This window comes from Excalfactoria chinensis, chromosome 2 (genome assembly GCF_039878825.1).
Source record: "Excalfactoria chinensis isolate bCotChi1 chromosome 2, bCotChi1.hap2, whole genome shotgun sequence".
NCBI classification, from domain to species: Eukaryota; Metazoa; Chordata; class Aves; order Galliformes; family Phasianidae; genus Excalfactoria; species Excalfactoria chinensis.
In genome coordinates, this window is record NC_092826.1 from 62,292,289 (window position 1) to 62,576,938 (window position 284,650).

Below are 284,650 nucleotides of genomic sequence, written 5' to 3' on the forward strand. Positions count from 1 at the left end.
GCACCTAAAAGGATTGGAAGGGAAGAGAAAAAGCACTTGAACCTGCCAAAGGGAGAAGAAAGAGAAAAAGAATGGCAGCAGGGGAGTTGTTAGAGAAGTCAGCTCCAGGTCGAGGTGAGCAGTGCACCTGGATAGAGGCACAGCAAAGATGAGATGAGGGGATAGCATATTTGGCAACTGAAAAACTAGCATCGGGGTCTGCCAATAGTGTGCATGAGCAGTGACCCCAGCATAAAGGCCATCATATAACAGTTAGGGCATACTTTTAGAGTGAATGTTTAAGTGCTGGTAGATTTCAAAGCATGTGTGTCTGGAAATCTGATTCCTGTTCCCATTTCAAAAAAACAGCTAAGTAGAAAAGGGAGAAATGGCTAAAAGTTTAAAAATTTAAGATTATTTATCAACATTATTCTAAGCTACAGCTTCTGCAAAGGACCCTGAAGAACTTCTTTACAGAAAGGGTAGTTAGGTACTGGAATAGGCTCCCCAGGGAGGTGGTTGAATCGCCATCCCTGGATGTGTTTAAGAGCCGTTTGGATGTGGTACTCAGGGATACGATTTAGCAGGGGGTTTTAAGAGATAGGGTACTGGTTAGGCTGTGGTTGGACTTGATGATCTTCAAGGTCTTTTCCAACCTGGGTAATTCTATGATTCTATGAATGAGCTTTTGAATCCATTGTCTTTTTCTGTCGTTCTTTCTTTTTTCTTCTTCTTTTCTTAGGAAAAGAGAGCTGTACTGTTTTTGGATACTTACACCCACTTCCTTCAGAGTTTTAAGAATTGCAGTGTTTCCTGAGAGTTGGAAACCCATCTGGAAATACCTCTTCTACAGTAGATTTTACTGTCTTCTATACCTATAAAATCAGCTTAACATTTCCACAAAACATCATTGGCATCATCAGCCTTGGGTACTGGCTATGTGGAAGGTATCTGGGAAGGCAGAGCCCACCACTACCTTCAGATCTTGAGTCTGAGATGCATCTGTCAGCTTCTTAGTCCTCCTGCCTTATTCTTCTGAGTAGAAAGTCCATCTCTTAACATCTGTCATGTTCATTTAGCAAATCAGTTTTTCATCTACTTCCAACCTTTGAGCAAGTTTCTGCCCTATTCTGCTTCTCTCCTCCTTTTATTTTCTTTCTTTCTTAGATGCAAAATACTACTTTTGCCTTTTTGGTTTACTTCAATCTAACTGTCACATCCTTGTATACAGAATTATTACATTTTCCTAGAATATTCACATGTTTCTGGCACTTGTGTGCAGTCTCTGAAGGCTTTGATCAAATAATCCAGTTATTCAGCTGTGTATCTCCTTCACTCTATCATAATTTATCTTCCTCTTTCTCCTGATTTCAATATTTTATCAAGATTACTTTATACTTGTTCCTTCTCTGTAGGCTTTTGTTCCTGGCCTCCAACAGACATTCAAGTTAAATCTTTTCATAATGCAGCTAATCAAAAAGAAAGTTTCTGTAAGGGTTAACATTTTACTGGGAAAGGAATATGGTGAGAGTCAGAGTTATACAAATACATTTCTGACATAAATTTATTAAAACAGAGGGGAACTTGCCAGGGAAATATGTCTACATATTAATGTATAATCAACTAATGTATGTAACAACATTTTTGTGTGTGTGTTTCATTTTCTTGAAAAGTGACCAGCAGACTTCAGCTAGATATGAAAGATTACTTTGAGAAGACTTGGGGAATTGGGGTATTTTTCGTCTCAGTTGCATTCTCTGGCAGACACACAAAAGAAATGTCGTCTCTAGCACCCAGCAGCTCAGCTTGCCTTTTGTATGTGTGTATGATTCTCTTTTCTGAGACTGCAAAACCTCTAAAATCTCCATTAAAATGCACTGTAAACCTCCTCTCTTTGGGAGTACTATGAATCTATGAAAAGAAGACCATACAACCGAAGCCAGAATAAATAAACCTTATTCCAAATGAGTGTGGATTGGCAAGCTGAAGAATCATTAGTTTAGCCTTAGTGAAAAAGGAGGAAGATGGAAATCCACAAGAGAGAATTAAGTTGGTTCAAGCAATGCACCAGCACTGTAACCCTACTCTAGATCTGTGCATAGTACACTCGGAGGGAAATAAGGCTTGACAGCACAAAGATTTTATCAGCCTGTGTTGCTGTGGCAGTCAGAGCGCTTCTGAGTGCATGAAGCCAGCAGGAATTAATTGTGTTGTTCCAAACGAATGTTGTAAAGATCTTTATGAAATACTCATCCGTCCTCTACATCTCCGTTGTCTGTGCCAGATACAGCAAACATGCATCTTCTCCTAGAAAGGCCAGTCTGTGGAGCAGCGTAACTACTATCACAACCATTATGGGGAGGAAAAAAAAACAGAAAAATTAAAGGTTTGCCTCTTTTCACTCCACCCATACCAAGACAACCAAGGTCACATTGCTCCATGTCCCCGTCTTACAGACTGTGCTGAGATGGGAAGCAGGGGTGACAAGGAGGTGGCCTCATCAGAGCTCCATGAATCTATTTGTTTTATTTACTTAGCATTTAATTGAAAGAGCAGCTTGCTGGAGCAGTGCTGGGTAAGGCCATGAATTGTCTTGCTGAGTGATAACTGTGAGAGGCTGTGCTCCCACAAGGCAGTGACTCCAGCAGTAAAACCTCTCAGAGCATCCTGCTCTCCATGTGAACATTATCGTTTTGGCTTACATCAATCCAGTAACCAAACAAGTGTCTAAATTTCAAGCATCTTCTTTTTCCACAAAAATTATGCAACTTTGAATTAGAAAATCTCATGACTCCCCTTAACCAAAATTGCATTTTGCTTGTCTCAGGGTAAAGCTGGAAGCTTCTCTGTCCCCATTACTCAAAGCTTCCACTTTGAGCCTTGAACACTTCTGCAGTTTGGAACTGTTTCCAGATCCAGAATAAGCTGTTTCCTATTCTGGCTTCTGGCTAGAGAACTTCTGAAGCAGTTTGTTTGCTTGTTTGACCAAACTGGGCACAGATTTGTTGAGATTTGTATTTAGTGAAAGTTTTTGATAAATAGAACATCCAGCGTACTTCTCTAGGAGCATAGGTTGCATTCGTTCTCATAAGGGATCCAGATTTACTGCTCTGACCTTCTTTGTCTCAGGTTCGGTTTGCTGTAAGATGCGCGACACTTAGTCTTTCTCCTTCTTTCTGAGAATATTGAATAATCTTTATTTAACAGCCTCTAATGATAAATCCTGTCCCTGGAACCTAATCTTGCATGCAGCTCAACAGATGACCAGAAACAATCTTTGTGTGTGTGTGCAAAGAAGTGGTTAGAGGGAGAGCTAAATTATAAATGCATCTGGGCCTTTTGGGAAGCAGGAGAATCCCAGCACCGGTTTTCTAATGATGTTTCTTTGTTTGACCCTGACTGACTTTAGCAAAATTCTGCTTGTAGTATTTTACATTCTACAGCTTCTTACCTGTCTTAGAAATATTGATGGTGTAGTGTTTCTTTTCTCATAGAATTATAAATACTTTGTTTTTTTTAAATATATTTTTTTTCTTAACATAGTCCAGTTGAGGCTTCAAAATTCGCAAATGTTTCACATTCCATGTATTTCTCATCATGCTTTTTAAATATCAGCTGCAAGAAATGGAATGAAAGATAAGAGATATCCCTTCTTTGTCCGAGAACTCTTATTTCTGTTTGATTCCTTAACAGCTTTTTGTTCCTTAAAAAAATCCAGCCCTTTTCTTTCCTGTGTGATGCTCAGTGCTGCCAATCATAAAATTAATGAGACAGTAATAGTCTTCTTTCTTTTTTTTTCCTTTAGTGATGCTTAGCATATAGGACACTTTGTATGTTATTATTAATATTCAGTAGTTTGGGGTCCCTTCTACCAGAGTTGGTGAGAGACTTCTGCATCTGGAAAAGCGTTCGTAATGGGAGCACTCCTCATGCAAGGCCTGTAAGCTGCTATGTCAGCTCACACTGCCCTGGCCCGTTCTTTCTAGCAAAAAGGCTGACAGCAGTGGTGCCCAAACATGTTTGCAGGGGAAGCTGTGGAGCTGAGGCAGAGCTTGCAAACAGCACTGAACTCTTCCCTGCAGGCTTTTACCAGGTCAGCAATTTCTAGATGTGGATTTTGTTTGAGGCCTAGGCCATTTGGCATTCTTATTTCTGCTTAATTAGCTTCATGATTTAAAACTATTTGTGGCCTCCTAATGAACTGAGAAAACCTAGCAGTTGTTAGCAGCTGGCTGGGATTTAACAGCAGCCATGTGTGTTCAGCAGAACAGCAATAAAGCAGTTAGAAGAAAAGTCTGGCAGTACTGCCAGGGGTCACAGCAAACAAGAGCTATCCTCAGTCCTGTTAATGATCACCATTAGCGCAGTGCAGAATTTCAGCTGGACATAAACAGCCTTGTTAAGTGACAGTGATGGTGAAGACTTTGACAGAAGCCTGAGCTTGTGTAAAGCCCTGCGTCCTGCAAAGGAGGATTTGAACTGAGATGCAGGACTGCGAAGCAGAATAGCTGAATTGGCAGCACTGCTATGGGACGGAACTTCTTGCATCTTCCCAGCTCTGTCTCAATTTGCCAGTTTGTCTGTAAAACCATAGGCTCCAAGATGCCCAACTGTATTGCATGCTCCTGTGGGGCTGTGCTTGGAGATGCAGCCAGGTGGTAGCATATCTACTTGTGGCTGGCTGTATCTGACATCCCTGTGTTCTGGAGATGTCCCCCAGACTTTAACCATGTGTGAATCGCCCAGGTGATGACCTCCCATGTCCACAGTCTGTTTCCTCTGATATCCCTTTTCTCATATTGGCTCTCATTTATTTCCACAGTGTAGAATCACAGAATTATTTTGTCTGCCCAGGACAAACAGTCTCTAGTAAATCTTCTCAACTTCTTGCAAAGGTTTCAAGCAGAAGTTTGAACAAAAGATATAACATATCCTCATGTTTAAGACAGCTATATTGAGATGTAGCATATAACAATGAATGCTGTTCAGTCTGCTGTTGAACAAAACTATATACGAATCACAATCTCAGTGCACACACCTTTTTTATTTAGTAGCCTCTCTTATTTTAATAACATTTTCCAAAGTTTTGAGATAATGGAGACTAGTTACAGTATTGCTGAACCTGTACATCAGTGATAACTACTCCAGGAAAAGAATTAGTAGGTATGAAAGAAAACTCTTGTCCAGTGAAAAAGTTCTTCAGATGAATAAAATACAGTTAGCTGATATGCCTCCAGAAGGCTGGTGCTATTGGTTAATAATGTTCTCTCAGATCATTCCAGCTGTTAAAGAAGCCTACCCCATCCTTTCTTTGCAGAGAGATCTTTTCTCCTGCATCACTAACGTGAATTCTTTGGAGAGCTGGATTATGTTTTGGGTATGTGTGATAAAGCTTAGAGATTTTCCTTAATGTGCTCCTTGGAGAGCAGTGTGAAATGTGTCTGGGTTGGTTTTTTTTCATTCCATAAATGATCCTCACATGTTCCCTTAACCCATATTTGTGGAACGTTTTTATGTGCCTTCGAATAAAATTCTCTCTGGAGATGTGTATGCTCTTCTACTGTCTCAGGTGCTAATTATATTATGTGGAGCCTCTTCTCAGGATTCACTCCAATGGAGTCCAATGCATATCAGGTTGATATGCACATAATAGTGGCTTTTACCATGTTTTCAGTCAAGTCCTCTGCAGAATATATTTGCAATCACTAAATAATGCACTGGTGTGGTTTTGTTATGAAAACTGTACCTAACAGAAATACCAAAGAATAACTGCATCGCTGTGGGAGTTTTAGCAAATCTATCCTGTGTAGGGTTTCATGGTTCAGAATAGGATTTTATAGTTCTGTTTTCCCAAGTTATTTTCCAGAATTTAAGATAAGCAGAGCTGCTTACTAAAACAGGGAAAGTTTCTTAAACAAACACTGTACGTGGATTTTACCCTGTGAGCAACTTCAGGCAGAGACATGTGGAAGCTGAGGATTTTTGTAAGACCATTTGATTTCTTGAAAACACAACTGAGGATACCCTTCTTACTCACAGGAACTGAAGATGCCTCTGATTTTTCCCCGCATGATTTGCTGTTCCTGGAGGATGAAAACACTTGTAACCTCGTTCCATAAAATCACAGTATCACTATAACATCAAAGGTAAGTTAAAATCTGTTTTTTCCTCACTGCATACAGAAGAGCTCTTTGCTGAACTAGCTGCTTATCATTCGTCAAGGCTCTTTGTGTCTTGAAAAGAATTAAGGGAAAGCTGAATGTCCAAACCCCTTTTGGATGCCCATTTGGTATTGACTCTTCTTCAGTCATAGAGTCCTTAATCCTTTACTTTGGTAAAGTACACTTTGAAAGTAGACAGAACTTCAAGAGGTGTCTTTTGGCTTGCAGTGATGGTCATCTGATCATCTTTGCCTTCAGCTTTATCCACTGTCTCTCCAAGTTGCTTGTGGTGCTGTCTTTGTCTTTTTATCCATGGTGCGTAACTCCTGTTGTATCCATTGCATATTTCATCCTTTTCAAAATATTGGGAACTGACAACCAGTGTGGCAAAAACAGCAGCGATGGAGAGGATATCTTCTGAAAGTGGCTTTTCACAGCCAGTTCTGATGACCCACAATAAATCACCTACAGTAAAAGCCTTTCTATACTGTAGATTAAGAGTCTCCTTTATCACCTTATGGAAGCTTTCTGTTGCAAGGTAGTTCTTTGGCCCAACTGTGACCAAAAGTGTAGCCCTGTTTTTTTTTCCCCATTTCCTTTTCTGTTTTCCTTCTAGACAGATCTCTCACATACTCAGAGATTTCCTTTTTGAGTGCAAGGCTTCTCAGCTTTCTGTGATACAGCTTGTGATACGGCTGAGGAAGCTGAAAGCAGTTTTAAAGGTCCTCCTACAAGTACTGTTGTAAAAAACTAGCTCATCTTCAAACAGCTGTTTTGTGTTTTTATCATCTCTTACAAAGCCAGAGCATCTGTTTTTAAATCTGCCTTCCCCACTTTTACAGCATTTCATCTCTGCTGAGACTGAACCACTGTTTCTCTTAGAACATTTTATCCCAACTGTTTTGTGGCAGTTGATAATTTCTCAAAGTCCGGGAGAGGCCTGCTTCATCTCTGCCCAATACAGCAGCTAACTCCAACTGGCATTTATGTCAGCCTTCAGAAATACGGGTCCTCAGAAACGTTAACTTTTTGCTCTTTTATTTTCACTTGCCTGCCAGTTCATTCACCCTAACAAGTCGTCTTTCCTGAAAATCACAGATATAAATGGGATTTTAAAAGACAGTTAATATCTGTCCTGAGGGTGTCTTTCTTCTACTGCTGATAGACATTCATCGCTATTAAGGCTGGGGGACTATTATGGCTCTGGAATTTGACTTAATTGCTCTATCAATCTCAATAACTTATAGTGGGATGCAGATATATTATTGTGGGCTAGCTTAAATCTTTTTTTGAAAGCAGTAGGTGTGCTTCTGTCCTTTTTTTCTTACTCATGGGTATAATGAACAATGAATCTTCTTTATTGAGCAAAACTGTTGAAAATTTAACGGCTTCCAAACAAAACAAGCATGTGTCATTGCTTGCACAAATGCTTATGTGCTTATTTTTGTGTGTCTCCCCATGAAAAAGAAGCAATTATAACTCCAGAACACTGAACAGAAAAGAAACAAAAAGTCAAGCAAAGCAAACGTTACGTGAAAACCCTGAGGGATGGATGGGAACATACAAAGAGAGATTTTTGAGTTCATTGTTAACGAGATGGAAGTTGAGCACTGTGAGTGAATAAGCAATCTCCTACTGTGTTCAGGGAAATAGGTTTTTGTGCATGCTCGTTGTAAATAGAAAGATCATGTAAGAGATGTGCATCCTCTGCATCAACTTCTTTTTCAGAACAAAATGACATTTTGACCCTGAATTTTTGCTAACTTCTCGGGTCAAGAAGAGGTAGCAGTATTTCTACTTAAACAATCTGGTCATGATCTTAAACGCATTTAGTGCTGGAAAATCTGACGCCTTGTGATAAACTGTTCAAACCATTACATGTCCTCATTGTTTAAATATATGTACTGTAGTTTAACAGTTTAGGAGGAGGAGGAGTTGGGAATGACCTGAGGGAAAGAGCTGATGAGAAGTCTGTAGCTAGCTGCATTTTGAAACCAATGAAACTCTGGGAGGCTTTTCCCAGTACTGTTTGCTTCTTATGCATGTATTTCTTTTTTTTTTTTTTTTTTTTTTTTTTTTTTTTTTTCTGTAAACTGTATTTTCTTTTCCTCCTTAGAAAACCTCATGTTTTTATTTAACAGGCTGCCCCTCACTCAACTTCCCCAGAAGTTCAACCATTATCAGTTTCTCTTTCATCCTTGTTTGTAGCCAGGAATGTTTGGATTTAACTTTTGACAATAGTTCAAGAAGTTCTGAAGATGGTTGACATTTTCTGTAAAAACAGCTATTTCTGTGAGACTTGCTGAGTAATAGAATTCATTTTCCTCACCACCAAAATCTGAAGTTCTGAGGTGTCACTGAGCAGATCTCTTGTTGCAATTCTTTTTTTCCCATGCTATTTCCTGAGCATATTATCATGAGGAAAGAATGAGTTGGAAAGGTACAGAGCAAGGATAACAAAATCAAGAGAGAAACGAAAAAGAGAGAGAAAAATAGAAAATAGTAGAAATGTGTTAGATCTATTCATCTGCTGAAAGTTGATTAAATTTGGTTTGTGGTAAATTGAAATGCTATTTTTTTTCCCTTAGGTTGGGGCAATCTGTTTCTGTTTTGTATTTTTAAATTCTTCTCTCACCACACAACACACCTTCTGTGTCTCTTGCTTGCTTATTTTCATTCTCTCTCTGTCCTTCTTTCTTGGGAGATAATTTTGTATGCATTTCTTTCCCGCAGGCTCACCAAATTCTTATCCCATTGGAAAGTTCTTCAAAGTGAAGTACATGTTTACAGTGAGAAATACAGTGGTGGTGCAAGGTTGTTTTCTTTGTCTTTTCTTTTAGTTTCCAAGTCCCAGGTGCAGTCTGGGCTCATGCTTTCCAAACTGATAGTTCAGTTGTGGCTGCAGATCAGTGTGTGTTGATTGATTTGCACTTGTAATTGATCTATTCATTCTCCACAGATTTAAAATTGGAAGGAGTTGTCCCCCAGTTTGCGTCTTGGCTAAGGGAGTTTCTCATGGCCACCAAGTAGCTGAATAGCTGAAATGATCCATAAAAACTTTATTTTACATGTCTTTGTAACATGTCTTGTTTATAACAAAAGGATATGCTAATGACTTGGTGTACAGTGTCACGTTTTTTAGGCCATGCTCACTGTCATTATCAGCACTTTCTTCCATTTGTACTATTTCCCCCTCTCAGTTCCATGTGAGATTCTTGCTCATCTTTCTCTTTTCTTTGGACTTGCTGCCATCCCCCAGCCTGTACCAGAAGTTCTGTGCTATAGTGTTGGCACATTTGCTGATATTTTCTTCTCAGCTATGTGAAAGATAGGATTTTTGCTGAGCGTCTAAACAGGAAACTTACCTCTTTCTGCTGTCCCATTGCTGTCAGCCTGCCTTGGGCCTGATCCTCCAGAGTCCTTGCCAAGAGTCTCGATGGTAGATGACAAAATATACTGAAGATTTTGTGATGATTTACTTTAGTAAACGCAAGACAAAAGAAGGTGAAATAAACCTGATTCATGGATAGTAAGATAGGAAATTGTTTGTTCCTTGCTGTTGAGATCCCAGTGAAGTATCGTGCTCAGCTTTATCCTATAGTGACATAGTGACATAGAATAGTGACAAAGATGGAAATAAATCAGAGAAGACCCAGAGTGCAACAGTGAGAGTGACGGACGATTTAGAGGAAGTGAGCTATGAGGAAAATATGAGGTCATAGGGTTTTTTAATCTCCTTCTCTAAAATATGAAGAGATTATACTCAGTATACATACTAATGGTCCTCTAGTATAGAAAGGCCTGTTATAAACAGTGATTTTTTTTCCAGGCCTGCTGATTATTGTGAAAAAGTAAGCAGCAAGTATGTGGCAGAGAAGTATTAAATACTATAGTAGAAAAACTGCATGCATAAGGGTAGCAAAGCAGTGAAATAGATGGACTAAGAAGGATGGGTGTAACATATAGGAATTGTCCTGCCTGCTTTGTGTGAGGAGATGTCTTCCAGCTCTGCACATCTTTGGGAGGGGAGCATGGTTCTGTTGGAGGATGCTGGTGGATGCCATCAACTGGCTGTTCGATCTTCTTATAATTCCTGGCCCAACTGAAGCTAGTGATATTGCTGACAAGTTGCTGTGGGATTTTGGTGGCCTCACTTCCCACACTAATAGGTTACTCTGTTTGAAGCATGTCCTCAAATTCTGTGTTGTTCAGTTTTGGCTGTGTTACTGCTAAATGGGCAAAGAGGTGCTGTTAGGGTGAGGAGAAGACTTAGTTTTGTTTTCCTGTAGTAGAAGCAGTAGTCATCACCACAGACCTTGAGCTCAGCTGAGGAGGAGCACTGCAATGAATTCTGGCCCAGGTTCAAATGGGTGATATGCTACCTTGGTCCCAGAGCCCATCTGCGGACATTGGTGACGTTCAGGTTCTTTGACTCCTTGCTCCTGTGTCTGTGCCTAAGACATCCTGGTAGCTTAACTTTAGAAAGCCTTGTGAAGCCCTAGCATGGCTGATTCAGTAAGCTTACTCCATGAGTCAAATAGACTGTTTCTTCCCATGTTCATTTATTTCAATTACTTCTTTATTTTCCAGTCTCTGCTTGCAGGATACTCTTAAGAAAGATTTTCACTTGGAAAGGTGCTGAATCAAGCACTGCATTTCTAATGAGCAGTGAATGCTCAGGTTTTATATCTTATTGGAGTGATAAACACTTGCCCTCCGGTTATTGAACATTGGCCCTCTACTCTGTAATACTAATTTATTTATTTATTTATTTATTTATTTATTTATTTATTTATTAAGTACAGTGCTGTTTAGATCCCATTCTTCTTTGGTTTGCTACTATTTAAAACTGTGCTTCTAATGAGACAGTTTTTGTTGCCTGGAGGCCTGAGGTGCTAATGTTTTACCTCTCTGTTTTCCTCATGGAATGGATTAATGTGCTTAGTTCAGTCTGTGGCATTCATTACACAGCCTGTGGCTGTGCTTCTTCCAACCTCTGCTGCTGCACTCAATTGGGCAGGATTGCCTTATGGGTCCCTTCCCTCAGTGGGCCCTGCTAACCATCCTGGGAAAGTAGAGGAGGGGGCCAGGCACCTTGTCTCAGAACCCTTACGGATCAACAGCATGCCGCTTGGTGGCCTTCTTGTTATCCACAACTGTTCGTTGTCCTGTGATCCTGGCTGCTCTTACTGAACCTTATCTGCTGCCACTAGTGAGAGCTTCACGTGGAGGCTCACAGCCTTGCAGGAGGTGCTGGCATCAGCCCTCACAGAGTCCTACCTGTCATGCCCTAGTGTCAGGTATCTATCATAGGGAAAAACAGCAAGAAAGCAGCTGCTGCTTGTAGGGCATGCCTTCTGTGACTGATAGACATGGGAGGCAGTTCCAGGCTTGCATGTTGTGTCAGAAGTGCAGGCATTAGAGGGATCTAAAATCAGAGACTTAAGGTTGGTGGAGGGGAGCAGCAGAGATAAAAAGCAAATACCAGACAGAGAGGGAGCAATGGAAATGTCTGTGGGAAGGTGGCAGAGTTGCTTGTGAGAGGAAGAGAACTATGAGAAGAACAAGAGAAATTAGGAGAGAAGAAAGGTAGGGAATTGACTGTAGTTAGCAACTGTGTACAAAGCATACATCTAAATGAATGTAAGTATTTATATATTGTTTACATGCTGTGTTTCTGGTTTGCTTATCCTGATCACTTTAAAGAGTCTCCTTCTTCCAAAAAAAAAATAATAAAATAAAATAAAATTATGTGAATCACAGTTGAGTTATGCTTTTAGAAGGAAGCATTTGTAGCCTCCCTTAAAAGTGAAAGTATTCAGTTCATCCCCTCATTTGACTTCCTTGAAAGTGGACCTCCAGCCAAACTTTACCTGCTTTAGTTGCCGTCACCTTCTTCTCTGGGCTTCTGAGTACCTGGAACTTTTCCAGCTCAGTTCACCCATTCTTTTTGAGGTTCTCTCTATTGTTACGTAAGCAGAAAAGTCATTCTGTTGATATCAAGCAGCACTCTGTTTGGGATGGCTGTTCAGCTGCTTAAAAAGCAGCAGCTCAAGTTTTCACCATCATCTTGCTTTACTTTATTATTTTTTTTTCTTTGACTTAGAAGCAGCTCTTTTTGGTTATTATTTTTGGAACAATCTGAAACGTGATTTGGATGTTTGTCTTGCTGCTGATTCTTTGAGTAGTAACAAAGAATGTAAAACCCACATTAAAAGCTTGAGCTAAGGAAGTGTTGAAAAAGTAGACTACAAGGGTAAAAAGCTGAGCAGGTGAGCTGAGAGGCCAGGAAACTGACTGGTTTGGCAAAGCATCTCAGAGGCTGGAAACTTCAATACGTGTTAGGAAAATGTCTGGCATCTAGAAGTGCTGTCCATATGGAATATCTTTGTATCCTGTGCTCCCACCCTGTGGATGAGTAACCTCTGGTGATGTCAGTGGGTGTTATCCCCATGTCTGGAGGGTAATAGATTGGGTCTGCATAGAATAAGTCATGCCTCATTTTCTTCTGAGATGGAAAGTCATCTGAATTTCCCTTAAATATTTCACAAGGGAGCTGAGAGGGAGGAAGAGAGGCTTAATATTCCTTTTTGGTTGCATCACTTGCATGTTTCACAGTCGGACAGCGGAGTCCAAACACAGAGCATGGAATTGTTTAAATGACAACAGAGTTATTGCTTAGCTTCTCAAATATTTTGGCTGCTCACATAGACAGTCAAGCTGCTGTCCTTCCCACAACAAGTGTACTCATGGGAGAGCAAATGGCGAAGAACTTGACCATCCTGCTGTAGAGCGTCAGTGCTTTCGGCAGGGAGGTGCCAGCTGTCATTGGAAATGAGTTCTGAATTTGCTGTGAGGATTTTTTTATTATTATTATTTTTATTTTTAAGGAAAAGGGTTCTTCAGAATGGTTATGAAAGGAATGAAGCCCGGGACAGCAATTCAGCAGTGTTTACTAATGATGTTTATGTTTTCATATTATAAAAAGGCTAGTTTTTTTTTTTTTGTTTGTTTGTTTGGTTGGTTGGTTGGTTTTTTGTTCTTTTTTTTTTTTACAAAAAAAAAAAGTGCTTCTGACAAAATTCCTTATTCCATGTAAAACTAAATACAGTTTGGAAAAGGAAAAGTTGTCCCAATTCTTTATGTTCCCAAGCCTTGAGTGAATGTAATTAAAAAGAAGGGGAAAAAAACAAACAGCTTGTGCTCAGAGCACATGAAAGCCTAAACGTGAAACTTTTATGAGTTATGAACATGGGAGCTGCGCTGTAGGAAACTTCCAAGGAAGTTTTGCAGCTTTCTAGTCGGAATCTAGCATAGGGCTATTTCAGATGTTTTAAAAGGGCTGTTCTTTCTTCAAGTAAACGCTTACTTTGCCTTAAAAAGGAAGAAAGGGAGGGCTGGGTAAGACAGAGAGAAATAACTAGAGCAAATATAAACATTGCAGATCCCAGGGATCTGCAGAAGCTACACAGGCAGGGAATAAATTCAGATGTAGATCAGCCCCGTGCAGGCAGAGCTGGTGAGTGCCAGCCCTGGCACCAGTGGGCTGACAGGGCAAGGAGCAGTGAAATGAGGGAGGGCTCAGGGCTGCCCTTTGCTTTCCTTCTTGTGTTGAACAGCCTTCTTCCCCATGTTAGCCTTGACTTTGTCCTTCTTGTCCTACAGTTTTGGCTGTGCTTTACCAGACCTGGCTCTAGATAAGAGTATTTCTCTTTGATTGAATAAAGCAGCTCCACAGCCCATCCATACTGAAGCCTGATTCAATTCATCCTCTACTCGCAGCCGCTTTTCCAACATTGCTGCAGCAGTTCAGATTTGATTTTTGGGTAGGGGTGATTTGCATGCAAAGAAAAAGTACTTCAAAGTATGCGAAGATAAGGGGCTTACATAAAGCCCAAACAGCCCATGGTCTGCAGGATAACTGCAGTAGCTTTTTCATCCCAGTCAGAAACCTCAGAGAAGTACCGGAATGAGAGAGCTCTCCAACTGGAACCACACAAAACAAGCCTTTAATGAAAGCAATTGGAATAGCACTAAATAAAGTGTTTTAATGGAGCTCCAAAGAGATGTGTAAAAGCTGCTAGTAAAGTCAATTGAAGGCCTGTCACGGTGCCTCCGAATTCCCTTCACAGCCCTCCTGCTGGCAGCAGTTCAAGTCTCTTTACAGTACATTAGAGGTAAGCGTAGCAGTATTATACCAGGCCCTTTGAAAAACTAATAAAAATTTTCTTCCTGTGAGAGAAGCCCACTGCTGCTAGGAGAGGAACTGTGTGCCCTTCAGTTGAGGATCATTTGTTTCTGAAGCCTGGATGAAAGAGAGGTCTTTCAGCAATTCGCAAAGCCATTGTTCGTAATCCTGTTCCCTGTGCTGGTCTCCTAGTAGCAAGGGACATTCGTTAAAATCTGCACAAAATCAGGTCCAAACAATACAGTTCCATGCCCTTAAAGTCCTTTTTTCAATTGTCTGCACTGTGTAGGCTATGCTGTAGCTTATGCCCCATATCTCCACCTTGCTGGGAGACTGTGCTCTTTCACTTGGGCAATGGTCTGTAGCTCTGCAAGGACACAGAATCACAGAATCACCAAGGTTTGAAAAGGCCTCTAAGATCATCCAAGCCAACCATCTACCATTTTTTTTCCATTAAACCACGTCCCTCAGTAAAACATCTAAACGTTTCTTGAACACCTCCAGGGATGGTAAATCAACCACCTCCTCAGGCAGCCCATTCCCACACCCCACCACTCTCTCGGAGAAGAATTTCCTGTCATCCAACCTGAATCTCCCCTGGTACAACATGAGTCCGTTCCCTCTAGTCCTGTCGCTAGTTATATGGATGAAGAAGCCAGCTCCCACCTCACCACAACCTCCCTTCAGGTAGCTGTAGAGAGCAACATGCTCACACAAATAAGTGTATGAGGTGAAGCTCTGTTATTCCTTCAAGGCACCAAGCACATCTGAGGGGAACTCTGTAGAAATTCAGCACAGTGAAGCATGGGGAGTAGTGCCCTTGCCCTCTGGAAGTGGCTGCACTTCTGGAGCCCTGTGGCACCTACAGCACTACTGTACCAGGATTCCTCTTAGTGGATGAGCACCTTAAGAACGAGTCCCTGATTGCTTCTGCTGAGGGAACGATTGCTCTCCATGGCCACCTGCCATGGGTCTACACCCACGAGAGGCTTATCCAGTGGCAATTTTACCATGGCCTGTAAAATGACAGAGCAGCATTAAGCTCTCTTTCTCCCAGGCATCCCAGATCCATCTTCTGCAGCTGAAGAGGTTTTGGCCTCAGAACAAGCCTGAATGCAAAAGCTATTAACAGTGCAGCTCTGTGCTGAGACTGCGTATGTATGGCTACAGTGTATGTAGGGTATGAGAAGATTAGTGGTGTGATCAGAAGATTTGAACTGACAAAAAGAGTTGACGGAGAGGACAAACTCTCAGAATCCGTTAGGTAAAGTATTCTGAAAAAGGATTTTCATATTTCATTTCCACTGCCATTTTCATTTCATCTGTTCTTTGAATTTCAGTTTGGCTCTTACTATTTAACTCATACATTATATTGCAATCCATCCACATTTTTACCTGTCATAAGATTTTTATAATTAAAAAAAAAAACAAAACATAATGACTGCCTTCTGCAAAATGTGTTGGTTTTTGTTTGTTTGTTTGGTTGGTTGGTTTGTTTGTTTGTTTGTTTTTTCAGAGAAGTATATATTTTTTTTCATAGGCAGCCATTCAGATGGGAAGATTTTAGGTTACCCTCTTGACGGTCATTTGGAATAGATACTTCACCAAAAAGCAATACAGCCCCATATGCTGTCGTCATTGTATTTTGTATGTCTCGTGTATTTTAGAAAGAAGTTACTGAAAATATGTTTTGGAGGATTCTTAGAGTCATTTTTAAATCTTCCCTGTAAATCTGTGCTCTGCTTAAGACCGTAAGCATAGCTGCGTAGCCTCTAGAGGAAGGCTATTAAATAAGCTAACTTTAAGCTTCAACAGAAAAGAAATTTGAAGATGCTACTCATTAGGTCAAGGTAAAAGCAATGACACTTGGATGTGCTGTGAGATGTGGGACATGAGAAGTGGATGCTGGCCCATAATTATTCTGTCTAATGTCTGACCTGGGTCTGAAGAAAGGGGTTACTGTATGCAATTACAGCTAAAGGCATATCTTCTAATGGGGCAAAAGAGACAATGCAGTGGCCAAAACGGATAAATGTTAAATTGCCCAAGGCCCTACGTGAGTGTAAAACAACTTTCTCACAGGCACTGAATTAGCAAGATTGTGCTGAGAAGGATGAAGATGTACCTACAGCAAAAGTGTTCATCTCCTGTCTTGCCATTTTAGTCCCAAATTTGTATGCACATGTAATTCTGTTTAGATGCAGACAGATGGAGAAAACTTTTAGCTGTCATTTTTGTTACATTTTGGACAATCAAAGCATCTCCCCATTGCCTCTTCTGTTGCACCCAGGCTTGGATATGGATCACTAGTGACACATAAAGATATGCTGTGCAATTCTCTATCTTTGTTTTTACTATCTGCCGTAACAAGTAACAAAGATTTGTGCAGATGACTTATCAACAGTTGCTGGAAAGAGAAATAGGGAGAATGAGTAGCCCCAAAGTATTAATAAAAACAAGCATCTTCTCTGGCAGGCTGACTGAGTTGGAGCTGCGGATCTAATTTCCAGTTCTCTGGGCCTACTGCACATAAGCTGGTTAACGGAGCACACAGCATCACTATGGGCTCCAAAGGCATCTAAGCTCTGTGTCCATAGCAGCTCTTCTTGCTAGAAAAAGAGGGTAAGAAAGGTGAGCCGAAAATCTTTTGTTTGTCTTTGTCACGCCTTGGATGGGAAGGGCCCTGCCCATGATTTGCAGTGATGTATAGTCGTTCACTTGATCCAGCTGTGATGAACAGTGAGGGAGAAGAGAGGTGTGAGATCATCACACGTTTGGAGAATGGAAGAGTGAAGTGGGGAGGTAGTTTTAAGAAAGTATTAAATGTATGTACTGGCTGCTGCTGGCCACTGCGTATGCTGGCATATCTGGATATATATTTCATTATGATCTTAAATTTAGTGAGAGAACTTTAAAGCCTGTATGTTCTGAATAAACTGTCCCACAGCAGTGATGTGACAGTTCAGAAAATGCCCCAGACAACTTCTGTTTGTGTTTATCTCCCCATTCAAGGAGGCAGCAGGACAGTGCTGAGCTAAAAACTGACAAAGGTACTGCCAGAACAGATATGGGCTGGACTTTTGAGATTGCTCTTCACTTTTTCACAGCTCGGATGCAGAAGCCTGCTATTACAGTGCCTGGTATCTGGCAACAGCACAAATGCTGCAGGTGGATGTAAGTATTCCATTACCACTGTGGTCTGCTAGCATATGCAAGGTGCCTCTCTACTTTCCACTGAAAAATCCCTGTGTTTTGGCAACCATTATTGTGTGAGAAATGCTTTTGAGCTATCCAGAATAATTGGATGTGAGGATTACATGTTTCAGATGAAGTTGGGCATGTTCCATTTAAACTGTAAGTGCAGTGGCTATTCATTGCTCTTAAGAAATGAACTTACTACCTCGCAGCTATTGTACAAACAAGTCCCTACAGGATAAAATACAAGAGAAATGAGGGAAAGATTAAGTGATTCATAGGCTCAGGTGATTAATAGAGTGAATAGGTTTCTTTGTTGTTGTTAAAGAAATTCATATTATTTGGAGAACTCTTTCTCAAATGTACCCTTTGACTGTCTGATTCTGGTAGAGTATGTGTGAGTTATTTTTCCTACTATGGTTCCCTTTGGTTTTTCCCAGCTTCCCTTTCCTTTGTGAAGGCTTGACAGAATAAGAGCCTATGTCCTTCCTGCTTGGCTCTTTTAATGCTCATTTCCCTCATACTGTTACTTTGGTCTTTCCTAAGCAAGTGCCACATCTCATGGAAACAAACTCAACTGTTATGTAATGGGTTTGACCATTTGCCTCTTGTCTTCATGTCATCTCAGCAGAAGGAGTTGAGAACTTTGTCCTTCCTGAAGCATGGAAAAGAGAAAGGTACTTTTAAATGCTATTCTGCTGACAATAAAGGAGGAACGAAAATGGTCTTTTATTACCTCAACTGGGGCTAAAACAGAAATGCTAGATGAGCCCTTTTTGCTGCTTTAAGAAATATTTTCTTCCTAAGAAAAGATATTTTTCTACCTCCAGACATGCACTACACCTTTTTTGCCTTCCGTTCTCCCTTCCCATTTTCCTTCTTTTCTCTTTACCGTGGGCCATCAGATATGCATGAGCAGCCACATCAGTTCTCCTCGAATCTCACTGAGTTCCTGTTCATGACTGGATACAACTGCTCAATATGGCTCTGGAACAACAGTAAACACTTTAGAGTTTCAAAACTTAGTTACTAATGTGGTGTATGAACATAATCCATACATAGTAAGCATAGTTGAAGCTGTAACTGCCTGAAAGTTAATAACATAATCATTAATGATAAGTTTCATGGGGAATAATATTTGTGTGAACAAGTTAAGATTTGCAATCCACAGTAAAGTCTACAGATGGAGATTAGAAACTTGCACTGTGGTGTATATACATTTTCTTAGACTGTATTTTTTTGGTAAATTGGTGAAGCTGATGGTCAACAACTAGTGACTTTTTGGATTATGAGTTAAGTCATGAATCCATCTTTCTGAGATCAAGACTTTGTTCTCTTTTTTCCCACTGCATAGCTTCCTGCCCACTCTTTGGTCTTCACCTAACTTTCCTCCTTTTTATGTGTGTGTGCATTTTATCTGTGAGTGCATTGCAGGTGCTCTGTGCTTTAACCCCATCCTTGTTCTTTGTACAAGAACAGGAATTCAATCATTACCTTTCTCCAGGGAAACAATAAATTTGAGGTAACAATAAATTCGAGGTAGAAACATCTTCTGGTTCTCCAAGAGTCAACCAAATCTTGTAAAAGATAGGCTTTCTCCATCCACTTCTGAAGGGCTTTTCTATCTGTAAGCAGATTTAAAACAACAAATGACAGCAACAAGATATACAGAATTAGAGGAGAAAAAAAAAAGAAAAGTAAAACATACCTTTGTATATGTCAAATCAGTAGTGCAGTGGAGTAAGTTGTCCTCTAAATAAATGTCTTAAAGTCAAGTAAGGACAGAAGAGTCCAATACAGAGCTTGCTGTCACAAGTGACACAGATCTGTTTGTTGTCTACTGAGGTGACTGCTGTATGTGTTGACTGAGCTGCCATACTTGCATAATTCCACCACTAAGCCTTAGTGGTGTCACTGCAAGTGTAACCCTTGCTTTAAAAAAAGCAGAATCTAACTTTAAGAATCAGGTTATGTGATTTCAGCATCACCCAGACTCTTATTTCTTCCGTTAACGAGGCCACACTTCTGAATAGCTCTTCTACATCCTGAAGCACTGTCTGATCCAATCTACAATATATGACCCCTATAGCCATCCTGTGTCCCCATCACTGGTCCGTGAGTACTAAATATTAACTGCCATCTCAGCATAGTTTGTTTTTTCAGAAGGACCATCTCTTTTGGCTCTTGGCAGTAGTCCTTGATGCAAGTCAGACAAAAAAAGCTCCTGTCCTTTTTTGCCCAATGCAGATCATCTAGAAATATTTAGATTTCTAGAGAATTGCCTCTTGAGGGTAGAAATCAGATTTTGATAGTTCAGCGTTTTCCTCAGTCAGAAGTCATCTTTTGCCAGTGTGGCTATTGTTTCATATTATTGTAGCAGAAGCAGTTGATAAATTCTGCCCGGTAATATGCAATTAAAATCATTTGTCTGGCTTTTCATCAAGAAGTTAAAAAGAATAGGTGTAGGAAGTGACAAGTTTATATGCCTAAAAGTAAATTCAATATAAAGCACAGGGGCAATGTATCATGTAACGATCCTACTTTACTGAAATGTATGCTAGTTGAAAATTGTGTGTGACAGCAGTGAGCACATGAATGTTATGTGAGGAACTAATACTTAGAACCTGTATGTTATTTCATGCATTTCAACAGATACTACTTAAATATACAGACGGGAAACCGAGCAGTAGAGCTGAACATTATAGCACTTCATTTAAAGGAAATCCTGAAGTGAGAAACTTTTTAATAAATAGCCAGAGTACTTTCATCTTCTCCTATGCTTAAGAACACAGGCACTCTGCTGCTTTATTTGTCTGTTTTTAGATTATTTTGATGTGTACCTTAGCACTTACATAACTCACATTTTTAGAATCCCATCTTGTTGCTGTCTGCACTGAGAGGAACTCTTGGTTGTTTTTCTGTACTAAAACTACTCTGTTGGAAATAACGTGATGTGGAAAGATGAGAAGCGTAAGTGTCCTCTGGTCTCTGTGTAATGTTCTTGGAGAGGAGAGAGGAAAATACACGTCTGGGAAGGTATAGAATGAGGAACTGAGCAAGACTAGAAAGCTGGCTAACTGTAAAAAGATAGAAAATCACCTCACCAATTTCAAAATGCATTAAAAATAAATCCTCTTTAATGTAGCATATAATCAACTCTTGGGATTTTCTGTCACAGGATGTTACCAAGGCAAATAGTTAACAAGGTTCCAAAAGAAAGAAAGAAAAAAAAAAGATTTGTATAAATAGAAGCTTTATTAGTTAGAGCAAAGAATTATAAGGGTTGTGGCAAGTCTTTCTCTTCAGGGCATAAGAAGAGAAGAAAGGATTTTCTGCTTCATTTTCTAGCATATATTATAGAGTTAGCCAGAGGCACAGGAATTTGATGTAGACCAAAGACCCAGCCCTCTGAAGCACTAGCAGAGATCGATGTCATAAGCCAGACTTTGAATTGGTTGGGCTAATTGCTTTGCTGAAGTATGTAATTCCTTGTTTTCCTGTTATGAGTGGTTTTGTTATAGATGGTTATGGGGTGGATTGAAAGTGTATGGTCTAATAGTAGAACACTCAGAATTTCAGAGATTTTCTGTCATTCCATGTTCTTAAATAGATTGAGGTGTTTAGTGTGTATCTTTTGGTTGATTGTTAGTGACAATCTCTATCTAGCTTAGTATCTTATCTAGCTAGTAGGCAACAGCTACTAAGTGAGCTGGGTGAAAATGATCTGCTGTGAGCATGATGTGAGCATATATTCTCTAGGGTCCTGCTTTGGTGTCATTTCTGAGACTGCATAAACTTTCAAAGACCTGATCAGATTATAGTGGGAGTAAATTCATTCTTTTTCCCCTTAACTGCTTGAAAATGAATTAAATGACTTTCACAGACATGTAAAATATTCTGCATTTCTTGCCTGTCCTCCAAACCATGCTGAAGCATTAGTGATCTCTGAGGGCAATTGTCAGTTCTTAGCAGTGAAAGATGGAAAACTGATGCCTGACCTGCATGGGCTAGCCCTGATGCAGAAGCATAGGCAGAAGATCTGCATCAGATACTGCCATAAAGGCATGTGCATTGGTCTTGCTGAGAGGCCTAGCCTGAGTGCAGCCCTGTCCTTAAAAAGTATGGCAGGTAAGCCAGTATCTCCACATTGTATCTCCACTGTACAAACTGGTTCACAGCAGAAGGGTATCTCTGTATTTCTGTCTACTTTGGGGTAGATTGGAGGTAAGAGTAGCTGCATTTAAGTCCAGGTTCCACTTTCAGATGGGTGAAAATAGTGCTGTCCATAGCTCACATTTATAGCATTTAGGAGGAAAACTTATAAAATCTTTTTTGGGGGGTAGTAAACTGGACTAGAAATAAAAGCAGTGGCTGGCTGGATCATGAGCAGTCTGAATTTTCCAAGGTGTTTCCTAGATTAGCCAATTCTTTACAGCTAGAGACCTTGAATTGAGTGGGACCAATGTTCTTTTAGTATATTGCTGTAAGTATAGCTCATAGATTTATGGGGAGCTCAAAGTGGTTTCCAGAAAGAACCACACATTCACAACCTGATGATGAAATTTAACACTTTGTTAAGAGTGTTCAGAACAGTCCATCTCACTTCAAGTGCATTTGTATTGCATTCCTTCATCTGAGCCAAAGAAGAAGCACAAGACTGGCAAGTATGGAGATTAACTGTTTGGACAGTGTGTGTGATCTGGGATGCACGAGAGCAAGGATGGGCAGATGTTTACCTCAGTATAGTTCCATGCCTTCGTGGCCAAGTTTTATCTTAACATAATAGTCATAGAATCACAGAATCTTTAATGTTGGAAAAAAACACTAAGACCATCTAGTCTAACCACCATCCCATCCCCACCATGCCAACTAACCACGTCCCTCAGTGCTGCATCCACACAATTCTTGAACACCTCCAAGGACCTCTCTTGGCAGCCTGTGCCACTGCCTCACCGCTCTATTGGAGAATAATTTTTTTCTTATATCCAACCTGAACCTCCCCTGGTGCAACCTGAGGCCATTACCTCTCATCCTATCACTGTAGATAATTCTAGTTGTATACCTTGTCACATTTGGCAGTACTATGCCAAATAAATGCAAACTAAACTTAGGTTAGTTGTGAACAGGAGAAGTTTAGTGTTTGTCTGTAGGACAGAAACTCTACATTTCACTGCCTCACCATCTTGCCTCCATCAGTTCTTCAAAGCTAACTTGGAATGGTTGGGAAAGAGGGATGATCCATTCTCTGGTTACTTACTCAATTCACTATAAATTTAGACTTAGAAAGAATTGGAGGATTAAATCTAAATATAAGCCATATTTAAACTAGAGCACAGCATCCTTTAGTTTCTCTTTGTACTCAGAGATGAGCTTGTGGGTGCTTTGAGAAGTTCCGGGATAATGTGCTTGTCTCTTCCAGTGCTTGTCTCTTCCGATGCAGTTACCTTCTTCTAGGAGAAGAGTTAATTGAATATTTCAAGAACTGCTTAACTGAATATTTAAAGCTGCTTGTCAGGATCCTTAAGGAGAGAATTGTCAGCCATTCCTGATAACGGAGCCCCTCCACGGTGGACGGGGAAAGAGCTGTCGATGTGCGGTTAAAAGTCACCTCTTCAAACTGCAAGTATAATCTGCTGCAAAGGTGTGGAAATGAAGACATAAATCATTCCTGTTATTTCTTTCCACAGAGGTGCGTGAGTGCTGTGCAAAAAAACAATTAATGTACTTATAATTGATTTTTTAATGATGTGTTTTCTCATCTAATTTGCTCACACTACATACATTGTACATGTAATGCTACACAAACTTCATTATAATTATTTCTTAGAAACCTGCATCTTTAGAGAATTGTACTGCAGTACATTGCAGTACATTCAAAACTAAAGTATGATTTGTATCATGAAGATGTGAATTTTGTCACCATTTACTTATGGCAACTATTCGTCGAATAGCTAACTAATCCTCAGCAGGCACATACGAACTGAAATGAACCAATCTGAAAATACATAGCAAATTTGAAGCAAAATATACTAAGTGTTTATGTTACCTCAATGTTCAAAAATTAGCTCATTTTTTCAGAATTTCCCTAACCTTCCTTTTGGCTCATTATAACTGCAGAATTGCTTGTCCTAGAACTTGAAATTTATTTAATCCGTTGGTTTTGGCAAAGACTGATGTCTTGACTGGTTGCAGAGGCCTTGTTGGCAGAATTAATTAGCACTAATAGCATTAATAACATGGTTTCTGCATACCTCGAGGGCTTCACAGTGCTGATGAATTCCACATGGTCCTAGAAGGGGAATTAAGCATTAGAACAAACACAAAGGGGATATACAGTCTCATGCTTGCTTACCATTGACATTAAAAGCCAAAATTTTAAACATTTCTCTAGAGTATAGATCATTAGAAAATTTATGCATTCAAAATAGCTTCAGTACATTTACAGTGGCTATGGAGTGTGAGCTGGCTTTTTAACATCCTGGGCAAAATTGTTGCTGTTAGTGTTTCCAGGCTATACATTCCACATCTGAAATGTTTAACTGTGATGAACAGAAGAACTGAGCATTAGTAGGATGAGAGCAAAGGTGAGGATGCAGATACAGCCTTAATCATGTCTCTTCCTGGCTTGTAACATCTGACTTCATGAATAAGTGTACAGAGGAATATTTGATTTTGATTGCTATTTTTTCCCTTCAACAGTATTTCTATTTTCTGACATTTTTAGTAGCTTTTGTTTTTACATACAGGAGAAATAGAAAATGGACTTGCTTTTAGAAATATACTTAGTTTCCCTGTGCAACCCATGGCATGCCTGTTTGTTTTTCTGTGCATCCTTTTCCTTCTCTGTCTTACTTTGTGATTTGGTTTTGAGGATTTATTCACCTGCATTTAGATATTTCTTCAATATCCTTAACACCAGAGTGTACTGTAGGAGAGCAGCATAACACAGATTTTCAAACACACTTCCTTTAGTACTTATGTGACAGTGTTTTTAACTACTACAGTGCTATGAAGACCTTAAAAAAGAGAAGACTAATTAGAGGTGCTGTGCAGCTCTATATGTTTGAAGTGTGACACATGCAATTAGATGCTGTGCTAACAAGTCAGATGTCTCTCTCTGGTGAAGGATTGTTAAAGGTCTACCCAAGGCAGAATTGTGTAGATTGGGAATGCTGAAGAGCAGAGTCAAAAGGAAAAACTGAATCACTCTCATGATATTTCTGATGCCTGGCACCTGCGCTCAGCACACAGGAGAAGTAATCTCTCTGTTAGAAAGCTTAGAGGATAACCGCTGTACAATACATTGAGTAAGGAACTGGTGAATTATTTATAAGGGACAGTCAGAGTTGGAAATGTTTGAATTCTAGCTGCAGGGCTGTTGCTCTGCTATTTGCAGTTTGATTGCAGGCCTGCATGGCTCATGCAGTGCTGACTCTAGTGCTATGGCTGAGTGACCTGGCTGCTTGGTTTGTGAGGCAGGAGGACTGGAAATGGGCTTTGTAATAGCCAGTTCTGTTGTGTGGATCAGATGTACCCAGACACGCTTTTGTTGGTAAGGAGAAGAAAAAGGTCAGAGTGGAGAGGGAGACCCGGGAAGAAGTGCTAGAAGTTGGTAGAGTATACCTTACTGCTGCATTTTTTTGCTGCCATTTAGGTTTCGGTACAGGTGGGAAAGAGAGCGGTCTTCCAGTGTGCTTCAATGTGTATTTTTGAACCAAAGGAAGAAGCATTGCTGCCTTTCCTCCAAATGTATGGTCGGCATAATTGCAAAGTTCTCTGTGGGCTAGAAAGGCTAATATTTAAGTTTTAAAGAGGGTGTTCTGAAATCTAATGAGATACAGAGCTGCTCTTGTGCTGTTACTGAACTGCAGCTATGATCTGAAGTAGAAAATCTTTCATTTCACATTAAAAAGTATCTTGATGTTTCTGATTATAATTGAAGCGCATGTTCAGATAGGAACTTCTAAAGAACCACACACAAACTATAACTCAGTCCCTGCTCAAAAAAATTTTATAAGTGGAGGATGTATCTTGCTTTTAGCCTGATGCCAAATCGGAAACCCAAAATGCCAAGTGCCCAATAATTTGTCTTGACCATTAAACTCCTTTAATTCTGAGACAGGGTGCTGGCCTGATGAATTGTGGAAAAAAAAAAAAAGAAATCATGGAATATTTCCAGAAAATACCGTGATAGCCCATGGGTCAACAAGCACCAGCTATAAACAGTTGAAGGAAATTAATATTTGTCTTTACGGAAAGAACTCAGGCCTGTTTATTCTATTTATTGTGGCATTACAGGGATGCGTGTTTATTATCTGGCACTGATCCTAGCTCTTAGTCAACTCGATCTGCTAATGGTACTTTTCCTACCTGCCCGTGCAGTGAACTCATTGCTGGCATTGAACAGTAAAGCTGTTGTCTCTACCTCATGCATCATCCTTGGTAGTAAAGTTCTCTGAGGGTTTCTGGCAAAGTAACTTGGTCAGTCGTCCTCAGGTAGGAAGGTGGGATGCAAAATACAACCTCAGTACAAAGCCTGAAATTCTGCAACTATCTCTACATGCCCATAAGAGAAATAGTATTAGGTGAGTGACCTTCTCACTCTGGCTGAGAGCTGAGCCCTTGATCATTTTTTGTTGTAACGCTGTCAGCAGCACACTTCAGTGCCTTCCATCGTGATTGATTAATCAGGTTGTGTGAAAAAAATAAAATAAAATAAAATAAAATAAAATAAAATAAAATAAAATAAAATAAAATAAAATAAAATAAAATATATATATGTTAAGCCAGCAGGGTGTTTTCATTTTTATAATTCTAATCTACATTCTTTGTAGGTTTTCATTGATGAAAACAGCTTTCTTATAGTGATGAAAACATAGATGCATCATAAAGAGCATCTGTAGGTGTCAAACGAGCAGCACATTTCTCCTGGCAGCATCCTTAAAAGCCTCTAATCCATGCTGGCTGCTTTTCTGCATTCAGATGCTATGTGGCAGGGTGGCACCAGATTCTGTTCCAAGGCACCGCTGAGTGGTTCCTTCAGCTGTGCCCACTGCTCTGGGCAGACAGTGCCCTGGGCCAGTGGTAGCAAGGTAGGAACACACTCTTCCTCTCCAGAGACTCCCTGGAAGTAGTAGAGGCCCTTGGCAGTGCCTTTGGTCTGCCTTTCTTTGAGATCTTCCCCACTGTGTAGGAGCATATCTGAAAGGAGACAACTTTTTGGCACACTGAATGTGCTTACAACGCAGTGGTTTATACAACATACCAGGCCTGTGCTGGCCTTCCCAGTTCGAATCTGGGGGGTTTGTGAGGGAAGAATCAGCAGTGTTCTCTGCCATCTATGGAAGAGTCTCTCCCAGCTCTTCGGTGTTTTTATAAAGATGTGTTTCACAGAGATAATTACCTTCCCAGACCAGAGAGCTGTCAGTAAGACGGGATCTTCCACCAATAGTGGAGAGATAGGATGTGATTGCTGGGAATCGAACAAAATGAGGCAAAGCTCTGAATGCAGCCAGCCCGTGCCAGCAGGGAATGATCTTGCTGAAAAGCTTTTATTTCAACAGGTTGACAGATCCAGAGAAGACAAAAGAGTTGTTCCTTTTGTTTTAAGCAGTTATGGCTGTTTTCCTCTATTTTTTCCACAATTCCCCTTCTCGGCCCCCACCACTGGCTCATGCAGTTAACCAGGAAATCAGCAAGTCATGACATGGGAAATGATGTATTGTGGTCAGAGTTTCTGTGGAAACTACAGATTACAGGCTGAGGTTAAGGGTGCAGCATCAGCAAACTTTTGTGAAGAGTTAGAGCCTTAGTGACTGATTTGGGTGATTTTTTTTTCCATTTTCACTGTTGTAAGGATAAAAGGAACGTTTTATTTTGAGGGAAAGGGGGATGAACCTTTTGTTTTCCTTAAATTCTGCCCATCAGGCAACTAACAAGTCGGATGTCTCTCTCTGTGTCAGCACCTTGTGCTTACCAGGGTGCTTCTGAGTCCATCCCAGTCTGTTAGGAGGGAACTGCTGGTCCTGTGTAGGGAATCTCAAGACCTGCATGCTGTGCTTTGATGTTCAAACAAGACTCCCCTGACATTAAATGAAAAAAAACAACAAAACAAAACAAAAAAAAAAAACAACAAACTTTTAAAATGTAAGATTTTGGCATTTTTATGATGCCACTGATAAAGGTTTTGTTGGTGGTTTCCCCCCTCTTATCCTTCCCCTCATCAAAATCTATCAATAAAATGGCATTACAAAAGTAACTAAAAAACTTTTTTTTTCCCCCAAGGATTTTGCCCAGGAAATGTCTTTCTCCTGCCTGCCCCCCGCAAACAACTTCAGGAGTGTCACGGATATGCAGTCTCTGTGCACAAATCTTTGCCTGCATTTATATTTTTTTTTGCTTCTTTTTTTGGAGGACCACACAGCAGAGTGAAAACCTCTTAATTGCTTCCTGCCCACTTGCTCAGAGATATGATTTAGCAGAGGGTTGTTAGAATTAGGGTACTATGGTTAGGCTGTGGTTGGACTTGATGATCTTCGAGGTCTTTTCCAACCTGGGTAGTTCTATGATTCTATGACCAGTATTGTGAAGTGAAAAAAATCTTATCAATCATTACAAAATACATATTTCTTTCATAAGTTTCTTTTACCTTCAATGACATGCTGAATTGTTGTGAGATTAAAGTGGAATAAGAAGTTTTCTTGCTTAATGATTGCTAACCAGGCATCTGGAATTAATGTACATCTCTATTAGTCTACACTGTTGTATTAAGAAAAATAAAAGGGTATATTTGCACTGTTGAGCAGTCCTATCAGGGATTACTGTGGTATTACAGCAGACTAGTGGAATGCTTCTGGTTTTACTGTTTCCACCATTTTGCTACCAACTCTACTTGAATGTTTTATAAAATTGACAGTGGTAGAGCTGGCCTGTTAACAGCAGAGCTTACATTGCAGGTCAGATTTGAGAGCTCCTTAACTGAGTTTTAGGTCCAAAGTCTGGTCTCGACATCATACATATTCAAGTAACTTCAGCTCTAGTTTGAATAGTTGTATTTGTCGTTTTCAGAAAGCAGACACTGATGAGGTGCAGCAGATGAACAGGCGATGATAGTTGTATAAAATTGCACCTGATTATTTTTCAGTGATAGGTGAAATGTAGCTTTAGTTTTGGTTCTGCTCATGTCAAGCTGAGAGGAAATTTTGCCATTGATTTAAATTAGTAAAGTCAGGTCAGAAAAAGTAATTTTGTTGTAAGACCTGTAAAAGCACGGCATTAATTTTCCCATGTGGAATATGGTAAGTTTCAGTTATGGAAATGTGAAACAGAAAACATGCCAGTGTGACTAAAATACTGATACCCAAGTCCTTGCTGAATTAATTCAAATTGAGCTGAAGCCTGGTGCTTTCCTCTTACTTCAAATCCAAGTTTGTAAGAAGAAAATAAAAGAAATCTATCCAATTTCTGAATCTATTTGCTGCATTCCCAATCTAAGGGCAGTTCAGGTTTATATATTTCCATGCAGGGCTCCTGTGTCCATCTAGATATTGAGATGAGGATACAGGTGCTGGAATTCACATCATGGTGGCAGTGTTGAGAGATCTGGAGCACTGCCTTTCCTTCTCTTCCCAGACAGATCTTGTCCACTAGGTCTGGCACACAAATCACCACACTTGCAGCATGTTCTCTGTAGATCTTGAGGCAACACTTAAGCTTTGGATTATATTTAATACTAGATGTTTTTTACTGCGTGGAGCACTTCAGCAGCACTAATCTGTATGGATGGGACATCCAGAAGAAGGACGTGCTGTCAGAGGTGACGTTAATGACTGAGGCATTCATTTTTCATCAGACGCTTGATGAGGTTTGACAGTCTGCTCTTGTTTTAATGGTGACTCAGTGCTGTGCCGTTGTGTGGCTCCTTGTAGCAGTCGGTATACCGACTGACTACTGGTGTGCTTGAAGGCAGAGAGCAGGCAGAGTGCACATGAGTAACGTCACCTGGGGCCAGGTTTGTAAAGGCTTTCATTGATTTAAATAGGAATAAGGCACCTAAGGGCATAGAAAATAAAAATTAACAAAACCAACCAACCAACCAAACAAACAAACAAACAAAAAACACCACAAAACCTAGTCCTTGCTTCTTAGTGTACCAATCACACCCAGCAAACACTTGTTTTCCCTCAGTCCTGAAAGCACAGGACAAACTCTGTGAATAAAGTAATGCTAGGGATGCGTTTGGAACAAAATTTCATTTAAAACTGGCACTTGACCCACTGCTGGCAATAGCCGTCTGACTGAGGAGACCTCATTTTGTTACTCAAGCCACACAGGAGCTCATTGCGACAGACTGTAAACTAATTGCTACCCTCGTTTTAAAATTAGGAAAATAATTAGGGCTCTGTTTTGTTTTGGCTGCTTCTCTTTTTTGTGGATTCAGTTTGAGAGGGAATGCCATGAGAAGGACAGAAGACTGAGGGAGAAACAGGGGCTTGGACAGGGCAGTCTATCCTCTAAACTACAGACATGCTGATTTCTGGTGTGAGAAGGTCTTGCTGAATCCTTAGTGAGCAGGAGCAGGAATCCTCAGTGCTTGGCTTGAAAAATGTTGTGGTTTTATTTATTTATTTATTTTCCTATTTTGATAAGCGTTTTCTATTGCATTTAAAATACAGTAAGTTTTCAACAGGATGGGTTGGGATCTGTGCGTGGTTTTGCTCTTGGAATCAAGAAAGAAGGAAGCAGAGGGAGGTGAACCATGCCAGCTGCGTGTGTGGTTAATTTTAATCTTTTTTGTCCTGTAATTGAAATTCTGTCATTTAGAAGGGAACAGTCAGGACCTAAAGCCTAAGGGTTCGTGCATTCAAGCCATGCTAGAATTAGGGACAAGTGTTTGGATCCTTCTCTCTTGGGTTGCTTCATGCATAGATGCCCTGAGGAACACAGCAATTTGGAGATTTTTGTGTTTTCTGGGGAGGGAGATCTGTACTTCATAGCTGGATAAATCCTTGTAGCTCTTCCCCAGGTTTCCCTTTTATTGGATGGGTGACATATGCTGAAGGCCAGCTGGCAAGCCAGTTGTTTTGCTGAGAAGGAGGGAGGAACAAGACAAGAAGCAACTTGAGGTACCTGTTGTTCCTAGGTCGGAGGTGATGATGCTTCTGAATAACTTTTTCTTTCAGACTTGCTTCATTCCCCTCAGAGCTGGGACCAGTCCAACCCAGCAGTGCTGCCATCATTTTGTTTGCTGCGGCTTAGTGCTGGAATGCGCCTGGCAGCTTTTCATACTGGCCCCACAGAAAAAGCTCTGATAACATGCCCTAAGATGGTGGAGGTTGGTAATATACCTGAGACAGACCAATTAGAATGAGAAGCCTGTTTCAAATTTGTTTCCGTTTCATTTTCAGAGAAGATGTGGTACTGAGGAACTGAATTCCTTTTCTAATTACAATAAATAAATCTCCAAAGAGATTTTCATGGGTGCTGTAGTGATTGAATTATATAGCCATGTCCTTTGGTGTGGCAGTAGACATCTTCTTATCCCCTTAGCATTCCAGATTCAAAAACAGATCTCTGGTGCATTGCTTTGTGTCATAGCATAGGCACCCTTTTATTAATGTGTAATTACAGGACCAACACCTAGCAAAGGTCGCGAATTGCTGGTGATCACACAGTAATTACACTCAACTGATTCCAAATCAGTAATTGTTAATGATTCCTAGCATTGCTCTCTAAATAATAATATTCTGTAATTTCCAAGTGATTATTAAATCTTTACTCAGAGAGTGCCCAGAGAAGCTGTGGATGCCCATCCCTGGAGGTGTTCAAGGCCAGGTTGGAAGGGGCATTGGGCAGCTGAGCTGGTGCTGGGCAGCCCTGCCTGTATGAGGGGAATTGGAACTGAGGGGGCTTTAAGGTCTCTTTCAACCTCAGCCATTCTGTGATTCTGTAACTGTACTGAGTATCCTCTGGCTTTTAGGATTTGTTGTGCTGGAATTTGATTTTATTGTCCTTAAAATAATTACCAGGCAGTACATTGTGTTTGGTGGCATTAATCACGATTTATGCTGATGTAACTGAGACCAATTTCAGGCTCAAAGGTTTCAATTACAGATTTAAAGGACATAGAATTATTTGGGGGATTATTACTTACTACATGGTTTGTTGTCAGCCTGTCCTTGTAGGCTGGCAGTGACGGATTGCACTGTCAGACAGAAGCTCAAGACATGGCAAACCAAAGAGCTGAGGCTTGCAGTGCTGGATTACTTGAACAGAAGGCTTTGTAGTAGCAGAGTGGTTGCTGCTCACCAGTTCCAAACACATTCCTATTGGGCAGGAGCCATGAGCTGAAATACAAACCACATTAAATACATGAAGTTTCCTTGACTGTAGATCTGTCTAGTTTTGTGTATGATGGAAGATTTTGAGGACTCCTTCTGTTTACTTTACAACTGGTGAGAGGTTTGGCAGGGATTATATTCCCCTTGTGAATATTTCTAAGCAAAGATATGGCAGAATGTCAGCATCCCATTGGGATACAGTTTGAATACAACAAAAAAAGCAGTGTCTAGGAAGACTTGGGAGGATGAAAAAGAGGTTGAATGCAGTTAGATTATAATAGCATCATGATTAAAATACCCCTGGCTTCTAAGGTGAGTATATAACTTTGTTTTACTGAAGGTATTTCACCATTAGTTTCTTAAGACAGCTGAATGAAAATGGCCATTCATATCTCTGACTAGCCTTGCAGACATGCATACCTATGAGTGCCAATTAATCTTCTATTACTTCTATTACCATCCCATTTAAAAGAGAAAAAATAACAACAACAAAACAACAAAAAAATGAAACAAGAAGAAAAGCAAACAAGAAAAAGCCAACCCACCTGCTTTATCAGTCCAGAGGTTCATTGTTCTCTTTTTACTCTGGTATAAATCCTCAGAGTAGAAATAAATGTGGTTGTCAACATGAAAGAAAAAAAATACGCAAAGGAAAAAAGGAATCTGACTCTCTGCAGAAGGATTAAGCTGTAAGACAAAAAAGGTATTTGTACATTTCACAACACAGTAGACCTGCATTTCTTCTCCTTTTTTTTTTTTTTTTTTTTTAATGAGTTTTATCAGTAAAAATTGCTTTTTGTTAAAATTAAAGCATTCTATTTCTTTCAGTAAAGAGAGTGAAAAAATGTTTCACGATGTTGCAGCACTTTCTGATTTTGAGCCCATAATACTGTGAGACATCTGGATACTTTTTTCCTCTAAGTAGGTTGACCCTTCTGCAGTTCTCTTGAGTGAAATCCTGGCTTCATTAAATCTACAGCAAAATTCTTACTGACTTCTGTGGGCCAGGATTTCATCTTGGCATGCTTTTCGTAAGACTCTTTCCTCTTTCAGACCATGGCTCTGTGGAACACTTAAACATATGCTTACCTCTCAGAATGTCTATTTGTTAGTGGAAAAATGCTCTTTAAAATATGTTCATTGCCAAAATAGGTAATGCTAGTACCGCTTAGAGACATCAGTTGAGAGAAAATACTTTTTGAAAGAAATGTTCCAGTTGAATTCATTTTATCCTGTGAACCCTTAGCCTGCTTGTGAAAATCCAATGGGTGCACTTTTCCTTTGGATTTGCCTTGTAACGTTTCATCCCTGGCTTCCATAGAAGCTGGAGTGCATTGATGAATGCCACAGAGATAATGAATTCCAGCATTTCTTGAATTCGGTACTAGAAGTAGACGAAAGAAGAGGGAGAAAAGAATCAGAAAACAGAATAGCCAGTTTGAAAGCATGTGGCTCATAAAAAGGTTGTGCTTTTGCCGTTGTTTTTTCCGAGGAAGAATTTAATTGGTTGCCTGTTCACTACTTGGTTTTTATGCTGTTCAGATGTACAATATAAAAACAAAGAAAGGTGAAAATAATCAATTTGCTCATACCTTAAAAATTCTGACAAATAAAGGACCTCATATTGTTGTTCTGATGAAGGAAGTGGATTGCTGAGGGCATCTCGCTAGCATCACTGTTTGCTTTTCTCAATGTCTGGCAACACATTATGCACGGATGTCACAAATGCAGAGCAAATGAAAGCAAACTACATCTTGGGTGAATCCTCCTTAGTATTACCTGGTTGAACCTCTGTTGGAAGCCTGAAACTTTACTGCTGATTACTCATGGTCCATTCATTCCCTCACATTCCTTGCAAAGCAGAGCTCAATAGTATTTAATGTGGTGTGAAAACAAGGGCAGAATCAGGTCTTGCTTGTGGAAATGTAGAGAGTCATATGGTCCAGTGCATTGAGAATGCTGTGACGGAGTGAACAACTGCTATAATTTGCATTCATCTTGTTAGTTTGTACATAGAATGCCCTAAAGAGAGACTTTTGCTGTGAGTCAGTGTAAGCAGATGGAAATAGGAGACCTAGTAATAAAATGTGTGCTTAAAAAAAGATATAAAACTTTACTGGAACAAGCTGCTCAGAGAGGTTGTGAAGTTTCCTTCTCTGGAGACATTCAAAACCTGCCTGGATGCTTTCCTGTGAGACTTTCTGAAGGGAACTTGCTTTAGCAGTGAGGTTGGACTTGATGATCTCCAGAGGTCCCTTCCAACCCCTGTGATTCTGCAGTTCTGTGACATGAAGGCAGAGAAAATTGAACACGACTCCCAGTTACTGTTAAAATGGGAACAGTTGTACTAGTGAGAGTAAAGGAAGAATCTGACCCAGTGGATGTTACTACCTGGGTTTTATGTACTAATGTGGAACACCGGGAGCACAGTGCATTGGTAATTAGAACTTCGAGGTACTAGATTACCTGTCTACCTCCTCAGAGCTATGAAACGCATACATGTTGTATGCAAAAGCTAAAACAATACAGAGAGAGAAAATCTGTGATATCTTTTTTTCCTTTAGCTCGCTGTACTAGCTGTAAATGTTGTTTAAGTTCTAAGAAGACATTCCCCTGATATTTCCATTAACTGAACCCAGCATCCCAGGAGGAGGTGAAAGGGAGGAGAACGGGTGTTCACTTTTCCTGTCTGCAGAGAAGCATTTTCTCATACCTATGACTAAGAAAGGGAATTTTGCAACTAAGTCTGTTTTTCGTTTCTGTCTACTATGTTTCTTAGCACAGTGATAGTGGAAAACAGTATTTTGTTCACTTGACTGGGAGAGGAAAGGAGCAAAGAGGCATCTGTTGGCCTAGCATCTGAGGGAGGAGTGAGGGTCGGGCTTGTGACCCTGCAAAACACACCCTTTGAGATTCACCCTGATTTTGAGTCTTTCAGTCTTCATTGTGACTTTCTTTCATAGCAGACACTGCGTAAGAACTTGTATCTCTGTCTCCTGCTTATCCTTTCTCTGTGGTCCTGAGTTAGTGCAGTCTGTGCACTGCTGGTTATTTCCGTGACTTCTAGGCTGTGATCTGTGAGGCTACAGCACTTCTCCCACCCCTTTCTGGGATCTTTCTTACCTACTGCCTGTGCTCTCCACACCTGGATGAAGCCCTGGCAGGCTGGGTATAAGACTCTCAAACACTCATCTGCATTTGAGAGGCTCTTTGTGCTGACTGAAGGCACCCCTGGTCTTCCCTGATGCCAACACGTAGTACTTTCCCTCTAGCAAAGGACCCCACTGTCTCTCAGAAGTCAGAATAGTGCCCAGATTGTCATGTCTAATTCTAGTGGTGGCAAAGGAAAACCAGCAATATCTATGGCCTATACACACTGTCTGAAGACAAACAGAAGAAAGATGGTAAACAGTTTTCTTGAAATGTGGTAAACCTTACACATAGTCACTTACAGGCCTCAGACTGCATTTAAGTCATAAGCTTTTGACTCTGCACTGGGGCAGGTTGCCTAGCATGGTAAAGTGTCTGCCCTGTGATATCAACAGATTATTTATTTCACAGCCTGATACAAAAAGTAATAGCATGGTCTGTTCTTAGGAATGGTATTACTTTTAAGAGTGAGAAAATTCCTTAGCAATTCATGAGCAACTGAACAAGATTTATTTACGTGTGGATCACAGCATGGCTCGTGTTTTAATAGACAAATCATCTCCTGGATACTTCACAACCCATTTAAGTTTATTTATATCCTCTCCCACTTGAGATTACAACATTTCCCTGATGGCAATTACAGAATGGCCTACCTGAAATAGCAGTAAAAAGGAGTCTCTGATCTTTCACTTCACAGAGAGCATCCAGAGATGAAGGGCAGAGACAGCCAGTCAGCTCAGGAGATCCGTGTCTGCCTGGTCCATAGAGCTTCGGGAGTTTCTGCCTGGCACAGTGCTCTTCTAAACAGGGCATAAGAGTGAGGGAGGCAGACCTGTTTGCTGCCAGCCTTAAGCACAGCAAAATAGGCAGACTTGAGACAAATTGTACCTTCTGGTGAATTTAAATTAGATAAATATTGCATAAACCTACTGGCTGCTTTGGTTATTTATGAACTCATGTAATAATTTAATTCCTGAAGCAGGAAGCACTCAAACCTCAAAATGTTTTGCAACTGAGACCTGTGACTTGAGGTCATTGAATAACTGACCTATAGATATTTTCCTTTGACTGCAGAACGTACCTGCAAATTTCTGGAAGTCTAATCAGGGTGAATTTTAGATACAGTATGCGTGACTGCATATTAAGCACTCTTATAAACAGTGCTTCTATCAGAGGTGCTTATTTATATCAATCGAAGCTTAATGTCAGCTACAAATTTTGTCTGAATAAATTTGTATGATTGATGTTTAGTTTCTTACGGTACTTCATATAACAGCCAAACTATAAATGTACCAGGCTGGCCATTAAAACTTGGTTTGGAAGTTAACTCTCCTCTTCCTGAGACATTTCTGAATTGGGAATTTTACACTGTCTGCTCCAGCTGTGGTTAATCTTGAAGAAAAAGAGTGCTCAAAGCGTCTGTAACTCAGAGTAAAAGATGGTGAAGCAAACTCAAAATTGTTTGAAGATCTACTAAGAACCATTTCAGGTATAAAACGCAATCTCGGATTCAAGAATCTTGTTTAATCAAAAGACCAATTTTTCCATATGTTTTAAATAATTCTGAGAAGTTCCGTATAGAAACTGACTTCAGATATTCTGCTCACTCCCTGGAATTCTTCATGCACAAGTTATTTCAAAAATATTACTGTTTACAGAGAGAGCATATGGAAACAATTTTACGTATTTTTTTCTCTATATCATATCTGGGATTGATTTGTATCACTTGGGTTTTCAAAAATATAAAATAAACTCTTTTACAGTAGTAGTTGCTTCCAAATGAATGTATCTGATTTCCTTTAATACTAGCAGGACAAGAAGTGACTGTTTAGTTCCTTTTAAGAACCTTCCATCCTTCTGAAGCTTATTGGGTTTTGTCATTCCAAAAACAGTATTTCTGGTTCCATGTGTTACAACTCCTTACTGAACTTTTTAGTAGTGGTAATAGATTTTTATTCCGCTTTCCCCATTGTGCTTTTATCAGATCTTACTTTCTAGCTGTGATTTGTGTTCTGCCAGGTCTTGCCCTTTCTTTAGCCTTCAAGGTGGCAGAAAGGGAAGGAACATGACCGTCTAAGCCTTCAGCTTACATCTCACAACGTATTAACATGTGGCTTCATTATTCTTTCATAAAGTACATACTGCTGTCATCAGAGCTTGATCTCAGGTTGACTTTCAAGTCTACAGCGTTCATATCTAAAGAAAATTAAATCAAAGTAAGATGAAAACATGAAAGGAGACAAAATGCTGTAGCCTAGAAAGACTTCCAAATATGCTGACTCATCAGGCATCCTGTTAAGAAGAACCAAGTAGATTTTTCTTGCTCTTGATTCTGGCTTAGTAAGCCTCTTTATAGGCTGTGTGCTCTAATTTCATTCTTCATGGTCAAGTTTTGTACTATCTTAACGAAAGACCCAATATTCATACATGGTCAGAAGAAAGATAAAAGTTATTCCTTTATATCCTTAAAAGATATAGCTTTGGAATAGAAAGAACCAAATATTTAAGACAGCAAATAATACCACTTGTAAACAAGCTTGAATTTATACCTTGTAATAAAACTGTTCAGAAAAGAAAACATAAAAAGTTTATAAATAAACCAAACAAAAAAATATGCATGTCACTCCCCCACTGTGCCTATCAAGAGTTCCTAAACTGTCCTGTCCCCTGTCCTGTGCTGCTAGTCTGTTATGGCATGGTGTATGGGAAACTGTTGATCACAGCCTGAACCTCTGATTAACCGCCTGAGGCCTCAGCAGTGGGAGCACAGGTGAAGGTAATTCAGCTGTGCTACCAGAAGGGGTGGAGCTTGGTTCCACCTCTCCCAGATCCCATTTAAGGGTTGACCACCACCAGGATGGGATCTCATTTTCTGGAGATTGCTCCTTTGTGGAGTTTACTGTGAACCTTCAGCATTGGTGAGCATTTTCCATGTATTGTAGATTATTTTTCTATCATGATAGTCTTTCCTATGAAACATCTGTTTAACCTCTGTTTATCTATTGACTGTATAGTTGTATAACTGCACATATGGGGACTGCTGAGTTAGCCCCTGTGCAGGGCTGTGATTCTTTCCAGTGTCTGTCTTTTTCTCCCTGTTGTGATGTCTGTATGGGATCTGGTGCAGAAACATAATGGAGATGCCTAAGATTGATTAGGGCTTAACTGGCTTACTGTATTAGGTCACGTGTTTCCAGTACATTTCTTTTAGGAAACAAAGATGTAGGAGGTAAGGCTTAGTTGGCTGATGAAGGTGGAGACACTGATGCAACAACTTGGATACAGAAAAGGATATGGAACTAATGATTGACGTGCACCTGTGCTTTGTGCCCAGCAAGGCCATGTCCCTTGAGATTGCTTACTACGTGGGGGTCTTCATCCAAGGCTAAGCTTAGCTTAAGAGCTCTTTGCAGTATTGCACACCACCATAGCCAATAGATCTGCTGGAAGCTGTAGATAAGTTAGATAGTGCGTGTCTTATGAGGCCAATGCAGACTTGGAAACCAGGGAATAGCAGCCTTAGTTCAGAAAGTGTAGTTATTAATTCTTGCCACATTCCTGAGTTGTCCTTTAAGGAACATGTTGTGACAGCAGGTATCAGACCTTCCCTGCAGCAAGGGGTTCAATTAGAGATGGTGGAGTCTGAGCCTCATCTTACTCTCCACCCGTCTATTTCTATTAGCTGAACAGTTTTTAAGTCTCATTATTACTTTGTGCATCTCAGACAGATTTCCTGCATCTTGATGAGATTTCACACTTCAATTTTGGTGGAGATGCCTGAGCTGTAACTGTTGAACTCATAATTTTTTTAAAATTAAAAGCATTTAAGTCAAACGGGGTTAGCGATATGAAAAATGGAAGTCTGAGTGTTGCCAAAACCATATCAGTGACTGAAGATTTCAACCACAGTTTGAAAATTATAGTCTGGGTGCTTATACTGTAAGTGTTTATTATAGACATAGCTTGTGTGGAGTAATATATACTTAGAAGCAGGATGTAAGTACTTCAGTAATGTAGAATGAAAATGTGCCAGTTGAAACTGCTTCACTTGTCATCCCTGGGTTGATGTATGCTTCTGTAATAAAAAGTGCACACAAACAGGTTCAGTGTACAGCTTGTCTTTCAATCCAAGCCTGGCAGCTGACAACAGATAAGATTTTTTTTCAGAAGACTAGAGGGAAAGTTGGTTTTAGGTGCAGGAAATATCAAACGTGTGAGTTGGAAATCTTTTCTCAGCAGCAGAAGAGGAAAATGGTTCAGAAGGAAATTCAAAATGAATGGGCATCCGAAACAGGGAGAGAGCCTAAGGAGGGAAGCTATTTAAATAGATGTGAAAGATTATATCAGAACTAGGAAATAATCTTTTAGACAGCAAAACTTCTTTCCCCTCCATTATTCTTCTGCATTTCCAGTATCTCTTGTCAGCTGGTGAGATGAGGAGGAGGTGGTAATGAAAACAGCTATTTTAGATTTCTTTTTAAGTTTTCAGTTCCTGTTGTTTTTCCTGCCTTATGGAAATTGGTACCGAAAGTCTGAGCAGCAGTGAGGGAATGAGTTAATTTCTTGACCAACTTCAGAACTCAAGTACTGCCAATACAGAAGTTTGTTAGAGGTCTTTCAAGTAATCACAATCTGTTACTATTACTTAATATACCATAGTGCACAGCAATCCTTCAATCTTTCGCCAACCGAAAAGGAATGGGTCCCCTTCTTTCATGTATGTAGCACCATAAACATGGTCAAAAGAACACTCAGACACCTGAGGTGAGCCCCTGCATGGCTGGAGCCTGCAAGGACCCAGCAGAAGTGTCAGTCCTCTGGGGCTATGTGCAGCTCTTTTGGCAGCATGTCTTGCATTGAAATACTGCCTGCATTGCAGTTTTGGAGAAAAAAGTGGTAATTAGGGGATATAACTTGCCTTTGGCTGTGGTAACTATCTGCAGAGGCTGCACCTGTTGAGTCACCCCTCAGCCTGGCACAGTGGAAGGTGGCCATTCTGAGCTGCCTGCTGTGCACCTGAACCAGCTATGATGCCAGCTCAGGGACTGAGGGTCTATTTCTCGCCTTGCAGGTTTTAGGAACCAAGTAAATGACAGAACTTAGCAGTTAGAAGAGTGCTTCCTATCTGCTAAGCTTTATATGAACATTAAGTAGTAAACGTGTTTCTATAAACATGACAAATGGAGTCAGAAATGGCATGTTTGGGGCAAAATGGATAAATTACTCAGCTAGAAATTTCTGTGAGCAGGGAGATGGTCTGAACACAAGGCATACTTACTGAGAAAGGTGGGGCTAGCAGAACACCCTTGTTCCTTGTTACATCAGCACTGGACTCCCACTGCTGTTGAGTATGCCCCAGTAGGAAAACTATGATACTTTACCAATTTTAGGCAGGAGTAAGCAGTTGAGACGAGACCAGTGCTTGCTAGTGCACTGTCCCCAGAGCTGCTGGCTTCAGCTTAAGGTGTTTAAAAGGTCAGAATAAGGGGGGGAAAAAAGGCATCTTCCAGTTGTTTTCATTGCATTCCTGGAACTCTATAAAACAAAGTCAAATGGCACCACTGGGACTACGTAGCATGACTTATATTGCATATGTTTGTTGCTGTCATTCCTAGTAGTAAAAAACTGCCTGAACTTTTAGTAAGCATTTCAAGTGGTTCTTCTGCATGCAGTTTTACTCTCTTAAAAGCATGTGATATGCCTGCCTATTAGAAACTTTGAATATGTTTACAACACCATCCCAAGATTTTGGTTTTCCCCTAAATGAGCTTTGCTTAGGTCTCCATTTCACATTCTTTCGGGGTAGTTCATGCATTTGGGCTACCTTGCTTTCAGCTGTGCTTTCCAGTGCACTTACCATCTGTTGGCCTGCCTGTCTTTGAATACCCTCCAGTTTTTCAATAACCATTTTAAGTTGCTGAGGCCAGAACCAGGTGTGGTGTTTCAAAAGCTGTTAAAGCAGCACACAGTGTGACTTTTCAGCTGCTTTTCTGGAGTTCTTTTTGTATGTTGAAGGATACCTTAAGTTCTCGAGATCAGCAGCACCCTAAGAGCCCATATTAAGTCTGTTATCTACCATAACACTAGTTCCTTTCTGGATCCTTTTTCATACCCCTTAGGTATATTCTATATTCTCTGTTGCAAGGTATGACTTTCATGTGATATAATCTAATCATACCTGGGACCTCTGTGTTTCATCTCCTTTATTTGCCAATTCCCCCAATGTATATGTTCTCTAGCTTCTTAACTGGGAATTGTGAAAAGCTGTCCTGAGAACTTAGAATCACCGTGCCTGTCCTCCTATTTTGGATATACTGCTGCCTTTTTATCTTCATGTTGCTCTGCTTTTTTCCCCTGCCAGAGAAGGTTTGGATGTGGTTCTCTCTTCAAATTATCTTCTGTCTTACAGAGGTGATTTGCAGCAGACCCAGAGAACTTGGTGAATGTTGGTGTAAACAGATAGAGTTTCCATGGGTTTCAAGTTAACATGTTGAATACTTAGAGGAGTATTCCACTTTAAACATTTTTTGAGTTTAAAAAGTAAACAAACTACATTTGATTCAGGAAATCCTCTAACTATTAAAAGCTAAATGTTGACAAGGATGTTGGCTGCTTTTTTGCAATGTTGTCAAGAGTTCACTCTAGTAGTGAAATTATCTGTCAGAGGACCTGGCTAGTTATAATAAAGCAGAAACTGGGTGGTAGTTTGTTTTGTGTTTTCAGGGGGTTGTGGGAGGTTCAGCCATTTTCAGTTGCCAGAGGAATGAGAATATCCTATCTCCTCAAACTTGGCAGCCTTATTGACCTTCATTTTCCAAATACTCAGGACTTTTCCTTTCCGGAGGAAAGAGGAGCATCTATTAGAATCCTGGCAGAAGCTGCTTTCAAATGATTTGTACTGCCTTTATCTTTTACCTGTTTCAGTACATGTCTGGTACCGTTTTGTATGTCCCTCTCAAGAAATTGAATAGAAAGGCAGAAGGGAGCAATTCATAATGAGAGTATTTTATTCCGTGGGATCTAGAGGAGACACCAGTGCACCCAAGAGACCAGAACCAGGATGGTTCCAAGTTCAAGATTTTGTCTAAAACATGGATGGTCTCTCTGCAAATTTCAGAGGGATGAGAATCCGGTAGCTGGGTGTTCTGGCAATGGTTTGACGGCTGTTAACAAGTGTTGTACAGCCAGTTATATATTTCTTTTCCCACAGATAACGCTCAAGTATTTCTCCAGATCACTCATAAAACACATTTTAAAAACATATGTCCAAGAGTCAGTCTGTGTAAAATACTCTCTGACATGGCTCTGGCTTATGCTTCTGTTCCCAGTTGGCTCCTAAGAACTTTACTTAGCTAGGCTTTAATCAAAACAGTGTGTTAATTTTTCTGTTTTGTCATTCAGGTGCTTTAACTCAGCTAAGGATTTTGCTGACAGAAAGACCATTAAGTTTGGATTCATCGGAACTTAAGGTTTAGCACTGAAGCCTCGCAGAGGAAACTTGCCTTGCACAGGTGGAAATGTTTTGGTCACAGGCAAATTAAATGTAGATTTGTCTCCCATCTTGCAAGAGCAAATCCTTAATGAATAGGAAATATACGTACTTCAAGATTCCCTGCCTTTGATTTCTGTTGATGGAGCTGGTCTGCTGTATTTTATTTTGTATGAAATATATAAATGCTCATTGTGGAAAAAAAAGCAGCTGTGTAGGGAATACTCTATAGCCTGGAGCTGATTTGTTCTCTGTTGAAAGAAAGAATGTGTTGAAGCTCTCTGTAGCAGAGAGGTCATCTTCCCAAATTATTTGATGTGTTGGAAAAAAAAAAAAAATGGGGACAATTAATTTATTAATGTCACCTGAAAAATCTTTCTAAGGATTGAAATTGGCATAATCAACCCAAATAACCCAAATGCATAATTTTAAAGAGGCTTTTTAGTTGTTTGGTGGTTGTTCTGTTATCTTTTGTTGTTTGTTTTGGTTTGTGTTTTTTTACATTCTCCTAATGAGGAAATAGATATAAATGCTGAGTGAGTGGGAAGTTTATGTTACTAACCATTAGCATTTGATTTGTGCATTTCTAAATACATAGTATATGCTTACAAATGACTCCAACTAATTAGCAGACAGGGAGTTTGAAAAGCAGATGTTATTTACAAAAAGCGATAGACGGGAACTTATGGAGAATAGTTTGGAACAGAAGAATAGAAACAGAGAGACCAGTAAACAATCTGTTTTTTTTTTTCTTCCCTTCCTACTATATTTAGAAGGCAAAGCTACATTTTTGCCAGTGCTGTCAGAAGTGCCTTATAAAATGAAAGAGATTTAAAGTAACTCACAAATAAATAGCTGTTGTAGCTGAAGGGAAGGAATGGCTTAGAAAAGGAAGAAAAAGAAATCCTGTTGTCTGAAAAGAGACTTAGCTGAGTCTAAATATGAACTTTAATGACACTAGGGCATTTTTTTTCTCCTAAAAGCATATAGCTGACCCTGTGGGAGTGAGAAAAAGGAAATTTGCTCCAAATCAACAATGTAGGAGGATGTTCTGTTAGCATTTTATTTGAGTCTTGGTTGTAATCAGTAGTAAATTAAGTTCAGTGAATCAGATTTCTGCCATGAACAGAAGCGTTGAGTGGTATGCCTCAATCTTTCTGATTTAAAAACTGAAATGTCTTGGAAAGATCTGTGTGGAAAAAAAAATGTAGACTGGATTTTGGAGTTGCCGTTTCCCTATCTGCCACAAGCATTGAAACAATTATTCATTATTTGGGTATTTTTAATTATAGAGACTTAAACTGTGAATTTTATTCCCCAAATCTTTTCAAGGTCTCAGTGTAAGGGTAGTGCAAGAATAGCACTCAGGCATCATTTTGGATGCAGATACTGTGATGAAGCTGGGGACAGAATCAAGGAGTTGTGAGGTTTTCTGTCAGTCGGAGCAAGGAAGTGTGCAGATGCCTAATGAGAAAGGGCTTGACTAACTTAAATTTCACTTGGTGTAGGAAAAAGCATAGCTCTTGCAGTGGACCAAAACAGATTATATCTCCTGTTTTTCTTCATGCTATGAAAAAAAGCATTGATCAAGACTTCGAGATACATAAAAAAAATCCTTTCGTGCATTGAAATTGCATTTCTTTCTCTTTCTTTCTGCAAAATTTGGAGTTTATCTTAAAACAGTGGAAGCAAGGCTGTGTTTTCTCTCACTGGTTGAAATGAGAACAGAAGTGGAGCTTCACTTTGCATTTCAGACAGATCTGAACTAATCGAAACTACAGATGTGTATGTTTATAGCAGAGGTCAGAAGCACAGTTGTTAATGCTCACCCATAATCAAATATACCCAAAGTTATATTTGGTAGAGAAATCTCACCTCCTACCTTGCTTCAGAGACTAGTCTTTGTTGAAAAGTCTAAAGCATTTAATACCGTTATTGAAAATTGTGGCTTGAAGTTTTGATTCATGTCGCAAGGTCAGTTTGCAATTAGCAATCTTTAGATAATGTACTGTAAATCCCTCCAATAAACCCACAGAGCCTGTTTCTTTTCTTTTTTTTTTTTTCCTTTGTTGGAGGCATTTAGTTGATAGAATGCTGTTTCCCTCAACAGGAGAGCTTTTACAAGCTGCATATGCTATAAAAATGTTGTTAATGTGACAAAATTGTTTACTTGCTCATTAAAGAACCTCTCAGTAATGACTGGGAGAACCAGCAGTGTTGCAGTTGAGCTGATAACAGGGCCTAGAATATGAAAGTAGGGAGTTCACAGTACATTGGGTTAGAGAGACAGGCCACCATGCAAATAATCAAATGTGGCTGGCCCATGGAAAGTATACATTTCTGTACAGTGTATCACAGAATCACAGAATTGTAGGGGTTGGAAGGGACCTCTAGAGATCATCAAGTCCAACCCCCCTGCCAAAGCAGGCTCCCTATACCACATCACACAGGTAGGCGTCCAGGCGGGTCTTGAATATCTCCAGAGAAGGAGACTCCACCACAGAATCACAGAATGACCCGGGTTGGAAGGGACCTCAAGGATCATGTAGTTCCAACCCCCCTGCCTAGCAGGGCCACCAAACATACGCCTTTACTAGATCAGGTTGCCCAGAGCCCTGTCCAACCTGGTCTTGAACACCTCCAAGGATGGGGCATCCACAACCTCCCTGGGCAGCCTGTTCCAGGACCTAACCACTCTCCTAGTAAAGAACTTCCCCCTAACATCCAACCTAAATCTTCCCTCTTTTAACTTAAAACCATTTCCCCTAGTCCTGCTATTATCAGCCCTTTCGAAGAGTTTGCTCCCCTCCTGGGAGTAAGTTCCCTTCAGGTATTGAAAGGCTGCAATGAGGTCACCCCGCAACCTTCTCTTCTCCAGGCTGAACGAACCCAACTCCCTCAGCCTGTCCTCATAGGGGAGGTGCTCCAGCCCCCTGATCATCTTCGTGGCCCTCCTCTGGACCCTTTCCAAAATCTCCATATCTTTTTTGTACTGAGGGCTCCACACCTGGACACAGTACTCCAGATGGGGCCTCACAAGAGCAGAGTAGAGAGGGACAATCACCTCCCTATCCCTGCTGACCACCTCTCTCCTGATGGAGCCCAGGATCCCATTTGCCTTCCGGGCTGCCAGAGCGCACTGCTGGCTCATGTTAAGTTTCTCATCTATCAGGACCCCTAGGTCTTTCTCTGCCAAGCTGCTCTCAAGGACAACTCCTCCCAGCCTGTACAAGTGCCTGGGGTTCTTCCGGCCCAAGTGCAAAACCTTGCGCTTTGCCGTGTTGAACCTCCCTGGGCAGCCTGTTCCAGTGCTCCGTCACCCTCACTGTAAAGAAGTTCTTGCGCGCATTCGTGCTGAACTTCCTATGCTGAAGTTTCAGCCCATTTCCCCTAGTCCTGTCCCCATGAACTACTGAAAACAGACCAGCCTCGCCACTATGGCTCCCACACTTCAGGTATTTATAAACCTGGATCAAGTCCCCTCTCAGCCTTCTTTTCTCAAGGCTATGTTGGTAGGATATAAAAAGTTGAGTTTCATACAATCATAATGTGATTTGGGTTGGAAAGGACACTTAAACTGTCCAATTCCCTTGCCATAAGCAGAGACATCTTTCACTATGTCAGATCAAAGCTCCATCCAACCACCTCTGAGCATTGCCAGGGATGTGGCATCCTGTTCCAGTGCCTCACCACCTTCATACTGAAGAATTTCTTTTTTATTTCTAGTTTAAACCTACACACTTCCCATTTAAAACTGTTGCCCCTTCTCATGTCACTTCTGGCCCTGGTAAAGTCTGTCTGTTTTGTGCTGGTTTGTAGGTTTGTGCTGAGCTTTTCTTTTCTTTTCTTTTTTTTTGTAGACTCAAGACTTCTTGTAGCACACCAGCTCTTTTCCTCTATAAGAAGGAAAGTTTGTTCAGGCACTGGCGTACGCTATGGAGGAATTCAGCTCTCTCATTGCAACTTGTGCTGCCTGAAGTGAACCTTTGCATACATTCTGCATCTCTGCTTGTCTGTGGCAGGAGAGTTTGTCCCTCAGATTGCAGAAGCAGTGTTGTGAAATTCAGAATTTAGTAGGTATCAGGATTGTACTGCTGAAATCTCATCTCCTATTTTCAACTATATCACTGTCTAGTAAGATATTACCTGTCTTTGCAAACCTTGCTTCTCTGAAAACCAGATGATGTCAGCAATACTGAAGGGAGAGATGCTCCAGTGAGCAAATTATCAGAAAGATAAAATCTATGTTGGCAAATCTCCCTTTGAATTTTTTGATTCCTGGGACCTGGCAAGAGTATTTGAAGCAAATACTATCCAAGAAAGAAATCATTTTACATCTAATTTATCATTCTGTAATAATTCCAATTGACTTCAGTGTCAGTGTAATAATGAAAGTGATTTCAGCCTCTACCAAATAAAAACATAAATTCCTTCTCTGACTGTTAGGAAAAAATAATACTATCAGTAGGTGGGAAAACAGAACTGCTGCATTTCTCAAGTTTTATGTGGTCTGAAAAAATGAACAGTGTGTACAGGAAACTGCCCAGCTGCTTTTACTCCAAACACTAGTAGCCACTGGCACAGGCTGCCCAGAGAAGCTGTGGATGCCACATCCCTGGAAGTGTTTGAGGCTGGGTTGGATGGGGCCCTGGGCAGCCTGAGCTGGTGCTCGATTTAGTGGTTCACAACTCTGTCCACAGCAGGGGAGTTGGAGCTAGATAATCTTTGTGATCCATTTCCATATAAAGTAAATATGGAAAAATCATAGAATGCATCCTCATTTTCCTGGAGGTAGGTTGTCAGCTTTGTGTTGGTGTGGTCCTGAACCCCTAACTACATCAGTGGCATTCAAACAGGGGATGTGAGTGTGGATGTGGTATCTCAGCCCTGAATAGCACCTAAAAAGATGACAATATCTCTGCCATGAAGAACTCATCCACTGCGACCTGGAGCTTAAAAAGTGTGTTGTTGTGCGTAGCTGTAGACTGATGGACCTAAGATAAGGGGCTTGTGGTATATTGGGGCTGAGGTTCAGTTTTGGGATTCTGCTTGGCCCTATGAGTTTGTTTTAAGCTTAAACTTGGGAGTAAATTGGGAAGGAGAAAAAGCAAAGCCTTAGAAAGCAGCTAAGCATTAACTACACTGAAGGATGAATAAGAGTCCATTTGTGTCTGGGAGAACTTCAGAGTGAACCCCAAAAGCAAGGTGGAATTATGGGAGAGCTGATAGAAGTGCCATAAGGACTACAGAGATGATGAAATGTCTTGAATTAGGTGTTCATCGCAATGCAAAATGCTTCCTTCATCCAGTTTGGGGAAGTGATATTAAACTCACAGACAGAAAGAATGCAAGTAAGGCTGCATTATTCAGTGGTCATGAAAGTTTAGAATAGTGAGGAAGTAGTATGCATTAGATAAGGTGAAAAATGGAGTCAAACCTCCAAGAAATCCCAGGTTTATAAGTGGTCTTTAAGCATTTTTCTTGTCCAAGGAGGAACTTAATATTACCCAAGAATGTGACTAAATTGCTGCCTAATCTCGAATTTAGCTGCTAAAGCTTTTATAAATTATCCTTGCTCTGCAAGCCTCATTTTCCATGAAGCCAAGTTGAGATAAATCTGAAAATGTATATAACTTTAAAAGAACGCTTACTAAAATGCTGTTGTCATTCACAATTACATGAAGTGACTGAGCTTTTTGTATGCAGTGACCCTAACAGTGTCCAGCAAACTGTGTACAATCCCAGGAGTATAGGCACAGTCCCATGGAGCATTACCATTCTGCCCAACCACTCTGATTCCTAACAAAGTAATACTTTCTGAATGCTGTCTGCAAATTCCATCTCATCTCATGTAAGAGGCTGATGTATATTTTGTCCAGTTTGTCATGGAGAATCACTGATGTAAAGTTTTGTTTGTATTTGTGGAGACAACCAAATCACAGAAGAAAACAAGCTTGGTGACTCCAGCTAAGATAGTAATTAAGATAAAACAGTGAAGTTTCTAGCATGGAGGAATTAGCAGAGCTTGCATGAAATTTTGAGCTGGAAGGAGATATTCTTTGAGAGCAAATATAGAACTTTTTCCTCAAGAATGATGAAAACTGATATGTCTGCCCTGAGTTTGGGTAGGTAAGAGAGCTAAGAGAGGAGCTGAAGATTGAGTTTTCAAGGAAACTGAAATGAATGAGATAATTTAAACCCTTTCCCCCAAAAAAATATTTTGAGGAATCCCATATTTCTGTTATTATCCAAAAATTTTAATATCCTTCTATTTTTAACTCATTCAGTTTTATGATTAACAGCTGACTATACAAAGAAATAATAGCCTGACATGTCCTTGTAGCCACAAACTTGACCTGTCTGGCTGTTCCCTAAGAAGAAGCCCTGGATCAGCAGATCCAAATTAGGGACTAAGTTGTGCCTTCTTTATTACCTACATTTTTCTATCGATGCAACTAGTGTAACTTGTCCATTCGCTGATCTCTTACTTTGTGTCACCCCATTAATAATGTCTGGTCTGCGACCAGGAAAATGCAATCAGTGGATTGACTCCCTGCTGCCAGTCCTGTGAGATACGAGTTTGACCCACAGAAGTTTCTGTGAAAACAAGCATTAAAATCTGCCCAAAAATATTTTACAGTGCAAGATTAATATCTTGTACAATTGCAAAAGGAACACAGTACCTCATCAACGGTGCCTATGGGTACTGCATCCATTACTGTAGCAGCTGCAATTTTGACTCACAAGTCTCAATGAAGTGTTTGCTCAAAGGCTGAATCAGTTACTCTTACTGGAAGTCCCAGTTTCCAGTCTGAGTCAGAGTTCTGCACCTCTGAGGTCTCACTGGGTGGTCAGGTGACATCCTCTGATGCATGAGGAACAGAAGGAAATCATGGGACTGCAGAACTCTGACCCATTTAGAGAAAATACACTTCTGATAGCTGCAATAGGTTACTCTGGGGGAAAAAGGAACAAAGGGAAGGGAAAGAAAAAAGTGAGACTGAACTACTAGAGTTGATGGCATGCTTTAAATTAATTACTTATTCATTTCTGTTAAGTAGATACAGTTCATATTTGCTTGCCCCTCATATGTATCTTAGACTCCTTTGTCTGTTATCAGTAACACAATTTTATGTGGAAAATGACAAACAAGACTTGTAGATCTGAGTATTGCTGTGCTGTTAGATTACTCGAGATGTGGCATACAATTCCTTGCTCATGTTGCCCTCTCATCTATACACTAGTTGGAACCAATCCCCTTGGCTTTGAGCACTCTGATATAAGAGTTGGTGTAGGTGTGTGCTGTAGACTTTGTGACCTACTCTCAATACAAGATTAGTAAGAGATGTGAGAAACTACGTAAATCAGAGTAAAAGAGCATCCTTGTACATAAGCAGCAACTGAGCCAGTACCATTTGATCAGAAAGTAAAGGGTTTTCTGAAGGTCTTTGGCAGCCCAAGTTCCCAGCTGAAAGCACCCAGTTCTCAGGAAGCTTAGTGGGGTATTAAGATCAACTGAGTGGCTTGTTACCTGAAATGTGGTCTGCAACAACCCAGAGCCCCAGAACAGGACAGCAGCAATACTGAAGGAGTTGTGAAGTCCCAGAAATACCAGAGAGGCTATATGAGCCTGAGCAGCATACCTCTGGGGATTGGAGCGAAGAGGAGTGGCAGCAGTAAGTTCATGATGGCAGCCCCTGAAGCATGCTACAGCACGAAGGAGCTGTGTCAGAGAGGCTGTTGCCATGACATTTCTTTGGACAAACATCTGGAGTCCTTAGATTTACTGACATGGTGCTCCAAGAGCCAAAAATTGTCGCTACTTTAATTGAAACCTTACTGCGTAAAGAGCATCCAGCACCATCTCAGCTATGACTTGACAGCCTTGAATGAGAACATTGTCTCTGACAGAGAGAACCTTCGTATCAGATGCAGTTACATGCAGAAAAGAAAAGCAGTCCTGTGACTTCATCTGAAATGAGGATCCTTGTCCCTGGCGTCCAGAAGCTGTCACTTTGCCCCTTGGCAGGTCGCTCGGGAACAATCTGTTTTTAATGGCATATAACCAAAACCAAGGGCCCCAGACTGTGAGTGTAGGTAAGAAGCAAGCACACTATGCAGCAAAGAGGGAAGGGCTCGAGCTTATGTTTCTCAGCTGGGGATGCTAGGAACTGGCTTTTGATTTTGCTTTGCATTCTAGGTTTAATAAATAAATAAGAAATGCAGCTGCTATCACAGTGCTCCAAAAACCTTGGATTTGATTTTCTGGGTCATTTAGCTTTCTGGGCACCAACTTAAAAATGACCTGTCCCTACTTTGTAAATGGTTGATATCTGACAACTGTGTTCTGGGTGTCTGGAGTCAAACTGTGATGCAGTTCTTAATGGAGGCACCTAATTTTGGGCTTAAATGGTGTAATGAGGCTGAATGAAATGCTACTAGTTGAAGCCCCTTAATATCCTTAGTGCTGCATGCTTTATAAGTATTAACAGGGATTTCTGAGAAGGGCATACCTGTGCCGGGGCTGAATGTGAACTGCACTTCAGACCTGCCTGCAGCTTTGTCCCATTGGCGTTCAAAGCTTTGTATGTGTTCTAAATGGATTTAATTCAGGTGTATAGAAGAATAAGCTGAAGAGTAGAAAAGGCTATTAGCTATGAGGAGAGCAGTTCATCTTTCTTCTAGAATTCCATCTTTATTCAATAGTACTTTCAGACAGAGGCTTCTGTATTTCCCTTACATTTTTGCTATGCGTCTTTGATTATATCAGCTTGCCTCTAATTTCTCTGTCAGGCTTTTGTAAGGTGTGAACTGTTCATTTAACTCAGCTGCTTTGGAAATCATTTTGAGTATTGTGTGTGAGTCACTATACCAAAGGGAAAAGGATGAAGTGAGCGTGGAGGAAAATTGAATAATAAAATATGAAAGAGAAGGCAGATATCTCCATATATACAGTGATTCACAAGAACCAGAAACAGGAAACCAGTGCTCAGGGACCCTAGAAAGACAGAGGCCAGTCGGGATCAGTTTGTCCTGTCTTGAGTCCAACAGTGTCACTTAAGAGAAAGTTGATCAGATCTCTGACTTGACTTAGACAGGCTCAGTCACTGGGCCCAAGAGAATCCCATGAGGTTCAAGAAATGCAAGTGCAAGGTCTTGCATTTGGGTCACAGCAATCTCCACTATCAGTATGAGCTAGAGGATGAAAAGGTAGAGCACAGCCCTGCTGAAAAGAGCTTGGAAGTGCTGGTGGATGGCAATCTGGATGTAAGTCAGCAATGTGCCTTCACAGCCCAGAAAGCCAACTGTGTCCTGAGCTGCATCAGAAGAAGTATGACCAGCAGAGCAAGGGAGGACAGAAAGAAAAGTCTGTTGTGATGGGACAAGTGGAAATGGTTTCAAATTAGAAGAGGGGATATTTAGACTTCATATAAGGAAAAGGTTTTTTTTAACAATAAGATGGTGAGGTCCTGTAACAGGTGTTATCCAGACTGATGGTGGATGCCTTGTCCTAGGTTTGTATCAGAGATAGGGCAGCCAGCAGGAGATGATGGTCCCTCTGTACTCATACATGATGAGGCTGTATCTATAGTACTGTGTTCGCTTTTGGGCCCCTCACTACCAGAAAGACACTGAGGCCCTGGAACATGTCCAGAGAAGAGTAACAAAGCTGTGGAAGGTCTGGAGCACAAAGCTTATGGGGAGCTGCTGAGGGAAATGATTTTGTTTAATGTGGAGGAGACTCAGAGTCTTGCTGCTCTCTAGAACTACCTAAAAGAAGGTTGTGGTGAGGTGGGGGCTGGTTTCCTCTCCCAGATAACAGAGATAGGATGAGAGGTAATGATATTAAGTTGTGCCAGGGCAGGTTCAGATTGGGTATTAGGAGAAATTTCTTCTCTGAAGGAGTGGTGAGGCATTGGAACAGGCTGCCTGCATTGATGGTGGAATTGTCCTTGGAGGTATTCAAGAACCATGTGGATGTGGCACTGAGGGACATGGTTTAGTGGGTGTGGTGGGAATGGGTTGGTGGTTGGACTTTATAATCCTTGTGGTCTTCTCCAACCTTAATGATTCCGTGATTGTATACTTTGAATGCTCACTTCAGTTTCCTTCTTTCCATCCTTACCATCAACATTTTTCTTAGTTTTCTGTGTACCCAGTGGTCAGCCATGTTCTTCTCTTTGCATCACTAGATTTCTCCAATATCTGCCTATTTCTTTCCCACCTTTTCATTTTCGTTTTGCTGTGCTGCTGAATATACATAAAGTGTGTTTATCTTTTTAAATACCGATTCCTTTACTCAAGTGGGAAAGTACGTGAGCCAGAAGTGAGTGTCCTGTGGGGCTGTCTTTTGAACCTCTTTATTTGAACTTAAATATGGGTTTGGAAGGGAACTGAAGGAACAGACCTGGTACTTGGCTTTGTTGAACCACATGAGGTTCTCCTGGGCCCACTGCTTATGCTGGAAGAGAGTTAGATCAGCTTTATTGCAGTCACCCTTTTCGGTTATTTTGTATTTCAGGTATCTGTACAAGCTGTATCAGTGTATTTATCTAGATGCAAAGTGTCTCTTATCTCCAAGCCCAATGTAAAATTCCTCTCAGACTTACAAGCTTATACACAAAAAGTTTTTCTTAACTAAAAAAAATAAAGAAACTGTTAGCATACCAGAAGTATTAGCACGTTTAAGGCAGAAGGATTGCACTTATTTCCATGGGTTTCTAGGTATAGAGATCGATTGGAAAAGGAAGTTTAAAGACAAATGATATGACTAAAGAAAAGATAATGCATGAAACAGTTAAACTAGACTAATGATGTCCACTGTTGAAATTCTCATCCCAAGGAGATGTCACCCAAAGGAAACGTTAGTCCTTTGTACACTGTTAAGAAGGCGAGAAGTCTCAAGGAAGCAAATCACAGAACAGTGTGGGAATCTTAATTCTAGTGAACTGCCAGGACCAGATGGTGTTCATCACAAGCTGTGAAGGATCTTAGCTCCAAAACTGGAAAGCTCCTGACAAACACATCCAATATATCCCTTATAATAGGAGTTCTTCCTAGTTGCCATAAAACTGTCAGCGGGGAACCTCACATCCAAAATGGAACCAAGAGTAACCTTGGGAATTGCAGGTGAATGCTAAATATCCTACACAGAGGGCAACCATTTCAGAGTAATCAGAATGGAAACATGTACTTATAAAAACAAAATGACATCATCTGGTCAACAACACACTTTCTGCTTAAAGTCTTCAATTGGTCTTTGAAGTTATTTGAAAGAAAAGATCTGGCATGTATCATCCTAGTTGTTAAGAAGTTTGATGGCATCTGTAAGAAAAAGGGACTTTATGTTATTCTTGACAGGTAAAATTCTGTCCCTAATTAGACACTGGCTCAGCATCAAATGTTTTAAGTACTGGCTGGTTTTCAAGATGAGAATGTCCTAACAGTGACATGCTGAGATCTGTGCTGGGATTGCTCTTGTATAACCTTTGTTGCTGATGTGAAGACTGTGCTGAAGATGTGGCCATTACATATCACTGTCCACTTCAGGAACGGTTAGAAGAGAACACTAGAAAGACGTAGTTCAGTTGCAAGGGGAAGAAAACTCCAAGCTGTTTGCAGATGTTGATGCATCTAAACAAGAAAGTTCTCCTTCAGAAGCAAAGGTCTAGGAATAGTTGGAGTAGGAGTAGTTGGTCTGGGAGTGCTAATAGAATCAGAGAATCATCAAGGTTGAAAAATACCTTATATTGTCCAACCGTCCACCTACCACCAATATTTCCCTACTAAATCATGTCTTTCAGTGTGACATTTCTTGAATGCCCCCAGGGATGGTGACTCAACCACCTCCTTGGGCAGCTTGTTCTAGCACCTGACCACTTTTTCTGAGAAGATATTTTTCTTAATATTCAACCTGAGCCTCCCCTGGTGCTAATTGAAGCCATTCCCTCTAGTCCTATTGCTAGCTCCCAGTCTGCTTCACCTGGGCAAACAGAGGGATGATAAAGTCTTGCTTCAGGTTCCTAGAACATAAATACTACTGTCAAATTCACTGGAAATGTGAATACCCTTAAAACAAGTGAAAGGAAATAACTGCTGAATTCAGTGCTACAGCATGTCATAAAACTTACTGTTTGCGAGATCTAAAGGATTAGATCATTCTGCTACCATTAACAGCTTTACAGCAGACAAATTATATGGCCAATATCAAACATCAAGCTCAGGGTCATAAACTTCATTTCTGGGAAGCAGAATGAGGAAAAATATATTCTATCGCATATACAGCAGGAGAGGCATAATTTTAGTTGGATAGAGGTTACCTTCCTCTTACACAGAAGAGTGACCTGAACTAATGAGCTAATACGCAACTTTGCTGCAGCATTCAGATGACCATTAGTAGTTGAGAGAAAGTGCTTGTCTGAGGACCTGTGGGCCTGCATAAGTTTCCTCATGACTAAGACAGTTGAGGTATTAGTGTTTTATGGAAAATGGACATTGAAATAGAGTCAAATGTAATTGTTGGCAATTTAAAAGCACTGGCTGCCTCCTCCGCCCTTTTTCTGTTATGTGATGTGTTTTATAAAAATAATAATAATAATAATCTTATGTTATGATTTATTATAATGATTTCAAAAGTAAACTGCTAAATGTCTTCACTGATGCCCCAAAAGTCATGGGCAGTTATTTGAGAAATGATCTGAAGGTCAGCTTCAGGGTCACAGTCACAACATTTTGGAAGACACTGAACTATACATTAAGAAATAATAAAAAAGTAAAAATATTGGAATTGTTTTAAACATGAAACTATTAAAAAAAATATAAAAAATGATTCTTACTAGCGCAAAAGAAATAATTGATAAAATTGCTGTGTGCTATTGGGAATCTGGCTGTCTATTTATTCAGTGTATTCCCACTAGACTTGAAAAAATAAGTCTTTTCTCTCTGCTTGTTTTATTTATTTATTTTTTTTCTTTTATTCCTTGAGGGAGAATTCTAAGACATTTCACAGTAGAATAGACTACTTATGTAACAGCACATGTAGTGCTTATTTAACACAGGTTCATAGACGTGCAGCAATTACTAGCATTTTTCTGGTATTAACTTATAACAACAGAAATCTGATAAAGCCCTGCTGAAGCCAAATCTTTAGATACCATATAACTTTTCTGGAAGCATTTAAGGAGTTTATAAATATGTGACGTGCCATTCCTCAAACACTGGCATTTAGCCTTAGTTTGAAGTTATCTTTAAAGGCTAAGGCTTGTGCTAAAATTTTCGGATGCACTGACATCTGCGTATATATGTCAGTGTACATTGCAAATATACATTGTAAATACCATCATGCGGAGTCTGGTGGGGATATTACTTTAGGGATTTTAGGACAGAAGGAGTTACATTTTGGAGGAGGAATTTGTGGACAATACTCCATGCATCAGTGGCACATTTAGTCTGAATGTATATGTGCAGTCTCCCCTCTCTTTCAAAAGGTGCCATTTCTCTATGAAAACTGGAGGGGGAAATGTTCCTGGCAAACCTGCAAGCCATTAGTTGTAAATTAGGTGATTAAACATGAACGACTTAAATGTTTTGTCTGGATAGGTAGGGACATGGTGGTACTAGAAAATGAGTCTCTGATACGATCATACATTAGCACTGCTCTCTTGATGTCTAGGAAGAATAACAAAGCAGCGAGCAGAGACTTAATTGTCACTGTTGGGTTTTTTCCTCAAAAATCTTTACAATCTTGAAATTAAAATAGCTTTCTCTAGGCTGACCTAATCGCTATAAGATATCCTTGATATTCAGTCTCAGTAACAAACTTATCTCAGTGGCTAAATTAGAAAGCGGTGCAAATAAATCATGTACTGTGCTTAGAGAGCTTCTGTCTGTCAGGATCAAAAGTGTTGTGATAAGGGTAATGGATTACTCCTCTTCACTTGGTGTAATCACTGTGAGCATCAGCAGCCACAGCACCTGACGTGACCAGTGGCAATGCAAGCTGTAACTCTGCATGGCCGATGCTCAGCTTGGAAAGAGTAATCTATGCAGAGTGCACAGCCTGAGGTTTTTGGCTTTGTTATGAAATTTGCTCCAGAGCACTTGATATAGCTGACAGACTAGCTCATTTTCTGGGTGTGGTTCTCTAGAGCTTGGGAAGGACATCTGCAAAGCCCTCCAAGAAGACTTGTTTTAGAGTGCTAAATATTGATGAGAAGGTAAATCGTTTTTGATGAGTTTATTGCTGCTGAGGGTGCTTTTGAATGATGCACAGCCATAGTGAAGATGAACTCATCTGCCATTGGGAGAACGCCACGAGTACTTTTTTTTATTTTTCTCTGAGATTTTGACTGTCATCTGGGACTCAGTGGGACGTTCTCGTTCTGTTTCCTTCTGGATCTCAGTCAGTGGGGAGAGAAGAGGCAAGAAATGAGAAAGGACAAGCAGAAACTCAAGAAGTCAGTCAGATAGTTAAGACATACCCAGGTTTTTACTAAGAAAATGGAGAGAGCCAAGACAGAAAAATGCAGCTTTGGATTCCTTCCAGAGATCTCTGAAGATCAGGAATGCTTTTGCTGCTCACTTACACGGCTAACCTGGGCCTTTGCCAGGGAAGGGAGAAGGCAGAGGAGGGTGCGCGTGTGTTTGTCTTTCCCTCCTTGGTATGAAATATGTCTTCTTTGACATTGGCACTGTTTGTCACCACATCTGTTTGCAAAGTTACCATCTGTCCCGTGGAAGGAGCTTGTTCTAATCTCAAGTTTGGAGCGGTGGGCTGCTGCAAAACATTTTTCTTTATTTTATTTTATTTTATTTGGGGAGGGGGGTGGGGTTAGGTGTGTTTAATTTTTGCCTTTCAGTGCCTATGAGAAAATGTTCCAAATACATAGTTTCTGCCACGGCAGTGTCTGAAATCACCCCTTCTGATTCTCATTTGTGTAGTTTACTCTTTTTAGTAGCCTTCAGCAGAGTTGGATTGAACTTGAGAACCAAAACTCCTTTGAAACTGTTGTGTTATCATACACACAATCTCAATACCTCTAGAACCTCTTTAAAACAACGATTTACAGTACATTCAGAAGCTTATGAAAAGCAGCTGGTTTATTTTGAACTGAGGTACTGCTGTTGTGCTCACAGAAAAGATTTATAAGGACAGGCTAACAGGTAAATATTTGTATCTAATTGTCATTTATCACAGTATCACAGTATCGTGCGAGTTGAAAGGGACCTTAGAGATCATCAAGTCCAACTCCCGGGATTTGAGCCTTCTGTGTAGCAGAGCAGCACTTCTACCACTTGTGCCACAGGGAGGATTCGAACCCGGACCTCTGGTGTTGCAAGTGGCAATTCTACCACTGCGTCACCAGGGCACATTTATGTTTCTATATTAGTTTTGAAGCAGTTGATGCAGCTGGAAGATAGACAAAAAGGCTTTTGAATCTGCAAAACCTTCTTCAGACAATCTGTTGAAATCATCTTTTCTTTGCTCTCTGGTCATCTTTAAGTCCTCTCAGAGTTCATAGCTTGCAGACAGTGGCCCACAGTAGGAAGTAGGCAAGGAAGCCTTGCCTGTTCCACCATTTTGTGACTGTTCATATGGCACACCTTGAATAAGGGACAGTTTCACCTCAGTTTCACACCCTGTGTGTCATTCAACATCTTATGATGTGTGTTGCCATCTGAGCAAGACAAATGCAGACAGATTCCTTGCCACACTGTACCCCCAGGTCACAGACATGTTCTGAGCATCCATTGCCTCTACCCTAGACCCTCTGAGGTCAGGCATGGGAAGGCAGAGATGTGGTAGCTGGCTGGGTTCCAGGGGCAGATCCTTCATCAGGCTGCTCTGTGCATAATAGGAATGCAGGCGCTCCAACACATGTTGATTTTAGCCTGTTCTTTGCTCTCAATGGCTCCATGTGTGGCAAAAAAAACTTTACATTCTGCTTCTGCTTGTGGGTGTTGTTTATATGCTAACATTCATGAAAGAAAAGGGCTTCACCAAACCAAATGAGAGTACTGCATTCAGTCTGGGGCCACTTGCTATTAGAAAACCAGTTACAAGGAGTGGCTGAGGAAACTACTGTGACTCTTTAGTCTGGAGGAGGCTAAGGAGAGACCCCACCTCTCTCTATAACTACCTGAGATGAAAATTGCACTAGGGTGTGTGCTAGTATCTTTTCTCAAGTGATTCAGGATAGGATGCATGGAAACAGTCTGATGTTGCACAAGGGGAAGGTTTAGGTTAGACATCAGGGAGGACTTCCCCATGGAGAAGGTGGTCAGGCATTGGAAGGGGCTGTCCAAGGAGATGGTAGAGTCCCCCATCCCTGGAGATATTTAAGGGATGTGTGAAAGTGGCATTTAAACCCTTCTGTGATCTGCTGGTTTTTTTGCTGTTGTTGTTGTTGTTTTCTTTTCTGTTTAGCAAATGAGGGAGAGATGGCTTAGATAATCAGTGGTACTAGTGTCAGCAAAATTTCACCGGTCAGGCTGCAGTGCAGAAATTTGTTCCAGTTGTTGCTGCTCAAGTAGATAATTTGACGTTGAGCATCTCTTTGAAAGAAAGAACAGATATGTTCGTTGCTAACATGAAATCTAATGGGAATTACAAACACCAGATATGTGAAAATCCTGTGGAAGAATGTTGTCATGAATATTTAGACCTCTAAGAAGGAATCTCATAGACTCATGTTTTATACACTGACTTTGCTAGAAAGTCTTGGAAGTCTGTCTCAGCTTCATACCATTGGCCCAGCCCAGCTCCTGCCTTGAATCCATGAGCAAGGTCAGCTGCCTCTGCTACCAGCCACACCTGGTCATTAGTGTAGCTGTAAATGTAAGGTTGAGAGGTTTATTTAGTAAAGGCAATATTTAATTTTGTGTAGGATCACTTCTGTGTTGGAAGTTCAGCAGCCCTGGCTGGAACAGGCCAATACAAGTATTCTTATGTTTCCAGAGGGGAGCACCTACAGTGTCACCAGATTGGTAAAAGTCTAAAGGAAAGTAGAGTTAGAGGAGGAGAAAACTGTGAGGAAGAAGAGTGCTTTCAGTTTGTTCCCTGTGTTACAGACAACATTCATAAAATATCCAGCGCTTGAACCCTGAGTGTGGTCAGAATTTCCTCTCACTTCTGAATGACCTACTGAGCAAACATTGACTTGTTGACATATAATAGCTGCCTTCAAACAGGATATTATTCAGCACTCTAAAATAATCTAAAATCTATTTGAAATAGCCAGGTTAATCCCCATCACTTGTGAATGGGGAATAACAAATAAATTATTCACAACCCGTTCCTTCCCTGGTAAAGTCCTAAAGCATTTTGCAGCTGCTAATGTGCCTGGAGTCAATTAAACTGCTGCGCTGTTCTTTTAGAGTCTTAAGTATTTAACTTTTAAGACTGAACTTAAATATGGTCAGTGGCATGCTTTTCCCAGCATGAATTCACAGCACTGAGCAGGCCTTCTTTTTAAGGTTTTGGGTGCCAATAAAGTCATGCTTAGAAAATAAACCGGTTAAAGGCAGAAAGGAAAAACTATTTCCATTTTCTCCTAACACCAAAAGCACCTCAGTGCTTATGCTTGGTCTTGTGATGTCTGATTTTGGCTCTAATTGTACTAGGTGAGCTGATATGAATGATGAGATGTATGTGTGTGTATCATATATACAGAAAACTTACTGGAAAGAAACAACCACATCTAGTTAATTTATAAGACATAAAAACAACATAGGTCATACTTTTATAACACCAAAACCCTGCTGACATGACCCAATATTAATTGGACCTATTTCAGTTAAGACTATAATTCTCTACCTTTAAAGAAATGGCAAACATAAATGTGTTACTGAGGAAAAGGTTAACCTCCATATTCTCGCTACACTGCCACAGAGGCCAAGTCACCAACAACCATGTTTTCGACCTGCCAACAATTAAGTGCTTCTTCCTTTACTATTTAAGCCTCTTGGAAAGAGATGTCCTCATCACCTATTTTTCCACTTTTTGCTGTAAGGGTGAAAGGAGTGTGTGTGTGTGTGAGTAAACACGTTCCTGAATGGGGAGACTGAGGAGTCAATTGTTTTTCCAAAAGGGGATGAGGGAAAAACTGTTTGCTTTAAAACTGGAAGCAATAGGAATTCATGCCAATTTTACCTTTGAGATCCTTTTCTTTCTGGAGGTGATTGGTCAAGCAAATTGACCTTTCTGGCCGTACAAGCACTGAAAAATAGGCTTGCTGGGCAGTTTTAAGCCTCCCCTTGGCTCACAGAGCAAGGGCATGTTCACTAATAGGGCAGGCTTCACGTGTACTGAGAGGGTCTCTGCTTGCTGCTGTTTTGTTTTAAGAGTGAAATTCTTCACGGGCAGATCTCTCAGACCATTGTGCCTACTGCTGTCTTCTCTCCACCATTCCCAGCCTCCCTGCTTCCGTCTGTTCTCCAAAAAGTGCTTTAGAGAGGTGAAATGGGATACTTTGTGTATTTTGCTGTCAGAGATCATAGTAACAGCTAATCCCACAGCATTTAAAACACAGTGATGCCAGTTGTACATTTAACAGCCTTCAAAGCCACTATTAGAACATTTCTTTTGCCAACGAAAAGAATATAAATGCTCGTCAGACCTCTTCAGAGTCAGGTGCATAACGTGCTGGATCTGAAAAGAAAGCTTTTCATTTTCAGCCCTGTCAGCCAACAAAGCCATGCTGAGCTTTTGCAGTCACTCGTATCCCAGAAGGGTATTATGTTGAGCTCGCAAATGGCTTTGGAGAAGGAAGGGGTGAAACCCAAGAGCAGGAATTGACTCTGCATGACCCTGGCTCAGCAGAGCAGCTAACGTGCATCAGTTCCACCAGTAGGTGCAATTGGGCGTCTTTGGAGCCAGCTTCTTATTTCAAGTACCACATAACTTTATTACCCTACCTAAACCAAACTTCAACAAGTTAGGATTTTTGGACACATTTTTACTCACTCTTTTACCCTATTAAACCCTATTGCTATTGCTGCTGGACAGGATCCAGCGGTTGTCTGAGTGAGAATTCCTGCTTATTTTCTAATTTATTCCTAATCACCCTGGCTTCCTTTGGTTTGTTTTGAGAGAGGAGAGGAAGGTAACACTTATGGGTGCCAAAGCACCTCAAGATTCAGAGGGCCAAGCCATTTCCACAGCTCCATTACTGCTTTTGCCAGAGCATGGGGGAGGTGGTGTTCTGTGAGGCCGTGGCCTGGCAGCCCTTGTGCCACCTGCATGGGCAGCAGGCAGAGAACAGCATGGGCCTCAGTGAGAAAGGCTCGGCCCTTTTTGGTGTGTCAAGTAGATGCTTTTCTGTAGTGTGGTGTTGCCTGAAATATAATACTGGGGGTGAGGGGGAAGTGGGTGTTGATCTCTCAAGAGCTTGGTTCAGTTGCTTTGCTCCACATAATTTGTTTTGCATGAGTCTGTGCCAATGGCTTCCACACAGCAAAGTGTCTTCATCGGATAAACTGAGTGCAGAAGCTTGGCGTTAGCTGCTGTGCTTTGCTAACAGGAGAAGGGCATGGTGCTGGATCTGTGCACTGCTGGAATGACAAGAAACATCATAATGCAGAAGGAATAAAGTGATATTCGCCCACATCCTACATTGCAGTGTTCAAACACATCATGGTAGGTCGCAGTCTGCCTGCCTGGGCCTCACACATCCTGCTTCAGAGTCCTCCAGCACCTCAGTGCTGGGCTCCATAAACAAACCTCTTCTGCCACCTCTCCAGATTTGACACCTTGTTAAATTTCTTTCTTTCCCTTTCATATGCCTAACAGATTAGTGTGACCACTGTTTCTAGCCACACTTTTGGAAGGTAAAAACTCTGCTTTTGTTAAAGCAAATGCCAGGAGGACATCTAGACAGCTTGAAAGCCTGAGTGTTTGTGATGGGTTTTACCAGGATAAACTCATTTTGAAGAGTGCAGAGACTGGGAAGATTAACTGTGTCTTCAATTTTCTGTCAGATACAGAATCCCATTGTGAAGATGTGGTAAGAGAGAAGGGTAAAAAGAGAGGGAATCCCTGATATTTTTTTAACCATTTCCAAACATCTAATAAATGGCAATTTCAGATCTGTTTGCAAATATATCAATTTCGCGATTATTTTTTTACAAAAGATACCGCTTGCAATGACTGCTTAGAGTAACAGCAGTTATGACTCCACGGCAAATGAAAGTAGATGTATCCAATCATAAAGCCTCTGTGTCTGACCATAAATACTAGATTCCCTTTTAAGCATGGTATACAGTAACAGACATGTAATATTATTATTTTTCAGTTACTTTTGAGTGGGCTTTGCCTGTTAATAGCCACTTCATGACTTGTTTTAAGGGTTTTTCATTTATTTCCGTAAGTTTGTCCTTTGTAACTGAAGAGAAAAGGAGAATGTCATGGGGTTGACTTTCTAACATAAGCTGAGAACCACAGTGGGTAGGAGAAGCGTGTATGTCTGCTGCTATTAGTAAACTAGTAAAGCCACTCTCAGCTGAATCCCATTAATTACTAAACCCAAGAAAAATTTAGGGACAGGGCTGTATTATGAACAACTTCCTTCTGACTGGAGATCACTTTGTTCTGTGTGTGTACATCAATAAAGTCACACTGCACCTTAAAACATGAGAGTTTGAGGAGGATAGCTTACAGATTTTAAGCACACACACATCTATAAATAAACCGATCATCTTATTTAGAGAAGCTTCAAGTGATGATAGGAATGTTACCACACCTCTGTTGTGAGGACACAGGAATTTGCTGAAATCACCAAGAGCTAATGAATCTTGCTTAAATGAATAAGCTTGGCTTTTGAAACTACACACAGGGCACTTGTGAATGTTGCTGCTAAGACTACAGACTGAGAGTCAAGGAACATCTGACTGTTCATTAAAAGGCCAAGAAAGGAAAAGGAGAATGACAAGAGAAGAAAGATGGGTCCATAGCAGCTTTTCTTGTCCCTTGGGATGCAAACTCATTAGTGCGTTACTCTGAAAAAGCTTCCAAGGATGAAGTGACCTCACTTGTGACCTCTGTGACACTCAGTGATAATCACAGAGCTCTCCTCCTTCAATCTTCTTAAAAGGTAGGAAAGGCTTGTTGTTTTAAGAGCCCAGGCAAAAGGCTTGTGTTTATGTGTGCAAAGCAGCACAAAAGGTAAGATATCATTCCTTGAAGGATGAGGTGTCAGTACAAGCACCTATCTGCATTGCTGGACAGTGGAACGGTGAGGGAGTTGAGGTCATGCTCTTGTTTTAGACACAATAAAAAGCATACATTTTACTTTCTGAGCTCTTTGGGCTTTGAAATAAGTATAACCATCTTGCAGTGGACAGTTCACATTATTTAACCCTAAAAAAAAGGTTATTAACAAGAATATTGAAAGGGAAGAGGAAGGCTTCAAATTATTATTGCAGTGCTAGGTTTTGTTAAAGAAACACAATGCTGCAGTGTCACCAACAAGAAAATTGTTAAGCAAATAGGAAAAAAGAACCATCAGTATCTTCCACTCTGGAGATATCACAGAAGTAAAGGGACTCTGTGTTCATCTCATCTAACCTCTGTTCAAGCAAAGGCACCTAGAGCAGGGTGCCCAGGACCACATCTGGAAACTTTTGAGAGTCTCCAAGGTGAGAGACATCAAAAAACAATTAAACGTATGTATGTGCATATATAGTCATATATATTCATATCCCTCCATACAAATATATATCTCTTTGAAATTCTATTTCTGACCTTTTAAAGATTCAGCAGTTAGCTTATCCAGGTATCTCCCAAAGGCCAGGATTTCACAAACTTAAAGCTATAAATCTCTCTGAGTGACTGCAGCTGACCCTGTTTCTGTTGTTGGAAAAAGTAATCAGTAGCCAAACACCTACAGAGCTCCATCAGCTGTGAGATGGCTTTATTGAGTTAAAACCACTCTTCCACAGTCTTATACTCTGGAGGGCACTTGCAGTTTCATAAGCAGACTGGTAGCATCATAACCACCATACCTGCTCCCTGCACTGACCTTTGTAAAGGAAAGATTTCAAAGTAAGAAATGAAAATGAGCGCATTGTTCTGAACATGATGTGCCCTTGTTTATCTTCTAATCTATTGCAGCTGTTGGTGACACTTTGCTAATGTAAGTTGCAAGTTGCTCCCTATAATCTGAGGGCAATTTAGTCATTTGCTGGCGTAATGGAGCTTGAATGCAGATTCAGTCTCCTAAAGTTTGCTGAATATTATAGTTGAAGCTCAGTAGCACAGAGGACTTTCATTTCTTCCTTCCAAACCTAAGATCACTGCTTAAAATTCCTTTGTGGGAAATTCTTTATCCCTTTTTATGCAATCCTACTAAGAACATCCTGGCCTGAGTCTATCATCAAGTTAATATATGAGTGATGTGATTTCATCTACATAATTTTTGTGCTGCAAGAAGTCATTTTCCTAGCAGCACCTGAGGCAGATAGAGGCTGTTATACCTTTAAGGCCTATGCTTTCTAATTTAAAGATAAAGAAAAAAGGCAGTTAGTGGCAACTTGTGACTTACAGCTAGTACTTCAAAGGACAGAGAAAAGCCTCCGGTGTCGTAAGTCTCTCAGGGCTTATTCCCTTGTATAATACCATGTGTTTATTCTTGAAATATGTTTTACTTTATATGTATAAATATATATAAGTTTGTACACGTATCTGCACCAAAGGATGCTGAAAGGATTAAGGTCTGTGGACTTCTGATAGTGACACTATAAAGAGACCATAACACCTAGAATTCATGCTGTCACTGCCTCAAAGTCAAAAATACATAAAAGAAAACAAGCCAACAACACTGAGGATTTCTCTTAGTCTTGGCTCAATAACTAGGCCTGGAGTTTTTCAAAGGTTTCTATTAATAAAAAGTTTGTGTAACTTCTTCTAGCAAGTTCTCATTTCATAATGGCTTTATCTTAAGAGGTAAATGTTAGAGGCCCTCCACCACCCTCGCCCTCTGGGAACAGATATCACTGCAACCTGAACTTCCAGCCTCCTATCGTTACCAAACACCAGGCGTTTTGAAATGAGCTGAGTGCATTTATGGAGCTTTTGAAGGTGATGCAAATAGAAATGAAGCATCTATGTGAATTCAGAGCAACAGCTCTGCTAAAGTCAACCCATTCCCTGCTCTTGATTCAGTCCTGCTGATACGTGGGATTGGAGCATGGGGATCTGAGCCAGGCAGAGCTCCTCCATCCCACGTGTGCTGGGCTACAGCATGAGTCATTGCCTGAGGCTGTTGCTGTTGTTCTGTGGCAAAAGCTCCCCAGTCTCCTTTCCCAGAAAGTACAGCATACAGGTAAGGATGTGTTAGTCTGTCCTACCCGGTTCAGCATTTGCAGCAACCTAGAGATTCAAACCTTGGCTGCAATAGCTCCGTGAGGAGTTAGCTAAGCTGGGTGTGATGCTTGAGCTGGCTTACTTGCATGTGACCCACATAAACTGCAGCTTCAGCATTCCTGCAGCACACAAAGCTTAAAATCACTGTATCTACTTCTAGTGAATGTAGGCTCTGTCCACACTTGGCAGTTTTCTTCAGCCCTGCTGGTTAAACTAATAAAAGATATTATCTCCCCCTATGAGCTTTGCTTTGCTTATATCCTGAGATTATCGCAGCCCTGTCACTTGGAGGTCAGACAGAGTAACTCTTTGAGATTAGGTAAATCTGTGGTGATACCAGAAGAAATAACGTGAGAATTATGTTCTTAAATCAACAGAACATTGAAGACTGCGGAGTGGGCAGCAGACAGCACTCCACAGTCCCTAATTGTGCTTTGTTTTTTCTCAACCAGACAGTGCTCTACCAGAGATTTCCTACCAGTGAGCTCCTATGGCATCACCCTATACTGTCGTTCTTCATTGGGAGTGTGCTGTGCTGACCTGGTGCATGGGCAGCTGCTTCTTTAATAAACACCAGCCTATTTGTGCTGGACTCCCAAGCTAGCCAGTCTTCTCAGTGCCAGCATGGTCTCTTGAAAGCACTTTCTGTGGACTGAGTGGGATTTGGGAAGTTCTTGTGTACATTTCTTACATTGGATTTTACCTCTTTCTACTTCTTGCTTACCCATGACAAATTGAGGACTGTTTTTCATACTGACTCGATCATATTTATAATAAATAAAACACATCTGTTTATTTTGAGTATAAACAAATGAAGCAACCCGCCTTGCCTCCCCATATCTGCAAAGCCCCCCATGTTTGCAAAATAGTGCAGCAGCCCAACCAAACACAGAGTGGCATTTCCTGCTATGACCCACAGTGCTCACTCAATTGCTCTAACCCAGCCATCATAGTTTGCTTCTTTTGGCCGTGGCCAGTGGACATTTTATGGTTAAATGTTGTATTCTGTACTCACATTATCCTATCCACATTCCCTGGCAAGGCTATGTCCTCTTGCAAAACATGCTTCACTGTTTCCCCACCTCTTTTCCATATTTATTTATTTTTCTTTCCTGATATCCAACACCATTATCTGGTGTTTAAAAAAGCCAAAAGAGTCCCATGCTTGTAATTCTTCCTCCTTTCTTCCCTTCTAGTATTCCTCATCTGTATTTAATATTATCACGTCCTTGCTCCCTATGTTTTGTCGTATTTCATTTCCAAAATACCCACAGATGATGTCTCTCCCAGATGCCATGTGCTATTTGTGTTATTTTTGCGTTGCAGTCTTGTTCGATATATTTCCTGTTTCTGTTTTTGTCTGCTTGATCTTCAGTAAGAAGCAGTGGTATTCAAGACTTACTGTAAAGATTCAGCTAAAAGCCCAGTGTTATCTGAGAGAGAAATAGTTGGGTTTCCAGGCATGTTCATGTCTCAGTATTCTAGTGAAAGTCCTCATCACGCAGTGTGTCATGTAAATGGTATCTTGCTTTCCCATCCCATGATAATATTTCTTGTCCATCAAAAAGCAACAGCAACAACAAAACACAAAAGGAAATCAAAACCAGCTCTCAGTGATTTTAATGCAAGTTAGCAGTAGTCAAACCTCACGCTGCAACAGCTTGTAATGTCTGTTTTAGACTGTGAAGTTTTCTTTGCAAAGGGGCTTTTTCTAAGTTGAGTTAGAAGAAAGTTGACAAATCCCTTGTCCTGTAACAGTGAGTTACAGAGGCTTAAGCCAGGTTCAGTGCTCAGTCCTCTGCACAGGACTACATATTCCACCCAGACTTGCAAGTGGGGCTTACTTTTGGCAGAGATGACAATGGCTATAAATGCAGGCTGGTGCACTAAGTTTGCTTGCCAGGCTTCTAAAGGGTTGTTACAACTTCAAGACTTCTGGATCTCGTTCCAGCATACCTTTGATGTTTGTCAGGACACAACTTACACATACTGACAGGCTCCTCTGGGGAGAGCTGAGTAGGGTTTGGAAGTGGCTTGCAAAGACAAGAGCAGATTCTCCCAGCCAACTCCCAGCCAGAGGAAGCACCAGTACCTGAGTGGCCCTGCCTAGTCCGGAACCAGCACACAACTCTCAGTCACTGCCATCCCTTCCTCCTGGATAAGCCCGGGCTTTAAAGGAAAAATAATTTCATAAAAATTTAGAGGAACATCCAATTAATCAAAACGCAGCACGCTGCCAGCACAGTCTCACCAGAGCCCTGCTATCATACACCGTGGCACTTTCAATTCTGTTGCTTCATTCTCCTGACAGAGATATTAACAAAAAGAGGAAATGGGCTATTACTGTGACAAAGGCTTTGACAGCACAGGGAAAATGGCATGTTAACTCATCAGCAGGGCAGTCTCCAGGCAGGGATGAGTTAGCTGGAAGTAGCTACACCCCCACCCACCCATACAGCTCACAGCACTCAGGATCCTTCTCCTCCTCCTGTGGTTTAGCCTGCTCAGGGACAGGGCACATCTTTCTGTGCAAAAGATACCTTACCCAAGTACTTAGACACACCAGCAAATGGCCCCTCTTGCACAGGCTATTAAACACTCAGTCTGTTTTGTTTCATCCACTGATATACCTAAGCAAGTGAGGAGTTACGCTCCATTTAATGGGTGGAGGGTTGCTTTAGTGTTAAGGGGGATGTCAGCTTGCGATGTACATGTAGAAGAGCCATCATCTGTTTTTATTACAAGCAGATGTTGGAGTATACTTGGCTTGGAAAAACCCATGAAAATCAGAATTAGCTACATTAATAAAGGTAATTTGGTAAACTGGGTGTATTTAAGTTGTTTCAAGATCCAGTTCAGCTTGCTACAAATTTTTTTTCACTGTTGCTCTAAGAAAATTCTGTGAGAACAGTTATTTCTCCATTCATTTCTGCCTGCTTGAGACCTGATAATGGTTTGTATGTCAGAGGCTACTGTGGCCATTCTCTGCCACTGCCTTGCCTTGGCTTATGTGCTATGTTTGGCCTGGGGCATCAGTGAGCCCCAACAGTGCCTTATCTAGTACTGCACTGGGCAGCATTTCCTTGCTCATGGTCAGCCCATCAAACCTCTGCTGTTAAAATTAGCCAAAATGTGGGAAATGACTGCCTTGAACTAAACATTTGCTGGGCATCTTTCGGTTATGACTTCAGTTGCTGCTGCTGTTCTCTGTGGTCCAGTATCCAGAATAATTTTCCTGATTTCATCTCTCACATTCTATCTAGGCCCCGAATTATTTAAGGTAGGAACTGCCATACAGCCCATGGCCATAACAGGTTTTCTATGTTCATGTGTGAATAATAACACTGATCACTTTTGTATGAATCATGTAATGGCTTAGGTTGCAGGGGACCTTAGAGAACATCTAGTTCAACCCCACGCCATGAGCAGGGCTGTCATCTGCCAGATCAGGCTGCCTAGAATCCTATCCAACCTGGCCTTGAATGCCTCCATGGATGGAGTATCCACAGCTTCTTCAGGCAGCCTGTGGTTGGGCCTCACCGAGTATCTTGTTCTGTCACTGTCAGGCCATGTGAAAAAAGCTATCCTCCTCCTGTTTGTAAGCTCCCTTCAAGTACTGGAAGGCTGCAATGAGGTTTCCCTGGAGCCTTCTCTTCTCCAAGCTAAACAAGCTCAACTCCCTCAACTTTTCTTCAAAGGAGAAGTGCTCCAGCCCTTTGATATTGCCTCTTCTGTTACAGAGAGTGATGTAATAGAAAATTAGAATTCAGAATTTCATGTTCCTTGGAGGGTGTCCTGCTACCCGAACTTTTTATGTGATTTTTCTGGAAGCTGGAGTAAATCAAGTGGAAGGTCCCTTTTTGTAACTGAGGTTGGTCAGTCCAAGCCCAGGCTGCTGGCCTGACCCTCTTCCCAATCCTTTTTATTCCTAATTCCTGCCCTGCATGTAAACTCATAGAATCATTAATGTTGGAAAAGGTCATCTAGTCCAACTATCAATGCATCACCACCATGCCACTTACCACGTCCCTTAGTGCCACACACACACACAGCTCTGTCTCTGTTGCACAGATGGTCATCTTTAGACCTGGTTCAGAGAGCTGCTCTGTCTTCATCAGATCCCTGCTGGCCCCCAGCTGCTTATCTCTGTTCTGGTGTAGCCCCTTGTTAAAGCTAGCATAAGTATTTCTGTGTCCATCCAGTGAACCAAGATGGGAAACTGATCCAGTTGAAAAATAACCAGGAAAACGTAATGTGTTTTTCTCCCAGCTAAACCAGTTTCCTAATCTGATGTGCTGAGCTGCTACAAAAATACCAATACTGGCAGAACACAGCACCAGAACAAGAATGAGGTCATGAGAGAAGAGGACAAAGTGAACCTGAAGAAATGCAGGTCGAGCCGTGTCCTTGGAGCTGGAGGCAGATCTAGGCTACAGCAGAAAGTAGGACATTGCGACAGCTCTACCTCATCCCAGGACAAGAGAGGGCTCTCCAGCAGCAGCTCAGAGGGAAGCAGGTCCCTGTGGGAGACCCAGTAATAGCTACACACTTGGAGCAAGGCCGTGGCTGTGATCAGAGAAAGATGTCATATGTATGCTTAGAAAAAGAAAGAGGAGCGGCCTAAGGTATAGGTGAGAGCTTTGTTTTGGAGGGGAAATATCATGGTGCTGGGCAAGGGATCTCCTTTCATTGTGGTTGCCCAAAAGGTGCTCCCATGGTTTCCATCTGCCTTTGTGAGGATCTTGTGCTTGTAGCATTTATACAAAAGGAACAAACTGCAAACTCAGTCCAACCTTCTTTTGGCAGCTGTGCTGACTGCCGGTGCCATCATCCCATTATTACCCTGCTCCACCCGGCACATTTTGTAGTTGAGGCCACAACATCTGACCTAACAATCAGAAAGGTCCAGCTCTACATTTTATAAAGAAAAACAGAAACAGCAGAGCTCAGATTTGACCTTTAGAAATGTTTGAGAACATCACTCCTCAAAAGAAAGTTTAACTCAGAAGTAAACAGTGCTAAGGATTGCACAACTACATGGATAGGCAAAGAATAAGGCCTTGAAGACATACTGTAATGTGAATGCATGCTTGCAGGGAATGGAAGGTATATCAGGATCTCACAGGAAACCTGTATGAGACAGAGTATTTTCCCAGACCTGTAAAATTCAAGAGATAGTCAGTAGGCGGTGAGTTGTTTTGATGGTTTTTTGTTGGTTTGGTTTATTTCATTTCTATCTGGTATTTACTCATACCATGAAAATAAAATATGGCACAGACAATATTGACTGTAAATTTACCTCCTCCTCTCTAGAGTGTGTGCACTGACTGACTGCAAAGCACTTGATGAAGCTGACGCTCAGTTGGTCACAGTGGAGCTTCAGAGCGAATATCTTATGGAAATGACCGAAGCTGCTTGTGATTCACAAATATTCTTTCAGCGTATGATAGGTGCTATTTTCAGACACCACATCAATTACACCTCTTCTCACTTTAAAGATTTCCTTCACAAGCATAAGCATAGACACTACGCAAACCAATCAACCAAACAAAAAGCCCTTGTGTTCTGAGAAAGAAATGACAGTGTCAGATAAATAAATGTCTAAGGTCAGTTTATTGAGGACTCTTATTTTACTCTTAATGAAAGTCATGAGTGTTCATATTCTCTGCTACTAAGTATAAGCTCTGCTTTCCAGCTCGCCTTGTGTTTTAGTTCTGTGACCTAAAACATAAAAAACTGAGTAGTTTTGCCATACTCTGTATCTACTCCAGTTTGTTACTGAAACTGCCTAGTTGGTGATCCTGCTTAGACTTCAGTGTGTGGTAAAACAGTCAAACTTCTATCTGTTCTTTTTTACTTTGTGTTTCTTATTGCCCGTTTCTTTACAAAAAAACAATGTACATGTTAGTCAACTTAACTTACCTAAAGTTGTTGAAAGAAATTGCCTTGGCAGCAGCACTTACATATTGTTTCATCCTGTGGACTGAAGGTTATTCACTGATGTCCTCAGAACTGCAAAGTTCTCAGGCAGAAAGGGAAGAGCCGCCTGCTGCCTTCACCCCAGCAGCATCTGACAGATGGTTTTAAGATTCCCATTCTAGGTGTGGAGAGGACAGTTAGACTCCTACCTGCTATTAAACATTGCAAATACGGTGTAAATGTTGCCCTCTGTCAGTGAGAAAGTATTTCTTCCCAGAATAGTTTTCCAGCGAGGGAAGAATATAGAATTGCCAGTTAGCATTCACAATAAACGTTGCTTTGAGGTATGCCATGAAAAGCTTTGCTGAGCAGCCAGCCTGTTTGCATATCAGGGAATAAACAGCTAAGGTGCATTTTGTTTTTATTTGACTTTTTCTAGATCTTTTTTCTATACAATTGATGCATCTACAGGGGATTGTATACTAAGAATTGATAAAGCTGTATTTACATGATTACTGAAATTACTTATTCAACAGGAAGGCAGCCTAACCAATTCATCATAGTTTAAATTTTAATTCAGTGAAAATGTAACCTCTAGAAAACACTGCTCACATCTATAATTAATAGATCGTTACGCGCTGTAGTTTGCAATTTGATATACTTTCCTCGAACTCTACGAGAAAGTGTTTCATGTTATCTCTTTCTGATTTCATAACAAATGAAAATGGCCTGCTCGGTTTCATACAAGAAGATTCATTTGCAAGGATATGCAGAACCAAATGCCGTTTGCTGCCTAACACAATTTAGACAGAGCAGTGCAGCCTTCTCTTTTTCTCGTGACAGTGATTCTCCCTCCAAGACAAGGTTCTGGCAGTCTGCTTTCATACAAAGTAGACTCAAATGTAATTATGCTGCTATGACAGCTTAGTCTTACAGAGCTCATGATCCTTTTTCTTCTAATTTCTGTGGTGTGGCTGTGGTTCTGTTTTTTCTTCATCCAGTATAAATAGAAATCCATGTCAATAAAGTCTAAGTTGCACTTGTGCAAGATCAGGGTCGGTCTCAAGATTTTAACCACTTCTCTCTTAAAAATGGGGGAGTGAAAAAAAGGGAAAAAATGTGAGGTTCTCCAATGCTGACTTAATGTAAGTCAAACGTTAACAGCTAAAATGAGACCACCCCTACTTACACATTTGTGTGTGGAAGGAAACCTGTGTTTAAAGTTCCACTTTCACATGGGAAGATTGCAGCTATGGCCACATTCATTCCCTTCTTGTCCTCCCAGAAGAGTAAGCCATGTCATTTTTCCAGAGCCCCTTTGTAAAAGGTATCCATGCATGTGATACTGATACCAGGCTGATTCTGGGGTTGCGGTGCCTCGTGGTAAGAGATTTATTGCCATTTGGTGTGGCCTCCATCCAAAATAAAAATAAAGTAACTCTGTCCACTACTAGTGCCTTCTGAAGGAAGGTAGGCTAAGGGGACAACCTATATAGAGGAATTAGCTGCTCTGGTGGAAGAATGTCATGGGTAGTTTCTGGTAGCTGAGAAGTGCTTTATAGAGGATGGGTTACTCACCCATCGGTTCCCTGCCTCGTGTGCTGGTTCCTCGTATGGGGTGTGAGCCTTCTATCTTGTGTGATGAAAGCAGAAGTTCTTCTGAATCTGTTGCATCAAGTTTCAGCTTGCTCTTTGGTCTTCTTGTCCAGTCTTTGAGATAGGCTGTAGAAAGGAGAAAGTATCTTTGGAGGGTCGCTTCAAAGTTCAGAGCCTGATGCAAGCATTTGAATGCTGATCGCCTGGGGCCAGCCTTGTGATGATGTGTTTTCATGATCAAGATGTCTTTACTAATTGCTGCCAGTCAGAGGTTTTCTGTGGGTTTACCTTTGAAGAGTTATGATCAGCAAAATCTGCAAGTGTGGCCAATGCAACTTAATTTGCAGCCATACCCATGGAGAGCTTCCAGAGGTGCGATAGCAAGCGTTTTAGTTACATGTGGCTTCCTGAAGTTCCCTAAAGCACACTGAAAAGGGTCCAGCCATTTTTTTTTAATTTTTATTTAAGGCAAGAAATATTCCCTTTCCAGCTGTGAAAGCAGCAGCACAGGCCAGAACAGAAGGTGTTTGCGGTAAAAAGACAGAGGCTCAGCCAGAATATACTCGTCGTTTTTCCTCCCTGTATTGTCCAGGGAGCCAGCATCAGATCATGAAAGAGGCTTGGGACTTCTGCTCTGATCTGTGCCCTGGATGCAGCAGGCACTTCTGTCAGTCTGCCTTGCTCTTTGTCACTTGCTGAGGCCTGAATTTACAGAAGGACTTCTCCTGCTCAGCGTACCTGAGAGAGCTGCCATGGACCTGGGCTTCTTCAGGCCCGGTTCCAGCTCTCTTGAGGCACTTCAGCAGCTTTGAAACAGCAGATTCAGGGAGCTGTCTTTTCTGTGCAGAAGCACCCCGTTTTCCTCTTGCTCTTTGACATTCCCATGGATAAACCAAGCAGGTTCTGACTATTTTGATCAAGTAATGTGGATTTTGTGTGCAGGCTGGTTGCTTGAGCTCATAACAGTCTTATCATGTTGGGGTCTCAAGTTATTGGTGCATGTTGTGCTTCATGTGTTTTCAGAATTTAGCAATTCAGGGAAGGGCCAGGGGCAGAGTTGGGAGCAGGTGGGATTCCTGGGGGCTGGTGCTGGAGCCTCAGTGGTACCATGCCAAGATACTCATGTATGTGTGTCCCTGCTGGGTAAAGCCAACATGTGGTATGAGGAGAGGATATGGGCGGGTGCAGGAGCTGCTGCGTATTATGAATGAGGGTAGTAGTGAGTGGAGTATGGTGACAGAGATTGCCGAGAGCAAGAGGCTGAGGTAGCTGTGTGCTTTCATGTTGTGTAAACAACACTGTCTTGTACACTTTAGTTTTCCTATCCAATATGCATGGGATATTAGGAACAGTTATTTCTCAGAAAGAATGGTAATGCATTGGAAGAGGCTGCCATGGAGGTGGTGGAGTCACTATGCTTGGAAATGTTGAATAACTATGTGGATGTGGCTCTGAGGGACATGGTTAGTGAGCATGGTGGGGATGTTTTGGTAATTGGACTAGATGATTCTCATGGTCTTTTCCAATCCTAATGATTCCATAACAACATATAAGAGCCTTGCCATCTGAAATGGCATTGGCTTTACGTTCCGTATTGACTTTCTGTTGCAAGCCCCATGTTTGCTTGCTCAAGAGGTTTTGGTCAGCAGTGATACTGTCTCCTCAGCACCTCAGGGCTGAGACCACGTTTTCTTAGGTGGATGACTCATCTGTGGTGTTGCTGTTTAGACTTCTTGTGTTGCAGAGTAAGAACGTGTCTCATGAAAGCTGAGGCAGATCCCTGACAAAGTAATGTTGGCTGTGAGACTTGTCTGTAGCTAAGATCTGGAAGGGGAACTCTGTTTTCATTAACCCAGTGGTAAAACTGCTGCCAGCCTACAGTCTTCCTGTGGTACAGATCCCTGTGAGACCTTCCCTGGGGGAAAGCTTTACTTCATCTCCATATGGATGGCAGCTGTTGTCCTTGAGGCAAGCGGAATATTCCCTCTGATTTTATATCATGCACACATTCTGCCCAGTTTCTCTTGCCTACTGCACACTCTCCTGCCCACACAGCCCTATTCCCAAAGCATGTCCTACCAAGCACCAGTGCAACTGAGCCTCTTCATCTGCCTGTTTTTTCCTCAGAGGTAAAAGCCCTGCTTCTGTTTCTCTTTGTGATGGAAATACCTGAGCATTTGCTGTAAGCTGTGTTCACAAAATAAGAAGGCACACGATATCTTCATGTACTCAGCCTTGATTCTTTCACAGTGCACTGTTTTGTGCTATTGTCTGTACCTACAGGGGATGCAGTGGTGTATCTGTACTTACTTTGCAAAGATACCAACGACTATGGTAGGCAAAATGAACTGTGTCTTCCCTTGGGATGGAACACCATTTTGTTCCGAGGGACAGATGAAGTACGTATGCATTTGCTTTCTTGGGCACACTTTTCATTTCTTCCTTCATGTTTTGATGCAGAAGCAAAGGTAGGAGTCACTGATACCAATTGGTTGTTGTCAATAGAACAAACATTTTCTGTTTTGAGATTTCATTAAAAAAGAAATGGGAATCGCACTCTCCTTCTTTAGCTCACATCCCAGTGCCTTGAGAAGTGGTGGCTTTCTTCCAGGTGATGGTCAAATTTAATATTAACAATAGCAGTTTCTTATTGATAACTCATAAGGTGAGTAATTCAACATAATAAAAAGGGCTTGAGGCTCACTGGGATTCTTTTTTTCATTGTCTTTGTTGGGTTATAAAGCAGTTGGGCAAACATTGTTTCATGGTTCTGATTCTATATTAGATTCTATGGCTCTGTATTTCACAGCTATGATAAAAGCAGATACAGCAGTGATGAGACCCGTGTAAGTACCCAGATAGATGATAAAATTATTGCTGCTGAGTCCTTTTGGGTGTGCTTTGTGAGAGAAGGCACTTAATCTGAAGAATAAGGGATTGTTAACTTTTACTGTATAGCATATGCAATACTGGAGTTTATTAGCCCATTGTTCAATACAGTAACTGATGTGCTGTTGAAGTATTTTTTTTTTTTCAAAATCCATGAGATGAATAAAGTTCCCAAACTTCCTACCTCAGTTCTCTTATTTGCAATGTGTGTATATTGGTGATACCAGGTGAAAGTGCACTAAATTAGACACCGGTATCCAAATGCAGCACACAGGTGGAACATCATTCACATCTGTACTTGAAAAACATTTGTGTTTTGTTAGTGGTGGTGGGTTTTTTTATATCTATATCAATAGAATCTTGATTCCTAGTTTAGGTACAGAGATGCAGCTGTATCAGTGCATGCTGCTTACAATGCTGTATGATTGCTACCTTGGAGATCTGTAGCAAATGGTTAATTAACTGCTGTTGTGCTGATGTCCAGAGTTGTCACCAAGAAAAGACACTGCATGAAGGATTACCACAAGCCCTTGCTGTGTTCCCCCAGGCTGTAGGACTGGCTGTGTATTGCCAGGTGTGGTCACAGCTGTGGAGAGGGGTGCAAGGAGCAAGCAGGAAGAAATGAAAGCAGAGAAGGCGGTGCCACTAAGGCCATGCAGCAGGGTAGTCTCATGGAGAACTGCTTTCGCTGCTTGTTACAGTTAGCTCTAATTAGTGGAGACCATTACCAACTTTTCTTTTTCTCTTGTTTTGTCATCCAATAGGTTTTGTGCTTTTGTAGTTATGTTCAGCTTCTTCTTAAGCTAAGCATGAAATGAAAGGTGTAGCCCATAGCTGCTTTCAATGCTCTCACAGGGAGAGTGCCCTTCTTTACCTTTCTGCAGTTCGGGGGGAGAGCAGTCATCCTTTTTACAATACCTACATCAGTGGCAGCTTCTAAAGACTTCCTTGCTTGATGTCTGAATTTAGTTTTAAAAAATGTTGATGTGTGAGCTTTTTCTGCATAAAAGCTGCTTATCCCTCCATTGCAGGAGCTTCAAACCATTTGCTGTCAGCATCCAGACAGCCACAGCTGAAATAGCTAGAGATGGTTATAGCTTCTCCTGGCAAATGGAGGAGCAAAATCCTACTGTGCTGAAGATGGTTACATTGAACTCTTTTTCTACAGTTGATCTCTACACATCTTTAGGCATGAGCACTGCTTACCACGTTTCTCCCACTTTCCAGTAAGCATCCTTTGCCAATGTGTGGAACCATCTGTGGGAGCTGTCTGTCCCTCTGTGCTCTCTTGACGTTGCCAAGAGGCAGTCAATGCTCTGCAGCAATGCTCACACGGGGCTGGTGGTTGTCTCACAGTGCTTCATGCAAGTCTGCAAAGCTGAATTGGCTACTTCCCCTGTTTCAGTGTCTGACAGAAATCCTTCCCTGCTCCATGACTCCGGAGTACAGGAAGAATGCAGCGCAATTACACTTTGTTCAGGTGGCACATGACCTGATCCTGCCCCTGTACTCAGCATTGGTGAGGCCTCACCTCGAGTACTGTGTCCAGTTTTGGGCACCTCAGCACAAGAAGGACATGGAGGTACTGGAGCAGGTCCAGAGAAGGGCAACGAGGCTCGTTAAGGGCTTGGAGAATCAGCCCTACGAGGAGAGGCTGAGGGAGCTGGGGCTGTTCAGTCTGAGGAAGAGGAGACTGAGGGGAGACCTTATTGCCGTCTTCCAGTACCTGAAAGGTTCTTACAGTGAGAGTGGGGCAGGTCTCTTCTCACTAGTGACATGTGACAGGACGAGGGGAAATGGCCTCAAGTTGCGCCAGGGCAAGTTTAGGTTGGATATTAGAAAGAACTTCTTTACAGAAAGGGTGGTTAGGTACTGGAATACGCTCCCCAAGGAGGTGGTTGAATCACCATCCCTGGATGTGTTTAAGAGCCGTTTGGATGTGGTACTCAGGGATATGATTTAGCAGAGGTTTGTGGTTGTTTTTTAAGAGATAGGCTACTGGTTAGGCTGCGGTTGGACCTGATGATCTTCAAGGTCTTTTCTAACCTGAGTAATTCTATGATTCTATGATTCTATGACAAGCAGTAAGATGCATTTTAATGATTTTAATCTGGGTTTATGCATCACAGAGGGCCGGTGTATCAATTTTCCTGTTCATTTTTTTCATCTTGGAATGAATGAATGTTTACTGCCCAGCAGTTGCAGGCTCATAACCTCAGGCTCGCAGGTATTTGTCTTTTCAGTTGGATCTTCTCTCAGTTTTCTCTTATCTGTTGCATACCTTGACTATGTACCTTTACTCTACATAGGATTCAGAGGCATGAAATCAAGATGTGTTGGCACCACCTCCCCCATTTGCTCTGATCCGAAGAGAGAAAGCCACTAGTGGAGGACAGCCCCTGTGACTGCAGTGTGAAATTAAATACCTTTGGGATATGAACCCTGGTCAATAGCAGTGTCCATGTAAATGCTCTGGTAAGTGCAACACCAGTGTCAGGCTCTGTGGCATCTCTGCTTATTAATGCCCAGCTTCTGCTGGAATAAGGAGAGTCTACCAAGATCAGTGGATCTGAGCTTTGAGAGATTGCTTTTGGATACAAAGTTCCACATATTAGAAAATGACAGGGCTTAAAGTGACATAACAAAACTTCAAGTGTCTGCTGTTGGTAAATACTGTGATCCTTCTCTGTCTTCCCATCCCTTGTAATGGCTCAGCCCCACATGCACATACAGGCAGTGGCTGTTGAACAGGCATTCAGACAAAGCCACATCTTAATACTGTGCATCTAAGGACATGGAAACTCCTTTCTTGTAGCTGGGTCACTCTCCAAATATTGTCTGCACAGGTCCACATTTAGGAACTGTGTTTTTCCTCTGTCTCCTAGGGCTTTTTTTCATTACCCCTTGCCTAGATGGGTAGCATTACAAAACTTATAGTGTTATCTCAGATGTCAGCCCATATACCAACTATCACTGAATACTTTCAGGCTCACTGTCAAGCTCCACCAGCATTGCTGTGTCTGTTTCTTTAAAGCCAGAGGAAACGAGCACCTGCAGCCTCTCAGGGCACCTTTATAAGGGCTGCTGTGGGCAGGGGTTTGTTTTCTTCTCACTCACTCATAGGTGTTCAAGCACCTCTTTCCCTCCCAGTGTTTCTCTGTGTGGAATTATGCTGGGAGATCTTTTGAACCCCTTTAGCCCTGTTAAAAGGTAAATACAAAAGTTCCAAATCCTGCCCTGGTCCTCTGTTTTGCCTTTCTCCGCCCTACGTGCACTGTGGTGTCATTGGCGTGAAGGTGGGACCATGAGGGAGGACTCCTTGCTTTTCTTCCTTCCTTGCTGGCAGCCCTGTGTGCAGGCATTCCTGTGTGCAGCTGTGCCAGTGCTGCCACAGGGGAAATCTCTGTGCTTGCAGAAGATGGTGCAGCAGTGGTTTTCCCTGCCAAGTCCCAGAGCTTGCCAATCATTGTTGGAAGCTAGGCCTTGATTTGCTTTTCCCTTCTTTCTGCCAACTCAACATACTGGTGTGCTTCGTGATATTTTGGTAGTTAACAAACATTATGTGCATGCTGTGAGAAACATCCTACAGTGAAATGATACAGATGAGTGCGTAACGTATGTCTTCCTTTATAGCACCTTTTAAATGTTTGTTTGTTTTTAAGAACAGCAGAAAAGGAGGATAAAAGAGGAAGAAGTACAAACTGAGAAGAAACAGCAGCAGCTCTTCAAGTTGGTGGTTGTTGGAGCAGAAGACACAAAGGTAGGATAATGTCTTTGTGGTTATGAATCCTTCATTCACTCACACGGGCTGTAGAATTGCTGTTGGCTGTTGTTGTGCTACCGTCCAAATACTGTCATGTATCCCTTTCCATATGTCCTTGGGAATGAGGGTCAACAGAAAGCTCTGGATCACGGAGATGAGAGTTAAAGGAAGACAGACTTCAGCAGACTTGTCTTCCAAATGGCTTGGCTCCAGGCAGTTCACAGAGGATGTACAAAGTGCCACTGCCTCCTTGAGACCAGCCCAATTTCACCACCACTTCACATACAAATATGTGAGAGTGAACCCTGAGTTTCTGTGCTGAAACAGTTACCTCTTAGTGCTTCTAACTGTGGTTTCATTTCTGTAGTGTTTTATGGCAGTATCATAACCTTTAACAGTCCATGAATCAGAGTTGTCAGCTTTTCCACTTTTGTCATGAGCCTTGTGATTCTTGCCGTGTGCTTTAGCTTCTTGTGGTTAGCTGAAGCTTACTTGCAAATTTTTCCAGTTTAGAAATGGCCATCGTTTCCTGTTCTTTATAACAACAGAGGAATACACACTGAGGCAGGCAGCCTTGCCATGCAGCTCCTCACTTGGACAAACTGACAGTACTGTTGGTAACTGTGGTCGCTGGCTCTCTGTGTTTTGAAGCGGGCTGCAATGAGACTCTCTGCTTTATGCCTCTTTCCTGGCAGCAGGGGAGGTGGGGGGGGGGGGGGGGGGGTGGGAAGACAGAGGGCAGACTGACACGGAAAGGCCAAAAACAAAACCAAATGAACTCAAACAACCAAACAGAATCTGCAACCTTTTCTCTAGCTGTTTAAATAAAAAGCCTCATACACTTACGTGGAAACGTTCCTATTATTGTTATTATTTCAGCTTTTAGCTGACCATGGGAACATTTCCAAGGAAACCAATTCTCTGGGAAGCCTTTTGTTTTCTGGAAAGGCTGTTAGTGAAAAGCAATTAACATAAAAACATTAAAATTGACCAACTTAAATAGACAGAAGAATGGAGGAAGGGAATGTGTGTGTGTGAAGTAAGAATATGGCAGGCCAGCGTAACACAAGAGGCAGAAAGATGTGATGAGGACATGGGTGAGCATGCAGATGGGTGCATAGAGATTGCAGAGGATGGCTGGGGCAGGCAAGGGGTCTGTTTAGGGGATACAGGAGCAGGGAGGATGGCTGGGGCCTACTCTGACCTGTAGGGGTATGACAAGAGACAGATTGGAGAGGAGAGCTGTGGAACAGTGAGACAACAAGGAGTTATAGGAGTGAGGATAGAGATACCCAAGCGTCTCTCTGTTCTTTGGGTCAGGTATGAGTTTTGTTTTGTATGTTTGTCCAATTCTAAATTCCTGTTGTCATCAGCTGTGAAAATGTGCAGCTTTTACTGTGATTTCTAGATCAAGCTTGTGTTCTGTCAGCTCCTGAGTCATCTTGCTTACCACAAATGCTGGGTGAAGGCACTGGCAGCTGTGGTGTTGATGTTATTATGTTACAAAGGACCTGGTGCAATGATTTCCCCACCATTTCTTTGGTGGGTTTTGTACCAGCTTATCTCAGCCACAATTGAGGATGCTTGGCTACAGAACATCTCCTTAGCCCTTCAACCTTTCTATAGTTCTTTCCTCCTGCAGTTTTATTTATTACCCTGTTCATGTTCACACAAATCACTTACAGCCAGTCAGGAATAGAGCTCAGTCATACTCAGGGAGGGTCTGGGTGTCTCAGGAGGAGACAGAGGTAATATAGCAGGCAGGAGACCCATGGAAAGGAGAAGAAACAGTAAATCCTATGCTGTTGACACCAGTCTTCCCATGGGAGGGATGAAATGAAATTACTGGAGAGGAAGGAAGGGATGTGGAATTTGGTCAGAAAATCACCAACCAGTCAGGATTTGAGTTCAGCAGTGCTCAGAGTGTATCTGCATTCCAGAAGCATGTTTGAAATAGAAATACACTAAGGCAGTTGATTCGATAGAAGTGAAATGGGAAAGCTTGTTTCAAGCTGGCTGATGGTCTTTCACTCTTAAATGGGGAAAGAAACGTTACATGAAAAGGCAAAAGGAGTGGGAGTATCAGGGCAAGTAGATTTGGAACTGGTTGAAAATAAAAACTCAGGAGCACCACATACAGATGAACAGTCCCTGTCAACTTTTCCTGTGCCAGCTGTCCTACTACTGCTGTAGAAGGAGACTTTCCAGCTTTTCAGGCTAATGTTTATGTTGGTGCTTTTATGCAAGCCTTCCCATCTATTCAAAGTGCAGTCTATGCTTCAATAGATCCATGGTACCCTGTACCACGGGGTCCCCCCAGTTTTATCCTTCAGCCTTGTTTCCAGATCAAATTCTAATTGAAACGAGATGAGGCAGACAGGATGAGTTTCTATAAACAGGTTATAAAATATCATCTTAACAGGAATATGTATGACCCAGTTCAAATACCGATATGAAGTATAAGTGTTAAACACATTCCCCCATTAGATACAGTAATGTCTCCATGTAACTTGTTTCATTCTTCGGCAGATATTTATTTTGGCATATCTCAGCAAACGATAACATATTTTCTGTTTTGGTGCCAAGTAGATGTATTTTACTGATAGTTTCTGCTGATGTTACACTTCGAATTATCTCTGAATTTGTTGCACATATAATATAGAATCATAGGATTGCGCAGGTTGGAAAAGACCTGAAAGATCATTGAGTCCAACTGCAGCCTAACCATACTACCCTAACTCTAACAACCCTCTGCTAAATCCTGTCCCTCAGCACACCACATATATGGTGTATTTCTAGGGGTTTTTTTACCATGATTTTTTTAACAACTGTTTCTTTTATGTTACCTGTTGTCTGGTATGCAGAATGGATTTTGTTTGCTTCTTTAACTGAATCAAATGTCATTTTTCAAGATACAGTATTTCGTGGTGACATACTATTTATCTGAGAAACCATGTTGATTCTTGTAGAGGTTGTGATAGAGGATTTGAGAGCCATGTAGGGTGTTCAGCTTTCACTTGTGCTTGTATAACACAGTATGTAAGCTGTCTCAGCCTCCCGAGATTACCTGTCTAAGTATCAGAGGAGTCAGCATTCGGTTTTTGTTATTCAGTCTTTTTTATACATACACAATGCTCTCAAACAGCTGGTTACTTAAGTAGAGGTTTGGCAAGGCTCTAATTTTCATTACTTGACTCTCAGCAGTTCATATTTCCTCATGCTTTTTTTCCATGTTTTCTTAGAGGTTGCACATATCACTCTTTCTGATCTGCAGCAGCATGCACATTTTCAGAAAAATACATGTTAAAGTGTAAATACACTTTCACTATTGAAAACCTAAGATTAGTGTTGGCTTTAAGAAACCAATGTACGTTTTCTAAGCAGGCTCATGTGAGCTTAAATAAATGAAATGTAGACTTTTAAACCTTATCCAAATTCCCTCTGCTTGACACATTCTTGCTATAGATAGTAATCAGTCTGAGCCAATTGACATTGAAAGACCAGCAACAACAGTATCATGTTTCTACATTATATTAGAAGAAACTACTCCTTACCAACAAAATCAAGTGCAAGGTCCTGCACCTGGGTTGGGACAATCCCAAGCACAAATACAGGTTGGGTGGAGAATGGCTTGAGAGCTGCCTTGAGGAGAAAGATTTGGGGGTGTAAGTTGCTGAAAGACAGTATGAGCTGGCAATTTGCACTTGCAGCCCAGAAGCCCAACTGTATTCTGCACTGCATCAAGAGAAGTGTGACCAGCAGGTCAAGGGAGGTGATTCTGCCCCTCTACTCTGATCTTGTGAGACGCCACCTGGAATACTGTGTCCAGTTCTGGGGCTCTCAATACAAGGATGAGAAGTTGTTGGAGTGGGTCCGGTGGAGGGCTGTGAAGATGATCAGAGGGCTGAAGCACCTCCCCTCTGAGTATAGGCTGAGAGCACTGGGGCTTTTCAGCATAGAGAGCAAAAGGCTCCAGGGGGACCTTATAGCTGCTTTTCACTACTTGAAGGGGGGGACTACAGGAAAGCTGGGGAGAGATTTATCATAAGGGGTGTGTAGGGACAGGACAAAGGGAAATGGCTTTAAACTGGAAGAGGGTAGATTTAGACTAGATATTAGGAAAAAAATCTTTACTGTGAGGGTGGTGAAACGCTGGAACAGGTTGCCCAGCAAGGTTATAGATGCCCGCTCCTTGGAAGCATTGAAGGCCAGGCTGGATGGGGCTTTGCGCATCCTGGTCTAGAGGGAGGAGTCACAGTATCACAGTATCTTGCGAGTTGGAAGGGACCTTAGAGATCATCGAGTCCAACTCCCGGGTTTCGAGCCCTCTGTGTAGTGAAGCGGCACTTCTACCCCCTGCGCCACAGGGGGGATTCGAACCCCGGGCCACCGGTGTTGCAAGCAGCACTTTATACCACTGCGCCACTGGGGCACACTTTAGGAGTCCCTGCCTATAGCAGGGGGGTTAGAACTGTATGATCTTAAAGGTCCTTTCCAGACCAAACCATACTATGATTCTTGTCTGTTTTGTGAAGTTGCTGAGGTCTTTACAATGTACTGCAGTGCTGGCTGTTCATGTCCAGGCTTCAGAACTTCTCAAATATTTTGGAACCTGTATTACATTTGTATAAAAGCCAAGTATTTGCTACATCAAGTGTAAGAAACAATACATTCACCAGTCATAAATGCAGAATGCAGACCCTAACTTGAAAAGTTGATTGGTGGACTTGGACATAACCTAGTGGAAGATGAATTTAAATATCCTATACTATCTCTAGCACAAGAAGTCACAGAGCTTGGATTACCGAATAAAATACAGAGGTTTCTCAAGGCACAGACAGGAGAGGTTTTCAGGGTGGTCACATCTGGCAATGTTGACACTGAATGGTGTGTGTGACTTCTCTTTGTGAAGTTGCTGTTGCAATTATCGCTGCTAATCTGGTGCGTGCATCTTAAAATGCTTTTTAAAACATGTAAGCCTGAGTATTAGGGGACAGGAAAACAGGGTAAGTGGTTATGGCTCTGAAGATACAAAGGAGCAATCCTTTGGCTAAAAGCACATATTGCTTCTGCCTCATCATGGTTCTTCCCAGTGACTGAGTAGGTGACAAAGGCGGACTGTTAGCTCAGTGAGGTGCAATGCTGCAGGAGCTGAGGAAACCCACAGCCTTCTGGACAGTCCTGTACCCTCTGCACACCTGGGGTGCTCTATTCAGCTGGCTGCAGTATGATGTGAAGTAGATATGGCCTATTCATAAAGCTAGTGAATATGTGAAATAATAGGTATGTGCCATACAAAAGTAAGCATCTCTGGGAACCTTCAAGTTGGCATGTAGATTTAACAGCAGTAATTTAAGCCAAATTGAGACCAGTCAACACCTTCTGCAATAAAAACTCAAAACCTCTGTACAAGGCAGGACTCTGAGTAGATGTGCTGAGTGAAGCACCATTTAGACAGGTTTATCTGCAAATGGAGGAAGGGAATGGGTGTATTAAGGGCCAAGCTGCACATGTACAGCCTCATAAAGAATACTTTCTTTTGTAAGATGAGGGGTGATTGCTGAGTCTTCTGAATGTGTTTAACTCCCTATATCCCTTTTCAGTGCCTTTTGGACACATATTTTTTTTCCAGATAGTCTTGGCCTTTATAGAAACCATTATTTAACATGGGTGACCAATTACACAGTGTATTTGAATCCTGAACAAAAAGTACTTTGAGGTATTGGTATAACACCAAGCAGCCCATAGGCAGAAATTGTTTTTATTGAACCTCTTCACTGCATGGTTAAAGAAGAAAAAAAAAGCCCGTAACAAACGTACCCACTTGTGGTCAGGAGAAGCATGAGGTACAATAAATTAGTTTTACCAAATGCTTCAGTTACTGTAGCTGGCAGTAAGCTTGCTTTAACTCTAGAATAGAGTTGTGAATAAACTCTCTAGCAGAGATTCAAAGCAATTGTGCAGTGCTGTGCTTTCAGTTCCTCACGCTGTGGTCTTGTTGACAATCACAGACTTGCTATGCCTACCAAGAAATGTACTCTATTGAGGTGGCAGAAAAATTCAGCAGTTCCTAAATGCAGAAGGCAGCATAGCTGAGATATTTGGGATAAGATCACCATGTCACAACTGCAGTTCCAGCAGGGTTTCGCTCGACGATCATGGGGGAAGCATTTCCCCTACCACACCAGTGATGAAAAGGAGAGAGGGGCTGAGGGTGGCAGGAGCTCCAAGTCCTGACTCACTGCTCATGGTGGCCAAAGGAGGCCTCAAGTCCACAGACATCAGCAACAGGAGGGAAGTAGCTGCTGAAGCAGACTTGTGTGAACTTTCCTTCTTCTTCCTCATTAAGAAGAATTGTACTTTTCTTCTGAGATGCACCTTCTCATGCAGCATTCACCATAATCATCTAGAGAATCTCCACCTGCAACCAAATGACCCTCTCATGGTTCAGTCTGTTAGGAACTGCTTCAACATGCTGGTCAAGGCAGGCTGTGGGCTGTTTGGCCTGGTGGAGATTGGCTTCCATCTGATTTTATTCCCAATAAAATGATCAATTGCAGTGAAATGTGTGCAGACCAGCAAGAAAATGAAGGAGACTCTAATGTCAAGAGTTTGAATCTTTGATTTCCTTTGTCACCTATATAAATTCATTAGATACGCTGATATTTTCTCCCAGAGGAGCCAAGTACCGTAAGGCAGAAGATGGAAGTGAACACATTAAAAAGATGGGGGGAAAAAAAGCCCAACAACCCAAACAACTGAAGAGTTTAAAATCAAAACTGTATGGACTCTGAGGTGCCTGTTGCTTCAGTAAGTAAATCTTTCAGCTTTGGAGGCAGCTTCCATGGCAGAGGAGAGCCCCTTCCTGCAGTGGCGTCAGCAGGACATGGGACCTTGGCTGAAAGCGTGGAGGAAATAATGTGTCAGCCACCACATGGCTTCCCAGTGGGGGTCATAATTTTCCCTGAGTGTGCTGCAGAAGTGAGATCTCACCTCTTGCTCTTGTTGGAGCTTGTGCTGGTTTATCAAGAAACCCCAGCAAGCTGCACAGGTACATAGGCCATGAACTTAAAGAATTTTACTCCTGAATTGTAGCGAGGGGGCTGCAGTTCTCACCTGCTGCTTGGTGCCTGGGGCCACTGCTGGGGAGGGCAGGACTGCTGGCAGGGGGCCCAACACTGTGCCAAATGGACAGAGCCACCTGTGTCTGTGTCACCGTGCCTGTGTCCAAGCCAAACAGTCACTTCCTGGAGTCCCAGCTTGAAGAGGAATGTCACCATGCGTCATTGCTTGGAGTGGAAATTGAATAATGCTGCTGAGAGAGAGCATAGGCCACGGCCAGCCCAGCTGTAGGCATTGCTGCTGTGAGCTCATGACAGCACACTGCTCTTTCCTGCAGTTGACAGCAGGAGGGAAGAGGGAACCTTTCCCAGGAAATCAGCCTGTCCCAGCCAAGCATCTGCGTGTCCTGGGAAGCCTGCACAGACGCACTGCACTGCTGGTGTGGCCCCAGAGCTCCCCAGCTGCACGATTCAGAAAGTTTTCCTAGCTTTCCCCCTGCCGTCAAACAACTCCTGATGTCCCAAACTTCTCGTTCCTTTCCCAAACATCAGCTAATCTTTGCTATACTGAAACTTGGCCACTTAGAAAATAGAGATGAAGATACGATGGCCAATACAAAATGGCTGATTTTTACAGAAATGTGGGGCAGGTCCAACAGTGGTTGTATTTCTTTCCTCCTTTTGCCTTTCTCCCTTTGGCAGTACATGCATTTCCTGTGTGTGCAGTGGAGTTCGCATCCCTGCAGTTTTGGGCAGCCTAAATCACTTAGCACAGGGCTGGGGCTGCACTCAATGGTGAGGCTGCTCTCCTGGCTTCCGCCTAAGCCAGTGTGTAGGTAGGGACAGGTAATGGTGAGGCTCATTGGAGAAGCTGATGAGTCTTTTCATTGAAGATCATCTCTGCAGCAGGTGTTAATGAGCTATGCTGGCTTGGGGGTGGAGGGAAAAGATTTTGAGATACTTCTGCTGTCACCCTGTTCACTTGTGTATGAATGGAGGTACCACTGCCTTCCTCCTTCTTCTGGAGATCGGTAGCTGGCTGATTTCTTTTTTAACTTGAGCGTTCAGAAAAACATTGTTAAACTGTGATGTCCCCAGGGGTTTGTGGTAAGAAAACAATGTTAATTTGCCCAGTCTAGAAGCAGAAAGTTGGAGGAGAAAAAAAAAAAAAAGAATAAAATACACTGTGTTCTTTGTTTTAAATACCTGGAATTGAGGTCCTTGTTGGAAATAAGTGCCGTAAATGGCTTTAATGGTTTTTATTTCCCCTCTTATTTATGGGGTAGTGCAGGATTGCTGCCATAGCACTCAACGTTTCATTGCACGGCACAGTTAACTATTTTCATTTTTTTAATGAGCAATGGCTCTAATTAGTGTCGATATCCCGTTGGGTGTGCACCTATGCTTTACTGCATTTTCCAAAGGTTGTTGTGTCATATCAGCTTCTAGAAAAGTTCGAGATAGCTGCCTGTGTCATGGAAAAATAAGGCTTGATTAACAGAGGATGTGAGAAGCCAAAGAAAACACTAGAAATGTGTAAGGCAGTTAAGGTGGTGCAGATCGGTACATACAAAGGGGTGTGTAAATCTGTGAACATTTGATGTGACTCATTTGTTATCAGGAGGAAAGTCATTGTTACTGCATTCCTGCTTGGAGATCCCTGCTTATAGAGGTAGTTACTTCAATGTCCCACTCACCTCAAAATCTCAGTATCGTGAAGATTCAGTCCTGCTTTTTCCTCTTTACTGACTTGGAAATATGGAAATAACAGCAATTTTAAAAGCGTATCCATCAGCAAACCTTCTGATACACACACAAGGCCAGGAGGTGCTGAGGCTGTTGGGTATCACGTTGTAAGTTTCCTTCTCCTGGGTTTGTTCTCGGTAACTGCGCAGTGGTTTGGTGCAGCTTGTACTGCTTGTTTTGTGGTTGCTATCAGACTGGATGTGAGCAGCTGCCATAGAAGCACTGCAGACAAAGAAGCACGTGGAAAGCTGCGGTTATTTAACTATTGAGGTGCATCTAGTAACTCGGTTATACTGAAAGCATGAATTATCGTGTTCGTACCCAGTCACTGGAAGACAAATGTCTAGCAGCACAAACTCCATCATTACGAGTACATACAAGAGAAAGAGTTCTTTACAACTATCCTAAGACTTCTAGACTTTGGAAAAGGTGGGTCCAACTTGTGGTCAAATCCTGCGGACGATGGTCTTGCTGATCTCAGGATTTTCCAAAGATGAAAATGCAGATGTTTGGATTTCTCAAAACCCCTTTAAACTTCAAAAACACCAGATTCATTTCCCTCTTCCCCAGATACCCGAAATGGCCATAAATCACTTTAGCATCCTGGCAAGATTTCCTTTAATAGACGACCTATTGAATAGCTCCTAGAAGCTCATCAGCAACTTTATATTTTAGCAAATGAAGTCAAAGTTTATCCCTTAGCTTTTGCTTAACTAATGTAAACTACTTTTAAGGTGCATCCCTTGTGTATGAACATACAATCCTTGTTCCGCTCGTGCTATATTTATAGCAGACTGTGTATGTGTGCGGGGTGTCTTGTATGGGTATATATGTATAAAGTCTGAGCCAAGAAAAAGAAAAGGATGTTCAAGTAAAACCCAGCAGTCTTGTGATGGTGACCATCCTCAGCACTGTTCATGGTCTTGATTCTTCCAGGACCCCAAGGACAGTGCTTGTCCTCTATATAGCCCTGTATGCTGGCTCATCTAGTTGAGAATTTGTGTTAGCCAAATTAAATGCAGGCCGCTTAATAGACGGACAGAGAAAAACCCATTCGTACTCATGAACCTCAAGCTCCTAACAAAACATTTGCAATGCACATGTTTACACTAAGGGTTTGCACATAGAGTTACAGCGCAGGGCAAACATCCCTATCTTGACGAGCTGGCTGAAAGAAGGGGTAGTAGGAACAGAGGAAGTGCCAGAGTGCTGGACAGAGTGAAATCTGGAATGTCTGCCTATATGTGTACGTGTTGTTTCTTCATTAGCTTAAGCTCTTTGAAGGTTTTCAGGTGGTGACTGCATTGCCTTGGGTAGCCATATGGTTTGAGAAATGGCATTTACTTGCTGATGGAAAACACTTTGTATACTAGCCAAGCTATTTTTCATTTTCTGGTGAACTCATTCTCTCTTAGGCTTTGCTTCAGTGGTCCTTTTGACAGAGGGATTGTTGTAGGGATACTTCTGGTTTGGCCACCCACTAGATCAGAGAACCCAGGATACCATCCAATGTGGTCTTCAACACCTACAGGGATGGGGCATCCACAACCTCTGCCAGTGCCTCTGAGTAAAAAATTTCTTCCTAACATCTAGTGTGAATTTCCCTTCTTTGAGTTTAGAGCCGTTCCCCTTGTCCTGTCACTATCAGACCTTGTCCTCCTGCTCTTTTCAGTTACTCTGAAAAGTACACTTTTCAGGTACTGGAAGGCTCCCTGGTGCCTTCTGCTGGCTGAACACACCCAATTCCCTCAACCATTCTCCAAAGGAGAGATGCTCCAGCCCTCTGATCATCTTCATGGCCCTCCTCTGGATGCTTTCCAGCAGCTCTATGTCTTTCTTGTGCTGGGAGCCCCACACTTCACGCAGTACTCCAGATGGAGCCTCATGAGAGTGGAGTAGAGGGGGACAATGACTGCAGGATCACATCAAAGACCCTGCTCAAGTCCAGGTAGAAGACATCCGTTGTCCTTCCTTTGTCCACAGATGCCATCACTCCATCATAGAAATCCACCAGATTGATCAGGCTCATTGCTTTTTGTCCATTTCTTCTGCCTAATGTATCTAAAGAATTCCTTCTTGTTCTTCACATCCCTTGCCAAGTTCAATTCCAACTATGCCTTGGCTTTCTTACCTCCATTCCTGTCTCCTCAAATGTATTGGCTTGAGTTTGTGATGTAAATTTGGAAAAGCAGGAAGTAGAGTGTATTGATAAATAGATCTTAGAGATAGTAGATTAATGGTCTGATGGCAGAAAGGATCTAGGATAAGGATCAGGGCACCGTCTGTCCTTGATTTGTTTTTTTCCCCTCCTCTACTACTGATTCTTTCATCCCTTCTGATCCAGCACTGGTAGTAATACTGGGAACCTTTAATTGACAAGAAGTATGTGCTGCTTGTGTTGGCCAGGGTGTTGAGTCAAAATCCACCAAGTTGGTAAAGCGCATTCCTAAGGCTTCAGGAGAAGCAGCTCCCCAAAAGGGATGCGGGCTGAGCTTACTCAGTTGTGCCCAAACCTGCAATGCTCTGTAACCTCACATGACTGATGGCTGAATCCTGGATGACTGCCCTGACATCTGAAGTCCTGCTTTCGAGTGTGCCCAGGGATGTGTCAGCCTTGACAGAGCCAAGCAGCTCAGTGTCAGTCTCTTGCCCACAGTCTCTTTTCCAGCAGCAGATGCAGCACTTGTGTGTGTTTGCACTGCTGTTCCAGATCACTCAGCAAAAAGGCAATTGTGGGTTATTGCCTTCATTTGCAATATGGTCAGAACAGTGATGCTGCTGCTGCAGTTTCTGATCTCCTTATCCAATAGCCCAGAGGAGAGGATGCTTCCCCTCACTCTTTGATATGGGCTCAGTCTCTTCTTCTACCTAACAGATTTAGGTTCCTTTAGGACCTTTCCATTATCCAGCGAGCATCCAAATCACTGGAGTTGTGTACAGTTCCCACTTGTTTTGTTGCCATAATTCATAGAAGGATTAATTAGGAAACTGCGAAGCGCAGTGAACAAAGCGTGTACCTGAAGAGTGAAAGAACAGGGTTTCACTGCTTTTAACCAAAATCATTCATGTGGCTTATTTTTGTTCTAGAAGCTATGAACAGTCCTTGTGGGGGTCAGTGCTGCAGGGCTTCAGAGAGATCTGCATGTCCCAGGGGCGTTGCATCCAGGAAATATACAGGAAAGATAGCTTTTGCATTCTCTGTCCCAGCGTGGCACTTCAGAAGGACACATCAAGGCCCACGGATAATTTGGCTTCCAATTCATCCTAAGATAAATCAGAAGAATGTGGAGACAGCTGCTGAAATAAACTGTTTGCAGATGAGATTTCCCTGAAACAGGCAGGGTTTGACATGCCATTTCCCAAGGGTTATGAAAGCACAGGGCCAAACCAGCATACTTCCATGGAACATTTCTTGTGTCGCTGGAAGGGGGGTAATAACTAACTCTCAATTTACAAAGCTCATGGGAAGGGGAGGAAGTTGCTCATATTTGTTTCTTAGCTCTGGTGTTTTGCACAGCCCGGTACAAGAGATGGAGAATAACAAATATCTGGCTGCTTGTGCTTTGCCGTTGGCTTCAGTAACAAAGGGCTGTTTGACAGGAGAACGAGGCTCGTGCCTATGAGCTGCTCTCTGCTTCATTTGTGCACATGAGAATGATGGCAGCCTACATCTCCCGCTATGACATACCTTCCAGAAGGGAACAGTGTGAAGTAGTGAGCTATGATCTATTTATGTTCTCTGTTCCAAACATAAAGCCACCCTAAAGTCCTATCTGTGTTTCACAGAATTAAGAATCACCCACAGAGTATTTTATAAATGTACTTATATATTATTTTATAAGCTTTATGTATTTTATAGTTTTTTTTCCTCATTGACATGGCCTTATATTGACAGGCAGTTGGTTTCACAGTCCCAATGCATGTCCATTTACCCTACTCTAAGTCCAGCACTTGGTGAAAGTCCTGACATTGCCTCTTTATTAATGATAGTATCAGACCCCACACTGCCCCTGTTGTCTCCTGGGAAAGAAATGCTGCTCAGAGATGCTCCTAGAGGCTGCCAGCTTTTTTTTCAGTTGAGAGCATTTTTTGTCCAAAGCTGGAAGGCAGGCTCCCATCATGAGACTGCCTGCATGTATTCAGCCCCACTGGGCTAGGAGGTTCTTCACCATAGGGTGGCTGGACACTGGAACAGGCTCCTCGAGGCAGTGCTCATGGCACTGAGCTGCTTGAGTTCAAGAAGCATCTGGACAGTGCTCTCAAACATAGGGTTTGTTTGATTTTTGGGTGGTCCTATGTGGAGCCAGGTGTTGGATTTGATCCTTGTGGGTCCCTTCCAACTTAGGGTATTCTGTGTGCTATGTTGGCTTAGCTACCTGCTGAGGGATGCAGCTGTAGTCACAGGGCAGGGGAGCTGCATGTCTTACAGCTCCTTGACACTCTGTAAGCAGCAGTGGCCTGAAGGTATTCCGCACTTAACCACTCTAATTGTTTCAGTGGGTTTCCAACCGGAGACAAACCCTTCTATGTGGATGGGGCCCCTCCTTTCCCCTCTTTTGTGAGCATGTGGGGATTACCAGCACCCAGGTTAGTTATTCTGGAAGACATGAAAGGATTTGGGCCAACAGAGCAGTATATTAAAAGATGCTTAATTCTGTGCCCTCTGTCTTCTCAATGCACGTAGTGAGCTGATGCGCGGTACTCAGGCTGTGTGTGTATTTGTGTGATGACCTCCACCTCCAGGGAGGGAGAAGTGAATCAAGAGTGCAGGAAAACCGCTGTCCCTTAGAATATGGATGGGATCACAGCCAAAATTCAGACGTTCCCTGTTACTCAATGCTCCCATTAAAGGGTAGGAAGCAGTCTTGAAGAATTCCAAAGTTTTATTATGTTAAGAACTTTCTTGTGTGTGATCTACATTGAAACATTAAGTTTCTACATATAGGGTACTTTTCTGCTTTGATGAAAACTCTGCTTTGGATCCGAGGCTTAGAAAGAAAAGGGTCACTGTTGGCATGTGCAACACGTGTGGCATCTTGTAAACAATTTCTTCACTTGAGATAAGAGTAATTTTTGCATGTGAGATTTGTGACACAGGAGAAGGCTTCAGATAGCCCATGAACCTACTACAGCTGGCGGGACATACCGCAGCCAAGTGACAGGCACAGCACTCACAAGCAGCTGGCAGGAGAGAATGCCCAGAGAATGTGTTTGCAAACAGTGAACGCACCCAGTGCCCAAACCAACTTATTATCTAGTCTGCTGTTACTTCAGGTTTTATGTACCAATTATTGATTTTAGGTTACAGCGTCAGAGAAAATGCCGTTCTGTATTTAATACATGTGACCTCAGGGGTCTTAAAAAGTATGCAGCTATACAAGCCACGCTTAGCAGTAGTTTAAACAGTTAGTTATTATTATTATTAGATCTCCCAAGATATTATTGCTATTGCTGTCTGTAGGCTGTGATTTACAATAGTGTAATCAACTGAAAGGACTGCATTCAGTACAGCTTTTCAGATAATAGAAAACCAAGCCAAGCAACACTTGTGGGTATCGAATGGACTTCAGTGCTTTATTACATGAAGATGTATTACCCTGTTAAATCCCACCCACCCAGAAGAGAAAAAGCGGTTTGTAATTGCGACACACACACAAAAATGAGGGAGATAATGCATTTCTTCTATTCTAATAATAGATGTATCATCATCCTGGGGTGACTGAACTGTTCAGAAGTAATGCAGTATACCGCTTGACTGTTCTTGGTTAACAGAGCACAAAGTCAGTCCTCAGTTGTTTTTATGTTTTGTTTTTTTTTTTGTTCCCGGAACCTAAATCATCTGTAAGTCTTCTTCCCTGAAGTGCTTCAGAATGGAAAAGCTAGGTGCTGTTCTGTCTGGGTATGTAAACCACATACATTAGAGGCAATTTGAAGTTTGATAGCAGTAAATTACTGATGGGTTAATTTACTATCTTACATCTTCAGGAAAAAATAAAAAATAAATATATATATATATATATATACACACATATAAGTATGCAGTGAGTTTGAGCTTCTTTCCTAATTTCTAGTTCAATTTTACTTTGATATTTTTCACTACTAAGAAGTCACAGAATCATTGAAGTTGGGAAAGACCACTAAGATCATCCAGTCCAACCACCAACCCACACCCACCATGCCCAATGACCATGTCCTTCAGTGCCACATCCACACACAGTCCTTGAACATCTCCAGGGATGGTGACTCCACCACCTCCCTGGGCAGCCTGTTCCAATATCTCATCACTCTTTCAGAGAAGTAGTTTTTCCAAATATCTAAACAGAACCTCCCCTGAGGTTCTGGCACAACTGAAGGCCATTACCTTTCAACCTATCACCGTTACCTGGGAGAAGAGGGTAAATAGCCCCTCACCACAGCGTCCTTTCAGACAATTCTAAAGAGCAATGAAGTCTCCCTAGAGCCTTCTCTTCTCCAGGCTGAACAATCCCAGTTCCCTCAGCTGCTCCTCATAAGACTTGTGCTCCAGACCCCTCACCAGCTTTGTTGCCCTTCTCAAGACACATTCCACGGCCTCAGTGTCTTTCTTGTAGTGAGGGGTCCAAAACTGAACATGGAACCCAAGGTGTGGCCTAACTGGAATGGACCACGCAGGGAGGTGGTAGAGTCACCAACCCTGGGAGTGTTCAAGGAAAGACTGGATGTTGTGTTGAGGGACATGGTTTAGTGGGAGCTATTGGTAATAGGTGAACAGTTGGACTGGATGATCTTTTAGGTCTTTTCCAACCTTGGTGATTCTATGATTCTAACCAGCACTGAGTCCTCTCCTTTACACTTATTTCAGTCTCCTTGTGCTGTAAGAGCTTTGATACTTACTGGTCTCTGTCAGAAAAGATGAAGGCACATCTCCCAGCACACACCTGCTACTCTTATCTATGGAAGACCATATGTAGCAATTCTGTGGGGATCCAGAATGCTGCCATAGGAGGAAATGGAAATATATGACAGTGAGATGGCAGGCTCCAAAATGAGCAGTACCTTTTTAAATTGCACTTCGGTGGTCTCCAGGATGTGGGGCTAAGGCAGTGGAAAAGGCAGAGGCAGGGAGCTTTCAAGGAGCACAGAAGTGCTGTACAACCTAGCAGGGAAGCAGCAAGGAAGGAGCTAAGGCAATCCTGCTCTTCCATCTGGAAAGGGGTGGGAAGGGTGGAGGCAGCAGCCACGGCTGCTGGGAAAGCTGCTGCTCTCAGCTGTCTGCAGCACACGCCTTCCCTCTGGATACGTTGCCACCAGTATCACTACCCCACAAGCTTCAGGCTGAAGTCATCTGTGTCTGTAGTATGTAGCATACCCAGGTGATATCTGTAGGCATTAACACCTGTATATCAACAGACTGGGCATCGCTGTGACCGCTGACTTTTCCACTTTGCGTATGTGACAGCACTATTTGTCAAAACAGATTTTCCTGAAGTCTGAAATGGTATTAGACACTGCTTGTCTTTTTAAATGCCCTTCTTTAGTCTGCTCTGCAATTTGCATTCAGCTTCTTTTATTTATGTCCTGGAATTACTTTTAAATATAAATGCACTTCCTGATTTTCAGTTCTTCTGAGGCTGACAATAACACATACTTTAAAAATACTCTGAGTAGCTCTGCACTTATCCACGTTTTCTGCTCTGTACAGCAATGCTGCTGTTGCGCAGTTCTCTCACAGAAGGCACTGATACAAGTAGCAGCCTAAAAACTGTTCCCCAAAAGAACTTAGATGGACTGATCAACACATTGGCTGCTAGATCTTTTCTGTTCTCAGCTTCCTGCTTAAAACAAATACATTTTAACTGCTGCACATAGTAAACCGCTGTTGATCAGTGTAAAACTGTGTGGTTTCAGTGTCTTTCGACGAATACTGCACAGCCTACTAAGCGGAGTGCTGCATACCAAGAGGGTCTGCATCAAACGAAGTTAAAAACTAGGAATGAGAAGGGAACCCAGGAGCCATGGCATGGCTAGAAAGCAGTGTGGGGTTGGTAATGTTTTTTGCCAAACCTAAGCCACATTTACTTTTCTAAAGCTGATTCATCAAGACGCTTTAGTTTTGAAAATGGGCTGCATAAAAACCGTTCAGTAGAAATTAGCTGAGAAGAGTAAACGATTCTGCATCCAGTGCAGGAGTGCCAGAAACACTTCTGATAGGGAGGGAGCCTGTGCTTCTCAACAGTCATTCCCAAAGAATGTTGAAAATACTTGTGGGAGAGAACAAGCTGGTGAAATCTCATTTTCTAAGCTAGTGTCTGTTTACTTAAAGCAGAAGTGATCTTAGAGCAGTTCTATGTTTGCTTTCAATATCAATGTTAAGCTTATCTGATAAACTTATCTTCTGTTAAAATAGCCATTATAAAACTCAAATGCAAAGAGAATGCGGCTTGGATGCCTACCGGCATGAAGAGAGATATCCTGTCCTATTATTTTTTGTTCTGTGATACAGTTGCAGCATTATCTGGTACCCAGATCTTTGATGGATCTATTGTAAGCATGTCAAAGACTTTTCAAATTACTTTGTTTTTGTAAATATTAGATCACAAAAAACAAGGACCGAGTCCCACATACGTTCATTGAACAATGTAACCCATTGTTAAGCGATTTTTCCTGTTTTAGAGTTGAGATTAAACTAGCGTTACTTATTCTTACAACGAGAAAATGTCTGTTCCAAAAACTACCATTGCTATAGAAATGTGCCTGGAAGATGCAGTTTAGACATTAAGTCTAAATGTCTGAGCCCCCACTGCGTGCTCCTTGTGCCCTCAAAGATGGGACTTGCATAATGTCACAATGTCCATGATGGAACCTGGATGAAGTGAGGACTGCCCACTTCCCCCTCAAGCTTAGTTTCAGAAAATCATGATTGTTTCTGATGTCAGCAAGTACCTGTCAATCCCAGCAAGATTCTGAGCCCTCCTTCCTTCTCCTTTCTCTGGAGACAACTTTCAGTTGCTCTCGCATACTCTCCTGTTACTTCAGAGTGCAAAGGTCAGTGCCCTCATCTAGGAGGTCCTACCTTGCTGAAGACCATCTGGGTGCCAAAATGCCACTGGTCAGAGCAATTCCTGCTCTTACAGCATCCTTTCCTTAAAAAGTCTGGGAAATAAGTACTTTCTCTGTACTAATTAGTAATAATAATGAACTAACTAGCAGAGGCAGAATAATTGAGTTGTGGAAGGAAGCGCTCAAAAATTACCAAGTGTCACAACTAAGTTTCCTGGTGATGTGGCTTGAGTCCATTATATCGACTCATTAAGGTATTTTAAAATGAGTTTGAGTCCACCTTTATGTACGCTGACCGTTCTTCAATGCAAATATTTGTGTGAAGCTGTTCACAGTGCTCTGTACCATAAGCATTCATCTCAAATGCAGCACTTAACTGGTATGTTAACTTGGATTTTTACAGGTGGGACAAGCTTTTTCATAGCCAAATTTAGAGCACATCTGCAAGGCAGGTCTTGAAAGCTGGGATGTCTTGGAACTTTTTCCCTTATTTAACTGGCTGTTTATTCTTCTGAGCCAGATCAGTCCTTAAATATATAGAGTGGGAATGAAATCCTGTCTCTAAAGAAATTAATATAACTTGGACATTATGGTGCTGATCCATGTCCTTAAGGTCTTAAGTTATCTTGGCCACCAAACCAAATTGCTTACGAATTGGAAAAGTAACAAATGTAAGTATTTGTCAGAATTAAATCCACATGTTCATTCAAATCCATGTGTCATCAACAACTTCCAGATGTAAATATCAATGGAGTCCTGCAGGCAGTCTGTCATAATTCTCAAACCCGGCACCATTTGGGGGTGACACACAACAGTATTTGGTCTTTTCAGGAAACAATGCTGGTTGCTTTCCTTAAAGCCAGGTATCCTGTAACCACATCTGAAGGGAGCATCCGAATATAGGCAAATTCTTCGATAGTACTAAATCTCAGCTTGCTCTGGGGATCTGTGTAATTTGCCTGCAAAAGAAACAGTGGAGAAGATACTATTCAGATAAAATCTCAAATCAAAATACTCTAATGAAACACATAATTATGAGACCGGAAATTACTGACTTTCTTCTTTTAGTAATAGCACTGCTATCTTAGCATGTGACCAAAAGTTTGTATGTTTTCTTCTTCCTCGTGTCAGAATTCATGAGGAGTTAACTAACCCCTAGAAAATCACATTAGAAATGCATTAAACATCACAGAGGGTTAGAACAGCCTCATCCAAAACAACTGCAAGAGAAATTCCCCAACTCTCTAAACTCACCCTAGCAACTCTGTGCCTTGTGCAGTTTCTCCCAAGGCAGCTCTCCAAACAATCAGGCTGCTGCCAACAAATTACCCAACAAAGAGGCTGAATTATGGGTGCACGGATAGCTTTGGACTGATTTTTCTCTTCCTCTGTACAACTTAGCTTTTAATTTACTTTAAAGTGGTTGCTAAAGCAAGGGAGTCTCAGCTTATGGTACTGTGACTGAACTGATAAGAAATTTGAACTCCACACTTCGCTTTGCTGCAGATGTCTGCTTTCAGGATAGAGCCTGGCCAGCTAGCCCTGGGCTAGGCTCACATCCTCTGCTGCATTTGGGTTTTGAGTGCCTGGGAGCAGTGCCAATCTCATTCCATCCTCTCCCCTTCCCTGTCACTACAGAAACCCTGAGCTCCTATGAGTTCATGGCAGCACATGAAAACGGGCTGGAAGATGGTAGGTTTCAGCGTAGCCTCCTCTCCACCTTCAGCCTCCAAGATGTTACCATTATATTTCAAAGTGCCTGCCAAGGCCCTGCAAGTGTCCTGTGCACCTTTCCTCAATGGGAGTTGACTGTAAGGTGCCGGCAGCTGAAATCTCTTGAGACGCTGCTACTGGAGCAGAGAAGGCCAGGAAGGTACAAAGTGTTACAGTGCTAAAGCACGGAGCCTTCCACCAATTTTACGTTGGAAAGGATATGTTGAGCGTGGAACAATCCACGTAATCGTCTGGCCTGATAAGGCTTAGCAGAAAATGAGGTGTTATTTGTAGCATGTCTCTTTACAAAGAAATGCTATAAGGTTAATTAAACGTAGGCAGCTAGCAGGCAAGCCATCAATTCATTTCCAGACAAATGGCAAAGTTAGGACATTAGGACTAAATTTATCCCTGGTGGTAACTTTATGGCTATTCCAGGTGTTAATTTACTTTTTTTTTTTTTTTTTTTCACATTGTAAATTTGGCCTTAGGAATCTAAAGAAAAGCTAAGCAAGCAAACTGCTTCTCCAGAGTGCAAGGCTCTGTAATAAACTGGTCGAAATACATCTGCAATTTGTGCTGCACATCAACCAATGTTAAAATTATGGCACTTCTTCACCATTCTTATACTTCATATTGTGTTGTACTGCTTGCACATGTTAACATGCGGTATGTGTGGTATGACAACTACCATACAGCGAGTGTCACTAACTTCAGCTAAAGCTTTAGCAAATGCTACAAGACAGTAGGGAAGTGAAGTAAGAGGATTTTGCCAAGGAAGAACTCTGCTGTACTTCAGAGCTAAGTCAAAGACTGCAAATACATGCTCTTCAGATGCAATAAATAATCTTGACCTGTTTCTATAGTAGAAAGGAAGAGAGATTCAAATTTTGAAGTTTTGATGCTTTGCATTAAATTACTTTGTTTTGCACGTTAATATTGCTAAAAACTTATCTTGCAACTTTGGAAATAGTTCTATTTTGCAGTGTCAATATATTAGATAATAACTTTTGAGTTCTAGGCTGCTTTACAAAGATAAATTGGCTGCTCTGCTTAGACCAATGGTGAATTTAATTCCATTTGTGTTACGCACAGAAAGAGAAGAGAATCAATAGAATTTAATTGTGGCAGTTAATATAACTGCAGATATACTGATGAGAGTGTTTTAATGCACTTCTCTTTCTTTTTTTTCTTTTTGTACCTGCTAGACCATTTAATTCTTCCCTAAATGAGCAATGCTAAGGAATTTATTTTATTTATTTTTTTCTCTGCGGGGAATCCAGCATTCCCATACAAAATACCTCCTTACACAAAGGCTTTCAGATTTGAAATAGTAAATATCAGGACATTTTTCTTACACTAGATTTCTAAGATATTCTATTACTCCACATCTCTTCCTAGCAGGAATCTTTAAAACAAATGTAGAGTTTCTTAGGCAGCATTTCTGGCTCAGCAATTCAGAAGACACGCTGTCTCAGTTTCTTTCTCAGTACAGGAGACTGAGTGGAATATTAGAGAATGGAGACTATTTACACTAAACTAGAATAGTTAATATAGAACAGTGTGTAGGCCACTGATGGAAAAGAAGAGATAGTAAAGAAAAGCTGGGGAGTAGAAGTCTGCTTCCAGTGGCCAGCCTGCTTCTTAGCTGGCAGGGACAGACTTCACTTACACCTGCACCATCATGTTGCTGTAGCTGCAATGACTGACTATGCAACACATCAAAGGCTGGCGCTGGGAAGAGCTGGTTGGTTCCTTGGACATGGGGCAGACAAGGACTTAATCTTTTATGCCTTCTGCCCCACTGAAGCCCAGCAGAGGTGTTGTATCAGCTTTAACAGCACCTGTCATGAATGCCACTTGCAAAGCGACTCTAAGGGGAGAGTAGAGAAAAGAGAGGAAGATCTTGCTTTCCGATTTCCTCTTGAATACTGGGTTACCAGCCTCGATCCAAGCAACTCATTTCACTTCCAAATCATGCTTTGAGGCACAGCTGAGAACATGCCACCTCCTAGGAGGCTTTTCTAAATGTGTTACTTGAAAAAGTCAAAGATGATAGATGTTGTCAAATCAAAAACCCAAATGTTAGGATGTACAGGATTACCGTTGGCTCTACAGCTGTTCTTTGGTCCCCTGCTCTGTGTATCCACTCTCAGGCAGTTCTTAATTAAATGCTCACCCACTGTTTTCCCAACAGGGACTTTCATCCAATTCGGTGCAGGGAACGCAAGGTGCCCTCTTAGTGAGAATATGTTTAATCCTTCGTTTTATCTGCACTGATGCCATACAGTGAATATTCCTGGCTAACGCACATTGCTCAGCTCTCACTCTGAAGACAGAACTGTTAACTTTCTGAGGAGCTTTTTAGTGTTAACCTACGTCAACATACCATTTACAGGCATCCCTATGAGGTAACATCATCTCTGTGAGGTGAGATAGCACCCAATGGATTCAACTGAGGGAAGGGACCCGAAGAATCTGTCTAAGGCTATTTGAAGTTACAGAGTTCTCGTTGTTGTAGCTATTTGGTATAACCATTACTTAATACTTTCTATAGTCCTAAATGCAACCTTCCTATTCTTTTCTGTTGTAATAAATGCATAGGCTTCTGCATAATCAGTTACTGAAGAGATCTGAATCTGAGCATTGGCCAAGTAACATTTTTTTTTCTAACCTGGGAAGAGCAATTTAATTTTGCATAATCTTGTTCTTGGAGGTCGCTTAACCATCTTTCTGATAATCTCCCAAAAAGATACAATGAAAGAATCCAGACTCAGGGAAACGCTGAGCATGGAAAGTTTCAGGGCGTTGTGCTTAAAGCCTGGCAAAATTAAAGTCATGCAGACTATGGGCCGCCGGCTTTCACTGTAACAAAGCAGAGTTGAGAGTGATGGGGACCGGTGCAGACTCCACAGCTGGGAAGTGGTGTGATAGGAGCCAGCTGGCAGGATGAGGTGTTTAAGCTGCCCTGGCATCTGTTGAGATCCTGAGGACTTGGAGATGCAGGGATAGTATTTGGGGTTTGGCCCTAAATCACAGGACAATTATTAAGCACAAGACAGAACAGCGGTCTTAGCATGTACATTTCTTGCAAAGGCATGTACCAGTTTATTTAATTGTGGAAAATGAAATGCCAGTTTTGAAGAGGAAAAAATGAAGTACTTACTGGAAGTCCTGAAATGTCTGAATATTTCTTTGCAGGCTTAAAGGATGGAGGAGCATCAATATTAAAATCTAGAGGGAAACAAAAGGATAAATTCAGTGTACTACATAAATTTTACAAAGAAAATCCAGAATATAAAGAGGAAACGACTATTTAAAACACTGGGTTTGATTTCAGGTCTCTGTTAAAGTAGCACTGAGGCAAAGGACTGTGAAGCAGAATCACCTCTGAAAACATTCAGTCTGATAGTGCTGTAAGGAACAGCCTGATTCTGCTCACTTCAGTAATCCGAGAGATCAGTGCACAGAACTCCATTCTGTTCCATTTTTCCTTTTTTTCTGCAGAAGGGAAAATGCAGTACGGCTATTTAAAACGTGCTCATCTCCTCCAAGTCTGAACGAATTCCCTTGCAGTCAGTTAGTTGCAGAGAATAGCAGATAGCCATTACTGCACACATGCTGTATGTTAAGACCATGAAACATTACTCAAGATTGTAGCTCTGAAATGCTATAATCCAGAGAAGCAACATAATCTTTTAAATCAGTTAAATCTTTAAGCATGTACCACTTTAAGCCCAGTCAATGACCTAGAAAATTGTCTGAATGTTTAAATTAACTGATGGAAATTGCTGTTCTCTGATGCCCTTTAGATACCAAGTCTCATTCATTTATGAGATATGACTGTTTAAGATATGACTGGCATGGCTAAGTAGTTAGATCGCTGATTTTCAATGTTTACAAAACTATCTTGTACCTGGCTCATTTCTCTACTCCTTCCTGAACTCCTTTGCATCTCATTCGGCTGCTATGATAAATTGAAACTCTCCATCCATATCAAATCATAGTCCCATAATTCAGACGACATTAATGCTACAGACAGTTGTTCTTAAACATGCAAGTGAATTTCTTTTGCCACCCTCTTAAAAAAGCCTTTAAATTTACTGTTGCAAATAACAACTAATAGAAATCAGCAGTCTGTGGGCTACAATAGGCAGGAACACACAGTAGCTACACTCTTCTATAACAGTTGCATCTAAAACACTTAAAAAAATGGCAAGTCATTTTTGGTTAAAGCATGCCCGATTCTAGTTGCTTAAATGAAATCTGAGGAACAAACTCTACCTATAGCTAAGTTCAATAGTATCCTATACCTTACAACTCGTCTTGAAGTACATTGTGATTAAAAGCAGCACTGTAATTCTGCTCCTGTGGTTTTACACAAGCTGGCTGTAATCTGGAGTGCTAATAGTGTTGACTGAACTGTGCTGAACTAAGTAGGGGATGTAGGACTTAAGTCTCCCAAGAATCTGGATAGAAGGAGCTGGATAGAAAACTTGGGCTGAGGACTTGGCTACCACAGGTATGTGGCTAGCAGAATCTCACTTGAAAATAGCTCTGACAGAGCTAATGAAGCAGCAGCTACTTGTGTGCAGATGCACCTTCGTGAGACATACAAGCAGCTTCTCAGCAGTGAAGAACTGACAAAAATTAAATGGGAAGAAGTTTCTAACCTGGCTCTGATAAATGCACTTCTCTCCTAGAACTCCCTCCCCAAATGTAGCCAAACTTCTTCACAACGCTCCAAATCATTTGTGTCCCCTTACTTTTTCCTTGGTGCTGGTGTGATCGGGCTAGTCTGAAATGGACCCCATTCAAGCAGGACAGTGCATTCACTGATGAAATAGTTCAGGTTCATTTTTTAAAAAGTTATTTGTGTGGATTTTATTATTTATAAATACATGCAAAGCATCTAAGCAGCTTACAGCTAGGATCATTTAGTTGCCATGGCAATGCCCTTTCAGAAGCAAGAATTTGTTTTAGGTTCTTCCAAGTTCTGTTCTTCTTGCCAGCTGCTGCTCCACCAATGCTGGAGTGCTAGAATTAAAAATAAGATGTTCAGAGAAAAGAAATAAAGAATACCATTTCAGAGCACGATACTTCTACTTCATAGTCTTTTAGATACGTCTCATCCTGCCACAAACCGTTTGCTATTCTCACTTATTTCATCAGCAGACTACCATAATGTACCCTTTAATCTTAGTTGCAAGAAAAACAAAAACTTTCTGGACCGTGTCAAAGCTACTATATGTTTAGGATTAACTGAGGGAAATGAAAGTCTGCTTTTTACATGGAAAGAGAAAATCAATGTGGTTAGGTTTAGCCTGAGATTACAGGATTCTGTATGCAATGCCCACCATACTAGAACTCATACTATGAAGTTGTGTCTGAAATTGTGATTACACGGCTAAATTGTCTCTCCCTTTTTCATGGCACAGTACAGGTGCAGCTCTCGCTTGTTTCAGTAATCCGCGACTATAGAAAACATAACTGAGCTTGCAAAATGTAATGAATGCTATGGGAAGCTTTCTGGAAATTTTGTTTTTCTTTCAAATGATGGAGGGATAGAAAAGGAGTAATAAATGGAATACTGGCTGCCGAGACAATTTTGCATTTTGAAAGCTCTGCTTGCGGAAAGCTTGCTGCTGGTGCTATAGTGCTGGTTTCACTTATTAAATGGAATACGAAGTAATTTATTTATGCCCCTCCAGAGACAGAAGATGCACAATATTACTGTACTTCTTCTAAATGATCAAAGGACATAGATTTACAGCTCTACTTCAGAACAGAAACTGTTCTCAGAACTGGGGAGTTGTAGTTATCGCTGATAATAATTACTACCTGCCACCTCAGTCTCATCAAAACTCAGCAAAGTTCTCTCTGCTAAAGTGCTCCTGCTGTGATTAGTTTATAAATTAGGCTGCTGAATTGCTGAGAACCATAGCAGAAAGGATTCAGTGAGAAAGCAGTTTTCCATAGACCTAAGATATATTCAGAAAAAATGTTCATGAGCTGTTGATGTATCTGTGTTGGCAATGCACATCCACTACAGAAAGTATGTGCAAAGCGTTGCTCTGAGAGTAACACCTTAGTAGCAGCCACTGAAAACAGAGACTGCTGCAATATGAGATGGAAACAGATATACCAGCAAGTTCCTAATTCAAGTTCATTACAAGAATTTTCCTCCCAATCACTGCACAGCCATTATTTTTCAGCAATCTGGTATATCCAAAGCTGGCCCTTGGGGGCTGCTCTGAAGCCCAGTGAAGCTCAGAGGAAGCATCCACCCAATGTTAGCAGGCCACAATCACACACAAAGTTTTGCTACTGGTCTGAGTCTCTCTCTCATCCACAATGAAAAAAGGGAGGCATTGTTCTCTGAACAGTTAGCCAGAAGTTCAGTGTTTGCAGAGTAATCTCTATCATGTTTCTGTGTAACACCTGTTTAGGGGTATGGCTGAGGCCAATAAAAAGCAAGCACGTTAAGAGATGCATGACATTTGTCTCATTTTGTTTCGTTTAAGGTAAACTGGGCTGGAAGAAAGTCACCCAAATTGTCCTTACTAGTTCACACAGACAAAAAGCTAGTTAAACCTCAATACATTTCTTCTCAAATTATTGACTACATTCAGGATAATGACGTTTTTATTATAACTGCCTATCATTGCTGAAGCAGCTGTTAAAGGCCTCATACATTCATTACAGATTCAAGTACGCAAACTTCTGTATTGCCTCTTTGGAAACAGGGATGACCCTCTAAGAAATGAAGGCTCAGCATGCCTTAAGGCAATTTAAATCCTACAGAGAAGCTACATGGAGTGCTCCTGGGCACAAATGGAGCTTTTCCACTAAACCCAGTTTCCCAGAGACGCTAGTGCTCACTGGAGAATTAGCACGAGCCAAGTATGCAGTTGTTTCTTTGACTGCTCTTCTTGTGACAGAAGTCTGTAAAGCAGGCACATAGCAACTTGCAAGTCAGAGATGAATTTTACACCCCCTGCCAAACCCTCGCTTAGTGAGCAGTGTGAAGCCTGATTACTCAGGTTTTATGCTGAGGGATATTGCCTCTTATTCATACAAAATTAAATCTGGGATAAAATCCTACTTTCGAAGCACTGGCTTAAGACCAGCAGTCTGAGAAGTTTGCTTGCCTAGAAAGCATTAGTACAGTGTGCCAATGAGTTGGCCCTGGCAGAGCAAGATATTAAAAACAAACCCAGCAGTGATAGCATGACTAGCTCTAGCCTTCTTTCAACTTCTCCCCCAATTTAAATCTCACATTGTTTTAGCAGACTGTATTTCATCAGCTGTCAGGGTTCATGCAACTTCTGAATGCCGGAAGGCGAGGCTTCTGGGGAGCACACAGCGTTTGCTTCTAAATCTAGCAATTACTGCAAGCGCAGACACCACGGGTCTGTCACAGTTTCAGGGACTAGGAGAGGAGCAAAATGCCAGCCGCTAATGACTATGTGGCTGACTTTTAGTTCAATTATTTTGCAGCTTCCCCTAGTTAGGAAATAGGAGTTGGGATTTCTGCATGTACAGTGGTATGAACAGTGCCTTCTAGTTCTGCTAGTTTGTGAGATACTGCACCATAAGACTTCTGCACCTACCCTGATCTAGCAAGTTTTGTTCCAGAGTTCTCCCTCTGAAAGAGTGCCCCTTTCATGTCCTAATATGATGTGCACTTCAGACTATAATGTGGCACAGACTTCAGGTGAGTTACTAAAGAACTGCCCATCTTTTATTTGGCTGTTAAGCTGACTTTCTTAATATTTACATTAGCAAAGTGGTTAAACAGAAAAACAGGCAGGGTTTTATTTGAAGAGTTTAGAATCTCAAACTGTTCATATACTTACAATGAAGTTTGGATCTTTAAATGGTAACGGCTTGACGGCTGTTTCCACTGATCCTGTGCTGGAGTCCGTGTTGAGAAATTTATTTTCATTCATGACCTCTCCACCTGCACTCTGAAAAAAGAACTCAGGCTTACTGCTTGTTACTGCAAGCAAGTTCAACCAAAGACTGCACTTCTACTTTATTACCCTGTTCTGTTCAGCCTTTCTTTTGAATCTTTTAAAGATGCTGCATGGCAGTGACAGCAGTACGACACAACATTTGTCAAGTAGCTTACAATGACATATAAAGGGGAGAAAAGGAATAGAGTGGCCAAAGGCTACTGACTAAAACCAGCATTGGTTTGATTTCAGTATTAATGAAAGCCATCTCTATGAAGTGCAAGACAGAATGTGAAACCAGAAGTAGCCCAAGCTACTTGGTTGTTTCAGAGTGTTTGGTATTAAAGCACTGATAGTAACAAAGACTATAAAATGTATAACAAGCTGCTTCTTTTCAGTGTTCTAAAGAATAACTGAAGAATCGGTTTATTCTGCATCCTTGACTTCGGTCATGCTTGCACAAGGATTGAAGGGAAAAAAAGACATTTTATTATGTGTATTATTTTTATAAGCAAACCTCCCAAAAGCTACACGGATACTGGCAGGTGTTCTCTAGGCTATTCTTTGTGGTTTATTTATTCAGCAGGAAGAGCAGTGGGGGAATGTGTGTGATTGGAAAGCAAAGAAAGTTGTGTGACTGTCCAACCGACCTGTGATATCTGTACATGGCTGATTCTGTGTTGTTCTTCTATGTGCGCCCTACAACTCTATGCTAGTCAGAACCTGCTCACTCTACATACTTAAATGTGTTAGTGAAATCCCTATCTGTATTGAAGCCAATGAGAATTTTGCCATGGAGTCAGTAGTTCAACCAATAGGATTTAAAACTTTGATTATTTTGTCTTGACAAACAAAAAGCTTCACTAAAAGCTAAATCAGGATTTACTGAATGAATGTTTAAAATGTTTCTTTTACCTTTATAACAGAAAAATTTCTTCCATGAGAATCTACACTGCAAAACTTTCTGTGTTATTAGACAGTCTTAAGTAGGAGGAAAAAAAGAAGGATCATTATTATTAGTGACTATGGGAGTATCCCTAGAATTTGGGACTATGTAGCAAGGTCCTTGAACCAGCATAGAATCATAGAATGGCTTGGCTTGGAAGGGACCTCAAGGATCATCCAGTTCCAACCCCCCCACCGCAGGCAAGTGGCCAGCTACTAGATCAAGTAGTAGATCAGATTGCCTAGGGCCCCATCCAACCTGGCATTAAAAACCTCCAGGGACAGGACACTATTATTCTCTCAGTAAAAAACTTCCCCTTGACATCTAGTCTAAATCTCCCCTCCTTTAGTTTAAAACCATCCCCCCTTGTCCTATCACTAGCCTTGTAAAAAGTTGATTTCCCTCATGTTTATAGACTCCTTTATAAACTAAGCATGTCCTTCTCCATGTGATTACAAAGGAAGTGTTTGTATTCATAACTACATGCATAAGTAATTACAGGATTAGGAACTATGCGAGCTGAACTCTAGTTTGGGGAAATACATTAGTTACTCAACATACTTTAATGCAGCAAAGAGAGGTCTTACATATTCAAAGAAAAGAAGCTGTCAGGTAAAATAGTCATGTTTCTGACATCTTATTAAAATAAAATGTATGAATAGGGATGATCTGTTTTCAAAACCGCAGTTGGTACTCTTTAAGCCCATACCACAGGGGATACTGTCATAGTAACAGCAGTGGAGGAACACTGAAGCCTGTAGCTAAAACCTGATTCTTCCCTTGCAAAGAACAGTATCAAAAGGCAATGACTGTCACAGAAACAAAAGAAACGCAAACGGATGTTTAGAAACGTGTGTTACGTGAGTGAGCAGAGAAAATACTCTCTTAAGTAATCCTGAACGGAGTGACTTTATACAAAATGTTTCCAGGCTTCCATGTTCTTCCAAATGCACGCTTCCAGCACTTTGGATTTCAGCAGTGAATGTTACTTCACTGTTAATCTTGAGAAAGACAAGGCTTGAGATACAATATTATTTTTGATGAATAAATTACCTCAGCAGTATGAATTCTGTAACTGGAGGAATGAGCAGTCACAGTTGCTCTTCAAAGTCTTTTTTTTCCTTTAATCTGGTACCATTTGCTCTGTCTTAAATACAATCCCGCAGTTTCTGATTAATTACTTCATCATTTTTTCCCCTTCAGTGATCTACTCCCAAATATTCCCTTGCTTGTGAAACAGGTTTCAAGCAGCATTTGAACAATGACTCATAACAATATCTAGCATTCTGAGAGAGAGTAAACAGACATGGATAAACAGTAAGGGGCAAGAAGCGTCCTTGTACACTCAGTGCTTAATTTCTATGTACATATTGCACTTGCTGTCCTCACTGGGTTTTTCTCAGTGGGTTCAGTGCTAATCTTGCTGGCATGCTGGGCAGGAAAGCAAGGAACAGGACAACTCACAAATGTAAATTCGACATGTTTCTTTTCCAGACCACCTCCTGAGGGATTTCAGGTATTAGTGCCACTAAGAGTCAGGATAACTCATGCTGAGGTTGTGCATTTTGCTTGTGCACGGTGGCAGAGGCAACAGGCTCTGGAGCTGTAGGTGCTGCCTTCCTGGGCCCCATGAGTATCCATGTCATCTCCCAGTCCCACTGGGGCAGAAGCAGAGCAGTAGCTTTGGGATCTCTTCTAGACAACTGGAGAGAGGTGTTTCCTCTCCTAGGTAAAGGGGCAGGCTGGTGTGCAGGACTGCAAAGCAGTCTGCAATTGATAGCACAATTTGGGAGCCTTGTGCAGACTGGGAAGCAAATAAGATTGAGTGGAATCATAGAATCATAGAATCATAGAATACTCGGGTTGGAAAAGACCTTAAAGATCATCAAGTCCAACCACAACCTAACCATAGTACCATAACTAACAATACTCTGCTAAATCATGTCCCTGAGCACTACATCCAAATGGTTTTTAAACACATCCAGGGATGGTGACTCAACCACCTCCCTGGGGAGCCCATTCCAGTGCTTAATAACCCTTTCTGTAAAGAAGTTTTGCCTGATATCCAACCTAAACTGACCCTGGCACAACTTAAGGCCATTTCCCCTCCTCCTGTCACCTGCCACCAGTGAGAAGAGACCTGCCCCGCTCTCACTATAAACACCTTTCAGATATTGGAAGAGAGCAATAAGATCTCCCCTCAGTCTCCTCTTCCCCAGACTAAACAGCCCCAGTTCCTTCAGTCTCTCCTCATAGGGCATATTCTCCAAGCCCCAAGTACTGTGATCCCAGTTAAAATGCAGGGAACTGAGATAAAAGACATACTGTAGACGCATGCCAGTTCACTCAGTCAGTATTGCTTGCATGAAGGCTCTGATTTATAACAGTAGCACTGCGGAGGATTGATAGTCAGCAAATGTGCTTTTCTTTCTGGAAGAGCATTAAAGAGTTCAACAGGAGCACTGTTTCCAGAACAACGTACTGCTGCACAGAGCTCCATCCAGTGCAGCCTGCAGCTTCCCAGCTGATAATCTCAGCAGGTTTTCAGCCTCCAACTGGAAATGTCTGAATAACCTACAAATTGTTGTCCAGCCTGTTTTAAAACGTTGGGATGTAAAGCTTAAGAAACATCATTTAGTGTTTCAGGTTTTTGGTGTTTGTTTTTTTTTTGAGCTTTTACAATGCCAAATGAATTTTAACCAGTGCAGACCTACCTTTGTACTGCAAAACCCTTCATGAAAGTAAATAATATGCTGACAAATACAATACATTAGTTAGAGCCTGAAAGAAGATTCCTTGGTGAACAATTACTGCAAAGTAAATGTAATCTTTATCCTTTAACATAAGTCGAGCAAAACTCTCTCAGCTGTGCTTGTTTGCCTGGTCAATTTGTTTGTAAGATACCATTCATTCTTCACTGTCATATGTTACAGAAAAAAAACAACCAGGAATGAATTCAGATCCTATCAAGGGATCACAGTCTCATCAGTGCAATGAGGAAGTTCATGTCACTGGGAAACATGTACTGCTCAATGTGCGCTGTAACCCTCAGTCACATGAGGGGGAACTTCCCCTTCCTGTGAAATTCACAGCTGTTCTTCAGCATATTTTCACTACCCAGCCAGTCCTGTCTGCTACCCTCTGCCCTACAGTAATCCCAAATGCTTTGCAGTGAGGCTGGAAAGAAAGCATTACCATGGGCTGAAACTCTTGATATTACTTTTAAACTTTCTTTTTAACTGAAAAAAAAAGAAGTGAAGGTGTGATTGTAGTACAACTGAAGAAGCTGACATTAGTTTTACTCCAAATTAACAATAAAAAAATGCCATCAGTCACCACATTCAGTCATTTATCCCTTCTCACTGACCCTTCTCCTGACTGTCAACTTCCACAGGCATTCATGCTGCCACCTCTTCCCATGTCCCATTGGATATCAAGAGAAAACTTCTTTACAGAGGGGATTGCTAAGCACTGGAATAGGCTCCCCGGGGAGGTGGTTGAGTCACCATCCCTGGATGTGTTTAAAATCCATTTGGATGTGGTGCTCAGGGACATGATTTAGCAGAGTGTTGTTAGTTAGAGTACTATGGTTAGGTTGTGGTTGGACTTGATCTTTAAGGTCTTTTGTAACCTGAGCGATTCTGATTCCATATCACCTCCCTCTGTCCTTTGCCTCCTCATTAACCAGACACACAACAACCTCAACTGGAATGGCATGCTTTGAAAGGTGGTAGGCAGGAGGTCAAAGGCTTCTTATGGGATCACTTGGACAGTTTTATTCCTCCCATAAAGTTGTGTTTATGTGCTTTAGCTGAATTTTAACCACAACCACAGTGTGACAGGTTGGCAGCATATTTCACTATTAACAGATGTTACCCTCCTGGGATAAAGTGGAGCAATACTGGGAAGTGTTCCTTCTGTTTTGCAATCTTTTCCTAATACTATCAAGTTTTCAGTGCATGCCAGCTGGGTGGGATGCAGTCCTCTCTCTATTCAATTACAGATGAAAAGTGGATGACAGCCACTCACTGAAGTTCAGGGTTTCACCTGCCTATGAGGGTCTAAAGAGCAAAGACCTGTGGCAAATACTCAGTTCCTAAAAGTTTGCCTGGAGGAGACCTGAGCTAAGCCTTGCTACCTTAGCATTGATTTCTTTTGAGTAAAGCCAAACCCCAGGAATGAGTCTAGCTTGGACCCTACTGCATATACTGTCTGTACAGGGAGAAAACTCACACTGGGAGGATGCCTGTTCACATACTAGTTTCAATCTTAGGTTTTGGTAGATCTATTAATTTTTTTTCAATATATTCTGTTCCAAATTCCCTACCGCAGATGTATTGGTTTTCACATGAGTTCCAAAGCTTGCTCCATCTGTCTGGTTTTAGTTAGAGAGAGGACAAGCAGAACTTGTAGATCATGGAAGCCGAATTCTTTGTTTTGGCTATTCCCAGGTGGAATCGGCACCATGGGATTTGGGATGGGTGTCTCTGATAGCTCTGAATACCAGGTAGAATGAGCTTATTATGACAGTGCTCATCTGAATCGTTAATTTATTTTTTCCCTGAAGATGAAAACCATATAACAGAATATATAAAAAAGCATTTAAGGTATGAAACACAAGAACCAAATTTTGAAGACCTCAATTTGTACGTTTCTAGCATCCTATCAGTGCATACCATGCATGTCATCCCTTAGAAAGAAACACGATTTGCACATTACTGAAGGCACAATGTGATCTTCTGTGGCCATTTTTGCTAGATGTCACTGTTTCACACAGCAAAATTTAAAAATAGAATTTCAAAATAGAAAGTAAACTGAAACGTGTTGGCAAAACAAAACTTAAGAGCACAGATAAATTCTGTAAGAGCTGGAAAAAGAGCCTTCTAGTTTAAGGGAGGACAACCAGTATGGGAAATGTTGATTATCTGTTTTCTGCAAGTCATTCTTTAGTTAGTGTTAGCAGTATACCGGGTTGAGCAACTGAACTAGTCTCTGTAGTTTTCTGCTTTGGTTTTACCCTGAAATCCATTTTCCCTGTATTCAGCATTTCTAATTCTCTGGCATCGCCTTACAGTGATATCTAGGGGACTGTAGGTCACTGCTGAAAAATAAGTGATAAGAGCGGTCTGGTTCTAAATGAAGCACTCAAACTCATTGATAATAGTGCCCCAAGCACCTACTTTGGGTTGCTGAGGAGCTCACTTATCCCCAACATTTGTATGTGAAGCTCAAGGATTGTCAAAATGATTTTTACTTAGTTATTTTTGGCAGCAGATTTTCATAATCATAATACTGCAAAGACATTCTTTGTTTCATGCACAGTTGCGTTAACTCAGCCTCAATACTAGTATTTGTCTATTTATCATCATTATTAGTTCGCAATACGTTACTTTTAAAGCAGCAATATTCAACTTGTAGCAACTGACTGAACTTGAAGCTTTGGTTAAGTTCTGTGACATCCTGATGAAGCTGTGGCACGCAGCCAGGGAAGAAAATGGCAATTTCTAGAACAGATAGATAATACCTGTATTTTCCCCAGCAACCAATTACAGTGAGTGAAAATGCCACGCGGAAACACAGTACAGATGTCACCAGATCACAGTAGCAGTGATAGAAACAGACTTCCCAAAACTGGGAGAAGATTCTAAATGTCAGCTTTTAAGAGAATCCCAGCTAATACTGCACCTAATGGAACACTGAAATGAAGCCTGATAGAATTTCCCCTGCCTTTTCTGTGGCACACCGTAGTGTTTTAGGAATGTTCTTCCTTCAGAATGATGAAACTATTTCATCTGCTTATTTTGGGGCAGGACTAAAAAGATTTCAGCTTGGAACTCTTTGAATGCCAGAAAGGAAAAAATAAGTATCTTGTGTATTCACAGCAGATTTTGTTCCCAGTACTGCAGGATACTGAGAAACTCAATTTACTAAACACAAGAGAACTACAGTGCAGATCAGTGTTCTTGATTTCAGCTGGCTAGTAGAGTGGGCACCGTGTTCAGTCACACACACAGTGTAGTTTGGGAGAAGTCAGTGAGTTTCACTGTTGCCAACTCATCTTAATGGGAATGACAAGGCTCCTGGTGCACGTTTCTACAGCTAGTAATCGAAAGGAAAATCCTAAAGGTCTGACAACAAAACCATTTAAATTAGCACAATTTAAAGGAGATGTCTGAATGGTTATAACAGTAACAGTTTACAGTTCCAAGTGTTTATGAACACGTGACTCCCAAGTCCCTGTCCAGCAGCTTGTCTGCCTGTGCCACGAAACCTGCCCACTGGAAGGCAGCACTTCTTCCCTTCTAACTTGCTGAGTATTTGCGCTGAACATCAAGAGTTAAAGGATGATGCAAATTAATACAGCTAACATGCAGAAATAATCCACCCGACTTGGTGTACGAAAAGGGGGTTGGGGCTGTGGGAGTGGGACATGGAAAAAGTTTCAGCTGCACGCTAAATCAATAAAGATGCTAAATAAAGACATACGCACCGTCCAGAAAGCAATCTTCACATTATGCTTCCACGCTGCTGCTTGGAGATGAGTTAAAACAGCTTATGTTTCAACTGCCTTAGAAAGGCTGAATAAAATTTTACTCGTGCTAAAAGATTGGACTGTCACAAGGTGATGGATGGCTTTTCTGTGTTCTCTGTAGGGCATTTCAATACCATAGACTCCAAGTGCTCTTGATTAAAAGGCGACATTCCCATTTAGGGTCCCGTCACTGCCTGAGCTTCAAACCATTATCATTCACCTGCACTGGTGCTTCCAGTGACAAAATACTTACCAAAATGTATAAAATACTAATTACTTTAGTCACTTTGATAGAGGTATAAAACACCCCGAAGCAAAGCTCTATTACATTGTGTGAGGGTTTGAATGCAGAATTAAAAATGCAGCCAAAGGGAGGGTAAGATTTTAATTACATTCCTACCTCTCAAACATTGCTTGGAAAACTAGAAGAAAAAGGCCTAGCAATTCTGTGACACAAGAGCTGCCTTTTACTGGTGCTGTTCACTTATGAAAAAAAATACCCAGGAAAACTCTTAAAAATTACTGAACTTTCAACCACTGACTAACAGTCTTCAATTAAAGCTTCGATTTCTCCTCAAGAGATTTCAGATGCCAAACACATTTTCCCATTTTAAAACTTCCAAACTTGGACCAAGTTTTGTACCTTGCAGATATTTTAAGGTAAAAAGAATATTACTATTTTCTATGGGGAAAAGCCTCAAATAAAATGTAATTGGGACACAACTGTGAATAGCTGCACGCTATCCCAGAAAAGTGAGGTTTAATTTGCATTTGCCACAAAGCTTCCTTCGGCTTAAATAACTGCAAAGGAACTCTCACTTTCAGATTTCACTTTGTGGACTCAAACTATTCCTTTTTTGTAATGTTTGACAGTTTTCTTTATCAGTTTTCTTTATTTCTTTATTCTTGAAGGAAATGTATAAACAGGAGGGGGAACAGCTGTTTACAAGGGTGGACAGTAATAGGAAAAGAGGGAATGGTTTTATACTGGGACAGGGGAGGTTTAGGTTAGATATTAGGAGGAAGTTTTTCACTCAGAGAGTGGTGACACACTGGAACAGGTTGCCCAAGGAGGTTGTGGATGCCCCATCCCTGGAGGCATTCAAGGCCAGGCTGGATGTGGCTCTGGGCAGCCTGGTCTGGTGGTTGGTGACCCTGCACACAGCAGGGGGGTTGAAATTAGATGATCACCGGGGTCCTTTTCAACCCAGGCCATTCTGCGATTCTATGATATGATTGTATGATTATTAAGAAAAGTGTATCTTAGACAAAATCATGAGCTGAATGACATGCTGAAGCAGCTTTGGAGCTAAAATTTTAGTGTACATAGAATGAAAAAGCACGTTAATTCATGCTTTCTCCAAGAGCAAATATAACTGAGCCCAGCTAACAGAATATTTTGATTCCTCACAAGAAAGAAATCTAAACGGATGGGGCCTCATGACTGAAAATGTATGGAAATAATAGAGTAGCAAGAAAGATTAGAGCAAATCACAATTGATTTTTTTTTTTATTAAAACCGCTAGTACCTTCCTTTCTCTAATAGAAAAAAATAAGTTCAGTGAAGGAGTTTGGCTCAACTGCATGCTAAAGTTTTCAGTACTTCATTTGCTACAGAACAGCTAAGGCCAAAGCACTTCAGGGGAATAAAATGGTGGATTACAATATGCTGATGTGCTTTTCTCACTGTAATGCTGCTCAGGAAGCATATCAAAATCCCTCTGTCAAATAACAGACTTCGGTCAAGTTGGGAGTAGAATCCAAGTCCATGCACTGACCTGCGCCTGAATCAGAGACAAGAAAAGTAAAGAGATACCAGCTCCTACAGCTGACAAGAAAGCAATTGCCTTCTGCAAAAAATACTCCCTTTCCTGATTTTAGTTTGTTCTGTAAATCATCATCCATTTTGACAGGAAACTAAGTTTGAGTATTCTCTTCCAGGAAGGGCATTGTTTCAAGCAAGGACAGGTGCATCCATCTTTCAGAGCTCTTACCTATTTTTCTTAGGAAAAATAGATAGGTGTCATTTAGAATACTCTAATTTTATATCCGTATGTTGTGGACTAACTGATAAACTGATACAGATAACAAAACTTTACGTTTTTATCCCCCCTTTTTTTTTGCAACCTGTAGGCCCTCTTTGTCTGTCTTAATTGTCACTTGAAGCATATAAAAGTTCTGATTTTATTTCTATTATATTTCTGCTAACTGTACTTCCTGCTGCCACAATGCATGAGGAAATCTCACCCATCTTACTGCAAACGCTTCAGTCCAAAGTTACTTGCATGAGATTTTTTTCATTTATATCTAGGTATTTAGGACTTATACTGAGACTTATACCGAAACATGATGTCAGAAAGGCAAATGTTAGGTAGAATCATACATTCATTAAGGTCGGAAGAGACCATTAAGATCATCTAGTCTGATCATAAAGGTATATTGGCATGTGAAATAATTCACATCTAAAGAAATTTAAAACATCTCCGAACACACAAGAAATAACTTTCTTGTAGTGAGGGGCCCAAAACTGAACCCATGTACAACCTCACCAGCACTGAGTATAGGGGATGACCCCCTCCTTGCTCCTGCTGGCAAAACTATTTCTGATATAAGCCAGGATGTTACTGGCCTTCTTGGCCATCTGGGCACACTGCTGGATCATGTTCAGATCAGCATCAACCAATACCACCAGGTCCGTTGCCTTTCCACAGTCTTCCAGCCACTCTGCTCCAAGTCTGTAGTGTTGCCTGGGGTTATTCTAGCTGAAATGCAGGACCCAACACTTGGTACTGTTGAACTTCATCCCATTGGCCTCAGCCCAGCTGAGATCCTCTGTAGCACCTGTCCAGATCCCCTGTAGCACCTTCCAACCCCCAGGTAGATTGACACTTCCTGTCAATTTAGTGTCATCTGCAGACTTACAGAGGGTGCACTTAATGTGTTTTTTTCTATAAACTTCAAACAATTAGAGGTACATGATATCAAGAGAGCAGTAACTGTGCTTCATGCTCCAAAGGTCTAACAACCTCAACACCAAGCAGTCCTGCTTTGAGTAGCAGTTTCCCATACTTAAGCAAAACTGTAGATGCATTATCCTACAAATACATACATTTAACTGGATAATGACAAAAATAGTGATGACTGTACCAAAACAGACAGTATGTGGCAGTTTTTAACTCCAATGAAAAGGTGATACAGGTGTCCATTGTATGCTATTCTGAGACTACTCAGGGCAAAGGGAGGAGAGAGCAATGCTAATTTCAGAGCAAGTTTCTGAAATGTTTCTGCAGAAATATTTGTACAAGCCCGTGGCTGTTTGCTCAGTTGTGTAATTCTGTGGCAGTAGAAGTCACCTTGTTGTTATATGTTGTTATATATTGGAGATGAAGAACCATGGTACATCCTGGAAAGGGTCAAGCAGTTTAGTGTTTCGCATATAAACTTGTATCTTGACTGCTTATTTTGCTGGATTTAAAGCAAAACAGAACTGTTACAAGACTTGGCTTTCCCACTACACTGTAATTAGTGAACACATTAGTATCACATCCATTATCACCGGTGAGAGAAAAACACAGTATTTAGTATTTTCTGATGGGTTTCACAGGATTTTTTAAGAAGTTTTCCACAATCAGTTATCTAGCAAATAAAAACAATAACAACAAAAAAAACCCTTTTGGACAGACAGACAGAAGGAGGAGAAAAGGATATTTCTATGGCTGCAACAAAAACCAATTCTGGCTGCTACAAACTGGATGTAGCAAAAATTAAAAGCAAACTTCTGACCAATGCAGAATATTGAAGAATGATCATTTGAGACTCAAATGAACACTGCTAGTTCTAGACCAAGTAAATAAAGGTAATTAACTTAAGGAATAAGGACTTTCACAGCTGACAACCTCAGACCAGGTCTAAGGGGCCTGAACGTGTTGCGAGCATGTCAAGGTGTAATGGTGTTTTCCTGTTTGGGTGTCTTGACTTTTACAGGTAACCTATCTGTAAGAATACTGTGCTGTTCCTCAAAGAGCAAAGCAGTTCTAGCAAAGTATTGTTGCAGTGAAGGAAGAATAATAATAACAAAACATAGTCATTGGGTCTGGGGTTTCATTAAGACACTGTGGGGGAAGTTGCAGTACAACTGCAGTATCCAGAGCGAGCTATTAAAGGAGTGTAGGACTGCACGTCCAGGGAGAAGATGGACCCATCTTTATCACATAAACCAGGTGTGTGAAAGGAGATGCTCACTGAATCACAGCATGATGAGGCTGGAGGGGACCTTGGGAGGCGGCCAACCCACCTCCTCCTCTAGGCAGAGTCAGAAATGAACTTGAGCCAGGTGGCATGAGCACCTCCAAGTACAGTGATAGCACAGCTCTCTGGGCTGCCTTCCATGTCTCTAATAAAAAACCAATATCCTATAAAACAGAAAATACTGTTTTTATTAACAAAAAGCTCTTTTGGTTGTGAGCAGGCATATAACTCACATTAATTACTGCCCTAATTTCTGCATGTTCTATTTCAGCAGTATTTCGCTGTAGTCTTGATGGTTTCTGGGCATAAAGTTTCTAGGCAGAGGGGCTATCTTTTATTAAATACATCTGTTTATCTGGAAAATAAAGACAAGCTTCTGGATGGGCTGCGTAACAACTAAAAAGAGAGATTTTTTAAAGTCGCATAACATACATACGGTTGTACACAGGGTTTTAACACCCTTCTTCCTCACGGATGACAAGTACTTTCCTAACACTCCCTCCCTTCCCTGATTAACATCCCCTGTGCTCCTGGGATGCCACTAACCTTTACTCCAAAGATGGTCTAACTGACTACCTAACTACACTCTAAGCAATTGTTCTCACACTGTAATCAGGTTTGGAAGTTGCTGAATTGCTGTATGCTTGGAAGGTTGTTTGATTTTACCACCTCTACCACTTTGTTGACAATATCCATAATTGTATACCTTCTCAAACTTATACAGAAACTATTGTAGGCGTCTCAGCCTTTCCTACCCATCTTCTCACTCTTTTATTACCTTGGAAATGCATAAATCTGTAGAAGCAGCAAATAAGGCTGTAGTGATATAGCACACAGCACCCTTACAAACACAGGGGCTTCATCTACGTCTATGCTATAGTTTAATTAGATATTACTCACAAAATGATTTCCTCCTTATCCATTACAAATTTGTCTTGGAATAACAGTTATACATTCTTATTACAACATAAATACTTGTTATTAGATGGCATGTCTACCTAGCTTTTTTTTTTATTAAAAAAAAAACAACAACAAAAACATTATGAAATACATAAGCAGAAAAAAAAAATACATAAAAGAGGCCATTCTGACAACTCAATACCAGACTATGCAGTCATTCTCTTTGGAACAAACAAAATGTCCATCCTCAGCTGCAGAGGAGGAAACATTTCCATGCCTCTCCCACTGCACCAGACTGGCTCCTAGCCTGGCGGTTAGGGTGTGTGTGTGGAAAAAGGGGCTCTGAGTCCCCTGGGGCAGAGGCAGGAACAGAACTAACTTCATGTGGGGGATCCAGCAAGCAGCTGGAAGGATACCTCATAGAAAAAAAGCAAGTAACAGTGCCCTGAGCGTGACTTCTGTTCTGCTTTTGAACGAAAGGACTTACTATTGGCCTTTGGAAAGGCAGATGTACATGGTTCTGAATCCAAGTGGAAAAAGTTGCCTAAATCTTCAGGGAGAAGCAGCATCAGGACCCAGTCCTAGCATTTCTCTCTAGCATATTTTGGTGGCATTCCACATTGATTGCTGGATGGCACAGAATCACCTCTACGGGGCTGATAAGCAAGCAATAAGGCAGCTGAAGCTTTGTCCTCTCTGCCCCTCCATAGGCACAGGCACAGTATCTGCTGAGTCAGATCTTGAACTGCTGCAGTTTCCTCATAGTTTGTTAAGGTAAACTAGTGAAACCCGCAGTTAAGAATCTCCAAGCTCAGGCAAAAGTTCACTTGTAATGGAAGAAGTGTTTTGTTGTTGTTGTTTGCTTTTCCTGCATGGTCCAACTTCTTCCCCATGTTAGCTCCTGCCTAACAGATCCCCTGCGAACCAGCACAGCTCACCAAGGCAGCAGAGACACAGAGCACATTCTAGGAGAAGGGAAAGTCTGCTAAGTGCTGCTGAGGGCCCCTCAGGCCTGGTGTGAAGCTGGCAACGCTGTGGGGGTGGGGAGATGTGAAGAAGGCAGGAGACTGGGCCTCTCTCCTTTATATCAAGATAAATTACTAGGCTGGTTAACTGTGCCTCCCAAAATTGTAGGTGTGCTTTCCAGGGAGACAAGACGTGCTGTTGATGGATATGAATGCTGCTGTGAGGGCAGGGTATATTTTGCAATGCAGTGTCACAATTTTTACGGCTTTCTACAGCTCTAAGCCAAAATAAACTGACAATGTCTCAATTCAGTGTTCTTGGAATGCTTAAAAATGTGTTCAAAACACTGCCGTGCTACCAAATTAATATCTCTATTAGCCTTTCTAATAAAAAATTAATACATTTATATAGCTGCATTGCTGTTTGTATAACCGCACTGCCAATGCACTGCTAAGGCAAGAACTGAAATATTATCTACCATGAGCATTACACCTCACAAAAACATGAAAAACGGGCTGACAGCTGTTCTAACCTGCACTACTTAGTTAAATTATTGCAAGTTTTCTTTGGTTAACCTGAACCTTGTAATGTGCTGACTGGCCCCTCAGATTGCCTTTCAGGAGCACTGGCTCTCAGACAAAATGTCACGCTAAAGTACACGTGTAAAACGTTTTATAGATTGTTCTTTCAAAATAATAATAATAATAATCCATTCTGTTTTATCTCCTTGCAATAGAAGCAATGAACCATATTTATGATTTCTTTTAACCTTCTTGTATGTTTATTACCAATCCTGACACTGAGTGCAATCACAGAAAGACTCTCCATTATCTTCTAGCTAAAGGAAAAACTAAAGTTCCCTTGCCAGGATAAAGGGAGATGGGTAAATAACATGACAGCAGCGCACTGATGCCCACAGTACAAATCAATACCCATATGCTTTTACCTTTCTACAAAAAAACCCACATCTGTGTTTATTCTAAATCTCAAATTTAATCCCATTTGGTAGGGGGGACCGACAGTTCTCAGAGTCTGGCATAGATTGGTTTGGAAATTCACATGCTGCTACGATTACAGATCTTCTGTACCCTTCAGTATGTGACAAACGTTAAGCAAAGTCAATGCTCAGCTCTCAGCTTTGACAGTCTTCCTTTTAATCCAGATTGTTACATAAATCAATCCCCTCATTTTCTTAAAGCTGAACACAAAACACGCAACACTTTAGACCCATTTCCCTACAAAATACACTAATTGCTTTTAATTATTGTTTTTCCTCCTGGGGGACTGCAGGGATTCTGCTGTTTTTAATTGATTTGAGTTCAGATGTGCAACTGACAGAAACCAGTACCTCAGGAGAATCCTGGCTCTCATTAGTGGACAGCCTGAAAACAAACTGTTTCTTACAAGAGTGCAAAAAACCTCTTAGAAGGGATGCTTCGTATTTCAGCTTATCATGGTCTGCTGTATCACACAGACTACCGTTTTTGTGGTCATATGTGTTTAAAAGGGATGTATCTAAGCGATGACCCTATCTGCTTCATTCAGAGATCTGCCATTTCTGGGGATTTTCCATGCTCTGGAAAGGTCTGGTGATGTTGCAGTGTGATGTTTCATTACGATACCCGTCCATGGTACAGCTATCACAACCTGCCCACTGCTGCTTGAACTCTTGTTAGGGCAAGGCAGTACGGATTCAGATGGATGAGTTCATTCTGTAAGAGCCAAGACTCTTGGGTAGAAACGTGAACAAGAACACAAGTGGCTCAACCTGAACAGCTCACCTCAGGAATTCTTATCAGTACCTAGCAATTGGCTGCAATGTATCCTGATAGCTACTCTTTATCCAATTTAAAGCATTCTTCATCCATTTAAATCAATTTAATTAGGTTTGAGTTGACATCCCCTGGGAGCAGATTATGTCTTTCTTTGTTTGAAGCAAGCAGTAGCTTCAGATTGGGTCCAGTTCATTGGTTAAATTCATGTTTTTTCTGTTACTGTCATAACATTAAGGGCTGGGAAGTGTTTAAACAGGAAAAAAAACCCACAAAACAAAACGAAAAGCTCAACAGCATAATGAAAAGACAGCTTTCTCATAAACTGGCACGTGCATATGTACTTACACCTCCCTACTACTGTGTTGTATCAGGGTCCTGCTGTCTCTGGGCAAAGGGATCGGAGAGAAACACAATTTGTTTCTTAAATTTTCAGCTACGAAAGAAAATTATGCTTTCCTGTTACAGAAAGTCTCATCGGGGACAGTATTATGAAAGTAATTTTAGTGTTATACTGGTTAGGCCTGTAAACAAGGTCTGTATTCATAAGCAATTCATTTCTCCCGTCGAATCAGCAAATCATTATTACACTGCCATATTGCAGGAGGTTCTTGTCCCGAAACACAGTGATAGCAGCACTTTGGTGCAGTGGTTGCAGTCAAACTCCCTGATTCTGTGGTTAAACTCATCCTTCCCTAACCTCATTTTTCAGGAAATTAGAGCCAGATCAAATGGACTCTTTAAAACAAAGTTATTTTTAAATTGATTTGATGGCTTCCTACTTACAGTGATAGGCTTGGTAAAACTGCAGAACAGGAGAACTGATTAAATTTACTGATGGTTTGGAGTCCAATTCCACGCTATTTATATCCCCGGGTAAGCTCTCTATTGTTAGCTTCTGAATGCATAACAGCAGCCATGCTAATATATGAACATAGATAAGTCTTGTGGAGAGTGCAGCTCCTAATCAGGTGATCCTCAGGTGACAATGTAAAATACCATCATTCAGTTACATTTTACATTAAAAAATGGAATTCTAAGCTTATCTTAGAACTGCTCCTTTTATTTGAAGGCTGCACATTAGCGGAGCTTATTTAAGAGAACCTTACACCGTTTTGACTTTTGTATTTTCTAACATTGGTGCAGAGCTCCTGTTTTGGAGCACAGAATGAGAAAAAGGGAAGACACTGTGAAATATACATATGAGAAACTGTTACGTAAAATGGTTTCCAGTAGCAGTGCTGCAATATTTGCAGAGATAAAATCAATGTATTTAATCATGTAAGTAACTCAGAAATACCACTCAAGTCTTGCAGAGGAATGAAGTTCAATCATTACTTTCAAAATTGTACCAAACTTGCTACAGAGTTGGCGAGAGGAAGCAGGAGCATTCTTGCTTTATTCCTGCAGCTTAAGAAGCAGCTTATGTCCGTTCAAAACATGAGACATACTTTGATATCTTTCTCCAAGTGAGGCATTTACTGCGCTTCATCACTCATGTATGAAGTCGTTTCACAAGCATGTAAGCAAATACGCATTTACCGCATTTAGCGCATCTTCTTTCTTTGTCCTCTGACAAAATTATTTCCAAGTCCCTCTCTTATCTTAATGCAAATTCTGTCTTTGAAGCTTGTTAGCTGTCAGGTGCAAGCATTCTGCTCACTGGTCACATCTTAACACAGAATAAGCTCTTTTAGATGCTTCCTGTTGCTCTAAACTTCTGTGAAAATACTGCTGTGAACATTAAGGCAGAGGAATTAGTGGCATTTTTTAGATCAGTGCTGAAGATACTCATTCTACCCCAGGTAAAGTAATAGTAATTAAAAGGACAAGAGATCTGGAGACAAGTCTGCCCAAGAGCTTCTGTTACTTCTGTCAGCGGTGGAGCTGAACCAGCAGAGAAGCTATTGGAAATCATTGGGCAAAGACATCTAAGCGAATGGTGCTACATAAGCCAAAAAACAGCACTGGTTTTCACACCTGAGGTTAATATTTTAATATACATAATAATCCTCAACATTAAAAATCATTTGCTGCAGCAAAGACTGAGGTATTTTTCAGAGGCACAACCACATGGGAGGAATAATTGTGCAAGGCGAATAGAAATGATGTAATCGATCTGCAATCGTGGTTTCCTGTAAACTCATTTTTAATTTTACGTTTGGTAAATACAGGCTTTGTATCCCAAAAGCGTGTGTCTCCTTCTGTAGACGTGACCTACACGCCCTATGGGCAATGTTCTTCCAAAGCAAACATGACTCAATACCTTTGGGCCGGTAAGTCATACAAACTCCAAAGAATGTTACTTACTAATGCCTCAAAAAGTGCATCTTCCAGAAAGTAGTAACTCATATGCTAGACCATGTGTCAGAGAAACATCATCAAAACTGGGTTTAAAACATCTGCATGCTGTGTGATCCTTGTGCATTCTTATATAGTACACACACAGTTAACTCAAACTAGCTGATTACAATGCTACTACACTCAAGCAAAATTGTTTTATTAAAAAAAATAGCTCATTTTGGGTGATTCTTTGAATTCTACAGTTTTATCCTACCAGCACATCCTTCAGTGTGAGCACTCTGCTGATAGCTACTTGTGACAAGAAGCTTATTAGAGAAGAGCAAGGTAATGCATCTTGCGGAAGTCATGCTGAAAGGAAACAGTTTTGTTTTATTTCAGTGACGGAATCACAGATGTGAGGAAACTCTAAATTGGCAGCATGAAATGTATTTTGAAGTAAGCCATGCAGAAGTTACCAGTTAATGTAAAGGCCAAAAGCGTACAATGTACTTTAGAGTACATGAATAGAGTTCTCAGATCCTAAGCTGACCTTGCAGGTACGAAGAGACCTCTTGGTAGGGATCCTCTTACCTATAGTTTGCTAATTAACCAAGGAAATAATTCACTATTTTCCCATTTGTTTCACAATGTCAGTTTGTTTAAAATAGAAACCATAGCATGCCGAGCTAAAGCATGATATATTTGGCACCTGAAAGGCTGAAATGAGACTATATAAAGCTGTTAAAAATATCAAAGAAGTTACTTAGGAAACTGAACAGTCCGAAGAGTACCAACTACTACACCCAAACTTATGCTGCAAGTGGTGTGTGTTAGGGGTGTGTACTTACCAGGCAGCTAAATGAAAGATGTTATTCACGTGGCATTAGAGATTAACTAACTAGTTAATTAATTAATATATTCAGAAGGCGTATTCAAAATTCATTGATGACCTAGTCTCAACTGGTTGATCCGCTTAAAAGCTGGATAGTTTTAAAACAGAGCTGTAAGTGCTTGTTGACAGACTGTATTCTGAAGAGCTCAGCAGGCTAGAATTACTGTTTCCTTGTGTCACAGGTTTCCTTACTCAGAAAAAGTGCGTTACTCAGCAATTAACTATGGACTATGTAAAGCTTCTGGAGTGCACAGATTAAATGAGGTACTGAAGAAGAATGTACTCAGTGATCAATGTTTCTAACTGAAAAATGCAAAGTCCCCATTTTCCATTTCACTTCTGTTCAAACTGGCTCACTCCAGAGCTAGTCAGCAACATTGAATGTGATAGCAGGAAGATCAACGAGCTGTTTCTTGTCCCATTTCTTAGGTTAGGCACTTTCTGAGCCTCATTTTTTTTATCTTCTCCTTATGGGATTGATCTGAGCTGCTGAAGTCAGTGGATGCGTACGCTGACTTGAATGAGAAATTACGCCTTTCTCCACTGAAATTTCTTGAGAGAACTGCAAAAACTGTTTATCAAAACTCAGTTTGGGTAGGAGATCATGGGTTGTCTCATAATACTGGAAGATACCCATGGGCTTAAGTTTGATGTGAACTTCAGAGGACAGTTTTAGAGGTTGAAGCGCTGAAGAAGATGGTTAAGTATAAAGGAGTTTATACACACATAGAGAAACAGAGCAGTCTTTTCCATGCTGGAAATCCAGATTCTTATTGCTAACAGACCTTGAAAAAAGTTGTCAAATACAATCATGCCAGGCAGTAATTCTTCATGGTTGCAGTGCAGTTTGTTAGCTACATTAATCACTGTGGTTCGTACTGCCTCTCCTGGGGATAAGAGTGCCAGAAAAGGAAAATAAACTACGTAAATGCCACAGGGAAAAAAACAAGAGTTACAAGAGCATCATTCAGACCATGGAAAGGTTTCTGTCTGCACCTTGGCATCAGCACAATGGCTTTCAATTGTCTGGAGAGAAGATCTGCAGGAAAATACATACACATTTCCCTGATCTGATGGCTTGTGTGAAAATAAGCAACCTAACAGGCAGTGCATGCTTTGCAACTACAGTACTATTATGGTCCGTGAAATATTACTAAGGAGAACCACGTATGGGATGAAATATAAAAGGCAGACATTTCTTTTTCCAGCCCTTTTTTTTTTGATGCTAACAAAATCCTTCTGGAAGAAGTAATCCAGATGTCACTGGGAAATGCTTCACTGAGAGGGCGGTGAGGCGCTGGCACAGCTGTCCAGAGAAGCTGTGGTGCCCCATCCCTGAGTGGACATCCCTGAGTGGTCCCTGAGGCGCTGAAGGATGGGTCGAAGGATGAACTGGATGGCCTCTACGCTAACGGGGAAGCGATTTTAAACGCCGCTTCTCCTAAGCCGAGGCAAAGCTTCGCCTGCAGCTCAGCCGGTATACATAAAAGGGACACGGCCCCAGCGCTACCAATGGACACAGCGCCAAGGCACAGGGCCCGCGCGGCACCGCTCCGGCAGCAGGGCACGCCCCCACCGTTCTCCGCATGCGCGGTGAGTGAGGGAGCGTGGAAAAGGCCGCGGCACATGCGCGCTGCCCGCCCGTAAGCATTACCTGCGAGCCGCTCGACGATGCCGCTTTCTTTTTCTTGGCCGGACCGCTGCCCGTGCCCGGGCTTGCCGGGCGCTTCTTGCTACGGGAAGGAGCGCCGGCGGGAGATGAGGTCGCTGCGGGATTCGGGGTCGCCATTTTCCCCCCGGACCGAGCACGGGGCAAGAACCAGAGAGCGCGGCCCCCTCCCCCTCCGTCGGCAGTGCCGCGCAGCCTCAATGAGGCTGCTGTTGCTGGGCATGCGCAATCGAGGCGCACTCCCACCTCGGGCCGGCTCTGTGAGGGAGACGGTTAGCGGGGGATGGGCGGCAGGTCCCGGCTCTAACGGCCGACACCGGGAGTGTGTGAGCCCCTGTGGTTCGGCAGCTGTGGGGGAGGCACGCAGCCTTCTGCTGCTCGCCCGGGCCCTGCTGAGAGGCACTGCTGTGGCACAGCGCCTCCCGCCCCGGTGCTGCCTTATTACCTCCAGGCGGGACTGCCCGTGAGGTTCCGTCAGGAAGGACGCAGTTAGTGGTTTGGGAAAGTGCCGTAACAAAAAAAATCCGTGTAAAGCCTGGAGGAATGGAAGCTGTGGTGTTCAGGGACGTGATGTAGCGGAGGCTTGTTAGGGCAGTATGCTTAGGTTGGGTGATTTGATCTTTGATCTTTCCAACCGGAGCAGTTGTATGATTCTGTTGTGTAGGGGGCTGAGGAACTGTGTGCCTAATGTGTAGGGTACGGCACTGTCTGCACAAGCAGCCTGTCTTAAGGCTGCACCAAACAAGGCAAGGTTACACAAAGCACTTTCAGACCAGGAGGAGGGTTGCTGAGTCTTGAAACTATGTCATGGTTTGTTGTTTGTTTTTTCTATTTGCATCAGTTGACTTGTTCCCTTCAATTCTAAAACGATGAGCTGCAAGAAACCTTCTGATAAGCACACTGTGTTATTGTCCACCGTATGATCTTTAAGTGCAAGTTGCAGATAACTACGGTTTTTGTTGCGTTTTCCACTCTATAACCACAGATAACAGATAGTGAATGCCTCTCTGAGTAACTCCTACTGCTAGAAATGTGCTTGCTCCCAAGCAGGCAGACATGCAGCACAACATCCTGTTGTAATGTGGAGAGTGACTCAGTCCAGCAACTTTTCCTCTCCTTTGGAATCTGGAGTGGCTTAGCGATGGAGCAGTGTATTACAACAGATGCATGTTGCTTAGGAGTGCTTTTCCAAGGGCACTGGGAGCCCTCTTATTTCCTGTGCTGCTTTGTACTCTACCTCAGAGAACTGGTCAGTGGCAGTAGGTTGCAAACAGCTCTCTAGCTGCTTGACAGCCAATAAGCTGATTTTTAGCTTATTTTATGTGTCCGTGCACCTGCATTCAAGTTAGTGTTCAACTCACAACCTTTATTTATTTATTTAGCTATCTCTGTGCAACACCTGACCTTTAGGTTTGTAGTGGCAGCTGTGCGAGACCCAGTGCATGCCCCCTGGAGAGGCAGAGGTCCAAGATGTTGACACTCGAGCATAAAAATTAGGTCACGTTTATAGACTCTGCTGTAATAAGCGTTGAGCTTGGTCACAGTAGGGGTGGCAGGCCACGCTGTGTAAAACAAAAGCTATGGAGGTGGCCTAAGAGAGTCGAGAACAAAAGCCTGGGCTTTCAGGCAGCTTTCAGGCTGCTCTCCAGGCACCTGTGTATGCAACAGAAAAGCAGGACAAGATTTGCTTTCCAGGAGCATAATCAAGGCTGCATACAACCTCCAAGACCTGTCTTATTCTCAATATGTAGTTTCTGTCTTTCTGTCTGAGGCTGTGAGCAGTATTGAAGAGCAGACTGACAGACATCGTTACGTTTGTCTTTACTGTTAATGATTATTCTAGGCTGATGTGGGCCACATGGTTTGCATTTCTTCCTTCTTCAAATACCAGACCTTGTCACACGATGGTGACCTGAGTTTGATGTTAGCAGGGGTGCTGGCAATTGCAAGGGAGTTGTATCCCCTGACAAATCCAAAGCTGCTCAGCTGTGTGCTCAGTGTTGGTCTTGTCTTAGTCAGCCTTATATTTGATTCCCAGGGCTGAGTCCCTTCTTTTTCCCACGCATGTGCTGTGTTCTCAGCCCGCAGGCGTGCACTTTTAAAAAGAAAGCATCATAGGAATGCTCCTACAGAGAGGAGCATCTTTAATGCTGCTGTAGAGTAGATGGTTGCACGTGAATCATGCAGAGAACTAATGTGGCTGCATCAGTGGAAGTTTTTAAGTAGTATGCAGTCAAGCACTTCCTTATCTATGCCCATTTTTATCAATCAATTTACTAACAACGAAATTAGAAGGCCCATGGGAATCGCAGCAGTACTGAGTGCAGTGCAATTCTATAAGGTACCGAAGGCTGTAAAATCCCAGCAGGCCCATAACTCATTGGAAGATAGCAGTAATGGCAGTGTCACTGTTGAGAATGTCCACAGGGGATGAGTGGTGGAATGGGGGTGCCAGCAGGGCTCTGACATAGTGAGGCTCCCTTCTGCTCAGGCCCTGAGTTCCTGCCTGCACGCAGCCCTGTGATGACATGCAATGTGTAGCTGGTGTACCTTCTGCACACTTCAGTGGGTAGCTGCTTTGTCCTGCAGGTGAGGGCTCGCCTGCAGAAGTGCAAATTGCGGTTGTTGGTTTAGCTGAGTATGACGTGGCTCTTCCTGCTGCTTGCTCTGAGCCTGGCTGAAGGTGAGCACCACCTCCTGCAACTCATCCTGCAAGGTCTGTGTTGTTGTTTACTGCCTTGCTAATAAGAAAATCAAATCCAACTCAGCAGTAACCCTGCATGTGAGCAGTTCTCACCTGCCTCTTAGTAATAATTTCAGTGGAGTGGAAAGTTTTCTTGTACCTCTCTCAGTAATATGTGAGGGGAAAGAAAAAGGACTTTGGAGCCTTAGAAATTAGGAAAGAAACTCTCAGGCTTTGGGAATCAGGTTTTTTTCCTTTGGAATATTTTATCCTGTATAACACACACCTCCCTGCCCTTTGACTTGATGAAAAGTTACTGCAGACAGCTTCCTCCTTGTGGCCGGGGGATAACATCTGGTAGTGTTGTGGCACGTGTAGGGTGCTGATGCCTCAGAATTGGACAACTAAGAAATTTCTTCTTAATGGGAAGAAGAAAGCAACGAGGGGCAAAAGCTTTAAGAAAACTGAGTTAGGGCAGCCCAAAAGTAGAGTGGAGAACGTGGATATTGTGGTGTAACTTCACTGGAATGGGCTCCCCAGAGAGGTGGTTGAGTCACCATCCCTGGATCTGTTTAAAAACCGTTTGGATGTGGTGCTCAGGGACGTGATTTAGCAGAGTGTTGTTAGGGTGATACAGTCAGGTTGTGGTAGGACTTGATGATCTTTAAGATCTTCTCCAATCTGAATGATTCTATGATTCTAAGTACCATCCTCAGATGGCCACGTTCAGGTTGCACAGGAGCAAATGCCTTTGAATTAAACACGCTGGTACTCTTCTGCTCAATCAAAAGAAGGTGGTCACTTTCTGCAAGTGTTAATTTATTCCATTCCAAGCTTTAAAATTAGATCTCTTTCAGGAATTAATTTATATCCCACTTGATTGTTTGGCTTGTGACATTCCTACTAGTCTTACTTCTGTACTACTAGAAAAATGAGAGGTTTAAAAGGCAATCATCTGCAGCTTCACTGGTTCAGCCTTCTACATTACGTTCTTTTATTTTCTAACCTGCATTTCAATTTGTAAAATTACTAGGTATCCAAAATGGTGATCGAGTGTACATAATCCCTTTGTACGCTACTGAATTAAAAGGAAGGTTTTAAAAAATCTTATATAACCTCCTCCTGCACGTAATTTTGTATCAACAGAATAGGGATAACTTCCCTCTAGATGGGAGGTATTATTTCAAGTTGAATTCACTGTACGAGTTGTGGCAGCTGAGAAATATCAGGTGATTATAGTTCTTTTTCTTTCTTACCATCAATGTCTCCTGGCAACAGCATCACAAAACTTCTCTGTTAATTTATCCATCTTCATTGGCACGGCATAGATGCAGTTTGGGATGTAATTTGTAACTTAAGTTTCAATTAAATTTGTAGAAAATGTATGGCTGTTTCTTTCCTTTTAATGGCATATCTGTGTACTGGGGTGCTTATTTGCATTTTCATAGAGGCTCTGGAATAAGAAAGGATTGAAGTTCTTAGCTTCACCGCTCTAGCAGGTAAAAAGCGATGGATTCCTGCAGGGTAGCTTGTGAGGTCTTGTGGCATTTTATACGTTGTTCTTTAAAAGTACTCGGAGGCTTTGATGACTTTTCAGAGCTTGCAGCGTGAACTCTTGTGATTTGCATTTGTTCCCTGCAATTTGCAGCTGCAGGGACTGCACTAGCTTTGTTTAAATATAATGCCAAATGCCTTTAAAATAGGCATTTGAACCTTGGATTAAGGACTCTACTTTTGTAATATTAAAGACCTTTTCCAGCACACATCAAATATCTAACATTCAGTGTAATCTTCCTGTTAGAAGCTTTCAGAAAGCCATTTCTGTATTTGCAGTAGCGCAAGAAGAGAAACGTGTTCTTTGGAAATGCCTTTTGTGCCATTTTTCCAAGTCCTTCCCAAGATTACCTTTAAATCAGATGAATTTGATGCATCAGAAATGAGCAGTAGGAGGAGAGATTCAAAATGCCCTTCTGTATAGATTTTAGTTGTACTTCATTTGAGTTATTATTATTTGCAACTAACTTAGAAAAGTTATTCTGGCTGCACCTTTGCCGTTTACCAGTGGAGATACGTGAAGTGTGGAATTCTGGCCAAGAATTGTATGTGTGCTAGCTCTGGCAAGCTTAACTGAAATACTGTGTAGGCAAGGTACTTCTAAAGCAAGAGATTACATTCAATGGAGATTTCACAGTGGAAGGGTAGAAGTCAATGGGAAAAATTGACATAGTGTTTGGTTTGAAGCACGGTTCTATTTGCTTAGAGTGTGCAATAAGAAAACCTGGCATTGCGGAGCCCTGTATCCTGTACATCCCAGGTAATTATCTATTATGGGATATTTAGCAAATTTTCAGTCTGCCTCAAAGAATTTAAAGACTGATTTATCAGGTTGGATTAAATCTCATCCTTCTGAAAGTAAAAATTGGTTAGGAGTTTCCTCATTTAGTTTGCATTCAGAACACATGGTGAGTGTTGTCTGTAGTTGACGCACGTGAATAAGTTCCTGATTTCTGAAATAGTCGGCTGAGAGAGATAAAAATGGCACGATGCTCGTTTGCATAATCTTTAATGCCAGGGCTTGAAAACACTGCGGGTTTGTGAACTAAAAAACATGTGGACTAATTAAGTAATCTGATTTGTGAACGTAAGATCTACATGGGGTTGCAAATAGTTTGCAAGCAATCTGGAGAGTGAGTAGGGTCATATAACAAGTTTATTAATATTCCTAAATAAAGGATAAATTTACAGCAATATAAGTGTCCTCTGGAATTTGTTAACAGGAGTCGAGGTCGCTGCATAAACTACTCACAGGAATTAGCTCATACATCTCTACTTGTTAGAGCAAGCCTTCTCATGTTCTACCACTTCTACTTATTGAGTAGCATTTGCTTGTATACCAACTTGGTATACAAGAAAAAACCCACAAAAAAACCCCAACAACTGAAAGCTGACATATACACGATAACATCTTGTTTTGGAGCTAAGACTCGCTTTTAGTTTTGTTTTTTTCCAAGTGCAAACTAAGAATTCAGGTGCTAGATAAGCTACTCTCTGGCATGTGCAGAACTGATGATATTGTACCCAAGGTCTCAACCAAGGTCTGTGAGAGAGAGAGAGAGTCTGCTGAGTGCTGCTGTGCAAACCAGATGATACGGTAGGAAAAATAACAACAAAAGAACTTCAAACCTTTTAATTTGCAGATGATACCAAGTTTAGAGAAGGCCGTAGCTACAGCATAGGGTTAGAATTTATAGACAATTTAGTTCTGTTGGTTTTGACAAACATAAATTCATACTTTATTTTTACAGCCTGTGGTTTAAGAATCTAATCTGTTGATCCTGGGAAATCTGTAGGGTCTGTGTGGGAGGTTAGCAAGAGAAGCAAGCTTTTACTGCTTGGAATCAACGTAATTTCTGTGATATGCCTTTTGGGGAAAAAAATATGATGTTCTACTAGACAAAAAAAATATTGGAACTGTATTAATCATGGGCTGGGGATTAAAATGAGTAGATGAGAGTTGCAATAGAAGGCATCAGAGAGCCTGAATGAACTAAGCCTGAGCTGAATACGAATCACCAATACTGCAGTGCCTGGAGACATGCACGTGGCACCAACAGGAAGCCTGCAAGGCACATGCTGTAATCCTTTCACTTGTCAAAGCTTTGGTTAGGCTCAATTTGAATGTTGTGTCTAGCTTTGGGCGTTACACAGCTGGACCCTCTCCAAACCTTTCATATCTTTCTTGAAGGAAAAAGAGCTGAGGTCTGGCAAGCTTGATCTGTGAGCAGGGATGGAGAATTTTGGATGTGTGTGGCATGAGGAGGAGATGGACACTGAAGATTTCTACAGAAAAATAAGGAGTGAACTGGTCTCTATGCCCATTGTAAATGATCTCAATTTATTGAGCTGTATAGGCTATTCTTTATAGACTAGCTGCACTGTAAGTGTAATTTTTACTGGTCATGACCACACTAGAAGAATCTGTTCTGGTACTTACTGTGATGCAGTCAAGTTGGTTGAGGAACACTGTTATTTATTCATTTTCTTTCAATGAGTGATTGACTGCACTGTGAGAGAGCTTGGATTTTGTTGGTTTTTTTTTTCTTCAAGGTTTTAGTAGGTAAAATCAAATAGACTAGTTCTATTGAAAGGGATCTTCAAAGATCATCTAGTTCACTGACTGACCAGGATGAGTCAAAAGTGAAAGCATATTAATGCGGGTGTTGTTCAAATTTCTCTTGAGCATGAGGGCACCAGCCAGCTCTCCAGGAAGCCTGCTTCAGTGTTTGACCACCCTCGTGGTAAATGAACTTTTCCTAATGCCCAGCCTGACCCTGCCTGGCAGATTTGTGCCATTCCTGTCCTGCTATCAGTGACCAGGTCGCATCCCAGCACTTCATCCTGCTTCCCTTCACGGAGCTGCAGAAAGTAATGAGGTCTCTCAGCCTCTCCAGACTGGGCAGTCTGAGTGCCCTCAGCCTCTCCTCATAGGACGTGCCTTCCATCCCTGTTACCAATGTTACTGTCCTTTTCTGTATGCTTTGAAGGACCTTAATATCCCTTTAAAATTGTGGAACTCAGAACTGCACGCAGTAATCCGGGTGGGCTATGCAATTCTAAATACAGTGAGAAAATCACCTATTTGACCAGCTGTGTTTTAATGCATCCCAAAATGCGGTTTGTCCTCTTCCCTGCCAGGGCACACAGCTAGCTTGCTGTCACCAGCACCCACCACTTTCTTTTTGAGTTGTTTCAGCTATTTTCCTTTGTTGAACTTCCTGCCAGTGCTAATTGCCTAGTGCTCCAATCTATCCAGATGACTCTGCAAGGCCTCTCATCTCTCCAGAGAGTCATCAGCACCTCTCAGTTTAATATCAAAAGCAAACATGTTGAGGATGCATTCCGAGCCTGCGCCAACACATTGATAAAAATGTGGAGCAGAACTGGACCTAAAAATGAGCCCTGTGGAACACGGCTGGTGACTTGTCCAGCTGTGGCCCCTTTCACTACAGCCCTTTGAGCTCTGCTGTTGAGCCACCCAGAATAGTGGGAACCTGTTTGTCTCATAGTTGGATAATTAGCCCAGAAGGACTCAGACATACTCCTAGATAACCTTAGGTCCAAGGATATAGAAAACCACTGTAAGAAGGTGGTCCAAGGAGAACTCTCTCCACGTCTGCATAATGAAGAAACAAGGGGATTGATTTTGCAGCATTCAGGCTATATTACAAGAAGGAGTTTTTTGGTTTTGTTTTTCTTTTTTTTTCCAAACAAGGCCAATTTTGCAGTAGAATAGCTTGCTTTTGAACATTTTGGAAAAAAAAAAGGTGAGACATCTGCCACAGAAGATCAAGCACAAGGGATTCTGCCAAGAGACAGGAGAGCTGATTAGATGACCTCTCAAGAATGTTTCTGGTTCTGGTTTCTGTGATTCTGTCAATTCCATCGTTACTCAAAAAAAGCATGTGCTTTCCCACACAGGAGGAAGAATGTAAGGCTGGCCATACGGGGTCAGGCTGTTTAACCCAATGCTCCATCCTCAGTGGGAGCTGAAAGCAGATGCGAGGGAAGGCAGTGAATAGGGCAACTATACAGGATGGTGCTTCTTGGTATTCTCCCAGTCCACCTCCACTTGTGAAGCCAGCACTTGGTGATCCAAAGTTGATTTCTTGTGCATTCAGTAGCTTTTGGTAGGTTCAGTGCATTTGTCTCTGGTAACCCTTGAACAAGCCACAGCATCCTCCAACCAGAACTTCTTCAAGCTGAATCATGCATGTGAAGGCACACCTCAATAGCCTTGTTTGCAGTCTGACTCCTTTCTAGCTCTTATCTGATGCTTTTTGGTTTTTGTATTTTGGAGAGATGAAGACCCACCCGCTGCATTCAATCTTAAATATTCCTGTTTCTAGACTCAAGAACTCTAGTTTGCTTCTTAAGTATTTCCTATATAGAAGATGATACTTGTATTCTGGTGTTGCGGAGGTTTTTTTGTGCTGTTTGGAACATTTTCAGCTCTTCGGTGCCTTCTTTGAGTGGGAGGGCACAAAATGTACATGATACATGAAGTGCAGGCAGTCTATAGGTTTCAAAGCTGCAAATATTCTCTGTTGTGTTCTCTATTCCTTTTCCAATAATTGATTTTTTCTGTTTGACTGCTTCTGAGCACTAAGCATATGTTTCCGTAATCTGTCTGTCATGACCTCAAGGTCTCTTTTCCTGAATAATAATGGTCAACTCATTGCACGTTTCCAATTTAAATAGCTTTATTCTCCTGTGTATATTTTTATGTTTATAGTGAATTTCCTCTGCTGGTTTATTGCCTAATTACTAAGTCACGTGACGTCTGTATGTAGTTCTTCCTTATGAGCCTTCACCTTCAATACTTTGAGGAGTGACTGAAGGAACTGGGGCTGCTTAGCGGCGGAAGAGGAGGATGAGGGGAGATTTTATTGTTCTCTTCCAGTATCTGAAAGGTGCTTACAGCAAGTGTGGGGCTGGTCTCTTCTCAGTGGTGATAGGTGACAAGATGAGGGGAAATGACCTCAAATTGTGTCCGGGTCAGTTTAGGTTGGATATCAGGAAAATCTTCTTTACAGAAAGGGTTGTTAAGCACTGGAATAGGCTCCCCAGGGAGGTGGTTGAGTCACCATCCTGAATGTGTTTAAAAACCATTTGGATGCAGTGCTCAAGGACATGATTTAGCAGAAGGTTGTTAGTTAGGGTAGTATGGTCAGGTTGTGGTTGGACTCGATGATCTTTAAGGTCTTTTCCAACCTGAGTGATTCTATGATTCAAGGATATACTCTATCAGTTGGTTCTCCACTGTCCATGTGCTTTTGGATATCTCCAAAAAATACGGCTGTAGTAGTGAATGTGATTCTCTTTTACACAAGAAACTCTATTCTTTTCACCAAATACAATGTTGAAAATCGAATCCCAGTAGTACTTTCCTAGTTCTGACCCATTGCTTTACTCTGCTTTACAGCATTCAGAATACAATGGTTTCATCATTGGTGAAATCATTGGTTTTGGTATACTGAAATGAATGCATTTTACTACCTGAAAAATGATTTCAAGGAAGAACCTCGTTAACAGCGTGCTGTTGATATGTCATATTATAGAGACAAAAGATTTGCAGATGCATTTGAAGCTATTCAATAGGCTTGATTACTATTTAAACAAACCGTGTTCTTTATTTCTGCACTGTTTGGTGTTATATTATTGCTCAGATTAGTATAATAATAATAATAATAATAATAATAATAATAAAAGGCTATGTCAGCCTGTTGTAGTGTCTTTTTTTTCCTCATCTTTTAATTTGTAGTTGAATGTGGCTCAGCAAGATTGAGTTTTCAGTCAGAGTTGCGCTCTGCTTGTCACATCAGAAAAGGTCTGAATTCTTGTTTGCCCTAGGTGGATATATACAGCCCGTGGCAAATAGGGAATTTTGCAAGTGATTTCACAGCACGAGCAAGCTAAGTTTTCTTCTGTAATGAAGAGGAGCCCGTCACTAAAAATGTAATGCTCGTTATTGCATAATTTAAAATGATGCATCTGGGTTTTTCTCAAGGTTTTTCCCCTTCCCCCAGTTCCTTCCTTCCTCCAGCACACACTTCTGATGTGGAGGTGTGCTGTTTCCTGTAGCAACTATTAAACACAGTTACGCACGGAAGATACTACCTTTATCACTTTTAATCTTTTATGATTGTAGATGTTTTCTGTACTGTTCTGACCAAACCCCTACACGTAATCATTGAAATTCCTTGTTGGAAATCTTCTGAGGAATCTGGCTTCTCCACATAAGGAACCAAGAATGCATATGATTATACCTAATAATTTCACCACTGTCAGATTAGATTGATTTTTTAGTCACTTTTTTGCAGCTTAGATTCAGCTCAGGTGCTCAAAGCGAATGAAGGCGCATTAATCCGCAGTGACACTCTGTCTCTCTCAATTAGTGGGTTCTGAGAGATGGTAGATACTGCAAGTTTGGTTGTATGAAGCAGTTTTGTTCTCAGACGCTAGTAAAGCTGAGGTTTAGGTTTCCAAAAGCAACCATGAGGAACTTAAGTGTCAGGCCTTCAAAAAAAAATCTTGAAGAAATAAAGGGAATAAAGGATATTTTGGGCAGATGTAAAGGCTGGGTATAACTGATAGCATTTACACTGAGATTTTGGGGGAGACTTCTTTTTAATTAAATCTCTGTAAGATGTAAGCCTCTACTGCACACATCTTTGTGTAATCAAAAAAGGGCTGTCACAGTTTTGCTTAGGATAAGCGTGTGAGTTTGCATGGAGAGGTTCCTCTGGTGCTGCTGAGCCTTGTTTGACGTGTAGGTGTTCCTGTGTAGCGCTGAAGGTCAGGCACTAATTTCTTCAAACTGCATGTGGTCAGGCTGTAATTTTAATTATTTCCAAAGCAGTGGTGCATTAGCATTACAAAAGTGTTGTAGTGAAAGACAAAGTACTGAAAAACGGCGTGCAAATAAATGACACTGCAATGTGTGCATGTCTTCTGATTTGTCGGAATTAATGCTGGCAAAGCTTCGCTGTAGCTCCAAGTATATGTTTATTGCTTAATTATCTCAGTTACTGAAGATGCTCGTTGCGTAATCTGGGGAAGCAGTAATTGAGTCCATTACTGTGGATAAACAATTGCTAATTTATAGCGCTTCAAATAAAATAATCTTCACTGTAAACAGATGCTACAAAATGTAAAATGTTGATGCTTATCTTACTTTTACCATAACAAAATCGGAATTTTCTTGATTTTCTTAATGTGCGTTTCACCAACGCTTGTTGAAAGCTGCTTTTTTTTCCCTTCTTATTATTTCTTTGACTAAGATGTCTGCTCCAACTGTATTAAAATACTTTTGCTTTTCACACTTGCCTTATTTTTTCTGGTTTGGTTGTTTAATGCAGATAATAGCTAGTGTCAAGAAGCCAGGTCTTTTTAATGACTTAAGAAAACTGGCTTTTGATTAAATGAGAGCAATCTGGGATGTAATTTTAGCTGGTGAAGCAATAACGGTGTGGTAGGCATGTAGGCAGTTTTCAGTCTCCTACTTAAAAGATAAAATAGCTTCATTTTGTTTGAGAAATGTTTGGATGAATCTCAGTTTAGTGTTAAAACAAAGAGGGGAAAAAAAACCTTCAGCCTGGTAGGAGCTCTGTGTTCATATCATGAAATGGTTTGAACAGCATGGTGAGGTGCTGGGGGCTTTCCTGTGGGTTATACGATACCTTGTGATTTTTAGATTTGAATACCTAGCCAGACTGTTAATCTACCTTCTCCTGAAGCAGTGGTTGACATCAGTTCCCACCTTCATAAAGTACTGTTTAAAACTGCGTTGCTGCTTGAAAAGAGGGAATTTTTGCTGTGTCTGAAGTCATCTGTGTAGGAAGCAGATTTTTCCCTCATTGATGGTTACAATGATCCAGTCCTTTAAACTGCGAAGCTACCAAGACCCAGCTTACCAGGATTGCCATGGTCCTATCTGGATGATCTCTGTCCTGGTGAGGCAAGGTTTCTTCAGATTCCTCTGGAAAACAGGAACACTCTTCAGTGACCATTGCGGAAGTGAGAATTCATCCAAAGACTGGAGTTACTCCACTTACTCTAATAGATGATGTGATGCTAATACTGAAGTTACAAGACTTCTGTGAATGTCTGGTGAGAATGAAGTGGCAAGCTGTGCAAAAGTATTTCCCTCCTCTGACTGCCCACTTGCTTTGATGACTTACCTATGCTTATATGACAAAATATGCTATGCAACACGGATAGACTGGATTTTCACACTTACGTGGAGATTTTAATGTGTATTTATGTTACTGGAAGTCACACATATGCACCCACAAACATATATTGGAAGATGAAACTTTATATACATTTATGTAGGTGTGAGTGAGAGCATGTGAAAAGCAATCTGAAGGGCTCTCTTGCTATTGCTGTTTTGCTGTTGACTATACGAAGGGTGGGTACACACCTCCTGTTAGCCAGAATTATTCTCCTAGTCTCAAGGGGCAATTTTGTGTCTTATGTCTGCAAAACGAAACTGATCTCACAAATACTTAGCCCAGAAATGTTAATTTAATTTTGGAAGTAGTCCCACTGAATTTTATGATCCCAGAGATGGTAAATTTCTTGGGACTTTTCCTTTTTGCCATATTCAGTGGTAAGCACAATCTCCATTAGCTTTCGCATTATCATCTACTGTTACTTACAGCAAAATGCTTTTAGGTTTTGGCTTGAAAATGGTAATTTGAACACATAAGCACAAAAACCATGTGTCAGAAGACAACAATTACCTTAGAATTATTGCAATATTACATCTAAATAATCTGAGTGGGCTTTGTGAAATTTCAAAAGCTACTTTATTGTTTTTTAGAACCACTGCAGAGCTCATCTGATTTGGCCTGAACAGGAAAAAAATCATATAGCCGTGAGGATATTAGAGAAAGGAAAGGCTGTAGACCAAAGATAGTAAATTCCCCAATGTGCTGATGACCAATGATGGTCAAGATAAATCCGGCTGCTATGAATGGACAGTAAAGGGAGCGAAATGCAGCTTTTGTAAGATCCAGGACTGACGGACAGAGGTATGTGGCTGTTTCCTGTCGGGTTCACCCTAAGTCTATTCAAATCAACAGCAATCTTCCAACTGACTTTACCACCTTTGGATGAGCCTTCTTTTCTACAAGCTTCCCAGATCACATCTGTATTTCTTAATAAGCAATACTTGATATGTGATCTCATTGTTAGACAATGGAGACATCCTTTTTTCTTCCCAGATGGTTTCAGTTTTTTAGTTTGAGGGCAGAGGACAACTCATCCTTGCCCAGAAGAGCATTTACAAACTTTGTAAGTACGGTGATTTAGCCAGAACAGTATTTCTATTCCGGTGGTGCAAAACCATGACGCACACTGACCAGAGCTCAGCGTGAGGCCTACAATGCATGACCATATCGCTTTAGCAGAAGGCTTGGGAAGAATTCTGAGAAGCTGTGCATGCTCTTTAAGATATTTTTATCTTGAGGGTTACTCTGCAAGCATCTCACCCTCTGATTATTTTCTCAGAAAAAGAGAAGGGGTAGGAAATAGGAGGAAGAGACAGCAGTAATGAATACAAATGTAACCAATAAAACCAAACTGGTCTATTATTGCCATGAGAAAATCAGGTGAGATGAGTTCATTTGTGTATTGGTTTTCACTTCAAAACAGTATTTGAAAGGCCCGTTATCTATTGCTTTGGTTTTCATGTTAAAAATATTGTATTCTGGCTCAGCACTGCAGACAAGAAGTACAATATGTCCCACCTCATTAAGTATCATCTCTTTCTTCTCCATCTGTCCTGAACAGCAGGAAAACTAGTTTTCAAACAGGAAAATAATCAGTTTTGTACGTTTCTTCTTCTCTGTATCTATATTCATCTAAAAGTATAATCAAATTTCCAGGGGAGTGCCCCTGAAACACCACCGCTAATAAAGGCACTGTTTAGAACATCAGGAGCTGTTGTTTGGGATGTAGCAAGGTGAGCAAATGCGAGAAGCGAGAGCCCGAACAGAAGTATAGTGGATGTGTTAGAGAAGGAAAATTCAGTACATTTACTAATTTAGTACAACTGCAGACTGTGGTTGACCAACAGCATAGCTAGAAGAAGTTAAGAAAGAGAGGCATTTCCTCTTCTGTTTGAATGTGTAAATAGGGGTTCATTGCCCTTTGCATGTTAGAAGTGCTGTGTTTTGTGCCTTCAAAAACATGCTTTATATAGAAGTAAATAACTTTGCATTAAGAAAGTGAAATGCCCTGGAGGTTACCTGGTTCATTACAAACAGTGCTATTCAGATTAAGGGCCTGACCCACTATAGCCAAAGCGTGCAGCTAGTAGCAAATTACAGGTGCTGGCTTTGCTGTTGGAACTAAGGGAAAAGCTACTCCAAGGCCTAGGTGGAAAAAAAGGCAACAGCAAAACCATCAAAACATTGCCCATATCTTCGAGCAGTAGCTTGCATAGCATTCAGCTTTAGGGAATTCTATCGTCCTTCAGGTTAAAGCGAGTTTCCTTATGGGACTTGTATCAATGCCATCTCCTTATTCTTCACAGCAGCCATTCAGGGGTCCTGCAAGAAATCAGTTTTAAGCCTGCATTGTCTTTCTGACAAATGCTCCCAAAGACTGAATGATGATGGGCTCTGATTAAGCCTTCCGGTTTCAGAGAGACCTCAGATCACGCTGATACTGTTCAGCTGGTTGGAGCAGTGATACTGAATGGATAAAACCATGTAGCTTTAAAAGGTCACTCCTTTGCAGAGACAGAGAGGGTTGCAGTCGGCAGAAGTTGGCTGCACACAAGGCTGGAGTCCCACATCAAAGGTGCTGAGTGGAAAATTGTATTTTCAGCTGAGGTAATACCAGAGGATGTGTAGCAGTGTGTAAATGAATATTGTTTGCTATATGAAAGAAGCAGCTTTCTAAAAAGTAAACAAACACAGCTTCAGAGAAAAAGCAAATAGGCTAGCAGAATTTACTGCCTGTATCCTAAAATACACCTTCAGCTCTTTTGCAGACACAAAAGGTAAGAGAACTCAGCGTGTAACAAAAGAAATAAGCATGAAAATCAATTTGGCAGCAAACATCAGCTACCCATCTGCCATTAGGTGATGTTTAACAATCTGAGGGTAATGAAAGCAAATTTCAGAGAGAATAATTCTGGGCTGTGCATGTGCTAGGGATGATGTCATACAATGAAACAGTAACTGTGCAGACCATAGATGATCTTTCAGCTAGAGAGATTTAACGCTTACTTTGCAAGGCAGGAGTGCGTCCTAGAAGAAATCACTTGTCACTAAGCCTCCTCTTTACTTGCAAAAGGGTATTTCAAATATAAAACAAGTATTACTGTTTAACAGTGATAAGTGGCACTGAGAAAGAGAGGCATGTGTAACAAGAGTGTGGCTTAGTGAATGGGAATGAGAAGTAAGAGCTTAGATCCTTCTGGCCCTTTGTCACTGGCACACCTTGCACCCTCAAGCTCCCCAGTTTGCGTCCCCATAAGCAAGAGTTACCTTGCTTGCATTGCAGGGTGATGCGAAGTTAGGTAGGATTCAGCATGGCATCTACTGGCTGTGGTGTAAGTGTAGCCATTTGTCTAGCAGGACTTGGACTGAACTGTGGTTAGCAAAATGTGTGAGTCCTTTGGGAAAGAAAGGTGGTGTGTGTACAGCTTGTTCACCCAGCTAAGTGCAAGTACTCACAGCGTGTCATAATGCTCAGATCTTGTGAACGCTGAGGTAGTTAGAGGAGGAGCGAGATTTTGTTGAGATGTGAAGGTGCAACCTCCAGACAGTATTTGGGAAATGTCAATGCTGTGCTTTAGTCCCTGACTCTCCTGGCAGCACAAGCCAAGATGCTGTGGCCTAGGGCAGCTGGAAGGCAGATCACAAACCCAGCAGGTACTGCCATTTTCCATGTCCACCAATGGGCTCTGCGTCATGCTGTTGACTTACTCAGGCCAACAGGCTCCACACAGGTTGTGAGCCCTTCAGGAGGGCTCAGAAAGGAAATATCATTTCAGAAGGGAAACGCTGCTGTTGGCTTTCTTCCATCAGCTCTTTGCCCCAGCGGGCATCAGGGCCCCACAGGGAATGGTGGTATGTGGGCATTGTATTAAGGCCTTTATCTGAGCTCTCTGGAAATACCTACTTATGGAGCTCTCTGCTCATGCACATCTGCTGCTCATGTGCGCTTGAAAGCTCATAGGCTTTTGCATGATGGGAAACCGTCTTAGAAATGGCACTCTGGAGGGTTAAGCCTTATTTTAGAACTGGCTGAGGAAAATAAAGTTATGAAAATAGATTCCTATCAAATTAAATACATACATTTACTTTAAGTGCTGCTGTCCTGGTTGTAGAGTATGTGCTCTAGCTTTTTCTCATCTGCTCCTAAGGGTATAGCTCACTGCTTGCACAGCCTCTTTGCTTGTTATATTTGATGAAATAATCTTTCTGTGCTGTCCACCTGTGCTAAAATCTCTGAGCATATATCCAAAAAATGATGTGGCTTACCTTAATTTAGCAGCAAAGGGATGTGGGGAAAAGGGAGGGGAGGTTTCTGTGGCTGTGTTGCATAATACAGATGAAAACAGGTTTACTCTTGGATCCACAACTTTACTACCCAGGCAGAACTATTTGTACCACATAAAGGAAGGGTTAAAATGTGCAGGCAAGTCACAAGGTGGCAAGAGAGAAGCAGATCGACAGGTCAGGCAGCAATTCCTTATTTTGCCCATTCCAAGCAGCGCTCTGTTGGCTGTGGCAGCTGCTGTAGCTGGAGGGCTGAAACAGCTGCTGCCAAGCACTGCCTTGAGGTGCTGCATTTTTTTCTCTAATCCCTCCATGCTGGCCTTGTGCTCAGCTATGGTGTGCTCAGTACTGGTGCAGGATTTAGGAATCGAATGGTGAGCATTAAAGCAGTTCCAGATGTAGTGATTTTTTTTTTATCCACTTTGACTAAAACGAGCGCGTTCCTGGAAGGAAAGTGGTGAATGCGCCAATAGCAAAGATCCTCACTGCACAGTCATCCTGCCCCTGTACTCAGCATTGGTGAGGCCTCACCTCGAGTACTGTGTCCAGTTTTGGGCACCTCAGCACAGGAAGGACATGGAGGTACTGGAGCAGGTCCAGAGAAGGGCAACAAGGCTCGTTAAGTGCTTGGAGAATCAGCCCTATGAGGAGAGACTAAGGAAGCTGGGGCTGTTCAGTCTGAGGAAGAGGAGGCTGAGGGGAGACCTTATTGCCGTCTTCCAGTACCTGAAAGGTTCTTACAGTGAGAGTGGGGCAGGTCTCTTCTCACTAGTGACAAGTGACAGGACGAGGGGAAATGGCCTCAAGTTGCGCCAGGGCAAGTTCAGGTTGGATATTAGGAAGAACTTCTTTACAGAAAGGGTGGTTAGGTACTGGAATGGGCTCCCCAAGGAGGTGGTTGAATCGCCATCCCTGGATGTGTTTAAGAGCCGTTTGGATGTGGTACTCAGGGATATGATTTAGCAGAGGTTTGTTGCTGTGGTGTTGTTTCGTGGTTGTTTTTTAAGAGATAGGCTACTGGTTAGGCTGCAGTTGGACTTGATGATCTTCAAGGTCTTTTCCAACCTGAGTAATTCTATGATTCTATGATTCTACAGCATGACAAAAATTTGTACGAATCCCATTACAAAAAGGTATGTTGGGTAAAAGATTTTATGCTTTGACATTGTGGAGTGGAAGGACTTTTAAGAATAAGAGCTGGAAGAATGTTAGACAATTTCATAATACTTGAAAATTGTTAACAAAGAAGTCTGACCTGTGGATTATTCCTTGGTTTTACAGAAAAGCCCCTCTGTACTTCACATGAATTATTTGACTCTGCATATGTCATCCAATGGTTCTGGAAATCAAAACCCTAGGGAGAGTCTACAACTTCCTGTAGCCTGGGTGGGATCACAGGGGAGAAGCTGAATTAAGACACAGAGATGATATGTGTCTTTTGCTTTTGCCAGCAGCCTTACAAAGCTCATACACAGTGATTAAGCGTGGACAGTACATGCAGTACATGCCTATTAAACACATACACACATAGAGACCTAGCTGAGAATGATCTGCAAGGTTATTGTCTCTGCAGACCTCTGCAGATCTCATGGAAGAGAAAAGAAGTGAGCTGCAAATCACCTTTGTATTGAAGAGAAAAACTAATCCAAGGTTCATCTGGAAGCAGGCGAGATGCCACCTTGCATTTGTCCTAGCCCTGGGCACACAGCTTCTAAGGGTGCCAAGGAAAGATACTGAGCTAGAAGAACCTGTGACCTGACCCAAACCAGCCATTCGTGCAGGTGTAATTCATTTGTAATGTCATTTAGATAAGCAGAAAATGTAATTAAATAATTGAACTGCAGTGGGCGTTGGCTCTTTAAAGACTTTAACTGGGCAATAAAACTGGAATCTAGCTTATGGGTGCAGTTTTTAGGCTGCAAGTAATATGTGGAATTGCTAAGCAATGCTCGCTTTACTGTATGAACACCAGACTAATGGGAAAACCTAGAGGTACTCACTAAGGGCTTGTTTCTCCTGGAAAGTGAGCAAGTAGTGTGCTTTTGCCACATCAATCCACTTCCTTCCTTTATCTGCCAATAATTTCTTTGGAAGCTTGTGACTGAGAAGAATTGTTCCCGCTTTCTTGTGCTGTTTGTGCGTCACAACCACATATATAATAAATAGTGCTTTCCTAACACAACTGTTTGTTACGTTCCAATCTTTGCCTCCGCCAGGAACTTGCTGAAGGCAAATGGGCTATTCACATGTCACTGAAAGCATAACGCAATGATGCAGTGCATCTCTACAGTGATGTATTCAGCATTTTACTCTGGTTAATCTATGGTTGTGTTGAGAAGACAGCACCTCTGTTTTGCAGACCTGCCTTTGGAAAGCTCCCTTCTTCTCCTTTGCTCTTCTGCATACGAGCCTAATTATTGTCAGCACCGTGGAGGTGCAAAGTTAAAGCCCGTGGCTGCCACTTTTGCAGCCATTTTTTAGAAGATCCCTATCTCTCTCAAGGAACTGTTTTCAAAGTGGTGTCCAAGCACCCCCCAAATAGCCTTGTTTTGTGTTTGACAAAAACTGGTATTGCTGACCCACTATGTTAACAGTGCTGGCACAGTGTGAAGGATAGACGGAGCCATTTGGGTGAGAAATCTGTTACGGGCTCCTATGTGAAAACATTTAGTATCTGCTTTTGCTTTAATCGCTTATTGTTTTTTAAGCCAATGACCAAAACATCCTGCTGAAATAGGAACACTGGGATCTCATCTGCAGGAAGAATGAACGTTGTTAGATAGGGGCCTTGCTATCATGTAGACTCAACAGTATATCAAGCAAACGTATTATTTGCTGGTTTTACTGTTGTTTTTAAGACTGCTTGAGAAAAGTCGCATTAACCAGGCTTATAAACTTTCTAACGGCTACATAAAATTATACCTCATCTTTGTTTATCCATAGCATAAAGCTACTCTGATAAAAATAAAATAGAGGCTTCATCTTTTCAAGGTTTACTATACCTTTATGTTGCCCTCAGGCCACTTCTATTTTTCTTGGAAGAAAGCTCATTCATATTTCTCCCAGCACAGGACCAATCCCTTTCACTTTGTAAAGGCTAGAGCTGTTTGTGATAAACCCTCAGCCCTTGAGGTCACATGTATATTTGAGTGAAATGTGATAGTTATTTTTCTTTTGTGGCTTAAACATCCACATTTCGTAGTTGTGGATACTCTCATTAGATTAAATGTTTTCTAATATGTTGAAACATTTCATTGTTGTGCCAGGAATATCCTAGAAATACAGCACTCTTCTTTTATTTCCCTGTAACACAAACTTCCAAATAACTACCAAAACAAATTTTGACATATGGAATAACAACATACTATGTAAGAGTAATGAATATGCTCCAGGTTTAATGTAGATGGAAATGGAAGTACTTCTATACCTGCCAAAACCTTTCAAAAGCGTTTTGAATACTGCTGTTTATATTCTTTGAAATGGAATATCTGGAAGCAAATGTGCTCTTTAGCATGACTTGGTTTAAATCATCCTGGACCTCTGACAAGCAAACTGACAAACACATCAGCGTGCTCTGATGTTGCCCTGAACTTTGTTTTCAATAGGAGAATTAACAGAGGTGAAGACTGAGGACTGTGTTTTGATAAACTAACTCCTGATGAGGGGCTAACGCACTGGAAATGGTGGGCTCCAGTAGATCAAATAGGACAATTGTAATATGCGGTCAGGATAGATTCTAGGAATACTGAAAAAATGATCAAGAGTCACTAACAGCATCCTCGCTTACCAAATGCTTTCCCTAATGGTTCATGGTCTCCTGTGGCACAGTATGTAATCCAGATGTTAGTAACACAGTGTAGCTGCTATTCTGTTTGGACATGGTACCAAATTCAGTAATTTGGGTCAACAGCCTGATGGGATATCCATAGGGTTATGCTTACCCAGTTCAATGTTGGCAGTCCAGTGTTTTTCCTTGCTTAACTTTTTCCCAAGGTATAGGACAGTGCTATACTTCCAGTCCAACACTGGGGAAGGAATGGGTGAAAGAGATGTCTTGTCCCTGATCACCACAGAAAAAGAGCAAATCACAAAAGAGCTGTTCACTCTTGGGCTCAGGGAGTATCTATGGAAAGTGAGCGTGCTGCAGTTCTTGTACCCTGAGAAATGGGAAGGTGCTCTACCCTCTGCTCCAGGGAGCCAGCACAGATCCCAGACATTTCCTCCTCCCATCTTTACAAGTGAGGTAAGACCAGCTTGAGGGGGTGGGGAGGAATCCCCCATCTCCCTCAACCTGCCCTCAGAGGAGAGGCTTTCCATCTCTCACATCATTTTTGTGGCCCTACTTTAATTATACTCCAACATGTCCACATCTCTCCTGTACTGAAGACTCTACATCTGGACACAGTACTCCAGGTGGAGTCTCACCTGTGCGGAATTAGAGGGGCAGGATCACCCCTTCCACCTCGTGTGTCTCTCTCTTTCCTGCCACTCCTTGAAAAGGGCATTTTCATTCCTGTCAAGACAAATTCACCCAATACAGCTGCAGCTCTGTTGGAACAAATCGGTGGTATAGGTGAGGAGTAAAGAGATTACCTGCTCCTGTTTTCCTGGTTTGAGTAAATGAGCTTTAGCTATCTAAATTCATTGCATGACACTGGAACAAATGGAGGACATAAAACACTTTGTTCTTGCCGGGGCTGGAGGCAAAACAAACAAACAAACAAAAACAAACAAACGAAAGCAAGTTGCATTAAACTGATAGAAGTTCTTGGACTCTGGAGTAGAAGTCGTGTATGACTGCCTCCCAGTTCAGGAGAAGCGTGACTGTACAGCTGTGGGCAGATGATTGGCTTCTGGGAGGGGAGGGGGTTATTGAGAGCAGCATGTTGAAAAACAGAGAAAAAGGATATGGGGGATCCCAGCTGACCATGAGAAATCAAATTGTGCTCTTTAAAAGAAAACTGATTACCAGACATATTAAGCTTTAATCTTATTTGCAGTTAGTAGCCCCAAAGAGAATGCTTTGTTGGAGACCTTCCAAGAACAGCTATTGCAGACAGCTTGTAAAACAAAGACAATCTGATGGAAATAATGCAAATACAGATCGACATTCGCTATAATAAAATTATTTTATGACCCCCTTTGTAACAACCTCAACAATAAACACCAGTTTCTTCATTGGCAATTAGCTCTAGTGGGACAAACACTTCCCCACGGTTGACATGAAGACAGTACTTATGTATTTCTTTTTCCAGAGATGATTGTATCTGGCATATAAATAGCTTTTTATTTCTATGATTTTCTTTTAAAAACACCATTTAAACACCAAAGGAGTGCAAGATGACCTCCCTCGAATTCACTTTGGCCACTTGCTTGCACTCAGCTCAAATGGAATGCTGCTTCAGTTTGCTGCAGCCAATTGCCCAACCCTGACACGCTGACCTGCTTCAGAGACAGCACACCTTAATCCCAGCTCTGTGAGGATTCTTCAGCGATGCTGCTCGTCACTGTTGCCGCCATAACACTTGGTCATGCTCCGTCTCTGTTCACCTTGCAGATAGCCTGAATTTGAGTTCTCCTCTGTCCTGACCCTAGCAGATCTGGGATTTTCCTGGAAAGCTCACAGGCCCCTTTGTTCCTTTCAGCCCATTTTCTGTAGCTGCGGGTGGGGCGGAGACCTGCTCAAGTGTCTCTGCCCATTAGTGTTGGCTGCGGTGCAAACTACATGGGAGGTTCCCTCTGCAATATACTGTCTGTCTGTCCCAGATTCAGTCTTTTGTGGTGTTCTGGGCACATGAGAGGAGTGGCACAGCTTGGCCTTAAGCCGACTTGACAAATATCTAACTAAAGCCAGAAAAATCTCGTATTATTCCCCCCCAGGCATTGTGCAGTATGGAATTTGAGTCTCATGAAATCAGAAGGATAACATTGGCTACAATTACAAACCATCACAACAATTTTAGAAGTCTGTTTATTTGTTCTCATGACTTGAATATGTACATATTGGAAAAGATCCCTCCAAGAGTGATTTTACAAAGTTGATTTACTAGGGTTCCACAAGCCATATACTTGACTCTCGATGTACTTCTCTTAATACAAGAGCCATAAACCTAGTCCTTAAATTATAGACTGCATTTTTGAATGTACGCTTATTCCAAAAATTACATCTTTTTATCTGCATGGTTTATTGAATTTATTTCGCTTCTCACCGTGTCTTTGCCTGTATCTGGAGGTTTCGCATTGACTTTTGCTTTTCATGAAATTGATGACATTTTTGCTAAGTGAATTTCTGAGACTCAGTTGCAGCGCAATAGCATAGATAATCGAGGTGGTATAAAGACATTCCACAGAGGGATTTGGGATACGTCCTACGGCATCAGCAGCCATCAAGGAACAAGTGTTAAGCTGCTTGCATATGGTAAACTGCTTGCATACAATAAATCATTCTTGCTAAAACTGTGAGCGTAAATTGGAAACACACAGTTTTGGCATAGGAAAGGCTGATACTACTTCTATTATCCGGCTGTGTATAAACACACGCAGACTTGTTTCTTGGCCTATAAATGCTAAATGAGGGCAACTCTGCAGTTCCTGTGCCGGTGTGCATTACCTCTCCGAGGGAAGCCACCTGTCACAACAACAGTCCCCAATGAATGTGTCAGCTGAGCTGTGCAGCACGGCTCCAGCGCTTCGACTGCGTAAGTGCAGAAGGAATCTGATTCCACTCAATGAAAGCGAGCACACGCATGAGCACCATGTGGGGCTGGGGCCTACATGAAGAATGCCTCTTTGTATTCCTACACGCAGGTTTCCTCTGTCACCTGACTGCAGTTCTAAGCATTTTTCAAAATGCTCTCTATCTGATGAATGAATGATCATGAGCATGAATGATCAGACTACTTCAGCCACATGCAGCCACACGCAGCCTGCATGGCTGGCAGCTTCCTCTCCTCAGCAGCCTCACCCAGTGAGGCTGTAGCTGTGGATCAGGCATGTGGCTGACAAAATGTCGGTGCATTAACATACATGGAGATGCAGGCCCTGGTCTACCAAAGTGACTGCTTGTCTGTGAGCGCAAGGGAAGATTCTGAATACACCAGTTTTGTCTGTCTGAGGTAAAAATGGATGTGTGGGAAGTCTAAGCATCTTTAAAATAGGCCCAGCATGCACCTAATTTGTCTGAACACCTTTTTTTTTCCTTCCTTCAGAGAAGGGCAATGAAGCTGTGAAGGATCTGGAGCATAAGTTGGTATGCTGAGGGAACTGGGAACATTCATTCTGGAGGAGGCTCAGAGGAGACCTTATAGCTCTCTACAGCGACCTGAAGGGAGGTTGTGAAGAAGTGGAGGTCAGCCTCTTCACCCAGGTACCAGTGATAGGATAAAAGGTAACGGCCATAAGTTGTGCCAAGAGAGATTCAGGTTGGATATTTGAAGAAATCTCTTCTCAGAAAGAGCAGTGAGGCAATGGCACAGGCTGCCCAGGCAGGTAGTGGAGTCATCATCACTGGAGATGTTCAAGAACCGTGTGGATGTGGCACTGGTTTGTGGGCACGTTTGGGATGGGCCTCACCTCGAGTACTGTGTTCAGTTTTGGGCACCTCTGTACAAAAAGGACATGGAGGTGCTGGAGCAGGTCCAGAGAGGGGCAACGAGGCTTGTGAAGGGCTTGGAGAATCAACCCTATGAGGAGAGGCTGAGGGAGCTGGGGCTGTTTAGTCTGGGGAAAAGAAGGCTGAGGGGAGACCTTATCGCTCTCTTCCAGTATCTGAAAGGTGCTTACAGTGAGAGTGGGGCTGGTTTCTTCTCACTGGTGACAGGATGAGGGTTGCGCCAAAGTAAGTTTAGGTTGGACGTTAGGAAACACTTCTTTACAGAAAGGGTAGTTAAACACTGGAATAGGCTCCCCAGGGAGGTGGCTGAGTCACCATCCCTGGATGTGTTTTTAAAACCTGTTTGGATGTGGTGCTCAGGGATATGATTTAGCAGAGGGTTATTAGAGTTAGGGTACTATGGTTAGGCTGCGGTTGGACTTGATGATCTTTGAGGTCTTTTCCAACCTGAGTAATTCTATGATTCTATGATTTGGTCTTTTCCAACCTTTATGATTGTTTTATTAAAATGTTGTGTTTCTGCTGTATTAAAATACAGTGTTTCTGCTATGGAATTCATGTTTATAATGAACACAACACAGTTATTGAGCTCCGTATACCAAAGCTTTTGGCCTCTGTAAACAAACTCTCTAAAGCTATACGTTATTTCAAAGAGGAGATTTACTCTTCAAGGTAAAACAGTTATTTCCTTCATGAAAACTTCATTTGCTAGTTACGCTTTTCAAAGAGAGCTTATAAACTTTGATCTATCACCTTTAAAAAGCTGGATTTAAGAGTAGGGAAAGATAAAGCAGCTCCCAAAACTCAAGCGTTAAATGTTCCCCACTTGGTTTCTGGAGCAGCTTTATGAAATACTCATGCTCTAAAAGCATTATTACGGGATGCACATCTAACGCACCGATGCTGCAGCGGGCCCCGTACCCAGAGGGCTTACTCATTGCTCACCGTGGATGCAATAGGATGCTTTCGTTTGCCGACGGATCCCCAGGTGTCAGCTGGCACACCCACTGCCGACACGCAGGCGGGCAGCGCTCAGCACACGGCGGGGGCAAAGCCTCCGGGAGACACCTCCGCCCTCGCACCTCGGCACGACGCGGACGACCGGGGAGAGCCGGACGCCCCTCCGGCATCCCCGCGGCACATCCGGGCTCCGGCGGGGCGGGGCGGGCGCGCGGGCTCCACCTAGGGGGCGCGGGCGCGCGGGCGGCCGGGGCCGCCCCCGCCCCTTTCCCTGCGCCCGCCCCCGCGTTGGCGATGGAGACGCGGCGCTGAGCGGGGCTCGGGCGGTAGCGGCGCGCGAGAGAGAGCGGCCGGTAGAGGCGCGGCCGGAGGCGCCGCCGCCGGTTGCGCGGAGGACGGGGGATGCGGAGCGGGAGCGCGGCGGCGGGCTCCGAGGCGCTGAGCGAAGCGGCGGCTTCTCCGCGGTGCTCCGCGTGACTGCGCCCCGAGCGCGGCCGCCGGCGGCCGCAGGAAGAGGGGGCCGAGGCGGCGGCGGCCGGCGGCGCTCCGTGCCCGGCGGTGCCCCGGCCGTAGCGGCCGCCGCCCGGCGAGCGCCCGGCAGCGCGACGGCGGCGAGGCCGGCCGCGAATCGACTCGCTGCGAGGCGGCGGCGGCGAGCGGGCGCTGGGCGGCTCGTCCCTCCCGCCGCCGCCGGCGTCGCCCGAGGATTCGCCCCGCGGGACTCTGCCCCGGGCGGCCGGTAACAGCGGGGCCGGGGCAGCCCCGCCGCCGCCCTTCGTCTCCCGCCGGCCCCGAAGCGTCACCGAGGTGAGTGCGGGCGGTGGGCGCCGCGGGTTCCGCTTTCCGGCCCGCGCCGGGGGGGAAGCGCGGGGCGAGCGCCGCGTGCTGGGCTGCAGCCCGCCTTCCTCGCCTGCCTCCCTCCCTCCCCGCCGGCCTCACGCCGGCCCCCGGCAGCGTGCCTGCCCCGCGGCGGGCGGCGGCCCGGCCCTGCTCCGATCCGGCCGTGAGGGGCCGTTACGTAACCGGGCAGCGTTTGGGGCCCTCAGCCTCGTTCTCTTTCCTTCGAGCCGGAGAGGATCGAGGCAAAGCGAGGCTCTCCTCCGAGCGGTGCCCTGAGTAACTTAGTTTTCGTGCGGGGGTATCCGTATAGCTGTGCTCCTAGCTCTCTTCCGTTCCGAGGAGCTCTCCTCTGCCCTCTGCCCCCCGTCTGTGAACACGGCCGAGGGTTGGGGTCCCATCGATGTCAGCCCGGAGGAGCTGTCGGTCTGTGGGTGCTCGGAGTGCGGGCCGGGAATGGAACCCGGTTGCTCCGCTGCTGGGAGAAAGAACTTTTATGGCAACGAGCGGAGTGAGGCGGCATCTCCCGTACGTGTAAATGGTGTCTGTGAGCTGTACGTAGGCACGGCCAGCAGCTGTACAGAGCGGCAGCATGTTGGGAGCCCCGAGTTCTGGTGTGCTGTTGCTCCCAGCTCGGCTCCCTGCATGGGCAGTGAGCTTGGGGTGCCCCAGGTGCGTGGAACGCCGCAGCAGTCATTTCCCTTATCAGTACAAAGGGCTGCTTACACTGCAGAAAGCACTTTGCTTCCCGGTGCTTTGCGATCTCAGTGTGTCCTCCTGTGAGTGGTACTGTCAGCATGGAGCGTGCTGTCAGCTCCCCTTGTCTGTAACACGTGCATGCAGTGGAGAGGTGTTTCCCAAGTGGCGTGGTGTCCCTGGACAGTAGCAGGGACATCACTTGGCAAGGACACCGGGAGCGAGCCACCCTTGTGATCAAGGTGACAGTGACAGCAGTGGGGTGGCTGCTGGGTGCTGCCTGGCTTCCCACAGCCCTGAGTTGTATGAGCAGAGCCGCCTGGTTCCTCAATCTGGAGCGCAGCACCCGGTGACATTACTGAAAGTCACGGACATGTGGTAGCGCTTACATGTGACGGTAGCAGTTACATGTGACGGGCGTTGCAGAGCCCCATGGCACCGAGGGTTGCTGCTCCACTTGTGCTCGGTGGCACATCCCTCTCCTGGGTAACATGGGCTGGGTCTGCCTCAGGAATCGGGGGTGGGAGGGTGGTTCAGTGTGGCTGAGCTACTGCTTTGGCCCTGCTGGCATCCTGCTCTGTGAGAGTTTCCCTGCTGCTGGTGCTGCCCTTCCTGCACTGCGTGCTTGTGGGTAGCACTGCATGTTGGCTATGGACTTCTGTGTTTTCCTGTCTTCTGTCTGGATGCTCTCTCACCAGTGCTCCCATAAGCCCCAGGATACCTGCTTGGGACAGAGGTTTGGTTCACAAGGCTGTGGGGGTCCTGCTGATGTTCCTGATGTGACCTGTGAACAAAGCCTTTGGGATGTAGGTTACCTTCTGAGAGTCAGAGTGATTCTTCTGAACATGGTGCTTCATTGTGCTTCTAAACAGATCTCTCTGCACAAGAGTTCTGAAGTTCTTTTATTTGGGAGTCTCCGGTGACGCGCTTTAGACCGAATTATTCTGTATGTTTCCCATTGTAGTTCATGTTGCTCTTTATGACCTTGATTTCTGAAGTTTGCCTGTATGATGAGGACCATTCCTTTCCCCAGCACCAGCAGGCCCCAGTGGTGCTTATAGCACTGAGGCTGTGCAGTGGAGCTGCTCAGCATCCTGGTGGCTGCAGGCCTGTGGCAGGTCACGAGAGGGATGCCGAACGCTGCTGTGGGCCTTACACTGGTGCTCTTGGCTATAACGCCACACCACAGCAATGACTATGGAAGTGTGGTTATGCACCATGTCAAAAAAGTATAGCTCTGAAGGGTCTGCTTCCCACTTTCACTGAGTAGCATCTTCATTTTCGAAGTGTAAGCTGTTTCTGATCTGGCTGTTGTGCAGTGTGCTAATAGCTATGTATTTTTCACGTCATGCTTCGTTATTCTTTATATGAGCAGTAATAATTTCTGACCTCCTCATCCAAGATTCTTCAGACATGTGGTGTAAAAATGAGAGCAGCTATTCTCAGGTAATAGCTGAGAGTGAACAAGTAGCTTTATGAAGGCATTACCGTCCTGCTAGTGCTGGCTGCTGCTCCTCTTGCATCTGAGCATTTCTCATTTCCAGCAGCTATGCTCATACCGAGCAGAAGTCTTCCTGGAATTTCGCAGGGATGCTTACAGCCCTTCTGGTTTATACTAAGTCTACTTCACTACTGAAGTTGCTCACCATTGTAGCGATTGTCTGATTTTCAGAAACACAGAAGTGGAGATGAATGCTGAGTTCTATCTACCATTGTGTCACTTGTGCGCTGGGGCTGATTAGCCCCTTGTTAGTTGCATTTTCAGTCTTCTGTCACTGATGAAACCACCCTGACTGTTAGCTTTTCTACTTTTCAGATCTTTTAATCAATGCCCTTAAGTGCAGCCTGCTCTGTGGATCCCTGGAGCATCCTGCTGTTAACCTTCTGCAGAGCTGTATTTTGCCTCCGTACTCCTCGTCCAACCTTCCTGCTTCTTAGCTAGGAATAGAACAGTCTTTAATAAAGGCGAATATCACAGGAATCTGCAAGATACATCTGCAGTGTTGTGATCGTGGCTTTTACTCCCCTTGAGCAGCACATCCATTCTTCAGAGTAGTATGCTAAATTTAACATCCCCAAATAAAATGTTTTAACTGCGTGCCTGTCTTAAAAGCATTTTGACACCATCTTCCACTAATTCCAGAAGAGCATTTTCCCCCCCTTTTTTTTTACAGTCCTTCTAGTGAGCTTAGTCCATTATATGAAGTCAGCCCATCATAAAAATCAATGTAATTGATATACTTTTAGCTAATGTATTAAAGAGCTGGCTAACTGCTCTATTACTCACTTTTTGATTGTTTAAATATGGTTTTGCACTATGAAATGCGGATATTCATAAGGGGCATTTACTTTCAATTACATTAGGAGCTTGTGACTTTGAACACTGCATAAATATCTTGCACGTGTGCTGCTGTGCTAAGCCCCAGCTCCTGGAGGCGCAATCTGTTCTGGGATGAACTTGAGCTCTAGAGCTCTGCAGGTTACTGAGTGGCAGGTCTTGGTTTCTCACAGGGAGATGGCTTTTAATTTCTTGCTGTTTGAAGAGCCAGAGGAGATGAGCACTCAAACTGTGATGACCTCAGTTGTCATTGAAAGCCAGTGTTCATTGAGACCTGGTTGGTTCAGGAAAGGTGCCCTTGGCAAGGAGATCTCTGTAGGTCATCTCCAGATCTCGCTGGACACTACTCCTGTTACCCAGAGCTTTATTTTCAAGCATTAAATAAAATCCTTTTCTTCTCTGCTACCTTTAAATGGTAGATAACTATGCAATGGAACCTGGTTGTGGAGTGATAGACTTCAAAACTTTTCTATACCCTGAGGTATTTGGTTTTGATAGTACCCGGATGGAGCTTTGTAGTGGTGTTTTTTTTTCCCCCACAGTTTGAATGGGTATTTAATAGCCTCTGTGACTCGCACTGATGCTTTCAGCTTTTGTGCTCTTTCTTTGTTATCAGATCTTACCCAACAGTTAGCATACCTATAGAGGTGGTTGTACTGTCACTCTGTGTTGAGGACTGCTATTCTGCTTGCTCCAGTTTGTGTTTATTTCCCAGGAAGAAGTTAGGTTCGCAAAGAGAGAGGAAAGCACCAGCAGCTTGGTGTTGTGGGAGCTCAGGCTGTATGTGGCAGCTGATGTGCTGTTGTACAGCTGTTGTGCTGTTGTACAGCTGTTGTGGAACTCATCCTCAGCTGAGGAGGAAAGTGTTTTCATACATCTTCTGTGCCGTGTTGGCATCAACTTTCAGAAGCTTTGCTCTGCTAGAAAGCTCCCCAAGAAGCTAAGTCAGCTGATGTGCTGCTGATGCCCAGCTGAAAGGGAGTTGGCTTCCTTTGGCTCTGCTGTCCCACAGCTCTAGTCTTGCTTTCTGAATCTTCGTCCTGTAAATTGCAAGTCAGTGTATTGGAAGGTCTCCCTTGTTTTTCTTAGTGCTGTGCATTCCTTGGTTAAGCTACACAAGCAGTAGAATCTCTGGTGATTATTTTTTATGCAGTTTCTTACTGTAGTTAAAACTTTGAGCATATTTGAGCCAGGATTGCTCTGAGAATTAGAAAGTGATGACAGCGGGATCCTTATGGGGGGAGGGAAGCAGGTTTTAGTTGTTTGGAAGGATCTGTGAGAAGCAGACCTGGGGAGAAGAACATTGGTAACAGGTTGTAATAGACCATCAACAGGTAGAGGGAGATTTGGAAGTACTGCAGCCGAGGGAAGCAGCTGACTGAAAAGCAGAACAAAGAAGTTGAACAAATGACCCTGGACCTCCATAAAGCGAAAGGTATCTATTACTGGTCTTTATCTGGTGTCTCCACAACAGGACTCTAAAATGAGTATAATCATAGCAGCTTGGATGAGCACTGACTGAAAGCAAGAAATAAAACCGTCTCCCTCCCCATCACGAGTGGATGACTATCTGATGTAACTTCATGTATCCATTTCTTAGCTGGGCTGGTTGGTATTATGCAGCAGACTTGTGGATCTTGAGGTGGTTCAAGTGTAGATTTGCCATAGGCTAAATATGAGTGGTCCGAGTTGTGTTTTCACTCTGGTGTTCAACAGTTTGATTACCATTATGAATAAATAGGGTATAGAGAACAGCCTGTGATCTTGTGTCTGTATCCTGTTTGTGCCATTTCTACACTAAGTGCATCAAAGAGCGAATGTTCAGTGTAGAGGCACTTTTAAAGCATCTTTAAGGACTCATTTAAGTTAAAATTAAAGTAATGAATTTATTTAATTTTCAGTTCATTATGTACTTAAAGTAATTGGAATCGATACACTTCTCAAACAAAGAAGCTGAATTCTAATTCCGAAGGCAGAACTCGGCTTTGACTGTTATCTCCAGACAGCACTTCTGTAAGAGATGATTCAGTTGGTGCTGGCTGGGGCGCTGCTTGGAGTGTCCTGTTTGTGAATTGCTGACTGTTTCTTCAGAAACATGTCCTTTCTTTTAAGACCATTTCGTTGCTTTGAACTCTTAATGTCTATAGTGTCATGTGAGTGAGGAGAATGTCTGTTGTCTGAAGACAGCATGCCTGAACAGTCCTGTACTGGAGTGAGGTTTGGAATAAGGGGAACACTCAACCAGAACACCATTGGAAACACTGCGTCTTTGTTCATGCCTTTTCCAATACCTTCTAGTAGTTTTTTTTTTTACTGTAGGGCTCACAGATCCAAAGTTTAAGTATGTGTGTTTCTTAAAAGTTCAGTAAAGCTGTTTTCAGTTTTCAAGTCCTGGAGACAGCGTGAAGTTCTGCTACTTAAAGTGAAGAGAGATACTACAGCTGAAGTACATTTATTTGAAATAAATATCTCAAGAAAAAATGGAACTGCCACGGAAAGCTCTTTGCCTGCGGAGAGGAGTTGTAAAATTGAAGTCCTTTTTCAAACTGACATTTCTGGCTCTTTGATTTTATTTTATTTTTGAGGAAAATTTCCTAAACTGAAAGTCTGGAGAAAGGCAGTACGCAGAGTACTGAGTCGTGCAGTTCAGTGATGCTGGGGAGCAGGAGGAGACACTGCCACTTCCAGGAGCCATAATGTAGGCTACAATGATGTACACTTGGTATCTTCCTCCAAATTCTGGCAGGCCTTTAGGTTCTTAGCACAACTTACCCCCTTGCTCCAGTGCCAAGTACTTTGTGTTATCGTTTCATGTGTTTAAAAGAAGAGGAAAAAAAAAGGTTACAGAGATGATGGAGAAGTACACTAGGTTAGACTTCTGTTTGCTTTGGACTTAGTTTTGATCTCGGTATCTGGCCTCTTCAAAGAACAAGCTGCTGGCTGATAACGTTTCAGAAAAGTGCTGTAATATAGCTGTATTAGGGCAACTCCAAGCTGCTCAGTGCTTTCCTTTCTTCAGCTTTTGCTGGGGTTTATTTGGGTACTGAAGTGAATACGGAGAATAATGTGATAGAAAGGATGCGCAGGAATCCTTTATTCATTGTAAAAGCTGGAGTTCCTGCTAAAGCACAACAGGGTGGAGCAGCTGCTGGTAGGTTAGATGACATACTCATCAAAAATGGTTTTCTTTCGGCTTGAAGTTAGTTCTAATGTATGGGTCATTGATTTTATGAATGTTGGACTAAAGTATTTTCAGAGAGCACAGATCTGCATGAGGACTGCTTTGGCTGTGTGTAGCTCCAGAAGTAAGTGGTTGATAATCTAGCCTTCCAAATAGCAGTGATGGGCTGAGAGCTTAAGGGATATTGATCATATTACATTAGAAAAACATGTTTGTTGTAGGTTTTACATGCATTTGATGATCAGCTGTGAATAGACTGGTTTAACTGCTAGGAACTGCATTAATATTTTAGCACCTCTTAAGATCATTTGTATGTTTCTTGTTGAAAGACTTTGTTGTACAGAATGTCTATTAAAAGAATGAGGCAAAATTTGTTCTGAGACTGTCCAGCAGCACCAACAGATTAGTGCAGAAGATACTAAAGAATCCATCAAGTCTTGTGAAAGTATAGTTGGAAGAAAGGTTTTGAATTGCAGTACAGGAGAATTGGAGTTGAATGTGACAAAAACATCTGAAAAATCTTAGTGTAAATATTTTAAATGCATATGGTTCCCCTGTTGAAAGGTGGAGGCTGATTGTTTATTTTTATTTTTTGATGTTACATATTCAAGCACTATTTCTCATGATTTTGCTATGGTGTCATCTAATAGAAAGAAAAAGGGTATTAAAACTCGTTATGAATGATTCGATGAGATTGGTGAGTAAGCAGAACTTTCAAATCACCAGCTAAGACAAGATTCACCTTGTCTGTGAATCACAGAATCACAGAATGACCTGGGTTGGAAGGGACCTCCAAGGATCATTAAGTTCCAACCCTCCTGCCTGGCAGGGCCACCAAACTTCCAGATTTACTAGATCAGGTTGCCCAGGGCCCCATCCAACCTGGCCTTGGACACCTCCAAGGACGGGGCATCCACAACCTCCCTGGGCAGCCTGTTCCAGTACCTCACCACTCTCCTAGTAAAGAACTTCCCCCTAACATCCAACCTAAATCTACCCTCTTTCAACTTAAATCCGTTTCCCCTTGTCCTGCTATTATCAGCCCTTTCAAAGAGTTTACTCCCCACCTGGATATAGGTTCCCTTCAGGTACTGAAAGACTGCAATGAGGAAGGTCTGACACTTTTCTCTATCAAAATGTGCTAATCATGCCTAGTTTGTCACTGCTGTTGTAAATCATAAGAGCGCTATGTTTCTAGTAGTTTATTTTAAAATAATATATGGTAGCTTGGTTGCTTCTAGGCGTTAGTTATATTTTGAATCTGCTAAATCTTAAAAACAGAACAAACAAAAAAAGCCCACAGAAAACCAAGGCCCTTGTTTCTAAATGTAATTTGTTTTCTTTCTTTGCTAACATTTCTTTCTTCTTAGGAGCTTCTGCATCTTGCGGAGTTGTTGAATCACATCTTTTAGTTTGTCTTTCCACGTCCAGGAAACGAATCACTTTGCTGCAACCAGTTAGGGCTTGAAATGTGCTGCGTATGAGAAACCAATTGTCCCAGTTTCAGCTGTGATCTGATTCACAGAAATACAATAATATATAATTTTCGTGCTCTGGATTGTATCACAGCTTTCTTACACAGCTTTTGGACGTCTTGACTGTTCCTTTTCTTCCCACAAATTGTGCTTTCCCAAACACTGAGGACTCGAGGCTGAAACAATGGTCCCTCTGCATTTCATGAGTGTTATGTATATTTGAAAGATATCTAAAGACTTCCTTTTTAACTACATTTTTCTCTTTGTTGAAAATGTCATAAAACTTCTCAAGTTCTGCTAGGAAAACAATGACTTTTATTTCTTTGGAACATACCTCGTGTTATTTTCAGTAGAGTTAATGAATAGCACTGAGTTGCAGTCACTATTCTGCCCTAATCCGCTGGTGTTTTTAAACAAAGAAACCACAATGGGATGTTTTCTTTTATTAAGTGAACAGCCTTTCATTATTGTCACTTCTGTACGGAAGAGCCCAGGCTTCAGTAGTATGCAGGCCAGGCTTTCATTCCTAAATCAAATCTTTGACCTTGGTGTCTTCATAGCTAAACTTGAAACGTTGAGACTATAAATATGTTTGATGCCAACTTTCTTAAAATCGGACCATCTTTTGTTGTGGAGGCTAATGAAATTGTGATTCACTACCACTTCCACCCACAGAGGTGAGCTGTACAATGTATTTCTATGGAGCAGAAACAAGAAGAATTTCTTGTTATTCTAAGAGACTGTTGCTGTATCGATCACTTGTAACTCGTGCTGGCTAATTGTTAGTTGGAAACAACTCTTATCAGCTACTTCTGGAGCATATCAGCTCAGAGATTGTCAATAACTTGTGATTTCTCCTTGCTTGTTTACAGGGGTCTGTAATGTGTGGTTGAACGTGTTGTTAATTTTCATTCAGAAGGATATAGATTTCATACAGGGTGTGGAGCAGTGTATCTGGAAGAAGTTCAAATAAAAGGTTACTTGTTTGTTTTCTGATATCTGGTTTGATCCATCTTAGACCTGGCTATCTGCAAATGAGCTTAGCATTTTTTTGGAAAACCATTGCTTTCTAAGTGTAACTTGACATTCTCAGGGAGGTGAAAAGATAGGAGGGGGAAAAAAAGAAAGAGAATATTATCTTAAAACCAAGTTACGGAGAATGCATTTTATCATACTGAGCGTGTTCAGAAAATGCATGAGGTCTTGTATTTGCTTCTTCGTACAAGTTCTTGACATAGCTTGCTGGATATTTTCCATGTATTCCAAATGATCTAATGAGTTCTTTCGTGTTTTAAAAACACATTAAGCCATTACATAAAAAGCAAAGATATGTCTGGAGAGGCAGCCAATACTCACGTAAGAGAAAAGTGATAACCGGCATCACTTGAGGTAAGTTGAAATCAATTTATGGACGGCCATACGGAAGAGGAAATGTCACTTGGACTGCTGCGTTCAACTCTTTGGTTTAAATAATTCCAAGTCTCACACTTCCTTCTTGGAAAAAAAGGATTAATTTGGCTCCTTGGTGGCTAGAACTGCTACTGTGACTTTGGCATCACAGAACTTGTGTGTTGAGCAGTTGCTCTCAGGCAGAAGAAGGAGAAATTTTAGCCAGTATTATGCAAACAGTTGCTGAAGAATCATCTTCCTTTTCCAAAAAGGTTATCTATTACATGTGGGGGAAATTAAGTACTTATAAATAAAAGCTTGAATCTTCGTGGAACAGCATTACTGAAAACTCTCAACTTACGAATTCTACTGTATATAGGTTGGGGGGTAGTCAGGAGAGTCTTAATATCATGAAACTGTATGTCTGGAAATCTTTACATACTTAAAGTGAAGGCTTTTGGAGAAAACACTGCTCTAAATGCAGCTTCACGAAGGCTGGTTTTCTGATGTTTGTTTTTTTCAAGAGTGGAGAATTAAAGAAAAAAACATGAATACAGGAAGAATATTTTTAAAAATATGGAGATGCTTGTTATGAGCATCTGTATGTATTAAATATATAGACCTCAAGTAATAGAAGGGGATGTTTCCCTAGCTCTATATCAGCAATGGCTGGACTAAAGCTGTTTGCCTGTAACTTCTCTATTTTCTTATCACATGTCAAATAAGGTACCTTCATACTCTGTGGTATGCTTGTAAAAACAAGCGGTGGTTCTTGGTGAATGCTTGCCCTATCAAGGCATCAAAATCTCTATGGAAGGAGAAGAGTTGCCGTTTGATGCTGTTTGATGCGCTTTGATCTCACCTTCAGTCCTCCACTGCTTTTTCCCCCATGGGCTCTCACCCTCAGTTTGTTAGGCTGCTTTTAGTCACAGTTAGAGGGCAGAAGTCCCACAAACAGCAAGGTGACAGGGGTTTGCAGAAAATTGGTGCTGAAACAGAAGGAAGTAGCACTAATACTCTTTACAGAGGCCATGGGGTAAGCACAAGGGTTGCCTGTTGTATTTTTTTTTCCCCTCTTCCTGGCTTGCTAGTTCACCAGTGAACGCTTTTACATTTAGACCAACCAGATGGGATATGTAAACCTTAGAACAAACCATGGCATGTGGTATCTCTTGTTGAGCTGTTAATTAAGAGACATGAGAGAGATGATAACATCATGTGGGGAATGGAGGTTTAGAGAGCTGGGGAATAAAGGAAAGCTCTTAAGGGCCGGCATCAAGGTGGTGAGGTTATTACTGCTGGCTGTGGGAGAGTAGATCACTAGTTCTGCTTTTCAGAAGGCAGGATAGCTTGTTTTAGCAAGGACTGCTTGCAGATGGACTTTTCTAAGCATCAACATTCCGTGAGATACTTTTCAGTGTGCTGCTGCTTTTACTGCAGCTGGTCCTTTTAAATTTACAACAAAACCCACAAAGCCGGCCAGCTGCTGCTACAGACTAGTTTTTCTAGAAGAATATAGTTCTACAACTTAAGTCACTTTGCTTATGTTAATGAATAGTTGGTCATGTTTCTTCTGTCCAGCACAAAGCTTTCATAGCTTTCTTATGAACTTATAAATATGAATTTACTGAAAGCATGTGTACTAAAATGGAGTTAGTTTGGATTTTGCTCTTTGAAAAGAGATTTGGCTTATAGAGTATCTGTTTGGTAGGTGTCTCCTGTTCTCCTCTTGAAAAAACAAAGAGCAGCAGGGAAGCATACTGTAGGCAAGATGAAGATAAGATTAACGTACTGTTCATACATGTAAAGTATGTAAGGTGATGCAATTAAGGGAATGCAATCATCTGGATTTTTCTGAATACCACGAGGAAAAGAAGTGACCAAAGTTCAATCCACCATGCTAGCATTTCCTCCATTACAGTTAAACCACACCTCACTGCAGTAGAAGGTTTACTTCTTACCTGTGGCAGCTACTTGTATGCACTGCTTTGTTGAAGGCTATTTCAAGAAAGTAGATTGCTTCAAGTAAATGTTTGAAGCAAGGAAAATTGGGACTGGGTGCCCAAAGGGGTGTTAGCATTTTTTAATGACTAAAAGTGAATGGGAGTGCGGGCAGTCACAATTACAGACCTCGGTAGCATCAGTACAGCTTTGAAGTGAGACAATCCCACTGATGAGCCTAAAGCTGCGATCTCCAACCTCTGCACTGGGCATTGTGAAAGGAACAGTGACTGTTCTGTTTAACTTTTTAGTTTACTGCAACTGCTTAACAGTGTTGGAGGGACTCTGTTTTAATGAGTTGCCTGAGGAGGGCAAGTAAAAGCTCCAAGTATAAGTGAATGGAAGCTGGGCAACAAAAGACCAGTAGGAGGGGGAAGCAGAAGAGCTGGAAAAGGATAAAACATAAATTCCTTGCTCTTGAGTATTAAATAAATAAATAAATAAATGCTTAAGTGGCCAAACAGTATCTCACTAGCTGTTTTGACTAATAGTGACAGCTATGGTTGTGCAGCAAACTAGTAAAAGAATTTGCAAATCCCAGAACTATTAATAGGTTATAAAAGGAATAACTGCGGGGAGGATCTCCCTGTTGGTAGATAATGTTTTGACTGGTATGATTAACCTGTCTAGCCAGTTTCAGGTAGGAAAAAATCAGTTTGACCTCCTTTCTTGCCCCTCATGACTCACTGACAAAGGACTAAATGTTCTTCACCTTTTAGTGCTTGCTTGCTTTCTGGAAATGCAACAGAGAATTGAAGTAATTGCTCTAAACACTGGAGAATTGGATATAATTTGGGCTAAAGCTAGCTATAATTTTCAGGAAAATATCAGTGGAATCTTTACGTGAGATAGGGGGACTTGCATACTCCAATAGTTTTATATATACTGGCATATCCTGCACTTTGGCTTACAGCATGGGGCGTGTTGTTACAGCACTGGGGTGAGCTGGAGTAATCTTTGAGGAGATGGATGAGATTGTTGATGTATCTGGAGAAGGTACGGCATCCATTTAGCTAAATATTACTTGTTAGTCTAGACCAGGTAGACAAGGTAATTATGTAAGGAATTAAATTTGCCCATTCTCTAAATATTTGTAGTTTTCTGTTGCATGTGTTGAGGATATCACTGAATTTTAGTCTTCTGCTAATTTATTTGCTGCGTTCATTCTTGCTAAGTAGAATGTGGTTGAAGTAGTATAAAAATACAACTGAATTTACCCTTTTGTGTACTTTTTTCCTAGGGATACAGAAGGTTGATAAGGCTATTGCTAAAAGTGTCACATTTAATCATCTTTTTATTTAGAGTTCATTCAGAACTTACTTTCTTGAAGTGTGGAACACTTTTTGGTGCACATCTGAGAACAATGCTGACAAATCAGTGGTTTGAGTATACTTGGTTTGTAGAACACTTCAGCTTGCAAAGTAAATAACTGTCCTCAGCATTTGCTATTTTTTTTGGAAGCTGGTAGAGCACTTGAGCTGCTACTGAAGTTGGTTCTTAGTAATTTTATATCCGAGTAATTCAAGGCTAAATAGTCATGCATTGTAGCATGGAAATTAAGCCTAGGTATTTTGGTGAGTGGACTTGTGTTTTGTTGGGAGCCTTACTAAGGGGTAATTGCAAGCCCCAAATTTTCAGTTTCAGATGAGGGTCTTTAAAAGTGCTTTTTCAGCTGGCTTTGCTTCTCTGGTTACTAATGATGATTTGGATTTGAGTCTTTTTAAAAAACAGAGTACATTTCCTGGTGTGTCCAAAAGGTTGGTCAATAGTTTCCAAGTGAGCCAGTATTAAGAAGTGGCTTCTATATCTTTTTTTTGTTACATGGTTGAGCTGAGATGCCATTGAGTTAGAAGGCTTTGTTTCAGTATACCATGGGGCACTCAACATTTTTGGATATTTCCTGCTTGTTTTTGCTGATATCCTGCTAAGTGTTTTGGGCTAAGTGGCTTAAGGCAGTTCATCCAAAGATTTCCTCATCTTTCTGAAGGCGTTAAGAACAGGCACAGAGCATTCATATTTGCGTTGTTGCTTCTGTAGTTATATTTCTTAGAAGTGCCTTCTTTAATTTGTGTGCTTGTTGAGGTGTTCTATGGTATATAACATACCTGCTATGAAATAAAATGTTCAGGTGTATTTTTTGTGCAAGTCAGCATTCATTCAGACTCATCTTTCTGTACAAAATAGCATGTATGTAGCCTAGTCAAGACTTGGGTTATCTTGAGTGCCTTCAGTTTTAGGGGCTGATTTGAAACTTAGGCATCCTGCATGTTTTCACATTGCAACCTAGCTTTTGCTGTATTCTAGGACAGGCTTCTACATGGGTTGTTTCTGTTGCATCCATTCACAGAACATTGAAACAAAAATGATTCCTTAGCCTTGAACAAGCCCCGTGTGTTAGTGAAGCAAGCGTTTATGCAAGTGATGTCTTTCCAGTTATGGGAAATGCAAAGTGGTTGGGTTTGTCAGAACAGCTGGTGAAGATTGCCAGCAGTGAAAGTTTCTCAGAATCTGAAGCAACCTACCAGGTAGCAGGTTAGTAATCCTTCCCTCTTGCTGTTGTGATGTAATTCACAGTGTTCTGGTCCACAGCGCTGCTAAAGGGCATTTAAATCAAGATGGAAAACAAAGAATTGGAGAAAATAGGAGAGTATACAAGCAGTAACCTTGTGTAAATGTAATGCAGTAGCAATGGCAGATTGCAAAACTGAAGAAGCTGCTGCTGAAAAGAGCAGTCTTTCCTCTTCCTTTTAGCTGGCTATTCTTTCCCCTCCTTTGGTTGTGACGTAGATTGTAAATGTTTCTGGATTACAGTTCATCTCCGTGTTTAATTGGCTTTAACCTGTGTCTGGATGTAGTGGTGTCTGAGATGTGTGTAGGGACAGTGGGACGTACTGTTGCTTTCCTTGGGCTGCACTGCTGATTTTTAGTGTTCCTGTTTCTTGATTTTTCGGCGTGATGTGTATGTAAACTGCACACTTTTCTTCCTGGATACTGAAGTATCTCTTGGGTTTGTGCACATGTTAAAAAATAATAATAATAAAAATGAGAGAGGCGCTGCAAACAGCTGACTAGCTCAGCAATTAGTAAACAAAGGGAAATGGGGGAATTTCTAGGAAGGAACTTAAAGATTTGCAGCATGATTTTGCGTGCTGGATTGCAGCGCTGCCAAAGGCTGCATTGAAACAGCAGTGCTTTTTTTAGAAGAGCTACTTCATGGGTTTGTTATTGCTGTTTCCTTGTCCTTGTGATGACAGTGTTAATAGCTCCCAGCATTCGGCTGCAGCTACCTGTTACTGGGTGCACAGAGACGGACAGAAAAGAAGCTCAGATCAGTGTTACTGAGTGCATCCATTGTTTTTGAAGCATGATAACGTAATGTTTCCTGCGTTCCTTTGTGGTAAACAGAACTTCCTGAAAAAGGGAGTATTGTCTCACCTGAAGCCAGTAAATGTTTGTCTGCCCCCCTTTGCGTGGAAGAACGGAAGGAATGTATTTCTTTTTAAAGTGCTTTCCCTGCTTTGCAAATGGGAAGTGATATTCGTTTGTTGGCTCAGCCAGGTTTCTGATACTATTGCATGTGGGAGAACTTTGCTGGGAGACAGATGAAGATATTCGAAACTGGAGTTTCTGTGGGAGGGTTAGTGTTTGTGTGTATGAAGACATATGCTCACTTAAGCAGCTTGTTGTTTTAGGGCTTGTAGACTGCTGCTGTTGACACCAACAGACGGTCTTAGTGGAAATTTTAAAGTCTGGTGGAAAGCAGAAAACCATTCCTGCTCCCCTCCCGTACATTTCCTTCCCCATAACTTCTTTCACTGAAACACTGAACTTCTCAAAGAAGAGGATCCACGGCCTGGACCTTAATGTAGGGAAGAGTCTGCGCTATTTCTGTGCTCTACACCGAATTTTTTCAGAGGTGATTATTTGTTTTCCTCAAGGTTTACTTTTATGTTCTGTAAACTTACTGTTCCTTGAGTTAAAGTCCTTCTAATTAGAGGTTGTGTTATTTTGGACTTTGGAGTAACAGTCTGCTTGTTCACCTCTTGAACAGATGACTAATGTTTCCATGCCATCCTCAGGGAGTTATGTTCCAACGTGTGATAATACAGGGCTTCATAAAACCCCGCAGACAAGAATGCTGTTTTCCCTTTCACAACTTCTAATTACATCTTGTAAATGAAATAGGAAGTATTCTCTTATGAGTCCTTCTATAGTTAGACTTGGTTCCTAAGTTAGTAAATATGTAAGCAGCCTTTCTTAGCTATGTGTGTAGTCATAAATAATGTGGTTTAGAATGAGTACTCTTTAATATTAATATTTCTCTTGCAATTAAGGTACGGAGCTGAATAGAAAGTAGGCTGTCTTTTACACCAGAGTGCTGGGAGGAATGGTTTCTCAGCATCTAAGCAGACAATTAGATGTGTGAAGCAGTGGTTTTACACTGGGGACTGTACTGCTTAGTACTCTTCATGGGAAAATACGGTATTGAGATCCTTTGTAAATGTTGAGAAGCCCTGTGTAAATTTGGCATTTGTTTGTGTTGTGGCACTGTAGAATATCCTAGGTTGGAACGGACCTGTAAGGGTCATCAAGTCCAGCTCCTGGCTCCACACAGCACCACCTGGTATTCAAACCCTATGTCTCCTGAGATTCTTGTGGCTCCTGTGGCAAAGCAGTTGCCGGTGAGGTCCAAAGTCAGTCTGCAAGAAGCGTGTTGTCTGTAATGTCAGCCAGCCATCTTCTGCTAGTCCCACCTGAGTGCAGGGAGAGCAGGGCCGCTGTAAATCTTATTTCCTCGCTCCTCTGTTCATCCCCAGTGAATGCTTTGTCAGCTGAGGGAGTAGAGGTGCCCTTTGTGTTGTGTGCTGTGTCCCGCGTCCCCCATATGACTCAGGATTTACTGGTGGATTTGCAGCATGTGGAACAACACAGGCAGTGTTCCCGGTGAGCAAGGGAAGGTGCAGAGGGGCTGCCAGCTCCCCACAGCCAACACACAGCTCTTTGTTCGTGATCCTGCTGAGAGTAAGCGTGTTGCAGGGCCACTGATGCACTGTGCTTAAGGCTCGTATACATCGGCACCGTCATAATAAACCGGCTGTGCTCATCGGTTTGCTACCCTTTTGTGTCCTGAAAGTTAAGAAAATCTTCCACCAACACAAAAAAGTTGTAGTGCTGCTCCTGTCGTGCACACAGTTTGTTTTTGTTTTTTTTCTTGGGCTTTTTGGAGAGCAGCTGTGATAGCTTTTTAAAGTTATGCAATTCTGAGTCAGTACTGTTACAGCTATGAAAGTCCAGAGAGATTTGCTAGTAATGACAGCGTGATAGCAGACAGTTTGCTGCTGAGGACAGTAGATTGTCTTGCTTTTTTAACTTGTGCTTTCCAAGAGCGTAGTACTCTCAGCGAAGTGAAAACGAGTGTTTCTGTAGTTTTGATTGAGGATGGGAGCGTATTTTCCAGTTGACTTATAAAAAATAATATTTACTTAAAGAAAAAAACCGTGGGCTGGCTCAAGTTGCTTTGAGGCAGTGTCCTCAAACAACAGAAGACAGAGGGCCTGTGAAAGGAAGGCGTTGCTGTGCTATTTGCAAGGCTGTGCTTGCCAGAATGACTGCTTTGTTGGTGAGCAGCCTACTGACGACAACCAAGGAAAGCGAAGGCATCGCTTCAGGTATCAGCCTGATTGAAGTGACTGCTTCCTTGACAATTCCTTGTAAGTCCTGGGGAGATAGTATGAATAGCAGCACGTACTTTACACCTCTTGAAAGTGTACATTTATTTGTAATTTGCTGATTAGTTTAAATGATGCCAGTGGATCATTTCTTGAAAAATTATATGCAAAAATAATGCTTAAATCTGTTGAATGAACCTTTTTTAGTGGAAACGATCGATTCTCATGCTGCATTAAGTATAACCATGAAGAATTATAGAATAAAGCCATAGTGCATGTGTTGTGTGCTCTGTTTTTGCGTGTGTCATAGGGTTGCTTCTGTTAAATACTTGAATACAATGTGAGAATTTCATACAAGCAGAAGCTGCTTGGTTGCTGTTTTTTTTTTTCCAAATACTAAAAATACTCAACTTCATTTTAAGTCTGTAGACTGCTTGAATGCAGGGTTTGAATCAAAGCTTTAGTTTGAGTTATCAATGTTTCATACCATGTTATACTGCTACGTAACTGGTCCCCTAATGTAAGTACTCCTAACCACTATGGTGTTGGATGCATTACCTGCATTTTCTGGTATCCATGATTCCTAACCCACTTGCATGTCTACATCAATAGCGTATATAGGTGGTCACTACTCCCTGATTACCTAGATTTTACATCAAGGAAATTAAAAGGCACAGCGCAGCTTCAGCTTGATTTCTCTTTACATTGCAGGTAAGGCAGTCTTTTCTTTGTGCAGTTTAGGGAAGCAAATTTCAAAGCCTTGTTCTGAAGCTCAGAGGCACAATCAAACCGACCTAACTTCATCTGCAACAGGAAGCTTGTGGACTAGAGAAAGCCACATGTAATACTCTGACAGAGCAAGCTGAGGAAATGTAGCCTAGATGTTTTTTTATAAAAAAAGGAAAAGCTATTTTAAGAAGTATGTGAAATCATTAGGTTAGCAGAAGCTGCTGTTGTTTTTTAGTGGTTCACTTTCAGAAGGGAGAGGATATTCTATGGGTTTTCTTTTTAGTAGCTGTTTCAGTGATTGTTCACGTCCTGAAATTTCATTACCCGGTTCATGAACAACTGGCATCTGGGAATAAATGCGGGTACATCTGAAGCTGAAATGGCAATACCAAAGAATCTTGAGTGAAAAGATGGCTTGAAAGGATAGGCTGTGATTTAGTAGAATAAGTGAAATATTTCATGCTTAGGAAAAAGTAACATAGAAGAGTGAGAACTGTTGAAGCAGTTCCTTCCAGCCTGTCATCCACCCCAATCTAGGACAAGCCATGGGTTATGAATTCATGATGCAACATTGCTCACAAAGAGAAAGGGGTGTGTGTGTGTGTTGGCCTGAATAAACAGTGGTATCATCTGTTGGGCATGTAGAGTTGTACTTCCTGCTGGTTTGCTTATTGGGCGGTGCTGGATCAGTTTTGGCCACTGAACTTCAAGAAAGTTATGGACATTGGAGATTTAGGAAAGATAATGTGTGCAGAAAGAATGATTGATTGAATTAGTATTTTTGTAACTCAAAGAAAAGATCAAGGGAAATGATGAGTTTAAGCTCGTGTCATGGTATCTTAATACTTCCAGAAAGATGGCAGTCAGGTTTTGGGTGTCATGCTGGGTGTGCCTTTGGTCTTGTGAGCTCTTATTGTTCTGAGCCCTTTGAAACTTCCCCAGTTTTTCTGTTTTTCAGATTTATTAAAAAAACAAAAAAAAGTTATGGAAGATCCTGAGCCATTTCTTTTAGAACTTAAACTGCACACACCTTTTGTGAATACAGACTTGCTTAAATACACACTGATAGAATAGGAAGAGTATCAATATTGTGGTAATTTATTGTCAGATTCAGAGGAAAAACTTTGAGTTGATGCATTTGTCTTTTCTGCTTTGATATGCAAGAAAAAGAGAAAAGGGAAGTGATTAAGTATTATCCTTACTAGGGATTAGGAAATATTACTTCTACATTAAGAAATATTACTTCTCAGAAAGGGTGGTCAGGCACTGGAATGGACTGCCCACGGAGGTGGTGAAGTCACCGACCCTGGGGGTGTTAAAGGAACGACTGGATGTTGTGTTGAGGGACATGTTTTAGTGGGAGCTATTGGTAATAGGTGAACAGTTGGACTGGATGATCTTTTAGGTCTTTTCCAACCTTGGTGATTTCATGATTTTATATTGAAGCAGGTAAAGTAATAATGTTTTAGAATAAACAGTTGACAAACATCTTTTATTGCCACTCTTAGCTTACCTTATCAAGTATTTCATCCGTACTGTCATGTTAACATAGAGCTAGCATCTTAATTTTCTTCTCTGTTGTATATGTTTTTGCATTGGAATAGGCAATACAGAGAGTTGTCAGTTTAAGCAGATGGAACAATGAACTTGAATAGCGTAGCAGATTCATATATATTACAACAAATAAGCTCATAATACATGGCAATTATTACCTAAGCGTAGACGAGTTTCACTTGCATTAAAGATTGGAAAATTTGCTTTCTTGCATCTTTAAGATGCTTTGTTTACTTTTCAGCTGCTTAGAATTTTCTTCAGACATTGCTGTATCAACTGAGTAAAGGAGGTGATTTGAGGGAATTGCTTCTTTCAGTCGTGCTATAATTCTGATGCTTGGAAAGCCTCAGACATCATTTTCAGGTGTCACGTTCTAAGATTTATTTGAAAATAGATTAGTTTGTAAGGATCAGGGCTGTGTAAGATTAATAACGCTCCCCCTCTATTCCCAAGCTGTCATTACGAATGCTAATGTTTAAATTGTGGGCGAGAGATGAAAAAGTGTAAGAAAAACTACATCTCTAAGTTAAGAATATATCTGGAAAAATGTAGCCCAAATGAACGATCTGCTAGGGAGCTGCTCGTGTGAATGTGTGCCACGGAGAGGCTGTTTCCTAGCCTTTTTGAGAACAATTCCCAGTTTGCTGTGCTAAGTGTTCATGATTGGATAGAGGGCGACATATATAGAACTCAAAAATAGAGAACTGCTTATTTAGGAGGACAGGCAGTCCTCCTACTCAAATCATATCATCTGAAAGGCTACAAAATGTTGATGACTTGTTCCACCTCTCCACTCTACCCTGCATATGTTGTTTTCCTCACAGGCTCTTTTTAGCAGCAGTCTTTTGGCTCTTCCTTCCTTGTACAAAATTTTGGATTCTGAAGTCTGAAATGGTTGAAAAGCTTCTATGACCTTCCCCTTTTAGCTCAAGATCTGCCAGAACTGAATTTGGAACTTATCTGAATTTCTGTTCTTCCCTAGGACAGCCTTAAGACCTTTTGGATGGAAGACCTGTGGTTCTGTGTTCGTGTCAGAATGACCTAGATCGCTTTGCCACTCAATGGTTCCTACCGCAAGCGCTTGACTGCAGTGCAGTGGGATTTCACCGCCAGTGCTTGTGGACCATCCAGATGGCTGTAAACCTGCAGATGAGGTTAGTATGAAATGGGATACAGGAATTTTTAACACTTCAGTAACGTTTGTCCATTTGGGATGCATCATAGAGTGAAGGGGATACTTAGCATTTGCACGTATGCTGCTATATCGCCGTTACGTATTTCTTATTTTTCTACTCACTTAGGTCTCTTGGGGGACCAGTTCAGTTGTCTGAAACCGATTAATTTCTTTAACTGTTTGCACAAGACTAGTTTATCAGTTACTGTTGTTCTCTGCTAGTAGAGGAAAATTCTACATTTGAATAAAGCGCTGGATCTTTAGTTCTCCTAAATTCTACCACATCAGTGTGAAATCTTGAGATCTAGGCTAGTGAGTCAGAATTCTGATCAGTTTTCAAACACAGAACTTCTGGGCTATAGCTTCTGTCAGAAACATACTTACCTGTGAATAGCAAGTAAACCTGTTTGGTTTTGTTATTATTATTTCTTTTTTCCTACAGTCACGGTTTCCTTAAAGCATCCTTTTTTTCTTTCTCAAACCATTTGGCAACTTTGATAAGGTTGGTTTTCACAGACTTAGTCCGAAGAACTCATTTGGGCCAGGTTTGCAGTTGTAGTCTGGTGGGACAAAAAGAGAAAGGCTTGTTTCAGGATTAAGGGAATCTCCAGACAGCTTCCTTACATTGTATTATGGTATGGGTCAAAAAAATCTTAAATTCTCAAATATCTTACATTCATTTCTTCATAATCTTCATATCTCGAGTACTGTGTCCAGTTTTGGGCCCCTCACTGCAAGAAAGACATCAAAGCCCTGGAACGTGTTCAGAGGAGGGCAACAAAGCTGGTGAGGGGTCTGGAGCACAGGCCGTATGAGGAGCGAGCAGATGAAGGAGCTGGTAACATTCAGCCTGGAGGAGACTCAGGGGAGACCTCATTGCTCTCTGTAACTTCCTGAAGGGAGGTTGTAGTGAGCTGGGGATCGGCCTCTTCTCTCGTGTCATTAGTGATAGGACTAGAGGGAATGGTTTCAAGCTGCAGCAGGGGAGATTCAGGCTGGATGTTAGGAAATATTACTTCTCAGAAAGGGTGGTCAGTCACTGGAATGGACTGCCCAGGGAGGTGGTGGAGTCACCGACTCTGGGGGTGTTCAAGGAACAACTGGATGTTTTGTTGAGGGACATGGTTTAGTGGGAGCTATTGGTAATAGGCGAACGGTTGGACTGGATGATCTTTTAGGTCTTTTCCAACCTTGTTGATTCTATGATAACTATGTCTTAAACAGGCATCAGTTTAGGAGAGGGAGTGAAATCTGTTCAAAATTTATACCTAACACTGCTAAAATAGTATTAGCTACTCAGAATAGGAGATCACCATCAACAGCAACAAAAAGGTGGATTACAACTTTTATTTCTGGATTTATTATGGTGCTTTTAGCAGAAGCGTCACTGCTGTTGCTTTCCCTGTAGCCTAGTCAGCTGCTCAGTGGTTGTTGGCTCTCATGGTGAGTTTAGTCAGGTAACAAATTAGTGTGGAAATAGCTGCTGTTGGGCAATAAAAAAAGATTGTTCTGCATTCTTTGGTCTGGGAGAGTATTGGTGAATTGATGTGGTTAATAAAACACAGCTGTTCTCAGTTGTTGTTCTCTTGTATCAGTTCCTTGGTTTACCTTTGTTGCATTGTAGCATCAATTTTTCTCAAAGCAGGGGGCTGGCTTGTTGGTGAATCTTTAACTGCAGTAAGCACTCAATACAGCCTTCTCAAGCACCTTTAGTCCTTCCTGTTTGAAAAGATTCTGGTTTATTTAGGGAAGAAGGAATTCCTCAGAAAAGTTACTGTAAAGTAATTTCAAATAAATTGGAACATAAAATTTTGAAGGAGCTATACAGTTATGATTTAAGTTACAAATTAAAGTATGAAATAACTGTGTTACTCAAATACTGTAGTCCCCAATTATAGTTGAATTTGCAAAACAGTTCCACTGTATTCCTCAGTGAATTCCTCACAGTATTGTACTGTATTTCTCAGTGGACCTATTTAACCTTTGGATTACCAAACTGAAATTTCCTCTACAAATGTTGTGGTTACAGCGTCTTAATAGTGCTACCCAAGAGCTTCTTCAAGTATAATATCTATGTTTGATGTAGGCCTCTTTCTTGTTATGTTTTCCTTCATTGATAATGTTATCTTTTTATGAAGAGGTGATCAGAGCGTTGGATGTTTGCTCTGAAAACAAAATACCCACATTTTGTCACACTTGACTGGATTTAAGTGCATCATGCTCTTGGTCTAATGGTTAATATCTTGTGGTTTTAAGTTTCAGCAAATTGATTTAATCTAGTGGATATTTTACTTATTTGTTTTGCTTATTTGCTTGGAAATACTACTTTAATGAATGTAAAGAGACTTAAAATATTGATATTGGAAATGTCATTGTGGCCAGCATTTAGTTTTTCTGGAAGTAATGGCAATTGAAGTTTTGATGTCTAACTATTTTCTTGTTTGTTAGGACTGGCACATGACCTGGCTCGATCAGGATTCTCTCCTTTGCACTTAATGAGAATGCAGAAGTTGTGCCTGCTGGTAACTTACAATGAGCTAGGCACATGCCAGTGGTCAGTTGCAGTATTGTTAGCTGGAACTATCATTGAGGCTCCCCAGAGAGGTGGTTGAGTCGCCATCCCTGGATGTGTTTAAAAACTGTTTGGATGTGGTGCTCAGGGACATGATTTAGCAGAGGGTTATTAGTGTTAGGGCAGCATGGCTAGGTTGTGGTTGGACTTGATGACCTTGAAGGTCTTTTCCAATGTGAGCAATTCTATGATATTATGATTTATAATTACTTGCACTTATGAAAAGCCATATCCATTTAATAGGTGAGTACTGTATGGTTAGGGTTTTTTGAATCATATGGGCATCTGTTTATTCATAATAGTCTTACATCCATTCTTTCTCTTCTTTCTCCCTCTTTCTTCTTTTTAAGCAATCTCAACTGTGGCAGCAACAGAAGACTGCTTTTTTTTTTTGTCCTGACTCTGTTTCATCCTTTTTTGTATGGTAGCAGCCTAGGAGATATAGTTGGAAAAGCAGTGAGGGAAAGAGAGTGTCTGCTGCAGGAAGCAGTGTTGGTCAGAGCTGCTGCCTGCTTGAGGGATAAAGGCAGTTTGCTTGCTTGAATGCCAAAAGGGAAAATGCAGTGGAAAGGAGAGAGAGAGAGAGAGAATAGAATTCTGTTACGTAAACATCCCCTGACTTCATACGAGCTTTTACAACAGTTGAAAATGAACAGCACTGATACTTCTGTAAATTCCTTTGTACTGTTAGGGTTCACAAGTGCTTCAGCAAATAAAGCTTTCTGGCTTACCTGAAGTCTGAATTATGGGGGTTATGTTTTGATCCTGTAGAAATATCACTCTGCGGGCTGAAGACCAAGATGTTGTGGGGACAAAAAGTATCTGGCATTCTAGTCCTGGACAGGGTCCACTGCTATATCAGGGTGTACTGCAAAATGCTCTGGCCACTTCTTTTCAGTTTCTTCTTTCCCTCTAAAGCAACTCTAAATTTTCATGTTTTCTGGAACTCTGCTTTGTCAGTCTGCCTATTTTGCTTTTTATCTGACAGTTCTTTTCTTCTTCTTGAACTGTACAAAGTAGGACCCCAAAATACAAAGATTGCCTACTTCAGAAACACTTAACCTGGACGCTTCTTTTCTTTTCTTGAAGAAAATCTCACGGTTACCTTTTTTACGTCTGCTTGGGTTGACAGGGGAAATGAAGAAGTTAATCCTCGGAAATAACATGCTGTGTGTTGCAAGAAATCTCTGGGAAGACAGAATTATTTAAAAAAGAAAAAAGCAAGTAAGAGGAAAAGGGAAGAGGGAATGAGAAGCATCTTAACTTCAGCACAATACTGTGCCTGTTATTTAAGTACAAAACAGTTATTGGCAGCAGAAGTTACCTGCTGAGGGAACAGCTGTATGGTGTGGAAATGACTTTGTGTGTGCTAATATATGCTTGGCAGCTGTGTGGACCTGTCTGCAAAAGTACAGCCATTTGGTTTCTGTGTAGAATCTGTATTCTCGTGTGTCTGTATCAATGGGATGACAAGCTTCTTGAGAAGCGCTGCAATGATTTCATGAATGTATCATAAAATTGGGCAATTCTAGCTTCTCTTTTTGTCACGTCTGGTCAGGTTTCCTGTCTAGAGAAAGGGAAACAATTTTTTTTTTTTATTTTTTTATTTTTTATGTTCAGAACATTTTCTTCAGAGGATTTTGGATTTTTTTTTCTTATTTTATTTTTTAATTTTATTTATTTATTTTGGCGGAGAACCGTTCTCTCTAGTTCTGCAGCGCTTCTTAACCTTATCTGCATGCATTTGATGTGTCAGCAAGTTCTGCGGTTATTCTAGGGAGAACTCAGATGGCTTCTCTAGCATCTTAAATGCTGGTTACCTCAGCATTTAGCACCGATTTTTCTTTACGTAGTTTTCAAATCTTCTTTTATTTTAGAAGCCTTACAAGTTTGTGAGTATTTTCCACAGATAATGCAGAGGGAAAATGTTCTTGAATTGAATTTTGTATTTATTCAGATTCCCCTTATGGATTATTAATCTATAGCAGAAAGCTTTCAAGGTTAGAGGTTTCTGGAGTTAATCCCATAAAGACAGTTAATTCTGTTCTTTGCATTTTATCCTATGTTTCCAGAAATCTATAATCTTTTCTTCTGATCAGCTGACTCTGCTTATCTTTCATCCAAGTTCTTGGCTGTTAGTGATTCATCCTTAATGATGACTATTTGCTTATGTGATTTTATGCAATCTTTAAAAGCTTTTGAAGAATTAATGAACAATTTTATTCCACTCTAGCTTAGTTTTTGATACATATCTAAACAATCAGAAGCCACATGAGGGCTGGATCTTTTAGAACGTTTGAGACTCGTCTTGCAAGGTTTAACTTCTCACGTATGAGGATGACTTAAAGAATGTCATGTGAAAGATTTGTTCATTTGATTGTTGATAGGCAACTCAGGTCTTTGACCATCTTTTAGAAATGTGTAACAGAGTTCAGACTTGTTAGTCAAAGATTTCCCCTTGGAATTTCTGATTCTTCTGTACTGACATCTGAGTAGGTGCTCTATTTTACTTCCTTTGCAGCTTCTGCATTAGTAGCAGGATATAACGTAAATTCCACTCTGCATTGTTCGTTGGTGTCAAGAAGAATCTTTGCACATTTTTACAGAATACTTCAGAAGCAAACATTACCTGGTATTTTTAACTCACATTTGCAGACTGAAGAAAATCATTTGCAGAAAATTCTCTTTGAGTATTTGACACATCTGTATGAAGAGTGATCTGATGAGGATAGTATTCACTTTAGCTCAGTCTCAGCTGGTTAAAAACTGAGTTTAGCTTGGCACTTTAATACAGAACTTTTAAACAGATTCTGGTATCAAGTTTGATTTTTTCCAGACTGCAGAAACACCGTAAATTAAAATGGAAGATATGAATATTGAGAAGGTGGAACAATTTCCAGTTGGTTTTACTGCCATGTAATCTTATCTTTTGCATGTGATTTCTCTTCTAAAAGAAGATTGTTCTCAATAGTAATTTTATTTATATATATATAAATTTATACATTATTTATTTATACTTTATTATATATATATACTTTATTATATTTTATTATATATATACTTTTATTATATATATACTTTATTTCTACTTTTATTTATTTTATAATAAGTATATATATTATTTATTTATACATTTATTATATATATATATATATTATTTTATTTTATTTTATTTTTTAAGCAGGAATTTTAACTTTTTAAAGTGTCCTGTCAGCTCTCTAGTTCTGCTTATATCTCACACTTGCAGATGATTTAAAAATCCCTTTGGAATGCGTGACTTCTTGATTGTTAGAAATTCTTCAGTGCTTGTGTGCATTTGGTGTTATTGAAGGCCAAGTGATGCTGCTTTTGGCTTGAGGACTTCGTATTGTCTTACATTATGTCACAAGCCTGAGGATCTAAAATATATGGAGGTGTTTACATGCCTTTGTAACAGACTGCAAATGACTAGTGTACTAACAGCCTTCTCTGTCACTGTGAAACTATGGCTGTGTTATATAAATGCTGAATACTTAAGCTCTTCAATTTTGGAAATAACCTTGGAGCCTGCATTTGGCTCTGAAAGTCAAGGTAAAATCACTTAGTTTTTAATAATTCTGAGTAATGGTGAACTTACAGGGTATATCGCCCACATGACTAAGTTGTTTTTTCTGGAGGAAGTAGAATTGGTCACCTAGAGCACCTGTGCTGATGTGAACTCTGTTTTCCACTACCAGTCCCATAGTTTTGGGATTGGAAGACCAGCCACTGTGGCTTTTGGAGATTTATCAGTAACCGGGGTCAGTTTATAGCTCAGTTTATAATCAGGTCACCAACTGTGAATCTTCCAAAAGATAAAGAAAAAAGTCCCACCTCAGCCTTTTAGGCCTCTGTATGGGTAATGGAAAGCTTACCGATGGTCTTACTGATGCATGTCAGACATTAATTGTTGTCTGTCAGGGATTTATGAGCTTTGTGCATTGCTAGTGCTGGCATGAAAAACTTCAATTGCTGCTGTTGATAACAAAAGCTTTTCACTTGTGAATGAATTACTGTCTTCGTGTTGCCCACAGTACTCACTGATGAAAATACTGCCTGTATCCTCTGGCTGTTACTCTTAAGCACACTCAGTAGCCCTTCCAGAGAGTGCATGTGAAGAAGCTATGGCTCTGAAGAGGGATGTTTTTTCCCTTTGTCAGCATCTAAGCTGTCAGAAGCCCAATTTAAGACTTTGGTTGTTTCAGGAAAAGAAACAACTGTGTTGGCTTATGAATCTGCCTTTCTAAAAGGGCTGCCTCTTCTGAGGCTGTCAGGACAGGATCTATCTGCTGTTTAATGTAAGAGATAAGATTGAGTGACTGTGTTTTGAACATAAACCTGCATGTGCGATAGCACCTATTCACCTAATAGCTGAATGCCTGTGCAAAAAGTTGTTGTTATGACCTTCCAGGTACAATAAGTCTGTGTATTCATGCTGTTATGTTGTAATTAAATTGAATTAGTGATGTACTCCTAATGTTTGAAGCCCTAATGTAAAAAAGACATATAAGTATGTTTACGTAGGATTGGCATATTAAGAAACCACACACTGGCTGTTCACTGAGTATATTAGAAATACATTTTAAATTGCAAAGCAGTTGAAGAGAGAATGGTAATGGTGTGAAGGGTTTCTGAATAAATCTGTCTATTTTTAGTTAATTTTCCTTCAACGTGGAGAGCAGACAGAAGAATTGCAATTGTTGCCTCATTCGTTTGAAAGCTACATTAAAACCATGGAAGCAGGAGTCTAGTGCATGTTTGCTGTTCATATGACAACAGCGGTCTTAGTACTTACATTTCATTCCCGGCTTTCAAGTTTTAGCAGCCCTCTTGAGCTCTCGTAGTATTTGCAGTGATGTTCTGAGAGGGAATATTTTGTCTCTGAACTGGATGTATTCTTTTTCTTGTGTACCAAAGGTTGTAGTGGAAAAGAATGCAACTCCAAAAGCTGATGAAACTGGCTTTGAACCTTGATCTGATTAAAATATTGCTCATCTGGTCCTTTGGAACCTTGTCTTTTGCAGTTTCTTTCTCTAAGTAAGATGAGGCTTAAAGACAGGATAACAAACACCTGTTGGCAGGAAGAAAGGAAGTAAGTTCAGAAAGCCTTTCAAAGACTTTAGTTTGAGGACTTCCATAAATAATCCTTTATTTTATCCTCAACCCATCTGTAGGAAGAATATAAATCTGGACAATTTCCTGTCCTTCTGGATATTCTTGTGTTTCTGCCTGTTCCAGATCATTTGGTTATTACATGTGATATTCACATACTACCTGACTTTTCTGCTATCGTACTTTAAAATTTGACATGACAGTTATTTCAGGATCCTACAGAAGGAATTGCAGATGCCATCCAAGTTTTATTTGATTGGTTAATCTCAATTGTTGATAGTCCATCTTGGGCATGATCCTTTGCATTTTCCTGCCCTTGTTGCCAATTAATTTTCAAGTACTTCATCTATCTTAAATAGAAGTAAACTACATTTCTTGTATAATTAATACTTGAGCTATACCATGTTATTCCTAATATGAAAATGATAATCATTAATATTTGAATAGTACTAATTAGGAGGAGAATCGAGAAGGACTGTAGAGTGAACTGCGTGGAGGTTTTGACCAAATAACATGCTTCATTTCTCAAACAAATATTGAGAGGCTTGAATCAAGATAACACATACAGCTAACAAGCTTATCTGAATAAATGAGAGGTATACTAATTTGCAAAACCACAAACTATTTTCACAAGTTAATTAATTGTAGTTAAGACATAGCTATTGTGCTATTTGCCCTCTTCAAGAACGTCTTTCAAATCACTTTTGTCATAGTGTTTGAAAGAAGAGTGAATCAGAACACAATAACTTAGTTCCAAACTTTGGTGGAACTGCAGAATGAGTGCATATCTGTTTGCTGCATTTTTAACATTGTTTATTCTATATGATCCTAATCTTCAGCTCATACAAGGGTCTGCTTTTATAAGCATATTTATTGATGCTAACTTTTCAAATACAGTCATCTACTCCGGTGTTTCTCTCTTATTGTTCCTACAGTCCAAGCCTTACCTGTTTTAGAAACACAAGTGATGTTTTTATTTCAAATGGTTTAATTCAAGGAAAAAAATAAATTAATAAAATTGAAAATTTTCTTCGGAGGAACTAAAAGCGTAGTGTTTCTCTGCAGAGCAAGAATAAGAATTGATTTTATGCTGAGCTACATTTCTCAGATTTTTGAGCAGTAGATGTATTTTTTTTTTATTTTAAAAGGAGCTTTCCCTTACTGCTCAGATAAGTACAATCTGTTTTCTCTCATCGCTTGTTTTAAAACTTGCTGCTGTTGAATTGTTCTGAAGAATTGATTCTTGAATGCTCAGACCTTCCAAAATCCATCAAACGAGTTTAGTCCACTGATGAGATCTTTGTGTGAGCTGCAGGAAGATCGTAGAACCACAGAAAGACCTGGGTTGAACAGGACCACGGTGATCATCCAGTTTCAACCCCCTGCTATGTGCGGGGTCACCAACCACCAGACCAGGCTGCCGAGAGCCACATCCAGCCTGGCCTTGAATGCCTCCAGGGATGGGGCATCCACAACCTCCTTGGGCAACTTGTTCCAGTGTGTCACCACCCTTTGAGTGAAAAACTTCCTCCTAATATCTAACCTAAATTTCCTTTGTCTCAGTTTAAAACCAATGACCCTTGTCCTGTCACTATCCATTCTTGTAAACAGACATTCGCCCTCCTTGTTTATATGCTCTCTTCAAGTACTGGAAGGCCACAATGAGGTCTCCCCAGAGCCTTTTGTTAGCAAGCCCAGTTCCCTCAACCTTTCTTCATAGGAGAGGTGCTCTGGCCCTCTCATCATTTTAGTGGCCCTCTTCTAGCATTGCCAATCTCATCTTTTTTTTCCCTTATGAAATTTACCAGATGCTTTTATCCTTTTGTGAAGGTGACTGTTTTCCATGGGTGATGGGCTGACCCTTTGATCTGAATGTTTTTACCTTCTGTTTTGTATAGTATTGACACTGGATAAAACTTTGTCCTCACACTGACCTATTTATAGATCATGGGCCAGTAACAAAGTAAAGAAAAATGTATCAGCACAGTAAAATTAATCCAGAAACCTTAATTGTTGTAGCATCGCTTTTGTTTTTAAACACAGGAGCACTCAGCTGCATAGTCCTCATTAATAGTTTGTATACATAGAGTTTTATACAATGGTTGTGCTGGCAATTTGCATTTGGTTCTTTTTTTATATAGTTTTTCCACAAAAATGCATGCATAAGCCTCATGCCTAATGTGTTGCCTGGAGTATTCTGGTCTTTTCTCCTTCATAATTAAATAGACTGAGAAGCTGAAAATTAGATTCAGTGTAGCCGTCAATCTTTCCTCATAAGCTGTTCAGTTAATCACTTTCCATATGGTTTAAATTGATGCTAATACCTTTAGAAATATGTTATATTGTTATAATTTTGATGAACCCTTACTTTGTGCCGGCTGATGTTTATTCATATCTGAAAAGTTTGGAAGTCCAACTTTAGATCAGCTTTTTATTGGCTTAGGTGCCGCATGTAGTGCAGAATCCCAGTTTAGTTCAGTAAAGGCAATGGAGTCGTCTGCTGAGTCTCTGTTACAAACAGTTCTGTTGGAAACTTCGCAAGTATAAAGAACAATTAAGTCGGTCCAAAGCTAAAAATGACTAAATAGTCATGCATCATATTGGAAAGGCTAAGCGTTTTTTCTCAGGCCAGTGGTGTTGGAAAACAGGTGGTAAAGTGAAACAATGCACTACATGAGCAGTAGTTTTAAAGTTGACCTTTTCCCATTCTGTCAAGTGTATTGTGGATTTCGTGGGATGGAAACACGCTTGACCTTCAGAAGTAACAAGACTTGTATGTACCTAGTATTCCTCCTTTCACTTATAAGCTATAAGTTCGTCAAGAATTTTCTACTCCTTCCAAGGTGTTTTTAATACTCCTGTTAGTTTACTTCTATGGCATAAAATTTGCTAGCCATTATACAGTGTTTTGAATGGAGGGATAATGCTTGCTTTTTCAAAATTCTTCATTTTATTGGATTACTCAGTAGCAAATGCAATTATTAATCTTATGCATTTTGGTATTATTGCTGTGGTTACTTGTTTAAATTGTGAAAGCTCCTGTGGGACTTTCGAACCTAATAAGGTTCAGCAAAGCAAAGTGTAAGGTTTTGCACATGGGTTGAGGTAATCCCAGATATGTATACAAACTGGGAGAAGAACTCCTTGAGAGTAACCCTGCAGAGAAGGACTTGAAGGTCCTGGTTGATGGAAAACTGAACATGAGCCAGCAGTTCATGCTTGTAGCCTGGAAGGCCAGTGCTGTCCTGGCTTCCATCAGAAGAGGGGGAGACAGCAGGGCCAGGGAGGTCTGGGGTCCCCTACATCAGAAAGATGTCGGGCTTTTGGAGAAGGTCCAGGGGATGGCCACAGAGATGATCAAGAGATCTGGAGTACCTCTCCTATGAAGAAAGGCTGAAGGAACTAGGCTTGTTCAGCCTGGAGAAGAGAAAGCTGTGGGGAGACCTGATTACAGTCTTAAAGGGAGAACATAAACGTGAGGGATATCAACTGTTTCAAGTGTAAATGGTGATAGGATAACGTGGAATGGTTTTAATCTGAAGGAAGGGAGTTTTAGATTAGATATCTGTGGAAGTTTTTCATTGAGAGTGATGAAGGGCTGGCACAGGCTGCCCAGAGAGGTTGTGGATGCTCCATCCCTGGAGGCAATCAAGGGCAGGTTGGATGGGGCCCTGTGCTATCTAGTGATGGCACTGGATCTGATGGTTGGCAACTCTGTATCTACTGCACTTCTTTTTCTCAACCTAGTTTGCCATGTGACTGCATAGATTTTTCCACCAGCCACATCTTAGGTGTTATGTCCAGTTCTGAACAATCTTCTCCCATCTGCTCATAGGAAAACTCAACCAAAGGCTACTGGGGTGGCTGGATCTGGTGAGAGTGCTGAAGAAAATGTGAGGGAACAGAGGTTTTTTTGAATTGGATAAGAGGTTGTTTCAGGAAGGCTAAATGATCTTCTTTTGCTTATTGGAAGGCTACTGAGAAGGCAGAGCTCAGCTCTTTCCTGAGGTGCATGGCAGGGGGGATGAGGCAGTGGTTATAAACTAAAACAATGGAGGATCCACTTTGTCCTAAAGGAGAAATATTTCACCACAAGGTCAGTCAAACACTGAACCATTATTCAGAGAGGCTGCGCACTCAGCATCTCTGGAGATTCTCCTGCCATTATGGCACAGAGCCCTGATTAACCTTGTTAGAATCATAGAATAATTGAGTTTGGAGGCAATGGCTGGAAGTTATCTTGTCCAACTCTGCTCAAAACAGGTCCAAAGGGTTTAGGTGTCTTCCCTCTACTGAAGAAGAAGGTTTTATTTGTATTTAATCTATATTTTCTGCGTTCCGACTAATGACAGAGTTTCTGAAAGGCTGTCATGGTTCTTGTTTAAGTTGAGAAAACAAACGTTCACAGGTCTTCCCTTTCCTCTGAAGTCTGTCATCTTGTTATTAAAGCCAGCTGCCAAGCTGGTTAAATACAATACTGTTGGTGAATGGCTCTTTTGTTCTTTGTGCGGATGTGGGTTCCAGGAGTATCTGTCTAGATCCTCCTTGTCCTTCTCAATAGTAGCTTTCTTCCTGATACTGATGTAACTCTTTGGATCACCCAGACCTTTGAAATGGCAGTTTGGCTCTCCTCTCCTTCAGTGCCATCACATGCCTCCTATTCGGTGCCATTGGAGCTGCACCCGTCTTAAGTGGCTTAAAGGATTTCTGACTCAATGTCTGTACTGTATATGAAGTTTAACTCCCATAGGCTGTCACTGTACTGAGATCTGAGGCACCCAGTAGTAGACCTCACCAATAACAAAGGAGACCAGGCAAAAACAGTACTGAGTATTTCAACCTTTTCATTGTCACTAGGGCTGCCATCACACTGAATAAAGTGTGTTATTTTCAGGCTTTCTTTTGCTCATGTTCTTAAAAATGCTTTGTCAGATTCATAGCTCAGGTCTGATGAGGGCAGCTGCTTCAGCAGAGTTCCTGGGCTGCTCTGTGTCACTCTGATTCTGCCTAAATTCAACGTTTACCATGCTCTGATTCGGAGACTGGACTGAATGCCGGATCTTTCTGACTTGAATTATTTTGGTCAACAGAATGGAAGTGCTTTCAAACATTGCAGTTTGCCTGCACGCTTTAACTCATGGAGTGGTAAACTGCACAAAGTGATGAGAACTCCTGTTATAGAGTAAGGCACGTAGCTACGCTACCCAGTGTGTGTGTGAACTTTGAACTTTGCGCTGATGTCTCTTCTAATAACTTCCTTGAAGGATTCAGAGAACTCAGAGTGCCTTTTTGACATGTCACTGAACTAAGTTGTTATTTTTTTTCTTGCAGTAAAAGCACATATAATGCCATTTTAAGCACTGTAAAATACTGTATCTGAATGGACAGACTGGACAGAATGCCTAGATAAGAGTCCTGTTCCTGATGTCTTGCTAATTTGAGGATGCATAAGCCCTGTGCTCCCATGTGTTTCATGCTTTCTTTTGTAGTTGAAAATCTTCTCATAGTCTGAGACTGTAATTTACTTTCTTTTCTTTTAAAGCACATTTGTTTCAACTAGCATTTGTTTTCTTTAGGTGTAATTTAAGGTAACAGTGAAACTTTATTTTCCTTCCAGACTATTTCTGTGGTGTCCCAGACCAAACCAAAAGACAACAACTATTCTATAGAGTTTAAGTGGTCATACATTAAGTCTGACAGATTTGTCTGTACAATATTTTGTTTCTGAAAATGGGTGATAGTGTTTGTATAGGGAGGAACTTATGATGATATTTCCTTACTGTTCTCTCCTAACACATGCATTGATTTGAAGACAGAGAGCGCCTAACCTAGGGGTGAAGACTTTGTATTTAGTAGCAGATGAACAGACTTGCAGTTCTGGCACTGAGCTGTGGCAGGGAGTTCCACTGCGTACCTTCTTTTTGGTTTTTAGACCCTTGCTACTAAAGTCAGCTTGTCTATTCTTTCTCCTGGTATTGAAAGAAACAGACAGGAGTTGCTGTTTACTATCCCCATGCTTGATTATTATAGACCTGCTACCTAGTTTAGGTTACCTCTTTTCCAGCTTGGAATAACACTAGTCTCATCACTTACATCTTGTAATGCTGCTGTTCCTTGTAGCCTTCATCTCTTTGCTCTTATCATTTGTCTTTTCTAGTCCTTCTTTATTCTTTTTGATGTGGCAAGATAGGATGTTCATACATCCAATGCCTACTCAAGGTGAGAAAGCAAGTACTGTGTAATGGCAAAGTAATGATTTATCTTTTTTTTGTTGCTGTTTCTGTTCTCATCTTACGAATGCATAACAATGTTTTCTTTCACTGCTGCTGATCACCTCACTGATAGTGACGTAAAACTTCCTAGTGCAACTCTGTGATCCAGAATTCAGGACCATCTTTGTATTGATGGGGAAAAACAAAACAAAACAGCACCTTAGGATATCTTCTTAACATATGTAATTCAACGTTTTCAGGTGGTTATTTCGTCTCCTACTTTATCACCAAGTTGTTAATCACGGATACTTTTCAGTTCTCTGTGTAAAGTATTTATGTCTCCCCAGTCTCCTTCAAAAAGAAAAAACAAAAAAGGTCAGAATTGTCAGTCATAAAAACAGCAGTTTTTGTAACAAACTTTGCTTGTAGTTGGAGTAGGACAAAATAAAGTTTTAATATATACATGTTGAAAAATGTGTATAAGTTTGGTCTATAGTTGAACTTTGAAGTAATTTGAAGTGTCAGCTGAAGTGTTTAGCTTTGAACGCCTTATAAGTCATTTGTGTGTACTTCATTGACTTTGCTTTATTTTAGTTTATTTTACCAGAAAGGTGGTTTATTTTGTTTTGACAGAAGTATTTGCCTTTACAATTAAGGTATGAAAAGGGAAGCATGAGCAGTGTTGGCCTGTGGCTATGGTCAACCGTGATTTTGGTCAGCCCATTGCTTCTTAAGATGTTCCTGTTTTTCATTAATGTAGCTGTTTCTGATTTCCCGAGGATCCAGAGGGTCCTTTTAATTTTTTGTTTTGTTTTGTTTTTAAGATGCTTAAGCTCTTTTTCCAGTGACTCGGCAGAGTACTCTGTTTTGGTTACTCATTTTAATGTTTAGTGTGAGGAGTGTTGATGAGTGTTGCTGTAGTAAAAGACTGCAGTGGCATTGCTTAAATTGTCCCAGAACATTCATTTTGATACATACAATATTCAAGAATTAACTTAGATTACCTTTAAAACGTAGTAAAATCTTGTGCTTTTAGCTGTTGTCCTCAGGTAACATTTTGTGTCTTCTCTCTTTATTCTTTTACAGATACAGAACGTCGTCTCTCAAACTGGATTAAAACAACCTGTTGTATTTTTATTTATACTTTTTTTATTTTTGTATTCGACTTAAAGTGCCATGAAAAAATTTGCATATTGCAAGGTGGTCCTTGCCACCTCTTTGGTTTGGGTCCTTCTGGATATGTTTCTGTTGCTCTACTTCAGTGAATGCAACAAATGTGATGAGAAGAAAGAACGAGGGCTGCCTGCTGGAGATGGTAAGTTATCTGATGAAGGAATTTTTAAAATATGGTTTAAAATAACATTAGTTCTAAATATTCAGTATGTGTTTCAGTGGGGAGAATGGTTTTAAGCTCAAGGAGGGAAGGTTTAAATCAGATGTAAGGGGAAGCTCTTTACAGAGAGAGTGGTGGAGTGCTGGAACAGGCTGCCCAGAGAGGTTGTGGATGCTCCATCCCTGGAGGTATTCAAGGCCCTGGGCAGCCTGGTCTAGTACCAGGTCAGCTTTCTAATACAGAAAATGGAAGGACATGATTATCCTGAATGGGAGTTAAAGACATACTCTATGTTGCCTTGGAGGAAGAATCTTCCCCCTTGGTATTGATGGCATAAGACTCTAACATCTTAAAAGCTTCACCTGCTGTGTCTAATATTGGATGGTATTTGTACCACTGTTATATTTTGCAAACTGCACTAAATATGAAACAGTAAATGAAGGTGAATATTTTCTTCATTAACTGCAGTTCTTGGTGGCCAGAAGAACAGCTGAATTGAGGCTTATTAGTGAGAAGGCCTTGCCTGCTTTGCTTTTCATAGAATCATAGAATCACAAGGTTGGAAAGGACCTACAAGATCATTTAGTCCAACCATCCTCCCATATCTAAACCATATCTCATAGTTCCTCATCCAGACACCTCTTGAACACTGCTGGGGATGGCGACTCTACCACCTTCCTGGGCAGGCCATTCCAGTGCCTGAACACTTGAGTAGCCTTTTCAGTCTGCCGAAGTCAGAGGGCAGTTGAGAATGTGATTGTAGAGCTCTTGGTTAGTCTTGGGCTCCGTGATGATCACTGGCAAGCCTGGGTAAGGGCAGAGGAGATGGCTATCAGGAACTATAAGATGGGTGTGATAGCAGGTTTCCTGTTTGATAGTGTGGAAGACTACTAACTGAAATGGTGCCTGAGTGGGGATGAGCGGGGAAAAAAAGGGTGAAGTGTGATGCCAGGCCATAAAGGGACTAGATGGAGGTGCTGGTGGAAAGGGGATCTGGAATGGTCTTTGGGGCATACAGATCTTGGGAACAAAAGTGAGGAAGAGAGTTGGGAACCATGGAGGGGATTACACGAATTAGTGATGTAGTCATAGGTTTAAGCTTTTACTCATCCTGTCCACTGTGGCTGAAACTTGTTGGTATAACCAAACAGCCAATTCATTATGTCATCACTACGTGTCAACATTCCTTCGAATGAAAGATTTACTTCTCCATAGCTGGTGCACAAATGAGAGCTGCAGTTGGGCTTTCTGTTTAACAATAAGTGTATTAGTCACTGTGCAAGAATGTTTTTTGTTTGTATTTATGAGAACTGTGTTCGTTTGTGAGAAAACAGGTGACTATAAATGCAGAAGCCTGAGAGCCAGTGGCTAAAGCTTGGAAAGTTATCTCCATGCTTGTACACCAGCTTGTCCTGTCTTTGTATTTACTATGCTCTGTAAAATGCCTGTGGGTTTGTTTAGTGGCTGCTGGTTTTTTCTACAGGAGATAGGAGAGAATACCTCATTTAGGTAAAGCTTGAAATCCAGTATTATGTATTCGCTAATGAAACCTAAGCGCTGTTCTAATGAATCCGTGGGATTTGTATGCCTAGATTCAGGTCATAGATGTGTTAAACTAGCATCTCAAGTTTTAGTTAATCTACCTGTTCAGGTGGGCTGGTTTAGCCAAATTATGAGAAGAGTGGATGTGTAAATAAAGCAGAATTTATTATTCTAAATCAGAAATACACTGGGATAAGGAAATAACTTTTCGGTATGTTGAAAAACTCAGTTAATACTCTAAAACATTGTTATGTAAGAATTTTCTAATCGATTCTGAGTCTGTTAAACAGTCATATATTCACCTGAACAAGAAATAACTGAGTGTTGTAATAAAAATAAAAAGTCAGTGATGATAACGTAACTTGCATTGTTTTTATTGAGCCTAAATAATTGCCTAATTTTATGCTATTATTTTATCTTAATTACCATCTAAGAATGCACAAGTTCTAGTTCAAGAGTTTACACAATCGCAAATCAGCAGGTTTAAATGCTTTTGTTCCAATGAAGTTCAGGCTGTAATTTCTGAAGTATGGAGGCAGAACAGCTGACTTGATTTAGAGCATGGTTAAAGCATGTGCCTAAATCCAGCCTGCTTAGGATATACTTCAACATACTGATTCTTCAGTTTTCAGAGTACACTTGGTTAGCTGGCAGCTTCTAGTATTATATAGCTCAGCTTACAGTCATAAGGAATGTGGCATAAAGAAAACACTGTTGAGGTTAGAGAATTTTCTCTTCTAAAAGCTACTGCTTTAGTGCAGTTGCTTCAGATACTGAAAAAAGAAATTACCTCATATGGAACATATTATGGCTGTAACTGCTTAATGCTAAATGCAAACCAGCAACTCGTTTCACTTATTGGTGCATGTGTGTGCATATATACGTATATGTATGTATGTATTTTAAGCATTAGCGTGTTTATATGTTATATCTTCAGTGTTTCAACAAGGATGGAAGACTTGGACATTTTACTTCTTTTATTTTTAAGGGTGATTTAATTATGAAAATATTTCCTGCACTTCTCTTTAGGACTTAAATTAGTTTGTTTTTGTTAAAGTTTGTAGTGAACTTGTAGGAATATATCCCAAATTCAGTATTTTATTAACAGTTCAGGATAAAAGTGAATCAATACTTGCAAAGAACTTTCAACAAATAGCTTTATTAAATGGTTTTATTTAAAAGAAAGTAAAATTAAAAAAAAGTCAGAAATTCCTTTTGTTAATCCTTTTCCTCCCTGATCAGTTTGGTCAGATCGAAATTCAGTCTTCTTTGCTTTAAACCATAGTTTCTGTTAAGATTGAATACTCGGTTGCATAAATGTCTGTTGTTCCCATGCACGGTGACGGGTAGATACATAACTGTTCTTTTTCAAATGAATCCTAATTCTGAGAGCAGCGTTTAACTACTTCCATTAAACTTCCAGCTATAAAGATTTGTTTTCATTACAAAACTTGGTGTTTTTAGAACTCCTTTTTAAAGCAAGAACAGCCTAATGTGTAAAATGAAATATAAATAAACAAACATAGAAGTAGTTGCTAACCTTTTTTCTTGTTGCTTTTAGTTCCAGAACCCATACAAAAACCACATGAAGGACCTGGAGAAATGGGGAAGCCTGTGGTCATTCCAAAAGAGGAGCAAGAAAAAATGAAAGAAATGTTTAAAATAAACCAGTTTAACTTAATGGCAAGTGAGATGATTGCACTCAACAGATCTTTACCCGATGTCCGGTTAGAAGGGTAAGTAATATGTGTTGTATTAAAAAATATATGTAAATAGAGAATGAGGTTTTCTCTACGTGTAATACTTAGGTGAAATAAGCTTTAAGAGCAAAGGCTAGTTTCCTTCAATGCTATTTAACAGTGAATCTGATTATGAGTATTAATGCTGTTCAGGAAATCAAAATTAATCTGGCTGAGTGAAAACAAAGTTCACTTAAGAACTGGTGTTTCAAGAAGAAATATCTTCTTCACGAACTTCATGCTTTACTTTTAATGAGGCAGACTAAAGTTCTATATTGTATGAAATAGAGAAGATATAATGATGGGAAATAAATACTTTAAACATCTCTTGCCTAATGAAATGTTCAAAGCCTCATTTGGCTTGCATTATAATGTTTGCTAATATCCATCTAGTTTATTTTTGATCTCACCTCTGAAATATTGATTCTTTCAAAGCTATTTGAGTCATAATGAAAAAGGAAATCATAGCCTTTTAAATAAAACTAAGCTTACTTTACTCTCTTAGGGCTGATCTGGACAGGTAGCTGATGGCTTCCCCACCTCGAGCCCTTTTTATTTAGGAAAGGGACTCTCAAGTGAAACAGACCTTGTGAAATAAGATTTTGCCCATCAATTATCTGCATTCTTCTTCAAGAATTATGTGCTATGGGAAATCTATTTCTTTTGAAGGTCAGCTATTTCTTCTGTATACACAAGGCTTAGATGCTGGGTTAATTTGTTTTTCATTTCCTACCTTTCAGGATGATATTAGGATTGAGATGAATCTCTGACCACTTTTCATTTTTAATGGATGATAAATAGCCTCTTTATATGTAACTTTGCCTGGAGCGGTGATTCGAGTGCTTCTGTGTAGTGTTCAAGTTCCATTGTGTGCTGGTGTTTGTACTAATTGAGCATGGTTTCTTAAAGAAAAGGTCTCCTGAGTTAGCGGCAGTGCAACTTTCTGTTGATCTTTAGTTATAATGTAAGTCAAAATTATTGGTCATTATGTGCCTGTTTCTTGGTATAGCAAAAGAATGTAAAGCATAAACTTGTAGGGTTTCCTTTTGAAACTGCTGGGAGATCTGTGTTGTTTTTTTTGTTTTTGTTGTTTTGTTTTTTTTTTGTTTGGTTGGGTTTTTTTGTATTTTTTTTGTGTGTTTTTTCTTGTTTCACATTATAGCTCTGATCATAGTTAGAATTTGGCAGTGGATCTCTTGGTGTTGGTGCAGTTTTGTATGTGGCATATGCCCCTTGTATGACACCTGCTATATGATAAGAAATTCTCTTTATAAAATGGTGACTTACAGGGGGTGAGAACTTCTCGTTAACATTCTAATCTTGTTTTAGCAGCAACGAATATCATCAATTCCTTTGGAGACTTTTGTCACAGCTGGAATGCTAATTTGGGATGATTTCAGGATGGTTTAGTGTTGGTTTTTGTTTTGTTTTGTTTTTTGGAAGAAGTGAATGGAATGAATTATCAGAACTTTGGGGAAATGATAGTTACAGCAGTTGGTTAATTTGGAAGGTAAACACGGGTAATCGTTCATGATTATCTTGGAAATAAGGAGGAAATTAAATAACATCTGTTTATCAGCATTCGTATTGGAAAACGTGCTTGTATGGGTTCTGCTATTTCTGTAGTGTATGTACAAAATTAAAGAAACAAATTCCTTACATATGGATCTAAAACATTGACTTGATTGTAATCTATAAAATCTAGACCCTGAATTAACCAAAAATGGAAGGAGAAATTGTCATAGATGATTATTTTATTAGCTAAGCATCGTTCAACATTTTGCAGGGAAGTCAACTTACGATCTTAAAATTAGGTTCGGCTCTAATCACTTTCCTTGTATGCATGGTCATGTGCTGTAGTTACTTTGTTGTGCACTAAGATGTGAGTTATGAATTTACTTGCATTACACTTGATTGCCTCTTACATTTGGATGGACAAAAAATGTATTACAATACTTTCTGTATGAGAATGAAATCTAAGTGTAAAATCACAAGCAAGATCTCAGGGAAGAGCTCTATTTTCTGTTGTTATAAATAGCTAATATCCACTCCATGCGCTTATTTTTAGTAGATTTTGACAGAGAAATGGTCCCATTATGTATTCTCTAAGGTCACACAAGTTAAGAAGTTGGGGATTGTTAAAGTACCTTGTGCAAATCTGAGAACGTTGTGTTTACAATGCATCTTAATTTGTATGAGTGGGTTAATATGACTTTTCCAGAACTCTAGCTGTTTTCAGAATTGCAAAAGCTATAAGTATGCCCAATGTGATGTGTATGTCTTACAGAAGGATTTATCTGGTCTCGTGGTTGGCGACCCTGCACATAGCAGGGGGTTGAAACCAGATGATCTTTGAGGTCCTTTTCAACCCAGGCTATTCTGTGATTCTGTCAAACAGAGAGTAGCTACCAAGGGAGCCTGTTATCGCTCACACTAATTTGTAGCCCAGCCAGAATCCACTTCTCAGTCCCCTCCAGCCATAAGGAACCTCCTACCTGTACAGATTCTGTATTCTGTCTTGTGCTTCTGCATATGGGTGTTCATTGTTTCATCTCAGTGCATAACCCACATAGGGAAGCATGTTTTGGTCAATACATTCTGTTTCTTAATGAAAAAAGAATATGTGGTCTGTCTTAGCTTCTGGGTTCTAGGCCTGCTCAGTGGAACTCCTCTGCATCAGATGTCTGCATAAATTCAAATGTGAGTTCAGCTGAGCTGTGCCCTAGTCTTATTTACATGCTGATATTCATTTTTATTACTTGTCACCAAATTACTGAGGCAAATAGATGCCTTTAAAATCACTGAGATACAACTCAATTGGTAGCCTTTTGGGTCCGTGAGAGTAAATATTCTACTTATGCTTCTGGTGGGTTCATTGAAAAACAATGACAAAAACAAAATAATCAACAAAAAAGTAATAATATTTTTAAACTTGGATGTTTCCATGAATCTACATTGGAGCATGTTACTTTAATTGATACAACTGCCGGGGCCACAACCTCTGGAAGGATGTTGATATAGGGGAGCAAGCAGCTAGGGACAGCAGACTGGTTTTAAGTTGTTAATAGATTATTTCTTGTAAGCGTGACTTATTCTGATCTGTGAATCAGTCATCAAAGTGGGGTTTGATTCACACTTGCCAGGAAAGTGTGCAGCTGTAGGTTTGACGTGACAGCAAAGAGTAAAATGCTGGATGAAGAGGAGCAGCAGAGTCTTGCCTTGATTTTGCTGAAGATGAGAAGGCAATGACTGAAATAGTTGACATTGACTAAAACATGCTTTCAGCTGTGCCTGTCTATTTTAGTTCAATGTTCAGGCTGGAAAGTGGTGGTTAAATTCATGAACTTTGTGTGGCGTTACATGACTTATGTTTGATCTCAGCTCTATTTGAGGTGATTTTGCAACTGCTTTGGAAACCAAAGAATGAGTACTGTGTACAAAGGTGGAGGTTTTCAGGCCTGTAGTCTCACAAATCTTAAAGATCTGTGGAACATAACAGAATATTTGAGGAGTCATTTGGGTCCCAGGTAAGAGATTTTTATCCTAGTTCTGACCTCTGTACTCTGGAAAGGAGTGTGCAAAACTCCCTACTTTTCCAGGCACAGATGATCAAGGCTGGAAGCAATGGAGGCATAGCTGGGCAACACAGCGTTGTGCAGTGTTAAGCGCTGGTCGCCACTGGAGCTTCCACTGGGATGTTGTATTGCGCAGGCTGAGATCTCTTGGAAAGATGATGGACTTCCCCTAGCAGCAAAGAGGGATATGGAGAGCTTTGGGTAGCTTTGTGCCCTCTCATCAAGGCTGCAGCTTCTGTACAATTTGGCATAAAATACCTTCCTTTTCATTTATTCCAGATTTGGTAAAACATAACCAGAATCAAGTGTATGGGACACCGTTCTATACCTCTGTTAAGTTCTGCATATTACCTGTCCTTTTCTCAAGCTATCTGTACTGTGCTGTGTGGTGCAGATAGTGTGTAATCAGTTTTTAGCCAGTGGACCTATTTATTTGTGTGAACTTGATTCATGCAAACTTTGGCTTCAACAACTTAGGAAAATTAAGAAGCAGATATCCCCATAACATTCAACTAATAACGTTCTTTAATGTGGCTGGTTTAAGTTATTGAAGGCTTTTTTTGCTTCGTTCTTTGCTTCTGTTCAGTTCCTACTCAGAAGCTTTATTTTACAATCTGGATCAAGTTGACTTTCCTCCTTCTCTCTCCCGTGATTAAAAACAGTTCCAAGTCTTACTTGTATGAATGTTGTGGAGCTTATGGTTGGCTCATGATGCTTGGCTTATTTCTGAGCAAGTCATTTGTACAGCTAATTCTCATCTTTCATCTCTCGGCTTAGAAAGAACTGTATACAGTTCTTACAGATCCAGGTTTGTGGATGCATCAGGTATGCTTAATTATATGATGCAATATAGTGCTTTCAGTTCTGAGACTGCAACTTAAGTCTCACACGTAAATACTGAAATATTTGAGTGAGAGCAACCAGGGTTCTTGTTTGGAGAAATTAAGAACCTGACTGCAGGGGTTGGCCTCTATGCTTCTTTGTTACTGCAGCTGAATCGATAAGATGATGCAGATTCCTAGAATTTACACAACTGTTGTGTGAGAAAAGAATTTATTTGTACCTATGAAAGGTAAAACCAGTAAAGGCAAACACGCAAACAGTAAGCTGTTGGAACTCAAATATATTCAGTTTTATAGTTTGTTTTTTAATGGTAATGCTTGAAGTCTTGACTGTTATGAGCCTTGTGAAGAAGTGCTCTAATGATTTTAATTCAGCAGAAGAACCAAGGGAGTAGCTTCACGTTGTATATCATCGGGTGTAAATTGTGTATTGTATATAATTGGGTGCAGCCAAGTCTTGGCACTGTTGAGTCTCCACTGGCTGAGTGGAGGTTTACATTCCCCAGGGCTGGGGGTGTGCATTTCATTGGTCAGCAAATGGAAGCAACCATGGCACCCAGCAGCTGCGTGATTGCCTGATCTGCTGCAATGAGGGGGATGAGCTAGAACTGTGTTGTTGAAAGGGGAGATTATTGCTTAGGGTGCAGTTGTGGCCTGCAGGTATTTGGGTGGAATATAGGGAGAAGAAGGTTTGCAAGGGGACGTGTGTGCAGAAATCCCCATAAAATCACGGGGATTTAAATAGGTTCATAAATTGTGACAGTCTTCGTGAAGTTTGGTACTCATTTAGCTTGGGTCATGGTGATAGAAAAGGGTAATCAAAAAGAGCTAAGTTGTCAGGGTGTTGGTGGAAGACTTCAGAAGTTTGTTCAACATTATGTTCATGTTACAAGCTAGAAATCCAGGCTATTAATTAGTCTGCTATCTGCAAAGGAGATCTGCTGATCCATTGAAAAGCAGTGTAAATTTCAGCAGTGTCACATTGTGAGCCTGAAAGCTTGTGAGGCACTGAAGATTTAACAGTTGTCTTTCAAAGCAGATACATTTCTTTGTGTTTTTCATCTGGCTTTTGTTTTCATTAGGTTGTTTCTGGCCTGGTACAGAATCAGCAGTTTGAAATGTTCATGTTGGAAGAAATCAGCTATAAATCTTTTTTCTTTGAGAAGCTTAAGAAAGTTTTTATAAGTTGTCTCTTCAAAAATGAGCATGCTTCTTGCAAATTGCTGTCTTTGTCTATAGGCATATACACACATGCAATTAGGCAGGCATGTGTACACATACACAAAGATTTGACCATCTCATTCTAGTTACGAGCTGTCCATTTTTGGATGAGCAGCCATGTCACGAACATTATTCTAATTGATGGGTTGAATATGAAAAATAATATGGCTAGAGAACTTAGTTTAATTTCAGTCTTTGAGGGCAGAACTCTTCTTCTTCCCCTTACTTCAAAAAGTACTTTCCTGTGGTCGCCCTGATTAGAACAACACTCAATTGTAGGTAATAACTTTTGTGAACTTCTGCTTGAATTCTGAAAGCACAGTAGTTTTAAGGACCGTTTTGGATTTTGTTTCCAGGATCTAAAGAAGAGTTCTGCTTGAATCATGAGATAATACGGCCTTTCTTATATACAAAACTTTGAAAGCAGAAGAAAGGATGGCAGGTAAATTACACAATGCTATTGAAAGCAAGGCACTTAAGCAGGCTGGATGGAAGTAATAAGAATTACCGGCATTCAGGTCATCAGTTTAGACAGATTAATTGGGGTTGTGATATGTATTATAGAAGTGAAGTCCTCTTTTTAAAACAAATTGTTCTGATCTGATTGGAAGAAGCAGCTTTCTTCTGTTGTGTGGGGTTTTGTTGCAAACTTACATGCAGCACTTTCACTTTATGCAGCCACAAGTTAAAACTGTGGTTGTATGCAGCGTCCGTACGCTAAAAAGAGCTGTGGCTTATTCTGTTGGTCAGCAGTTCCATCTTTCTCATAAATACTGCTTTTTTAACCCTTTTCACAGTGTTGTTTCCTGTTAACATTAGCTATGTCCATCTTAGTTGTCTTTAGTTGCAATGGGTTATACTAAAAATTTCCGTTGGAAGCATATTCACTAATGCTCTTCTTTGTGATGAGGTTGTAAGGCTGCTGATGTCCAGGGAAGACTAAGTCACTGTTGACCAGAAAAGCATCACTTGATCGAGAGGCTAAGGAAGCTGAGGCTAAGGAAGTCTGGGAAAGAGGAGACCGAGGGGAGACCTTATCGCCCTCTTCCAGTACCTGAAAGGTTCTTACAGCGAGAGTGGGGCAGGTCTCTTCTCACTAGTGACAAGTGACAGGACAAGGGGAAATGGCCTCAAGTTGCGCCAGGGCAAGTTCAGGTTGGATATTAGGAAGAACTTCTTTACAGAAAGGGTGGTTAGGTACTGGAATGGGCTCCCCAGGGAGGTGGTTGAATCGCCATCCCTGAATGTGTTTAAGAGCCATTTGGATGTGGTACTCAGGGATATGATTTAGTGGAGGGTTTTTAGAGTTAGGGTACTGGTTAGGCTGCGGTTGGACTTGTTGATCTTCAAGGTCTTTTCCAACCTGAGTAATTCTATGATTCTATGATTTGAATGCTGGTGGTTGTTGATGCAGTGTTTTGGCATCTTCTGCTACCTTTGCTCGCAGGGTTGTTATTCTCTGCCAGAAATGTGTGAGTATCAGCAGCTTCAGGGTGACTCAGTCTTATTTCCAGCATGTTTTCACCTGTGATTAAAAGAGGGAGTAGTGTTTGCATTGGGCAGGGCAGTGCCCCAGCTTTGTTGCCTTAACTTGTTGCAAACTATAACTTCAGGCCAATGGGCATGTAAATAACTGAGGGCTGATAGATTCATAGCACTGCAGCAGAATGGGGCAGTTATTAATTAAAGCCTGAGGTTTTATGACAGGAATTTCTATTTTCTTCTCTATTGATCTAGAGCATTAACGTTAGTATTCTCAATGGAAATTGAGTTTATTTTCAAGCCTTCAGGTACTTATGCATACTTCCCAGAGTACATTTTAATACTAAAGATTATACTTTTTATACTGTACCGCTAATATTAAACAGTTTTATTCTAGGCATTGTGTTAAACAGTGTTTCCTCAAAACGTCAGCTCTAATGATATTTTCCTTTCTCATATTTAAATTCTGAGATACAGCTTTTATTTTTAATCATTGTTGGTACTGTGCAAGATACAAGCTTGGACTCCATTTGGAAGATGACTAAATACATTTCCCTTCACTCCCCTCTGTTGTTCCTTTCAAATATGCATCAGTCTTGCATTTGCATACTGCTCATATGAGATGTGGTCTGAGCTCTAGTGTGATTTTCCATCTGAGCTGTGAAGTGCACAGCAGATACTTGCACTTGCATTCCATCTCTGTTCTTCATTGATATGCTTTCTCTTGGGTGTGCTGGGTTTGGAAAACAAGGGTTGCCCCATTGTTTCAACTGACTGTGGCTTTGGTACTGCTTGAGTCTGCTGAATTTTTGTCCTCATAGTCTCTTTCTGCATAGACACCATGGTAATATATAACTGATTTCCTACAAGATCTCATCAAGATCTCTACAAGACATTTGCAGATTTTTGTGACAGTAGTTCTTCAGCTTATGAAATACACTGATAGATCTTATTTGTTTCATATAAAATCCCATTTTATTACATAACTTCCAAAAGAGATTTAGTATGATTTCAAAGGTTGTGCAAATGGATTGCTTCTAATATTGTAAATATGACTATAAAGATACAACAGTAACAGCACTCATATTGAGTTGTAAGGATAATTTCTCAAAATTATGTTCTATGAATTCAGCGCTATAGTATTGATAAAATGCCAAATATTATCATGGGTTGGTTGCAGTGTTGCATTTCTAAGATAATATCTAAGTTTCTCTGAAAATCTCAACAGTAAGTTGAAAGGGGTGACGTTAGGACAATGAAAGGTAGGCCTTGTTGGTCTTGGGCACTAAGAAGAGCAGGATGGTTATCAGAAGAATTTCACTTCTGAGGAATTCAAATGAAGGATTGTTTAAGATCCTCTAGTAGATTACTTCTGTTTCAGCAGTGGTTAAGTATGTTTCTCTCATTCCTTCACTAGCATAAGAGATAAGAGTTCCAGTTCTGCTAGTTGTAAATTAGAGTTGAGAGTAAATGGTTGTGGTGATGTAGGTAATGCTAAATGAATGTGCTCATGCTAGTTCTTAGCATCTTGAAGGCCTAGGCATTGCTAATACTCAAAAGGTATAGAAAAGAATTAACTGTAAGCTGGAATAACTGTCTGGAATCTTATTGCTGGTGGCACCAAGTACTTTGGTACCAGCTTTGGCAGACCTGGTAACAATGAGGTGCTCATCTGCAATCATGAATAACGTCATGAATGCTGTTTAGATGCCTTGGGAAACTTGCATTTCATAAGATCTTGAAGTGCTTGGGATGATCCATTTTACATTGACTTGAAGATTAAATTATGTTGTTCATTTTTTTTGTTATTTTTCTTTTTAAAATCTTTTATTCCACGTTTTGAGTTAAGATTTGGGTTTTTTGTTGTTGTTGTTGTTTTTGTTGGCTGGGTGAATTAAATATCAGCATACTGTAGATTTTTGTGTATCAGACATTTATATAGATTAAAAATTTAAAAAGACCACCTTCCAAAACTTTGTGTGGTTACTTGTTTTAACAGAAATGTCCTTTGTGTTGGCTGTCATTTTTTAACCAACCACTAAAAGGCTTCAACTGTAGTCTTAGGATATGCAACTTCTCAAAGTATTTCAGTGATGGTTTTTTCTTGACCAGTTTTCTTGTCAGATGGAATGGGAATTTTCATGTTCTGATTAGTAGGAGTTGGAAGTTCTTTCCTTGCATGTTTATGGTTAAAGAGCGTTTAAAATCTGAGATTTAATGACTAAAGTATGGCGATTCTGTTCAAATAATACTTGACTTTTTGAGGTTTTGTTTTTGGTTTTTTTTTTTATTCAGTTTATTCAGAAGTTTTCAGATGCGTTCAGGTTGTTCAGGTTCTTCTTAAGTGGCTATACACAATACGCTAAACAATATCTTCTTTTATTTGCACCTCCCTGTCTGAAACGTACAGAGCTTCTATGTATGGTTCAATTACCACCTTCATAAAAAAAGGGTGATAGTAGAGAAGAAAAACATAAATGATAATTGCTTCTGACCTTCCACTTCAGACACTTCTGTAATGAGTTTAAAATTTTGAAATTAGGCTGCAGGGCTGATAATTAGTTTCATTTTTGCTGTTGTTGCTTGTTAGCAATGTTATCCACAGATATGCTGTGATCTGTCATCCTTCTTTTGCTTTTAGTATGTTAGACATAAATGTGGGTGGTGAGAGAAGGATTTGGACCCAGTGCGCTTCCCTCCTGTGCTCTTGAGGATATGCAGGCCTAGGAGTTATCCACTGGCAGAGGTCAGGCCTGAGTCTTACCTGTTAACTGTCCTGTGGCTCTTTTGTAAAAACATATCTCAAAATGTTTTACACAATGCTTGTAAACTTCATCTTTTTTCCCTCAAATCTGATTTTGTTGGGACATGAAAGATCTTGGAAAATCCATTAGGAAACGAGATCTATCCACTTTCATTTCCTCGTTACCTGAGAGCAACAAGTGAAGCATTAGGAAGGAATACACCCTTAATGAGGCTGAAGTTGGTGATTCCAGTTCTGAAAAGTAGATTTGATATGGAATAAAGAAAATCTTCACTGTTTTTGTTCATTGGAAAGCGTATGTCAACACACGTAGATTAAGCAGGCTTTTTTCTTGATTGTACTGAAATAGTCTGTCCTATTCTTTTTCTGTACATTCAGTAATAAGTCACTGCTTGCATTTAAAATATGTAGTATTTCTGGGGAGTTTCCACAATCTAAATAATATATGGAGTTGCATTAGCCAAGAATTTGCCTGATGCATGCTGTAGATTAAGGAAAGGATGATGCATTTCAGGTGAAGTAGATATTCTCCGCTGCTGTTTGGAGTCTTCATTAAATTACTGGAGATGGTATGCCTTCCTGATATTATGCACTCAATTTTAAAACTATTTGAGGCATGATCCAACTAAAGGAACATAATATATTAGTAGTGAATTGAAATTCAAATTTCCCTTAATTCATGCCCTGTGTGTCATACCCTTGATGGTTATGTTCTGCTACTAATGTTGCTTAACTGTTGGTTGAAACAAATGCTGCATTTTAAATTCAGTAGTAATCCCATTCTGGGGTAATTTGTTTTCAAATGAAAGACAAAAAGGATTCTTAATTTAAATGTTCGGTACTACAGATAAGATGTGAGTTTTACATAGAGGGCTGATGCTGAGTTAACTGTTCTCTTTCTGTTTTGCTGTTCTGCAGCAGTGTGTTCCTGGGGGAAAGTAGCGTATGGCAAGAGTTTCAAAATTAAGAACTTACTTTTTGTTATCTAGTCACAAATATTTGTACAGATATATTAACTAAGTATGCATAGAAGGGCAGGTGAAAGGAATACTGTTGTGAAACCAACTTGTGTTGCCACTTGTGAAAGTCTCTTAAATGTTAGTGGACAGGGCAGCATAGGTCACTCTTAAATTGTTAGTCCTGAAAGGGCTGATGGCTGTGATTCCAATAGGCTGGTCTTGTTATGGATGCAGTGATGTTCAGCTTCTAGGGGTCGCAGAGAGTAGAAATGCCTGAGAGGGGGCTCTCATCAGCCTTCTGTATGCCCTTCAGGCATGTTAGGGCTAAAAAGTTTCCCTTCAAAGATGGATCTTAAAGATTCTGTTGTCTTTATACTCAAGGCGATGTAGTGTTTTATAAATGTGCTAGTCTGTGGCTAGTTTTTTTAATACCAGATCATTCATTTGGAACTCAGTAAAATAAAAGCTTCCATAAAACCAAGATAGGCAAGGCTGAAGATCCAAAATGTAGTATTGCAATGACAAATCCAATGGCCACCCCAGGATGTTTGTCCTGTTGAGTGAGATGTTATGGCTTCTTATGGAGTACAGCAAACAGATTTCTCTCAGCTTTTCTACAAATATTCTGTTAAAAGCTATAGGATCAACTGGAAGATTTACATTTCTACTGAGGCTGAACACCAACACTTTTGATACTTTATTTTCTGGTCAAGAGTGAAGTGCTGTAGAAGGAATCAAATATTGGTGGTTTGGTTTTAAAGCAACAAAATGGGCTGAACACGTGAAAAATAAAAGAATATTTGGCCCATGTATAGAATTTGCCATCTGAAATTCAAAGCATCTTTGCCAAAAGCTATTTTATTTTTCAAGTGGTACCACAGAAATAATACTTTGTCAGTTGATGTACTTCACAGATTTTCTTTATGCATGAATCAAATAAAAAAGAACAGGGGTATGAGTGTTTTCTCTAAAGATTTTGACACTCGCTTTGGTGTAATGAATAATTAAAGTCAGCCGTGATTGTAGACAAGTCTAATATTGAGGACAGATAGTGCCTGTTTCAAAGATATTGCTGTTTCAATTCTCAGAAGGGGAAGCATGATTGCACAGAAGCTCTTTGAGATGCTTCCTAAATTATACCTGGACTTAAATTATACCCCATTTTATCTGGGATCTAGGCTCAGTGAGGGGTTTTGTCACTACCACAGAGCCAAAATGCCTGTGTGTTAGGATAGCTGCTCTTGCTTCGAGCTCTCTGGCTAACCGAGTTAGCTAGCAAATAAAATATTCATGCTGTGAGCTTGCTTTTGGCTTGTGTTCATGGTGTCACCAGTTTTTCCGAAGGGTGGGAATAGATGCTGACACCATGGTCCTGTATTAACAGGTTGTTCCTTCTGTATTGTTTTTATACTTAGGGTTAAAGATATGCACTGTTTACTTCTCAGACTCTCATTTAGGGCCACAGGTGATAGTCATAAATACTTTTAAACATATTTGAATAATATTTAAAACAGATTGCATTTGAATGACTGTATGTAATGAGCTGGTATCTACTAAAAGCTTTTCTGTTGGAGTGAAGCTACAAATCTCAAATGTGCCCAGAGTTTTTTCTCACACAGTTATGAATTACTTTTTTCGTGTTCATTATATATTCTTTATTTACGCGGTTTCTTTCAAGTTTGCCATTTCTTATCTTGTGCATTTCTCATCCCTTTTCCCCCCTGTCCCTGTAATAGTACTAGGGTTACCCCTTGCCCTCTGAGGGAATGCAGGCCTAAAAGAGCACCTCAAGTTAGTGTACTTGTTTTGTGAAGCACTGCATATCCAAGTAGTGGGAATAAATACTGTTAGCTGTATGTGATGGCAGTGTGGATGTCTGTCATTTCAAGTACTGGTTACTCTGTGAAGGTTCCATTTCTGAGTGGTGGAGTGGAATATTTGATGTATACATGAATGTAAGGAAACATTAATTCGTGCACTTTTTCCTCCTTTTGTTGCATTTCATGTGGCATTAATATAAATTATTGTATGGTTTTACTTAAAAATAGACTTCAAATTTGCAGTTCTAACTTCATCATTACAGATGTTCTTTTTTTTCTTGGTTTACAGTTGTAAAACAAAGGTGTATGCAGACAACCTTCCCACAACAAGTGTTGTTATTGTTTTTCACAATGAGGCTTGGAGCACACTTCTACGAACTGTTCATAGTGTGATCAACCGGTCACCACGACACATGCTGGAAGAAATTGTACTTGTTGATGATGCCAGTGAAAGAGGTAATGATAAATGTTGATACCACTGTCTAACTTAGCACTCAAAGGGATCAGTATTGACTTTTCAGCTTATAGGAAGTTGCAGTTCAGTTTCCCTGCTTTATGAGATTCCACTTTTTAATGGTCAGTGGACAAAAGGAAAATTCTGTGATGCAGAGTAAAGCTTGCATTGTGTTTCATTACACTATATAGTGAAATTAATGGACAAAACTTGAAGCTGGTTTTCTTAAAATGACTCTAGATGTTGCTGGCCAATGATTTTTGTAAATTACAATGTAGTAAGAATAAAGATAATTTGGACAGTACTTGGTTACTCATTTTGGATCAGTTATTTTGTTTCTTGATTGATTTTTGTCAGTGTTGTTGGTTATGAAGTGTAACTTGAGGGATATTTTTTCTTGTAAGTATATGAGAATGAGAGAGTATTATGTTTTCTAAAATATTTCTACACTTGTATGATGAAATAATCCTTTAAAATATATTTCTGTTTTGGATGCTTTCCAGTAGATTAATAGCTAGGAGGCCATTATTTAAAGTAAATAAATAAATTCTTGGCAGCCACCATTTGTTGGCGGTCATCTGTATTTATCTGTATCAGCAGTAATTTCCCTGCTTTAGTTGGAGAATTGAGGGGTTGTGCAGCCAGCATGCTGATATCTCAGTTTGAGGCATCTGATTCCAATATTGCAAAATACGTATTCTGCTTATTAGGTTAATTCCAACTTCACAGTAAGATGGGTCCAAACATCTGAACAAACAAAATCTATGTACAAGAAGAAATGCTGGATTGCAGACCTTATGGTCTGAGTAGCATTGTGGATTACAATAACTCGCAGGAACCTTTGTGGATTCACAGCTGAAGAATTTACAGGGTATGAAGGTTATGAAGAATTCATAGAGTGTCTTTTTATACTTTGTACCTAGTACAGTAAAAAGTATGAGTTTCTTCTTCAGGTTGTATGCATGTATGGTGATGCGAGATTTTGCCTGACACTTCCAGGCCATGTAAGTCTAGAGAACAGCTGACTGTGAAGATGAACAAGGGAAAGGGAGATAATACCAGTTCGATGAGTTGTGACCAGGCTGTTCACCTAGGGATGCATTGCTCGTGCACTCAGGTTGTGTTTGCATGTGTATCAGAATGTGTTCCTCACTTCAACAACTTCTAGTGCAATTTGGAAACAGAAAAAGGCTTGAAAGGCAATCATACTCTGGGAGAAGAGAGGGAATGCCTATGCAAAGGGCAAAGCTATCACAGGAATGTGCTCCAGATGGGATGGGAGTTGTGATGAACTTTTTAGCTTCTAGAAGGGTCAAATTTTCAATATTTTGGAGGAAATTGGTTAACGGCACCCCTCAATTTCTTGTAGTTGTTAGAGCTCTTGTTACACCTTTCTTTCTCAACTGCTCACCACTGTGAGGATTATTCCTGGGGAGCACAGATGCTGATATTTGGGTTTTCAGCGTGTGTAATCAGTTTATTGTGCAGGTGCAGGTTTCCTTAATGAAACAGAGGGAGTACTGTTTTGGTTGGTTGGCTCTTACGCTCAGACTCATGCTAGAAAAACAAAGTTTAGTGCAAATCTGCTCTGTTTCATTTATCTACACAGTCCCTTTCAATAATTCATATCTTTGCTAATGATTAATAGTGACAGGTCAGCTTTCAATGTGACCTAGAAATAGGGTAAGCTAATATTAAAATAGCTTGGGCAGATACTTCTTATGTTTTGTCTCTTTAATTCCAATTTAATAAACAAGAACGGTAACAGCAACCAAAAATTTTATTTAGCACTAGCCGTGTCCTCATTATGAAGTAGAATAATAATTCAATTTAAAAATGGCTTTTTAAAAATATCCTTTGTGTTCCTGATTTGTATGAGGTAGGTGACAAAATCGAGATAATTCTAGGCTGAAAGACATAACATTGTATACATAAAACATTATATTTATTTTTTGGTGATGTTATTGAGCATCTTTAGTTTTGAAATCGGTGATCACTTTGGTACCTTTTATTTACAGTTATTTTCAACAGTTTCTGAAAGTTGTTTTGTTTTTCTTCTTTATGCTTTATTTTCCAAAAACTTGCTATGTTTCCAGCAAATGTTCTTTAAATAAAACCGAAGGGATGTGATGCCTGAAAATATGAAGGCTTTAGCATATGCTACTTACATATTCTGTTTGTGTTGAATTAAAACGGCAGACTTTTTTCCAGAAAAAGAAAACTGTTCAGCCTGAGTAGTGTATTTTGAATTCTAACATCAGAGTCGATTTAATTGGAATGAAGTAAGCATTCAGTCTGCCTGAAGCACACTTTGTACCTGCCAGTGTCAAGCTCTTAGAAGAATGAATTTGCATAATATCACACAGTTATTTACACTGCAAAAAAAAACCTTTGGAGAAACAAGGCATGGCTGTAACAGTGCTTCTCTAGTTGCTGATCAGAATGGCGTATTTTGTTTTCAAGTATTAATCTTTGTTAACTACTTTGCTATACAGCGTTAACAGAAGAAATCAGACGTAGTCAGTAGTTTAAAACTAGGTCAAGTGCTGAATGGCCCCGTGTGCCAGAAAGATTAGATCAGGACAGAAAACACCCACAGAAGCTAGTGATGCAGATGCATATCGAAGCAATGGTTTTAAAACTAAATGTCTGAAAATAACGTCTTTAAAGTGTTTGTGCTTCTTTTATCTGTGACTGCATGATTAAGAATCTGTAAATCTGTATGGTAGCTTAATAAAAATATATATTTAGTTTGAAACTTAGTGTTTAGTTTATGTTCATGAAGGTATGACTCAGTAATGGAGTTGTCCAATTATTTTTCACTTTGCACACTTACTGGCTTTAACTGAGTAGATTTGTTGTTTTTTTTTCTTTTTTGTCATCTTGGCTTTCTTAGTTCCACTACTGCCATAGAAGATGGCACTACTGCCATAGAAGATGGCAGTAGTCTAACAGTCCATAGCAATAAGTAAAAATATTCATAGTTTGATAGAGAAAAAGTTTATGAAAGGAGTATCCAGCAGAAAGTTCTGTCTCTGACATGGAAGGTTTTTTTGCAAGTAATGTCAAAACCTCAACCTCTGCCTAAAGTGCATGAGGCAATGCTAAAAACTTACTCAGCTGTCATCCCAGGTCACTCCTGAACATCTAATGCTGTAGTGCGTAAATATTTTCATTTGGGTGTTTAACATAGGATTTAGTGTAAGTATAACCACTTGGCTTGCGTCTAAAGTTATCTCTGAAGTTTAACATTTCTAGTAGGCCAAAATCTATTAGATGTATTAAGAGATTATCTGTGTAATCAGGCATTTACACATATATATGTATATACATTAAACTATAAGTAGTTCCACAATGCTAGTCTCTTACATTGGTGGCTCTGGAAAGCTATGTAGTAAGAAGTGCAGTCAATTTGATACAGGCCGTGTCGGTCAAACGATGTGTGCTTAGCCCCAACAGGCCTGCAAAATTTTCTGATGTGAAAATGGGTTTGTACTTCTCAGTTTTTACTGCTAAACATTCTTTTGAATCTCTGTTAATACACACAATAAAAAATTAACTTGTAGTGAGTTTCTCTGGAGACAAATATTTAAGATCTTTCCAACTCTTTTAGCACAGCTCGGCATCCAAGATGCGTCAAAACTTATTTCAGTGGGTTTTAGTGACAGTCCAACAGTGCACAGGGGAAAATGAGGAGGGAATTAGCTCACCAGAGAACTAGTGAGGAATGGTGATCATCTTTGGGGCAGCTCTACCTCTTGAGATTTACAAGACAGCCCAAGAGTTCATGCCGTGCTTTTTCTACCTCCAGTGTCGCTCACATTCTTTCATGAAGTACTTAATATCTTACATTGAATCCTACTCTAGGCTGTGCACTGTTGTACTACAGCTCTCACACGCTTTGAATGTATCGTGTAGCACATTCAGTAGCTGTGTTTTATGAGTACTTTTTTTGCTTGTATTACAGATTTCAAATCTGTTCAGCGTTATTACACAAGTTTATATGGCTATGAATTGCTTTCTTTCCCCTCAGTTCTTTGTTCTTCCTTATTATTTTTTGTAGTCTAGACAAAGACTATGCCGAGCAGTGGGAAATCTGACAGCTGTTTATACTGCAATAAATTCTGAGTTTACCAGCATTTATTAGTCATTAGTTAGTTATGGCTGTTGTGTTTTAATTAACTTGATCCTCAGATAAGCAGGTTTGTGATATAGATGCTCATTTACATATGTCTGATTGTCTTCCTTTTTGTTTTTAGGAGTTATTATTATAACTTAGAGATATTAGCCAGACAAATATAGAGAAAGCAGAACTGAAAAATGCACTTGGTCGTATTTTAAACTATGCAAAGAAATGATCTGTAAGTTACATTGTGGTAGGAGATAAACAGTTCAGCTAGTTGGCTCTTTTTTGTTACTTTCATGATGGATAAATTCATGCCCAAGAATATGTATGCATACATTTATTTCATAATCAAATCTTGTCTATCCCATCATACTTTTATGTAAGTATTCTACGCTCTCCATTTTTGTTTCCCGTGATGATAGAATGAAAAGAAACTTCCTGCTCTAGCAAGTGGAATGCAGGGGGTTGCAGAAGGGCTTAGTTCAAAGAGGAGAATAAGCAGCAGAGTATACTAGCTGAGAAAAGAGGAAGATAGAAAAGCAAGGAAATACCTTCTTTCAACTCTCTTCATCAAAACCAAAGGGAGAATAAAAGCTGTACTTTGTAACTGACTGTTTGATTTTTATGATTATTTTTTTTTCCTTGCAGACTTCTTGAAAAGACCACTGGAGAGCTACGTAAAAAAATTAAAAGTACCAGTCCATGTGATTCGAATGGAACAGCGCTCTGGTTTGATCCGAGCTAGATTAAAGGGGGCTGCGGCTTCCAAAGGCCAGGTCATCACCTTCTTAGATGCTCATTGTGAATGTACAGTAGGCTGGCTTGAACCTCTGCTGGCAAGGATCAAAGCTGATAGGTAATTATCTATCTGATTGACCATCATTATTATTTCTTTTAAGGTTTTTAAGAAGTTTCTAAGCGCTATGATGTAACCTAAAAGTAAATATCTACTTTCTGAAAGGACAAGTAAGTCCTGTATTTCACATTGGTGTAAGGCTAAAAGGCTAATTTGGAAATGCTTCTGAAAGGTGAGACGTGGTTTAAAATGAAGTTTATATTGGAACACATGAGCTAGGGTGTTTACAAACTGGGTGATCTGAGTGTGAATGGAGCGGAGAGTAGTGGAATTTGACCTCTTTTACCTGGCTTACTCCTTCGTGAATTTGGGAAGATATTCTTAAGGAAGAAATGGAGGCCCTGGTCACAACAAAGTAACATTTTTTTAATAAAGGCAGGTAGCAATAGGACGAGGGGAAATGGCATTGAACTGGAAGAGGGTAGATATAGACTAGATATCTGGAAGAAATTATTTACTGTGAGAGTGGTGAATGGAATGGGTTGCCCAGTGAAGTTGTGGATGCCCCCTCCTTGGAAGTATTGAAGGCCAGGCTGGATGGAGCTTTGTGCAAAACCTGGTCTAAGAAGGAGGTGTCCCTGCCTATAGCAGGGAGGTTGGAACTGGATGATCTTAAAGGCCCGTTCCAACCCAAACCATTCTGTGATTCAGTTCTATGACTCTGCAACTGGAAGTATCTCTCAAGTTTACTGTAATCAGGTTCTTATGACTTCTTTATTTCATAATATGGTTTGTGAATAATCTGTGGATGAGTGAAATTCTACAGTATGACTTGGTCTTCTAGGGTGTATTTTCTTAAGTTGGAGTAGTTACTGGAATTGTGCTAATCTACACTGCAGTAGCATAGCTTTGTGCTTATTTAAAATCAGTATTCACGATGCTTATATCCATGTAAACATGGTGGAAGCTTGGGCGTTGTTTCATTTTATAGAGAAATTGGTATGCTTTACAACATACATCTGAGCAGTGATTCCAGAGTTGCAGACTAGTTACTAGTAAACAGCATTTTAAATAGGCTAGCTACTAAGCATAGTGTTGCAGATCTTAGTTTTTTTCTTATGGTTACAGGTGAAAACCATATAAGTTTTCATGTTACAAAATTCAAGTTTGCATGATGAAAAAGCTGCAGCTTCTGAAGAGCCTTTGTACAGAGCTGTACAGAGACACAATATCAACCTTCAGGTTATCGTTTTTGTGAGATGTATGTTAATTGTTGCTGCAGTTTGTGCAGATAGCCTAAGTAAATGAGTCCTTTGAACTTAGTTGCAGATCTTTCCATGAGTGGAAGCCGACTTGAGGACAGTTTTTTCATTATCTTCAAGATGATTAGGATTATTATCTCTGAGTATATACATGCCTTAATGATGTCAGAACGGTAGACAATGAAGCTTCTTTCTGTCTATTTTGATGTGGTAGCTCATTTCTTAATCCTGATGGCATATTGGAATACTTCCCCAGGGCTAATGACTTGAGTCTTAATTTAAAAACATGCCAGTTATTTTGACCACTTAACTAGAAACCAAAGCTTCTTTTATATGCAGTCACTGTTTGACATTGAGAAAAGCTATGATCAGTTTTTTCCATCTGCAGAAGGTGATTAATTATTACTGATAATAATGCATGTACTATTGCTTTTAGAGCTAGTCTTGCCGAAATTGGGTCAGAGTTTTCATTTGGATGAGTTATTTCAAATTAGATCATTGTGGTAGTAATCTATTATGTACTGCTGAGAAATGACATTTGAACTTTTAAACTTAGGACATGTTAAAAATGGAGCTGGAAAAAAAAAGAAGAAAGAAACTACAAACCATTTTCTGAAACTTGTACTAATAGATTCTGGTTTTTTCTTCTTTCTAGGAGAACGGTTGTGTGTCCCATCATTGATGTAATTAGTGATGACACCTTTGAATACATGGCAGGTTCTGACATGACCTATGGTGGTTTCAACTGGAAGTTGAATTTTCGTTGGTATCCAGTTCCTCAAAGAGAGATGGATCGACGGAAAGGAGATCGAACTCTTCCTGTTAGGTAATCATTAAATTTGTTAAGATGTTCATCTGATGTTCTTTCTGGATTAATCTTCTATACCGGTAGGCAATTAATTTCTGTTGCAATATTTTGATCTGTTTGAAGGATCAGCAGAAAGGCTGTTTTACATGAATTGGCTGTTCCTAACTTTTGAAAGGAATGAAGAAAGCTATCAGTATGTCATTGTAGAACTATTTCCATTTTTTTTGCTAATTACCAGCTAACTGCCAGCTTTTTGCTAGTTTTTGTGATGCATATATTTTTATTGAAGAAATACCTTATCTTTTTTCTCTAAGAGAATAAACAATGTTTTAAATACGTAGTAATTTTTATTTCTCGCTGGTGTCTGTGAGGGTTGCTCTGAAAGTAATGCATCCTGTTTTTTATTATGTTGGGCCGCAATGTCAGAGGTGGATGTTGGTTCTATGGCAGTAGAGGATGAACCTTCCTGCCAATATTTCATTAAATTTTGATGGCTTAAGTGGCAGCAGAAGGATGCAGTATTACAAACCAGTGTCTGACACAAAGGTATGTGTGTGAAGCGAAGATACAGAATTGAATTCCTTCATCCAGTAAAGAAATTGCACCTGTTGGCATTCACATCCACTTAATGAACATTTGTGGAGACCAAGCAGTGGATTTAAGTTTAATGAGGCCGTGAGGGGTACATTTCAGTGGTAGCAACAGTAGCGTGAAAGACCGGCCATGTTCACAATGACCATGCACAGCTGTTGCACCATGAAGAGCATCTCAATCAGCTCATCCACACAGATCAGCAGATTATGATGAGGGAGCTGTGTACAGAGTAATGTCACAGTAATGCCAGTCTTCATACCAGTTTGAAGACCACGGAACACATTGCCAATCTTGAGTGGACTGTTGTACCCTACTCACCATATAGTTCAGATTCAGTGCCTTCTAAATTCCACGCGTTTGGGCTGATGAAAAGTAGACTGTGTGACCAGCATTTTCCTAGTAATGACACAGTCAGAGCAGGTCACATCCACTCATGCAGGATGTTACAAGAGTGACATGCAGGCTCTTGTCCATCGCTGGTAAAAATAGCCTGCTAGTGGTGATGATTATGTTGAAAAACTGTTGTAGCTGAGAATTTGCTCTGTCAAATAGTGTTAATGTGCTCTATCTGTGATAGTTTCTGTAGAAATAAATAGGAGGCATTACTTCTAGAGCAGTTTATGTGCGTGTGCTTGTGTGCATGTACATAAACATATCACAAACACGTGAAAGGGAGGCAAATTTATTCTGGTATTTCTTATTTGCAAAGATAATATGGAACACATATAACTTGAGTGTAATATATACCTTAACACAACTTCAGATTTACATTTCCTGGCCTTAACACTCAGAAAAGTGGGCAATATTAACTTAATATAAGGTTGAAGATGTGATCTCCGGTATTTTTTGTTTGTGCTCTATTATGAAGGAATCGAAGGGTGTTCTCAGGACGTGGTTAATGGATTATTTTTTTCTCCAATATCCATTTTAGTGGAAAAAGGCACGCAAATTATAGTTAGATTGCGACCATCTAACTTATATTTAACATGTCTTTCAGAAAAAGCATGAAGAAAAATGACTAGTGGTAAGAAATCATTTATGCTAGAAAAATGTCATTTGTAGACTCAAACAATGAAATTATATCAGCAGGCAAACGTGTAGCTTATGTATTGTGTGCTTGTTGACTAAAAAAATGCAAATTTGGGAAGTTTTGCTAAAGTATGAGAAATGAGCATTCTTTCTTTATTTCCCACTAGTAAGGAACTAGTAAAGAAAATCTGGATATAACTCTGATTGTACATCTTTCCTTGTATAAAGTAGTAGTAATGAAAGCACACAGACCACTACTTGGCCTCTTGAAATTCTTCAGGAGTAATTGATGGACGTGTATATTTCCTGTAAGGAAATTGTTTTTCCTTTTCTCTAAGAATTACCATCACTGGAGGCAGAAGGCTCCTGCAGGAATGGCAGCAGCTTATTAGCAGCCATTTCTCTATTCAGAGTCAAACTTGAAGTGAGAAAACAATGAGAACTGTCAGTAACCACTTCCTTCTCCAGAAAATGTTGAGCTAGCAAATACATCAATGGTAACTGGATTTGGACAGAAGCCTCGTGAGAAGGAGCGTGTTCTGAGCTGCAGAAATAAAAAGCCGTTTTGTCAGTGTAAATGTGAAATGTATTTAAGTATGTCTTTGTAGTGACTGATGCTTATTTTTTCTTCTGTTTTTTTTTTTTTTTTTTCAGGACGCCTACAATGGCAGGAGGTCTTTTTTCAATAGACAGAGATTACTTTCAGGAAATTGGAACATATGATGCCGGAATGGATATTTGGGGTGGAGAAAACTTAGAAATTTCTTTCAGGGTGGGTAAAAGCTCGTCTCTGCTTGATGTGTTAGTGAGTGCGTCTCACATTCTGTAAAATACAGGCCAGCTGACAGTGACAAGGTCCTCTCCTTTTGCATCTAGCAGTGTACTTCCTGTCCAGCTCCTCTGGTGGGGACATGCGACAACTGTACCTGTCAGTGAAGAAAAGTGTGTGTGATGAATAGTTGACAGTCTTGTGTCAAAAATGGAATCGCAGTGTTTATTGTGAATAAATACATATTTTATTTTTATTACAAGGAATTCTGTTAGAAAACCTGTGGGGAGCATAAGTTAAGGGTGATACTGTCAGTGTATGGTTTAGCACGTCAGTCAGACATGAGTGGCTCTGTTGATTTTTTCCGTGTGGCTTACCTTAAAGATTGTCTGTTTTCATTTGATTGTGGACCTAACCAGCATTGTTCTCACTTTCATTCCTACCAAATAGCACCATTACCTTTCGTGTTATTTGTCAGCTCCGAACAAATAAGTGGTTCCAAAAAGAAGCTGAAAATATTTTCAGAAGTGTTACTTGGGAAATGTATGTTGTTTTTACGTGGGGGATCTGTTTTGTAGTGGACTTCAACTACCTGTTACTTTCCTGTGATTCATGTGAACCTTTTTGTTCCTTTGCTGTCCAGCTGTCCTGATTCTCTAAATAAATCTTAACGCTACAGGGCCTGATATAGTCTTCCTTATGCTATCCCCCTTAGGCTTTTGAGCATCCTTACCTGTTGAACAGGAAACAAACTTACTTTTCCCTTTCATATAGTATTTTTATGTTTTAAATATCAACTATCTTTTCTCCAAAATGAGTAACATTAAATAATTAACATTTTAAAACATTCTTTTTTTAACCATTTAAACCATGCAGTAACTGTGCTTTCTCTTTCAGATTTGGCAGTGTGGTGGCACTTTGGAAATTGTAACTTGTTCACATGTTGGGCACGTGTTCAGAAAAGCAACACCATATACTTTTCCAGGAGGTACAGGGCAGATCATCAACAAAAATAACAGACGGCTTGCAGAAGTCTGGATGGATGAATTCAAAAACTTCTTTTATATCATTTCCCCAGGTGAGCCAAGTCTTTGGTTATTAGAAGAAATGTCTGTTGTGAATTAAAATGGATTACTGCTGGGGAAAAAAAACAACAACCAACATAAGTATCATGAGTATCTAGCTAAAAATGGTATTTCTTATAATTTCATGAAACAGAACTCACAAAAGATGTACAAAAATGATAGCTTTAATTAAAACAGTGTGTTATTAGCCTGTCCAGAAATGTACCTTGAAAAGTATGAAGTCTTTATTTTTTTCTTGAAAGATGAACATGACTTATGAATGAGCTTTCTGTGGAATGAAGTTAAAGCTCAGTAGAACATCACAGTTTAACTGTAGTGCTAAAAGCTCGCTGTCCAAATACATCTCATAATGTGGTAGAGTTTGGCCTCTGGCTTCTGTGTTGTGGGCATTTCAGGTTGAATCAATCAGAATGGATATAAGTACATTCCTGCAGCAGGAGGGGCAGTCGTCTGGCTCGGTGGAGTTTGCACGTGGTGATCCAGAGTGTGGGGACAAAGTGGCCCATGTATTTGGCTGTGATGATACAAGTCATCTTTCTTAAAGTGAAAGATAATAAAACAAGAGAATGTATAATACGAGAGCAAATTTTCCATGAACTCGTATGTTCTACAAAGCGAAATTTTCAGGAAAAGAAGTGAAGCCTGAGAAATACTGAATTATTACCTTCTGCTACGGATCATTTTTTGTATGTCTTTTTAAACAGAAGACAAACTTTAGAGAGCAACAGACACTGACAACTCATTTGAGTCGTTAGAGACATTTGACATAAAATACTGAGCAGTAGTTTTATATGCGAAACCTGTTTTTCCAAATAGCTGTCTTTAAAGCTACTATTCCCTTGTGACTTGCTTACTAAACTTGCATTAGTATTGAAATGTAAAAACTGTAATAAAATGTAGTATGAGTCTGAACAACGTCAAATTTAGATTACAGGCTTCGAGAATTCTTGTGAGAACATGTGATCACGTTGCTTTATGTTTTTGTTTCTTAATAGAATGCATTGCTTGATTAGGACTACGATCTTTCTTTTCAATTCAGTTTCTGTAATTAATTTTGTAATTTGGTACTAGTCAAAGCCTTTTAGGTGAAATAAGGATCTTACAGCTTGTGGCTGCTCTCCTGTGTTATTAAGAATTATGGATTCGGATGTCAGATGTATAAATGTCTTTCAGATAAGTTGTATATAAATAATGGCAATTAATTTTAGCTAAGATTGGTTTTTTTGCATCCATGCCAAGCTAGATTTTTTTGACCGAGTGGGAGCACCTAATTGTAAAAACAAGCTCTTGAAAACAAAGCTCAATTAGTCAACATAATGGTAATGCTGTGTTATTTTATATATGATCTTTATAGTCCCTCTTTTCGTGGGATAACCATAAGCTACAAAAGGAGTGGTTGTTTTCATTTAGAACTGTTGTTTTAATACAGCTTCCTTTCATGGGTTTATGGCACTGTGTCTATGCATACGTTCTCCTGCTGGAGAAAAGTTACAAAAAAAGTCGTTTAAAATAGAAAGTGAATAAAAGTTAAAGTAAGTTAAGCAGTAGTAGTACTGCACTGTATATTCTCTTCTTTTGAAAGATGCGTGCCTGCACAGTTTGTCTTATGCTAATAACCTGTGATTGGTGGATGTGTTCTTGCCAAGAGCTCTAAGCTGCTCTGAGAGCATCTGCACCAGCCAACTGGCACACAGTCTCATTTGTGTACCCATATCCCTTTGACACCATGTTAAAGTTTGACACTGGAATTTTCAAGTGTTTCAAGAATCATAGGGCCACATTACCTGAATCTGCTGTGTTATTCTGAAATTGGTCTGTTGCCCAAGGCTGTGAAAAAGAATAGTTTGTACTGCGGCTCGCTGCTAGCTATGATGCAATGTTTATTGTTTAGAGAATGAACCGATAGATTGTGCTCAGTGATGCTCATATCTTCTTCCCTCCAAATCCACGAGTGTTTTCAGAACCAGAAGTTACTGTAATTAGAATGGATTATTATTTGGGGAAGTTCACAAACCCCTTACCTTTATTATTCTGTTATCTGTCTTACCTGAGTTAGGCAGACTGTTCATTTTACCTGTTGACAGCAAATATTGCCTTGAATTTTCAGTACATATTTCTAAGCCAACTCAGTGAGTTTCTTCTACATTAACTCATTTTGCCATGCTCTCAGTTTTCAAGCATCCTTTTTATATAAAAACAAAATGCTTAGTTCTTGCAGAATGATGATGTAGTGACTCTCTGGCAGACTGTACAGCCTGTGAAACTCTTGTTAGTGCAGTGTGTACTTTCAGTATTACTGTGACAGTGTCACAGCTTTTTGGAAGGAGCAAGATGAGAAAGCTAGCTGATGCTAGCTTGCAATCCCGGGTGCATATGAGAAGAAAACTAGCAAACCTCTGTGCATCTTGTGTTTTTCTTGTTATGGATGAGGAAATTAGATTTTGAAGGACGTAATATACCGGCAGACATGGTTGAGTCAAATTAACAAGCATTTTTTCTCGTCCTTTATATCCTTTCTTTTCTGCTTCACTGGGAGGGGGAACCACAGAGGGATGCAAACCTAAGATTCTTAGGTAGCTTTCCCATTTCACACGTTCTGAACTGTCTGGAAGGTAATGTCTTACTATTTGATTGAACTCCACAGAGACTTTTTACTGTTGATGTATTTAAGTGGAAAGCTGTACTCTTGAAAAGTAAGCCTTTAATCTTTTTTCCCCCTATAATAAATACTGCCTAATAGGAACTACTTGTGTTTTAAGCTTTCATGCATTTTAGAAGCCATCTTTCTGCTTAGAAGTAGACAAGTACAGAAGGAAGCTGGGCAGGACAGTCTTGCAGCGGGTGCTGCTCAGCCAAAATCCAACCTGTCTCTTCACACACAGCAGCTATTCTCTGCAGCATTAATGGCGCTAACTGTTGCAGTTGCTCTGCATTAGCCTACAGCTTTTCTTACAGCTGTGTGCTGCGGCAGGGTGCTGTTTCACAGACCATTTCCTGTTGGAATCCTGCATATGCAGGTGAATAGCCTGGCTCCTGTCAGCCTGTGCTGTGGATTTTGCCACTTCTCTCTGATTTCTAGACTTGCTCTTTCTTCATTCTCTCTAGTCCAAAATACTGTGACAGGATTGGCCACTGAGATGGCAGTGTCAGTCTAACTGCTTGCTGCAGGGATGGTACCTTATTCCCTTTGCTTGTTGATTGTTCGTGTATGCCAGCTGGTTTTACTTATTGAACTTTCTTGGGACCTTTTACTCTGTAGGCTGTCTTTCTGCTGGTTAAATTAGCACCTATGTCAGCACAGGAAGCGCAGCAGCAATCTGAAGCTGAGAAAGGCAAATGCCCTTTTTGCAGCAGCAGCTCCAAAGCGTTAGATTGGCTTACCACAGCTACCTTCTTGTAGCTGCTAATTAATTGTAAACTGGCAGTTATGGTTTTTGTTGATATCTTCCTTCTGAAGGTGAAACAGATTACACAAGAAAATCACATAGCCTAAAACTGCATGAGTCAGGGTTCCATCTTGGAGCTGGGGCCCCTTGGTCTCAACGTACATGGCTGTAATTCAGCAACCTTTTGTACCTGTGCTTGTACGCTGAAGGTATCCCAACAAGGAGCTCTAATGAGCTTGCGGAGAGCCCTCGTAGTGTGAATGGGAATTAATCTTCTTGCTGACCAAAGGTTTTACTCAGAAGGTGGCTTTGATTGTACCAGAGCAATTGGCTGTGCTTTAGAATTACATAAACAGGAACTGTCTGACAAGACATGGCTGTTGTTCTGAGAAATGGATCAGTAAGCCTGATCTGTCATCATTATGTATGCTTATCTTTAGCCAAACATGATAAGTCTGGGATAAGTTTTCTGGTTTTGGCTGATGGGGAGACTGAGTCAATGATGATAGGTCTTTGCGATGTACTAAACTTATGTTTAAAGTACGAACAAAGTGGTTCTGTATGTTTCAGTTTTCAGCTGGTATTTCCTATTAGAACTAACTGGAGATGCAAATATGTGACTCTGTGAATTGGCTTAAAATGATTACTGCTTATTGAGTTTTATAATACTGAAAAAAAACAAGTTCTTTGAGGTTTTTTGTTTTGTTTTTAATTTATTTTTTCAAACAGAAGCCTGGTTTTGAAAGAAACAGCTTTCTTACTGTGCTTTTGAAAATGATGGAGTGGTTTATAATCATGATGAAAACATCATGCTTCTCATCTTTCAAAGCAGTTGAGCATGAATATATTGCCACATTGAACTTGGCAAGCAAATCTTCAGCTCTCTTGAAGTTTTGAGGATGGCAGAACTATTGCAATGTAGCCACTGAAAAGCTTAAGTATTTGTGAGTTGGCACCAGGAAAATTAACCTTCTGATGGAGTATCCTAGTGCTAGACATCATAGACCTATTGAACAAGAAGATCTGTTACATATTACTGATCAGAGTAGCATGGTATCACATACGAAATTGCATACCATGTCCTTTAGTACAAAACCTAACTGTTGTGTTATGTTGTACTAGGGGACGTGGTTTAGTGGGAAATACTGGTGTTGTGTGGATGGTTGGACTGGATGATCTTGGAGGATTTTTTTTCCTACCTTGGTGATTCTGTGAAATCGTTTTGAGAATAATGACAACACCCAGCAAGTGCTGGGCTAAATCTTAGATCTGTGCTAAGACTGGGGTTGGTGGTTTTGAATTATATGGTGTGTGTTCACCCTATAAATATTTATCTCTGGGTGCACCTTTAAGTGCATTTGGGAAAAAGCCTGTGATTGTCAGAGCTAACAGCAAGCTGAGTAATAATAAAAAACAGAATAAGCTGAGTAATAATCAGAACCACCAGGAAAACCCAGACTTCAAATATAATAAAATTAACTTTATGGTGTTTTGGTTTGTTTTTGTCTTTCCGGGGGAGGAAAACAAAAACTGTGGTCAAGTGTGGACAGTAGAAAGTACTGTTGACACTGTTTTCATGAACAAAGCCTGGGTATTTGGAAGAACAAGGGATGAACTTGGTTGTTTTCCTCAATATATGCCTACCTGCACAGTCTGGCATAATAGAGTGCTAGGAGGAAGATTTGACCTCATTCTGGTTTTGTGGTTTTAATGTATATATATTTTTTAGCTGAGCCTTTAAAAACAAGTACAAAAGCACTGGAAGGTATATGTAAGACTCAACTGCATATTTAGATTCTTACCTGTGTGTGCAGAAAATAGTGGTTCAGAAATGCCTTTAATAATAATAATGCAGATAGGGAACTGGAAGCAGCTAAGAGATTGATACCTCACCTGGAACGCAAAGCAATTTGGCCTTGTTAAAGACCACCCCTGAGGCAGACTGTACTTCTTCAGCTATCCAGTGCTCAGGTCAATGTGCCAGGAGGTGACTTTGTAATCGGAGTTCCTTGTCTGCTGGTTGGTTTGTTTTCTGGTTCTGTCATAATAAAAATGGTTATAATGGATATAACCCACACCTTTCAGTGCGTAAGTCGGAGCTGGCACATCTCTTCCATGCAGTGACATTTAAAATTACTTTAAGAAATAACGCATTCGTAAACTGTTGGGTGTCACTTCTTAATTCTTTGTGGTTGTGACTTGAGTCCTTGTGCCATTTTTAAAGTGACAGAGCCCTAACTATTTTTTTCTGCGGGTCATTGTAGCAAATTCTGTTGACGAATAAGGTTTGAGTTTTGTAATGTTCTTCCAAGGGTGGCATGATGGATGTTTCAGCTATGCACTTCACTTTTTATGTCTGAAGGATAAGGAACTGCAGCTTGAATGTCTTGAGATAGTACTCGTTTTGGTGTACAAGATATCACTCTCACTTCGGTTCAGAGAGGGTAGCATTCTGGGTTCTTTTAGGTTGTGGGCTCTTTTGCTTATTTTTTAATGTATGTTTGTTTTGTTTTCATCCACATTATTCACAGTTCTATTAAAAAGCAAGGTTTCACTCATTTTTCCTTTTACTAGTGTAGTTCTCCAAAATGCTTTCTCAAAAGTCAAAAAGGTTTTCTCTGAAGTTTTCAATTCAGTGATCCTGACTTAGCATTTTCCTATTTCTAGAATACTGAAATTAGAAATGCTTTTACTGATGTTTACAAGCAACTGAAATTATGCAGGCATCTGACTTAATTGAGTAGAAATACACCATCTGCTGGCAGGTCGATTTAATAACATGATGTATCAACTGCAAAATATTGCAAACTTAGTTTCAAAAGGTCAGCAGTTCTTGTGGTAACTTACAGTCCCCTAAGTGCAGATATACCGAGGAGGTCTTTTGGCACAGTGGTCAATGGAGCTGTATTTGTGGTCTGTGGAGGGTACTTCTTTGTAATATATTTGGTCATATATCTTTTCAGCCTGTGTGGTTGGAGTGTAGTGTGGAGAATACAAATAGAATGTGAAATAGGTGGAAATTATTCTAACTTTAATTGATACTATTAAAATGTTAATAACGACGGTGCTTAATTCTGGTGTAGTAAAGAAGTACTTACTGACTGTGCATACCTTTCTCATCCCATTTTCAGATGGGATTTGAATGACTTAATTTTTGGAAGGAATTAAAACTACTATAAAAGTATGGGTAGATACAAGAAGAATGGAGTACTTTAATAAATGAGGGACAAAAGAGTATAAAGGCAGGCAAAATGCTACAGAAATTAATAGCCGGCCTAATGTTGAACATAATTCCTGCCGCTGCTGCTTTTTTATTGAACAAATACTGAATTGTTAAGGGCTTAGTTCTCTGTACGAAGGCTGCCTTCTATTTCTTTATGCAGTTAGATCAACGATGACAAATCCAGTAGGTGGTACCTGGCTTATAGAATTAAATTAAAATGCAATTTTCCTTGCTTTGCAGAAGGAAATTGCTATTTTATACTATGTAGATATGCACCCCAGCTGATAATGAGGATAGAATGGCATTAGTAACTATACGTTTCAGCCTCTTTCCTCTGATAACTTAGTAAGCTGTAGCATTCTAATTCTTCCACAAGCCACGAGTAAAAAATTGTCACGCATAGTACAGAGGTAGTGATTCCACCTTCTGTATAATTACAGGGAGAAAGGAGTCACAGGTAGTGATTAACTTGTCTTCTGCATTAAGTATAAGCAATGTAATGCTATATTTTAAAAAGGGTTTTTTTTTATGTGGAGATGATTTCTTAGGAAGTCTTTCACACAAACAGTGTATTACACCAATCACTTCTATATTAGATGAGGTTATATATAATTCACTGCTAACCAGTAAATGCAACTTTTTTGTTTTTTAAACCTCCAGGAGTTACTAAAGTTGACTATGGGGACATATCATCACGACTTGGATTGAGACGCAAGCTTCAGTGTAAGCCTTTCTCCTGGTACTTGGAGAATGTTTATCCTGATTCCCAGATTCCACGCCATTATTTTTCTTTGGGGGAGGTAAGATACTTGTCTACCATTTATAAAGTAAGTTGCACAGTAAGTTTTTCCTATTCTGAACTGAGAAAGCAGACACGTCAACCTCCAGCAAAGGGGATTTTGGAGAACTTTAATGCTTTAATGCTTTAATGCAATAACTTGCATGTGTGTCCCCATCACCTGAAAACGATGCAGCTGTCACCTCAGTGAAGCAAAAAGACAAACTTTATGTGCTCTGTTAATTGGAATGTTTTCACTTTCTTATTACCACACTAAATTTCAACAAAAAGGCCTTTAGAAATTTTCATTCAGAAATACATACTTAACCTTAGCTTTATGTATAAAGTTCTTCGTGTAGGGCAGTGTTTTGCTTAAAGAACTAGAGTAAGTCAAACAAAGACTTTGCCAAAGGAGTAAATAAATACTCTGAACATTACCCTCAGAATCCTCTTCAGTGACCAGCAAGTCCTAATAATTCTTAAGCTTTGCAGGGCATTTCTCTGTTTCTCTTTAATTCAAAGGACAGTAGAGGTAACATAGATGATTATGCCCTAAATAAGCAGGAATTAAACTGCTTATTAAACTCACTGTGCCTAGGAGAGGGCTTTGAAACTTTTGGTAGTTTTGGTCTGGAGGTGGAATTGAGTCCATTCCATTATAGCTGAGCCTTTGAGGAAAAAAAGGGTCTGCAGGGTGGGAAGATCCCCAGGAGAAAGCAAAGAAACATGACTCTGTAACAAAGCAGCCTTACCATTTGCTTGGGAGTCTGAGTCATGGTTAGTGTTTTCTCACTGTAGTTACCGTTCATATATTTTACAGTTCTTGCAGAGATAACCCGTAGGTGTATAGCAGAGAGAGCTGATGTCAATGTGGTTTCATACAGGCCCAGCTCTTTCTTAAAAGTAACAGCTTTTTGTGATGTGCTCTTTCTTACTCCCAGATAAGAAACGTGGAAACAAATCAGTGTCTGGATAACATGGCAAGAAAAGAAAATGAGAAAGTTGGAATCTTTAACTGCCACGGAATGGGTGGAAATCAGGTAACTTTTAAATGATAGTAATAAATTATTTTAAACTCATCGGGATAATTTTTTCAGTAGCAATCATTAATTTAAGCTGTGCATTGTGTGAAACCTTGAAGATGCTGCCCTTAAGAGGGAAAGCATGAGAAGATATGTTTATGATTCCTCACTTGTTATTTTTTTGAGGACTGATTGCAGCATGATTTAGATAAACTTCAAAGTAAAAAATGAAACGATGGGAGGAGACTGCTGTAAGCCACACTTCCCCTCCTGTAGGTTCTCAGAAACCATCTCCTGGTTAGACTTGTTGATTGGCATTGTTAGTTAAGCAAAAACAAAACAATCTTCTTCCACCTGAACTGTCATTTTCAGTGTGCTTGAGTGCCATTTCGGAAACGTTCTTACGTTCTTTTATATTTTCATTTATTTCATGAGTAATTTTTGATCAAGTCTTTTCCAGTATACAAAGATCACCTGACTTGGGGACTGTGCTGTTCCTATGTGGAGAACGGCCTGCAACTTGAAAATGTCATTTTGAAGAACTTATTCATGTAGTGTTTGTATTTGTCCCCTAAAAACATAAAATTATTTCTGTACGTGATGAAGAAAAGTAAAGTTCAGTTGGTATTAATGGAGCACAAATTTTCCACTTCACTCACACCAGCCTCTTCTGCTCCCTTCTACCACCATCACCCCTTTGCTGTCCCGTACCCATGAATTCTTTAGTTGGGTTGGGTTGTTTTTTTTTCAGTTTTTCTCATTATTTTTCTGTCTAGGTTTTTTCATATACAGCCAACAAAGAAATTCGAACAGATGATTTGTGTTTAGATGTCTCCAAACTTAATGGTCCAGTAACAATGCTCAAGTGCCACCATCTAAAAGGAAATCAGCTTTGGGAATATGATCCAGTGGTAAGTCTTCAATTTGTGATGTTAGAATTAGATAACTTCTGTTTTTATGTGAGCTTACACATCAACAGACTCCTTTGTGGGACTGCTATTTGACAGTCAAAACAGGAAACAAAGTTAGGAGGATTACGTTTCCCTTGCTGTTAATTCATCAAGTGATATCTGCATTGATTAATTACCTAATGAGTTTTTGAGGACATCTTAAAAAAATACAAATATATTTTCAGTGTGCTTCCAGACCCTCTGAAGAAAAACTGTTAGTGCAATATTCTGTGAAGGTGAGGTTGCCTTAATATTATCTATTGCTGATCACGTAGATAGTGGAAATAATTTCCTGTCATCAATTCTGGCTCCTGGTGTCTTGGGTCTCACAAGGTTAAAAGGAAATGCTGTTGTAATTAAAAAATCAGCATCCAAAATTATAAGAGAGATTTTACATTTACATTTTGTGTGTTTAAGAGATGCTTCAGACAGCTTTATTTTAATCATCTCTTCCGTACTGCGCAAACACATTTTAAAATTCATAAGTTAAACTGACAGATCTAGAAATCATTGCGCATTTGTCCATTGGTCATTTATGTGATGTGCAACCTCTGAAAACAATACCATGATTGAGTACAAATGTTGGTTTAAATGCCTAAATTCAGAGTTTGCAAGTCATTTGCTCTTTTTTTTAAGGTAGTTAGTTTACCTGACTAAGTCAATACTTTGAGTAATATTATGCAGTAATATGTTTATGTGATAATCAGCGATTCATGAAAGAGTAAGTGAAGAGTAAGTGCTGGTTGTTTTTCTTTTCTTGCTTTTTTGTTGTTGCTGTTGCATTTTTAAGTGCCTACTTACAGATAGTATCAAATAGCTTAAAGATGATTATCTGTTAATTTATTTTGAAATGAAGTAACCAAGTTCTGAAGTAGAAGATAGTATCCAGATAAGCGATCACTAGCATTTTTCAGTACGTATATGCATTTTGTACATATATATGCATTTGTACATGTGAATATTTTTGAGAAGGGCATAATATAAGGTCAGTCCCTTTTATGTTTTTTTTGTTCATGACTGAGAAAAAAGAGTTCAATGTGTTTGTTCTGATCTCATGAAAACTACTGTTAGAACTAATAATCAAGGCTGGACATCTTACCAGAGCTGAGCTTCTAACTACTTGAAAGCTCAAGGAGTCAAAGAATCATAGACTGGCCTGGGTTGAAAAAGACCACAGTGGTCATCTATTTTCAACCCCCTTCTATGTGCAAAGTTGCCAACCACCAGACCAGGCTGCCCAGAGCCACATCCAGCCTGGCCTTGAATGCCTCCAGGGACGGGGCATCCACAACCTCCTTGGGCAACATGATCCAGTGTGTTATCGTCCTCTGAGTGAAAAAACTTCCTCCTAATATCCAACCTAAACCTCCCCTGTCTTAGTTCAAAACCAATCCCCCTTGTCATATCACTATCCATCCTCATAAACAGCCACTGTCCCTCCTGTTTATACGTTCTCTTCAAGTACTGGAAGGCCACCGTGATGTCTCCCTGGGGCCTTCTGTTTTCCAAGCTGAACAAGCCTGGTTCCCTCAGCCTTTCTTTGCAGAAGAGCAGTACAGTCTTATTTAAAGAATAGTGGATATTGCTTGACGAAGAATGTTGTTTTATAAGTTGAGACTGTTCTCTTGTTCTTGAAACATAATGTGTTTAGTACCTACAACATAGAACAACATACTTAGGTGCTCTTTAGAGTTGGGTTCTGGGGTTAGTAAGCAAGGTAGGTCTTGTCTAGCTCCTCTTTACTTATGGAAGAATTATAACAGGTATTACAACAGATATCAACACTTCTTTATTCTGCCTGGTGATTTTGTACAACTCATTTCTTTTTGTCTTCCAGAAATTAACCCTGCTGCATGTGAACAGTAATCAGTGCCTGGACAAAGCTACCGAAGAAGACAGCCAGGTACCCAGCATCAGAGACTGCAACGGCAGCCGCTCTCAGCAGTGGCTACTTCGCAACGTCACCCTTCCAGAAATATTCTGAGAGGTTCTAAAGAAAATAAAAGATTGACTGGGCTACCTCGGCTAATATTTTGGCTACACTGTTAAGTAGCAACAGAAGGAAACTTCTCTGCAGAATCCACAGTTTGCCACCTGTTAGAACTCCTGCAGCTTTTCTGTAGCTGTGAACCAGCCTTCCTGTAAAAGGATGTGAAACTACCACACATACTAGTGAGACTGCGCCCACTGATGTTTACAAGATTGAAAGAGTTTCTTCCAGCAAATCACGTAGAGAACATTTGGACAGTGGAAACATAATCAATGAAATATTCTTTCTGAGGAGCTGCATATCGTCGTAGTTTGCTTGCACATCAGTAACCTCTGCTGAAAGTGCTGTTGTAATGAAGAAAGTTCAGAGACTTTTTCTTCCTGGTTAGCGGTGGTAACCAGACTACTAAATAGAGATCTACAAATGAGCAGAGAGCTGGGATATGGATTCAATAACATGAAATAAGAATTCTGTGGTTTAAGGAAAAAAAAAAAAATAAGTAAACAGGGTTGAATGGAAACTAAATCAGAACTATGGAAAGTACAATTTGTTATAGTGAAGTATCAAATTTATATGTAGATTTTATACCTCAGTGGGGGGATGATAACCAAGTCAAAACGCAATTCTCTTTTTTTTCAATTGTGTGATAGTCCATAAATACTTTTTTTTTTTTTTTTTTTTGTTGGTTTGTTTTTTCTTTCCCTGGTGGGTCTAAAATAATTTTGGGCGCAAAGAAAAAGAAGATAAGAATAAACTTAGCTCTTGAATGTCAGATCAACGTTTTAATTTTCATTTCTTGGCTCTTGGAATTGTATCTTTTTATTACTGTCTGAAAACTGGAGGTTAACATGCTGTCTTAACTTGTTTTTTTTTTTGTCCAGACCTGCCATTTCAGTTTGTATTTGGGTCAGTCAGCTTTCATGGACTTTCATGGCCAAACAGAAGATTTAAGTACGATTTGAAGTCCTTAAGTTAACTTGATGGAATACGCTTAGCACCCAGAACTCATACTGCTGTACTATGGTTTTGTTTTCATAACCGTAAATCTTTTGTTCCCTGTTTTGATTTCGGTCATCAGAAAGCCAGAAGAGAAGATGCATAATGTGGGTAGCGGGAGATTGGCAGAACTGAAGGTTTTCTGGAATCCTTTTTCACTCCATATTCAGATGTGCTTCATTGTCAAGTGCATACTTAGATTAGATTCTGAATTGTAATGTTGATCTGCTGCTTTTTTCTAATAAAACCTAAAGAAAGATAGCTAAATTGGTATGGTTTTAAGTTAACATAGCCAAAAGCAATATGACTGCCATTACATGGGTCTGCATTTTGTTTTTTTAAACTGAATTGTTTTGTTCTGTTAAGAAAAATCTGTGTGGGCTGATAATGAAAATGAGCTACTGAATGCTCAGTCTGTATGTTGAATTTTCTTTTGGAAAGAAAAATGAGATTTACTTAATGGAGAGGATATTTTTATGATAAATGTCATTGTTTGGCCAACTGTCCTGTAAAGCGAATTAAATCTAGACTCCTGCAAAAGTTGTGTGGAATTATATTTGACTGTTACCGCCATTCTATATTTGCTGCTCACAATTGCTTTAGGCAGTGTTATCTCCATTATTTCTGCAGTAGTACGCAAGAGTTTTTATCTGCACAACGGGGAAATTTTAAAGAAAAAACTGCTGTGTTATACTGCTCTTTAAAATCCATAGGATGAGATGATGTGGACTTATATTTATCTGGATAAATATAAGGTATCTTTCATAGCCCTCTTTTTTGGAGAGCTCTACAAATCTCATGAGGTAGAAGTGGATTAATGAAAGTAATTGCATGGTGCAGTTATTAAGAAGGTACTGATGTGTGCCCGCAGGACTAAAACAAAAAGTCTGTCTTTGTGGTCATATGGAAACTTCTTTCCCTTTGGTACCATTGGTGAAGAGGATGGGATGCTGACAGTGTCATCAGTTGCAGTTGGCACACTTTCTTGCTCCTTAACATTGTCTGCGGTCCCTCATGTCTTTATGCTGTTTGTGAAGTACAGTGAGTGCTTACCTGAGACTGGATATTAGCCCACTGTCTTACTGACTGTTTGCAGTCTGATGCTGTATCAGCGCGTGATGTTTTGGATCATGTTTGGGATTTTAGTTTTGCTTTATCTTAGCAAAGAAACACTGAGCAGAGCAGGGCCAGGGAGCACGCAGGGGGATTAAGAATTAGGTTAGGTGGTAATTCAGTAACATTTTTCCAAGCTCAAAATTACCTTCCTTTGAAAAAGTTGTGAGAAAAAGAGGTTTTAATTCAGTCTGTCTAAAGCTTTCATGGAGTGAGAAATAGAAAAATCAGAAGAGCCATGTTTAAGTTCTGTACAGTTACAAAAGTTCTTAATTTAGTGCTTCAGACCTTATATTGACTCATCACTGACCACGTCAAAACCAACATGCTTTCAGTTTACAGTTTTAATTCTTATGGTCACTTCTGTGATACTTATCCTGTTTAAAAAAAAAAAAAAAAAGAAGAAGTAATTGCCATGGTTTGTAATTTTTTAATCCATAACTTTGATGGATTTTGACCTGTATTCAGCAGGTGATGCATTGGTTAGTAATATTATGATTAAAAAAATCACCGCACAACTGCACAACTAAAACCCCAATGTCAAAGTATCGGGTTTGGAAAACCTAAATACTCATCGTGATGTACAGCCCATACATTATTGATTGTTCCCTGCTGGTCACTGAGGGGAGAAGCAGCAGACTGAAGGCTATCTGCAGCCTCTGGGTGCTTGGTTCTAAACCCTTTACTCCCCCGGTCCCATGGCGGGGCTGGCTGGTGGTGGTTGGCTGGGCTGAGCTTGCCAATCTCACTGCCCTGTGCTCGGCAGTTGCTCAGGCTATGTTGGGGGACAGTACGTGGCTTCTATAAGGAATCCCTTTAGTAGCGCGCGTTTAAAATGTGCTGTGGCATTAAGCATCTTCAAACACAACCGCTCTCAGAATAGCTGCTTCTTGCTTTTCTTACCCTGTGGTTGTGGCAGCTGTCAGTGGAGCTCACTGCTGACGTTGAACCTGGTGTCTCCATGTACCTGCAGACTCCCTGTGGTGGTCCTCCACTGTCAGGCATCATGTTCTTATGTCTCGTCTCCAAATGGGGGAGTATTAGTGGATTCCAAATACTTAATCCCTCCTCATACTGAAGTCTTCGGGAATTTTTAGAATCTCTCTACCTCTATTGTATTTAACTTGTTCTGAAAAATAGCATTCTTTCATTGTGTGTAATGTGCTTGTGTTATTAGGGATATGAATAATTTCTGGGCACTGGAGACTGTGGACTCCAGCACCTCTGCACTTAGAGCTGCTTTGTTCAGATCGGATGTAGGAGGTAAAACAGAACGCGGATGTCCTGTTTGACATTGACAGTAAATGCATGTAGAGTAAGGGAAAAAAATCAGTAGCTGTATTTTGGAGAGAATCGGTAAATTCTTTTGTACCGCCTTCGGTGTGTTTAGCATAGATTTCCTATGTCTGCTCTAAAGATAGTGTTCTGTTCTTCATCTTTTCCTCGTTTGGCTGTGCAAAGACATTTATTGAGAAACACCAGGGCCTTTTAACTGAATTGAAGTGTATTACACATTACGGTATGACCTTTGGATAACTACTCTGCTGGCTTTTTTTTTTATATGAAATTAAGTTGTATTTTAGTGGCTTTATTTTTATGGTGGTAACGTACAAAAGAGCTTAACTTTCTGTATCGTGACTGCATTGGATATAATTGGAGACAGTACTGCTAACGGAAGGGAGAATCTCTGTGTTCCAAGTTAGCTGCTAAGGTAAGGTGATGGTTCTAATTCCCTCTCTGCAGTGCTCTGTTTGTTCAAGTAATGTAATGCATTCAGAGAGATGAGCAAACCCTTGGCAGGGCAGATTTCTTATTCTGTATGTCCCATTCTAATGAAGGAGAGAAACGTAGCCAGCAAAAGACTGGGAAATCGTTATTAAAATTTCCACAATTTGAGAGCATGGAAGAATTGTTAATGTAGTGAGGAAAATGCAGGAAATGGTCATTGGTCGCAGAATAGGTTTTAATAGCTTTAGCACTTTGCATCTTGTTTGAACTCTATTGTAATTACAGAGATTTAGGGTCATGTTAAAATGGTCAGTGTCAGAATGCCGTTTACTTTCAGGTCTGTATTAGAATTCTATACAAGCATCTTCAAGCAAATTGTTGCCAGTTGTGTGTCTGAACCTTTAAACACTGATAACTGAGATCTGTTTGACCAGACTCGGCTGTGATGTTCTGTGTAGGTGATATGCATGGCGTACAGTGCTTTGAATAGCAAAATCATATTTCCTTTGTTTAAAAAAGAGAGTTTGAGTGTAGGAAATGGAAGCAGCGTAAACAGTTATAAAATTACCTTGAGACTGAAGATGTTGAGATGAAAACAAACTCACTGCACGACTCGCTTTTTTTTAAGCCTTGGAGAACACAGTTGTAGCATTCTGCTTACATTTCATGCCATGTCAACTGATCCCTACCATGCTGAGCTCATGCTGAGCCATTCAGCCGGCTGATGCTAGTCCATATCAAAACCAGCCTCTGAGATGAAAGCAAGCTGCTATTTCTGACAATAAACCAAGTAATTGCCATATCATCTGTTCAGGGTATAGACAGTAACCTGCCTTTGAAAGCATCTTTACTGGTTTCCTTGTCTCTTTAATTGTAAGAATCCAGCTTTAACTTCAGATCTAGCCTGAATTCTTGCTTCAGTAACTTATGAATCTTTACTGTTCTGATATTCTCTGCTATGTCACTGTGCTGTTGCTGGGATTGGAACCATTTGGCTGTGGATAGCTTGCATTACCGGAGGTGAACTGCTGATAGAAAGAAGATTAACCACTGTTTTTCTTCTAAGAGACTTTGCCACTACTTCCTCTAACTCTAGAAATAAGCCTTTCCTACAATCTCAGTTTTGGCAAAGGAAAGCACCTACGCCGTGAAGTGGTCCAAGGAAAACTGTTGGGTTTGTGTCCAGCCCATAGGAAGTGGGAAAGACGCCCAGCCTTCATTGGTGTGGCGACTTCAGAACTGGGAATGTTCAGACCAAATAATTTGAGAACAAGTTTTGTAGTTGCCTCGGCTGCATAATGAGGAGATCTGGGTTGTTTCACAGCAGAGATCTCATTTCAAATTCTGTGAAAACAGGAGGAATTTTCTGGCTGCTGTTTTCTGTCATGGTTTCGATGTTCATGAATTGATTAATGGGAGCATGCGAGTCTCTAATGGATCTTTTTGGTCTGAAAATGTTTTCAAGTAGCTAACCACGTAATAGATTAGCAAAGTGGTAATCAGACCTGTGCCCATTAAACGGATATGGTGCAAATGAGCAGTTCTGATGGCAAATATGCTAGGATCTCAGATGTAGCAGCTGTCACTGCAGGTAATTGCTGTGACGTGGTAACTAATGGCCTGTTGAATGCTGATGAACTCCTTGCAACGTCTCCTGTAGTCTTCTCAGTCAGGGAGATGATGGGAATGAAAAGTGTCATTTCCATTACCAGGGTAGAGAATCTCCCCCCACGTGGAATAAAATTAGGTATTAAAAAAAAAAGTGTATCCTTGAGACAGTGAGATCAAGTTGCACATGTAATTCTATTCAGATGTGGCTGTACTAATCTGGTGAACGAACTAGAGACGGATCTAAAAACCAAAGATTTTCTCCTTTCCAGATGCTGAAAACCACAGGAACCAATTCTATACCAGTCATATTTATGGCCTGCTTTGAATGTACTGGTTTTCAAAATTGCCCTTTGTAGTCAAAGCCAATCATTCTTCTGATCTGGCCTAGATATTTTTGTGTGTGTGTGATCTTAAATGTGAATCCCTAAAAGAAAAAGCAAAGAATTATTTAATTGCAGATTGTGCATGTGTACGTATTTCTGTGAAACAGATTGGACAAAAATACTAAACCAGCTCAGACAATACTGGGGTTCATCCCACAGTAGGAGTGCGGGCTCTCTGTTGCTCAAAGCAAGTTTACCTCTGTGTTACCTATTGCAGGCATGCTTAGCATAGGATGCAGTCAGTGCCAACACCCCAGTGGGATGAAATGCTTCATTGTTATGGCTCCTTTTCATGGTTTTGAGCTGCTAGGAGGCATTGTATCCTATTTCTACTTTTCTGTGTGGTTTCCTTGCCTTGCACAAGTTCATTTCAGCCCCATGCCACAGTGCTGAAACACCTCTTGAAGGAAATTGTAACATCTTTGTGTGATTCAGGGGTTTTGCAAAACACCAGAGCCCCAAAGCCTCATTTGTTTCCAGCTCATGACTTGCCTACTGAATCTCTTGAGTCACAGAATAGTCGAGGTTGGAAGGAACCTCAAGGATGAATCTCCAACTTCCTTGCCAGGCAGGGCCACCAACCTCCCCATTTACTAGATCAGGCTGCCCAGGGCCCCATCCAACCTGGCCTTGAAAACCTTCAGGGATGGGGCATCCACAACCTCTCTGGGCAGCCTGTTCCAGGACCTCACCACTCTCTTATATGGAAGAACTTCCCTCTAATATCCAACTTAAAACTTCCCTCCTTCAACTTAAAACCATTTCCCCTTGTCCTGCTATTATCTACCCTTTCACAGAGTTGACTCCCCTCCTGTTTATGGGCTCCCTTCAGGTACTGAAAGGCTGCAATGAGGTCACCCTGCAACATTCTTTCCTCCAGGCTGAACAAACCCAGCTCCCTCAGCCTATCTTTGTAGAATATATGACAAATGCATCAAGACCAGTCCCTTAAGGTATGCGGCGGTTCTCTGAAGCTACATTCCAACTGGATCTCTGAACTTAATTCCTGTGGAAACTGACGAAGCTGTTTGAGTGCAGTCCGGTCAGACTTGTGATAGATGTCAGTGATGATCTTAAATAAACACCGACATCACTTAATCAATTGTTTTCCTCAGGTTCCTGGAAGGCCCCACTTGACCCTTTTGTACATAGAGAAGGGATATATATATGTATCTATATATGTGTGTGTAATATATGTATTATTTTTTACTCTGTCAGGAGCTGTAGCCAGAGAGGTTTGTACAGTTGTGTCAGTTCACTCTAATTCAGGCACCGTCATCTTCTCTGCACTGTGTTGGAAATGACCTGCCCACAAGTGCCCCTCCTCCCGCCACCATGCAGCAAACCATGGGCACATGACAGTGCTGACCTTTGCCTCATCCCAAGGCAGACACCTGGATTGCAATAGCTTGGATGGGTGGTCTCATTTGGATGATCACAAACTGCTGTCCAAAATGTTTCTTTTGATTGAACAGGTTTAATAGTAAAGTGGGAGTTTCTGTGCCAATTTTTGTCTGGGTATGTGGTTAGACATGCTTCCATGTGAAGCATTTGCTTAGAGGAGAAGCCAGTTTGCTGGTTGATGAAGGAGAGGAGGCCACGGTATTCTGAACAAGTAATGCCTCTTGCAAAGTGCTGCTGGCACTGTTACCTGCAGCTGACAACGCAGTCTCACAGGCTGATGTAATATCTGCAGCAAAGTAAACCACAGAAGCTGTTGACCAATGACACTGGTGCACTAAGCCTCAGATTTCCTTGTGGCTCATTTACTTCATGCTCTGAGCATCCTAGTACATGGGCTGGTTTCCTTCAAGTTCTTGCATATTGCATAAGAAATACCAGAGGAATTAACTCTTCAAGAAACGGGGCCATTTGGGTCCATCTGTTAATTGTGTTTGATTTGGACATCGAGATGTGTTTGTTTTCATCATGTCAGTGTCGTGTGGGATAAGATGTCTATTAGATGTGATTTTGGTTACATCAGACAGTGACACACAACTTTCCTTCATCTGTCAAAGAGGTGACAGAACTGGACTCACAGCAATAGTGGCACTGTAGTGATAATCAGTGTGGTTTGATAGAGCCTGTACTGATGGTCATTATTGCTCTCTTGAAGCTGTTGGTGATATCCCATCTTTCAGATCCTCTGGTGGAATACTGGAGCACTGTGCGGAGCACTTCCCCTGTGCTTGGTCTTGGGCCGGGATACAAGGCAGCCCTTTTAGTAGCGTACAGCCCTTCTCCCTGCGAGATCTTTTTGCAAAAGATTACACAATGTTACTGATATATGATATATGATTTTCACAGTGTTGTTCTTATATCTTTAATATTGCTTATTAAAGCTCTAGGAACTGAGGGGAACTGTATTGTGCTTCAGTTTTGTGGACACTGGTGTTTTAAGGGTGGTGGTTTGTTTTTTGTTTGCTGTCCTCTGCTGTCATTTGATCACCTTTATTCAGTGGTGTCAGAACTTCATACAGAACTTAGATGAACCTTACCCGACTTGTCTGTGAAGGTGCTTGTCAGGATGACAAATTCTGCCAGGAAGGTAGAGAATATAAAAGCACAACTTGCACTTCTGCCTGTAACAATCTGACTGATTTAATTGAGATAAAAGTACCTGGCCTTCTCACTGAAATGCTCACCTTGAAAGCTGTGCTTCATGGTATCACTGCAGATAGTTTTGTCTGTTAACACAACCATTGGACAATTCCATATCTCTCTTTTGGTGGTAGAAGAGTTGGGAACTCAGAACGGCATCAAAAAAGACCTTCCAAACTAAGTCAGCCCTGCTAGTGACTGTATTATAGTAACTTCTCATAGGATGGTAAAATACTCACTAAACAACCAGTTATGTTGCTGCATTGAATTTCTCAAAGACTAATCAGTTAGTACTTACTGAAAACAGAATCCTGCTAAAATGTGAGTCAGCCTATATTCTTGCCCAGTTCTTGCTGTATGTGCTGCTGCTCTAGTCCAGCAATATTAAGGGTCAGCACAGAGGCAACACTGTCCTAGGGTTCATTCTGTTGATTCAAATAATTTACAATTTTACATATAGCTGAGTCCTAGGAAAGACAAATTATTTCTCTTCAAGGGAGGAGAGCCAAAAAAGGTACCTGAATCTCTAATAGAAAAAGATGCATCTTTACAGATTTTATCTGAACTCAAGCCTATTATTTTCAAATCCTTCCTATGAAACAAGGTACTGAGCTCACACACTGCCTCCAGGCAGATGGAAACTGTCGCTCCTGTGAGGAGGGATCAACTCAGTGAGAAAGACCAGCTCTGTGTTGTCATTGCCACAGACACACTGCATTGGCTGCTGCTGAGCACTGCACAGGCATCTGGGTCCCAGGGTGCTCTTACAGACACCAAGGCAGGGTGTTGTGAGAAGCAGACTGTTATGGCACGGTGACCACTAGAAATGAGTGGGAAACACTCAACTGAAGAGACATCCCACTGTTTCTTGCGACTCCTTGTCACTCCTGTAGCATTGCTTGTATCCATGTCACGTCCTCATGGAGGTGGAGGCTCCAAGGCTGATGGTACTACTGGTACAGCCAAAGCATCATGATCCCCAGGAATTAGGTAGAGATATTTCCTTTGATTCCTAAAGGCATTTGATCCAAAATGGCCAACGTTGTGTCTCTCTCCCTGTCAATTCTCATTGACTAAAGGGAGAAAGTCCCCCAAGGCCATCTTTCTCTTTTGTTTGAAAGGCCAGTGCTCTTCCTTCTGTCACTGGTTGATGGAATTTACTAATGTAAAATCACCTTTCCTCTAACGCATAGAGCAGGTTAGTAACTTTGCTTAACAGTCAAAGGAAAATGAAGGGAGGGTGCAGAGGCAGGGAAGGAGAGAGCCAAAGACTGTGTTTAATCCTGTTTAAAACCTTCTGCACAGCAGCAAATGATCTAATCTTACGGAAAACTATTTTACTATAGTTTACAGCAGGTTGGAAGTGTTTGTTTTGGACAGACTTTTGGTCTTCCCCTTTTTCCATCGTTCCACCCGGGTGTGTAAGTTACTGTGAGTACAACTGTCCAAGGTGAAGGGCAGCTGTAAAAACACATGCAAGAAATTCTAAGCTATTTTCTGTTCCTAGTAATGGTGTAAGTTCTGTGGTCTGAAATGATAGGATCTTGTCGGGTTAAAAGCAATTACCTTTAGTCCTGTCAAAGGCGCTGACCTCCAGAGCACTCCTGCATTCTCTGTCCAAAGAGCAGAGGAATACAAAGAGTGAAGAAGCAGACCTATGGAGCTCTATCAAACAACTGTGCAGGTGACAGTGCAACCACTTGCAGGTAGCCGTGCAAAACCAGCCTGCAACTGGCACTGTACTTTGATACAGCGTACACTTGTTACAAGTTCCTGAGATGGTCATCAAGGACTTCTAGCCAGCCTGCAAAGTTTCCGTAGCAGGTGCTCTAAGAGCTGAGGTAGCTCCAGGCAGTAATTCACACTGCAGAAAATTGGTCTCTTCTCTGCCTGTGTGGGTAAGCAAACTGAAACGGTCTTTTCTATTGGGGGAAGTGGGAGGACTGCGGGAACTGCAGCTTGCCTGTGAGTTTAAAGCAAAGTCACTTGCTCATTTACCTGTTTAGCTACTTGCTGATGAACTTCTGCCTTGAAAATGAGACTGGACATATTTTACACTTTAATCACAGAGTCACAGAATGACCTGGGTTGGAAGGGACCTCAAGGATCATGAAGTTCCAACCCTCCTGCCTGGCAGGGCCACCTAGGTCTTTAAACCTAGGTCTTGCTTGCTCCAGAATTAATTAAGAAATTCAGAGTCTTATGTGGGGTCCACTCTGCTCTTCAGGTTGAAAATAATGGTAATTCCTGGGAAGTTTTCTTTCTGTGATTATATTTTATTGTACCTCAAGAACTGGCATAAAATTGTCTTGAACTTTGATATCAGAGCTGAAGAAGGCAAGTAAGCTTCCAGTTATTTCCAGTAAACTAAGAATGCTGTAGTTATGCTGGGAGAGAGGTAGAAGGATGTGAATGAAATAGTATGTTCCGCTTCTAACCTAGAAATCTTAATACTACTGTGAACCTGTAAGCTAAAACTAAATCGCTATTAATGCCTTCCTTTGGCAGTGGTGCATTTGTGCTGAGGTGCTGAGATGGGAAACTATTGTAAGCCATGACTTTGTCTTGTTATGTGTCATCTGGCTTTGGTTGCTGTTTTGTTGCAGGAAGATCCTGTACTGCACTTGGATGATGCCAAAGACCAAACAGGAGAGGTGAGGAAGGAGCAGAACTTGTGTCCATGCCATGGACACATGCTCCATTACATCGGATGGAGCAGTACAACTGCCACACTGGGAAGTGTTCAGCCATCATCCTTCCCTTTCTTAAGTGTCCATGTGTGTATTTAGCATGCTAGCTGTTACTTAAGTAAGCCGTTTAAATTAATTAGATTTCAGAGTCCATTACTCTGGATTTTTACTTGTGTTTGCTTCACATAACCACTATCAGCTGTTTGAAATTAAGACTTTATATGGAAAAAATCGAGAGTGCAATGGCTGTGTTCTTACTGGATGTGTTGTTTTTTAAACAGGATTAATTGTTGTTGGTTTGGGTTTTTGTTTGTTTGTTTTTGTTAATGTTATACAAAACAGCAACAAACCAACCAGAACCACAGTGGGACCATGGGATTATCTGAGGGTATTTTGATCCTGAGCTACTGTTAGTAGCTGACTTCACAGTTGAAATCTGACCACCAGCTACAACTGAGCTTGTATCCTTGTTCCTCCATTTACAGGCAGTGCTTTTGCTTCACTTCTCCTTCATCTGTTTGCTTTATGCTGATACCAGCAGTTTGCTCCCTGTGCACCTTCTGAGCTCTGTCAGGCAGTGTTTTTATCAGGTTAAAGATGATTTTGCATGTGGGATTTGGTGAAGGAATGATGGAATCTTTCAGAACTGTCTTTTCCTAATAGGCAAGATGCACTTGTTCACCCTTCCTCCTTCCTTACCCTGTTTCCTTTGTTTTCTTATAGGGAAGAATTTACCCTATAAGGTAAAGTATGAGCAGAACTGTTATCTTGGGGCTCAGAAGGAAAGGCTTCTAAAGACAGTGGTCCCCATAGAATGCCCATCTCTTCTCAGCTAAACCTGACCTCATAGGCTGCTGTGGTATGGTACAAGCTTCCAAGCTTGAACCTAAATTTAGCGCTGGACTTCAGATAAGCTCTGAGCTGCTTTGCATGACTGTCTGTGCTTGCAACTGTAATGCCTTTATCTGCTTACCCTGGTGCACTTACTTGTTGAACCTGTACTGCTTGATGCCTGAGGCCCTCTGGGGACTGGGAGCTGCATCTCCTCTCACCTTCTTCCTGCCCTGACACTGGGATGGTGCTGCTGCTTATTACCCAAATGCATTGCTCTGGAGCAGTAGCTCATGTGATGACTGACATCTGAAACCACTGATATCTCTAGTAGAAGCTGGCCTACATTATGGAAAGTGGTGGCAGGACCTAGAGCCCCAAATCAGAGCTTTCTATGAAGTGCTCTCCATCTTTTACCTATCCATAAAATCTCATTTCCTCTGATGACCTCTCACAGCTGCTCCAGTTCTTCTTCTGAAATACTTTGTTCATCAGAAGGCAACACTGTTTTGTAGATCCAACCTGAAGTCAGCCACACTCACACAGTTTAGCCTAACACGTTTCCAAACATTGTTCTGCTCACCGTGGAGACCTGCTATCATCTTCTTCTCTTCCTATCATCTCTTTGCCCAGAGAAGCTGTGGTGCCCCATCCCTGGAGGCACTCAAGGCCAGGCTGGATGGGGCCCTCGGCATTCTGAGCTGGTGGGGGGCTGCCCTGCCCATGTCAGGGGATTGAAACTGGGTGGTCTTTGAGGACCCTTCCAAACCAAACCAGTCTGTGATACTATGATTCTTCTGCCTGGGTCATCTGATAGGAGTCTAATGTACCACATATACCACTGTGTGACACTTTGCCATATGAAGTCCTCACTTACTGCTGCTTTTTGTCTCATCTGAAGAGAAATCCTGCTTAAATATTTCTATTCCAAGGGGACTCTACACCATAGGTGCATATCACATAGGTGATGTTTGAGAGCTGCATGGAGTGGAATGTTCTTAGAAAACTGCCTTGTGTTCTTGAGCAACCTTCAAAACAGTTATTTTGTGTGTAGTAAGGCCTTAAAAGGATAATTGTGGTGGCAAATAGCTGGAGAACATTTTTTTACTATCAGCTTTTTCTCTGTGCATATGGCTACTTTAAAGGTGCAAACAAATGGTCTGTAAAATGAAGTATAACCAAACAGGCAAACAGCTGTATTCACTGAATGCATTTGGCATGTTTGTTCTACACCTTTTAAATCCACTTGTATATGTCGTTCTGATTGAATGGGCACCTTTTTTGGTTACTGTTCGCACACATGCAAGTGAACATGCATGCAAACAGATTGAGCATAATCTTTTTGCTGTTTACTTTGCTAATTTCCCATGGTAATCAATGTCGTGCACGCAGTTGGTTCAGCTGTTGGTTTTAGTAGTGACTTTTTATTTGTCTGGCAAAGTGAGGTGTGCTGTTTTGCAGAGCCAACTGTCTGCCATAGCCAGGGGCTAGGTACTGCAGAGCCAACTGGGAAGCAGGCAGCCAGCCCTCTGTGGCCATGCTGCTTTGCTAATCAGCATGGACCTCCAAGCATCTGAGACTCACTCATTTCCGGAATGGTATTTATCTCCCAAGTTGAATGCACTTTTTTTGTTTGTTTGGATACGTTACGATTTTCTCAAGATATTGGGTTGATACATTTTGGTCTGTTGTACCCTGAGAAATTTGCTGATGACACCAAGCTGAGTGGTGCAGTCGATACGGTGGAGGGAACGGATGCCATTCAGAGGGACCTTGACAGGCTGGAAAGCTGGGCTCGGGTGAACCTAATGAGGTTCAACACGGCAAAGTGCAAGGTTTTGCACTTGGGCCGGAAGAACCCCAGGCACTTGTACAGGCTGGGAGGAGTTGTCCTTGAGAGCAGCTCGGCAGAGAAAGACCTAGGGGTCCTAATAGATGAGAAACTTAACATGAGCCAGCAGTGCGCTCTGGCAGCCCGGAAGGCAAATGGGATCCTGGGCTCCATCAGGAGAGGGGTGGTCAGCAGGGATAGGGAGGTGATTGTCCCTCTCCACTCTGCTCTTGTGAGGCCCCATCTGGAGTACTGTGTCCAGGTGTGGAGCCCTCAGTACAAAAAAGATATGGAGATTTTGGAAAGGGTCCAGAGGAGGGCCACGAAGATGATCAGGGGGCTGGAGCACCTCCCCTATGAGGACAGGCTGAGGGAGTTGGGTTTGTTCAGCCTGGAGAAGAGAAGGTTGCGGGGTGACCTCATTGCAGCCTTTCAATACCTGAAGGGAACTTACTCCCAGGAGGGGAGCAAACTCTTCGAAAGGGCTGATAATAGCAGGACTAGGGGAAATGGTTTTAAGTTAAAAGAGGGAAGATTTAGGTTGGATGTTAGGGGGAAGTTCTTTACTAGGAGAGTGGTGAGGTCCTGGAACAGGCTGCCCAGGGAGGTTGTGGATGCCCCATCCTTGGAGGTGTTCAAGACCAGGTTGGACGGGGCTCTGGGCAACCTGATCTAGTAAAGACGTATGTTTGGTGGCCCTGCTAGGCAGGGGGGTTGGAACTACATGATCCTTGAGGTCCCTTCCAACCCGGGTCATTCTGTGATTCTGTGTGATTCTGTGTGAAATAGGGAACAGGAACTTCATTTCTCAGAGTTTAGGTCAGCAGGAGCAGGGAGGTGATCATCCCTCTGTACCCAGCAGTGGTGAGGCCACAGCTTGACTGCAGGGTTCTGTTTTGGGCCCCTCACTACAATAAAGAAGGTCAGTGAAGCTGTGAGTGATCTGGAGCACAAGTCTTATGGGGAGCAGTCAAGACAATTGGGACTGTTCAGTCTAGAGAACAGGAGACTCAGGGGAGACCTTATCACTCTCTGCAACTGCCTGAACGAAGCTTGTAGAGAGGTGAGGTTCAGCTTCTTTTCTCACATAACAGCAATACAAGAAGATGTAATAGTCTCGAGTTGGACAAGGAGAAGTTTAGGTCGTATATTATGAAAAACTTCTCCAAAAGATTGATGAGACACTGGCACAGGCTGTCCAGGGAGATGGTGGAGTCACCATCCCTGTAGGGTATGGATGTGACACTGAGGGACATGGTCAGTGGGCATAGTGGGGTGGGTTGGCAGTTGGACTAGGTGATCTTTGTGATCTTTTCCAAATTCAATGATTCTGTGAATTTATTGGTAGAGTACAAGGAATTAGGAAGCGAGAGCATCCTGGAGTGAAGGCAGAGAGGTGTCCTGAAGGCTTAATCTTATGCTTGTCCTGGACCTTGTAGTACTTTATTTTCTGTGTTTCTGTGGAACTCATGCCAAGTCAGGAGTGATGTTAGCTTTGTCTAAATAGTAAATAATACTTACAAACTGGAAAAGTGAAATACTAGATTAAATCAGACATCATCTACGTATTAGTTTTTCAGTGTTGTCTTTTTCTATATGTTTGAGTCCGAATGTTTACCAGATTGAGCTGAAGTCAGATCTTTTCTCTGATTAATACCTCTTCTGTCCAATTCTTACCTCAGTATCAGAGCATCAGAAGAGATGTTGCCTACTGGAGGTAGGCTCTGGCCCTGGAGAGCCTTTTCCTATTTATGTCTCAAAGCCCTGGAGCTGCAATTTGATGTTGGTTGCTTCTTCTGGTTAATAACTAGAGACAAGAACACATGCCATATTTTGCATTACTGTTGTCAGAGTATTGTTGGTAGGATCCAGCAGAAAGTTTTCTAACTCTAGGAGCAACTGAGGGCAAAATTAAAATGAGAACATCACCTGGTGTCATCAACATTGTGTGATCATAGGCACATGGAAAGAGGAAGAATTGGAAGAATCCTTGATTAAATGCTTTCAGAAATCTTAATGAAATCAGATGGCTAATTTCAGAGGTATATCATCTTTTAACTAGATAAGACATCTTGGTTTGACATGAAGAGAATGTGGTCAATTGAAAGTCAGCTCTGGTTTCCCATTAGATGAGCATCTCCAGAAAGTTATCAATAGCTTTTTGAAAGTGGGATTGTGTTATTAAAATGCAGTTCAGATTACATTACCTCCATGAAGGCAAGATCCCTGGGTATATGCATGCCAATGCATGCCAGAAGGCGAAGCATGTGGTTGTCTCAAATACACATCATCTGCTTTGTGCAGACTCTGTTTATGAATGTCTGTGACTGACACTGTGCATTTGTTTAGTTTACTTCCAACCCCACATTTTTCTTTCCTTCTTCCTCCCTGGGCAGCCTCCATAAATCCCAGTTTTGTTCTTTGGATGTTGTTGGCAACAGTAAGTTATAGGGGAAAAACCACTCCTTTTTTGTCAGGTCCTCACTGTTGTTGATAACTACGTTGTTGTTTTTTAACTTAAGGCTTTTTCTTGCCATTTGCAAGTTCTTCATCTTGCCTAGAGGCCCCTTTGCTTGACTACAAGGACATACTGTTGTAGCTGTTGAGATGTCTGGGCAAATTCTTCAGAGGGAAAAGGGCATAAAAGGGGAAAGGGAGCTTAACAAACTGGGAAAATAGAAAAAAGGACAGATGTTTTGGGGAGCAGATAAAGTTGAGAGCAGCATTGGCTTATGTAGTTTCCCTTCCTTCTGCCTTTAGATCTTAGAAGCTGTTCTGTTACATTTCTCCGTCACTTCTTCTGGTCTGGTATCCAGTGCCTGAAGGAGCAGATTCTGTCTGTGGAAATACAGTCATCAGAAGGAGAGGTGTGGACAAAATTGCAGTGAGGGAGTATATAACCCTTAATTGTCCTGGTACGGTGTGATGGAGATACATTTCACAGTTTGCTGTTTGCTCAACTTCATGGGGAAAATCTGAACTTACCTTCAACTAGGCACCTCCAAGGTCATGAAGGTGTATGGGATCTCTCATCTGAACATGAAGGGAACAGAAGTTAGAGGCTAGCATCCAGTAAATGCTCATATTTTTGTAAATGAACTGGAGAAGGATAATAAAAAAGGTGAGAGGGGCTGGTATTCTAATGCAGACTGCTAAAAAGGGATTGTTAATCAGAGTTCATCTCTTCTAGAAAGCAAAGCGATGAAAAGACTCTTGGCTTGTGGATGGAAAATGGTAACGTAGGTATAATTTTAATTTGTATTTATTTCTTTTAATTTAACAATTCACAGTCCCTTGCTCCCACCAAAACCCATAGATCCAAATTTCCATCAAAGGAGTAGAAAACTGCAGCTCAGCCTCACTGCTTTGAGTCTTTGAAATAGAAAGAGAATATTCAGGTTGCTGTAGCGCATGACCACATCAAAAAGCCATGATGATATGAACAGATTTGTTCTGTCTAGGTTTCTAGGTAAATATGTGCAAAAGGGTTTATCTAGGATGGCATTAGACAGAAGCCTGTTTTGATCTACTCCTTCATTTGCTTCCCAAGCATTCCACAGAAAGTGTCTTGGCTGCTGAGTAAAGGGGGAGTTTGAGTAATGTGAGCCTTAGAGAGAAATCACCATAATGCTCCCACACAAATGCATCATTGTAATATGGAGGTGAGGTGTTTTGTTAGCCAGTCATTAACACTAATGAACTTAGGCAAAGAAAATTGTTGGAATGAAGCAAACAGTTTAAGTCACAAGTTCATGTGGAGTTAAAGGTGTCTGTGCGACCTGGTAAAAGGTTACTTCTGGAACTAAACATCAGTACCCTTCTGTGTGTATTCAGAACCCGTGATTACTGCGTCAGATAACTGAAAAGTGACTATTGCTATCTCTTCCAGTCTAAAATAATAGGTAGGGATCTAAATAGATTTGGTGGTGCAAGATGTTAACTGGGGCACCAGTCAATATAGAAGGATTATGGGAGTGCTTGTGTGTGTTGCAATGAGAAACAGGCTTTTTAAGTGGAGGAAGTATATAGTTTTAGCTCTGATTCTTGAGGTACAATGCTCATGTTCATTCCTTCAAGACCTCCTCATCAACATTGCTAATGGCAAATTATAGGCTGGCACATATAAGTTGTACCTGCAGAATTCCTGCAACCGTTACAGGCTTTGCAAAACTGAAGCCAGTAGTTTCCAGTTAGCCAATCTGAATTATAGAAGACTCAGTGGCTTACCAGGTCCTACAGAGTGAGATGTCTTAGTGATCAGAGTGTAATTTACCATGCTATTGTCATTTTGGGTTACCAAAATGCTCTGTGAGGTTTTATTGGTGGCATTTCTCAGTGTCATCTTACTACCAGACATCTCTTTTTCTCATCAGTAACTTGGGATATACCAGTTGCTGCAAGCATTGGTGTTTCCCTTGTGTGTTATCTTTGACATCACCAGCTGACACACAGTGTACAATTTAGGCTGTTTACTATGAGTAGTACTGTATAAAACCACAACCCCTTCCAAATAAAAGTTGGCCTAGGAAAGATTTAGTAAACCATCACGAACGGCCCCATCCTTCAGTTTTGTTATTCTTTGTGACAGACTGAACTTGAAGCAGATGAATAAGCTGTAACATGATCTTGGATTTTGGTGGATGAACTGAGAATTCAAACCTTTTTTTGTTTCAGTCTACATTTCTCACTCTTTAAAAATGTGTTATATTAAGGGTGGGGAGGTTAGGGCATATATTACAGATTCCTATGAATGAGAACATTGATCTTGACAGTTTCCTTATGGTACATGCTCAAGTGATACTCTAAATCAAGAAAATGAAAAGCTCAGATAAACCTTGATGCAGCTGAAGGAATCCCAATTTGTTCATGGCTCCTTCCCAAATGATGAGTTGTCTCTGTCTCAGACTTAAAATGTGAAGGTCAAGACACTGTATCCTTAACATGCTGACAGAAAAATGTGCTGCTCTGCAGTATTCAATTACAGGGATGCACACTGAGGAATGTCTTGCATTTTTGGTAAACAGTATGTATTATAGTTCGCATTCAAATTTTGCTGAAGGTGACCCAATATGATCCCCTCTGTGCTGTGTGTGATGAATCTGGGCTATCCAGTCAAAACTGTAGAAGTGCCCTGAAGTTTCTGAGCCTGAAGGTGGTCTTCCTTAGCAAGTAGAGCTTAATCTATCACAATCTTTAGATACTGGATTGCTAACAAGTACAGTTCACCATACAGGACCTTAAATTTGTTCTGCGGTACAGTAGGCTCACTGAAGATGACTGCAAAACTCTCATAGAGTGTAGCTCGGGTATGAGTAAGGCACAAAAGAAATGTCCTAGATAATCACAGCCAATGACGTGTCAGTCCATGTCCATCAGTGCAGGTGCTGTTCAAGATTGAGCGAGCCTTACTATCCATTTTGGTCCATACCCTTTCTACTTCTTTAGCATCCACAGTCACATTCATAAAAACTATACAAAATATATGCTCACATCTTCCTTTTAGAATTCATTTGTGGATTATCTGTGAGCTTAATTCCTTTTTGAATCTACAGATACTACCAACATCCACAGTCTTCCATGACCACAATCTCCAGAAGTTCACTACCTATTTATGTAGGGAATTTCCTTCATTTACATCATTTTAAAGCTAATTTCCAGCCAATTTGCTTGAACATTTCCTAGTTCCTATTGTGTGGGGTCTGGTGAACGAGAATTTGGCATTCAGCATAGCCACCCCCTTAGTGATCTTATGCTGTGGTAGCAGTACTGCACTGTATACTCTTCAACATTGTCCTCTGAAAGCTCAAGATCCTCTCTCTTTCCATCTCTTCTCAAGGATCAACTGCAACATCCTCTTGATCACTTTAGCTGTTCTCTGTAGCTTTCTTTAATTTCACTATATCCTTCTTGAAGAGTAGAGATGCAAGTTACATGCCATTTTCTGGATGTTGGCAGTCAACTTCTTACATGATGTCAAAATGGACATTTTTGTCTTGTTTTCACTACCCTTTGTGACAATGCCCAACTCATGCTAGGGTTTTCTGACCTAAGGAGTACTGCTCCTGTATGGTAAGCTGGTAATTTCTGAGAGTTGTCAATGATGACTCCAAAGATCTCTTTCCTGAGTTATAACTGTTCCATTCAAGCATCCCATATGTAGGCATAGGAAGGGTAATTTTTTCCCAAGTTGTATTTCCTTCCTTAGCTTGATAATATAGTTTGTCTGGGACCTTTCTGCCTGCTTGGTTCCATTTAGATCCTTCTGAAATTTTTGCCATAGACAGCAAAACAAAGAAGAGCTCAATATAGCGCAAAAATGTGACTATTTAACTATTCACTCCAGATTTGAGAAAGATGTTAACTATGACCATCTTCAGCACTTACTTACTGGAGACCTCTATGTTGACTCTGCTCTGTCTTTAAGAGTGGCTGCTAATGCCCACATTTTTTTCTTTCCGTCTGTTGTCTTCCTCTGTTTTCATATCAGAGACTTCTTTCCAGTTGCAGGTGAACAATATTTCTTTAAAAAGCTTTGTTATGCATCATTGCGTTTGGAAATCCATGCTGATTATGTTCTCCAATGCCCTGCTGAGAGAGAGAGGGATGTGCCACCTCCCGTGCTGCTATGGACCACCATGGTCAGCACTGCTATCTGTAAGGAGTCTGGATGCTCCCTTATACGTGAGGTCTGTGCAGCACTTTCCAGTACCAGAATGTCAATGCTGCATTTTGTTCTGCTGAGCACAGTCAAAGCAGCCAGATGGTGTTCAAAACAGCACCATCAGAGCAACCAAGGGTAAGAAATGTGCAGAATTAAACTCGTCTTGACTTGATTGATCATAGTCTGTAAACAGGAGGAGCTCTGTCAACGAAATATGTAGATCTGCAAAATCTTAGTTCTGGAAGCTGAGAAACTATGTCTCTGCATCAGCCACACTTGAGAAGCTGGTGAAGGACCTCAGTCCTGATGGCTGGGTTCCATATCCAGACTGTCACCCGCACAGAGGCTAACACATGGCCGTGGCTAGCAGACAGAGGATCCAAAATCAAGATGTGCTGGTGATCCCAGGCCAACATCTGGCCTCCTAGTCATTAGTTGAACTGGCTTCATTGTTTGTCTTTTGGAAACAAGAATGATTTTTTTTTTTTTTTCTTCAATCCATCTGCTTCTTAAGAACATCCTGTAAGGCTGTAGTAAGAACTGCACCATTAATTTCAGAGCTTGCTAAGAACTCAAAAGGTCAATTTCCCAGTCAGTCTTATGTGACTGCAGGGTCCACCCAGGCCCAGCAAAGTATCTCTGTCATTATCCATTCTAACTATATGATACCTAAGCTAGAATTCCCAGCCCTGGTGATGGTAACTTTGCATCACATGGTCTGCAGTGTGACACTGTGAATATTGCTGTGTATACAGAAAGCAGACTGAAGCTGTGCCCGTGGTTTATTCTAGAAAAGCTAATTATGCAAATATGTCAAATATATCATATGCTGTTTGAAGAAAAATACTTTATATTGAGATCATAGGTGTTGTCTCTATAATGCAAGTTGCTATGATATGCTATGTACTGAAAGCTGGATACAGGATGAGATGCTCCGATATACACTTGCCGTTCAAATTTCAGATGCTTTGAAAATGGAGTGGAGGCTGCTCCAAGTCCAGAATGAAAATTCACGTTTTTAGTTCCCTTTGTGACAAAATACTTAATGAACATAGTCTTGAGTACAATCCTGACTGAGCGATTGCTATGTTCTGTCATCAATAATGTGTACATTCCTCACATGGTCTGAAATGGCACACGTAGTCAGCAGGAGGTTGGAGGCCCATGTGTGTACAGCAGCCACATGTGCAAAAGGAATAAATTTAAGTTGTCAGTGTCAGGCCACTCTGTTCAGCCCATCTGTGAAACAGGCAAATTAAGCACTTAAAACTGAGATATCAATTAAAAAGAAGTAAGGAGGAGAATGCAATTTCCTTTCTTCTATTCCTCCTTTCTCTCTACCCTTGAAAAAACCACCTGACCGTTATCTAGGCTCATATTCCTGCAAATGACATTAATGAAAATATTTTAAGGTAAGAAATGGTGTGTGAAACTTCAGCCCTGAGGAAAGATGTTATATGCAAATGGAAATTACTTTTTGCGTTGGAAATGTTTGCTCAGCCTTAATGGTAATCACCAGTCCTATGGAACAGAGGGGAGAAAGGGCAAAGCTGAATGAATCCGATGAAAGCTTTGCCTATAGGGTATTTTTCCTTTACTCAGAGTTGAATTTGATCAATTTTCATTTTATTTGTTCTAGAATAACAATGATCTTCCACTCCCCCAGCAGTAAACATTGCAGACTGTGAACATCAGGCTTCAGCAAGCAAACTCTCAAAAATCCCCTTCCAGGGTAAATGTCAGACTGTTGTTCAATTAATTATTTTTAAAACTAAATTCGCATGCGGTAGTGACCTTTAACTGTGCTGCACACACATGGCTGCTTTTTATGATCTCATTTGGTCTTTCATGTGGCGGCTTAATATGGGGAACTAATACTGAGAATAACAGCAAAAGAGACACCTGCAGTACTGTGTGGGGGAAAGGATGCTTCCTTCATGCCATAGTGGTGGGTTTTTTGAGGCAGAAGGGATATCAGCTAGAGACTTAGATCTGGGAGAGAAGGGTCTGCTCTCCTTTCCCAGGCTGATGGGGCTTAAGCCATATGCTTCTGGTCCAGCTGGACTACAGAGCTGCACCTTCCAGATCTGGTAGCTGTGATGAAGACAGCAAACTCAACCACCACGTGGCCCTTTGCCATGTGGCTGAGATGAGCTGTGCTCACAGCCTTTTTGCTGGATTGACCTTGGGTGGGAGGTTTCCTGATCCACAAAGACAGAAAATTGATGATGCCCTAGCTCCACTGCCTGCCATAACTAGCCCCACCTGCACAGATTTCCCTCACATCACAGGTATTGGGAGCAAATGCAGAAGTTTGTAGGGGAGGATTTCTGGTCTTGGGGAAGAAAAGCAGCATTGCTCTTCAGGCTTCACCATCTGAGACCTGCTGGTTGTAAGGGGATGAAGTGACAGTTCCCACCTTGCCATCTGGCTCCTCACTGCTGGCATGCTCTGTCACCAACAAACGAGGCACAGCTGGGGCTCATGCTGAAAGGAGACAACAAAACTGATGTGGTCTGGAGTTCTCTAATTGAGGATCTCTTGACCTCCCCGTCTGGCTTATTTTGGTATCTTACCTGATATTGCTTCAGCATTCCAATGAGAAAATAAGTTCTTCCCCACAGGTTGACTGAGAATAGCTCTGCTGATGTAAGGGTTGAATTTGTGTCCCAAGAAAACAAGTGGCCAGCGTAGGAGAGCTTCAGTGTTGTGAGCCTTCTTACAAGGGCGTGGGTGTGCAGGTCATGAGAAAACAGCAAGATCATCCACCTGAAGAAAACTGATGTACTGAAATCAGTGCAAAATGCAAGTGGTGGCATCTGAAGTAATTGCAGAGATGTTTGATACTCTGCTCTTCAAGAACAAAAATAATTATCACAACTGCTCTCCTGAACTCGGAAATTGAGAGAAAATCCTATCTCACTGGCAAAAGCAAGATAAATATTCATTTATTACTCCTGAAACTATTTCCATGGCTGTAAACATTTAAGGAAAAAATACAACCACATTCTCCCAGAGAAGTGTGGAAAACTACAAGCCAATGAGAGAGCATGAGTGAAGCAAGGCAGGGTGCCACAGTGGTGGCATCAGAAGTGCAGGACCAGCAAGACTGTGGAGATCCATGCTGCTGCTGTTTACTGGCTGGAGATGCAGCAGCCTCCAGACTTTTACGATTTAGATCCATTTGAGTTTTACCCAACTCAAACCCAGCCTGGTTTGTTGAACTTCACAGATGCTTCCAGCTTTGAGTTTTCATTTTCTTTCGCTATTTAGTGATTTTTGTCTGGGTACCATACTTCAGAAAATAGATCTGAATACTATGAAAATCCTTATCTTCTGTTTTCTTGGGGATTATGTTTACAAAGGAAGATAAAATATGAGAATTGATACCAAATGTTCTCCTATTTCTCTTCCTCATTTTTTTGTTTCCATAATGACTGTGATTTATGTTGTTTATGTTGTAGATAGGAATTTAGTGCTTTTTGTGTAAGCTCAAAACACAGCTAAAGGAAGGAGAACCAGATGCACATATACTCTTTGATCAGCCCTAATCAGTCTTTGTTGCTCATTACTCCTTAATCCACTTAAAAATACAAATAATGTAATTGTGTTAGAAACTGTAACTACCCTACTTCTTGCCACTTGCACTGAAGAGGAAAAGGAAAAACAAATACACTTGCTTTAATTGAAAAAGTAAACTCTTCCTTTCCCTCCCGTGAAAGTGTTGAGATCATTTAGTTTGGGGAATAGAAGGCTCATTGTCATCTTCCAGCACTTAAAAGGAGCTTACAAACGAACCAACTCTTTACACAGGTAGGCAATGAAAGGACAAGGGAGAATGGATTTTAACATAAAGAGATGAGTTTCAGGTTAGATGTTAGGAAAAAATTCTTTGCTCAGGGACTGGTGAGGTACTGGCACAGGCTGCCCAGAGACACTGTATATGCTCCATCCCTGGAGGTGTTCAAGGCTAGGTTTGATGGGTTCCTGGACAGTCTGATCTAGTGGTTTGCAACCCTGCCCACCGCAGAGGAGTTGGAACTAGGTGATCTCTGAGGTCCCTTCTAACTCCTCTCTTGTTCTATGACTTTATGATTAATTCTATGATTCTGTGCTAGTGGAAAGAGCAAAAGTTACTGCAGGAGAACAGTTCTTCCTGTTACTCATGGGTATACAAACCTTTTGGCTTGCCTAGGCTGCATTGAGTGAACAGGAAATGTCTTGGGCATCATATAATATAGTTAATGTATATAAGTAACAAAACACTTTTTAATGTTTTTTTTTTTTTTATTAAAACATAAAAACAGAGCAACAAAATCATGAAACTAGTGGGATATTTGACCTTCTTTTTATGAAACGAATGTGTCAGTATCTGTTTTGATGACAGTGGTTGCAATTCTTAGTGAGTTCTCATGGTGTTCATCAGATACTTTTGATGAAACGTTACCCTTCATTTCATCCTTGACAAAGATTGTTCATAAATGTACCAGCAGGTTCCCTACAACAGTTCGCACAGGCAGGCATCCAGACAGGTCTTGAATATCTCCATAGAAGTAGACTCTTCAACCTCTCTGGGCAACCTGTTCCAGTGCTCTATCACCCTTACTGTAAAGAATTTTTTCCTGCATGTTTGTACGGACCTTCCCATGTTCAAATTTTAGAACATTACTACTTCTCCTATTGCTACACACCACCAAGAAGTGTCTGGCCTCATCCATTTGCCTCCCACCTCCCTTTACATGTTTATAAATATTTATCAGTCTTCCTTTCTCTAGGCTGAACAGACCCAGCTTACTCAGTCTTTCCTCATAAGGGCGATGTTCCAGGCCCTTAGTCATCTTTGAGGCCCTGTGCTGGACTCCTTCTACGAGATCTGTCTTTTTTGATCTGGGGACACAGAACTGGACACAGTCTAAATGTGGCCTCACTAGGGTAGACTAAAGGGAGAGGGTCACCTCCCTTGACCTGCTGCCTATGGTTTTTTTAATGCACTCTGAGATACCACTGGTCTTCTTGGTCTGTTGTCCATCAGGACACCAAAGTCTTTCTCCACAGAGGTCTTCTCCAGCAGGTCATTCCCTTACCTGTACTGATGTATGCAGTTATTCTTTCACAGGTGCAACATTCTACACTTGCTCATGTCATTGAGTTATCTAAATCAATCTATGTCCATGACAGAGAAGCAGTAGGTTTGTGGGGCCCTTGGCCCCCAAAAATGGGAAGAGAAAAGGGGTAGGGAGATGGGAGCTGGGCTCAAGGGCAATGATCTAAGGAGTAAAACTTATTTTACTAACTATGATATTGGAATGCCAGATAATATAATAAAATCTAACTGAAATTGAGGCTAATAAATCAAGTAAAATAAGAGAAAGAGGTTTCCAAATGCTGAGAAGCCTACTTTGAAACTGAAGGCACACTGCTTGGAAGCACACCCACACTCGCTGCCAGGCAGTGAGACAGAGAGCGTTTCACTTCCTTAACGTATTTCCCTCTCTGACCGTGAGGTCCTCTGGGACATGTAGTTCTTCTTCTCTGTGCTCCACATGATGTCATGATGTGGAATACAAGTAGCACAAATCACAAAACTATGACATCTTGTTAAACCTCATCAGGCTCCTCTGTGCCTAACTTTCCAGTCTGTCCCAGACTTGTTGAATGGTAGCACCACCTTCAGGTGTGTCAGCCAATCTTCCAAGCTTTGTATCATTAGCAAACTTGCTGAAGGTAGACTTTGTCCCTTCATCCAGGTCACTCATGAAGATGTGGAACAAGACTTGACCCAGAAATGACTTCTAGGGAACCCTGCTAGTTACAGCTCTCCAACCAGACTCTGCACCGCTGATGACTACCCTCTGAGCTCTACCAGCCAGTCAGTTCTTAATCCACCTTACTATCCACTCATTTATCCCACATTTTCTAAGTTTCTTAACAAGGATGTTGTGGGAGACAGTGTCAGATGCCTCGCTGAAGTCAAGGTACATCCCCCCCCAATCTACTCAGCCAGTGATTACATTATAGAAGGCTATCATGTTGATCAAGCATGATTCCCCCTTGGTGAATCCATGTTGACTGATCCTTATAACCTTCTCTTCCAGTGTCTTGGAGATCGCATCAAGAGCAAGCTGTTCCATCATTTCTCTAGAGACAGAGGTGAGGCTGACTGGCCTGTAGTTTCCTGGATTGCCCTACTTGCCATTTTTGAAGACTGGAGTGACGTCACCTGCCCTCCAGTCTTCAGGTACATCTCCTGCTTGCCAGGACGTTATAAAGATGATAGAAAGTGGTTCAACAATCCCCTCTCTCAGTTCTCTCAGAACACATGGGTGCACCTCATTGTGTTCTGTGGATTTCTGTGCATTGATTTTTGCTTGATGCTCTCTGATCAGACCTACCTTGACCAATGGAAAATCTTATTTTACCCAGACTCTCTCTCTTATCTGAGATTCCTGAGGGCTAATCTTAGCAATCTTTATTGCTAAAGACCAAAGCAAAGAAGGCATTCAGAATTTCTGCCTTCTCAATGTCTCCTATTACCAAGGCACCTATCTCATTTAGTAGGGGACCCATATTTTCCCTAGTCTTCCTTTTAGTTCTGATAAACTTAAAAACCCTTTCCTTGTTATCTTTTACCTCCTTTGCAAAATTTAATTCCAAGAAGGCCTTAGCCTTCCTTGCTTCATCCCCACAGGCCCTGACAACGTTCCTATATCCTCTCCAGGTAGACAAGACCCTTTTCCACATTTCAGGGACCTTCTTCTTTCCTTTCAGTTTATCCAGGAGTTCATTTTATCCATGCTCTTATACACAGGCCTCTTGCCACCTTTCCCTGATTTCTTACTCCTAGATCCCTATGATCTTGAGCTTGGGAGAAATGGTGTTTAAGCACCAACCAGCTTTCATGGGCCCCCTTACCTTCTAGTGTTCTTGGTGAAGTTATATAGCTGCTGCTAGTGTGAGAAAGGGGATTGAGGTGGTGAGAACAAAAGGGTGCAGGACCCATCTCTCTAAGAAAAAACCTCAAGAGCAGTGGAACAAGCCAGGTGGCCCCATTTATATCTACCTTTGTGGAAACAGGGCTTATTTCACAGATCCTTTACAAGGACTCCAATGCAAAACATGTCTCAGCCTCAGAGACAAGATCTGTCTCCCCTCTCATCCCTACAGGTGTGCTCCTCTGGGTAGGTAACTGCTGAAATATGCTAGCAAGAAAAAAAAACAGCTCATGTTACCTGCTTTGTGTTTAATCTAGACACTAGACAATACTTGCTTTTCTGTGATCTCAGTGTGATACTTACAGCCTACACTGCCCTCAGGAGAGCATGAAGACCCTGAATTAGCACCCCAATGCACTGATCCCTGGTGTTTTGCCATCTTAAATAAATAGTAAAATATAACTCTTAACTTTCTCCCTGAACTGGACTGCTCTTAGGTCTCCCCTCAGAATTGCTGGTAGTCATTCATTTAAATGGAATGAGACACTGTAAGATGGAATGATACAAAGACGGTAACAGATATTCAAAAGGTAATTTATAAGGAAAAACTCATTGATACAGATGCCTTCACTGGAAATGCTGAGGCAATCTCCACCAGGGAGCACTGTCCAAGAGATGCTGCCTTAGTGGTGGTCAGCCCTTAAATGAGGTCCAGAGGAGGTGGAGTCAAGCTCCACCCCTTCTGGGAGCACAGCTAAATTACTCTCACCTGTGCTCCCACAGCTGACCTGATATTTGCTTCAGCTGATTAATCAGAGGTTCAGGCTGTGATTACCAGTTTCCCATACACTCTCCTGTTTTCACTTATTGAAGCTAACAGAAAAGCACAGCTCTGTCCTTTATATGTTGATATGAAAAGCAATGGTCTTGAATCTGAGTTATTTCTCCTGAGTGCTAAGGGTACAGTGCTTGGGTTCTAGAGCTGACTGTTTACCTAAATCTTTCAGTAAGTGTGAATGACAGCAATCTGCAGGCCAAAACCCATTAAAATTAAAATTCAGCTTCATTAGCTCATCACAGGGGAACTGCTTGGGTATAAATATTAAATACTGGTGTGTGTGTGTGTGTAGAGGGAGGGGGGGGAGGAGAGGAATAATAAAATAGAGGCTCTGGACAGAATAAAGTTGATCATAGAGCAAAAACTACAGTGCTTTGCTTGCCTTAGGGCACTTTTCTGAAAAACATCCTCAGCTTGTTCTGGAAGCAGGGTCTGATATTGCTCTAGGTTAACTGTGAAGACCTAGAGAGGACAGACTAGAAGCCAGACATGACATCATTATACATTGAAGGTAATAAGGATTTCATTGGTATTAATATTAGATAATAATGCCTGAGAGCAGCTGGTAATTAGACAGGACAACTGCTGAGGCCAGCCATTAGAAATGTTCATCTATTTGCTCTAAAAAAGAAAAAAAAGTATTGCAGATGTTTTCCTGTCAACTTTGTTTTGGTTCTAATAGACTCAATAGCTCTTCTCTTCCACTGAAGGTAAAAAGTTCAACCCCTGCATAATAGACTTAGATTGTTTGAGTTGCCACAGGATGTTCTTATTTCTTTCTGTGTTTAGCCTGGGGTTGTAAATCACAAACACCAGCCTGTGTAATTCTGACTTTTATTACATTAATGTATTTTAAGAGCAGGAAATCTATAGGCTCTTGGCTCAGCTTAGCAGAAGCAAAGCACGGTGGGGACTCTGTGGTCAGGAGCATTCTCAGAAATGTGCCTCCTGCTGCAAAGGTGACCTCAGGATAAACTTTGCTTAGCTTTTGGTCAGAGGAAGGAAGGAGCTCCCCACTTCTTAGCTCAGGTGACAGCTGGGTCGTGGCCTCTAGAAGGAGGAACTGATTTTGTGAGGGTAGTGAGAGAGGGAAGAGTGAAAGAGCTGGTAGTACTGGCACTGGAGCTTTAGTGCTGAGTCCAGCTTGCAGATACAGGATTCTGTTTGCTCATCATTGCAGAGCAGCAATGGCATAGCCAAGGGAGCAGCTGAGGGCCCCTGACTCATAAACCTGTGCTGTTTCCACTTGGGTTCAGGTACCAACACATAAACTCTGCCTATAGATTCTTCAGGAAAACAGAGATCACCTAAGTGCAGACATCATTGATAGCCTGGCTTAGTGATGCATCCCAGGTCATCTCCTGAGATGCTTCTTTTCAGGTAGTATCTGCATTTGCAGAAAGGTAATGCAGCTTCACAGACATGGGGCCCAAAGCATGGCCCTTTGTACTCATGTAGATCACACAGGTGGGCTGGGGGCAGGTTGGAATGAGAATGCATAAAAAAAAAAAAACCCACAGAAGTAGTTGAAAACCATCTCTGTCTCTCATGCTCTGCTCTAGGACTCATTTCTATTCTTTGTTGCATGCATTATTGCTTTTTAGATATTAGCATGTGCTAGAGAGGCATAACTGCAACTTGTCTTCAGAGTTCTATAGGGAGGTGAGACCTCCAGGTACTACACCCTGAGATCTGCTGCCTGGCATCCCTTTCTGGTGAGATGAGATAGAGGGACTATGTGTGGAGGTAGCATCCATCTTAGCTACCTTGGTTTGCTTTAATGCCATAAGCTATGTTAAACAAACTGCAGGTGATCCAAGAAGCTCTACTCAAGCTCCACTGAGTAACAGCGATATCCAGGCATGTAAAGCTGGTCTTCACTTGCAGTTCTCATGATTGTGCAAAATCTTGTGTTTGGTGGATATAATGATAATGAACTCATTTGTTACAACAGATTTATTCATGAGCTTGTTGTTTTTCCCTTTTCTTTTACCCACCTTGTGCTTTCTTAATTTGTAGGGAAGTAGGGGAGAGAAATCCTGTTGATTAGCACTTTGTCTGTAGAGCCAGGACTCCAGCTTAGGCTTAGAGAAACAACTCTATGTTTCTCTGCCCAGGGACAAGAATTCCCTGTGTGAAAAACCTAACCTGAGGGAGTGGTTCTGTGGAGTTCAATGGGATACAGTGCATGTATGAAGTCACTGATGAGTACCAATGTTTTCAGAAGCAATTTTCAACAAGTATCCATCTTTTTGAAGGCATACAAAATGGATTTCTCCTTTTTTATTGCTTTTGAATACCCCACTGCAAGGGTACTGATTTTCAGCTGTGGATGTATGATCGAGTTTAGAGTCATTTTACCCCTCTTGATCCTTCCCATTCACAAGTACTCTGCCTATTCAGGTGTGCCTCAGGTAAGTGATGCTGAACAGTTGTGGTAATTGCATAATGAGGCTGTGTTTTAACCTTTCTTTTAGCTATTGTGTACTGTAAGAATTTACAGTGAACTGGATAGTGATAGAAATACTGCAAAATAGAAGCTGCGGGGAGAACCTCTTTAGTAAAAGGAAAAGGATAGAGGAAGGGTTACAAGAGAGAAGATTTGAACAAAATCTCCAGTTTCAGTATCTAAAGAGGAGGGGTAGTAGAAGCTGATGCAGTGAAATGAGCTGTAACAAAGCCATCCCAGAAATTATTCAGCTGTTCACAAGAATTTTAGAAGAACTGTAATTGGGAAATGATGTGAATATCAAACAAAATGTCACTTGCTGGAAGCCTCAGAAGGAGGGGGAATTAAATGATGAAAACGCTGCATTACATGTCACCCTCTTAGGCACGCTCTGAAAGAGTTCCCTGCTCCCCACTTAGACCCTTTGACATGCTATTGTGTGGCTTTGTGTACTCCTGAGTGGGGTGGTTCTCAGCAGAAGAAATTAAAATGATGGGAAAGCTGGCTTGTCACATTAAATAACATCACATGTTTTTCTGTTGGGGAGAAAAACAGAAAGAAATACTCTGCTGAGTTCCAGGAAAATAGCTGCTGAAAAAATGAGTGCAGCAACTCTGTCCCCTCACCTGGAAAGTAACAATTGTGCCAGTATGGGGAAGCACTGGCAGGGCTCATGACAGACCCGAGTTTCTGCTGTTTGCTGCAGACTTGATGTCCACATCACAGACCTCTCTGGCTGCCCATAATGATCTTCCAGTCCAAATGCTGATTTTCTATTTTAATTTCTTAATACTTGAAGTGCATTTCTAAATACTGTGAAAATTTTCCACTGGTATTTCCTGATTTTGTTTATTGATTTCTGTTTTTTCTCCAAATTCCCTGCCTGTCCTTTGGAAACGTCCTTCTGGAAGCACCATCACAGCTGGATTGCACCATGAGCTTCCCATGGCGTTCTCCTTGGCACTCACAGGAGTGTTTCCATTTGGATGACCTGTGGGTTCTTGGTCTCTTTGATTTAGTGGAAGCCTTTGTGCAGAAATGCTGAGAAACATCCCACTACACATAGAAGTGGAATCATTAAGTCTGGGAAGGACCCCACTAAGATCATCTAGTCCGACCACCTTTCTCCCACCAATATTGCCCACTAAACCATGTCCCTATGCACCACATCCAGAATTTCTTGAACACACAGGGATGGTGACCCTAACGCCTCCCTGGGCAGCCTGTTCTAGTGCCTTGTCACTCTTTCTGAGAAGACATTTTTCCATATATCCAATTTGAACCACCCATTGTGCAGTTTAAGGCCATCACCTCTTGTCCTGTCACATGGGGACAAGGGCAGTCACTGAGCCCTCTGAGTTTGGAAAGAGGGGAGGCACTGGCCAGATTTGCTCTGAGCTTTACCCAAGTGAAAAGAGAAGAGGGTGAAAAGGTGGTGGTGGTGGGGGGGGGGAACAGAGAAGGTGAGAGCTCTGTGGAGGAAGTCATGATGTCTGTGAGTGAGAAGTCATGAAAAAGGCTCTGTTTTTAGTTAGGCTTTCTCAGTGGTCTCTCTCTCATATCTGCAGTCACTAGGATCTTAGAGGATAATATGGCTTTCCCTTGGCTTTGTTGCTGAGGCTCTCTCAGGGAAAAGGTATCTCAAGACAGTGCTGTAAAAAAGTGAGTTATCAGATATGTTTAAAATCATAGTGACAATCCAAACATTGTTACACATCCATCATGTTTAGGTAATTTTATAGAAAACTCTTCTGGCAAACTTTTTTAAGAGTTGGAATAGGCATTCCTGTCCACATCTATATACCACAGTGACTTTGAATATTTACCAATCTATTTCTTAAGATAATGCTTCATATGCAGTAAATATAAGGAAAATCCCACTTTGGATCATCACAGTTAAAGAACAAAACACTCAAAGCCCTCTTGCATTTTTGCCTCACCTGCGTGTCTTCCCATGTAGACTTGGGAGACACTTGCTAGCTTTCAAAGAAAGAAAAAGTAAAGAAAACCACTATTTTGCAATGACTTGTAGAGCCCGATGTCCCATAATAAGATTTTAAGATTTTAGACTTCTATCTCCTCAACTGTCTTTGAATGTGTTTTTCTGCTTGTTTTGTATCTATATTTAACATTTTGTTGCTATTTCTAGTCAGAGAGGTGTTGTTTCTGAACAGGGACACAGTTACCACAAAACATGTGCTCAAGTGCAGGACCACAGGTGGACACAGCTCTGTACTTAGCTGCTGGTGTTGGTTAATTGTAGCAGCGAGAAGTATATGTACAACCTCAAAGCAAGTGTGGTGGAGCATTCTGTGTGGTTAAACCCAGGCTGTAATTCCAGGCTGTGGTGTCAGAGGAGAGGTGGTAAGAAGGAGATGGAGTAGCTATGGGAAGTAAATAAATGTAGCACGTGGTGCTCATCAGCACTAGCAGACAGCCTCACGCATCTCCTCAGCACGTTTTGGCACCTATGTGTTTCTCCCAGAACTCTCTTCCATTCAGAAGGAAACATGAGGTAGGTAACATTGGGTCCCACCCTAATTGCTCAGCAGCGAACGAGTGCCGCTTTGTCTCAGGCATCCTCCTCATCACACAACCCTACTGTGTTTCACCCATGGCTTCAGGAGCTTGCAGATGCAGACCTTGTGTGCGTTAGGGCTTTTATCACTAGGTTAAATTATTAATGCTTTCAGTAGTTAACATTCTTTTGGATGAGGCCTTATTAATCAGAGGCTGCCTGCTCCAGTAAAGATCCAAAGGCATCGTGAAGCTCTTCTTCCTCAAGAAGGGCTGTGTCTGTGAACAAAAAAAACCTGAGGTTTTCCCTGCATGCTCCAGTGTGCAGCCATGGCAGGGATGGCTGCTTGTTGGCTGATCTGAGATGCAATGGGCAAAACATCTACGCTGAGTTCAAGTTGAACAGTAGCATTGATGTTGTTTAGTATTTGTCAGCTTTCCCTGAAATGATTTCCTTGCAAAGGTTTTGACAGACTTTATTTTACGACTGACAAATATGAGCTGTTCTTGATGCCAAAGTGTGATTGCATTGAGGTGTGCTTTTGATTTCCTTTTTATGTTCAGAGAATCATAGAATCAGCTGAGTTAGAAAGGATCATTACAGACCATCTAGTCCAACACCCCTGCGATGGACAGAGATGCCTACAGCAGATCAGGTTGCTCAGAGCTCCATCCAGCCTGACCTTGAGTGTCTTCAGGGACAGAGCATCCACCACCTCTCTGGGCAACCTGTTCCAGTGCTGCACTACCCTTATTGTGAAAAACTTCCTCCTTATGTCCAATCTAAATGTCCCCTTTTAGTTTGAAACTAATTCCTCTTGTCCAACCACAATGGACTATGATAAAGAGTCTGTTCCCTTCCTTCTTACAGCCCCCTTTCAGATACTGAACAACCTCTCTCAGGTATCCCTAGAGCCTTCTCTTCTCCAGGCTGAACAGCCCCAGCTCTCTTAGCCTGTCCTTATAGGGGAGGTGTTCCATTCCATGGATCATTTTGTGGCCATCCTCTGGACGCTCTCCATCATGTCTATGTCTCTCCTGTACTCCACATCTGGACGCAGTACTCCAGGAGAGGTCTCACCAGTGCAGAGCAGAGGGAAGGGATCTCTTCCCTCAACCTGCTGTCCATGCTCCTTTTGATGCAGCTCAGGGTACAGTTGGCTTTCTGGGCTGCAAGGGCTCATTGCTGGCTCATGTCCAGCTTGCCACCCATCAGTACTTCCAAGGCAGGTCTGCACTCAATCCTTTTGAGCCCCGATCCAGGTGAAAGACCTTGCACTTGTATTTGTTGAACCTCATGAGGTTCTGCTGAGCCCACTGCACAACACTGGAGTTTTTATTTGTTTGTTCCTCACTCCCCTGAAAAAAAGACTCAGTTGCCATATGCTCCTGCTGAAGATGTATTTACCCAAGGCATGAGCAGAACCATTACTTCAGACAAGGAGGCAGCTTGAGGAATCTGCAACCAGTAAGGAACAGCAAGACTGATGGTCTCTCCCTTTGCTTACATCATGCCTTGTTTATCACAGAATGAAAAGCAGTGGTGCTATATCTTCATGGTATGACTCACTAACATACACACCAGCTGATCTTCAGCCAGAATCTTTGCCTGGGTAGTGCCCATTTTCCCACCCATTAGATTTTTCCCGTGTTTTTATGATTTGCAGTGCTTGATCCTTGCGGCTGAGAGCAATCTGTCAGGATTTCAGGTGTGATCCCACATGCTTGTGGAGCTGGGGCACCAGGCAGATGGCAGAACAGTGTTGCCTGTGCTCAGCTGCTTTGGTGTAGCAAGGCAACCTATGAAGCACATTCACTATTCTGTAGAGGGGGAATTTTCATGCAGTCAAACCAATAAACTCAGTGGGCCAGGCTGCTGCAAATATTTTTAATCCAGGCTCATACAGTTAGCTTCACAGGTCCAGTGTCTGATCAGAAGTACCAACTATTCCAAGGAACCATCTTTGCAAATAGGCTTATGTATAATCAATAGCTTGGTGTATGTGCGTGCACAAATACTCATTTAGTTATTCTGGTCTGCGAATGCATGCATTAACCTGGCCTCTTGGTGCTACCCCAGCCTCCCTCCCCTCTCTGCAAACAGGAAAACGGAATGCATTCATTGATTTCACTGCTTTGATTTATTTTCCTGGCTCTAATCTCTGTGCAAGATAAGACTGCTGAGAATTGTCAAATTGCATGCTTTGGAGAATTGAAGAGGCCATTTCCTTTCTACTTCCTACATTATAAGATAATGTGAGATACATGGTAGCATCCTCCGCCTCCCCACAAAGCATCAGTTAATGGATCTAGCTTTTAGTGTCACTGCTTTGTGCCAGTATGCACCATCATTTATGCCCTGAGAAACTAAATAGGTATTTATCAGTGGTGGAAGACAACTGAACTTCAAGTAAACAGAACAAAATACTTACTGGCCTAGGGTTCATAAAAACACAATGATTGTTTCTGGTGTTGGAAGCTTGTTTAATTGGCATTTTGGGTTCTGTATCATGTGGGCTGCTGCTTTTGATGGGTTACTGCTTTCTGTCCCCTCCCCACCCTTCATCCAATACTACCTCTCAGTGTTGTTCATCAGCTGGTGTTGAGTGGAGTCCTAGCTATCAAGTACTACAGGAGCTGGTGGTTAAGCAGCAGCTGGCTCATGCAAAGAAGGGCTTATTATTTTTTTTTCCAGGGGAGGGGAAGGGACTTGTATCATTGCTAGCTGTGGGCAAGCACTGATCCAGCCATTTGCTGCAGCTGGGTGGCTCTCCCTTGTCACGACACAACCAGGCATCCCCCAGGCTAATATGGAGAATAGCCTGTGGGGAAGAAGACTTGGTGCAAGGGGGAGTTGACAGCAAAGAGGAGGGGAAGAAGAGATAGAAATGTGCTCAGGGAGAGAGAGATATCCAGAAGGGAAGGTCACAGATAGGGGAGGTCTTTCATACTCTCCTATGAGTCCACCTAGAGAGTTAATGGGATGGTCTGTGTAGCCGTGCACCCAAGGGAAGAGACCTGCTGTGCTGAAATGGTGAGGACTCTGAAATACCCACAGAACCTTCTGCTTTATCTCATGGGTAATGAACTGCTCAGAGTTTGGGCAAACTTTGGGGTTTTGTACTCAATTGACATCAGTCCTTGGAGGAGAGCACCTCCACTCCACACAGATAAAGGTTAAGCTGCTGGGAGTTGGGGCCAAAAGTCTGTCCTGGATACTTCTTATCAACTCTAAGGTCACATCAATAGTGCTAAAGTTACTAGGTTTTAGTTTGTTAGGGGAAAAATTCCAACAAATTAAAGCAGATACAATGTCCCCTTGCCAGCACTTGCTGCATTTGGCCTTGGTGAATTATTTTGAATAGTAGTGATGTGTAATGGTATGTGACACATTCTCATATCCTCGGGACAGCTGCGTTCACTGGAGAAATGCAGTTTCCTTCTGAACACAGCGAGAAAGAAGGGGAAAAAGAGAGGGGGAGTGTTAGAAACAGCATTAACGTTGCTTGGGGATGAGATCATCCTCTCCTGTGCACCTGGGAGCTGGGAGGGTTCATTAAAAAAACTGTTTAGTCATTTCAGGAAGGTGGAAAAGCACTGCTCTCTCTTGGTAATGGGCTTGGAGGAGGAAGCAACAGCGCTGCTAGTCAGGGGCAGTTTGCAGCCCCCGGCATGCTGCCTGGGAGGTGCAGGTTCCTATGTAAATCCTTCCTTAAGTGCTTCCTGCTTTGTAAATGCTTCATTTAAGACAGAACCTGCATAATTCCCACACAGCCGACATTTCAGTCTCCTGGCCTTCCCTGCATGACTTCTGCTTAGTGATTTCTTATGCTGGCTAAATGACAGGTACCACCTGCAGCTGGGGACCAGCACCATCAACAATCACCTAGACTTACCTAAGGAAGGAATATGTTCAGTGCACAAAGTAACCCCTGCATTTCCCTGTAATTGCAGCAATTGTGTGTTGGCCAACCCCCAGCATCACGTCAAGGGAGTTCTGCTTAGTTTTCTGCGCACCCAGCTTTAATTACAGCTCTTCCAGACATAGTTATTTTAAGTTAACTGCGACGATTCTTGAGCTGCATCAGAATAAGATGCTCCTTCCCAGCAACATCTTCTGCTAGCTGGGAATGCCTTCCTGCTGCTCCTCAGACAGACTTAGCTTGATGTTTTACTCCCATCTAGTGCTTCTTTATTAAAACTGCTGGTGCTCTGTGTCTCGCGCAGGGCTGGGCAAATGCTATCTTGTCTCTAACCTGGTGGTGTCCGCTCAGGATGTATAAACTGTTAAAACACCAGTGACTCACAGCCTGCCCTGTCAGGGCTGAGCATCTCACAGCCTGGCGGGACAGGCTGTGAGCCCCACTGGCAGCTGGGGGTCAGCAATGCCCCAGCTGAGTGCCAAGGGATTGTCAGAGAGGGCTGAACCTCCTTTCCCCATCCTTCCTTCTATGGGTGAGGAAGAAAACCTTCCCCATCCACTGAGCATTTCAGTGTATGGGTACCACTGGATGAGGTGAATGGTGTCACCGAAGAAGTCTCTGATTGGTGGGACCAGGTCCCATGGATTTAGAATGAAAGCAAGTGTCTTACTTGTGTCAAATACTCAGAAACCACAGGCACTTCTGGAAGTCTTATTCCCTGTCTTTCTTTTTCCTTTCAATGCTGTTTTGGTACCAAGGTGCTTATTCTTTTTTCATTTTTTAAATTGGCTTTTTATGTATTTCTGTTCCTTCTAATCAAAATTCTGACTGAGCCTTCTCTTTAAACTAATTTATATGATGAATGTCTTAGGACTGTGATGAAGAAGTATGGATAATCTTAGGCTTGTGATTGAATATTTACAGGCATAATACAGGCTTCAAGCCAGCTCTAAGTGTTTGGCAGCCCATGCCTGACCAAGGAAATAAGCACTCAGGTAAGATGACCTACTCTCATTAAAATTTAGTGAAGGTCATTAGTTTGCTCTTACTTTGTGAATTTTCCCTGGGTGACATATTGCCCAATGTGGTATAATAGCATAAATGTAGAATTCTAGTATGTGTTTTCTGAAGATGTGCAAAGCAGGCAAATGGGCAATTGGGGCCTTAACATCACTGTAGCTATCTCTCTTGATTAAACTATTAGCATGTTAATTAAAATTACTTCAGGAAATGCGATCATGGTGTAGGAAAACAGGTGGAGAGTGCTGAGTTCTGGGCAGAGTAGCTTTCGGTAGGTAAGCACTCATCTGGTGGGTTCCTGCATCATGTCCGCTGTACCTCTGAGGCACTGGCATGTCTCCACACTCTGCCCTATGCCAACGTTTCCTTTTATCTGCAGCAAGGTTCTGTAGGGTAGGCTGAGTAATGAGATAGATAATGTACTGGCCCCCCATTTCTCTAACATCTCTGACAAACCTATTGCTCTCCCTACTGCTGAGGTTTCATTATGATGAACTTAATAAACAGCTCCCCATTTTATATCCACCACAGAACCTCACTGAGACATTCTGCTTTTTATCCTCAGTTTCTGCACTCTCTCTCTCTCTCTCCCCTCTGCTGCTCACATCACCACATATTCCAACTTGGATTGAGACAACCTCTGTGCTTTTGGCTCAGCTGATTTTTCCTGCCCAAGGTCCTGGTCTCTGCTTGGTGTTTTGGCCACGTGTGGTGCATCAAAGACCCGTGCTACTACCAAAAATTCAAACTCTTGCCTCTGTGTGCTGCCACTGCACTTCTTAGTTTTATTCTGCTGCTTCTTCATGAGTAATCAAAACCCTTTCCTTAAATGCTCAGTGTCTCTCTGCATCCCTCCTAATTTCCCATTCATTTTATCTACCAATGGGGTGCAATCTGTCCTGTTTTTGATCCCCTTAGTTCAAACCCTAGTGAATATCTAGGCAGAGCTGTTTTCCTCTCTCCACAGTCAGATGTGGCTTGCTTTATTCTTCTTTTATGCTTCTTTCCTTCTCTTCACAGTCAGTTTAACCACAGATGTGAAACCTCCGCTGCATTCCATTTAGGAGCAGAGACCATATTGCCTGAAACCATTGCAAACCTATATATTTCTGTGTTTATTTAGAAGGAACAAAGATTATTTTTGTAAGAAGGTGATGAAACTGCAAAGTTAGAGTTCTTCCAGCAGCAGAAAATGCACGAAAGCAGGCAATGTTTATTGTCAGATAAATATCAAGTGTAACGCACTGATTAATATTCCAGCAGGATGGACTTTTATGAACTGGCATGTCATTTTGTAGGTTTTATTTTTAACAGATGGGAAAGAAAAACAACATTTGGTCTAGAGCCTCTGTCTGTCTGAATGAGGTTTTGCTCATTTGGGGGGCTGCAGCTATTCTAAACATGGCAACCTGATTTAATTAGCTGACTAGGATCCTGCTTCATCAGTGTTCTTTTTTTGTGTGTGGATAAATGCACTCTAGCAAAACTGACAGTACTCAGAGCTCCAGACTGCTCCCGCCAAGTTTCCGTCTGAAATGTGCAAACAAAATAGCTGATGAAATAATAGACATGCTTATGCTGGAAACCTTTCTCTTTCCTTTTTCAGGGCAAATTGAATATCTATTGATTTATCGTTTCTACCAGATGGGGATCACAGCAGTGGTTCCTCTTTGTTTCCACAAGCAGTGTCTTTCACAGAGTTTGCTTTGGTTGACAAGTTATTTTCCTTCTGATTTGAGTCTGCCTCTAATGTGTGTTTTGGGGATATTGATTGCACCAGCAGACAGGCTCTGATTATGGCTGTTGCATGGCTGCCAAGGTCCTGCAGTGTACAGGAGTCTCTTTGTGTGTTTTCTTCCTGAAAGCCCAAGGCTTCTTAGGGCTAGGATGAAAAGCATGAGACCCATTAAGCAAAGAAGCCAATCCTGATGTCTAGGAGGGATTCCAAAGGCAGTCGGACTAAAGAGTGATGCAAAGTCCTTTGTGCATCTTTGCATGTGGTGGATGCTACATTGACCCAAAATGTTTGGAGACCGTCTCCCTGAAAAAGTCTGAGATCCTAAATGCAAGTTCCAATTATAGCACAAATCCAGCATTAAGGGTTTTTTGTTTTCAACTGTGTTGTGCTGAGCTAAGCAAATTGTCAAGAAGACAAGGGAATTAACCTTGGTTTATTAATTTTATGTAGACATTAATAGTTGCAGCATCAGCATTTCCTTGATTTAGCCATGCGGGTACCACACACAGTGTTGAACTGAAGGAATGCCATCTGGGAATTGAGAGTTGCCCAGTTTTTCAGTCTGCCTTCCCAAGGTTATATGACATGAGTCTCTGATCAACTGCCCTTTCTGTTGGCTAGTTTCCACCTCAACTGAAAGGGACGTGAGTCCTGGCAAAGTAAATTCCCCACTGAAACCCTAGAGGGAACCAATGAGAAAAAGAGAAGAAGGCATCAGGTCTCACTGAATCTCCTTGTCAGCAACTGGCAGGACCTTGGGGTGTATGTTGGCTTGCCAACCTGCTTACAAATATTTCCAGATTGGCCACCACACATATTTCTCCTTCCTGGTGCCGTCAAAGACAAATGAGAGTAGGCAGTAGGAGTTCATTTTTGCTGCCCAGGAAACTGGATACTTAGCTGGTCTGGTTTTTGTTTGTTTGTTTGTTTTGTTGTTTGTTTTTTTTTTCCCCTCAGAAAAAGTCTGAACTGTATTGCTTCTTTATTCTACCATTTCTTCCCCCTGCATATTTCAACTAGCTCCCCTCTGCCATGAAGTGTTCATGACAGAGAAAGTAAGCCACCTGATTGATGGCTGAGGAAGAGGTTTTCTGCAGGTTATGTGGCCATGTGAAGGTGATGACAGTTAGAACAGTGAAGAGCTGGCATAGATCACAGCAGACCCTGGACTATGTAGTTGCTCAATCTAGTAATTTAAATCGCTACCTTGCTTTCCACCGTTGCAGTTTTTCAGTATTCTTGAAAATGATCATTGCATGTATTTACATATATTTACACATATACATAGGTTTATGCCTTGCTTCCTGAACAGGAAGGTTATCGCTTGGTCTCATGTTATTGACAGCAAATGCATCTGGAATCCACTTCCAGTTTCTGCACATGGGTGATTTCCTTCTAGTTGTACACCATGTAAACTACATCTGGCGCAAGGGCAGAGCTACTCCACAGCTCCAGAGTACAAAATCCTCTCTGTAAAGATCAGCTTCTCGTAGGCTGAAGGGCCGTGCATGTTCTAATATGCTCCTGTACAACCTAACTCCTCACTTTCTGTCTTTTTAGAAACCTGAAAATCCTTTACCTTAGGATGAAAAGTCTGCTTTGGTCTCAAGCCCCGTCTCTCAGAGTTAGAGTAGAGCAATACAGTATAACCGAAGCTTCATCTTTTGTGTGTGTAGCAATGTAGAATTTAATTAAGAATTTCACATTTTGTTATTTTTTTCTGCAGATGGCTGCTTCAGTGGGTGCCCAGGAGAAAGGCAGGATAAACTAACAGAATGGAGTAGGGCTGTATAGTGAAAGTGTTTGTTGTCTGGAGGACTCTGGCTTCGCTTGCTGGAGAAGGCTGGAAATACATAATGAATGAGGCAGGATACTCCAGAAAGCCATAAAATAGTCTCAGGGGGCATGTTTGACGCCTCTGTGGGGAGCTAGATTCTGTATCTTGCTCAGCCACAGACTTGGTTCCTATCCCTTGAATGGAAAAGCTGACCACAACGTGCTTGCTTCTCAGCTCCTCATTTCTTGTATGTCCAAGGTAAGGCAGATGGGACTATTATTTTTTAGAAAGGTGTTGTCTGTAGATGAAGTGACCACAGCTTTCCCTATGGAATGAGAAATGGAAATGAACCAGGTGCTAAGCTTGGGTATTAAAAATTCATAGATATTTTTCATAGGTCTATACTGAAATTTCCACTGTGGTGGTTCTTTGTGTGCAACATGAGGGCAGTAATTCCTAAGTGTCTTAGCCAAACTGTAGAGGAATCCTTAATATTTTGGGGGTATAAGACGATGCAGTGAAAATACCTGTAAGGAAAACATGAATTTTATGCCTGAGGAGGCAGGCTTTGGAAGGCATGAGGTAAATAACAGTAAGCAATGTGTATTATAGCAGCAGGCTAAAAATAAACAGAAATATTTAGCCATTCACCAAGAAAGACAAGGACATTGTATAAAAATATTGTCTACAATCATGTAATTAAAACCTGCATTATAATTTGAAGAAGTTGAAGTAAAGGAGCTGTGTGGGTGGCTTTGGCTCTGATGTCTTTGTCACCAAGTTTCTGCTTTAATAGGTAGCTTTTCAGATGTTGTTGGATATGTAACAGCACGGTAATAACTTCCACAACACAATCTTAACAGTGCACTGAAAGCAAACATCTTGCTTTGAAACAGGTACATTTCACTGGACAAAATCCTCTCCTTCAGCTCAGTGTTTCTGTATTCTATTCATGCCCTTTTTTTGGAGAAGGTTCCAGGGATACCTTATTGTGGCCTTCCAATATTTGAATGGAGCCTACAAACAAGAGGAGATACAACTGATTACAAAGGGGGATAGTGATAGGACAAGGGGAATGGTTTTAAACTGAGACAGGGGAGGTTTAGGTTAGATTTTAGGAGGAATTTTTTCACCCAGAGTGTGGTGACACACTGCAATAGGTTGCCAAGGGAGGCTGTAGATGCTCCATCCCTGTAGGCATTCAAGGCCAGGCTGGATGTGGCTCTGGGCAGCTGGGTCTGGTGGCTGGCAACCCTGCACATAGCAGGGAGGTTGAAACTACATGATCACTGGGGTCCTTTGAAACTCAGGCCATTCCATGGTTCTATGATTTTCCTGTTGCCACCTCCATGGGACACCATGAGGAGGCCAGCAGCTTTGGTTGGCCACAGGTTCTTCTGACACCTGTGACCAGGCACTGGAGGCTCCCTGCCTCATCTCTGTATCTCATAGCTCCTGGAGTGGGCTGCGACATAAATACCTTGCAGGAAGTACAGTGTGATGAGGAAGCTGTTCCTGCCACCCCTCTCAGCCCCTCTGCCATACCGTCTGTGGCAACACTGGTGTGTGGTTACAGGAGGCAGTGATGCTGAATGCAAGAAACCTGATGACAGGGTATATTTCACAGCATGACAGCTGTAACACAGGATCGCAATAAATGTTTGTGCTTTGAAATGCTTTATCTTCCATTTAAGGGATAGTGTTTCTGGCAGGGAAAGAATATATAAGGGTATTAAATGGCTTTCTTTGCAGGCAATTAAACAAGGAAGCCGATCAAAGACATTTAAATAATTATAACAGATGTTTATTGCCTGATGCAGTTTACTGCATCCTATTATTTCTGTTACATACAGGAGGAAAGAACACATGGCAAACTGTACCACAAAAGAAATTCTTTACTGCCTTGTGATGAATGTGGCTGCTTCTCTGACTTCTTAATTGTATTGTGCTGAGAACAAATCAGTAAGAAGTAGTGTTTGGAGGGTAGAGAAGTGGCTTACTGCCTGGAGGAGCAGCATCAACTGGTGTGCAAAGACATGGGGTTGGTGGTAAACACCTTTGAGACAACAGACTGCTGTGGGATTGCTCCAAGAGTGATGCTCAGCTCACTCACACTGGGAATCTCAGTTTCTCCTGTTATGCATATAGTACTTAGAGGGACATCCTGGCTCCAGATAAAAGTGTTAGTGGCACTGTAATCTGCAGTGACATCTGGGAATGGCCTCAGGTGGGCAACTAGGGATCAGTAAAAGACAAGCATGTGACAGCTGCCCCAGGTACTCTCCAAACATTTTTTGTTGTAGGGCCAGGTCCATTTTCTTTGTTGCTAATAACATAATAACATGCTTTAGTACTGTGTATTTAATTCTGTATGTTTAAAAACAGCTTTTTCTTTCCATGAATTTAAGCATTCATAATAGCCTGTGTAGGACAGTAAGTACCCTGGAGGAACCCATGAGCTTTTCATCACCTGGTTAACTTTTCCAATTAAAAGAAAGGGATGTTTGTTTCCCTAAACAATAACAAAAGGTTCAAACAACCACATTCCTCCCAAACTCAAATCCCCAAATAAAAACCTATAAATATTCAAATTCTAGGCTAGTGTCCCTCCAGCTGTTTTATCCTTGGCTTTGACTAAAATCTGAGGCCTTTTCAGCAAAGACCTCATATTTTCAAATTAAATAATGACTTCATATATCCTACTAATAGAGAAAAGGACCTATTGCCATCATTTCAGAACACAACTGGAATATACAATATTCCCCATCTCTCCTGCTGAAAGAGGAAGACTTTGAGGAGACTCTCAGAAGGAATAACGATTATTTGATGTGTTGATGCTCCTCTGAAGCTCACACCTCCCATCTGGAGCAGATCTTTTCTCCTCCTTGTGTCATGACATCATGATAGGCAACAAAGTCTGCATTAAAGACACGAGGAAATGACACAGAGGCTGCACACTAAGAAGTGGTTCCTTCATGGAAGCATGCAGTTCACCCTGAGGTGGAGCTGGCTCCAGCACCCATTGGGAACTGCTAAAAGGTACTCTTGTTCCTGATTGTCAGCACAGGATTTAGTGTGAGTTTCTGAAAGTGTCTGAACAAGCATAGAAAGCTGGCAGTGATTCCCTCAAGTCTGAAGAAACATGTTGTGCAGCAACCATGAGGACTGGCTTTCAATGTGGAGCAAATTCTGTGGCAGGATGAGCCAGGTGCTATGATACCTATGAAATAGCCATGATTCTATTTCATCTGAGTGAGGGAATGAATTTGAGTCCTAGGGGAGCATAGAAGGTAGATGTTATGCAGCTCCTGAAAGAATCAAGAGCTGTGTCTGTAGCAACTGCCAATAAATATACTGAAGTACTACTCTGCTGGGAATATCTACATCAGGTATGAAGTGTACTTACACCAAACTACTTGGGTGACTGTATGATGTCAGTCACAAGGAGAACAGTGCTGTGTGTCTTGTAAATGGTCCTCAGCCTTGCCATGAGAAGAAGCTGCTGTGTGTTAGAATGGTACCCATCCACTGTGATTGCATGGAGACAGGTGGGTCTCTGGCCATGCATATTCTCAACCTGCATGGCATGTTGTCTGAGACAGGTAAGGAGTATCTCAAATCGACATGAGGCAATCAACATCACTTTGTGGACAATTTTACATTTGAAAGCATCTCTTTGGAGTTGTTTATCTTTAAAATGGAGGGCCCAGGAATGTTTATTGGCTGGAGGCCTGGCCTGGGAGCAAATGAAAGCAGCTTGATACAGGAGACTGGGAGATGTATCCCGTGAATTGTATCCTGTGAAGGCAAGATACATGCTGGCACCTCCCTGCTTCCTCTTATCTGCTGACCTAAATTTGCAAGGCCTGGAGGATAGGAACAATAGAGTTCTTACTGAGATTCCAAAGCCAGCAGCTGTCACGCCAGAAGAGCTGTCTCAGCCACTTTGGACTGTAAGTAAGAGTTTGTACTGTTGTCACTAGCTGTGGTCAACTAAACACAACCTCTGATCATCTATCATTACTGAAGATCAGCAGCTGACACCAAAACATTGCTGGATCTAGGAGTGGTGAACCTCTTTGCTTTGCTGTGTTTGTGTATCTGTCTGTCTCTCTCTCTTACCCCATTTTCTATCTTTTTCCTTTATTCTTTTACTCTTTGTACTTGCCACTGCCTAATATTGTCTTACCTGTAACACTTATTAATCATTATTAGTACATCAGCCAGTTTTACCTTCAAGTTGTTGTTAGCTGTTGTCAAGAAAGCTCTCATTAAACTGTATTATTCCTCTGCCTCTGGGATGACTCCATTGTGGTGACAACAGCTTGCTGATTTGTGTAAGTGCAACTTGGGATATAGAAAAAGATTACCTGTCTTGAAACCCACTGAGTGGGACAAAGCACATGTCTTGGGAGCTGTTGCTCCCGAATGAACCAACTTTTTTTCTGTTCATGGAACTGCGAAGACTCATAGTACCCCACCGGGACTTCCTGGAACATAAACTAGTTTCGTTGTGCTATAGTATTTGCTCTTTAGTATTACTATCAGTCAGAAAAATGCCAGGATTCTTTCACATTGCTTTGTCATACTTATAGTTTAAATTGCTGTAATAGAAAATCAGGAGAAAAAGAGTCATAATTAATATGACTTCTTCTAGTATAATCTTTAGGTTTAGATTAGATACGTTATGTTGTATTTGTAGTTAGACAACTCAATCCATGCAACTTTCATGTCATTTTCCTTCAGTTGATTCATTAGCTCAACAGTGAGGCTCCATTCAGGCAAAGCTCTGTGAATTTGGGTCAAATTTGAAAAAAATTGAGGATTATTCGAAAGTCTAAAGCTGTTTCTTATATATTTTCTTTTCTTCCAGAAAATGTTTCGATGCTTTTAGCTCAGAGCAGCATTTGGAAACCAAGTTTTTCTGCTGGTAAAACATAAACTACAGCACAGAAAGAGAAGTAAAACATTTGTTTGCTCAGCTCTAGTAACGTGGTGCTGGGGCATGCCCGCAGGTATGCTTGTACTGTAATTGCTGTAGCTGTTATTCTGGATTGAATACTTTTTCTTGCTTGTTTCTCTTCCTCTTCATGTATTGTAGTTTTATAAGCTCAAGTTGCTGATGATGTGCTGCATGGGATGGCTTTGAAATGTTGTCTGGGCGAGACTATCTTTCACAGCTACCTTTTACTATCTGGGAGAAACAGGTCTAGGACGTGACTCCTGCTCCCTCTTGCTACTCTCTATGTGTTGTTGCAGGTGAATAGGAAACATGCTTTGTACATAAAGTCAATAATTTTTTAGTAACATAATAGAAATCTCAAGTCTAATCCAAGAATTATTATTGGTGCAAATCTGGTTACAGAAAGAGGAGGAATACTATAAAGAACAGTCTTGGTAATAACATGCTTCAAGTTGTGTGTTTAACATCCTGGTTTCTACACCTTTTTCTTGTGCAATACTTACACTTCCAGTGGGCCCATGTAACATTAAAATGTGCTGTCAATATTGCCTTTTGTTTGTGCTAGCTACTGTGTCTCTGTTCTTTACCTATAAAACTGGTTTTGTCCAGCCTTGCATTTCTTTAAATGAACACTGGTGGGTTGTTTATAACCATGGGATCACCAATGCCAGCCTGTGCCCCTTCTGTTACCATCCTAGGCCTGTGCTTTTCCTCACCATTTCCTGTGGCTCTGCCTCACAAGGTTCTCTATAATGTATCATTATGTTAGATTAATAAATATCTCATTCTTTATACAATTGCTGCTTGTTACTGTTATTTTATCTATATAAAATCATGGTTGCATTCTGTAAAGATAAACAAAAGTAAAATAAGCTCTCCATAGCTACCTTGTCATCTGAAAAACTGCTATTACAGATGAACCAAGTAAATTAAGCTGCAGGTGGGTCATGAAAAGATCGGGTAGAGCCAGCCTGGAGAACCTTTGCTGAGGCCTTGCAAGCTTGGTACAAAGCTTGTGGCTTGTTCCTAGCACTGGCAAAACTGATCTCTAGTGCACGCATGAGCTTCCTCACTTGTGGTGATGATGCTTCTGAGTTGCTCTGATCTAATGGCACTTGCCCTTTCCTGGTTCAGTATTTCTTTCACTTTTTTTCTATTATGTGGGGTCTGCAGGGTAAATACCGCTGGGTGGGAGATGGGTAGGGAAAGGAGAAGGTTAGCAAAGGAGAATCAGTCCACCCCAGCAGTGGGATGAGGATCATCATCTCCACTTCTCAGTGCAAACAGATTTTACTAAACATCCTGTAAGTTTGTCAAGTGTCCTCTTAGTGGTCTTTGACCTTCTGCTTGTCCTGGACATCTTAGGGCGTAAAAGCTCAAGAAAATTTCTCTCCTCTGCCTCCTGCCTATTCAAGACAGCCTTCACTTCTAAGTGTCATAGAAAAGACAGTATGTTTTTCTTAAAGATAAAGCAATTCCAGTGTAATTTCTTAGCTCAAGTGGGGATCACTTCCTGGTGCACCAGTGGCTTTCCTCACAAACAGAAACCACCCTGCATAAATTGCGATGGCAGAAACAGGCCAGATCAAAGACAATATAAAATTGGCTAAATAATGTAGGGACATAAATTTAAGGACAAAGATGAACTGAAAAGCCTCCCATCAGAGGTTGTCTGCACCTGCCCATGCCAGCTCCAAAAGGGACTCTGCACCAGGGCATCTTGCCCTTGGTTAGCTTTTCAACTACATCCAGCAAAAGCCTTACCATCCTCTGTACTTCTGGAGCACACTAAAGCATCCCCACTTGCAGCTCCTTGCCAAGTAATGTGTGCAGATCCCACCTTTGCCAAATCCACTGCAAATGCTTCCTGTTGAGACCCAGAGACTCTTTTGGAGGCCCTGGGCCAGCTCTGAGGCCCACCTCACTGACTGAACTCAGTGGGGTCACCCTGAGGACCAGCAGATGATATCTGACTTTTAGCTTCCTTCGAATCCACCATTGTCACAACTTGAAAACACAGCTAAAAGCAGCTTTTTGTAATTTCCTTCTTAGGTAAAACTCTTAGCAACAACCTTTTTGTGTGTTAGAAGGCAATAATCAAATCACTCTAGCCTTTTGCTGAAGCAGAACAAATCCATGGCTGTGTTCCCAGCTGTAAACAAAGGTAAGCAGATGTGGGACTGTGGTCATCTCCTTCCCAGCAGGAGGGATTATCAGCACAACTCCATAAATAATGAAAATGTAAATGGGGCATAAAATTCATTTTTAGAAGCTGGAGGCACTTCATGTGCCACCTCTCAAGCTTTGGTAGAGTCCTTCCTGTTTCACCTTATAAAAGTTGAGTGATTTCCTTCTTGGTGAATATTTAAAAACTTTCCTGTGCTTACCTGATCCCATTCCACTCTCCCTTCCTCTCTTCCTCCCTCCCGTCCTTCCTTTCTTCCTTTTGTATTCTTTTCATTGTTGTGCTTGTTTACTTCTTAAAATGATGAAGAATTCTTGTTACCATCCACTCCCATTTTCCATATCTAACTATCTTTCTTTTTTCTTCTCTCCTGTTCAGACGGTTTCGTATACTGCAGGATCTCTCAGCTGAACACCAATGCCTTCCCCAGATCCTATTGCAGCCTTTGGGCATCACCTCTTGTGCTCGGTTATGAGTTTTCAGAAGCAGAGTCAGAGTAGCTGTTAGGAGGGATGCTGAAAATATTAGGAATTCATGGAAACTACTGTTGTATTCTCAGTCCGGGTCTCATCACTTATCATAGAAGATGGTGTGTATTACTATTCTCTATGTACATCTTCATTATCATTGCCATCTGAAGATAATTTTAGAGACTCATTCTGTTCTTGAGAGGAAAAAAACCAAAAAGAAAAGCAGAACAATCCACCCTACTGTTCGGCTGCCAGTCCTGCATAGTGTTGATGATGGTAGATTTCATATCAAAACAGCATCTGCCTTGCAAAAAAGGAACAGTTGGGCACTGGGTGCAACCAGGAGGAGATGGAGCTTGCCCTGGCCTGGGTTCCCTCCCTGCAAGTTGTGGGTCCTCTCCAGGGGTGGTGCTGGGGGATGGGCTTTCCTCATCTGCACAAATACTCTGCTTATTGCTTTTCTGGGATGAGGAAGCTGCTTCAAATTAGGGGTGCTCCTACCACAGATGGTATGTACACAGCACTGGATTTTGTTTGTGTTTTTTTGTTTTGTTTTGTTTTGTTTTGTTTTTTTACATATGGGAGTAGGGAGCTCCTGGTGACTAGATAGACCCAAAAGATCTCAGGCTCATCTCCATGAGGAACCTCTCCTGTAAGGTTGGTAAAGGGTTAATGTGTTTTAAGTCTTTGAGCGACTTTTAAGGCTGCATTCAGTGATTCTAACAGTGTGAGGTCCTAGCGTTTTGGGGAGGGGAAAGTAATACTGCACAGCAAGCTTGGTAGAAGTGTCTGGAGCTGCACCTGAATCCACTGTTGGGTTTTGACATTTAATGAAGAAGGTGAAAGTAACAAATCCAGTGTATGGCTCTCTTTAAAAATAAGCCATCTAATGAGACTTCCTCTTAACCATGAGTGGCACAAGCTTTCAGAAAAGTCACCACTTGCAAGAACTGTTTGGAGATCCCATGATGCACGAGCTCTGCTTTGTGAAAGGTTGGCAGCTAGCACAGGATCTTGCAGAAGCTACTTCCAGACATCCTGATGGCACATTCTTGTCAGAGGGCATAGGTTTGCATTGGCACAGCACTCTGTCTTGGCCACAGGCAGTGTTGCTGGCCATTGGCTTCTCCCAAGAGCATGCCCTGTCACTGGGCATTGTAACCCATGAGACAAAGATCATCAGTGCCACGTTACTGTGAGAGCACTCAGGAGTGTGGTAGCCCTGTCCCCTGAGAAATCAGCTTGACATTTCTCGTGGTTCAAATTCATCTATTTTTTTTTTTCCATTATTTTTCTTTATCTTTCCAGGCATGTCAGAATATTAAATAACATGAAGTTTTATAAAATAAGTATGTAAAATTTTAAAACATGGCAGCAAGCAGAAATTTAGGCCAGAAATATGATAAAGATAAAATGATGTATTTAAATACTATTCAAATGAAGTGAAGTAGTTAGAACCTCACTGAATCACAGAATCACAGAATGACCTGGGTTGGAAGGGACCTCAAGGATCATGAAGCTCCAACCCCCCTGCCTGGCAGGGCCACCAAACTTCCATGTTTACTAGATCATGTTGCCCAGGGCCCCATCCAACCTGGCCTTGAACACCTCCACGTCCCTGGATCCCTGCCCAGTTTCCTCTCCGTCATCTTATTTGTAGCTAACATGTTCCTATGAACTTATTTTCATTTTGACCAAAAAGGCTTTAAAATAATAATAATAATAATAATAATCCATCAGAGATTGTCTTGTTGAGAAATTTTATCTGTTTTTACTTTTACATCTGTTACACATCATGTTCTACATTACATTATATCTTTCCAAAAGCTGATGAGGATACTGCCTCTGCAGGAGACAATCCCTAAGTGAACAGTAGGGCTTTTTCTCAAGAGTGGGGTTGGGAGGAACAAACTGCTTTGATCCAACATCCTATTGTCCTCCTGTTGAAATGAAAAACGTTATAAATTGGAAGCAAAAAAAGAAAAAGAAAAAAAAAATTGCTCTACTCAAATCATTTAATTTTATTTCTGTTCTGAGCATCCCTTGGCCGAAGTGAGACTATCGCAGCAACTGCCTGGTTTAGGCACATTTCACAGGTTTCTGTGAATTGTGGTAGCTATTTAGTGCATACAGATGAACATTAAGACACCTTCTTTAGTGCCTGCAGCAGTCACTGCTGGGAGCCCTTGGAGAACCCAGTTTAACCTTGTGTTTCATTGGGCAGCATTTACCTCCACATGCCCCTGGAGACTTTCCTAATGCCATGAATTGGGCGGTATCCTGGGATGGAAAAATGCCATCTCTCACATTGATGGTTTCCAGTAGCTATAAAGCACTCCAGTGTTTATTGGAACAAAGGCTGCAACATAAGGGTTTCTCCTCTGAGCCCAGTACCCTCACCAGATGACAACTGAACTGGCTCATCAAATGTTAGTCTTTGTGGAAATTATATCAATTCCAGAAGGAGAAAGTGAGGAAAATTTACCTCTGAGTGCACAGAATTGAGCTGGTAATATCACTGCCCCAAAAGTCCTGGTTACAGTCCTCTCTTCTAGTCTGGCAGACCCGACACCAGATTTGATGTCATCCAGGCATCTTTGATATCCTTTTTGCGCTCAAAGAGGAATAGAGAGAAGGATGGCAAAGGGGTCCCCAGTGTGTTCAAGGGAGAAGCAGCAGATTTAAAATGTATTTGCAGTACTAGCAAATGTTTGCTCTACATGCAATCCCCAGCAGTTTCTCCTACCCTTGGAGGCAGGCTGACAGAAACTCTCAGTGTTGTCCCCTGGTCTTTGTCTCTTTCCCTGTTTTTGCACTGGCTAATACTCAGATGAGTCAACCTCTGCAGTCATGTTAAGTAACATGATGCAGAGGTCTGTAGAACGGGATTTGGTATCAGGGAGGGAAACAGGGAGATGCTGATTTAAGATCCCAGCAGATCTCATTTCATGTCATGAAAGAGAAAGCAGAGAACAGAGCTGCAGCTCAGGGAAACAGCCACGGTGAGTGCACCAAGGGAGAGCTGCTTGCTGTAACAAATCTCATGGTTAATGACTAGCACCAGGAGCTACAGCTGAAGCTACCGGTTGGCAGTGCTTGGCACACACTGATTAAGCTCCAAGGAGGTGACTTGCCTTGTCTGATGCCATTTTTTAGATCATGTAATATGAGATCTGGGAGTAGAGGGGCAAATGATTTGTCTGCATTAATAAAAGCTTATAGAGCTTTGTGGATTTACATGCCTCTTTGCAAACTTAGATGTGTTCCTTACCTCAGGGAGTTTATATCTCCAAACCTTTCACAGGAAGCCCACTGAATAAATTCAGTTAGTTATTTGGACAGGATCAGTGGTGAGATGAGAATCATCTGTCTCTGACTTTACAAGTGAATGGGAAGCCAAATTAACACCTGCATGAGGTAAATTTGAAGCATTATGCACACTTACTTGTTTAAGCTCCTGACTAAGGAGCTTTTTTGTTTGCTTCTTTACTTTTGTCATGATTTCCTCTTTGTACTCTTTGTACCAGAAACATGCAGAATGGTGCCGTGTTCTGCAGATGTCCTCTGGCTGTGCCTGACCAGTTGTGCTGCAGGTAGGCAGACACCTGCTAAGCACCATGACACATGATTGCTGGGGCTGAGCAGTAAGGTGGAGCCCAAGCAGATCATCCACTCTAGCAGAACTGTATTCTTGCTGTCCTCAAGAATCTGGAAAAGCAAAGATCTGGCACTGACTGTGCTTAAGGGAGTGGCTTTGTAGTCTTCTTTGGGGTGCTGCCTGAGGCTAGCTTCTGCTTGGGTTACACCAAAGGGAGGGTCTGCAGGCGTTCTTCAGGGACCATTAATGAATATTAAGGGCTTTAGCAATACGAAACTTGCTTGGTTTCTGGGTCTGAGTGCAGTGTTATTATGCTGTGGTGAACCTGAACTTTGCTTCCTTGGTCCAAATGCCTTTCCACACCTTAAAATAGAAAGTAGGGAGTTATGTTCAGTTAAGTGAAAGGCACATTAGCTTGTACCCATCTTTGTGAGAAGCTGCTCCTGAACTGCAGTCACAATCAGATCCAGAGGCTGATGTTGTAGCTGGAGCCCATTGACAGCATTAATGGAAGTGTTTCATTTAAAGCAGCAAGGGACTGGCTGGCTACAGTTGTGAGAAGCACCCCTTGCTGTTAGCAGGCATTGGTCCTGCTGGTAAGGGGTTAAATGAATTCTGCTGGCCCTGGGAGGTGGGGAGCTCATTATTTTCAAGGAGCAGGGAGAGAAGGGAGTGGAGCTGAAGCCAGAGACAGAGAAAAACCTTGTAATGAGGCCTCCCAGCTGCCCTTGTTGTAGGGTGCAGGGCAGGGAGGGCTGGGGCAGGCCCCAGGCTGGTCATGCACTGCCAAGCAGGACCTAGCCACTCATGGCTGGCATTTGGGCTATGTGCCCAGAGGTGATGCTGGACAGGTGTTTTGAGTTCAGTTAGCTGAATCTGTTGTCTGCATGTGCTGAGTTCTGTGGGAGCACCAGTTGGACCAGTGCCTGCTCAGCCAGCACACTCTGCTGCCTGACCTGCATGGCCATGTTGCTCACGTGAGCTGTGGGGTGACACAGTCAGTGGTAGCAGTAAGAGCTCCAGTCTTGCTTTCACTGAGATGACCCTTGACCTGAGCTTGAATGGGAAGTGCTGCATTAATTCAGACTTCTTTATTCCCCTAAAAATTCTGTCACTTTAAAAGATTTCGTTTTGCTGGGATTTAAAGAAATCAGGAGGTAGAGTTTCCTAGCATCCTCTTCTTTCTGACTTAATGGCTTTTAGAGCTGCATTACAGCCAAAAAGAAAGAAGATGAGAGACAAGTGTTAACATAGCAGCAAAGAAGGTCACTGGGAAACCTGGCTGCACATTCAGAGGGAGCTTTTGCTGTGTCCAGGGAGTCTAGAGCCAGTGGTGAGTAAAGCAAGTTGCCTGTAGCTCCTGCTTATATGTTTGGGAGAAGCAGAGCCTGACTTCAGGGCCATGTGGTGAGAGCTCCAGCATGCTGAGCACCTATTTGGGGCATGCTGTCTACCTGGGCATGTCGGGAGAAAAAGAACGGATTCTGTCATTGTATGAAAGTGATAAAAGAGACAGTTTATTGGAAAAAAATCAACTCTTAAATAATACAAAGTGTGCAGGCAGAATCACAGTGAATGCAGTGAATCACACATGACGCCTCCATAATAGAACTGTTAGTATGTGAATGGCACGAGGCAATCACACAGCTAAGTTTCTACTCTGATTCATTGGCAATAAGCAAATAATTACCTCACCCTAATGTGTAACTTTTTGCTCTTCTGCTAATGCAGCTCTTTTTCTGCTTATGCATCTCCCTTTTCTTGTTGACTTTGTCAAGGAGTGTGACTGACCAGTCAGTATTACATACACCAGAGCATTTAGGCCTTAGCCTAGGTTCACGTAATGTCCTACACTAACCAAGTATGTCTGTATAATTCCTCCTTTTCCTGTTGAACGAAAAAGACTACAGAAACAGCCTTATGAAGAGCCTTCAGTACACAGCTAAGAATGCAGGGGATAGTTGCAAGGGCGATTAGAATTACAATCATGATTACCATTCCATGTATTAGTAAATCTTTCAGCCATCCTGTAATGCCTAAGCTTACTAGCCACCGCCCTAAAGAGGAATTCTCCACAACTGACGTTTGAGATAACCTTTGCAAATCTTGTATGGATTCATGAATAGATTGTGAATGATCTGAAAGATTCATGCAGCACATACCATCAAGGTCTTCACAGCCATGACCATGTGCAAGAAGCAAAAAATCTATAGAAGCACGATTTTGTAACATGGCATGTCTCACAGAATCTACATCTAGTTGCAATCTGCTCTGATCCAGAGAAGTAGCTTTTGTTTGCTTAGCTAGCCAACATCTAAGTTTATTAAGTGTGCTTGTCTAACCACCCCCACTACATACACAGGATCAGTCACAATATTCACAGGAACATTAAACCATTGTTTAAAGACTACAAGAACCACTTATAACTCAAATTGTTGTACCGATCCTGTGCCACTTAACACCTGTTTGTGCCATAAACCATCATGTTGCCACACAAAGGCTGCCTTTTCGGCTCAACCTCCCACATCTGTAAACAGTCAGTCTGTTGACTGGAGTCTCTGTGCTTTTTGTAGCCTGCTCCAGCGGGGTTGTCGATCGAAATGAAAACATGCAATCAGGTGGATAATGAGTGGAAATCTCATCATGAAATTCAGATAATGCAAGTTGGATAGCCATGGAATGCTGTATGCTTACCAACAGATTCAGTGCCCACAACTTCATTTCTGTTTGTCCTTCAAAGTCTGAGTCTATGACATCAGGCAGCACAAAAACTCCCAATACAGTAGTAGAGGAACAACCAATTTATAGTGCACTTAAACCATGTCCCAAAGGTCATAGTATCATAGTATCATAGTATTGTGCGAGTTGGAAGGGACCTTAGAGATCATCGAGTCCAACTCCCGGGATTCGAGCCCTCTGTGTAGCAGAGCGGCACTTCTACCCCCTGCTCCACAGGGGGGGATTCGAACCCCGGCCCCCTGGTGTTGCAAACGGGAATTCTACCGCTGCGCCACCGGAGGCACACGGTCCCTTCATTGTAGATGGAACACACTATACAGATGTATCCCATAATGTAATCTCCACATCTGTCCTGAGGTCCACCCCGGCACTTTCTGAGGTGCTGGCAGAGCTACCATCCAGGCACCCTGGGATGACACTATTAGTGTCTTGTCATGGCAAGCTGGCACGTTGCACGACCAAGAGTGGATCCGTTTTGATGGTATTTCAAAAAACATTTCTCTGCCCTGTGTCCTTGTCTATTACAATGCGCACATACCTCACTCTATCCCGTCTTGGATCTTGCTTTGTGTGAGAAATTCTTTTTTCTGCATTGAGCTCTAAGATGACCTTGTTTCCTGCAGTTGTAACACTTTTGGCCCATACCCAGGGCTGCTGCAGCAAAAGCATCTGCTAACACTGAGTACTCAGTTGATCCAACTGCATTACAAGCTTCAATCGTATCAACTACAGTAGCATTTCGAGGTAAGCCTAACAAAATGCATTTACAATCAACATTAGCATTTTCAACTGCTAATTTCATAAGTATGGCATCTTTTGCTTCATCATCAGATATCTGTTTATTCAAAGCGTCTCTGAGTCTATCAATAAACTGCATTATGGCTCTCCATTGCTTTGTTTAGCTTTCATAAAGGACTGTGTTTTCTTTCTCTTTTCTGGCAATGATAGCAACATCTTTAGAGCAAAATGTGCTGAAGTACGCAGCACATCTACCAGCAGTTGTGCCTGTTCCTGTGGGTCACTAAATGGAGGTGCTCCAAGCAGCTGACTTGCCCCTACATGCTGTAGTGGGTATCCTTCAGGTCTGTTTAAGTTACGCAGCACCTCAGTAGCACACAAGCGCTCCCACCAATCTTTCCATAACAGTTTTTATGCCAGTATTACTAACAGTCCTACTAACCGTTTTCAGTCCCAAGAGGTCAGTATCATAGCCCTAGAGATATTCTTCAGTAAAGCCTACGTAAAAAGAGCAGAAAGACCATAACCTGTAACTGCTTTCCTTACTTCTTTAATCAGATCCCAGTGAAGTGGAGACCATTCGTGTCTGTTAGTTCTTACTGATACTGAAAAAGCTTGAAGGGAGAGTACCTCGCCTTCAACAGCTGCTGCCTGCTGAACTTGTTGCCATCTATTTTGTGGATCTTGTGAGCCTCTCAGATTCTGCTCTTCCTGGTATCCTTTCTCT

General features: G+C 41.3%; 2 protein-coding genes across 5 annotated transcripts; one reads left to right on the forward strand and one right to left on the reverse strand.

Moving 5' to 3' along the window:
• Positions 1 to 94,271: 94,271 nt before the first annotated feature.
• On the reverse strand, positions 94,272 to 127,951 carry INO80C (INO80 complex subunit C). The gene is made up of 5 exons (XM_072327738.1): positions 127,738 to 127,951; positions 107,446 to 107,556; positions 104,512 to 104,623; positions 102,753 to 102,820; positions 94,272 to 98,832 (listed from the first exon to the last, which is right to left on the reverse strand). The coding sequence occupies exons 1-5, from the start codon at positions 127,870 to 127,872 to the stop codon at positions 98,701 to 98,703; spliced, it is 558 nt and encodes a 185-aa protein (XP_072183839.1). The 5' UTR covers positions 127,873 to 127,951; the 3' UTR covers positions 94,272 to 98,700.
• GALNT1 (polypeptide N-acetylgalactosaminyltransferase 1) lies at positions 127,661 to 229,121 on the forward strand. 4 transcript variants are annotated; one of them, XM_072327736.1, is made up of 13 exons: positions 127,661 to 127,726; positions 173,937 to 174,108; positions 189,129 to 189,357; positions 192,479 to 192,653; positions 205,609 to 205,775; positions 210,548 to 210,755; positions 212,613 to 212,783; positions 215,043 to 215,160; positions 216,055 to 216,235; positions 223,512 to 223,651; positions 224,571 to 224,669; positions 225,428 to 225,562; positions 227,439 to 229,121. In XM_072327736.1, the coding sequence occupies exons 3-13, from the start codon at positions 189,219 to 189,221 to the stop codon at positions 227,583 to 227,585; spliced, it is 1,680 nt and encodes a 559-aa protein (XP_072183837.1). In that variant the 5' UTR covers positions 127,661 to 127,726; positions 173,937 to 174,108; positions 189,129 to 189,218; the 3' UTR covers positions 227,586 to 229,121. The 4 variants fall into 4 exon arrangements, with proteins under 4 accessions (XP_072183837.1, XP_072183835.1, XP_072183836.1 ...); XM_072327734.1 differs by lacking the exon at positions 127,661 to 127,726 and adding an exon at positions 153,690 to 153,892; XM_072327735.1 differs by lacking the exon at positions 127,661 to 127,726 and adding an exon at positions 153,690 to 153,892 and having other exon boundaries at positions 173,942 to 174,108.
• Positions 229,122 to 284,650: the final 55,529 nt, after the last annotated feature.

Excerpts from the sequence above, each read along its gene's own strand:
- INO80C (XM_072327738.1), bottom strand. The coding sequence starts at position 127,872 with ATGGCGACCCCGAATCCCGCAGCGACCTCATCTCCCGCCGGCGCTCCT. Across the intron at positions 107,557-127,737 it reads CATCGTCGAGCGGCTCGCAG|AGTGCAGGTGGAGAGGTCAT; the intron begins GTAATGCTTACG and ends TTCTTTTTTCAG. Across the intron at positions 104,624-107,445 it reads TTAAAGATCCAAACTTCATT|CACTCCAGCATTGGTGGAGC; the intron begins GTAAGTATATGA and ends TTTTAATTCTAG.
- GALNT1 (XM_072327736.1), top strand. The coding sequence starts at position 189,219 with ATGAAAAAATTTGCATATTGCAAGGTGGTCCTTGCCACCTCTTTGGTT. Across the intron at positions 205,776-210,547 it reads TGATGATGCCAGTGAAAGAG|ACTTCTTGAAAAGACCACTG; the intron begins GTAATGATAAAT and ends TTTTCCTTGCAG. Across the intron at positions 225,563-227,438 it reads TTTGGGAATATGATCCAGTG|AAATTAACCCTGCTGCATGT; the intron begins GTAAGTCTTCAA and ends TTTGTCTTCCAG.